Source organism: Temnothorax nylanderi, unplaced genomic scaffold (assembly GCF_030848795.1).
Source record: "Temnothorax nylanderi isolate EJ_2023f unplaced genomic scaffold, tnyl_v1.0 TNYL_tig0019_pilon, whole genome shotgun sequence".
NCBI lineage: Eukaryota > Metazoa > Arthropoda > Insecta > Hymenoptera > Formicidae > Temnothorax > Temnothorax nylanderi.
Genome location: NW_027249081.1, coordinates 303,791 through 567,053, shown reverse-complemented (window position 1 = coordinate 567,053; position 263,263 = coordinate 303,791). Strand labels below are relative to the sequence as shown.

The 263,263-nt window shown below is 38.0% G+C and overlaps 25 protein-coding genes, 1 long non-coding RNA gene and 1 pseudogene across 43 annotated transcripts; 5 read left to right on the top strand and 22 right to left on the bottom strand.

Moving 5' to 3' along the window:
- Nucleotides 1–2,132: 2,132 nt before the first annotated feature.
- On the bottom strand, nucleotides 2,133–9,466 carry LOC139768968 (uncharacterized). Of its 5 annotated transcripts, none has more exons than XM_071699651.1 (7): nucleotides 9,348–9,466; nucleotides 7,908–8,268; nucleotides 6,911–7,552; nucleotides 5,680–6,592; nucleotides 5,446–5,494; nucleotides 5,102–5,131; nucleotides 2,133–4,851 (listed from the first exon to the last, which is right to left on the bottom strand). In XM_071699651.1, exons 2-7 carry the CDS (start codon nucleotides 8,234–8,236, stop codon nucleotides 3,950–3,952), a joined length of 2,865 nt encoding a protein of 954 aa, XP_071555752.1. In that variant the 5' UTR covers nucleotides 8,237–8,268; nucleotides 9,348–9,466; the 3' UTR covers nucleotides 2,133–3,949. The 5 variants fall into 5 exon arrangements, with proteins under 5 accessions (XP_071555752.1, XP_071555750.1, XP_071555751.1 ...); XM_071699649.1 differs by lacking the exon at nucleotides 9,348–9,466 and adding an exon at nucleotides 8,437–9,333; XM_071699650.1 differs by lacking the exon at nucleotides 9,348–9,466 and adding an exon at nucleotides 8,892–9,333.
- A 433-nt stretch (nucleotides 9,467–9,899) lies between these two features.
- Nucleotides 9,900–13,311, bottom strand: LOC139768966 (speckle targeted PIP5K1A-regulated poly(A) polymerase-like). Its single transcript, XM_071699645.1, has 4 exons — nucleotides 13,046–13,311; nucleotides 12,705–12,808; nucleotides 12,288–12,605; nucleotides 9,900–12,217 (listed from the first exon to the last, which is right to left on the bottom strand). Exons 1-4 carry the CDS (start codon nucleotides 13,309–13,311, stop codon nucleotides 10,701–10,703), a joined length of 2,205 nt encoding a protein of 734 aa, XP_071555746.1. The 3' UTR covers nucleotides 9,900–10,700.
- A 139-nt stretch (nucleotides 13,312–13,450) lies between these two features.
- Nucleotides 13,451–15,014, bottom strand: LOC139768967 (tRNA 2'-phosphotransferase 1-like). Of its 2 annotated transcripts, none has more exons than XM_071699647.1 (2): nucleotides 14,850–15,014; nucleotides 13,451–14,044 (listed from the first exon to the last, which is right to left on the bottom strand). In XM_071699647.1, exons 1-2 carry the CDS (start codon nucleotides 14,859–14,861, stop codon nucleotides 13,451–13,453), a joined length of 606 nt encoding a protein of 201 aa, XP_071555748.1. In that variant the 5' UTR covers nucleotides 14,862–15,014. The 2 variants fall into 2 exon arrangements, with proteins under 2 accessions (XP_071555748.1, XP_071555747.1); XM_071699646.1 differs by lacking the exon at nucleotides 14,850–15,014 and adding an exon at nucleotides 14,650–14,835.
- Nucleotides 15,015–21,427: 6,413 nt separating this feature from the next.
- LOC139768965 (uncharacterized) lies at nucleotides 21,428–24,890 on the top strand. 3 transcript variants are annotated; one of them, XM_071699644.1, is made up of 3 exons: nucleotides 21,428–21,503; nucleotides 21,972–22,046; nucleotides 22,184–24,890. In XM_071699644.1, exon 3 carries the CDS (start codon nucleotides 22,194–22,196, stop codon nucleotides 23,520–23,522), a length of 1,329 nt encoding a protein of 442 aa, XP_071555745.1. In that variant the 5' UTR covers nucleotides 21,428–21,503; nucleotides 21,972–22,046; nucleotides 22,184–22,193; the 3' UTR covers nucleotides 23,523–24,890. The 3 variants fall into 3 exon arrangements, with proteins under 3 accessions (XP_071555745.1, XP_071555744.1, XP_071555743.1); XM_071699643.1 differs by lacking the exon at nucleotides 21,428–21,503 and adding an exon at nucleotides 21,510–21,743; XM_071699642.1 differs by lacking the exon at nucleotides 21,428–21,503 and having other exon boundaries at nucleotides 21,510–22,046.
- A 322-nt stretch (nucleotides 24,891–25,212) lies between these two features.
- Pet117 (cytochrome c oxidase assembly factor-like) lies at nucleotides 25,213–25,632 on the top strand. Its single transcript, XM_071699640.1, has 2 exons — nucleotides 25,213–25,340; nucleotides 25,413–25,632. The coding sequence occupies exons 1-2, from the start codon at nucleotides 25,249–25,251 to the stop codon at nucleotides 25,552–25,554; spliced, it is 234 nt and encodes a 77-aa protein (XP_071555741.1). The 5' UTR covers nucleotides 25,213–25,248; the 3' UTR covers nucleotides 25,555–25,632.
- On the top strand, nucleotides 25,627–28,005 carry Lin-52 (DREAM core complex component lin-52). 4 transcript variants are annotated; one of them, XR_011717460.1, is made up of 5 exons: nucleotides 25,627–25,767; nucleotides 26,332–26,409; nucleotides 26,470–26,577; nucleotides 26,647–27,207; nucleotides 27,365–28,005. XR_011717460.1 is itself a non-coding variant. In XM_071699638.1 (4 exons), exons 1-4 carry the CDS (start codon nucleotides 25,737–25,739, stop codon nucleotides 26,778–26,780), a joined length of 333 nt encoding a protein of 110 aa, XP_071555739.1. In that variant the 5' UTR covers nucleotides 25,627–25,736; the 3' UTR covers nucleotides 26,781–28,005. The 4 variants fall into 4 exon arrangements, 3 of the variants coding, with proteins under 3 accessions (XP_071555739.1, XP_071555738.1, XP_071555737.1); XM_071699638.1 differs by having other exon boundaries at nucleotides 26,488–26,577; nucleotides 26,647–28,005; XM_071699637.1 differs by having other exon boundaries at nucleotides 26,482–26,577; nucleotides 26,647–28,005.
- On the bottom strand, nucleotides 25,985–28,737 carry LOC139768962 (chymotrypsin-like protease CTRL-1). Its single transcript, XM_071699641.1, has 7 exons — nucleotides 28,550–28,737; nucleotides 28,266–28,481; nucleotides 27,831–27,956; nucleotides 27,526–27,707; nucleotides 27,339–27,437; nucleotides 27,077–27,249; nucleotides 25,985–26,997 (listed from the first exon to the last, which is right to left on the bottom strand). The coding sequence occupies exons 1-7, from the start codon at nucleotides 28,735–28,737 to the stop codon at nucleotides 26,893–26,895; spliced, it is 1,089 nt and encodes a 362-aa protein (XP_071555742.1). The 3' UTR covers nucleotides 25,985–26,892.
- A 695-nt stretch (nucleotides 28,738–29,432) lies between these two features.
- Nucleotides 29,433–36,264, bottom strand: LOC139768950 (PI-PLC X domain-containing protein 1). Of its 3 annotated transcripts, none has more exons than XM_071699625.1 (7): nucleotides 35,972–36,264; nucleotides 34,467–34,748; nucleotides 33,555–33,809; nucleotides 32,082–32,290; nucleotides 31,545–31,749; nucleotides 30,304–30,574; nucleotides 29,433–29,924 (listed from the first exon to the last, which is right to left on the bottom strand). In XM_071699625.1, exons 2-7 carry the CDS (start codon nucleotides 34,561–34,563, stop codon nucleotides 29,684–29,686), a joined length of 1,278 nt encoding a protein of 425 aa, XP_071555726.1. In that variant the 5' UTR covers nucleotides 34,564–34,748; nucleotides 35,972–36,264; the 3' UTR covers nucleotides 29,433–29,683. The 3 variants fall into 3 exon arrangements, with proteins under 3 accessions (XP_071555726.1, XP_071555728.1, XP_071555727.1); XM_071699627.1 differs by having other exon boundaries at nucleotides 34,467–34,692; XM_071699626.1 differs by lacking the exon at nucleotides 35,972–36,264 and adding an exon at nucleotides 35,197–35,708.
- A 3,222-nt stretch (nucleotides 36,265–39,486) lies between these two features.
- On the bottom strand, nucleotides 39,487–113,082 carry LOC139768944 (insulin receptor). 4 transcript variants are annotated; one of them, XM_071699613.1, is made up of 9 exons: nucleotides 112,740–113,082; nucleotides 97,356–97,496; nucleotides 59,807–60,210; nucleotides 58,724–59,247; nucleotides 56,218–56,650; nucleotides 55,445–55,607; nucleotides 55,122–55,299; nucleotides 54,360–54,525; nucleotides 39,487–54,265 (listed from the first exon to the last, which is right to left on the bottom strand). In XM_071699613.1, the coding sequence occupies exons 4-9, from the start codon at nucleotides 58,999–59,001 to the stop codon at nucleotides 51,206–51,208; spliced, it is 4,278 nt and encodes a 1,425-aa protein (XP_071555714.1). In that variant the 5' UTR covers nucleotides 59,002–59,247; nucleotides 59,807–60,210; nucleotides 97,356–97,496; nucleotides 112,740–113,082; the 3' UTR covers nucleotides 39,487–51,205. The 4 variants fall into 4 exon arrangements, with proteins under 4 accessions (XP_071555714.1, XP_071555716.1, XP_071555718.1 ...); XM_071699615.1 differs by lacking the exon at nucleotides 112,740–113,082 and adding an exon at nucleotides 111,833–112,720; XM_071699617.1 differs by lacking the exon at nucleotides 112,740–113,082 and adding an exon at nucleotides 105,963–106,750.
- Nucleotides 61,022–64,930, top strand: LOC139768964 (uncharacterized). The gene is made up of 2 exons (XR_011717461.1): nucleotides 61,022–64,613; nucleotides 64,710–64,930. It is a non-coding gene; the product is annotated as an uncharacterized lncRNA (long non-coding RNA).
- A 4,272-nt stretch (nucleotides 113,083–117,354) lies between the features above and the next one.
- Ugt50b3 (UDP-glycosyltransferase family 50 member B3) lies at nucleotides 117,355–125,674 on the bottom strand. Its single transcript, XM_071699612.1, has 7 exons — nucleotides 121,982–125,674; nucleotides 121,189–121,455; nucleotides 119,898–120,096; nucleotides 119,569–119,748; nucleotides 118,794–119,111; nucleotides 118,227–118,455; nucleotides 117,355–117,821 (listed from the first exon to the last, which is right to left on the bottom strand). Exons 1-7 carry the CDS (start codon nucleotides 122,225–122,227, stop codon nucleotides 117,680–117,682), a joined length of 1,581 nt encoding a protein of 526 aa, XP_071555713.1. The 5' UTR covers nucleotides 122,228–125,674; the 3' UTR covers nucleotides 117,355–117,679.
- A 7,502-nt stretch (nucleotides 125,675–133,176) lies between these two features.
- LOC139768952 (rhodopsin) lies at nucleotides 133,177–144,036 on the bottom strand. The gene is made up of 6 exons (XM_071699629.1): nucleotides 143,836–144,036; nucleotides 140,191–140,285; nucleotides 139,140–139,250; nucleotides 136,351–136,610; nucleotides 136,022–136,137; nucleotides 133,177–135,646 (listed from the first exon to the last, which is right to left on the bottom strand). The coding sequence occupies exons 1-6, from the start codon at nucleotides 144,034–144,036 to the stop codon at nucleotides 135,398–135,400; spliced, it is 1,032 nt and encodes a 343-aa protein (XP_071555730.1). The 3' UTR covers nucleotides 133,177–135,397.
- A 5,220-nt stretch (nucleotides 144,037–149,256) lies between these two features.
- On the bottom strand, nucleotides 149,257–150,585 carry Prosalpha7 (proteasome alpha7 subunit). The gene is made up of 4 exons (XM_071699633.1): nucleotides 150,433–150,585; nucleotides 150,249–150,331; nucleotides 149,679–150,070; nucleotides 149,257–149,600 (listed from the first exon to the last, which is right to left on the bottom strand). The coding sequence occupies exons 1-4, from the start codon at nucleotides 150,451–150,453 to the stop codon at nucleotides 149,332–149,334; spliced, it is 765 nt and encodes a 254-aa protein (XP_071555734.1). The 5' UTR covers nucleotides 150,454–150,585; the 3' UTR covers nucleotides 149,257–149,331.
- A 1,110-nt stretch (nucleotides 150,586–151,695) lies between these two features.
- LOC139768958 (uncharacterized) lies at nucleotides 151,696–155,676 on the bottom strand. Its single transcript, XM_071699635.1, has 4 exons — nucleotides 153,982–155,676; nucleotides 153,511–153,622; nucleotides 153,151–153,304; nucleotides 151,696–152,540 (listed from the first exon to the last, which is right to left on the bottom strand). The coding sequence occupies exons 1-4, from the start codon at nucleotides 154,153–154,155 to the stop codon at nucleotides 152,396–152,398; spliced, it is 585 nt and encodes a 194-aa protein (XP_071555736.1). The 5' UTR covers nucleotides 154,156–155,676; the 3' UTR covers nucleotides 151,696–152,395.
- Nucleotides 155,677–155,854: 178 nt separating this feature from the next.
- On the bottom strand, nucleotides 155,855–162,030 carry LOC139768942 (odorant receptor 13a-like). The gene is made up of 7 exons (XM_071699611.1): nucleotides 161,932–162,030; nucleotides 161,287–161,554; nucleotides 159,635–160,085; nucleotides 158,901–159,000; nucleotides 158,276–158,398; nucleotides 156,642–156,797; nucleotides 155,855–156,263 (listed from the first exon to the last, which is right to left on the bottom strand). The coding sequence occupies exons 1-7, from the start codon at nucleotides 162,028–162,030 to the stop codon at nucleotides 156,204–156,206; spliced, it is 1,257 nt and encodes a 418-aa protein (XP_071555712.1). The 3' UTR covers nucleotides 155,855–156,203.
- Nucleotides 162,031–164,402: 2,372 nt separating this feature from the next.
- LOC139768894 (odorant receptor 13a-like) lies at nucleotides 164,403–165,879 on the bottom strand (annotated as a pseudogene).
- Nucleotides 165,880–166,443: 564 nt separating this feature from the next.
- On the bottom strand, nucleotides 166,444–170,752 carry LOC139768903 (odorant receptor 4-like). Its single transcript, XM_071699547.1, has 7 exons — nucleotides 170,737–170,752; nucleotides 169,387–169,656; nucleotides 168,735–169,206; nucleotides 168,192–168,291; nucleotides 167,868–167,987; nucleotides 166,815–166,970; nucleotides 166,444–166,589 (listed from the first exon to the last, which is right to left on the bottom strand). The coding sequence occupies exons 1-7, from the start codon at nucleotides 170,750–170,752 to the stop codon at nucleotides 166,536–166,538; spliced, it is 1,188 nt and encodes a 395-aa protein (XP_071555648.1). The 3' UTR covers nucleotides 166,444–166,535.
- A 961-nt stretch (nucleotides 170,753–171,713) lies between these two features.
- Nucleotides 171,714–175,845, bottom strand: LOC139768904 (odorant receptor 13a-like). Its single transcript, XM_071699548.1, has 7 exons — nucleotides 175,830–175,845; nucleotides 174,421–174,690; nucleotides 173,758–174,229; nucleotides 173,223–173,322; nucleotides 172,921–173,040; nucleotides 172,712–172,867; nucleotides 171,714–172,032 (listed from the first exon to the last, which is right to left on the bottom strand). Exons 1-7 carry the CDS (start codon nucleotides 175,843–175,845, stop codon nucleotides 171,979–171,981), a joined length of 1,188 nt encoding a protein of 395 aa, XP_071555649.1. The 3' UTR covers nucleotides 171,714–171,978.
- A 286-nt stretch (nucleotides 175,846–176,131) lies between these two features.
- On the bottom strand, nucleotides 176,132–181,282 carry LOC139768902 (odorant receptor 4-like). Its single transcript, XM_071699546.1, has 7 exons — nucleotides 181,267–181,282; nucleotides 179,717–179,986; nucleotides 179,079–179,559; nucleotides 177,770–177,869; nucleotides 177,460–177,579; nucleotides 177,243–177,398; nucleotides 176,132–176,292 (listed from the first exon to the last, which is right to left on the bottom strand). Exons 1-7 carry the CDS (start codon nucleotides 181,280–181,282, stop codon nucleotides 176,239–176,241), a joined length of 1,197 nt encoding a protein of 398 aa, XP_071555647.1. The 3' UTR covers nucleotides 176,132–176,238.
- A 3,668-nt stretch (nucleotides 181,283–184,950) lies between these two features.
- LOC139768901 (odorant receptor 4-like) lies at nucleotides 184,951–189,497 on the bottom strand. Its single transcript, XM_071699545.1, has 7 exons — nucleotides 189,482–189,497; nucleotides 187,760–188,029; nucleotides 187,123–187,603; nucleotides 186,610–186,709; nucleotides 186,257–186,376; nucleotides 185,785–185,940; nucleotides 184,951–185,070 (listed from the first exon to the last, which is right to left on the bottom strand). The coding sequence occupies exons 1-7, from the start codon at nucleotides 189,495–189,497 to the stop codon at nucleotides 185,017–185,019; spliced, it is 1,197 nt and encodes a 398-aa protein (XP_071555646.1). The 3' UTR covers nucleotides 184,951–185,016.
- A 2,549-nt stretch (nucleotides 189,498–192,046) lies between these two features.
- LOC139768893 (odorant receptor 4-like) lies at nucleotides 192,047–196,525 on the bottom strand. Its single transcript, XM_071699540.1, has 7 exons — nucleotides 196,510–196,525; nucleotides 194,947–195,216; nucleotides 194,308–194,788; nucleotides 193,809–193,899; nucleotides 193,446–193,577; nucleotides 192,974–193,129; nucleotides 192,047–192,262 (listed from the first exon to the last, which is right to left on the bottom strand). The coding sequence occupies exons 1-7, from the start codon at nucleotides 196,523–196,525 to the stop codon at nucleotides 192,209–192,211; spliced, it is 1,200 nt and encodes a 399-aa protein (XP_071555641.1). The 3' UTR covers nucleotides 192,047–192,208.
- A 2,409-nt stretch (nucleotides 196,526–198,934) lies between these two features.
- Nucleotides 198,935–203,817, bottom strand: LOC139768951 (odorant receptor 4-like). The gene is made up of 7 exons (XM_071699628.1): nucleotides 203,802–203,817; nucleotides 202,235–202,504; nucleotides 201,600–202,080; nucleotides 200,380–200,479; nucleotides 200,076–200,195; nucleotides 199,859–200,014; nucleotides 198,935–199,175 (listed from the first exon to the last, which is right to left on the bottom strand). The coding sequence occupies exons 1-7, from the start codon at nucleotides 203,815–203,817 to the stop codon at nucleotides 199,122–199,124; spliced, it is 1,197 nt and encodes a 398-aa protein (XP_071555729.1). The 3' UTR covers nucleotides 198,935–199,121.
- Nucleotides 203,818–204,180: 363 nt separating this feature from the next.
- On the bottom strand, nucleotides 204,181–214,005 carry LOC139768947 (uncharacterized). The gene is made up of 4 exons (XM_071699621.1): nucleotides 213,529–214,005; nucleotides 209,521–210,593; nucleotides 207,615–209,273; nucleotides 204,181–205,348 (listed from the first exon to the last, which is right to left on the bottom strand). Exons 1-4 carry the CDS (start codon nucleotides 213,541–213,543, stop codon nucleotides 205,225–205,227), a joined length of 2,871 nt encoding a protein of 956 aa, XP_071555722.1. The 5' UTR covers nucleotides 213,544–214,005; the 3' UTR covers nucleotides 204,181–205,224.
- LOC139768949 (uncharacterized) lies at nucleotides 205,231–235,816 on the top strand. Of its 2 annotated transcripts, none has more exons than XM_071699624.1 (6): nucleotides 205,231–205,350; nucleotides 231,339–231,833; nucleotides 232,012–232,259; nucleotides 232,902–233,487; nucleotides 233,729–233,949; nucleotides 234,401–235,816. In XM_071699624.1, the coding sequence occupies exons 2-6, from the start codon at nucleotides 231,339–231,341 to the stop codon at nucleotides 234,507–234,509; spliced, it is 1,659 nt and encodes a 552-aa protein (XP_071555725.1). In that variant the 5' UTR covers nucleotides 205,231–205,350; the 3' UTR covers nucleotides 234,510–235,816. The 2 variants fall into 2 exon arrangements, with proteins under 2 accessions (XP_071555725.1, XP_071555724.1); XM_071699623.1 differs by having other exon boundaries at nucleotides 233,724–233,949.
- Nucleotides 223,226–226,725, bottom strand: LOC139768900 (uncharacterized). Its single transcript, XM_071699544.1, has 4 exons — nucleotides 224,923–226,725; nucleotides 224,121–224,228; nucleotides 223,865–224,047; nucleotides 223,226–223,732 (listed from the first exon to the last, which is right to left on the bottom strand). Exons 1-4 carry the CDS (start codon nucleotides 225,846–225,848, stop codon nucleotides 223,642–223,644), a joined length of 1,308 nt encoding a protein of 435 aa, XP_071555645.1. The 5' UTR covers nucleotides 225,849–226,725; the 3' UTR covers nucleotides 223,226–223,641.
- Nucleotides 235,531–262,075, bottom strand: LOC139768945 (uncharacterized). 2 transcript variants are annotated; one of them, XM_071699618.1, is made up of 5 exons: nucleotides 261,021–262,075; nucleotides 260,177–260,432; nucleotides 246,374–246,453; nucleotides 245,451–245,553; nucleotides 235,531–239,665 (listed from the first exon to the last, which is right to left on the bottom strand). In XM_071699618.1, exons 2-5 carry the CDS (start codon nucleotides 260,197–260,199, stop codon nucleotides 236,491–236,493), a joined length of 3,381 nt encoding a protein of 1,126 aa, XP_071555719.1. In that variant the 5' UTR covers nucleotides 260,200–260,432; nucleotides 261,021–262,075; the 3' UTR covers nucleotides 235,531–236,490. The 2 variants fall into 2 exon arrangements, with proteins under 2 accessions (XP_071555719.1, XP_071555720.1); XM_071699619.1 differs by lacking the exons at nucleotides 260,177–260,432; nucleotides 261,021–262,075 and adding an exon at nucleotides 251,568–252,075.
- Nucleotides 241,166–245,439, bottom strand: LOC139768946 (uncharacterized). The gene has a single exon (XM_071699620.1). It carries the CDS (start codon nucleotides 245,270–245,272, stop codon nucleotides 242,288–242,290), a length of 2,985 nt encoding a protein of 994 aa, XP_071555721.1. The 5' UTR covers nucleotides 245,273–245,439; the 3' UTR covers nucleotides 241,166–242,287.
- Nucleotides 262,076–263,263: the final 1,188 nt, after the last annotated feature.

Sequence of the window (263,263 nt, the reverse complement as noted above, 5' to 3'; positions counted from 1 at the left end):
CAGCACGCGCCGCCGCTGCTGTCGTCGCCGTCGCCACCGCCGACACGCACCGACGAGCGCTCCTCCTCGCCAGCTCGCGTCGCAGCCGTGATCGGCCTTCACTGGGTCCCCGGACGCGGAGGACGCCTCGCGGGAGCTGCGCCGAATTGAGATCGTTGCTGCCGCCGCCGCCGCTGCCCCTGCTGCTGCTGTTGTTGCTGCTGCTGTTACCGCGGCTGTTCCTGTGCCGCCACGCCACACCGAGACGAGGTTGCCCGACGCACCACTGGCTCGCGGACGCGCACGAACGGCCACCGATCGCGACGACGTCGAGCGGGCGCTCGAGCTCGCGGCTTGCACGACGGGTAACGCGCGACGTTCCCGCAGCACACACGAGAATCGTACAACGTCCTAACCGCGGGGACACCGCATCGCTTTCACGGGCGAACATGGAGCTGGATCCATGCCGAATGCTTGGCGAATCGGCCGCGGGGCGGCGCGCACGGGCGCCAAAGTCGTGGCGGTAGGAGCGCGCGGGAGAGAGAAGGAAGGAGAGAGATAGCGCTGGCGCGCGCGTACCAAAATACGGCCTTCGGGGGCCGCGCCGCCGTCGCGCCTGTCGCAGGCCTGCCAACGCGATATCGCGCCGCTTGACAACAGCGAATGCTCCAGATTCGCGTCAGATGGCGCCTCCGGCCGGCGCTCTAGCGCGCCACTTGAGCCTCGCGTGGCGATCTTAAATATCAAAATAATACCGTTTCGTTCATTAAATTGGAATTAATTTTTTATTTAATTATCTCTCTTTGCTGTATAAACGAGATCCCGTTAGGTGTAACTTCGGCGTGAATGTACTGGGATCATCGTATTTAAGTAATTTGATAATGATATTTGAAATTAAAGCGAAACTGTTTGTCGTGGATTTTGATATATTTTTTTATTTATCTAGAAAGAAATTCTTTGCTCTTCTCTTTTCAAAGAACTTTTTCTTCCTTTAATCAATTAGGGAAAGGCGCTGGAAAAGTGCTAAGGCGAAGAATTGTATATAAAATTCACACGAATAATATTATTAGGCTATACCGAGACCCAGTCCCCTGACTGAAAATACCGTTTTTTTATCTGTATTTTAACTATCTCTAAAAGTTTATTTAATTAAAAAAAAACGACGAACCTTTTGTATCAATCTGATACTTGCTAGCTGAGACTTGCCGAAAATTAAGTCCACATTGATAAAACTTAAAATTTGAAAAAATGACATGTTTCTTATAAAAGTACGTACATTGATAAAAAAAATTAGAAAAAAATAAATATAGTTTCATAAATCCGTTCTGGATTTGGTTCTGCTGTGACACTACGACTGTGATGATCGTAAATCCAAAATCAGGAAAATCAGAAGAAAAAGAGTCCTCTTCTCCTCCAATATATAACAGATCGAAATTAAATCGATTAATTTGAATTCGTTCGATTGGAACAAAGTGAACGTTTCGTCATTCCATAACAACCGCGAATGAGGCCAATTACTGAATGCAAAATCGACATTCATGAAAAATGCAATTGTTTCGCTTTGCCGAAAGTATAATCGTGTCGTTCGATCATACGAAAAAACGCGGCACAGGTTCAACGATCGAGGACTGCTGGTTCTTAAATTCCTGAGTTTCCGGTCGCCGGACGATCAGATTTCGAACAAGATGCTGCAGGCTGCAAAGTCGAGGAAAACGATAGCCGGGAAAGAAAGAGAGGGTTTCGTTGAAAAGCGGATGATTCAAAATGACTCACGAATCACGTTTCGCAATCGGGAAATCGACTCGACGCATCAGCGACTTGACGCATCCTCCGCCAAGATTTCCGTCCGAGATCATTGAGCGATTTCGCGATGATGCACTCGTATCCGAGGCAAAGCCAAGCGGAATTCGCGAGCAATCTGAACCGGACGTTCATAAACTGAATGTGCGCTAAATATATTGCAGTATAAATTGCTCGCTAGAGTAATTTCAATCAAACGGCCGTGGCAAAAGATTAAAAGAATGCAATTTGCGGCGCAATTATATATAACTTCTAAAGAGCGCACCGCTAGGGATTTATGTCGAGTTTAAAAGAGGGCGATAATTTTTTTCAAAGCGCTAGGCACGTTTTTTTTAAGTGATCACCCCTCTAAATTGCGAAAATCAGTTTTTATTTGTTAAATACACATACAAATCAATTAATAATTGCCTATATTTCTGTTTGCGCGTTCGCTTAAATAGACAATACTTTATGTACAGTTAATCAATTTAAACGGACCGTGAAATCTTTAATGGCACGGATGAATATAAATACGCAAAATAGCACTATATATATCATATGAAAATATCATTACATCGATCTTTTTATAAGAGAAACAATCGAAGTAGAATTATGTCAGTAATTATAATTTTACAAATACAGATTTATATTTGCTTTTCTAGGAACAAATTTTACTACAATTTTTTAATAACATAAATAAAAATAATACAAAAAATTTATTAACTTTCGTATGTGAGAAACTATTATTTTATATTACATATGTTTATTGCAAAAATTCATAAACATCATTTACGAAGCATGATTACGGAGAATAATTTATAGTTTGAATTTTTATTTGGAAAATTCTTATTCAATTTTTTTAATAACTCATTGTTGTGACTTGAACAGTTATTTAAAAAAATCTATATTTCGATTGTAATTACTTGATTAAAAAAAGAATATAACGTTAAACAATCGAAACAATCGATTAACAAATAGACTAATATATATTTGCATCGTTATAAGCTTCATAATTATTGCGATACTATAATAGCTTCCGTGATGAGATGGTCCAATAGGATGTTGTTCCTGTGAAAATTATAACACATAAAATGAAACAAAAAATAGCACGGATGTGTAAAAAAACAAAAAGATTACAAATGACGCACGAGACGTTCGTTACAAGACGAAACTATACAAACTGCATAACGTGATGCAATACTTGAGCGGCATCGTGCAACCGGTGCAACGTTTTTGCAATCCGCTTGAGATTCGCTCGCAGCGTATTGTTTGATCTCTAAAGAAAATAATAATAATAAGATACGCAATTTAAAAATAAATTCATGGCCAGTTATATATTTCTAGCTCCATATCAGGTGCCGCGTAAATAGAGAGTTTCCATAATATTGCGGAATATTATATATATTGAATTATTAATATACTGAAACCTAAATAACAATATTTTTTCAAGAAATTATCTTCAGGATGAAAAACAGTATTAGTGTACACAGTTATTCTACAGTTTCTATAATATACATTTAAATTCGTAACTTTTATTATTTTCATTTGAGATTTTCATTACATTACATTTTGTTTTAAATTCGTGACATCTTTTAATATAATTTAATTACATCTTCATTACATATATGTTTTCTCAATAAGATTGTATTTTGTTACACTGAAATTGTTATAGTATCACATAGTATACACAGTAAAAATGACACAAACAAAATGTCAAAAGTGTTTGTCATACCTATGAGATCTTACCATGTAAGATTACATATATGTATATAACATCGTTTTGATTGTAACTTTCTTAAAAAAAAAAAAAAGAAAAAAAATGTTGATATAATGTTTTTGCGGACACTAATCTTCATTTCAGCGCGGTATGCACAAATTAATTCTTTGAAACACACTTATGCAAAGATACTTGAGCATATCATTATGCCCTACAGCTTTTTTTCACTTTGTTTCACTATAAATTCATTGAATATTTATCCTGAAAATTATATTCTCTTCACTTTTTATCATTTAACATCGAATAATTTCGTGCATGTGTATCATCCAAATCAGTATCATTTATTGATTGATCGTTTATATTATTTAAAATATTGTTTGCCGGTTTCTATATATATGTATACATATATATACATATATATAATGAAGTTATTCATATTATATTGAAATATTTCATATATGCAATGAATAGTTTTTAAAATTTGCCCTGAAAGTTTCCGCGACTCCGATGCGGTCTTCCTCCTACATGCTTTCCTCGCACATTATGGCTTTTGCCCTTTACGATTTTTCCTTTTCCGTGCCAATCAGATCCCCTTTGGAATGTATGGCCAGTCATGATTTCATCGTCGGATTCTTCTAATTCCATCGGGCTTTCTCCGCGACTATGATTGCTTCTTCTGTCATGAAATTCGTCGCGCTCCATAGACCGTCTATGATACTCTGGCGAATATCTGTCATGACTATAGTGATCACGCATATCAGAGTGAGAAGAAAAATCATCTCTACTTCTAACAGGAGACTCCAGCCTCAAGCTTCTAGATTCATGTTCTACGGAATCTAAATGATGCTCTTGTTCATCGGATCTTCTAGGAGGAGACGCTTGCCTGTTCCAAGTACGTTTCTGCGAAGAGTTATTTAGACTCCATCTCAGATCCTCTACTTCGCGATACTTGGATCCATATTCATATGTATCCCGCGCGCTCCAATCTAGACGATCCATTATCGGCCGTTTTTCTTCTTTTATCTGTTCGAGATCGTGCTCATAGACCTGTGATCCAAAGTCGGCCGTGGTGACGTATACTTGCACACCCTTGGTTTCCGTTTCCACTTCATCTGTCTGACAGATCTTCTGATGCATTTGAGTTATTGCTTTCGGAATCGGTACCGGCTGTTCCACGTTGCTCTCTTTCCAGAATATCTTGGTTTTGCTTTTCTGCAGAAGTATCGAATTCGACGTATGGTCTTCGGAAACGTCTTTCGTTTCTTTTTCTTCATCGCGATCGTAGAAAAATCTACCCGTCATCTTTAAACGCGGATCCTCCATTGGAAGTTGAAATAGCGCTTGTTCGCAATGTCGCATTAATTCAGGCTTGAATCCTATCAGTAGAAAAAATAGAATCTCGTAGAATAAAATTCTGAATTTTACATACATATATATGTCGTAATGCTTATACAAATATGTCATGCTTCTTGCAATCTTCACGCATGTTGTAAATCGTGTAAAAGGAAAGTGTCTTTAAACAAAAGTCCACTTTAGATGCATATCTCTAATTAGACATGTCACACAACTCATGTAGTGTGATTAATAAGCAGTTTAAATAGAATTTCAAAATTTAAAAGTTCTTACCTGGATATAGTACCGGTATATTAGATGAATCTAACGTGATAAAAAAGAAAATATGAAAAATTAGTATAGTTCAATAAAGCTCAGTTCCATAAACGTTGGTTAACTTTCAACCTTAGGTTAACTCACTCTTCGTCTCTTTCTAACGTTTCCCTTAGAAAGAGACGAAGAGTGAGTTAACCTAAGGTTAGAAGTTAACCGACGTTTGTGAAACTGGGCCTAAATAAGATACATAGGAAATATTTGTATCCTTGTGGTGAACGAAAAAGCGTGAACTATATAAGTTCTGTATGAATCTTTACGATCAAATCTTTACGACCACATAACAAATTAAAACATACTCGCACCTTTGGCTGAAACAGATGCTTCCAATAGACTGGATAAGCTGGTTTTTTGCTGCAAGATCAAGTCATAAAAATTATATTAAATTTTTTTTCTACAAATAAAATACATGATTGAAAAAAATACAGTGCTTCGTACAACAAATTAAAATAAATTAATATTCGACCTAGCGATAAACACTCCTGGTCGAATTTAAAATAAAACTAAATACTCATCACTATCATATGTATTGCAATTACTTTTGGTTTGGAGATGATCGGCGGTTCGGGTGTCTTTATTCGTTCCTGGGGCGGAGAGTAAGCTTCGTTGTACGATGACGATGCCGCCGGTCCATGTTCTGTATAGCTCTGTGACGTAGAAGGTGTGACTGAGCGATTCAAAGGTTTGTTTGGAGGTACAAATTGATGAACCGGTGTTTGTTGGATAAAGGGTACAGTATACGATGGATTGTACGACATATGCGTATGATCCATCATCGGAGGGGGTACAGGTTGCGGCGAGGGTATCGGCATAGGAAGCAATGGTGAGCGCATCACCGATTGCGGAGGTGCTTGCGGCACAGCAGCGGCATTCGGCTGATTGTACATGACCGGACCGGATGAATAATTGGCTGGAGGCAGGTTTAGGGTCAGGGATGTCGGCGGCATAGGTTCGAAATTCATTGGCGATGCTGTAGCCGGCATAGATTCGAATTTCATAAACGATCCGGTTAGCATAGGTGGTAGCATAGCCGATGACGAACGCGGACCCGGTTGATGCGTGTACGGGGGTGCTACAGACGGTGGTGGTGGCGGCTGTGCTGGTGGCGGCTGCGCTGGTGGCTGTGGCCTGGATTCCGCTTCTTGTTTATATGTAGGCGGGTTGAGTAACGGTGCGATTCCTTCCATCGTCGCGGACGGCACGTATCCACTTGTGTTCGCGCCGGTCGACATGGCTTCGTTTCGCAGTTGTCTTGCCAATTCGTTGATGAAGGGTGAACGCTTCCTGACGCGCTTCTCCAATGATCTGCTACGTGTGCGACTTCGGCGACGGGGGCTGTATCGTCTGTTCACTGGCGAACGACTCGCTCGTCTGCCCGTTGGTGAACGGCTCGATCGTTTTCTCGGACGTTCCGTGCTGCGACTCCTTCGATCATGAGATCGGCTTCTCCGGCTTAATCAAGATAATCAGATATAATCTAAGATATAATCTAAGATATAATCTAGTACATTTTTATATCGTGTATATATTTGTACAATACAATAATATAAAATTTAAAACGCAAAGTTTGAAAAATTATATCTATCGCAAACAACTACTTACAATATTTGTTCACAAAATGATATTTGTGACTACTATACACGCAGTGTAAAAAGATAATTTTTAACTAGATGACATTGAGTTTTTTTTTAAATCTCTTTCTTGAACGAGAAAGAGTTTAAAGCATTAAAAAATCTCTTAACAAAGACGTTAAAAATATTGTCTCCTCACCGTTCATGCGTCCAATCAGTGCGTCTCCTACGGAGTCGCTCAGGACTCCATCTTCTATCTATGCTGGATCGCCGTTCTCCACTAAGTCGCCTAGGGCTTCTTCGTCGATCTGGACTTAATATAGGAGTTCTCCGGTCGTAGGATCGTGGTGAATTTTTCCGTCTGCCTGGACTATATCTAGGACTTCTGTGTCTTTCTTCTGTTTTAATAATAGGGGTTCTACGGCGATCTGGGCTTACGAAAGGACTTTTTCGTCGATGAGGACTCAGCCGAGATCGATCGGGAGTTCTGCGCCGTGGCGAAGATTTACCATAACGTTGCAACGATTTGCTCCTGCGATGATCTCTGCTTCGTTGTGCTTCACGCTGCGCTCGTTCTCTGTTCTGTTCCTCCGCGATGCTCTGAATGGCTTCAGCTTCCGTCCCAGGCGGGACTACATTGTCCGAGTCCAACAAGTACTTGATCGCCTTCTCCTTTTCAGCAAGAAGCTTGTTCTCGGTATCTCTCTTCGTTCGCATTTTATCCCTTTCGATGTCCTTGCTGCTCTTCAAAGGGTCCCGACGATTCTCATCGCGTTTCTTATCATCTTTCTTCGGCTTTTTACGTTTGTGAGGTCCTTTAGGCTCGGAACGATGGTGCTCCCTATAATTATCTTGTCATCATTCGTTTGCCAGAAGATGCACACTTCCATAATATTAAATATAACAGATTGTATACATATATCATACAGATAGCGTACATGTAGAGAATGGAAATTATCTGACAACGTGGCATTGTAACTTATAACTAAATCACTAAAATTAGAACATAATACATTTGTATACAATATAAATTAATGTAATTAACTGAAACTCAAGAAAAGTCGTAGTGCCATAATTAGTTTCCCTACAATGATTGCACTTAGTAAGTAAGAGCAATACAACGGCTTTATTTTTAATATCAAGTATATAGTGACAATATAATGTTATATAAAAATCATTTACAATAATGACACTACCTAGAGAGTTGGTTCTCTCCTTGCTTCTTAGACCCTGTCATGTCTTGCTCGTTCTCGCGGTTTTTGTCTTCATCTCCTTCCCATGCGTCCACGACGTCCAGTCCTGCCATAAAGTCTTCATTGTCGAGGAACTCCTTCAGTTCTTCATCCGGTATCTCCTTGAGACCCTTGATCGCACGTTGCACATGATCATCACTTTTCAACAAAGGCTCCTCGATTATCTGGTGAAATTGCTTCACGAATATCTTGCCAGTAGTCTTCGTCGCTTGCCATTCCGTTTCTTTTACTTCTTTCATTTGATCATTGTCTTTGTCGCTTGCGTTGTCCATGTTGCTCACCAATTCGCGATTACCTCAGTATTCTGAAGTAATCAAGAAAATATCTTTGAGCTCTAAGTAAATTAATTATGCTTCTCGTATCTATATTGCTATTGCAACTTGTGCTTAATAAATCCCACAAAAAATATACATGCTTTTACATATGAAACAAACGTTTTTGTACATAAAACGATTGAATGATTTAAACCAACTTAAGGCATTGTGCAGTTTCAGTTATTGTTGCTATTTCAATTCATTGTTGTAATCCGTACACACTGTTGTACTCGACAAGCTCTACATTTCATCTATGCTTTAAGTCTGTGTCTGTAAGTTTTATCTTCAGCACGTTTATCGAGATTCAACATGGCACTGCTGTTCCCGAGCGTTTAGAAATATCTTAACTCGGGGCGGCTTGTAAATTTTTTACAGATTTATAATCTCAGAGGACCACTGATAAGCATATATCGACAAGCACAGTGCTCAGACACGCGTGACATGTGGAGTACGGCGATCGGGTTCGATCGAGAAACGAAATAAACGACCTTCCGTCGAGCTTGTGTGCTAGTACTGCTAGTTCGACTAACAGGTAAGGTCAAAACGTGAGGGTTTCCGCTTTACTTCCCCGAGTGGCCCGAATGTTGCGAGGACCGTCGTGAGGAAGGGGTACCTGACGCCAGGCAGCCTCACGTAAATTCCGGAAACTGTGGTAGCCCCACGATCGTTGCGAGGAACGATAAATAACGATGCAAATCCGCAGGATTCCGAGCGAGTACGACACCCGAATAGGAAACACCTGTGCCCGCTCGACGACGAGTTTTCTCACCCTCTAACTCGCCATGTTGCTCACCGAGCGCACCGAAACTAACCTAATCCCCGGATCAAAAGTGCACGAGTGCACTTGCAGCCGTACACGCTTATTTTTGTCGTATAAGTATACAAAGATTTTCCGCGTATTCGCCGTATCGTTTCTCTCATAACAAACGGTGAACGTGCGAATAGATTTCAGGTTAATGCAATGAATAAAAACGTAATAACGTCCCGTTGAACGTTTTTGTTCACAAAATTGTACCAAACTGCACTTTCAACAATCTCTTAACAATCGTTTAATGTTTAACAATCTTGCCTCTATTTGTTATATTCGCCGAACTCAACACCGAAAGTGTTTTCTTTTTTACATAATGCATAGGCCTGCTCTCTTTGCGGCTGTGCTACATGCTACACTTTCGGCACTCGGAATGAGAAAGATACGGGCGGGGGCGGGTAAAGCATTAGAGAGAAAAGGAGAAAAATTCTTTAGAGAAAAAAGGAGAAAGAGAGAGCATATATACATAAAAGGTTCGAAAAGATATACCTGTTCTTTGCAGCTGAACTTTTTGTACTTTCAATCCTTCTAATTATTCTCAACGCGTAATTTTATACGCATCTCGTTTTGAGTACAGAAAGTTTAACATATAGACAATTGTTCTATATAACTGATATTAATTTATTCTCTATGCTTAGAATATGCAACATAATATGTATAATTTTTCATAAGAATGAAAATGGAATGCAGCTATTAGTGTTTCAAGAAAGGCTGGAAATTCGAAATTTTTAAACATTCCGCGGTTCAGCACCGAAAGATCCACGTCTTTTTTATTCCTCGACACAAATATAAGAAAAGAAATAGATACGAATATTGTGCTCGTAAAAACCTGTATTTATTCCATATACGGTTATACTTACTGTAAGAGACTACAGTTCTTAGGTATAATACATGTATAATAAATTCAATAAATAATACAGAATATAGTAGCGTGTAACATTGAAAAACGTGACATAGAAGCTAATTCTCGATCTTGACTTATGTTTTCTGAAGACACTCTGAATTTACTCTGAATTTATATACATACGTTCTGAATTATTAGAAATAATCTAATCGGACGAATACGATTGGAATTTATCACACAGTATTAACCCTCCGTCTGTATACGTGGATCTATGGCATTCGAGTCAAAATAATATCTGCTCATAATTGGAGGGGTAAAAACCATAGTGGTGTAAGTCAAATTTTTTAAAATATTTTCTCGTGTGCATAGATGCAATCTGTACAATATATAAATTGCATCTATGCACACGAGAAAATATTTTTAAAAATTTGACTTACACCACTATGGTTTTTACCCCTCCAATTTTAAAACTTGCAAGCCTGCCAGAAAATATTAAATAAACGACGATTATCAAAATAACTAAAAACAAAAAAAAAATCGTCGACTACAATGTAGACAGATGTTTTGTGAATTTTTTCATATTTTTCTAAATACTTTAAAGGAAAAATAGCGTCAAACGTGACAGGCTTACGTATACACTCCAACGGTGCAAAAAAAAAAACGTATACAGACGGAGACTTAATGTAATATTGACGAGATATTATGCGGAATAAAACGCTAACTTTTGGTCCATGCCGGAAAGCATACAATGTACATTTTCAGCATCGTCATTACCGTTCGTGGTTTAGCTGCTGATAGTATAACTGATCGTAGGTCTTTTTGAACTGCAGCATGTGTAGCAGCGTTTTGTTTATTATTTTTGGTATCCAACTATTTACGAAGCACTCGAATTCCCGAAAGATGTGATTCTGACTGTTCTCGTCGTTCAGCACTATGACCACCGCTACAGGATTGTCTGCCTTTTCTAACGTACATATAAAATCTAGCCTTACGTTGTTTGCCTTGTCATGCTCGTTCAATTGCTCCACCACCTTGTCCGACATGATCGCCTCTTTCTCCAGAAGACTCATTTGAACATCCAAAAGAGTCCTATTATTTTTCTTCCTATTATACCACACACATTTGTGTCCCGTGCAGTGAAATGTTACTTTTTGATGATTTCTGGTATGTACGTCAGATAATATATCAATTTTCTGCTGCTTCGTTTCTTGATCGAGCAGCATCTCGACTCTCAATTTAAAGATCATTTCGAAGATATCCCTTATTAGATTAAAAGTGACGAAATACCAATTATCTTTCTTGTACTGCTCCTTATCAGTAATATCCGTACGTGTCTCGAAATCTTCCGGTAATCCAGCAAAGACGAAACGACCAGCCCGTATTTCATTTCTGAACCTCTTCTTTTTTTTCTTCGCCTGCATCAATTGAGGGGGTATCGCGCTGAATAACATGGTCAATAAATAATCGTAATTATTTGCACTAGCTGTCAAGCAGATATCGGCGCTGAACTTGCAACAATGTTGAAATGCTATTAATGCACGATCTGACGTATTTGCGGCTGTGTTCTGATTAAGTTCGATCGGATCCTGCAGGCATACTGGCTTTTGAATATCCAATTTCTTGGCACTATTATCCGTGACAAAACTTTTATATCTATACATGTAATCGGGTAACTTATCTAATTGCGCGAAGTCAGCTGTTGAATATACTTTTCCGTCCAGTAAACATATCACACGCGAATTGAAATTGAAATTTTCGTAAAAGGAGAAGAAATTGTGAAGCAGTACTGCAATATTACTGCTGTTGGTAATGGCTGGTAATGCGGTACCTTCGTTAAAATTTACTTGCCACCCATTCATGGTTTCTGGAGCACAAGTTCTCTGAAGGTCTAGTAACGGCGGAAGAAGACCAACTGATTCCTGCTGGAGGTAAAATATAATCAGACACACCAAGCCATAACTGGAAATTCTTCCGCTACCCGAAATCTTGAAATGCCTCGCCCAGTATTTGATGAGCAGCATCAGCGGTCTTAATCGTGGATCGCGTGACGCGCAATATCGTAAGAAGTTACTTTTATAGATGCCTAGGCCGTTCTTGAAGGAAATGTCGCAGGAGACATTGGTCGGCATATAACGGAACTTTATAATAGGTGTTTTCGCTTTAGGGATTGATACTATGTTGGAAAATATAGACTTCATGCTGTACATAACTCTTCTTACTCTCTTGAAAATTATTGGCGTCCATACATGTGACGGGATATCCGGCCTGTTACAGATCGGTGGTACACCTTGAACAGAGAAGTTACTTAAACATACAACGATATTCACATACTACAGTAAAATTAGAAAATCTCTTACCAATTCGACCGACGTACATGTAGATATCTAAATCACTCTCTTTAAAACTCAACTGCGCCACCGTTGAGCCAAATTTATACGTTTTACATTCTGGGAAAATCGATCTAAATATTTCATCCAGATGAGTACAAATGAAATTATATCTCGTTGCCAACTCAAATTCATTAAGTTGCACCGCGTTTAAAAGTGCTGCCAATTGGTTGTCAAATGTCACTACATTTTCGAAAACATTTTTTATTCGGTCGTAACTTATTGGATCCTCTTCTTCTAAATTTTTATTCTCAGTTCTTTTCGGAACAGTGTCTTTTGGTTGTTGCGCTATGAAACAATAAATGAATGTATACATCAGCTCCACAGAAAAATAGTGGGAGATAGTAATTATAACATATTGCTAAAGCTAAAATAACTGATATTTACCTTTGTCAACGTCGAAATTTCCTCCATTTTTCTTCAGTCTTCTCAAACATATTTTTTCATTTGCTAGCCAGTGTGACCTGCTCATTAAAATATCAACGAGTTTGCTGCAACAACAAAGCATAAATACAATATTTATAGAGTAATATAAAAGAAAAAAGATAAAAAAATTTTCACCAAGGAAGAAAATAAAAATGGTGATTCCTATATGTATAATTTAAAAAATTAATTATTCTATGACCATCTTTCTTTCTATCCGAAAATGTAGAACAATATACTTGTATGAACTAGACAGGTAAAATTTATTTCTATATGTTCTGTCGTAAATATTCATTATAAATTACCTATCATTGTATTCAATCCAAAAGGAGTTCCGTCCAAGCTGCTGTCTTTTAACTGTTCCAAATTGACGAAGATAATTTACCAACTCCTCTCCCGACACATTTTTTGGTAAAGGCGCAACACAAACAGATTTTCCTGGCAAATAATGCTGATTCCCTTCATGTGAGCTCTGTTCTGATCTTGCGTCTTGGTGCTGAGCTTGCTGTTTCGAGCTTGTAGCAATTTGTTTGTTTGTATGTTGGACAGATTCAGCTGATTTAGAGTTCATGGTTCAAAATTGTTCAAGCAATCGTAATTTATTATTCTAACTTAATTATACTTCTCTGTTTCTCTTGCAATTTCTCTTGAAAGTATTATTATATAACGATACGTTATATAAAAATAGAAAGATAAAAAAAGATCACTATTTAACTAAAATTCAATATTTGACCATCTTTAGTGATCACTTTCAGAAAATACTTTGTTTCGATCAATCCTTTTGAATTTCCAGCACAGAGAACAACATCATTTTCAGATTCGAGAAATATTAAGCCATCTTCATTTGCTCTTCCAAAATTGATGTAAATAAAAAGTTCGGCGCTTTGACGTAAACCGTTGATAAAATTTAATCCCTTCGCAAAGTGAATGTGATTTCTTTTCATACGTGATAGACCTTCAGTTTTTATCTTTGGCCAGTACTTAAAATAGGTCCCGTGAATTATATCAAAGTCCACGCAGTCAAGTATCTTCAAGCTCAGTTCATTGATCTTGAATATAGAGTGGCCTTGATTTGCCTTAATCTCTAAAACACCGTCAATAGTTTCAAGGGTAAATCTTTGCTTGTTATTTTCCTTTACTACTCTCTTGATGTCGTCAATAGTATACTTATATAATGATTTATTCAACAGTTTGTTAACTGCGACAAAGCCGTTTGGTTTAATATTTAAGCCTTCCTTTATAGCTCCATGACGTAGCAGATATGATAATCTTTTGCTGAGAGCAATGTCGCTTTTACTCTGACTCTAAAAACAATATTAATAACATTTGTTATATAGAGATCTATAATTATACATTCAATCAAATTAAGTAGATTATTAAAGTGTTTCTCAAAGAAATACGAATGCCAGTTCTTCAACTTTTTGTTAGAAATTGATATATTCTTTTGACAAAATCTAACAAAATATTTACTGCTGTTATTACTACATTAGAAAATATGTTAATAATTTCAATGCCAAATCACTTAAAAGAATATCTTCAATTGTTCTGTTCTTTCAATAGCAATCACATTACGCCTAATTTTATTAGTAGGTTTTTACTAATAATTTGCTGTAATTTTTACCATGATCTACTGCGAGCAAAAATAAAGTGTTTAACTATTTTTAACCAGAGCACATAAGTTAAATTTTAAAATACAAAGCTTATAGTTATGAAAATAGAAAACAGGGAGGAAAAATATGCAAAAATATCCAAATAATGTATCATGTCATAACGATTATTAGCCTGACTAGACTTATAGAATGTTTATTTCCTTTAAGCAAGAATCTAGCTATTAGAAAGCTCTTCCAGTGGCACGCCAATGATCGTTTATATAAATAAACGTTTATATAATAAACAAAACGACATGTACGTGTTTCAGACGAAGGAGAAGCAGTGAAAGCAAACTACACATGCCCGCACAGAAAGGTGCACCCTATTAGACACATTTGACAGATGTCTTTATATGCAACAATCTTACATTACTACGACGTTAATAGGAAGCCATAATTTGGGACAAAAAATGCACAGACTTCTTTTCTTGTAAATAAATTACAAGCACGATTGTCTAACCTCTGAAAACATGAAACTAGCGTAGCTCGCAACTTTCCCTCGAACCAATCTAACCGGTCTTCCTTACGCTAATTTGAAGGCATACGTCTCGACATTTACGATTTCTTAACAAGTCACAAATTTACGGAATTCTAATTGATATCATAACGACAATAATCACATAATACATACGTCCTACGTCTTAGGGTGGAGTCCCATGGAGCGGATTACGCCGGAGCGGAACGAGCGGATCACCAATCACGGGATCATTCTGATAGAACTCTTTCAAAGATTCCGTCGAAACGGTCCTGTGATTGGTGATCCGCTCGTTCCGCTCCGGCGTAATCCGCTCCATGGGACTCCACCCTTAGCCGCGGAATAAATCGTGTCTGATGAAGTCTGATCCATGATCTCTGATCAGTGATGTGAACCGGCCCGGTTTTTCGCGCATGCGCGGCCCCTCCACTACGCACACAGAGTGACGCTCGATCTATCGGTGTGTCGGCAGCGCTCGGCAGTGCCGAGCGAGAAAGAGAATATTACTCCCTCCTTGTCGCTCTTACTTAGCTCGCGCGATCGACGATGTTTTTACGCTGGAAATGCTTTCTCGGTATCTCGGCGTGAATCTGAGTTGCCGTTGCACGATAATCAAAGAGCGATCTTTGGAATAATGTAGAGATGTAAAAATAATTAATAAACATAAAAAAATTGTAGTAAAAAATTATGTTGATCACTCTTGCAGAAATTTTCATGCTTTGACCTATACTCATTATTTTGACAATTCCTTTCCGAAAAAAATTCCGTAGAAGAGAAGACACGTATTTTTTTGTTTGGCCTACAATTAATATTTCCGAGTGTAATATTTGTAAGAAATTAAATTTGTCGGTAACTGTTATACTTTTAAGTTAATTAATATCTTGGAAATATTCAATTCTATATATACGTATGAGATATTTTCGTTAACAAATATATTTATATAAATACTATATTTTATATATTTATTTATGTCGAATAACCTGATATATACGTATATATATATATATATATATATATATATATATATATATATATAATATAATATCAACAAACTTTCTTGACCATAACTGGCAAATTTATTAATAGATAAAACGACGTTTCGGTCCAAATTCGGACCCTCTTCAGGCGATTTGGGAATTGGGATTTGGGATTTGGGATTTGGGATTTGGGAATTGGGATTTGGGATTTGGGATTTGGGAATTGGGATTTGGGATTTGGGAATTGGGATTTGGGATTTGGAAATTGGGATTTGGGTTTTTTGAATTGGGATTTGGGAATTGGGATTTGGGATTTGGGAATTGGGATTTGGGAATTGGGAATTGGGCTTTGGGATTTGGGATTTGGGATTTGGGAATTGAGATTTGGGAATTGGGATTTGGGAATTGGGAATTGGGATTTGGGAATTGGGATTTGGGATTGGGAATTGGGATTTGGGAATTGGGATTTGGGAATTGGGATTTGGGAATTGGGATTTGGGAATTGGGATTTGGGATTTGGGATTTGGGAATTAAGATTTGGGAATTGGGATTTGGGAATTGGGATTTGGGAATTGGGATTTGGAATTTGGAAATTGGGATTTGGGAATTAGGATTTGGGATTTGGGATTTGGAAATTGGGATTTGGGTTTTTTGAATTGGGATTTGGGAATTGGGAATTGGGATTTGGGAATTGAGATTTGGGATTTGGGAATTCCCAATTCTCAATTCCCAATTCCCAAATCCCAAATCCCAATTCCCAAATCCCAATTCCCAAATCCCAATTCCCAATTCTCAATTCCCAATTCTCAATTCCCAATTCTAAATTCTAAATTCTCAATTCTAAATTCTCAATTCTAAATTCTAAATTCTAATTTCTAAATTCTAAATTTTAAATTCTCAATTCTAAATTCTAAATTCTAAATTCTAAATTCTAAATTCTAAAATCTCAATTCTAAATTCTAAATTCTCAATTCTAAATTCTCAATTCTAAATTCTAAATTCTAATTTAGAATTTAGAACTTAGAATTGAGAATTGAGAATTTAGAATTTAGAATTGAGAATTTAGAATATTCACACTGACAACGCACAAATCATCATGTAAGTTACTTAGATACTCTAATTTTATATTTCCTTTATTTTATTTAAGTTATCACAATACAAAAAGGAAATTCTTTTTCTGCCTATAGTCTTCAGTTTCTGACTTGCGGGCACAGTGTCATGAATTGCCTGTTGAATGTATTTGTAAGAGCTTTATTCACCTGAAGAGGGTCCGAATTTGGACCGAAACGTCGTTTTATCTATTAATAAATGTGCCAGTTATGGTCAAGGAAGTTTGTTGATATTATATTATATATATATATATATATACATATATATCAGGTTATTCGACATAAATAAATATATAAAATATAGTAGGGGAGACCGGGGCTAGAACGTTAGTTTTTTTTCGGTGCCGATTTTTAACAACAAAATAAATAATTGTAGTTAAATGTGGTATACCACTGTAAAGAGTGAACCTTTAGCTACAAAATTTATACAGGGAATTTTTATCTACGTCGCTTTGTTTAACCGGTATAGAGCAAAAACGACAACGGTGCAAAAATTGAAATCTCAAAAATGCCGGGGTTGAACCGCCACCCCCCCCCCCCCGGGTTAATCCGTTACACTGCATTTTCAATACATATACGTACATCTAATCCTGAAAAATGATAGGATACACTTTAATAATTGTTTTTTAAGAGAAAAATAAAAATTTATTTCAAATTTTTATGCGAAACATTAAAAAATAATTGTTTTACCTATTCCATAAAACAATTAAGGCACGTGAATACAGATCCTGAAAAGCGCACGCATGTGTTGTGTGCCCTACGTCGCACGCAATGCACTGTTTCCCATATGCTCTGATTGTTAACTTCTTTGAGCACACGCAGCACGTATTATCCAAGTCTTCGTCAGAATCCGACCGCTGCTGCTTCCTTGATTTCGATTTACGCCCACTGCTCGTCGAAGGCTGCGGTTCTGTTTGTGTGGCATTTTTTTTGGGCCGGCCTCTTTTTCTCGGCGCAGTGGCAGGTGTAGATTTTGACGTCTTTCTCGTAGCAGGTTTTCCTTTTTTTTTCCGCATGGACTCCGCCTGCTCAGCCGCCAATTCCATCATTTCAGGCGAGTCAGTAAGAACGGCGCTCTTTCTTCGTTTTCGTCCTTTACGAGTCTGTTGCCTCGGAGCGGCTTTAGGAAACGCTCGAATACTTTGAAGCGTCGCGCTCAAGTTCTGTGTATCACCAGGACGAGACATGGAGGAAGCCGAGGGGATCGAATTCGTTTTGGTCGGCTGCGTCCGGTTCGGTTGTCTCCGAATTGGCTGTGTCCGGGTCGGCTGCATTGAGGTTGACTTCTTCGAAATGAGCGGAAGTAGAAGGCATCTCCCTATCCGTAACACTGCTCGGCAAAAATTCGTATTCCTGGAAAATGTCCGGGTTGAATGGAGAAATTCCAGTGTATTCAAACCCGGACACAATATTTTGATGCGTTACGGCAAGTGGCAGTGACTTAGCCACGATTCCGGGCATATCGTATATCGTCATTGTTCTACCAGGATGCGACGTCATCCAGTTATCACACTGTGCGTGTACACTTTTCTTTAACGGGCCAAAGATGGTGCGATCCAGCGGTTGCATTTTGTGCGAGCAATGCGGCGGTAATGATAGGAGTATGATTCCATTCGCTTTACAAAATTCGAGACCAGCGATGGACAAATGTGATTCGTGATTGTCGAGTATCAGTAAAACTGGGGCGTCGACGGAAGCACGCACATGGGACTGGAAGAACTGTAAAAACTGGACAAAATGCTCCGCATTCATCCAGCCACTTGAATTCGCTACACCTGTGCAGCCTGGTGGTCCGCCGTTAAGGAAATGTTGCTTGAAATTTTTACGAGGAAAAATAAAAAATGGAGGTAAAAAATGCCCAGTCGCTGACACCGCCATCGCCAAAGTTACGAGGGTTCCTCTTTCCGCAGAAGTCACTCGCCCGACTTGTTTCACTCCGATGACTCTATTCGGTGTCTGAACGGTTGTAATTCCCGTCTCATCCATATTCCATATGCAGTGAGCCTGGAAATGATGAGAAACGTTATTTTCGACTAAAACTGGCAACATTTATTCATCAGTTAACACACCTGGAAATGATGTTTATCCATCAGAGATCTTAGTAGCGCAAAGAACCTTTCTACATTTGTTTGATTGTAACTGGTGGCACGTGCTAAACTTGTCGCTTCTGGTTTGCGTATTGATAATATTGGATGTCGTTTGAGAAAGCTGCTTAGCCAATCTTCACCGGCCATGCGAGCGGCTTCCCACGATGCTGGTACCTTGAGATTCAATTTTTTGGCTAAATCAAAGGCTAAACCACGGGTTTCCTTCGCAGATAGCCCAAAGTACATATCGTTGTTATGTACTAAGTATTCCACCAAAGTCTTTTCAGTTTCAGAGTCCATAACCTACATTTGAAATTAAGACGTTGCATGAATATAAACTTTGCTGAGCAGAGTGCATGCTTTTAAAAATTAATAATCGTTAAGTACTCACCGAGATATGTCCTTTATGTAGTACGACCACGTCATCCAAGTTTTTTATCTCATCGTTGTTCTTCTTCAACCAGTCGTTCAACGTGGATCTCCGGACATCGAATTGTTTTACGGCTGCGGAAACGCTCATTTTATCTTTTCTCACCGCAAGAACTGCCTTCTTGAGTTGCTCCTTGTCGACGGGAGTCCTTTTGCGACGATACGTGCGTACCATTTCCCTCCTATACAAACTGACGCACGTGCAAAGGAAAGGAAGACAGAATCACGCCGCTCGAAGGAAACCTAACCTAAAATCGCCGTGAGCGTGAGCTGAAGTCGTGCGCCCGGCGCGCCACAGTGACGAGACTAGCGGACCAGCCCCGGGTGCTTACTAGCGGATAAGCCCCAAACATAAGTTTCAGGTTTGATCGCCCACGAAATATTAGACATTAACGATAATGAAAAAACTACACTGGATTCGTGTTCAGCATGCATTACTCTTTATAATCACGTACCTCGAGATTTGGAGAGCAAATATTATTGCAGATATTACAATATTTCCACGCGCAGAAAATTTCACTTTTACCTTCCGAAAACACGTTTGCCCTCGTAAAAATCATAAGCAGCGTTTACAATGTTAATAGCGAGTTCGCACAATATACAGGTTCCGAGATATTTGATTTGGCGGATTTACCCCGTTAGCGGTCTAGCCCCTGTCTCCCCTATTTATATAAATATATTTGTTAACGAAAATATCTCATACGTATATATAGAATTGAATATTTCCAAGATATTAATTAACTTAAAAGTATAACAGTTACCGACAAATTCAATTTCTTACAAATATTAAGCCCCTTGCACAATGCCCGGCAACAGGCAATAGGAACAGGAAATAACCAAAAAATCGTTAATTACAACCTAAAAAATTCGAATGCTATGATTGGTTGGCAACAGGCAATAGACACAGAATTTTCAACGTGACGGAAACTCTGTGTCTATTGCCTGTGTCACTGTTTATTCTGCATTTATACATGATTTCTGATTTCTATTCCCTGTTCCTATTGCCTGTTGCCTGGCATTGTGCAAGGGGCTTTACACTCGGAAATATTAATTGTAGGCCAAACAAAAAAATACGTGTCTTCTCTTCTACGGAATTTTTTTTCGGAAAGGAATTGTCAAAATAATAGGAGTATAGGTCAAAGCATGAAAATTTCTGCAAGAGTGATCAACATAATTTTTTACTACAATTTTTTTATGTTTATTAATTATTTTTACATCTCTACATTATTCCAAAGATCGCTCTTTGATTATCGTGCAACGGCAACTCAGATTCACGCCGAGATACCGAGAAAGCATTTCCAGCGTAAAAACATCGTCGATCGCGCGAGCTAAGTAAGAGCGACAAGGAGGGAGTAATATTCTCCCTCTTGCTCGGCACTGCCGAGCGCTGCCGACACACCGATAGACCGAGCGTCACTCTGCGTGCGTAGTGGAGGGGCCGCGCATGCGCGAAAAACCGGGCCGGATTCACATCACTGTCTCTGATCGTGTCTACGCGGCCATCTCACACAAAATTGCATAGGCTATCCATAAGCATAGCATAAGACCGCTGGACCAATGACGGAAATGACGTCATAAAATGAAACGTTTTGATTGTATAACTCATGACGCGGCGTCGTGACGCGACGCGCGACGCGTATAGTGGGAACGCAGCATTACGATAATTTACTCCGCGAAAATGCGAAAAGTGAACAGATTTACTAGATTTCGACCAATGAAATCGTAGATACTCTAGTGAATTCTCTCACTTTTCGCATTTTCGCCTCGTGAAAAGATACGTAATAGGCCCCCTGATAGAACCCTTTCAAAGATTCCGTCGAAACGGTCCCGTGATTGGTGATACGCTCGTTCCGCTTCCGCGTAATGGCTTCTGCACACAGGACGCGGAAACGCTTGCCGCGCGGTAAGAAGCGACGCGGTAGCCAATAAACTTTTGGTTCTTACGGAAAAGCAACAACAAACCGTTAATTGGCTACCGCGTCGCTTCTTGCCGCGCAGCAAGCGTTTCCGCGTCCTGTGTGCAGAAGTCATTGGCCGGTATTCATAATCAGATCTTATTTCAAGATCGTCTTAAGTAATATCTTAAGATGCTAATACGGCTCTGTAATTGGTTAATGACATCTTAAGATTGTACTTAAGATGGTCTTAAATATAAGAACCGACTATGAATACCGGCCATATTATTTCTGATTGCCGATTGCCAGTTTACTGTCGCCAAAACAATTAAAAGTTTGCCAACTCTCTCTTGACAACCGCAATTGACAAACGCAACCGGAAGTAATACTTTTCAAGCAGTTGCCATCATTTACGACGTATTGTAGAATGGCCCTAACATAAGAAATATGATCCCTTGGGAACCTTTTGCCGCGTCGGTCCCGTAATTTCATTTGCGGTTCGCGAGCTTCACGAATAAAGACTGAAACATGTCAAACATGATGGCCGTAACCATAGTAACCCGAGCAAAACACCGTTGACCGCGTCTGATGTTTTTCCTTTTTTTTTAAGGTTTTTCATTAACGCTTCGAACAGATAGCGCATATAGGTTGCAGATTGCATTTTAATGTGACATTGACGAAACACGTAAGTTATAAAAACGTATAAATTAGCAAGTAACAAAGACAATTTATCACAGCTGCAAGAGAACGCATAGTACGCATACAGATATCGAGTTACACATTTTCATTCATGGCATTGACTGGAATTTATAATGTTTACAGAGCACTCGTCATGGTTCGCAACAACACAAAAAAGAATAAGAGGAAGCTCAGAGCGTGGAAAGCGTCAGAGCTCCAGAGTGCACTGCGTTCCATAACCCACGGGCCAAAGCTGAAAATTCGTCAAGCCGGCCGACAATTCGGCATTCCAGAATCTACCCTACGAATGCATCTGAAAAACTTTGGCGAACTGCGCGAGACATTGGGTCGCAAGCCCACTTTCACAGCACAAGAAGAAGCCGAGTTAGTGGGACACATTCTCCGTTTGGCCGGAATGAACAACGGTATCGCATTCCAAGATCTTTGCAGAGTTGTCTTCGAATTTGCTGAGGCAAAACGGATCAAGCATTACTTCAATAAAAAGTCAAAAATGGCAGGGAGGCGTTGGCTGTACCGGTTCCTGAAGAGAAACCCACAAATTTCGCTACGACAATTGGAAGGCACCAGTCTGAATCGTATTGCTGTCTTCAACAAGGACAAAGTGAACTTTTTCAGTAACTTGGAAGCAGTTATGAAGAAACATAAATTCACTCCGCACCGAATCTACAACATGGATGAGACCGAAATAACAACGGTGCGGGAGAAATGCTCAAGTAGTGTTTACACAGCCGAGGGCAAAAAAAGAATCGGAGCAGTAACGTCTGATGAAAGGGGAAGAACCGTCATTGCTGCTTTCTGCATGAATGCAGCGGGATGTTATATACCACCAATGATGATTTTTCCCGGAGTTTGTATGGATTCGAGATTGCAGCACAATGGACCTATCGGAGCTATATACGGTTGCTCAAAAAATGGCTTGACAAATGAAGTTCTTTTCTGTCAGTGGCTGGAACATTTTGTGAAACACGTGAAACCCACGGCTGATGATCCGGTCCTCCTGATCCTGGACTACCATTCGAGTCAAGTCTCAACGGCAGCATACACGTTCTGCATAGACAACAGCATCACTGTGGTAACGGTTCCTCCACACACGTCCCAAGCGCAGCCGCTCGGTCTCACTTTCTTTGGTCCCCTGAAAAATGCTATGCACCAAGAATTTAAGCTCTATCTGACTTCTCACCTGTACGAGAAAATTGGGGAGCACAATTTGGCGGAGTTTTTGAACAAAGCGTTTATAAAGGTCGCGTCGGTGGAAAAAGGAATCTCGGGCTTTAGGTCAGCCGGCATTTGGCCACTTGACCGGCCTGACATTTTCGAGGAAAACGACTTCGCGCCGCCAGACGAAAATAACGAAAATGTTGTTCAGAATTCGATTATCGCTGCTGAGTGGTGCGTTTATGAGGAGAGCGCCAACGAGAACGTCAATCTTTCAGACAAGTCGATAACCAGCGACGATAGATGATCCCGCGGATCCTGCCAACTCCCACCAAAAAGAAGACAGTCCCAGGATGAAGGAGAAAGTCGCGTGCAAAAATGCAATCAGAAATTTTCACTGCCAGTCTCCGGCCAATAAGAAAAATTGCAGAAAGCGGCAGAGAAATGAAAGAAGAAGTAAGAGGCCCCTAAGAAACGAGGGCCCCAAAAAAAAGCACGAAAAGAGAAAGTTCAACAGGCTCCCAAACGAGAAAGACCAAGGAAGAAGCAAACGCCGAACCCACGGGCGACCTAGAATCCAGTTCAGACGAGGAAGCAGGAAACTACGTCGTTGGACCCGACGATCAGTGCCCTAATTTGTGGCGAACCGGAAGGGGACAGGGGACAACGAATTGTGGTTTCGTTGTTGCCAGTGTTCAACCTGGATTCACGCTGAATGCAGCGGCGTCAACAGGGTCAAAGATTATGGCTGCGTTCCGATATTCACTGTCAGTACTGAAAATCTATAGTGTACGTTATGTAAACTATAGATTTTCAGTACTTGCAGTGAATATCGGAACGCAGCCTATATTTGTGATTTTTGTTAACTTATAATACTTTCTACTGTTCTTCAATTATGTTCTTCAATATGAAAAAAATTAATACAACTTTTTTGAATTAATGTTTATTTATGTCGAATTAATCGTTTAATGAGTGCCAGTCAATTCTACTCGCAGAAATTTTTTTTTCAAATATCCCTTTATTTTTAAAGTTTCGCGTTTAATTTTCAATTATTTATCATCACTTACATCTTTGACTATATAGTCAAAGATTTTATGTACAGAAGAACGAGCCTATCAGAGAGTTGAAAACAGAATTAATCTTTAAAAATTAGCATGTATGTATGTATGTACATTCATATAAATATATAAAAGATTGACGCGCCTTTTTTCGATGAATTTCGGAACTCACCGATGTTGAGTTATCCACGAGCGTGCGCAATAATGCGCTATGACGGTAGTCGAAGTTGCGCAGAGTTATGTAATAACAGATATTTAATGATAGTTATGTAATAAAAATATATGATTTTTATATAATAATAAAAAGACATTAATAATTTTTTAAAGATAATTATGGAGAAGAAAGGACGATTGTAGAACAGTAACATTATATTATCATTTTACTAATGCAGAGCTGAAATTAGGGTATGGTAAATAAACACAAACCAAAATACACCAGCGAATAGCAGCATGTGTTTTAACAATGGATTTAATAATAATTATTATTAGTATCAACTGGTTTAGTAATTAACAGAAAAATTACTATTATAGTACAAGGCGACTTTATAATAGTAAGTAGTAACAAATTTATTTTATCATAAATGTAAACTTAATAAAAATTTTATGAAGAGTTTCTTTACACGAGTTATCGAAATATTTATTTGTGTATCTAATAAAAGAACAAAAGAGTTTTTCCAAAAGTTTTCAATCTTCGGATTGACGAGAAGTCAAATAACGCGCGCGCAAGAATCGATAACCCTCGATTAGGCTGCATCCCCATGGAGAGATAAATAGCGGAACGGAACTAAAACGGAATTGCTCTGATTGGCTAATCTTCAGGTGGGGGTCTCTCAAGATGGGATATTAGCCAATCAAAGGAATTCCGTTTTAAATTCCGTTCCGCTATTTCTTTCTCCATGGGGATACACCCTTATCCCGTCATGCCTCGCGCGAGCAACCCCGTGGCAACAACTGCGCACCGTTCTCATCCCGAGGATGTCGAGCGCGTCTAAAGTCGCTTTCGGTCTATGTTGCATGTCGTCCGTCGGAATAATAGGCTACGTGCACTACAAGCAGGCCTACGACAGGTAGAAACCCGCGATTTGCACGACGATTACGATCCTCGCGACTGACGTTGCGCTCGCAAAAATCGTTTTTAGGGATCAGCTTCATCTGGGTGTGATACGCGACATCGAGCGACGGGAACGCCGTAAGGCAGAAAATGTCTACGTTCTGCAGCAGCAGGCCGAGCTAGAGAAGGAACTGCGCAGAGGGGAGGCAATACGTGAGAACGATACGTAACGATTGATAGTCGCGTGATTGTTAGTCTGTTACTCGAGGATTTTTTCATAAGGAATAAAAAGAGCCGTGTGTAAAGTATCCTGCCCGGTCACTTCACTCCATTTTGTATGCGCGTCGAGTACCCGTTGAAGCGTCCTCCTCTGCAAACACTTGAGTAAATTTACAGCTTTCAAGCGAGCATTATGGCTACCGACGAAGCACCGGATCAACCCGGTAAGTTTGGAGCCTCATATAGAACGAAAGCGCAAAAGTATTTGCCACTTTGGAGTATTTGCCATATTTTTATTCCCTCTTTATATACATATATTGAGGTTATAGTCATATATCCAATATAATATATTAAAAATATCAATTGCTTTGTAGCCAATGTTTTTTTAGCGTTTATTATATAATCATATTGGTCATTGTATTGTGCGCTAGTTTTTAAAAGAAAGGAAAGGAAAAGTCAAAAATGTATCTTGATTTATTGTTGGAAATTTTTACTACAAGTTTAAAATGTTATATACTTTATTTTCCTTATTTATCTATTTGTTGATCTTGTGTCTTATACGAAATGGAAGATTTAAGTTTATATCAAACACTTGAGTTCTATTGTACATAAAATATTGTACGAATTAATCTCTATGGTTTTAAACTTTGTAAGTTTGTTTAATTAGATTTGAAGCTGCACAGATTGTATAAGCAACATGCATAAGATAATACTAAAATGTCTTATAATATCATAGCAAAAATATTTTGAGTGCAAAGAAGTTAAAATAGTTGATTCTTGTTTTATAGATTTGTCTTGCATAGAGGAGAGTCTCATGAGTCTAGAGAAATTGGATAGAGCGTCACCCGACCTATGGCCTGAGCAGAGTGAGTAAATTTTTAAGTATCATCTATAAGTCATGTAAACACATTACATCATAAATGTAGCGAGCAATGAAGTTCCAGGTGTACATGAGTTCGTTGCTCAAAATTCACCGCAGACAGAACCATGTTTTTGGGCTGCGATGTCGCAGGAAGACATAAGCCATGTGCATCGTGAGTTGATATGCATTAACATATGATTCTTCATCCTGTTGCTAAATACCGTAAAATATTTTCTTGCAGAACTGGGTAATATGTCAATGACCGGGCTTATCTCGGAAGTGAAAAGACTGCACGATTTAGCTTATCAGCTGGGTCTAGAGGAGGCTAAGGAAATGACACGCGGCAAATACTTGAACATATTTAAACATAAATAACCTATTTTAGATTTGCAAAAAAAAATAATAAAACGTGAAAATGCATAAGTATAATCGGTATTCTTAAGAAACGTTTTGAGACGTTTTTATATTTTTGCAACCTGAAAATTCCTTAAGAATTCTCTAAGATCCACCTTGTGTATCTCTGTACATTTACAAATGCAGATGGAAAAATGATGCTTGAGTCACAACTAGACCCAAATGATAGGATTCCAACCTGATAAAAAAAAAAGGAAAACATAAATATGTGAACTACATCTGTAGTATATATGTAAATATTTATGTTGATAACATACCAGGAAATACGTGTCCGCATATTTGTATAACAGAGGACTACCGCTGTAACCTGAACAAGGTTCACAGTTTCCTTTGGCGCATAATTCGACAGATAGAGCTTGGCTTAAATAGTCCGAGCACTGCTGCTTAGGTACGAGTTCTAGTTGTAATGACTGTTGCGTCAGTGGTTGCGCTGGATCACAGGGTTACAGCACTTGAACGTTACATGAACACAGCTTACAGTTTACGCTTTACGATAGTTTGTTCTATTAATACAAATACCTTTTTGACCTGACAATTTTCCCCAGCCGACAACAGTGCATGTACTTCCTAAGCTGACGTATCTGTCTCCCGGTATAAAGCAGATTGGTTGAGCTGTGGCTGGAGAAGACCGGATATATTGCTATTTCATTGAGGCTGTGACCGTCACAATGTCTTCAACACGTGTATATTTAAGAATTGTACATACCTGTATAATCGATAGCCTTCTTCAAGCGAAGTAAGGCGATATTGTTCGAATAACTTGCGGCGTCGTAGCCCGGATGTTTAACTACATACGATATGTCGTGGCTACTGGTATTGTGCCCGCAAAACAAATTATTGCAATCTGGATTCGACTCTGTATTATATTCACCAATAAGCACAGAGCATCTGAATGGATTACGAACAACGATTATTATAATTACTGCATGCTACAGATCAATGCTGTCATACAATCGAAAATCTGAGCAACGATCATTCGTTATATTTTATTTTCGACTGCTGTATACGTACAATTTGTATCTGTCCGATTTCGCGAGTGCGCATGTAGCTGTAGTCAATACAATACGCTCATTAACAATCACGCCATTGCACGAGTATTTAATCTCACCCGTTAATGTATCTGAAAGCGAATACTTGCTAACAGTCTGAAAACGCATGTCTTATATAATAAAAGAGATATAGCTAACTTTCTCTCTCTCTTGTCCTTCGAATAAACAAAATTATATATAATTTGCTATATATATGATGCCGCAGAAGTTTTCTGCCTTAAATTTTTATTGAAAAACATTTGGAACCAACTTTCAATTGGTTCAAACTGACGACTTTTGACGCAGCATTTTAACTTCAATGTTATAATTCAGATATATAATTGGCGGTTTCTGGGACATCCTGTATATTACGCAATTTCTATATAATACAAGCACTTCTGTATACGTGCAAAGGTACTTGCTTATAAAACCGATTCTTGCGACAAAAGGATACGATCCTAAAGTGTCTACGTTGTTTCGAACGATACTCTTTCCGCACTGAAAGTTTGAAGGTGGTTGCGTTGGATATGCATCCAGGCTTCTATCTGGATACGTCGGCCGTTCGGTATAACTGTCGACGCTGCAGCAAATTTTTATGCGTGTTCGATCGTACCCGCACACGGCTTGTCGCAATCTGCGTTCGAAAAATCCACGTCTGTAAATATGTACTCGTCCGTCCGACATAAAAAGGGACCACGTTACCTGTGAGCGGAAAGTCCGTTTTGATCCATTAGGGATACAACCGCCGGGCAGTACTCGATGAACGAACACTTCTGATCACTGGGACAAGAAAGAGAATTATTCTGGCACGTATCGTAATGATACCAAGGATACTCGCACAGCTCCGAAGTTACGATCGGCAGTAAAAGTAGTAGCAATAGGCAGCACATTTTTATAAAGATATAAATTTGTATAGGATATAAATGCAAACGAGATGGTCACACTCTTGACGAGGATAAAAATTCGTTAGTTTCGTCTAAGCGGAGATAAGCGGTTTCGTATCAGCGTCGTCGGTCGCGAGAAGCGAAATTCAATAAAACGATCCTTTCCATGAAAGAAATATGCAAGATAGGTCGACTTTTAAAAAAAATTATCGTTCTCTCAGATCTCTTTTTTCGAATGTATTGTGTTTTCTGTGTAGAAACACGACGGATTAATGCAGATAGATCTCGTAGTCCGTTTCGCATTCGCGACCAACATCGTCTGTACCGGATGATGAACTGATTTCGTTGCATCGCGCACCTCTATGCGACAGACAATTTCGTTTCTCTCGGTTACCTTGACTAGAGCATTATTCGCACATCCGGCGGAACTGTGATAATCACGCGAAAAAGATACGTATTATGCGATTAATGCTCGAAACTGTGTTACATTTTTACTTAGATTTCTTGAGAAGGCAACAGAGGGGTTGATATAATCACCTCCTTGGTGTAAACTACACTGAAATTAGCTAATTAAAATGAAATGGACTTTTTTAAACGCTGCGATAAATTCGTACAGCGCGGAAACATTATTTAATCATACAAATTAAAGGAAAATATTTTGTCTGTATTTCTACGAAAATAATGGTAAAATGAAAAACATCTTATAAGATATTTACATTTTTATTAGACATCGTCTAATTGCGTGACCCACCTTGTATATAAAATTTATTAATACTCGTATAACACGTAATTATAGATAAACTCATAAAAGCAAAATAAAAAATTATTAAGTACTATTTGTATAAACAAATTCTCTTGCTGTTCGGCATACTGTGGATTAACGGTGCATTAATGAACTTTGGTTTGTACGTTTCTTCAATTCTCGTGCGAATAAGGGGAACAGGGAAGATTTTTAACAATTCGAATTTCGTCTTTCGTTCCACTCGATCGCGGTCTCGATGATGCCGGACGATCGGACGAAGTCGACGGCAACGATATTGGCGGTGCGTTGCCATTTGCTGTTGTACCAATTCGTAACGTTAATATTAACTTTCTCCGCCATTTGGCGGATACTTCCGAGCCGGTTTAAGATTACGTCCCATGTGTTGGGCGTCAACTCCGCCATCGCCGACCTCGGTATCGATCTAGGATGCCTGAAACGAGAACCGCCAGATTGGCACAATTATAATTTGCGCTATAATGTCTCTGTTCATGCTGCATTGAGAGCAAAACTAATGACAGTAATGACACTTTTTTTATGCAATGGAATGCATTGCTCTCATTGCTATCAATTGAGACCATTATAAACTTAATCGGTCCAGCTATTATTGAGATCCGTTAATCGTATCAACTAAGCAGCTCAGACCGGATATAGGTATTCGGTTTGTCTGGCGCGCGTACACTTGACTCATGATCGTGCCTCTTAATTAACGAAAGTACTTATAAAACCAAGAGTAAGATATATATATGATGAGAAGAATAATCTTGAATAGCTTAGCGCTACTCGATGTCGGATTTGCATGATTTGCATACCCGAGACTTTCCGTTTCGATGCGATTTAAATAATTGAACAAGTCTTCGATAGTCCTGACGTTTCCCCATTGATGAGTCACGCAGGGCCACACGCTTTCGTAACGACTGACGACTCGTCTCTCATCATAACCGATGATAAGTCTTTTCCCGGATGACCAGATCGTGTTCAGCGTGCTGGTCCATCCGTAACTCTTCGGCAAGTAGTACCCGGCGAATTGTTCCTCAAGGAATCCAATAAAGTCGTGATGCACCGCCAGACTTTTTCCAAAACCTAGCAACACCATCAGCATATATTTTCACATAAATGACGAAAGTCTACTATTTACAAGTCCTAGCTACGAGTTGCACAATCTTGCTAGGTTACTTATTATTATTAATTGAAAAGCAGCGATAAAAAAAAGCGAAATTGTAATGTTCGTGTATTTCATTCCTATATCTTGCTAATATTCATAATTTGCACTGTTAAATTCGCACTGTTAAATTCGTAGTGTCAAATTATATTCAATTTGAGTTGTTTTTTACGTTGTTAACTATTCCTATAGATCACCATTGTTCTTACTCAATATGTCATTAATTTAACTAAACCAATGGAGTTAAAATAATACTATTTTGTGTTAAAATAATAAATTTCGACATACATTAAATAACAAAATGTTATTTAACTCAAGATATTGGTTTAAATTTCATCCTTTAATATTTAACAGTGCGTTGCCCGAACAATACGAAACAATCGATACAAAGCAAGAAAATTGTCTCTAGAAAAAGTCAGATGATAAACAAGACATCTTAAAGTCTGAGCAAGTCCGACGCAACTTTTAAATGTCACGAACGACTCTTAAGCCCCTTACACAATGCTAGGCGATAGCGATAGTGATAGCAATAGCGACAAAATTGCCGACAAAGCTACAGCATCGATACACGGCTTCCGATAGGTTTAAAAATTTTGTCGCTATCGCTATCACTATCGCCTAGTATTGCGCAAGGGGCTTTATAATTTATCTATTAAGTCTCCTATTTTGTTGCGTTATAAAGAATTCTACGTTAATTTAATAATCTTTTGAATCAATGCTCTTTATTTAGTGCGGGAGTATCGCGAATGAATTCCAAGAACGGTATTCGAGCGTAACAATATTTTTATATATTTTAAAAAGCGCGAGAAGGAACGTTGCATTCGCGATGGTTCTATACTACCTACAATATTTTTGCCTGACCAAGAACTGTCGAGCGTTAAAATGTATTACCAACTGGAAATTCCTGGATGTCGAATATCACGATCTCGTTCGTTTTGTCGAGGAAGGTCTTCACCTGGTTGATAACGGTCTGCATGGGAACGGACTTGAATACTCCGTGATTCGCCCACCACACCGAGTTGGTGTTGGGATAGTGTCCGGCTCTGATGTCGAGATATCGGACCCCGTAGATCAGTTGCGCGAGCACGTCCACATCCTGCAGTTTAATTATCCTAACGATTACCAGCAACGGTTATTCCATATTTAATTCTTACTATATTCGACTTTAATGCGCAAGCTCTCTTTAACGTCGCCCGAACGTTTTCGGGCCAAACACTCGAACGCGCGCGCGACAAGCATCTGATTTGAATTGAAAGGAAGTCTATTTTGAATCAATCGAAAGAGTGCCGTGGGAAAGGAGATCTAGTATAGCCGTGCGACTTCCGACTCGGAAACGATGTTGTTGTCGCAGCGAGATTAACTCTGCGGATTATCTGGATTTATTCCGCGCAAATATTCAATTTTCTGTGTTATTAATTCGGAATTTACCTGCGTTATCACGTATCTCTCGACGATATTCTCGGAGTTTGCCCGTTCGTGTATCGCGTACGACGCGGAATCGTGCGTACCGGGCAAAAATACTCTACTTATAGGCAGCGATCCTAAGATGGCCCTCCTCTCCGTCATCCAGTGAGGCTGCGTTCGCAGACAATTTGTCAGTTTTACCGTGCCGTTTCTCAGCCAGGCGACATGGTAATCTATTAAAGCGAAATTCCGTTTCAAGATCGGATCACGTACACCACTAAAGATATCGCAAGAAAATAAAGTAGATCAAGTAGCAGCCTTTGAACTGTCTCTTTTGATTTCGTCAAAATTATAAAAAGCAATTGGCTCTTGTGCAACAAATTCAGATGGAGGAAACAATATTTTCTGTGCGCTGTAGTAAATATAAATATATGATAAAAGAGCTTTAGTAATTTTATTAAAAATTACGATCGAGAATCGCTGCATATCGTCCGACGATAGTTATATTAGTTTTCTTCCGTATTTATATTCACTATTTGCGTGTATATGTAGGGCTGGAAAAATTACTGTAAAAGTGACTCGTTACTAATTCTAAAAAGTATAATTCGTTATTGTTACTATTGTTCAAAAAGTAACAGGTCTCAATAACAAATTATTATTTTTGTTACTTTTTTTATGTTACAAAATCAATTAATAATAAAATTTGTCCAATTAAAACTAGTTAATAATAAAATAATTTTAAAAACGTTACATTTCTAAGAGATTTTTGTTGAAATATCGATGAAAGCAATAAAACTTTGGATTTTTAATTTGCTAGACCATAAAATAACTTGAAAAAGGAGTCTTTCGAGTATCATAAATATAAAGTTCGCAAATTTTAGACCTTTTTACACATTTTTTTTAACTTTAATCTTATGTGTTTCAAAATCTTGATTTGATATACAAATTTACGATCAAATCTGTTTTTAGAATACAAAAATCTACAATAATTACATATAATCTGAATTGTAAATATAAATTCTATGAATTTTATCGAACTTCTCGTTTATTTTTTAAAAGAAGTTAGTGTTTGATTCTCATTCATAAATAATCCTTAACTCAATCATGAAAATGTTTCTCTTTAGAGCCTCCGAATACATGAAAATCAAATAGGTTTTAAACATATATATATATATATATATATATATATATATATACATATAAAGACAAAAATGACTATTATATTCGTTACGTTACCGGAAAAACGGATACCCGAAAAATAATGATTGTTACTGTTGTCGTTGCAGACAAAAACTGACAATGGATAATGGTTGCCATTGCAGTTACAGTTTTTGCAACTGATAATGATGGCTGCGAAAATGTAACTGTAACGGCAACGTGTTAAATAATACAAACGCGTTATTTCTCAATAATGCTGTATATAATACGCTTGATCAGTAGTCTATATTGGAATTATGATGTAATTGCGATGTATATACATATAAGTCGCGTACGTACGTAGGCATTGCTGAACGAACGTGAGATTCGAGGTGGGAACGAACGTGGCCTGCAGTCCGGTCCTCTTGATGCCGCTCGGCGCGTTTGGTATCAGGGTGTAAATTGGCTCGAGGCCGTTCGTGGGCTCGCCCGTGTAAAGAGCGATCGTATCGCCCGGTCGATACCTGGCGTGATTCCAATAAATCTCGATCTCCCGTATCGTTTGAATCGACATTATGGGCGAGATAATCAGGCCGACGTGCGCGCGTTGGAAATCTAAAAGGGGGAAACAGGTGTTTCGATGCGAGGCTTTTTTCGAACACAACTGGGTGCAATAATTTCAATATGACAATAATCCTTATTGAAAACCGAGGCGATTATTGCTCTGCGAGACGAAGACGCGCATTGACACGATTGCGTAAGTCATAACAATATTTTCTTAAACGAAATACGTCAAACTTGATATTCGATAAAGCGGCACGAAAATATCGACGATCCAATCGATTTATTGTTGCATTTATTATTGATATTCCCTGGTAGAAAAATGTCTCAGAATTTTCTATAAAAATTTTCAGATTTTCTCAGAATGCTCAGACTTTTCAGATTTTTTATACGAATTGGAACGTTTTGCAGAAAAACTCAGACAAAATAATAATAAAACATTTCGGATTTTTCCCGCCAACATATCTTTGTAAAAGTCTGAATAAATATGAGAAAAGCTGTGCAATTTATCAGAAATTTTCATACACACGGATACTGAAATATTACGAAAATCCTCATCCAATTATTTTTGAAAGTATATCTGAGAAATGTTATATATATTTTGTCAAAATTTTTCACAAGTCTCAATTCATACAAAATTCTGAGAAATTGTTTTACCAGGGTTTGCATAGTTTATCGCGCTATTGCTACACTGTCAACTTTAAAACTCACCGTCTCCCACGTCCGGACCACAAAATCTCGCCGTCGACGCGCCGTCGACGATTGTCAACCAAGGGAGAAGGGCGGGAACGATAGTAAGTAGCTTCATCTTCGTGCACAAGTTAACCGCGGTAGGACCGTAAACAAAATCTATTATCCGCCTCTTTGAGCCGTTGACATTCTTCTCGGTGCTCCCTCAATCGTTTCAATTCTTCCCACGAAGCCAACTGGCTACGAACTGCCGCAAAAGACGTCAGCCTTCACCTTCGATCCAGCTCGTTTTCTTGCGCGGCTCTCATGAGTTTAAGAAATTATCACCGTCAAGAAAGCTTACGACGTATTTACAAATACAACGGTTGTTTTAAAGAAGAAACCACGTACATTAATAATACATCTTATTATTTATAATAATAAAAATAACGGAGGGAATAAGCGCGGTGTTGATTCTCTTACGTAAATTAAAAATATCGAAATGTCTTTCTTCACAGAAAATAAGTTACTTAATTTTGTGATTAGGTAACTTATTGATAGAAATAAATTTGTTCACAATCAATCTTATTGTTACATAAATCTATAGGATGTGACTTCACAAGGCAAGAACGTTATGCAATTAAAAAATAAAAAGCCACTCCAGGTCGTAAAATTACGATGACTTATCCTGCAGCGATATGATGCAAATTAAAAAAATTAAACAATTGCAAAATGAACGTATTTATTAACACTTGCTCATTAATCGCGATACAATTGGAAAATAGACGATCTCACGCGGGTCGTAGCTCCTCGAGTTTTCTCGGTTCGACGCGCTAGTCTCCGTTCATAGATCGTAACTGATCGTCGTACATGCGGTCAAGTCAAGTTGTGCAAGTTCAAGAACGTGGTTATAGCGACTAGCGAACGCGATGACGACAGAATCGTGTGAGACACATAATTGTTAAGAAAAACCATCCGCGTTGATTATAAATGCTGACCGTTTATCTCTTCATCCTATATCGTCTAATCGCGCGATTGTGCAATCTTATTTTTTCTCGCTCTTATTACGAGATCGTGGACGTGTTCCGCGCGTCTTACATCGCTCTCGAGACTAGCGGGGGTCCTTTTGCACCGTCAATTTTGTTTAACGTCCATCACATTTCTACCGGTGACTCGTTTAGTTTGAAAGTAATCAACGAAATGAGATTTCTGCTTGAGGGATTTTTCTTCTCAATATCTTCGCGCGGGAGTTGAAGAAATCGAAATTGTGAAGAAAGAAATTCAGGGGAGAACGTCTCTCTTATCTTTTAATTGGAGAATTTGCCTGCGCTACGCGATTGATCCCGATCGAGATCGCTGAATCTCCGTGGGGGAGAGGCGGAGGAAGCCCCCCCTCTCTCCCCCCCCCCCTCAGGAAATTAACACGATGATATTTCCGCGTGCTGCCGACGCCGAGTCGACGTCGAACGACGAGAGGTGGGGCAGAAGGACGAAAGGGGAAAAGGGGACGGAACGTGGAAGGGGGACCAGAAGAGGAGATCTCTTACCACGAATTATATCGCGAAGAAGTCGGGCTCGGCTGATTGCGCGTTCGTATCCTCGACCATCCGTTCCTGCCGTCCTCCTGGCATCGGAGTTCGGACTAAATGCGTAGTCGTTTCCTTGATAATCGACGGCGAACGCGCAAAAAAAAAGCCGCTGACTCGCAACGTTACCGCGTCGATGCGTGAAACTATGCGGCGCGATTCGGTATCACGCGAACTTCAGCAGCGACGGCGGTGGCGGTGGTGGCGGCGGCGGCGACGACGACGGCAGCGGCGGCGGCAGCGACGGAGGTGGCGGCGGCAGCGGTGGCAGCTCTCCACCACAAACGGCTTTTTGCCTGTGTGGCACAAGCAAAAATATTTCTTTCTCGGAAAGCAGGCAGCACGAAGTACAAACCGGGGTGAATATTGTAGCGGTAGTATAATTAAAGGCCGCTAACAGAGAAGAAAACAAAGAGAGAAAGAAAGAGAGGGTGGGAGGGAGGGAGGAAGGAAGGAAAGGCTCTGTCGAGGGGTAGCCGCTGGTGTCAAAGGATTTCTTGGTTCTCTTGAAAAGAAGAAACGTAGGGAAGACACGCGAAGAGAAGTAAGAGAGGAAAAAAGAATGGAAGGAAAGAAAGAAAGGGGGGGAAGGGGGGTGAAAAAAAGAGACCGTAGAATGGAAAGGAAGAAGCAAGAGGAGAGAAAAGACCAAGAGAGGGAGGGAGAAAACGAATTGTCGTCTTATATGTATTTGCGACATATAGAGCTGCGTGAGCTGCAATCTTATATTGTTCTACTTTCTATAGCGAACGTATGTTATACTTGCTATTATTAAGGTACGCTGAGAATACAGCTGAGTCATGTTACTAAAAAAAGAAATATCTTTTAACTAAGACTGTAATGTCTCTCCTTTTTTCTCTCTTCTCAAATTAATATTACACGAATAAAATTTCTTTAATGGAATGAACAAGGAAATAATTTAATTTCCGAGTTAAAGATTGTTAAGTAGATAATAATATTATTTCAATGCCATAGGTAACAATTGTCGTTCTGTTCCATTCGGAGAGTTATCAGTTCTATAACGGTTCGCGATATACGTACAAGTAACTGTTTTTCCATCGAATGAGTCGCCGGTATGCGGGAGCCATTAAGCAAAAAGTGTTAAACAGACCTTGGAACGTATTCCGACCATAAATTTAGCGCTAATGAGAGTACAAGAGTATTTGCGTCTTCTGTACTCGCGTGAATTATCTCCAAACATTAACTAATCCATAAGACATACAATGTTCCAAAACAGTGTCTCTTTAACAGTTTCTTTGGCTGATCTTTTCCTAAGAAAGACTTTCGAGGTCTTATTTATACTTATTTACACTTAAAAATATTTACACTTAAAAATACCATGGCCCATTTTTTGCACCATATATATCTTTATAATTATTTTATATAATTACGTTTTTATAAATATTTTTGTATACGTCTTATATTAAAATTCTCTTATAATAAATCACCATATAGTTTTATTAAGCAAAGAATGTGGATTTCTTAACTACTTAACTTCCCGAAATTTACTTCGCGAAAAGCCCATTTTTTTCAGTCGCAACTTGAAAATTGTTCGGTAAAAAAACAACTTTACATTAGCCAGAAAATCACTAAAAGGATATCCTGTGGTTTTCAAATATTCTGTGTATAATGTGTATATAGTACACATATAAAGCAAAAAATGTGCAAGAAACCGCATCGAGAATTTCACGGAAATAATTTTAAAAGATAAATTGCTTAAATATATTATTCAACAATCAAAGAGAGAGAGAGGAGAAATTAGAAACGCTTCCTGAGGTAATAAAGATTAATGCGGAAGAAGATAAAAGTGAAAGCGAAGAATAAATAATACACAACTTGTGTAAATCTCAAATTTTCTATCTCGTTGCAAGTTTCAATCTTTTAAATAATAATATGCATTTATTCGTTTTATCTCTCGATTCTGAAAAATTGACAAGAAATTAAGCATATCTCCAAACGCGTTTGCAGAGCGCAAATAATTGATAAAGCAAATACACAGATAAAAATTTTTTACTATTTATATTTAATATTAAATAGTAGTGCATTATATATCTTATATGAAATATCTCGAAATGGGGGAGGAGGGTATTAGCCTATTCACCTCGTACTCTTTCACTCACAACCTTCAACTCTTCAATCAACCTTTTGTAGAACCGAGGCATACATGGGATGAGGGTCGGGATTAAATGCGGACCTGTCGACTACTACTTGACCGCTTTCACACGAAGGCACGCGTCACCCCCAATACCAAGTAGTTTAATATATAAAAATTTACCTGAGCATCATGACGCAGAGAGAAATAATGCGAAAAATTGCGAAGAGTTTTTGCAGCTAAATGAATCGTATGTAACTAGGGAAAAAAAAAGATAATCCGTTACGTACCTGTTACTGTTGATCGGCTTCGTTCGAAGATCGCTGAAGTGTAAGCTGGAGAAACATAGATAACCTTCGTTGCGGAATATTTTCGCATGCGCGTTTATTAGCTATATATAGAAAATGATCCCGACTCTTTTTATCAGTGACTGTTAAGCCAGGCTTGTCGTATCACCGTATCGTATTATGATATTAGGGAGTTTTTGCAATACCGTCTTTCAGATACGGCAATAACTCCATATTTTCTTATCAAAATACGGATATGTTGGTCATAATAATATGCCATCAAGACGTTTGTTTTCAATTTGTAAGATACGGGATACGAATACAGATTGCAAACAAAGGCCTTGGCATATCATTATAATCAACATATCCGTATTTTGATAAGAAAATGTCATGATACGATACGGTGATACGATACAAGTCTGGACGCGGCAACGCGGCTTCAGTCTCCGATGCGAGCACGCATCGGAGTTGAAAATGAAAGGGGGACCGGGGGGCGTATGGTGTGTACAATACGTAGCGTTTGCTTCGCTTGTATTGCGCTTACGTAAAAGAATCACTGAGCGGAGAGAGAGAGCGCGTTATTCATTTCCGCTACCGCGATCATTGTCGCGTAATTACCGTACGGTAAAATCGTATTGCAGGATGCCGTGCCACCGGGAAACAATAGAAAGATGTCCAATGTAAATTCTATGCAAGTTTTTACAACGTAATGGAATACAGTCACCGGTATAAACGACCAAGAAATGTTACATAATAATATAAATAATGTTACATAATTTCTTTATCACACTGAACGATCAGTTTTTCGACATCGTTATAGGATTAAAGTTAAAAAATTTTGTTGACTTGCGGAACAAATGTACTGACTCGAATCGGTAACGAAAGAAGACGATAAAATCAGTGAACAACAATTAACTCTAATGAGAATCATTTTAATTTATATAAGCATGTAGTAGCTGCAAATTAAAAATGATTGATTCTTCCGTTTCATGGACAAATACGGTATTACGTTGATCAGCATTGACGTTCCGTTTCACGCTGTCGGTTTCATCGAGGAACGTGGGAAGGCGAGAAGGTCGAAAGGAAACGCCATGACATTCTTCAGGTTTTTCTTATCTTCCTTTATTTTACAAAACTGAAAAAAAGAAAACTTCTGCGAGAGTAACAAACTTTTGGCTTATGTGACTAGTTGTAATACTTAGCGGCAATACTAAATTAGTGCAGTGTAAGTATGTACATTTGTGTTTACAGTGTTTCCGACTGCGAGAAACCACGCAGGCTCAGTTTACAGAGCGATTACAGCTTCGACGATAATTTCTATCCTAGTTACAAGACTCCGTTTACGAAGTTGTGTTCTTACGTGATAAAAGGAGAAACGCCAATTTTTTTTTTCTTATCTCTCTCGTTCGCGCGGAGAGCGTCAGCGAAGAATTTAATACGACAAGGGAGGACAAACAAAATATACGCGAGTTAAATCGGCAAATCTCGTTTCGTCCTCGTAATTTCTCCGCCCTGTATATACGTCGGGATTAATTTTTCTAGCCTACAGGTATACAGAATGTAGTAACAAGTTATATGCGTGTACGTGCACCGTCGGACTTGGCGGATGAAAGCGAGCGGATGAAATTTCGACATACACGAAACGACGACACACACACACACACACACGCTTTCACTCGGCACATCCCGTACATTTCGTCGATCTGCCCGACCATCGGTACATCGTACGCGTCTTAAACAGGATAATGAATAATTTAACTTACGGATTACAAATGTTAAACTATTGTAGGATAATGTTCATAGTCTCTCTCGTGGAAGACGCGGTATGGCAGGATTTTTTTCCCTTCCTTTTTTAAAAACAGTTTTTTTTTACTCGTTTATTTATTTATTTAGGAATAAATCTTTCTCTCTAGCGCAGGCCACGATCCTGGCTTTCCTCGTCGCGGAAATCGAGTGCCTCGAATAATTGGGTTCCTGTCGAGTCGACGTTTATTTCATTTTACCGTTCGCGAAAGAATGATTGACAATTTCATTTGACAACCGGAACAATTAGTACACGTATACCGGAAAACCACGAAGGCCTGCCACGTAAATGCAGTAACGTTTACGTATATATGTATAAGAATTATATTTAGAGAATATAATGTATTTATTTATCGAAGAACGTTTGCGATAATAGTGGTATACTTTACAGACCTATGTCACTATTTCATTATTTTTTTATTTGCCACTCTGTAGCAATGCATTACGAATTTTATTTTATTGATAAAGTATCTCAAACATCGCTTGGAAACATCGCTGATTTGTCGAAAGCATTTTTGCATTAAAAGCATTAAAAAAATAGTGACGCAAAAATTCTACATTTGATGTGATCAAATATAAAAAAAATTGAGTTGCATTCCGGACAGCATGAATTGTATGGGCATGGGAATTGTACGGTGAGAGGAAATGCACACGGGCACGCAGTTGCGTGTGAATCTCAATAAATAATTCACGCGAGAAATTACAAGGACGAAAGCTCGGTGCGTTTTACACGCAAATTTTTCCTTCTTTCGAAACCGCGGAATCGCCTTCGTTTTCGTCGAGGAGATTCGTTATAAGTCTTTGTCAACACCTGATGCAGACAAGAAATCATCGTAAATTTCAAGCTCGTAAAATTAATCGAGAAATCGGACAGGTTCGTAAATCAATTCGCAACCGCTTATACGAGTCTCGTTGCTCGATTTTAAAATTGTAAGCTGCGTAGTTTTTCCCTCCTTAGAATACGAGATGTTTTTCTGCCTGTTTCGCGAAGTTGACGCGCCTCGAATCTTCTTTCGCAAGAAGTTAAATAACTCCTGTTATTCGCCGGGTGCTTTGTACGGATGTATAATCATGAGGAAATGTGTTCAAATAAAAGTAGATACTTACTTTTGCGACGAGATCACCGATTGCGCGGGCGCGCGACAGAAGTATTACAACATTTAAAAAAATATTACAATGCGCAGGAAAAATTTTATAATTGTCCCATATTTCAATATATTTTAATAATTCAAATGCCTTTTGAGCACGAGTAGTATTCTGGCGCGAAAGTAAAATTAAATTTTCTTTTTACAGCTTAGAACTAGATTCGCGGGTCAAGTCGAATTAATAATTCAATTAGCGAAATAATCTTATTCAAATACGCGATCTACATAATTACGTCCCTTTCGTCCTCGAATTTTACAAATGTAGGTAATTCTACTTAAAATTAATATATATATCTCTTTCTCTCTCACACACAGACACACACTCTCTTTTTCTCTCTCATAAAATTTCTTAAAGCCATCATATACATTTTAAGATAAAACTAATATGCGTATACATCGTGGAATATTTTTCTAATAATTAGGTTGCGTAATTTTATTAGCAAAATATTAACAACAAAAAATTAATTCGAAGAAATTCGCAGAGTATGTATCATGAGCTTTCATGAGCAGTGAGTGTTTCACAGTGTTTTCTAGGAAAATATTAATAGTGCAATCTGACTTTTCTCATATTCGAATCTTTTTTAACAGTTGTAAGCACCATCAGTATCATTACACGATTTACGACGAAAATTAAAATTGATACTTTTTTATACAAAATCAAAAGACAAAGTTCTCTTTACAGAAAAATTCATTAGCAATTTGGACAATTTAGGGACAAAGAAATGTGTATTAAATGTGTATCAATAATGAGTAAATTCAATTTTTACTCCGTCTTTTGAATTCACGTTTACTATGGAAATAATAATCTATTTTCAATATATAGAACAAGCCACATGATTTTTATAGTTTCTGTAAATTCGTTCCTTCGACAATTTTTAATCGAATCTACAATAATATATAATATTAAATGCCTTACGAAATCGTGTAATAATTTTATCAGTTTTTCAGTATTACAAAAACTTATTACCGTGACGCTAGTGATTCGTCTCACACGACATTTACGTATGTCATTCGGTCAGGACAACCTGTATACGTCGATTTTTTTTCTCGCGCGTTTCGTGAGCAGGCAATGTGATCGATGCGAGGAAGGAAAGGAAAGAAACCATCGAGGACGACGATGGCGACGGCTAATTTAAAGCTAAAGTCTTCAGTATCAGTCCATTGAAGTTTTCATGCACGTATAAATTAGGTACATGGTGTGCACATGTGGTCGTGCAGTCAGTACTGCAACTAGAATGGTAATTAACCGGAACTATTTCGGACTTGCCAGCTCGCGCAGTCCCTTTTTTTATGTAGTTCGTAGCGACCGAAGAATTCCAGCCGACCTAATCCCGACGGATTGATTCTGCCTGTTACAACAATATGTATAACGTTCGCGGATAGTAAATGCAAGCACTGTTTCTTCTAAAACTTAATGTTAGTTTGTTCAAAACAGTTCGACTGTTTTCTGAATCGAGCGTTCATAAATTCAACTTTGAGCAAAATAAAATATTGAGCGGAAATGTCAAAATAATCAAAAAGTTTGATCTTTGAAGTTTCTTTGAAGGAATATATTAAATTCTATTAGAAGATCTAGCAATTAATTGTACAGTTTCGAATGTATGTTCGTTATTTCCTTTTTTATGATTTTTTTTTTAGAATTATACATAACAATGTATCACACAATTTGATTGATTTGACATTCAGCGATGTAATCGTAGCAATATCCCGTAATTCAATGACAATATAAACGCGACAATTCGCGTACGCGTTATCCCGTTCAATTGCGGAGAAAATCGAACTCGTCGGAAATAGCGGTCTGAATTCTGGTAAACCATTCTGGATGTTAATGTTCGCCGAAATGACGCCATTCGAGAAATTCGGACGTGCCATGACAAGAGTTAAACGTACGCTCGATACGACGCGACCAACGACATATATACATAAATCGAGCATTCTATTTATAGAAAACGGAGCCCGGCGTCACTCAAGTCGGGTTTTAAAATTGAATGAAATTGTTCAGTCAGTGCCCTTTTCGCTCTCACAGCAAGAGTATCGTTCTATTCGCTCTGTCGATTGTTCGTCGTCTCTGTTATAAATGCACAATAAATACAACTACTTTGTGAAAATGAGATAGAGTGTATAAAAGAATTTGGTAAATATGCAGTATTGTCAAGAAAGGAAGAAAAATAGAGAAAACGGGACGAGAGAGCATCGATTTGCTCGTGCGGATTCAGTTTTCACATCTTGAAACACATAAAGGTGGCCTGGTTTCACATTGACCCTCATTTTCACCGAGAAAAAATCTTCAGAAATAATATTTTTTATTTATATATCTGTAAAATATTACTACTTGAAGATATTGCTTGAAAATAATTAATATTTTACGTACTTCGAAGTCAACGTGAAAAGGCACCTTAAAATGTAGAAAAAAAAAACCTACAGTGTGGGGAATGTTATATTATTATAAAACATCCCGTATTACCTTACTATGTATTGTCAATACTGCACTGCACATTTACCGAGGATCTTAGCAGGCTTAAAAATAGTGGCAGTTTGTTTGTTGTATATATGTCGTTGCGGACGAAACTGATCTCGTTGGGAATAAAATACAAAGTAACGACGACAATGCTATATGAAAAATAAATTAGTCAAGTTTCTTCTTTTAAATATACACGCAGTTTGTTGCGGCTACGGGGGGGGCTTCGTGCCATCCTTACGTCATGGCGTTGTTCAAATTATATATCGTTGCATGCATGCATTATCTCCCGAAGCAAATAACATTAACGAAAACTATGGAGAACGGCGTTACTCCGCGACTCGCTCCGATTAATAGCGCGATTAATTGAGCTTAAATAGCTATCGTTAATTATACATACCTAATTACATACGGTTAATTAACTAATTAATTAATTAATTAATTAAAGTGCTATATAGGTGACGATGGCGCGATACGCCGCGATGGGGAGCTATGAGGGTGAAGAGTTCTTTCAATAAATACTCCTTAAATTACAAATCTTACGCGGTCCGGAGGGGGGGGGGGAGGGTTCCTGGCATATACTTAAAGTTAAGACGTCTTGCGCGACAATTATACAGATTGGATGCTCATACGCAAGCTCATACGACGCGCGTACGATACAAGTGTAACGTTAATACAGTGTTATGTACGCACTGTTAATATATTTATCGATAGTGTTAGTCGTGATTGGACCACTCGAGACTCGTAGTCAATTATAGGTATGCAATATATTAATCGGTTGTTAATTCTCTAACTAAACGTCCCCCTGAAATCGCCGCGAAATCGCAAAAGGCAAATACGACGGCGCGGGCGAGGCGGCCGACGGTATGCGCCTGTTCCAGTTATGGCGTTATTTTATCAAGGGAAAGAGAAACATGAATCGACGAGAATAATAAACGAACGAAAATGCTCCTTCTCTTCGCTTTCCTTCCCCTCTCGGGCTTTCTCGTCGTCGATAACCGCAGTCCGCTCTCTCGATATCCGCGCGAATTTCGAGGAAACTCGCGAAAATCGACTTTTCCTCCATCTCTCGCCTCGTAAGGCAATATATACTAAAAATGGTCTGCAAATATGAATTATTTCTTTATACTCGGCTAATCGACTATCTATTCGTCTAAACGTTTCCTAGTTTCCTATATATGTACAGGCTTGCATTGACGCGATGGTAAGGAGTTCGGATAACTTGTATTCCTTCCCTTTTTTTTCTTTTTACATAACGTAGAAAATATATATAAGCCACAACGATATCGCGCTGCTCCTTTCGACGTCCGAGGGATATACTGAGGGATATACGATGAGTGAGACGAGAGTCGCAAGTCTTTCTATTCTACCACGCGATCTCGTAATTACTGATTGTGAGCCGACTTCCTACGACTATGATTAACTGGAAAAAAATCCGATATTTTTTTTATATAATATATAATACTCTCCGAGTATTTCATCTACGCTACGTTTTCGTGTGATACGAGGACAAGAAGCGGCGATACGTCCGTGGCGATCGCGTGATTGCTTGGGGATTTGTGGCTCTGAATATATTTGGCTTCGCCAAACGGCGGGTCCGCGCACGAATAAATATTTCGCTTTTATTATTACTACACTTCGACTAGCCGGGGTCGAACAGAATGATTTTACTATCGCTGTCGGTGAAACGGGGCATGAAAACCGGCAAAACGTGCGTCTGAATGAATAAAAATACGCCTCGTGCGTAACGAGGATAGGAACGGGGCCATTAGGATTGACATTCTCGATTAAATTACTGAAATTATATCGGGTATGTCGTAACGCTGTCGTCTATTCAGTTAGGTCGATCGCGATCAGCGCTAAAGAATAAAATTACGAAATCTGAATTTTTCGAAATTAACTATTTATCGTTAAGTAAATGATATTCCTAGTTCAGCGATCGTTTCCTCATTTTGTTCGTCGACACAATGGCTCGCGATCATAGACGATTGCGAATGCTAACTGCACGGAGTGATTTGTGTTCAGCTGTGATCGTGAAAATTAGGATGACGCATGTACAACATGATTAATCGCGTTCTACGAGACTGACTAGGTGTATATGCGCGTGATTTGCCTATCTTCGCAGGAACAAAATGATTGTAGCGGCAAGCGGGTGTACAACGAGAGGCGCTGACTCGACGCGAATCCTTGAATCGTCAACCCGATGATTCATACGATCGACGTTCTTGCTATCAGCCGCGCCGTTGGTTATCTCTTTCTCTCTTTCTTCGCTTCTCTTTTCTTCATTCGACGCGCGTCGCCGCGCCAGCCAGCTCACGGCCTTCGTGGATTTTTTCGTGATCAGCTCTGCGATTAAACGAGAAAAACGGAGCAACTCTATGACGCGAGACGTACAATTTCAATAAATATCTATGCTTAACGGGCAACCGCGAATAAATAATTCGGTGACTCTAAATACGGCGATTGCATCGAGCTTTCCTATAATATCCGGTTATCGGTCTGCTGGAGGAAAGATGCATCTCTTATCGGGAGAAGATTTAAGAGGGAACTCTGACCTCAATCGACATGCTCCCTCCCCCGAGGGGATCGATACTCCCGTTCTTAACGATTCGAGACTTCCGGGCGAGCGAGTAACGGAACACTCGATAAACAGAATCCATCCTCGGGGTACGAGAAAATATATTTCCGAAAGAAACTTCGTACGGCACTTATTAGGGTGACGCATGCAGTAATCTCGGTTATATTTATTTGCACGTAATTCTCCCCGAGCTTCGTATTGCTGCCCTACCTTGGTCAGCAATACGACGATTATACATATTCCCGCAAGCGCGAACAATAAATCTCTCGAGCTATTATTTATCCAGGTCAGCGCGGCTCTCGTTCCCCGGGAATCCGATATTCGACATAAAATGCTTTCGTTATACTCCAGCGATTCAAGTAGCTCCCCCTTCGACCGGTCGAAATATCTCGACTGGAATCAATCTTTAGGTCAAAAGCGTATAAGGTAAAAAGATCAGCGACCAAAAAAACCTACGAAATTACTTTTACGTTCCTCTAATATCGCTGAAACGCGTCGAGGAAACGTGCATGGTTTTTCTTCGCGGAAAGAAGGCAGGAACATGATGCAGTGATATCCTATTTCCTAAGACCCTGATAATTACGGTGCGCCTTCGTTAGTGAGAGCTTCATGGAGAAAGCAAACAGTCGATGCTAAGAGTATATATACGTTATTACGACGCAGTACGACGCGTTTTGCTGTCTCGTGGGAAATGTGAATCTAAGTCTAAGAGCGCGTACAATATGATATAAAATATAATCTCTAATAGGAATAAATATATACTTAAATATATGTGTATATTTATATATGTATATATATATATATATATATATTACTTTTATAGCGACGCTGCGGTAGGATTATAATGTTACGAGGGCGTTGATAAGGTGTTAACGTCTCTTAAATATTTAAAATGACATACATGTAGCATAAATAATTCTTTCTTATCGAGAAATGCGACAGAATGATTATCGTTATATCTAAACGATGTGAGAGAGAAACGCGTCGTACCGCCGTTTGAAGGATCTAGCCAGCTGGGCGAAACCTCGAGATGAACATTGGGAGCCGTTCTAACTCTCGTTAAACTGTACAATCGTCTAAACTTTATTAACGTCGTCAACGGTACCTGCTATTATTCTCGTTATGCGCGGTAGAAGCATTATTGTGTAGCGAGACTGCTAATCGTATTGCTATAGTGAATAGCCAGCGCGCGTGGCTTTCTCTCCTGATCCGTATGCAGCGAAATCGAAAAAATATAGATATATATATATGTATATATAAACGTATTGCGATATATTTACAATACGCGTGCTCGGTAATGTAATAATGCGGGGACGAGCGCATAAACGGTAACGCCGGTTCCGGTAAATCGAGTCGTTCCAGATTTTCCGAAGAGCAAAGCCGTGTTCGAGTTTGCGCGAACGTCAATTCGTTCCTTCGCTCGAGATACGCGTATTACGTACGTTTTTACACAAGCAAATTTTATCCCCGCGGAAAGCTGCGGAAATATCCGCTCCGAATTGCAAGAACCATTCATTCCTATTTGCGCGCTTATCTCGCTTACGAACGCGCCTCAATACCGAACAGTTTACGAGTCAGAAACGTGATACGTTTATACGTGGTTTTATATGGTTTTCGATTTAACTACATCGTTATAAAAAATGCTCACTACATCTTCTTTTATTTTAACAACGCCGAAAGAGTTAAACAAGCAAGCGGAGTAAAATCGGATTCTATGCGCTTTTACACGGCTCGTCTTTTTACTACAAGCCGGTTTGCCTGTCGCGCCGGACAAAGAGAGATTCAGCTGATACATGTATCACTCGCGCGACGTTAACGCATGGACATTCGGAGAATTCCGTAATCGGAAATTTAGAGTTCGGAATCCGGTACTCGGGGAGGGGACCGAATCAAGTTTGCCCCCGTCGCGGTCGCGCATCGCAGTTAAACCGGTCGTTATTACTAATTACTCAGTACACTCCAGTCCTGCGCGCGACCCATTATTACTCCGGACGAAGGGGTATAACGAAACAGTTGGAAAGCCTATTTGCAAACTCAATCCGGGAAGTCCGTTCCGCGGAGGAGAGTTCCCAGAATTTCGAGACTCTTCGAAGTTTCGCAGACATACAATCCACTTTTGGTTATTGTTGAACTCTCAAGTCTCGCAATTATCGGCGTCTAGACCGATCACGTCTCTATCCTCGATCCTTCAAAACGTCTTTACGTATCGAGAATTTTATTATATCAAAATACTTTAGATTTGCCATATTTTACACAGTTAGCACTTTCGTCAACCAATGCGCCCAATGCACATGTTTTTTTTTTAAATATTTTTTCTCTCTCTCTTCAATAATGATTTCTCTCCTATTAGCGAGACGCGATCTTCCTAAATCACGTGTACACGCGCTCGTCTCCGTACTCTCTCTCGTTATTCCGCGACACGCTTTCCGTTACTGTTAAATACCGAAAGATTGGCTGCTCCCTTGCCGGGATAACGAGATGATAACTTTTTTTTATTATACAATCACCTGGGAACGCGGATACGATATATATCGTAAAAAAATTCGGTGTTATACTTTCTTTTGTCAAAAGCACTTCTCTATTATTTCTATACATGTGACATGCTCTTTCTCTCTCTCTCTCTCTCTCTCTCTCTCTCTCTCTCTCTCTCTCTCTCTCTCTCTCTCTTTCCCTCTGAAACCTCCAGAAAGATGGATAGATCGAGCTGGAACGAATCTTGCATCTCGAAGATATGAAAAATATTTGTACTATGAGGCAAGAAAAAAATTAAGATTCTCGCCTAAGTGTAGATAGAAATACTCGCGATAATGGATAGCGATATACGGAATAAGTATTAATTTTGATAAGCTTCTTTTAACTATTTTAATTGCTTTTCATAAAATGGAAGATACTTTATGTGCCTTCCTTTTTAAAAATTAAAATGCGATATTCAAACAAATCTGATTTAATGCTTTAAATTGTATTATTTATTCGCGCTTGATAAATTGCGAATCGCATGTTTGGCTTGCCATTCTTATACACTGCCGAGAAATTTGTTCGACGAATTTCAAGTCAAATTTCACGCGAATGAGCGAATTGTTTCGTGGTGTTAATTAATTTCTACTAAAAATGTTTATTGAATCGTTCGCGTTTCAAGGTACGAAACCGTTAACGAGATCCAAATTGGAGCAAACGAGAGCGCGCGATTGGATACGAAGCGCATTGCGTTGGAACAATATTGACTTATGATGAATAGGAACAGACAAAAGAAAAATACAGAGATAAGAGCTGAGAAGTGCAATGTAGAGTATCTCGGTGCCCGACAAGACCCGTCCCAGAAAATCTCAATGTATTGCGTTTATACATCACCTACTTTAGTTTGTCGTTACTACCTACTGATTGTTTACGTCACCCGATTCCGTATCTATAATATTCGAGGCTAAAATGTCGAGATCTACGATATCTGTGCTGAGTAGGAAACTGAAACGTGATCAGGCTGGTAGGCCCCTAATTTGCAACCGTTAGTCTTCCTCTCTCTTCCCTTCTTCCTCCTTTCCTATCCGTCACGCTAATTTTATTGTGAAGATTGTGGCTCGTGGATTGTAGACACGCTCTTATTGCAATAATTTACCTACAAGGTACCCGCAACTCTTGAGGAAGGGACTTGTGACTTTATTTACATGCGAGGGTGAAGTTTGTCTTTTTTTTTAAGCACACACACATTCTCTCTTTCTTTCTTTCTTTCTTTCTCTCTCTCTCTCTCGTTCATCTTTTTCTCTCGATATAAATTAATATGTGTTACAAGACTATGCGCGGCATATATTGCATCCAGTTCTATTTTAACTTACCATATACGAACTGCGAGTTAGAGTTAAATATTTACAACCTTGAGATTACGCTGTAACGTGCTACAGGTGTGTATACGCGTGTGACAAGGAACTCTGGTTTATAGAAATCATTCTTCCGCTGTGTGTCTCGATTTGGTCCTGAAACAACATTTCCCGAATTCGAAACGATAAAAAATGAGAGCGTCTCTAAAAAAAAAATTGTTATTTAATTTAATCAATTAACGAAAGCAAATTCGGAAATGCAGATTTTGGCTAAGTGACGTTTTTTTACATTGTTTATCAATTAACAAGGGGAAGGGGAAATGTTATAATTATTCTTAACCAGGATTGTCTAACATGAAATCGAAAAGGATCGAATTCCTTCGAGAGAACAGAGATAAATATTTTGTGATTATCGTTAAATGCTGAGCAAGGTTCGGGAATAATTGCTTCAGAATCAACTTCTCCGTACGAAGGACAAAGAAAAGTAATCCCACAAGGAAGGAATAGTTGATACATGGCAGAAAGAACTTCGGGCGTGTTTAAGAAAAAGAAACACGGGTCTATGAAGCCATGGCTTTCGATTATCGAAATATTACGCGTCTACGTTTATTTATCTAATTGTTCGACAGCTTAGCTTCTATTACGAACACTATCATTCCCATACGCCGTCGCGACGATGCGCGCAGCGAGGTCTTCTCTCCGCTATCCACCGTCAAGATCTGATTACGTTTAATCCGTAACAAGAGAAGGACATGAAACACTTGTCGCCGCGCCAGCGAACGAATGAGTGCACGAACGAACGAGAGAGCGAGCGAGCAAGTGAGCGAACGAGCGTGCGAGCGAGCGAGCTTGGTAACATTTTAACATATTTTTCAACAGCTACGTCAGACCACTTGCGTATTGCCCTGAGTATTGTTTGTACGTTAATATCTATCATGTCCTTCTCTTTGTGACTGAAGACGGTTTCAAGTAGATACATCTCGTCCCGTTGAGTTTATCCGCTCAACGGCACACCGACTAATCTCATCGATCGAGTGGAACGTCCTCGAAGTTCGTTACATTACCGAAGTGCTGGAAGCCGTTCTTGAAGATCCGCCCCCGACTGGTGCCCGCCTTCATCTGATCGAGCAACGTCACGTTGTCCTCGAAGTCCTTCACCCATCTCGCGGTTTCGTGGCCCCAGTGAAATCGTATCGGCGCGGCGTTGTGATAGACCTTCTTGATACCGAGGCTACGTATCTCGATGCCCTCGTCGGAGTGGTAGAACGACTTCTCGCAGAAGTCCTGGCCCAGGAACGGCTCCAGCTCGGACACAATCTCCATGAAGGTCGGGCGTTCGCTGGGCCGCCACTTGAAGCACTTCTCCATGATCTTCTGTATGGTTTCGGGACAATTCCGCGGTAAATTCAGCATGCCTTTGCGTAACACATGATGCAGCACCTCCTCGTTCGAGAAACCCTGATACGGTATCTCGGCGAGGGTGAGTATCTCGTAGAGCACGACGCCGAACGACCATACATCCGAGTCGGACGTGAATACGCCGTCGGAGAGATTCTCCGGTGCCATCCAGCGTATCGGTAGCAGGCCCTTTTTACCGATCTTATAGTAATCGGTCTCGTAGATATCTCTCGCCATGCCAAAGTCGCCGATCTTGCAGACCAGGTCCTTGGACACCATGCAATTGCGGGCGGCCAGGTCGCGGTGCACGAATTTCTTCGATTCCAGGTAGGCCATACCGTCGGCGATTTCCGCGGCCATTCTCATTATCCTGGATGCGTTCGGCACCATCTGGGTGTCACGTATCCTACGCAGGTACGTCTTCAGATCGCCGTTCTCCATGAGCTCCATGATGACGAATGGCGGATTGCCCATGGAGACTACGCCTAGCAATTTAATGATGTGCCATGTCGAAAAGTTCTTCATGACCGAGGCCTCGTTCAGGAACTCGTTTTTTTCCCGCTGGCTGGCAGTCTCGGAGATCGTTTTGATGGCTACTTGCCCGGTGCCGTCCAGATATCCGCGATACACCATGCCGAAGTTACCCAGACCAAGATCCTCCAGGATCTCGACGTTCTCCCTGGGTACTTCCCAGCTATCGACGACGTACTTGGTCTCGATATAATCTGGATTCACGCTGGCTATCAATCGTTCCTGCGTCTTCTTCTTCTGGTGACTCCTGATAAGGAACACTATCGCGGTCACAGTGATGAACAGCACAACTAAAGTCAACAGCGTTGCCACCATTATTCGACTGTCATCCGATATACCAATTGAGAAGTAGACCACATTGGTGAAGGTGCCATCACCCGCTAGCGACGTGGAGCGCATTCTCAGGCTGTATCTACCCGGACTGAGGTTTCTGATGTAATGATTGATGTACTTCTCCCTGCGGCCGATGTACGGTATGCACTCGGTGCTCCTCTTCGCATCCTTCACGTCCAGATTCGTGTACTCCATGATGTATGAGACAGTGAACGCGTTTGGATCCTTGACCGATTCCCAGGTGACTTCGACGATTGTATCATTAGTCACGTGGACCTTCACGTTGTTAATATCGTCCGCGTTCGGTCGCTTCAGCGTCCGGACATTCGTATACTGAATAGTCGAGCACATCGGCGCATCGCTGTCCATCTTGACGCCGCATGCGGCAATCGTGATAGTGTACAAAGAATAATGGCGCAAGTTCTTCAAAACGTACGAAGTATTTTGCGCACTGACATTGTACATATATCCTTTATCATTCGGATGGCCGATCGTGGTACCGCTACCAGCGTCAGCTAAACCGTCTATCTCAGTTTTCTGCTCTTCTCGTGTTGCGGTGGATAAATTGTTCGTCACGTCATAAAACTTATTCTCCGGCGAATTGTAACTGTTAAAGACGCAGTGATCCTTCCAACCGGGCGACAAGTGGCTGATGGTCATATTCTTGTGACAGAATATCTCGAACTGTTTAGAGGTCTTTGCGTCCTTGAAACAGCAGGAATTGGGATTCGAGATCAGCGACGTCTTAATCGTCACCTCATGTATCTCCTTCTTGGCCTCGTTGACCAAAGTATCGACACAGTAATTCCGCGTGGCGACCAGTTCCATGTCGTCCGGTCGAATCGTACTGGAGATCATGTAGTAGCCTATGGGACCGTTCGTATACACCGGCGGGCCCCATTTGAGTAGAATTTCGCTGTCGCTTATCGCGGTCGAACTCACATTCGTCGGTACCGAAGGTATCGTGTTCTTTGTCTGGAAGAAGATAATTTCCGATTGCCCCACCGGAGTTACGAAAGAATTTGAAGAATTCTTGTGCCTCGCCGTGAACGTTTTCACATAGGCGGCATACTTGGTGTACGGTTTCAAATTCCCGATATATTTCGAAACGATCGAATTCGAGTTCAGACCGACGTCCACGATCTGCCACGTGTTATTACCGCAAGCGTTCGCCTCGTACGTTATATCCTCATTCTCAGTCTCTATGTAATTTAGCAGATAGTTGAGAAGTTGTTGGCCCTCCGGCGGCTTATAGCTGTCCCAATTCAGAACCACGTGATCCGCGTCCCGCTTTTTCACCGTGATGTTTATGTTAACAATATTGCAGGCAACCTTATCGCCGTTCGATTCTGGCTGAACCTCGAGATCCGTGAAGTTCGTAATATTTACCATTTTACCGAACTGCTCTATTTTCGAGAGGCAGAGCTTGGGATTGTAATGAAAGAACAGCCTGCCGTTCTCTATCGTTAGGTTTTGGGATTGCGGGAAGAGGGAGGAGAGATTCGGATTATCCAGGACCACCAAACTCGCGTTATTGATGTCCAAATTTTCACCCTTGATCAATTTGAGTTTCTTGAAAAAGTTCAATGATGTGATCGGAAAAGAATGCGTTATCTTCAGGTATTCGGTTATCTCCTCGATTAAACCGAACGCGTCCGCCAATTCATTCATTATATTTGGGTTACCATTTCTTATTTGAAACTCCAGAGCCCCCTTCACTACCGTTATACCACGAAAACTCTGAGCGTCCGAAATGTGGCGTATGATAGCACCGTTTGCGATTTTACGGCACCGTCCTTTGCACGCCCGACAGGCGGTTACCTGTAATGTAAAATAAAAGAATATAGAAAGAAAAATCAATAACAGAGAGATACGGATATATATGTGTAGTAGTGAATGCAAGAAGCTATCGTACATTTTTTTCGTTGATGAAATCCTCGAAACCATCAGGACATTGAGTGACACAGGAGTTCTGGAAAGCTCGCCATGTCTGTATTTCGTCCAATTTAGAAAATCTTCTGATATGGTTCATTTTTTGGCATTCGTCCTGGCTGATGCATCGTCTCGAGAGATATGCGAATCTGCGAACAGAAAAACCGTCGTCACAGCAGAACAGATTTTCATACCCACAGATAGGATATGCAGCATATTTATCATCCGATATTCTAGAATTGACATGTCGCAAGAACTTTGAGTGCGTTGCGTCTAAAATGTAATACGCAGTATCGTATTACGACATATTTCGACATATAATGTTACAAAACGTCTTGTTTTGAATTTAAAATTTTCCACGTTACCTCTTTCTAAAATCCTTTAATTTTCAGCTTTGTATATTTCGAAAACTTCAATTTAAAATAAAATTTATTTTAACACAATTTTAATTTTTTAATAAGACGTTTAAAATTGAACATAAAGCTGCAAAAATAACGATCTCAAGCAAATGTTTGCTAAGAAAAAATTTAATTCCAGCGTATTAAAAACTCGATAAAAGAGATTGGTAATCCCCTCAAGGTAATCTACATAATTTAAATTAAGTAATTTTAATTTTAAACTACAGAGCTGCATTATTCATGTTACATTTATGTAAGATACATGTATAAGAGGAACGTATATAGTATCTATATAATATACTTGTTTTCTTATTCACGTCATATGCACTCTCACAAAAGTTACTCACAATTCACGCGGACAGCTTTCAATGCATCTTCCGTCGTGCCGATAATGCTTGCACACGTAACACTCAGTATCACTTGGACCGTAACATTCTCCGAGACATTGTTCGTGGCATCTTGATCTCTCTAATTTCTGGCAATGTTGGGCAGTCCAGCAATAACTGCCAGGACATTGAGAGCATCCTGCAAAGTATTATTTTTAAAGGAGCATTATTTTTTGCATTGCAATTACCTCCTTAATTCTCTGAGAAATAATGTTTAATTATTTCTCAGCCCATTTCTATCTTTGTTATGTGTTATATTTGGAATTAAGACTTGCATGTATCACCTTTCACGTGCGGGCAATTCTGCTCGTTTCTGTTATCTTTGATGAAGTTCTCGCCGGCCGGAACAATGAGACTCCAGTTCACGGTATTTGTAAAACAGAGAGTGGGATTCTTCTCTATGCGTACGCCACCCCGGGATATCTTTGTCAGGTTGGTGAGGCCGATCTGCGAAAACGTTTCGCAGGATTAGCCGTGAAATTACGAGCCAAAGGTCGAACGGCCGGTTAATTTGATTGACTGATTAATATCACTTGACCCGAACATTTGACCGGGCCCTAGGCAGCAGACTGGGCCGTATACTCTCAAACCGAGACACGACTTGATTCGGCGTGGGAATGACCGATTGTGATATGGATTGTACGTGACGAACGTCATGTGCGCGCGGATAAAAATCTTTTTCACCATTCGCACGGTAACGAAAGTTCCACTCGATACAATACCGCTTGTTTTAACACGTCAACATTGGATTCGATAAACTAAACGTCAGAAACTGTTGATTTCTCTACTGGATCTCTTACAATTTTTCTTTTTATCGAACAATTCAATAAATATAAAGCTCGAAGTCTATTTTCGCCACTTATTGTTAGATGAAAGTCAACGTTGTCGAGATAACGTTAAAATTACACACAGACCGTTATGACCCAATTAAAATCTCGCTTGGGATAATTTTATTATTCGAGAAAATAGAGCGCAAAGATAAGACAGCGAAGTTAAGAAACAAGAAGTTAAAGAAGCAAGCAGCAAAAGAACTGCACGAAGCTCGAATGGATCTTACCTCCTGCAAGTTCTTCATTTCATAAATCATGAAGGCATAGTCCGTGAGGAGTATATCGCCCCTGATGACCTCGAGATTCGGGAAGAGTTTGTTGAGGCTCTTCAGACTGTCCACGCGATACAAAAGGAGGTAGCCGGTGATTTCTCTCAACTCCGGAAAGCTAACATTCTCGAAATCCGCCTCGGTGTTGTTCTCGATCAGTACAATTTGCAGAAAGCCCTCGATCACACGGCAGTCTTTCAATACTCTAAAGCTGTCAACGTCATTCCTGATGTCTATGCTCTGACAAATACCGTTCCCGATCGTCATATTCTTGTATCTTCGTCCTTTCTCTCCTTTCTTTCCTACCTCCTCGCTCGATTTCGTGTGCGACTTGGGCAGATTCGACGACTGACTAGACTGCTGATTGTTTTTAGACCCGACATCCGTAGATCTGAAACAATCAAGTTTTAATTCGTTTTACAGTTTCGAGTATTGACAGACGTCGATGGCATTCTTCCAAAGCGAGATAGCTTCTTCACTTTTTTTCTAGAGAAGTCAAAAAGGGTTCGCCAATACAAACAAATTTATCGATCCTCTTTTCGCTTTTTCCTTTTTCACGAGTATTTCACGGGTTTTCGAGAATCCTCAAAACCTCCAATGGAAGCGTGTAATATTCCCCGAAATGATCAGAAATCGAGCTTTTTCAATAACTTTAATTATTTGATTCGATACAAATCGCAATTTTTATTCAACGATAGTAAAATAAAAAATGCATGCATTTATTTCCCGCTGAATTTTTAGCATTCAAGTGTTCCACTATTCAGAAAAGACTCAAATAGAAATACGGAGGGTTGAAAAGGGCCACTTGCGTTTAAATGATATCCTTTGTACGCAGTACCATTCGTTCAAAGTAAAATTAGCAAAGCATTTAAAGGCCGCTAATAACTCTAAGAAGATCAAAGAGAATTTTAACAGCGACGGTGCGCAGAGACATCGCAATCCCGACCGGCGATACTCGGCGATAACAAATTTGAGGGAACTAATTGGTGAAAATAAAATAAAATCATTTAGTACTTATTAACGTCGGAGCGCGAAAGCTTACACCTAAAATCCACCACGCTTGAGATGTTTCAAGAAGGCGATCAGCAATTTTCGCATACGTGGACGTCTTCCGCGTTTCGAAAATTTGCAAACGGATATCGCGCGTACCTCTCCAATTACGAAAGAATTTGCTGATATATTGGATGAACGCGCACAAAGGTTCAGTTTACATAAAGGATGAAGCAGTTCGTTCATAAGTAAAATGGTTTATTCAATCGATCTCCCAATAAGCTCCGCTCTTTTCTAGAATTTCTCATCAACATTCTTTAACAATATATATTAGTCAACATTCTTTAGCAATATATATTTCACCCATTTAAAAAGACTATATAAGCACTTTATAGGACTAACAAACAGTATTCAGCAATACATTTATTAACCCTAATCCCTCCAACCATGCACTTTCGTGTCCCACGCGTTTCTAAACTCACTTTCTAACGGTCGTTCGTTCCGGGAAACCAACGATCGTGGAATAATCCCCCCCCATCCTTAAAAAAAGTTGTTGTAGTAGGGAACATCAGGCAGAAATTTCAGAGCCATAGCTCATTTGTTCTCGAAACGACAATCAAAATCGCGTTGGGACACGAAAGTGCATAGTTGGAGGATTACGTCAGTGTTGTGTGTAGGTAAGTGAGAATTTTTTTTTTCGATAAAAATGTATTTTTGTGTACAATTTAAGCGTATTTAAAATATTTTTGTCGTTAAAAAAAAATTTGACATTCCACAGAGGACTATTATGGCTCAGACGCAGGCGGAAGAGGTGGGGAGAAGCTTGCGATTATAAAAAAAATATAATTTTTTTACATAAAAAATATCTTTCACACTCCAAATAGTCCAAATTCGTCTTTTCTTATTCAGAAATTCTTTTTCTGGCATCCTTAAAGTCTTTCTGTACCACTTAAAAATTACCAAATTTCTGGCAACGAAATTAAGTATTCCTATTTAATTAACAATAGTCTCATATTTTTTTCTCATTCGCACTACTTTTAGCTTTAATTTGCGTGCTGAAACATTAAATTTCGTCAATTTGTTCCTGAGTTATGATTTTTTAAATAAAACAAGTCGTAACGTGCGTTTTTCAACATACATGTGTTGTAAAAAAATATTTAAATAAATAATTTCCAAATTTTCTTTACATTGATTTTTAGTCGAAGGTATAAAGATATTATATAATAATTTTGGGGGAATTTTTCAAAGCTATTAACATACTGAAAAACGCGTGGGACACGAAAGTGCATGGTTGGAGGAATTAAGTGGCGGAAAAAACGTTGGAGGGATTAGGGTTAATGTTTGAAATATCAAGTTTATATGAATATCAAATTCCGTATCTTTATAGATATATTGTTGCGCGATTATAGAAATACCAAAAATATCAAGAGGACCGACAAATTCATACATATCTCTAGATTTTTGAATGACATACCTGGAATTATCGATCGCTCTGTTGCTTCTGTTAGTGGCCAAGATGTCCAAAGATTCGGAGTCATAGTAACCCTTGGCCGCCGAGCTCTGATCATAGTAAAACTCCGCGGAATCCTCCTCCTTCGTCCTGTCCGCGTAATCAGGGTCGTACTTGCCCTTGGCGCTTTTATCCCGGTGCTTCGTGGCCGTTTTCGGCCACCTTTTCTCCTGGCAGAGCGCCAGGCCCACTACCGTGACGCACAACAGAACGATCGGCAGCAGCGACTTCCTCGTCCTCATCTCCTTGTCTCATTGAACACCGCGCGCTTGAAAGCCTCCCGTTAAACGTTCCCGACCGTCGTATCCCCACGTGCCGCCCCGACCACCACTTTCGTTTTCTTTGATTGATCGACGACTGATAGTCGACCCTGCGAACTCGTCCCTACTCTCCTTCGTCCGCTTCTTCCTCCCCTCGCCCACAGTCTCGATCGCGTCCGATTGTTTGACCTTTTTTTCTTCGGCTTCTCAAAGGCGCTAATTAGCAGACTGCAAAACGGATCGTAGTTGCCTATTCAGTTCAAGGAAGGAACGCTAATCGAAACTATACGCGATAATAATGCTTTGTCTCGCTACCATTTTCAGTTTACGATTTAAAAAGAAAGAAAGGAATAGCACGCTAGAATATTAGTCGTTTATTGCGAGTTATGCCGTGTGAAAAGGAATGAACAAATAAGCGCTATAATAAACGTGAGTTCTATAGTAATTGACCCTTTTAACCCACGAGTCCTATATTGGAATTAAATGCTTAAGCAATTCATAAAGTGTTGGAAGGAATGTGCACACCCCTATTCCTCTGCTTTCCTATTTCCGAGGTTTAATAATGAAATAAATCCGAGTAATATATATATATACATATATATATAGTGCGCGTAAAAAAGAAACGTTTCTTTTCTCCTGTCTGGAATTATGTCCAAAACTCATTAAAATTGGATGGCTAAAGCGCTATCTCGTTAACCCGAGAAGACGTAAAAAATACGGGTTAGATTTATATTCCGTTTTATTTTAAATAAACACCACACTCGTACACACAATTCTCCTGCCGTACCTGCGGGATTAAAAGCGACGCGGTTTTCCCCGCGAGAAAAACACTCTGGGTTACTCCCGCGCTCTTGTCCTCCTCCTCCTCCTCCTCCTCCTCCTCCTCCTCCGCGTCCTCCCCTTCCTCCCTCAAGAAGGTAATCGATCGATCGTCCGCGTTCGTCCAGGCTCGCGTGAACCGATTCTCCCTCCCCCGTGCGGGCTCCGGTTAACCCGGTTTCAAACTCGCGGGGGTGTTTCCTTTCCCGGAAGAATCAGAAGTCTTGAGGCCGCGCGAGTTTCCGCAAAGGGTTGCGTACAAGTGAGGCTGACCACAGAGCTGACGCCTTCCAAGTATCTTCACAGTACCTTATTGAAAACGACGTACATTTCGGCCTTCATAATTGCGTCGTCGTCGCACGCCGTAATTATCTGTCGAAACAAAAGTCGAAACGTAACGTTTTAGCATATGGTGCAATTTCGATCTGTTCTTGCGAGGAAATTGAAAAACGATGAATGAGATTGTCACCTCAATAAACTTAATACTACAGGTAGATTAGCACTTTTAAGAGTGCTAGAAGCTCAAAGTATATAACATTTAGCAGACCCTTCAAATTTATTTCGTGTACGTCTTTCTCATTTCTTTTTATGTAAGTATGTCCAAGTGCCAAGTAAAATATGTACGTAAGAACCATACTGTACATACATATGCACAATTATATTTAATTAAATAAGGTTATTTGCATAGGTTGCTTGAGAGGATATTTAAGCGTATCCGCTAATTAAAGTTACATAAAAACACGACGTCGAGTTCTAAACTAATTCGCAAATTAATGCCGAGGGCACAACTGCGCTCGATATAATTTCTTTTTGACTGGTGCGTTTTGCAACTGAATATTCCCTTGATACCTTCAAATAAGCTATTTAAATAAAAATAACAATATTAGTTGGTACCTTTAATTAATTCTGTTAGATAATAAAAAATAAACGATTAAATGTAACTTGATTAAATGTAAAATGTAAAAGCGGAAATTTCTTTGAAAATATTCAACGTTGAGTAAAAAAAAAAAGAGATTAAATTCAGGAAAACACGAAACCTGCGATACAATTAATTATAACTAATTATACGTGATATAACCAATATAATTATAATAGTTTCGCTATCGATCGGTTTTAATTAAATGCCGCGGCTTAAATTGCTAGTGACGCGTAGCCACAATAGAAATGCGTTACATCGGAAATGACGTCGACGACGCTATGTGAATGCATATCATTTTACTTTAAACATAATGCTAATAATATATTCTCGGATTTTCATCTGTTATCTCGCATAATAACTTTCATTGTGCGTCTGCAATCCGCATCCGTTATACGTACGCACACGATGTAATTATCATATTTCATATACGCAAAATAACTGCACTAGCTACCTATATCTCAAATAGAGATCTGGTTAATTAACTCAGGTGTAAATGTGCACGTTGTTGAAATTTAAATCTAAGCGCGTCTATATCAGTCGTCACGATCTTTAATGTCTATTAACATTAGTATCAGATATCCGCGACTCTATCGTGAAAAATCGCGAACTTTCCAAAAAGGAAACGGAGAGAAATCCAATTTCGATTTTTCGTGAAAACCAGTCTGGATTATCTGTAATATTAGCGTCGTTGCGCAACGTGTTGCAACATGTTGCAAATACTAGTTTGCAACATTTTATCGTACACGAATGCTTCTTTATCTCAAAGTTCCGGATCCAATTACAGTAAATCAAACTGATTCTCTCTTTGGATTGCCACCGATGCTCAAATGTGCTTGCTAATTACAGTTAGGCAAACTTACACATAAACGACCTATTCGAGATTTTACCATCGAGAGTTTTTGCTACTAAAAAAGCAACGAGAAATTAAACGGGAAAAACTTTTATCTGCTTCTATTGGGCATAAAGTATAATTTTGAACTAACAAGGAAAGATACGGAAGTGTCCTCCTCCGATTTTTATGAGCTTTCACTATTTTGTTTTCTAGCCAAAAATAAGAGACACGTATTTTTTTATACGTGCCCATATGCCATGCATGTTCAGGGGCTGAAACACCCCTTTGAAAAAAATCGGCTTTTCTCTTTCGGGTCAAATATCTCTGAAATTATAAAAGATAGAAAAAAAAACTTTTTCAACAAAAGTTGAATGGTTTGAAGAGTAATTTAAAAACAATAATAAAATTTAAAAAAATTTTTATTTTTTAATAACCATAGAAAAAATAAAATAAAAAAAAATTATTTTGTCATTATTCTAAAGTGCTCTTCAAACCATTCATCTTTTGTTTAAAAAAAATTTTCTATCTTTTATAGTTTTGGAGATATTCGGCCGAAAGAGAAAACCCGATTTTTTTCAAAGGGGTGTTTCACCCCCTAAACATGCGTATAGGCACGTATAAAAAAATACGTGTCCCTTATTTTTGACAACAACATATTAAAAGCTCATCAAAATCGAAGGGGGACACTTCCATACCTTTCCTTGTAAGTAATTTTGAAGCAAGTTAAGGATAATTTTGAGCCTCATAACGCGAGGCTCTTTGACAAATTGAGAGCTCAAGTTTTATTAGACTAATTTGCATACAAAGTGATTTTAAAACAGGTTGTTAAAGGCAAGACGTGCTCTTTGACACGTTCGAGGACGCTGTTCGCTGTTCCTCAGCGCGCGTCCTAAGCCACGTTTGAGGACGCTCCCTCCTCGCGATCTTTTAATTTTCATTATATGTAACTTCGTGGTGGTCTCAAATTACAAATCTGTTCCTGCTAAATTCTGTATCGCAATTTTACTTGAAATCAAACCAGGAATAACGCCTTTTACATCCATATCCGAAATATAATTGACACGAAAAGTGTACTTTCTGCTACGTTTACAAGAAAGGTCGTTAATGCTTCTTACGTTAATAACATTAAGAAAAAGTCGACTCAAGATTGGAGAAGGTACGATTGACGGCAAAGTTTAATGGCTTGATTTCGAATCACGTAGACTTCCAGACCCCGGAGTTTGATTCGTTTCTCTCATTTACCCCTCCTTCGCCACCCTTTGTCGACGACCTTTCGTTTTTCTACTCGGTTTCGCCCGCTCTTCGCTCCGGCAATACCGAATACTTACACCGTCCATTTCGGATTACGACGTCAGCAACGAGGAAAATCGTGCGGACAGTTCTTGGAATTTAACGTTCGTGAACAAATGGTCGGTCGTCGAAGAGGTATTCTCTTTTTTTTTTGTTCGATAAAGCAGCCTCATGAGAGACGCCGTAAACTCCACGCGTGTAAACAATTACTTTAACGTATCGTATTAACCTACAGTAGAAACGTGTAGAAATTGCAGTTACGACGTCCGGATCTCGGATCGTAGCAGTCACGACGGCCGGTATCATATTTCGTCGTTCTGCCGCATTTTATAAGACCGTTTTATGAAACCAGAGTGATTCTTTGCTCGAGGAGGAAGTTATTGTGAACGTTGCGAGAATCGTAAGTAATATTCTTGTCGTCGTTTCTGCCGTCGCTCGCGTCGGGCGGAAGTCGAGACACGACTACACCGAACGTCGATTATTTCGTGAATCCTCAGTGGACTCCGACGATCGTGAGACCGTCTTCTATTTCTTGATTTCCAACCCGCAGGATCACCGTATCGCGGTTTTTCTAGGATCTAATTATATGTATAGATTGTAATACTTAAATAATTCCCAAAGGTATTAAATGTATTCCACCATGGCTAGGGATAAAAGCCACACATAAAGGAAATCAATTCAATTAGGAATTTAAATTAATTATTATACAATAAGAGAGAGTGCTCGTGGATTAAGTTTTGATCCTTCTATAAAAGAGCAAGGATACATTTAACTATTATAAAAGCCACACATAAAGGAAATTCAATTTATAGGAATTTAAAAATTATTGTACAATAAGTGCTCCTTCGATAAAAGAAGCAAACTTTATTTTACCATTAAAGTTGCTAAATAAGTATTCTCCTCGCGACGACGGAACGCGGAAACTGATAGTTTAGAAGTTATTCTGGATTCCGAGGGGGTCTTTCAACAGCTGCCGTCATTATTCACGGTTCTACCGGCAATACCGCATCTCGAAGGGCGCCCGCTTTATAAACTTTCGAAAGTGGTTTCTCGTCGACGACGAAAGGCGAGCGATTCTCTCGCGCGAGAGAGGCGACTCGCGAAGACCGCGATGATCGTCGGCGCGAATCTCCGCGCTTCTGACGTCATAATCTAGCCAGTGGTTGATGCGTAGGTAGACGGATATTGGCGACGGACAGAAATCTCAGGAATAAGGGGAAGGATATCTAATGCCGAAAATTGAAGAAGTTTGGAAAGAGATGACGCTGGACGAATGTTTCTCACGCGGATTCTCGTTTAAATCACCACTTGAGCCGCCTACCTAGGAGATAACTATGTCGTCGACCACTTAGCCGCTCGCGCGACTCGGGCGAATATCTTAATTCGTCGTATAAATATCGCGATAACCATCGCAGAGAAAAGGCAGGGAAAGGGACGAGAGAGAGGGGGGGGGGAGGGGAGAGGCATCGTCGTCGGCGGCGGTGCCGATTAAAAGCCGGATACACGTACGATAAAACACGAGAACTTGTTCCGCGATAAGCCCGCACCTGAGAAGCGGAAGAATCTACGTCCGTAAACTTATTCTTTTGGGAGAAGAGGCGGGGGTGGTGGAAGAAAGAGAAAAAGAGGGAGGGAAAGTGCGGAATTATGAGCGGCTTTCGCGATAAGTTAAGCACACGTTGCATAAATATAAATTCAGCCGGTTTTATGCTCATACGTGTTGTGAAGTAATGTGTATCCTTTAAGTAGGTCTTATTTAAGAAAAAACAAATTGCATCTTTATACAAGATTACAGAGATTTTTCTTTATCGTATTTTATGCTGCGAGCAGCCGAGCGCGCTACGCCATTTATTTCATTTCTCGACTCCGGCTTACTACATGTAAGCATAATAAAAAAGGAAAGGACGAAATAATGAAAAAAAAGGGAATAACGAATAGTGAAAACGGAACGACAATACTGGAGTCGAGTACATTCGTTTCAGCGCCTTTAAACGGCAGAGTTATACCGATCGTAATCATTTGTTAAAAAGAAATAAAGGAGAAAGTAAAAATATGCGTCTTTAATTTCTTGAGCCTTTTCGAAAGTAAGAAATTAGAATTTGTTGAAATGAATTAAAATTTAATTATAAATCAGCGTGATATTTTTCGCTCTGAGGAGCATACGGGTTACGTAGAAAAAGTAAAACAGATTAATTACAACTTATTTTTCTGATTACAACGACGTGGGTGTGTCAAAACCGACACCTTCAAGCGGATTCCCCGTATCGTTTCTTTGGGGCAGGAACAAAGTAGTCGGAATCCAAACGCCGCGCCGCCGCGCCGTACACTTCACCTCTTTCTTTTTTCTCCTACCCTACGATGATCTTCGTTCGAACACGAGTAAGCGGATGAAGTTGGACGTTTTTTGCTGGCCGACGGAATCCCGCAACGCGCAGCGAAATAGACAAATCCGCTGGCGACCCAAGATCCGAGAGAAGATGAATGGTCCGCCTCAAAAGTCCGACGAATGCTTTGAATACGTATCGAATAGATCGAATACTTGGTAGCTTCTGCAGCTGGCCCGACTGTGTGTGCGGTGAAGTCAAAAGAAGTCGGCCGCAGCCGCGCTCTTCTGTGGTCGCACCGGGTAGAGAATGACTCACACACGGCACAACCGGATTCGCATGAAGTGTGACAGGCGAATAGTTCCAAATGGTTTACGACATGGGAAGTGTGTTTTTCGGATCCCCATATATTTTGCGTGAAGATCTAAGCATGTGCCTCCGCGCGAATTATATATTATTTACGAGTTGTTTACTACCATTCACCTTATATCGCGGTCTAGAATGCGCGTCAACGAGTAAATGTATAATATTTATTTTCCTTCCCATTATTTTCACACTCGATCACCCTTAACAACGCCGGCCGATACGCGCGATATATTTTTGTATATAACGCGTATTAATCATTCATATAAATTTTCATCGCTGCGTTGCCGCGATGAAATACGGAAATATTTCTCCGATTTTAAGCGACATCCCGCAATAACAATGGAACGAAGGTGTTGATTTTTACAGTTATATTTCCTTTCAAATACATTGATGGATGAGTAACAACGATTGATGGCAACCGCGCAAATGTTCGAAAACATTTTGCGTATTAAATTGATCGAAAAAAGATCATCCGGCTTTTACGTTAATGAACAAAAAAAGAGGATCGCTGAAAGCCCGCAATATAATACTTTCGTGATGCACATTCATCACTCACGCGTTGATCGCTACATTGTCGCTCCTCGTATTAATTTTCCCTGATACCGATACAGGAAAGATGGCGCGTCGACACCTTCCCCCGGGAACTTAAGTATCGATGTCCGTATTATACTTAAGTACTTAGCACGCACATGCTGTGCTGATGGATGGCTACGATGAGCGACCAAAATGTCGAGCGAAAAAAAAATACCAATAACGGAAAAGGAGAATCGTCGACTGATATTGGCAATCACGCGATAAGATCGGCATCAACGCTATTCGCACTTTCGATGATAAATGACGGCGATTTTTGAGACTCTCGCGCTTGGTGCCATTATGCGACGTCCTTCGTCATTCTCTTTCCTTTCTACATTGTGGCTCACGCTTTTTCTCGCGCGCGCCCTCTCTCTCTCTCTCTCTCTCTCTCTCTCTCTCTCTCAGCTTCATTTCATTTCCGTTTCTCTCTCTCTCTTTTTCTCTCTCTCTGCCTTCTTCGCTATCTCATTCTCTCTTTCCTCTGTCTGCCCTTCATGTCGATTTTTCGCTCGACAGCCGCCAACACGCTCTCCTTTTCTTCATCCCGCGTAGGAACCCCCGGCTATTCCCTTTATCCCTGCTTTTTCTGCACACTTAGATACGGCGCATCGATTAATAATGGACCTGCTTACAGCGTTGCAGCGCGGTTTCGACGCGGGTCGTTTTATTCGTGCGATCGTTATTACTATGTTGCAGCAGCCACCACCAGCGCAAAACCAGTTTCGATCCTGGCACTACGGTAAGTTATGTGCCCGGCATCCACTCGCTCGTAAATATAACGCGCGAATATTTTCGCGCGCCCCTATATAGGAACGCTCGCGAATAACGGGACATTGTCTACATTGTTAGCCTCGCGATCGCAAATTTTTTTTTCTTTTCCTCGCTGTCAGCCATTTAGAGTCGACGTAACAATATTACAATAGAACACGCGTCTAGGAATGTCAGCGATATACTTTGCCAACATCGAGAATCCAATACACTCCGACTTCGGTACTGACAAAGAAACTTCGCTACAACTCGAGGAAAACTTAGGAACTTGGCACAAATGTTCACAACCGTTTTTCATGGCGCTTGAAAAACAATTTTACGAACTAGTGCATTTCATCTTTGAAAAATGGAACAACTTTGTGACATCTCTCCAGTATCTACGGGATTATCGTTGTTTACGACCGAAAACAATATAATTGCCAAAAGGAAAAAAATCAATTTTCAAGAATCTTGATTACGGGTTGCCGAACTTTCCCGTGTATTTTTTTTGCACCGACACGGTACCTTTAATATTAATAAGGTAAGTATAGCATTAAGAGAGGCGCTTTTATAATGTAGGTATAATTTCGTCTTGATTATTCTGACAGATACCGCATGGACTTCGAATATCCAGAAATATCGCTATTTTATTCGATTCGAAGCATTTCTGTTCACGCGTCGATGTTCATTTTTTGACCATTCGCCTCTCCCCTTTCCGCGTGCGTCTCCATTTCGTCGGAAGTTTTTCGCCGGACCCCTTTACGAATCCGTTGTTCCTTGCTTCGAAGTAGAGATTGAATTCTGCATCGCTAACAAATGCGCTTCAACCGACTGTTGCCTGGGAAGAAAGGGATCCAGAGACGTATGAGGAATATATGGTGCCCCGGAGCCAAACAATGTAGTTGGGACCCTCCCATTCCGCGCACGATACGATGCGATGCGATACGATACGATAAATATTTCCGGAGTCAAATTAGACTGTAACGTTGATCTAAAATCCCCTTTTATTAACCCGACAGATAAATCTAATGTATTTTCTCACGTAATGAATTAACTGCTTCATTAATTATTAATTTTTCGACTTCCCGTACTGTGCTACGGATTACTTTATCAGGGTTTATTATTATCGAGTCGGTTGATGAAAGGAACAACGTCGTTTCTCGTCGCATCGGCAATCCGGAATTTAATTTCAATTTGCGAAGGCGATTAATTACCATTTCAATCGACAGCGACATCGTCGGTTTTATAATAGAGAGAGAGAGAGAGAGAGAGACTCAAGAAACCGTTGCAAATTAGTATAAAATTAAAATAGCGACAAAAGGTAAAGGAAAATATAATTACTCGCGATGATATTCTTCTTATGCTTTTTTTCCAATTGGTACAAAGTAGGAGCAAAAAGTTTTGCCGCCCTTGCGGCATTCCCATAGACTGACACCCGAAGGCTCGAAGGCATCTGCGCGCCCTCCTGTCCCCCTCACAACATCTCTGAAGGGACCCACCTCCTTGCAACCTTGTAGCCGCCATGACGACCGCATGGTTTCATAATGGTCGCTGAAGTTATGCGAGATCGATAATTTTGAAATGACGCTTGACAATGTTTCAAAGCCACTTTGGCCGTCCACGATCATTATCTTCCCGGAATTTTATCGTTTAAATTATTGCCAAGCCATCTTCTCTCTGATATTATGCGATATCTGTAATTCGATTACTGCGCAATTCCATCGGCTCCTTCTCGTCAGGCGATGCACTTTCGTTACGGTATATTACGGCATTCTTGTAGAATGTACCGAAACAAACGAAACGAACTTGCACCGCAATTACGACGTGTTGAGCGGTCTTATTGTTTTTGCATAAACTACTGTAGAAGGACGCGTTGGAAATTGACGGTGGGAAGCCTTGACCGAAACTTTATTATTACGGCTTTCTTTGTGTTCTTATTGCTGAGAATTCTCGGAACAGTTGGACAGTATATAGGGTGTTCCATATTTTCCATGCCATTTTTCATTTGTGTGTAACTCCCTGAGTTGCATTTTTTTTCTCTATAAAGTATCAATAATTTTTCTGTCACAAACTAATTAAAAATAGAAGATCTTCATCAAGGATTAAATTTAAGATTCGAACAATTGAGAGAAATAATTAAATTTTTCCCTGAATAAGTATTTTCTGTAAAACTTTTCTCTTTGTGTAGATGATCGCACAAATGAATTTTACTTGAACGAAGTATTAATTCGAGATTTATCGAAATAAAGTTTACCAAGGTAAGCTACAAAAGAACCTCTCACATGATTTTTAAAATGAAGGTTCCTATAAATTGTTGTATTTATGGATAAAAGATACTTAGAGAAAAATATGAAGATTATGTACCGTCTTCCATCTTATGTACCCCATTTCTTTGAAATAACTTCTTTTACAAATATAGGATAAGCAGATTATCCGTGATGCAACGAATTTACTTCGGTACCTACATGTATTATAACAGTTTGAGTTTTGCAGCATTCGCTGAGAGAGAAAAAATATAAGGAGGATTTTTAGGAATAATTTACGTATTCAGAGCACACACAGTAATGCTGAAAATAGGGAAGATAAAACACATTTTAATCCATGAGATTATATCATATGCCGGTCATACTTTTAATGACTGCGATGGTATTTAGAAAAAGAACACTGAACTAAGTAGATTCCAAGTGCTCCGTTAAAAAGAAAAAAGGAAAAATGGAAGTAAATCCTTAAATAATCCTAATGCACTATCCAATTAAATATAGAGCTCGTGCAATTAACGCTAATCTCTAAAATGACTTAAAAGTCAACGTATATATTTTTAAAGCTCGTAAACGCCACTCAGATTATAATTTATTTGTTTCTTCATCTGTTTGCTGTTGTCCGTGCGAATTTCTTATTTTCCATCGAGCTTAATCGCGACGTGCTGTCGGCGTATTGTGTAAAGTTTATAAAATACCTCGCAATAATTCACTCTATTGTATAAATCATGCAATAAGTATTATTAATGCGATGAGACGACTCGCGTGCTTTCTATCCACCGCGAGTCCCTCACCAAAGCGGGAACTCGGCTTCGTTTTTTCGGGTAAAAATTCGATCGGGAATTACCATTTGTCACGCTTTTTAAATTTTCGATATTAACACGCCGGGCGTTACATGGCCATCGGTGGGATATTCGTCCGTCTCTGTGAGAGTCACCGGCGGGGGACATATGCATTTTGCCTTTAACGTGCCATGGTCATTCGTGACCGTGGGTTTTATATGGTGTAACACCAGTTATATATGGATTTCATGTACATCAATCAAACGTCTGGCCACTCGACGTAACATTAGTTACCATACAGCTGGACCAGACAGTTCTGTCATGTTACGTATTTGTAAGAAATTTTTTTGTAAAAATTTTTAAGAGGACTCTGAACGGTAGAGGTTATTTTAATCAACATTGTTCATGCTACGTCCAATCATCCGACCATTACATTTTTGGCGCAAAATACGAGGGATATCACGATAGCATTTTATTTATACTCTTTACACTTTTAACACGAGATGCGTTTATTCCCAGGCTTGGTATCCAAAAATTGAAGCGCCAGATTAACCAAGAACCGTAATAAAGGAAACGCATTTTAAAAAGATAAACACCGAGCAGTAAAGCAATGTTGCAAAGTAACATATACAGCCAAGCTCTGTAATCAGTTCTTGAACCGTCTTGCTAAACAAGATTGTGTTGCATATTTAAATCTCGATTCGCTCTCTCTCCTCTTTCCTCCTCTCTCTCTTCTTTCTCCTGTGAGCGCCTCAATTATGATCACGCTCTGTGTGGGACGGGCATCGAAATGAGTTTCGCATCACAGTGGCGAAAGCCGCCACCGCAAAGAGCCTGAAATTTACCCCATCTGGGGAGATGAAATTATTCTACTTCGTTGCATACACGAATATTTTCTCCGGTTTCAAAATTATTTCATGCGTTTTTTGAACGCTTAATTGGTCTGAAATGTAAATTTGCAAAAGTGATTGCATTTGAAAACGTTTGCGTCGATTTGGGCGATCACGCGATCAAAACACATACCTGCCCAATGAAAAGAAATAAGGGTGTTATATTGATGTATTGCCGTGTACCGTACAGCGATTGAAGATTACCGGTTCAGCCTGGCTTAAAAATGCTTCACAGCGCTTTTAAAGGTATTGAAATGCCAGTCATTTTTAAATCTTTTGAAAATTCATAAAGCGGAATTACAAATATTCGGAATTTGTGGAGCTCGGAATTGCGGAGGTAAAATGGACGCAACCTCTTCTGACATTTTGACGTACATATTTTTACATATATGCTCGCACGTGTCCGTGTATAATAAAATATGAAACAAGAGGCATTGGAAAAATCTGTCAAATTTTGTTTTCTCTTGTTATAGAATAGCATGCTGCATGCAGTAATGCTTAGACACACGCAGCGATTAAAATTTTGCATGCATGCAAAAGGGAGCATTCTCTCTAATAAATTTTTAATCAGCTTTGATGAAAAAATGCTGCTAATATAAAAATATTATTCAGCAATGTGAAACTGCGTGGATACTTCATACTTTCATTCTCTTCTTTCTCCTCGCTTTTTCTCCTTTATACATTAAAAACTACGAAATTCGGTTTCAGCAGAATAATTATTCAATCGTTTTTGCTTATGTCGAAAAAGCTCCGTTTTTTTCGCGTCGGAATTCGGAGGGGCGGAGCCCCATGTCCAGACAGTGATTCTCTCTCTTTCTCTTTCTCCCCTTTCCGCAAGCTGGTTTTTTATCATCGCATATTCCGTCTTTTAATCCCACGTTTTAATGGCGCTCGGGAATACGTCGTCGACGTATCAATTAAAAAATTGCACCGTTGCATCCACGTTGTATCGCCCGCTACATGTCGCACGCATCGCCCGCTATACATGTCGCACGGGTTGTCGGAGGAAAGGTTGGAATTTCGAGGAGGGGACGCGAGAGAGATCTGAGTATCGGGAATTAAAAGTCGCCTTCGAGAGAGGTAACTGTATCGAAATATATTGTCTCCTCTTCGGGCCACACGCCTCGTTTCGTTGAAATATAAATTCTCTTTCCTTTCCTTCGATAAGCAATTTGTTTTATCAGCATAGTTTTTAATCGCGCGTATTTAAAGGTCCTTATATTTTACGAATAACTCTTAGGCGTACATCTTCTTCGATCTTAATTTACCAATTTTTATCTTAATTGCAAATAATAGCCGAACAATTCCTATTCATGTTTCTAAGCTGATGCGTTGTGTTTACAATTCCCCCCGTAAGTTGATTTATTAATCTCTTAATGCAGAAATAACTTTTTTATGTATTTTTGTGTACCCGACAAAATGCTTGTAAGACAAAAATGTCTAATAACGATCATTAAGGGACTGAAAAAAAATCAAGAATAACTTCGGTACCTCGGCAGGACTTCATAAAAAAAGCTATAACCACGGCTTTTCTTTTTTCTTACAAGAAGAATACGGCGGTAAAGGAGACCCCCCGATGCGTGAAGTTCGCGAGTGGCGAATGTTTCAGACAGAGGCAGAATCTTACGCTTATTACGAAAATATTAACTGCCCGTAGCATGCGTAATGCGTTCGCATTTTGTGATGTTGATTATAATACTGCTATGCGGAATAATTAACGGCAGGAAAGGGGATTTTAGTCAGCAACCGGGCGAAAAACGCCCAGATTTAGTGATTAATTAACGAACGACCGTTTATCAAAGCGATTATCATCATATCCGCTACGGATGTCGGCGATCGGTATCGCCGCTTAATTAACCGGTCTATAATAATAACGGGGGGGGGGAGGCGAGAGATAATAGAAGGGAGAGAGAGAGAGAAAGAAAAAGATTTCGTATTAAAAAGAATCGTCGCGCCGCGATAACAGGAGACGTTCCTTTCCATCGGGAGCAGATAAAGAACAAAAGTGGCCCGGTTAAAGAGCCGGCCATCCCGTTTCCGCCTGCCCCATTACCTCCCCCCATCTCCCCTCCTCCACGTGGCGCTAATTTGCCGCGTGCGAACGCGTCCCTAACGGAATTGATTAATAATCTATTTCGCGTGCCATCGATCCCGAGCCGAAACTCGGCAAACTCTGCTCTTCGCGATTATCGCAGACACACGCGCACACGTATAATACGCACACTTGCTGCTACCCCTCTCAGATGCTACCGGATAAATAAATTGGGTACGTTGGGCACGTCGATTTATGGCGACGCGACGTAAAGCCTTAACCGCGTGGAACTCGAAGTTGTTTCGGTATGGGGTTGTTACACCCTGAATGCGGCAGTTGAACGAGTTTCCCTGTTCGCGCTGGCTACTAATCGAACATTCCCCTACGGACTTTCTAAAGTTCACGCGTGATTTTTGGCAATAAAAGCGCCGGCGCGACATTTCGTATTGTGTGTGTATGTGTATTACACCGATCGATAGGGAGCGCACACATTCAGCGTCGCCTGTTAATTCGCAATTTTCTGAAGAGCTACCTCGATTATGGATGTTCTGATCAGAGGGGTTCCTCAAATGAATTTTAAGTGAATATTAGAATCTATTTAGAAGAGAGAATAAATTCATATAAATTCTTATACTTTTTATATTTATATATAGTATTAATTATAATATTAAATGTGTAAAGTAATCATAATATTAAATGAATCTTCTGCTCATTAATCAACGATTTCAATTATAAAATAACGAAAGAAACAAATTAGAAACGTTATATAAAACTTAAAACACCAATCCGATGAAAAATCAGTATAATTAGATAACGTTCAAAGGACTCTGGATTTCGTTGAATTATGCAGTTCTTTCCGAATTTTCACTAATTTTGTCAATACCTTCGTTTTAACTGTCGTATCTGAAAGCGAGATCCTAAGTATAAGCGATGAGAGATAGCAGGGCGTGTGGAACTTCGAAGAATGTTTCGTGTGGCGAGACTTAAAGGGGCAGTGACCTCGCAGACCTTTTCCGTTTCTCCCGACTCCAGGGGGATACACTATCGGAAACATGACGCCGCGCATGGATCAATTAATAAAAAAAATGCGCCGTCACCGCGGCAGCCATTGCGGAATTACCATCATTTGGACGGGAGGTCGCGGATTCTGCGCGCGGAAATAAACGCGCGCGGCACAAAGAGGGCTCATAATTAACATCACATAGCCGTGGGCACGAAATTTGAAAACCTCTTACGGGCGCATTGTCACCCGGGTCGTTATGCTCGGCACTGCAATATCCGGAAGTACACGTGCAATCCAACTTCTCCCATTAAACGGCGGAAAAGGAACGTTGGAACGTAGACGAGCGTTCGCGCCTTCCCAATCGGCTGAAACGCTACGTCAACAACTCGCAACTTTGTTCGCAACATTTTCACGCCGTCCGTAAACGTATTTATTTGTGCGACGTATATAAGGATAACATCGCGACTACATCTCGCGATGGAACGGCGCAGCCGGGTACCGTGCTCCTTGACCTGTGCGAGTAAAATGTATACGCGTTCGAGCGAAAAGAAAAAGTTCCTTCCTTCGTCGCAGTGCGGCGTCATCTTGCAAATTACCTAATCCATCTCGTATTCTTAATTCGCCGGGAGATATTACTCGATATTACGAAAGTTAGCGTTATAACGTTCTCGAGGCGTTATCACGGAATGTTAAAGGAAACTTTCGTCAGTTTCTTGCCAAAATGTTAAATAAATGAAAATGGAGCGTCAAGTCCGCGAGTGTTTCAAACTCGTTCGCGGCATCTTTTGCATAATTTACAAGCAAAATTTGCAAAAGTTAAATCTGCTACGTTATGGCGACGCCGAGAGGGATCGACGATGAAATAGGGAACGTTTAAAGTTTATCCCCGCGCTTCGGACAGAGGCAATTTAACTGGACCACTACTTCTATTGTCGCGAGCATTTAATTGAAACGTACTGCGTCGCGTCGCTCCGCGTCAAAATCGATGCGTAGTCCATGACATAAAGCCGATAGAGACGAGTTCATCCGTGAAATATTCAAAGACGGGACCATTAGGGGGGTGATATAATGTACGCTACAACGAGACAGTCCTTTTACACACCGGAGTTGCCTGACTGCTGTGCGCGAAATCAATACCCAACATCGGAAATAAAATATCGGCGGTAAAAGCGCTTAATAAAATATTTTCACTCACTGAGACTGGAGATGCTTTCACTCCATCAAGTGTCTGACTGGTAATTCTCGATATTAATTAAAATTCGATTAAGATCGAAATTGCCTTGATCGAAAAAACCCTTGATTTCTGATATCTAACGTATGTTTTTTTTGTTTTCTTTTCATTCGTAGCAGGAGAGAGATCGAGGATATATAAATTTCGTATTAAAATAACATTGAGAAACAATAGCGTGTGTTATTCGGTGTACGCGTATCTAGCGATGCATGTAGAAACCATCGGTCGACTGAGAAAATTAATACAGCCGAAGTCATGCAATGGTAATCGTCGTTGGATCCGCGCAACTTCCGGGAATATACCGTACGTTTTAGGTTTATTTGCGTTTTCTTCGTTATACCTTCTTCTCCCGGTCGTTGCCGGAATTGATTAAAAATGCATCGATTCGGTCGCGCTTCGCGCGGCATGCCCGTTTTATTCGCGACCGAATAAAAATATTCCTGACGGAGCAGAGTCGTCAGAGCAACGCGCGACCCATTCCTGCATCCACCTGGAAAGGGGAAAAAAGAACTTCCTGTGCGTAAACGCTCCCGCACAAAGGGTGAGCTCAATAGAATAGGGAGTTTACGGTATTTCGATAAGAATGCAGTATCGGGCGACGTTTCCCTTTTGTCATCGGGATCGTTTTTGACATTGATATCCTTTAAAAAATATTCTTTAAACGCTCATCGATGCCACAAAAGAATAACAATGGAGAGTGAAAGATAAGACTATTCAACGCATCTTTAGAAGAATGGAGTTACTTATTGAAAATCTGAAAAACGAGCAAATCGTAAACACAATTGACAGTATTAGCCACGATAAAGTTCGTACACGCGTTCTCTACGTGATAAACACTATTTTCCCTTCGTGCACTTGCGCGATGATTAACGTTACATCTCGCATACAGACTCTTGGACATTTCCGCTTCGATCCTTTTTCTCTCAACGGCGCGTCGACAATGATGCTCAGACGTGTCAATTAATAAATCACTCTCTCGGTTGCGACCCACACGGAGGGTGCCCGCGTTCAACCGTGCAATCGTGCAACCGTGCCGGTTGTTGCGGCAGTATGTTGCTGCTGCGACCGCAGGTTGCGGTCGGTCGGTCGGTCGGTCGGTCGGATCGGATCGGATCGGATCGATTCGGGACCCGCGACACCAACAAGCTCTCAGCCTCGATGAAAGCCGAGAGATCCGGTCGACGATCCTCGGTAGCTTCCATCACGTAGCATATAACGGATCTGCAGAGTGGCTATGACGGCGATACGAGTTGGCGTTACTTCGTGTCAGGCCGCCGGTCAACGCTGTATCCGCAATCTTTCGCCCGTCCCCAGCCCGTACCCGCGGGGCGATTCACAAAGTTGCAATCGTTACGCTTCAATTCACTTCACTTCACACCCACGCTCGTAACGCGCCGCGGTCTACTCTCCTTCGCCTTATTTGCATACTCGTGGTAACGGTATCTAGAACACGTATCAATTAGCGACTGTTTTATCCGTCGTAGACTACCTGTTATCGCGAAACCGGGTTGCAAATGTTGGGCAGCTGTTTCGGTTCTACCTGCCGCCGTTCCGATTGGCCCGATCGGTTGCTCGAGAAAACGGGTAGAAACAAGCGGGCGCGGCGGTATTAATTTCATGATAACAGTTATTCAGGTTGCCAGGTTGCGCCGTTATTTGCACGAAGTAAATAAAGTTGTACCCGCCTCTACACTGGCGCATGTTTTCTCCGCATATTTCTTCCCCTATTTTTATATTTACCACACTGTGGCAGGTAGACTCGTGATATCTAATCCTGATACTCGACTCGTGATTTCGTTTTTGTTCAAAAATTTAAATCAGATTACAGAACCAAGTAAGTAGTAATCAACTTGTTCGATTACTACTTATTTGGTAAGTAGCTATTTCAGATATACACAGTAACGACATAGATATCTCCGGATGCGTCATTTATTAATCGTAATTATGATAAGCATAAAACCGAATTACTTCGCATAATGTAACGATAATCTCGAATATATTATCCAAAACTTTTAAAAAAATTTCTTGAAAATCTAAAAAGTTTCAAAAATACATTTTTCTTCTGTAATTTTTTTTACCCTTTATCATTACAATTCATTCTCTATTTTACATTTTTTTTTTTCAAAGAATTTGAAAGTCTTATTGTTAGTTATTCAAACGTTTCTAAGGAAAAATTTCCAAAATTTCAGACTCAGAAAATTTTACTTTCAAATAATATTCAAAGCAATTTGAATCTTTGTATAATGATTGAATTGTCCGAAAGTTTTAAAAGTAGAATGTAAAAATTTCTAGTCGTATTTGTAGTATTCAATGCCAGAACGCATCAATATAAAATAATAATAATACAAACTTCTGAGACACTATGTATATCTACAAACTGACTTCTCCATCTGGATTTTTGCTTCCATCGCTCTTAAAGTCCTAAAAGTGCAGTGAAATAAAATTTCTTTCCTCCCTCAAGATGCAAGCTACTTTCATGTGCGGATTGAACTTACGTTTTTTGAAAATTCTTTTCCTTCTTTTTTCCCTTTGCTACTTTCTGCCGAGTGTAGCGTGGGATTAGCAGCGCATTCGGCGCGGACGACGACAGCAGGTCGCGCCTTTAGAAGCCACTCTTGCACTTACGCCACATTCTTAGCCTTTAGAACTACCGATGGAATTCGCTGCCTCAGAAAAGAAGTTGAAGTTGTCATGTTTCTCCAACTACCTGTAAATGTCTGCGCAAATGTGTGTGTATGTGTGTGTGTGTACGTATACGTGTGTATGTCTGGTTTCTCCAGCCGATAATCAACGCGTTCTATCGGGCTGTGTAGCGCAGCTTACATTCAGCTTCTTTGAATAGTAGCCGTCGTACAATTAACGAAGCATTCCGCTGGGTCAAGGGAGGCATTAACTATCGATCCGGTAACTTCTCGCATTCCACGACAGTCTCGATTGCCCGTTAACCATGCGAATTGCGGAGATTGCGATTATAACGTCGCGGCGCTGACTTATCGCCGGATTCGCCCAATTATCCGCGTACAATTCCAAGCATCGAAAATGATTTGTTAATCAATTGTGGCCCGGGCGCGCTCTAACTGAACATACAAATCTACGACCGCGCGCGAACTATGTATACATACATAAATCTACCGATTCGCGTAAAACTGTCGTCATAAAATACCGTCGGCTGCAAAGCGCGTAAAGATATATTGTCAATCTTACATACAAGCAAAATAATATCGCCGCGCATACGAAGCAATGAATTTCAATAAAATCATTTGGTAAAAATGGAAAAAGGTACACGCGCAAATGTATACCATTAAAATTTCAGACAAAAAAAAAGATTTCGTCGTGTGGATTCCGAGAGTCACGTAGAGTCGCAATAAAACACTCCCTGTAAACGATACGAAAATGATTGTGCGGAATAACCGAGGACGTGAACACCATTAGCACATAGATTGCCACGTTTGCATATTCTACACGTACGAGAGTTCTACGCATAAGTAGTTCTACGAGAGGCAATGTGGAAAACAATCTACGGCGCGCTCGAGAAATCTACAGGGATTTCTCGGAAGCGATTGACTTTAATGGCATTATAACTCCATTAGCTTCCGCAGACTTTTTATAGATTTTATCTATTAAAATGTATGTATATACGTGTACATACATACGTATTTAAATTTTATATATTCTAATTTCAGTTATATATTCATATATGAAGAAAAAATTATATATCATTAGTTTAAAATAAGAATTTAATTTGGATGAAAAAAGTGGAAGAATGGCTCATAAATAATGTCTCATATGCATTTTGCTTGTAATTTAGTAGAGATGCGTTTAACAGGCATGACAAATTGTTTTACGCAAAGATACAGGACCATTTCCGGATACGATTAAGAGTAAACACCGTGACAATAATAAGGCGAAAAAGAACATGACATTAAAACGCACGTTATCTCATTAAATTATAAGATTATAAAAATTACGCAAAAAAACTTCTCGGCAATTTTATCTTTTTTCATTCGAAAGGAAAGAGGCAGGTGTCAGAGTATATAATCTAGACAATTAAACTCATATTAGACTACGACCTCAAAGTTACCAGGAATTTTTCTCATAAAAAAAACGATTACGCGCTGTATTTTAAAGCGGCACAAGTTATAGAAGCTCTTTTTCGAACTTTAGCGTCATGTGAGTGTGCTAAACCGCAAATGGACCGATTAAGAGAAGCCTTTACGGCCGCAGCGTAGCACTTGCGCCGACGTAGGCCGTAATTGTTCACCGCACCACGAGCCTTCGTGTTTTTATTACGGCTGCACTTCCTGCGTCGACAGTCACTCTCGCTTATAATCGCAACGAAGAAGACGCGCTCACGAGACGCACTTGAAATGAAACGGCAGACGAGTTTCGAATACGCGGCCTACACACGTTCACAGGGTAAAAGACTACACTTTACCGTCGACGTTCGCGACCGCGATTATTGCCTCGGCGGTATTGCGGTATTTCCTTCTCGAATTATGTTAATTGCACCGGCAAGTAATACCGTGCGATAATGGCCACCGAAGATATAACATAAATATCTCACGAAATTAGAAACCACAATGCGACCCCTCAATCGGTTCGCAACACTCCCAAGTAAATAAAACATTGCATATGAAAAGCGCGATTGTTATTATATGCCTGTTTATCCCGCACTTTGTGATTCAGCGCTCCGTAATTACTTATTGAATACCGCTAATTAATCACTAAATGAAAATAACACGTTGTAATGCTCTATCATAAAATTTCCTGGTTGAGAGAAATACGAAAGTGCAATATATATAATTCCAAAACTCGATAAACTCGATTATAGTTATAGAATAGAAAATTATAAGGAATTTTACATGTTAGAATTAACATTTTGAATAACGGTAGAAAAGTGTTTGTCTTCACAATAAAATTTGTGTTATGTAAGAAGACAAGAATAACGAGTTAACGAAAAGAAAAAGAGATGTGGTATTTTCCATAACGAGAGAATTTTATCTAACAAATTTTATTTAACGCGACGCGAAGCCGCAATATACCGTGACCGCGACGGAGTAGCGTTGCCATCTCCAACGTGTAAATAACAACAGATTCAAGAAATCGTAGCAACAACTCTCGTGGAGATTCGCATAAATATGTAATTGACGGTAAAGTGCAAGCACGAGCCCTCCGGAGTGCTGCATGCTGGCCTTTGGTTCTTACCTCGTTCCAACAAGTTTGTTGCCGCGAGCCCGTCTCGCTTCAACCGTGCTGTATGTCAGCCGTAATGCGCACACTACTTCTCTCGTAGCAAGACCTAAATTATGCCTGACAATATTTCAACGCTGAGAATTATCTCGATGGCGTCAGACTCTCTCCGCGACGCGGCGAGCGCACGTATTCTCAGTTCCCATCCTCTCGTCTCTAAAGCGGATTTCTCGTTTGTGTTTGCGCATCTCGGGGGAAAACTCCGAATATCGAGTTGCACGGGTAGCGCAAAACGTCGCACGGAAAATGAGGAGGCAGACGAAGGAGACGTGAACACAAGAAATCCCCGATTTATATTCTCCCTCCGCTTTATCCGGTAATGAAAAAAAAAATAATGAGATCTCCGCGTCGAATCTACAACTATTTCAACGCGAAACTGTCCGATATTCGAAATTTACTTGATTTACGTTTCAAATTGAACGAATTGTGTCAAGAAACGACGAATCTTTTTCCTGCAGTTTGTCGCAATCTCGAATGTACTTTAATCGATACGCGATTTGAGAGGTCAGCGTGCGAGAATGTTTAACGTTAAAAATTCAAGACAAATTGCCGCGGGATAATCAGCTTTAATTATATTTTCATTAAGGCGTAATCGGCTTTATTTTGATACGCAGGCTAATTATTTTATTATGCTTTTATCTGCGTCCCCGTATATTATTGAATTATCATTTTACACGTCGTAAAAAGAAATCAGGAGTAACGCGTACGCATGCACCGCGATTATAATACGGCCGGTGGTTAACCGTGGTCCTTCAAAATAGCGGGTCGAAAGCGGGCGCAATTATCAGCCGACAGTGGCGGCGCAACGTTATTTCTTTTTTATAATTTCGTAACGAAATACGCTCGTACGTTATGAAAGACATTCCCCCCCGAGTTGCACAGTCGTGGCACGTCGCGATCCCGCCCATTCATAACTCGGCGCGATAACGATAACAAGGTGATAAGACGGGCTTCGCGCTCGTGCCTCGTTTGTCCGTTATCGTCGTATGTATCGTCGCCGAGAAATCGGGAATGACGTCGGCAACAACACAATTCTACCTCTCCCACGATCGTTCCATTGGATATAATTTTTGGGAGCTGATTACCATGCGTTCGATAAGTGACATGCGTAAATGGAATGATGCCTCTTTGAAAAAAGATAATCTTTCTCTATCGAAGCTCGATCGAGAGGCAAACATCTTTTCTTGCGATTTTTAAACGCTTCTGTTCAGTTTAATCGTTTCCAAATTTAATTATTAAATTGAATTTAATTAACAACGTTTTTATAAGTCAATACAGAATAATTGTTTTAATAATGACATTTGAAAATAATTATATATAAACCAAATACATTAAAAGAAAATTAATTGTGAGAAACATTGCTTATCGATTAAAATGCTCTCCAATTAAATAACAAATGTAATTATATATATTTTTCGTATATTTAGCAATAAATTACGTTTATTTAGTTAATTACATTTAACAAATTTTAAAAACGAGGTATAAAGGACAGCTCGGAAAGAAATACATCTTTGAAAGCTAGTTCGATCATTCTATATTCTAATATCAAAATATGCTCCCCCGATTTCCTTACAGTGAAAAGCGTTGCGAATTCTATCAACTTCCACGAGTTGCAAATTGAAAAGTTTCGAGAATACAGCTGCTTTTATGAGTTCTTCCATTACATTGGCTAACCTTTCGACGCGAATGCTGGTGCTTTTCATCGGTAATATACACATATATGTACGTACGCTCAACACACGTATATATACATAGAATTACATTTTTAGATATAGATACGTACATATACATATAGATTACACGTATACATTTTCATGCAGCTTACTTAGCATAAATCTATGCGCACTTAATAGTTAATCTTCTTGCGTTTATAGCACAATCAGGTATCTCCTTTAATTTTGTTGCAAGTCTCGCACGTAGAAACGAATTAATTACTTAGGTATGTGAAATAAAGAATCTGAGAACTTTCCAAACCGTCCTTAATTCGTATTCGAAAAAACGAAGATTATGTATCGCGAAGTTATGGGGTGATCGTAATAACTCTGCGTGAGAGTGCGCAAAGTAATATTCTTTGGAAGTCTGAGAACGTATCGAGGTTAAAAATCGGCTTGGAACTAAGCTTCTCAATCGCAATTTGATTGAGCGACCAATCAAATTTTCGCTGAAAGGTAAAACGATAGGGATAATCCAAGATAATCCTCGTGTAGACTGTATTATCAGCGGCGTATTACAGCGTAAGAACAGCGAAGTGATCTAAGAAGTGCTCCCTTCGAATTGCAGACTTCAATTTAATTTCGACAATGGAACCGCAATTGCCTTCGATAGAAACTAAACTAGCTTCACGTGTGCATTAAAAAAAAAAAAAAGCCACATGAAACGTTACTTCTTTTCCAGAATAACAACAAATTTTTTTTACGAGACTCGTCGAGAATTTTTTTCAGATAGAAAATGTATATCGCTACCGAGTTGACTGGGCAAGTGGAGCACTTTGAAGTGAGAGTAAAACACAATAAAGCTAACGTCCCTCTTCCATCGATACCTTTTTGGGACACAGTTTCACAGGAACTCAGAAAATGTAGCCGATAGTATTGAATGTCGCGTCAAAATAGTCGGAGATTCTATCGATTATTGACGACAGATTCTGCTGCAACTATATATATAGGCAACTAGGCTAACGCGAATTAGAGATCATTAATAACGTGTTTGTGCGCGTTTAAACGTTTATCATCGATTCTCTCGTTGATACTGAACGTCATTCGTATATTCGATACGTCCAATGTATGATAAAACGTTATATTGCAGATATCGCAATACAAACGATACGAAGTTTCGCATCTTTTTTTTTCTCTGTCACGGGAGCGATACCTCCATCACTTGATGTACTCTTTTGCATCGTGCGTTTTCCGTTGCTGAATGACGGATTTAAAAATGGATAAAAATATGATGGCCTGGTTTCGCGACCGCCTAGGTCACGAGTTTTAGCAGCAAGGGAATTTTTTTGCGGGATTGCGTAAAACATCCAGTAGTGGTTATTGGATATCGCATTAATTTGTTGAATTATTTTGCGAGTTAGCAAAGCATATCGGAAGCTATTTCCCCCCATCAAGTCGACTTTTTCCGTTTTCCATTAATCATAAAAAAAAACCGCGTCGCTATAGTTCGCGTTTCAATAGGTATTATGACACTCGACTGCGCACGAACGTCGAGAATTTACCTGTGACTAAAACACTCTTTGATGTCATCAGTAAATATGAGAAACGATTGACGCAAACGCGCGAAAAATAGCTGTAATTATCGCGAGTAAATTTGACGTAGAGATAATCGGCAATCCAATTGGGATTGCCTAACACTGTAGACAATTCTACGTAATTTCGAGGTCCCAATTAATAACAGCTTTCAAATATTAAAGTGCAAAAGAAAATAAATAGAAATCAATATAACAATTCAGCGGTAAATTTAATAAAGAAATAAATATATTTTCCAGTAATAGAGTTTTGATAAAGTATTGAGGAAATGATTCTTTTGGTAAAACATGTAGACGCTGAATATAATAAATTCTAAAATAATTTTACAATAAAGCATTATTAAACTTCTAAAAACACTCACTTTTTAAAGAACTACGTTAAAGTTTCTTTTTTGTCAAAATGAAATGTAAGCTGCGAAAAATTTTATATCAGCATAAATTTAAATTAAGTTAAGTTTAATTATGTCTCTCTCTCTCTCTCTGAGAAATATTAACGTTAGAGAAAAGATTTCCTTTTAAAATCAATATGATTTTCTCAAAAAGAAATAATCCGGAAAAGTTAATTAATTTTGTAGTGCTTTTTGCACAAGCTCCGACATAAATATCGGAATGTGAATGGGAGACCGGCACAATTTGGTTTTAATATTTCAATGTTTCACTTTGTTGCATAGCATTACGCGGTATTTCTGCGTGTTTTATTCGAGGTATTATCGGCCGCACTTTATCAATAAAAATAATTAATTGTTCCGCATGCGAGACCGGTCAAATCAAAGAGATCATCCACGGCGAGCGGTCGAGGGCGAGTGAACTGAAAATGTCACGAAAAGTCATCGGCGGTTAGCAAACGCAATTGGCTATCGCGGCAAATAATTTAAGTGTAGCGCTTGCGAATTATAACCCCGTGAATTTTCACGTCAACGGAATTATAGAACGCTTTTGCAAGCAATTTATAAATTATGAATTCGATTCCCGAGCCCTGTTTACAGTGGCGTTAAACGCATCGATTTATCAAAATTCGCTATGTACGATATTAGTTAATATAATATTACGAGCATTAATTATTTTTCGGTATCAAAAATAAATTCTGGTTGAAAAATGTTGATTTTCGCGGCGTGTTGTAACTAACACCATATTATCGGCGTCACAAAATTACAATCAGGTATACAGAGTGTTTCTGAAATTTTCCGCGTTACGTAAAGCATTGTAAGAATGCTTAGGAAGAAATAGAGAAGATTCTTAAGATGAATACCGTTCTTTCTCCCGTGTTAAGGGAATTGTTGAAAATAACCGATCTACTGAAGCACGTCTCATATCCGATCGACATTTAACAGACTGATAATGCACGCACTTACTCCGAGATATCCATTACTAAACCATAATAACACCAAGCGAACTTATCGAATCATAACAAGTACTCTTATCATTTATTCCTAACGGAAAAGAAATGATAATAGTATTTACAATATAAATCTCGCCAGGCAATGCTCGCAAAATCTTGTCGAAGACAAAAAACAGAAAAAGAGAAATCGTGAACGTACCTCTTTTTATTTTTAAAGTGAATAGAACACATTGACCTGACCTATTTAAGGGCACGCTTGTTACATGATAATCGTTTCTTATGGTATTCCGTAGCTAAAAGAGAACAAGACATCATGTGTGACATATTCACAGCTAGAGCTAGGGTAAAAAACAAAAAATCGGAAAATCTTTAAAAATAAAAAAATGTCTAAAAATAAAAAACTCTAAAAATTGTGTAAGGCCGAAAGCTTTCGTGAAATAACTTTGTACCGTGCGAGGAAATTTCTGCATAAATATTTTAACCGAGCTTATCTTCCGTGTATCAGAGATTCATCTAACTCAGCCTTTGAAACCGTCAAATCGTGTTCTCTTTTCATATTCAAATATGGAAACGAAAGATTTATCTCGCCAAGAATGTTACGTTACTCGTGGATCCATAATACCGGAATTCCGCCTGGAAAATAGAGCTTATATATTTGCATTATAAAAACCTCAAGCCACGGCTGGAAACTATCGGTAGACAATAGTAAGCTTCAAAACCAATTTCATCTATATCGAGGTAGATTTAACCGAAAGACCACGGCAAATATTTATGCAATATAAGCGAGACACATCCGTCGCAATAAAATGCCGCAAAGCCTCACAAGATTTGAATCGAGTTCAAACAAGATAATCTTTTGGATCGTCCACCGTTCCAAAATATTTATAAATCTCGCGACAGCACTTTCTATTCTCTTAGTGCCTAATGTTAAAGGCAAAGTAGCGAGAGCCCCTCATTTTGTCAGATCGCTCGGAATATTATACAGACGGTGCCGAAGAGTATCATAAGCTATCTGCTATACTCAACCCGATCGAAGTACTTATATTTCCAAGTAGATACTTCTACTAGTGGTTGGCAAATAGTTGGTCTCTCGGGGAGGGGGAAAACAAGAATCTGTTTACCGCGATTGGTGGCACGTACACACACTAACACACACGACGGTCCCGAAATGCGCGACGGCCCACTGATGATACACCGATACACCGCCACGATTTCGCGCGTTTCCGGCGCGCGGCGATAGCGCGGAATATATTTACGAAGCCGCGCTTTCGGCGATCCGTGACATCGATTTGGCATTCCATTGTTGTTATTGTCAGTCGACCGGATTGACCGACCATCCGTCCGATATCGGCGGGGCAAGGCAAAGGCGCCCTCGAAAGAACGTCAACAGTTGACTCAGAAAGATAGATAGAGAGAAAAGGCGTCGATCGTGCCGCCGGCCGAGAGAGTTAATAACACGACGCCGCGCGCGCGAGCGCGTACGGAGTGTTAAGACCGACCCATAATTAGATGGACGTGACGTAAGACGCGACGGCTCGATTGAACGCGACCGAAAGCTTTCGATCGTCATTCTCCGTACGCGCAAACAGCGCGAGCGGAGAACGCGCGGCGTGTTGTTGCGTCATCCATGGCCGCGCCGCGCCGCGCCGCGCCGCACCGCGCCGACACGCATTTTAGCGATACGTCGTAACTTGCGCAGCCCGGCTGTTCGGAAATTGCCCACGTCGTACATAATCGTTTTTATGTCCCATGTCGGGAGGGGTAAAAATATATGTCGCGACGCCTTGCCGATCGCACGTCGCGCCGATTAATGCGCGACGAGAACCCGGGTAGAAATAATTTTCTTACACAGACGATTTTGCGAAACATTGTCTCGTAATCTACCGAGTATCTCCCTCTTTGATCATCCGCAGGGCACATAAATACTGTATTTAACCCTTAATTAATACACTGGCTTCACATTGACCGTCGCGCCTTTGTTCCATGCCTCGTCCATTCTCCTTATCCTCCCGGCTTGTTGTAAACCGTATCCCACCACCCATCTTTTACTTTGGTACTCTCTCCTCTCTTCTCTGTCTCGACAAGTTTCTTTCCCTCGTAATAATCACAGCGACACGACAGAGAGACTAGGCCATGCCAGTTAACAGAGAGGATTAAAGCACGTTAATTAGACGCGAAAAAAAAGTACGGACGCTTATTACATACTTTTATACCAAAAGCGAAAGGATACTTCTGTTGAATGACTTTTTTCTCCCAGGGAAAGTTTGCGAAAGTTCAGAAATTAGTTTAGAAATGTCGAGTCGCGAGATAAATTAAATTTATAAATATAAATTCATTTCTCAACGTAGAAACTTGTAAAATAACATAGATTTTTTATCGAGCACATTGCATTCAATTCGCTACATTGCTTTCAATTGTTTGGGAAGAGCTTTCATTGAATTCACTTTATTCCATTAATTACAAAGTTTGCGTTCTCTCGATTGAAATAATATAAATTATTCCCTTTCCTACTCGGATATAGGATATTGTCACTTTAACTTGAAATATGCGACACGCACGTTATTCTTTCGTTTTGCCGTGGAAACATAGAGATGTGTCGCCGCGACATCTCGTTCAAACGCGACCACGACTATTTTTTTTCCATTTGCAGGATAATCGATCGGGTATCTTGTTTTAATTGTAAGAGCACTGAATAACTGTCGATCACAAAAGCGAATCGATTGTTCGACTAATGAAGCGCCGCGTCCGTGATTACCATTATTACGACGGGTAATTCGAGCGCGTAGGTGCTACTAGGTGCCCCAGTCCCCACCGACAATGTTCGGTGTCGTATGGTACGATAACGCGAGTTTATTGTTACGCGCGCGACCAATCTCGAGTCTCGAGTTGCGAACAATAAGATATATAGACCAGTACTGGTGTGGTTATTGTAAGATGTGATTAAACTTGGATTCAGTTCAAATTCGTCGCGCGAATCCACGGCGCTTCACGGCGAATTGAATAACGGGCGACTCGAGGATTCGGCGAAACGCGTCTCTCTCCCTCTTAAAAGTAGACAACGCGCCAAAATGGGCTGTTATACAAAGCGGTCTCGCGAATGAAGAATCGAGTTATCCCGACGTTCGTCTCTTCAATCGCGATAAGCGGTTTTCCGGCCAAACATCTCGCTCCTAAACCCACATTTATAATTCAATATCACAAGGTGCAAAAATTGACTTAATTCACATTTATTTTCATTGAATTCAACTCGCGTGCGAGAATGTTTAACTCTTGCTAATATAAGTTGCCATGAAAAAAAGGACCGTTTTTTTTGTTTTTTTTTGTTTTAATGAATGTCAAATATTAATTTTAGCTTTCCGTATCCATGAATGCACTCTTTACATTTGCTGCTGTAATTTTTCTCTTTTTGCGTATATAAAAGGGAAAGGAATTACAGAGCAGGGGGAATTAAAATGGCTTCTCTTTCAGCTCTCGTGATTTAAAAATCTGTTCATTTTTTTTCTAGGCATCTACGTCGCGATATCGCGAACAAAGGGGCTTTAATTAATAATATTAATGTTGCAAATATTCCTCACACGCGCGGTCAAAACCGTGGCAAAGGTTGAATTGAAATAACATTTATCACATTTTTCGCTCGTTCGTAACGCGCGTTGCGGAAACAAATAGTTTAGTTCGTGCCCCCTTTATTTAAAGTAACCGTTCAAATACGAGAATCATCAGTCTAACAATAAGATCAATCTTTCAAGATGACGTCGTTTCGTCGTTTTAAATTTAGAGGCAGATTTATGAGAGGAAGATCTGCGAACGTGCGGTCATTCGTCTCAATCAGCATACTATTTTGAGAACCGCCAAACATCGAGGATCGAAAAATAGATATTTAGGCGCGAGACAATACTGCAAAAAAAATTCGATAATTGACACCCCAAACAGGTTTCTGCCGCTGCAAATGTAAAGTGGGCTAAAAAATATACTCGGGTTTCAGATGTCAAATTTATGTTATACTCGTATTGTTCTATCGGAAATATCGACAATTTATTGGAACTCTCGTTTATCTTTAACCAACATTTCGTATTAACAGTATCAAAATCGATATCTCTCTAAAGCCTCTTTGTTATTTTCTCTGTTCTCGAAATCACGTTTAGCGCAAAAGATAACGAATCACAGGAACAGCTACTTCATTTCGATATTTTCGTGAAAGCGAAGCAGTGAATCATCACGAGGATTATCTTCGAACCCGTCATCATATATCGGCGTCGACGGTAAATGAAAAGCGAACGGCGGCTTGTGAATACTTCCAAAATTATGCCGAGGTGATTTGAATGGTTTAACGCCGCGAACCGAGTGTGCCGAAAACAAACGTGACGGTAATAACTTTCCGTAAACAAGACGGGCGGCGGGTATGGTGCAATTCACCTTCGCGAGAATTGGAACAATTAGAATTTAGGCCGCCGTTCGATGCGAGAGAGAGATCGCGACGCGCTAGAACACACCCCCGTACGACCTTCCCGAAACGAAGAGTGAATCGTATTGATTCGCTGGCGGTATACCGCGGTAGTACGGCGATAGAGCACGTAGCGCAAGCGTTTCGCGCGAATTGCATGTGCATTAGAAAGCGGGAGACTCGTGAAATGACAATGCGTTGTTTTGCGTTCTGCGCGCAGCGATAGCGGAACACGTCGGATCATTTCGAGGAACTCGGTCGTTTCAGATAATGAAACTAGAAGGCTTTCAACAATTCTGAGTCTTGAATATTTCGAAAATTTGAACATTCGAGAACACCTTTTCCTTTTATATCCCATGTCATTATTTCAATACGCGGCGCTTTATTTTATATATAGACATTGTGATTTTTTTCTAAAATTTCTGATTTCGAATATTTTCTCGGAGCAATTCGAATTTTTATAATTAAATTATTTAAAAATTTTCAAAAACAAAGTTCGAATGTCTAAAAGATCCTGTAATATTCTTATAGCTAAACAAGATACGTGTAAGAAAAAAATAAATCAAGTTATGTATCATTAAATGATAAAGTCATATTGACTGTAATGATTTAGTAAACTAATTTAGTAAATTAGTGTGCAGATAAAAAATAAAAAGTAAGTTTTTATTATTCTATCCGCTTTAAAAAAAAAATGCATTTTTTATCACATTGCGTGATAAATGTTATATACCTATCTATGAAAGTATTGGCAAACTAATCCGCGGATAATCCAAGGATTAATTTCATATAACGTTATTAGTAACCGGAATTAGTGAGGTAATTAAGAGGAATACTGTTGTATAATTTAATATCTCTGCTAAATGAGAATTATTAATTCATTAGGATAGTTACCTACCTTTTAGATATTGCATAAAGCTTAAATTTCCAAAAGCTGTTATTATCAAAAGTTTACTATTTGAAATTAATAGATAATAACTAGTGAACACATTCTACTTTGATTTGTAACTAGATAATATTTACACGCTAATACCGATAAAAGATACAGTTATCATTCACGAACGTTCACATTGGTCCAGGATATATCGAAGGTAAACAACCGATCAAATATTTGTACATTAATACCGCAATACACGAATACTAAATAATTTCCATCAATACTGTTATTTCATAAAATAACGATAATATGTAGAACTGATAAATAAGAAATCAGATAAAATAAAACAGATACGCGGTTCCAAGTGATTTATACTTTTAAGCTATACCAAATATTTTCTTAAAATCGAGAAAAATTTAATAGGCAAAATGAGTATTACTTAAATGTGTACTAATATGCCAGAAAAGATTCTGAGCGATTTTTGCCAATAATCTTGTTACCCACGTTCAAAAAGAATTTAGCCAAAAGACTAAGTGAATAAAGGCAGACACGATTGAATAATAAATCGCCAATGCAATTATCAATCGAAAAATCATTTTCGCAAAAATTTGGCTTTCGAAGTCGAATAAATCAAATCATTAAAAATATTAACGTATTTTCGGTTAATGCAATTAATAGATTTAAACGTCGGTTATAACGCAATCGAATTTCCGATAAATTTGATGGAGCTCTGCGGTTTCTGGCGCTACTACATATCGATGAATCGTCGTCATGACAACCGCTATGCAAACAACCAAAGCATACCAAAATTAGCCAAATACTATGGTTAAATTCGGCTCCTTCCAAATCTCGAACTGTGCAAAACTCGAGCGTAACAATAAGTCGGAGTGCATTTACCTCGCTATTTCGAATATGGGGATATAAAAGTTCATCTAACTTTCAAAACGTCCTCCATCAAATTTCCTAAAAATAAAAACAAAAATGGCGCAAACTGACAGCTTTGTTTGCCCTCTAACTGGCAGCGTTGGCCACTTTTTAGCAAAAACCAAATCGGATATCGGATTTAGTTGAGCAATCGCAGAAGCAATAGAAGAATTGAGTCACTGTTGCGACGGAATTAAGCGCGTAACTGCAAACGGCAAGGTTTCTCGATCGTAAATTATACCGGTGGAAATGCGGTATAAGGGCGCGTTCACATCGAGCGACCAAAAGGGAAGCAAACCGCGGTGGAACAAGCTCGAGAATGTCGTGCAACGTTAAATTTATTTAAAGTACTACGCGCCGAGAGTTGGAATTAACTACAACACTCACCGATGTTCATTCCTTTTGCATTCCGGCTTCCAGTTTTCCGCTGTAACGTGTGCTAACACCGTTAACGCTATACGCGAACCGAGCACGTATCGCAAATTCGTTTCTCCGATATCCCAGCGTCGCTCTCGAAACGCTTGAATATCATCTCTTCAAATGCCTAAGTATCTCTTCTGAAACGATCGAACATCGTTTTCGAAAAACGAAAACTCGAGGATCTCTCGCGAGATTTTGCATTGTCAGCATTATCACTTCCACCATTTCGAACTATTTTACACGTCTATAATTTTATTCTGTTCTTATCTTTTGAAGGAATATATTTTTTACTATAGCGTAAATATAATCACAAAACACACATGCGCGCACACACATACATACGTCTCTCACCCAATTACAATACGCGGAACTTTCCAGATACCGACGCCTCGTCGTCTCTATTGCGCAGTTTTCAACAGGCGAATCTCTTTGAAATACTAACGCGTTATATGAATCATGTTTGTTTATATTCATTCATGCGCGTTTATGCGCGTTCTTGCGTATATATCGTACACGTTGGACTGATTTGCGACGTTCGCAGATGTTTCGCGTGGTTAAGTTCGTTTCAGCTAGGGTGGTTATATTTTCCTATACGTGATTGTCAGCAACAGGAAAAAAGCTGGGATATTTGCAATTTTTAAACGAGAGGCATAACCGCGATGTATTGATATTCCTTGCATTTTTAGTGATTTATTTTCCTTTAAGTCATTTTATGGTTGACTATCCTAGTAGCTACGTTGTAGCACACAGTTTTTTGAGCAAATGTTAAAATAAACTCATGAAAACTAGAACAACGTACATGTTATCAGCAATAATTTAGAATCTTGAAGGTTTAGTGAGCGAAATAATAAATGGACTGAAAAATGTCTCTTGTGTATTATATAAATATAAAACCCCAGAACAAATATCTAAAAAAAAAAGAGAGAATAAAAACGCCTAATATGCTAGAAAAGTACAGTGATTGTTGCAACTCGTATATGCATAAATATATGAACGTAAAAAAGAATTGTTCGATTAACTATCAACGTTGCACGAATCATTATCTCGAGCGAAAAACTTCAAACTACAATGATGAAAGATGCGATAAAGTTATATTCCTTTATAAGTTTTCTTATGTGGCGAATCATCCTAGATTGCAACATTTGTTGTGGGCGCACCTTAACAAAAAATCCAACGAATCAATCATGATCTTATTATCCGTACTACATTGTGGCAACGTCGAACATGATAAGGCTACAAAGCTGAATACGCTGATCAATACCATTATCAGATTGATTTACACAATATCCGAAGAAGGGTAATATTTTTAGAGATTTATTTTTGAAGTCTCTTTCCGGGTAACCTATTTTTTTCAATAGTCAATCTCCAAATGTCAATCTATTTTCCAATATAATTACATCTTCTAGCATCAGCAAAAAAATGACTGGACTGAATTGAGTAAATAAAATGGAAAGGAATGAGAAGAAATAAGAAAACTTATAATGAAATATAACTTTATCGTATCTTTCATAGTTTGAAATATCGCTCGAGATAATAAGTCGTCTAATATTGAAATATTGATAATTAATCAAACAATTCTTTCTCACGTTCACTTATTTATGCACGCGCGAGTTACAACGTTCGTTGCAACAATAACTGTACTTCCTCGTTGCTGACGTTCGCCGCCGTTCGCGCATCGTCTATTTTCTTAACGGCTAGTTGTAAGTAGACGACCATTTACGATAAGGCGAATTAAGGAGCAATCTTCGCGAAAAACTTCCGTCGCGCAGGCCATTTTACGAAGTTTGTACGATCAAAATAACGCGAGTGAACGGTTCCGGAAGAGTTTTATGCAACAGCTTGTTTCGAACTGCATAAATATTTTAATGTCACATCAAGCTGCGTGTACATGTCTTTTTAAAATGAAAGTTGCCATAACAAGTCGCTGTTACTTCATTAAGGCTGCAATATGTGTCGTGTTCAAACAAAGTTTCTACACAAACAATATGTGGCTGCAACTTTTTGATGAATAACTTTTCAGTAAACTTTTTATTAATCCTCACGGACTAAAAGATAAACTAAGTCTCTTTCAGTAGAAACGAGCGAAAACTGAGTATAAAATACAACAATGATGGAATTAATAACCTTAGAGAAGATAATGACTTCGTTATCTCTTATCGGCATTCTTTTTTTTTTTTTTTTTTCCTAAGCATCGCTTATAATGCTCATTACGTCGATAAATATTGCTGATGAGTTAAATAAGTCGTTATCTCGCTCCCAGTCATCGGCGACAGCAAATTCTCTAGGTTCGCAATCTCCTTGACCCATTGCGGTATTCCTTGATTTTTTCCACTTTTACGGTTTTCCGGATTTACAGCAACTTTGCTGCTGACAGTAGCAAACCTATATCGTAAAAGAATCTCCTATTATTGCTTACGATCGCGCCACGTCTGCAAAGCCAATGATGTTCTCTCGATCGCTTGTATATGTTTAACGATCGTACAGCGATACATATACGCTTCGTTCTTATCTCGATTGCGCAACATTCAAACGTCGCTTCCCCTGTTTCTCGCGACTCCCGTTTTTCGCATTTCTGATTTGTTCCGCTCATTTTCAGGAGTGACAAGCACCTCGTGTTCGATTACGACTCGCTTTTTAGCAGGACTGTTTTAGCGACGTCAAGTGTAAATCAAATGTATCGGTGTTAGAATCAACGTTTCCTTCGTCATGCGTTCTGATGTAAGCTTTCTACTTAAATGCTATCCACGTTTGAAATTCAAGCGAGTTCTACGATCGAGATAGGACCGTGGAACAAGAGCATTACATGTTTTTTCCTGAAGATACGATGGAACATTAATGTCAAGAAGTGTTCTAAAAAAAAAAACCGGCGATATCAGCGAGCGTAAATTGGAGATTCTCGTAAAATGATAACAATAACATAATATCTCGTAAAGCTTTTGTTCGTAATGAAAATTGCAAGAATATAATTGCAACACCAGCGATAATTATCACGGTTGAAATATTCGTAATTAACATATACATTAACTTTATCTGCTTTGATTTACATTTGTTTTTAATTAATATTCATTTACTGCGCATAACATGTATACATAATATATATATATATATATTTGTAACGCGTATCGGTAGAATCGCGAACAAGTCTGAGCACGAAACCGGCAAATCGATTACACGGCTGAACCGCGTCAACGAATTTCTTCACGATTCGCTTACGCTAGAACTGCGAGCGTTCGTTCGTTAGTCACAGCGCAATTCTCCACCTTGTCAGCAAGATATTTTTGTATACACATGACGCAACGCATTGACACAATACGGCAACACAGATTTCCTGTTGAACATCAAACAATCCAAAATTACTACGTTTCCCCACAAGTAATATCGTTATATCGAGCGATGACTTGTGTGTATAAGCATAACAAAATGAATTTCGAGCGACAATTCCGTCGAATAGCTTAAAAGCCAGCTGCGCTCCGTTTATATAACTCCGTAAAAACGACAATGATAAATACTATGCTAATCATTACTGCACCCCATCGCCAGATATCGAATTCACGCGAAATTCTGGAAAAAATAGATTTTTTTTCCGTCACAGCGAGACAGGCCAGCTTCACTTCGGGGGTACATACCCCGCGGTATTTTCCAATCGGAGGGATTCCGCGGTAAACAATGAGTTTTTTTTGTGCAAATAATTGATAACGCGCGTCGCAATCACGCTGGCGGATGTTTTCCGTTTGCGCGTCCGCCGTTAAACGCATTAACTTGCCGTCGTTCGCGACTAAGACGCCGCGACGGAAGGTCGAGAGCGCTTGGAATTTGGGAAATAATTGGAAGATTACAGTGATCTGGCGTAAAAGCAGCGGACTAATGCGAAGACAAACAGGTGAACGTCGCTGTCGCCGATAATCCATACTCTCTTACCCCGCATACGCGAAGTATACGCTGCGTGTTTGGAGGTGATCATTACGACGCCCGTCCGGAGGATCGAATTATATACCGTCGATTTTCCAGTTTCTTTTTGTCCGCCTTTTACCCTTAATCTCTGTACGTCGCGTACAGTAAAGTCTCTTCCTTAAGCCGATATTATGGAAGTCGTGTAGTATATTTATGCCGCTCATTACCATTCGACGTCGGTAATTATTGAATTGGACAGTAATTATTGGATCTCAGCGATATATTTCGAAATCTCTCGAGAATTTGTATAAATTTGCAAGGATATTAAAAAATAACTTCAACAATTTCTGGAGTATACATGTGTCTGAAACTGCGCGGCTTTTCGCAAGACAATTCTCGGAGGTACAGCTAAGTACTTAATATAAGACTTCGCGTTCTGTACACAATTTCGAAACACGGATATTATTTTAAGGGAACTTTACTTCACCAGAGTCGGTAGTGGATATACCGCAACTGCCTGCGGGCAATCGGCTTGGCCATTATTATAATAGAGAGAGTTTTAAGAGCTGAGAAATCTCCTGGAGGCTTTTATAAGTTCTCTATCCGATAATCAATTAACAGTTTTGATAAAAAAAAGTTTCCGTATACGTCAAACGTATCTCACATTCCGAAACAGCCGAGTATCTCGAGAACGTCGAGAATATAATTTACGGACAAGTCACGAAACTATTGGTTCGAAATTAACAACAATCGTGCATTGAAAAAAATATGACGAAGCCTCGCGCAGGTGTATTTTGCGTAAAAACCAAAGAGGACCTTTTTTTTTCCTCTTTGCGTCAAAGTTATGGGACACAGACCGCGATATTTTTTTTACGCGCCGGCGTTCGCAAAGTAAATTGTTTGCTTTTAAAACAGCGCTGCGAAAATAGCTCGGATGGCATGTTTACACGCGATCCTACGGCGACTGACTGGTAATCGAATATCAGCGCCGATTATTCCATGGGCATTCATCAGTGACACGTCATGCATGAGGTGTACTTCATGCGCGGCATAAAGAAGTCGCCGGCGAAGTCTTGCGTAGTCACGGCATATTCGATTCGAGTCTAAAACTTGGGACAAGTATCGATCTTACAGGAAATGCATATACAAGGTGTACCTAGCAGAAATTTCAGCACGGCGACAAATATTTGATTCGTCGTTACATCCTTCAAAATTTCTCTTTCAACACTAAATGTCGCAATTAACTATAAGTAACTTTTAGTTGATCACAAGCGAAATACCACGTTAACACTATGCGGACACCTTTTAAGGCACAGTCGATTTTTCATTTATGATTCCCACGGGAATGGGTACAAAAAATTGCAACAGTTCCGGCCTATGTAAGTATAGAAATCACTTTTTGAAACCTTAAAGATGATACATGAATTTTTATAGATTTTTTGTAACACTGAAACGCTTTCAAAAACCTTTTGGACTTAAAAGTCCCAGGAAGTCCGGGTGAGTGCTCCAAAAACACGGTGCCCGCACAGTGTTGATAAATAATTCAAAAGGATTAATACATTGACATTAAAAAAAAGTATGACTTTAATAAGTATAAATTTAATAAATTATTAATATAAACTTCAGCCTTTAATAAATCTTTAATAAGTAAAAGATATCACACAGATATTGTTCTCTATTCTTTTCTTCGAATGTCTGCCGAAAGTTTTGTTCCGTGATACTATCTGATGATTTCGGAACCACCCTATATAAATTCATTGGCCATTTCCTCTAATAAGAGGAGATAATCAAGACGAGCGCGTCTCCAAAGGAACGACGGGGCTCATTGGGTTCGAAAGGGTTTCATCCGTAGAAGGGTATTCGGGAAATGTTCGTGGAGGTACTTACGTGGGCCGTAGGTACAGCGTCGTTCCTCCGGCTGAAAGTGGACCTAGACGACGTCGATGGCGCGTCGATAATAGAATCACTAGAGCACTGCCACCGTTGCCGTGTTCCACATTACTTGCCATGCTGACAGTCCCGAAATCACTGCGCAAAGAAAAAGAGAGGCGTGCACAAAGGCGAACTGTCCCGTTGGTGCGTAATATAATATCTTGGTAATTTACGTCTTACGCAACAACGGTATATCGATGTCGGGCTTGTTGCGCCGGCTTTTTTCTTCGGAATTGTTTTCCACAACGGACTTCCGAGAAAATGAGGAGGATATTTATAAAATTGATATTTACAAACGTTATATATTACATCATATATTTTCACGTTGGATATTTGATGAAAATATTTGTTTACCGTTCCGGTGGAGAGTTACAGCCTAGTAATGTAATACAGCAGCGCTTGCGAAATCAGTCGGTCAGACAGACTTGTGCGTGTTGTTTTTCAATTCGTTTCTTTTCGTTTACCACAATTATCAATGAGCGACGACACGTCGGCACCGAGCGTGCGCGTGCGTGCATGCGTGACGCGTGAGAAAACCTTTTTTGAGATTGTCAACAAATTTCTTTCGTATATAATCGGTATCTCGAAAATTCACTACATCAAAATGTGATCAAATAAAGATCTAAGCTTTTCATGTTTTAAATTCTTTCTTAGAGTTAATTATTTCGCGCGTTTGATCGATATGCATAGATATGCATGCGAAAAACGAACATGAAACGGTCGATGATAATATATCGCAATTAATATATTAAATAAATTGACTTACTATATATTTGTACCCTGATATCATTGCGCGAAACGTATAATCGAATGGAATCTGTTTTGCAAAATTATGCTGTATTTACAAGTCTCTCGATAGTTGCGATAGAAAGTAGGTCAGTTATCACATATTTAGTCGTCTTATCTATGCGACGTCATTTGAATTTTCAAGTTAAATTGATTGTGGAATATTTCACATTCGTGTTCTAAATTTTAAATTTTACTGTCGCGTTACATTTTGTAGAACTCTATTAGCAAGTACTTGTGAATTTAAATAAAAGTGCCTCTTGCGGTAGGCTTTTTCTACCGTATTGTTATGCATGACGAATGAATTACGTTTGAATATTGATTTATTCACGGCAAACTGATAATATTTAAAATTGATTTATGCAAAATTTTACTGTCGCGTCGTATTTCTCTAAACTCTATTAGCAAGTACTTGTCCTTTTCTAAATAAATATAAAAAAAATGTATCTAGCGATAAAAGGCTTTTCCCTTCGTATTAAATTCGTGGCGGACGAATAGCGTTCAAATATCGATTATTGATTCATGGAAAATTGATAGGGTTTATGATCGATTTATGTAAGTAAAAATAAAACGGTATAAAAAAGGCGAGGGCGATAGGTACGAGATTTTCTAAATATCACAATAAATTCGACTGTTCTGAATATTATATTGCAAGTGTAACGTTTAACATTTCATATCACAAATCCGCGTTTATCGTAAACGTCTATCATTACGTCTAGTTTTTATATTACAGAACTTTACAAAAACCCAAAGTGAATATACATATACACATATTATTCTACGTGAGTTGTAACTCTTTTAACGTCCAATTGTTTAGCACAATCGGACCTGATTGAAGGTAATTGATAGTATTTGCGAGATGAAAATTAGATCGTGTTGAAATATTGCAAATATGTATGTATGCTGTCATCGCTATAGATTTTATACGACGTACAAATACAATTTCCTCTCTTCCTTTTTCTCTTTCACTCATGCGTAAAAAGCTTATCCTATAATTATAGGATGAATACGTACAAACGAAAGCAAATTTGGCTAGATGTATGTATAATTTTGGTGTTCAAGGGCAGCCTAAAACGTGAAGTACATATTCCATTAAAATCGACATAATATTATATTACTTATATTATAATAAAACCTTGAATTAATTAATTTTCTTGATAGTGCGTAGTTACATATTTAGTGAAAACCTTGTGTATATACCTATATATTGCTTCTATTAAAATGAGAAATGCGAGATATAAAATGATCATTAAAGATTATATAGGTAATTTAATATAATTGATTTCATTAGTCGACCAGACATGATTTTATGGAAATAGATGTTACAAAACCACATATCGCACGTGCGTAATATTAATCAGTAATCACCAATTAAATTCGAATAAAATTTAAAAAGTTTTACGTGCTTTTTATAACAGTTATGAAGTTACAATGATTAAATATAATGTAGTTTCTATCCAATGTAGTAATATAAATGTTTCGTAGCCGCATTTAAAAAAATGCGATTTAAAAATAAAAAAGAAAAGGCACAATATTTATTCAATTATACTCCCAAGTGAAGTATTTAATGTTATTTTCGTAAGTTTGTTGGCAATTTTTTTTAGAAATCCGATAAGTAAATTCCTGATACGAACAGATAAGAAGAGTCTTGATATGAAAGCTCTGATATCTTCAATCCACTATCCAAATGAAAGAAAATATTTTTCGTTATCGTATAATAAAATCGATCCAATATCGAGAATTGCTGGAACTATTTGAACTTGACCACGATAAGTTGATTTTCGTGCAAAGCAATGTTAAATAATTCAGATACCCGCAACTCGATACCTTGTTCTTTCCCGTTTCGGTTCATTCTTGACGAGAACTACGCTTCCTTTCACGAATGTTTTGCTCTCTTACTACGAAGAGCGAGCATCGCGAAATGTGGCGATCGCGCGAAGATACTGCGATGTGTTCCCGACGAAACTAAATTATGGAAGCTCGACGACGGCGGCAGCGAACAAATGTCCGCGGCTTATGTGAGTCGCCGAGCCGACCACGCGTCCGCTCGTTTACTTCGTCCCACATTCGAGCAGGTTGTGCGCACACTTTTGCGATGGAATCCCAGTTATTTCGAAGGCACGCATACGCGCGCACGGCGCGTTCCCGTTGTCCCAGGTTCGGCGTGCGCGCGTTGATCGTGCTCTGCGCTACGCCCGGGCCCTACTACCGTATAGAGCGGAGCCGGGAGCGTCGACGAACGCGACATACCTACGTTCGGCATCGCGAATGCATCTTCCCTATTCCCCGAACCAATGCGCGCTCGCGCACCTCCGCATACTCTCGTGCATTATGCATCGATTCATATTACGCGTGAAGCATTGGACCTGCGGGAATTTTAGGGCGCTTCAATGATGCAGACATCCTCTGGAAAATGGAGCTTTTACATATTACCGTATATAATTTCAGACGCAGGTGACTCTTCAACGGCTTTGCAACGTTACAACGACGACTCGGGTTACGATGGAGCACACAGAGAAAAAGACGTGCAAAGTTACCTTTAAAAAATGAGACGTGACGTTACAGAAATACGGCGCACCGCAGAATTTTCACACTTGTAAGAAGAGTCGTGACGTGAGAAAAATAGATGTATTAGAATACAAAATTTGACATTCGAGAAATAAGAATGCAAATTTATTCAAAATTCTCATCTTTTTTTCTTGTTTTTTTTTAGATTAAATCAAAGTGAGATTATAAAAATAATTTATCCGAGAAATATTTCTGTATATTTATAATTAATAATAATAATTTAAGAAAGCAACGACGCCATCAAACCACGAATTTTCCATTGTTAATAACGATCGACGAAAAAGTTTTGATATAAATATATAAAATACCATAACGATTTTCCCACGTTTCTATGGAAACTAAAATAAAATATTGAATAAAGGGAGAGAAGAACGGGGGGAGCATAGAAAAGAAACAATGATATTGTATTCAAAAATTTTCTCGCCGCAGCGCCCTTCGCCCGCGTATTAAAACCCGACAGTACATATGTGGTTTTGCGAATAGAAATTCCTGTGTGCCATACCGGAATGTAAACGAAACTCGATGGGGTAGAACGACGCTAAACGTGGTGCGTATATGCGATACACGTATTGCGAATATCTGTATCGTTAGGATTCCACTTTGCAACGGAGAGAGACACTTCGCGATGTCCCGCGCGAGTACAAACTCAAACTTTGGAGAAGTCCAAAGCCTTATCCTCCACCTGAGTGCAACCGCCGTCACGGATATTTGTATTGCAACCGTTCGCTCGAGTAGACGCCGCCGCGACAATATTTCGTACCAACATAAGCACGGTTTCGAAAATTTCGCCCCGTCGCGTATAATATTGTTACCGAGTACCCCGTCGACTCTATCTTCGCGACGGGAGCCATTTCCGAGTCGGTTCGCCCGAGTGCATCCACCTTCAAAAATTCATCTCTTTGCGGTGATATTCTTGCCAGTGCAGCGCGGGCTAACTAGGGCGTGGCACCAAGGTGGAAGCTCCTATAAATTTTAAGTCTCGCGGCTCTCCCACAACTACTTCAATTGAACCGCCATACGTGCGACAAGATATTTATGACGAAACATTTTTCACGGGATATCCCATACGTAATTCAGTTCAATAAAAAGAGCCTAACGCCAAAATTGTCCTCGAAAATAATTTATCTCTTCAGTGATCGATAAATAAAAATAAATAAAAATGTTTCTGACATCGTTACTATTAATACTTACATCAATTATATCTTTATATAAATTCGATTGCTGGATATGGAAATTTATTTGCGTCACGAACGCAATCAGTCCACAGACGATTTCTGTTATGGCTTTGATTATTATGTATTGCCACGATTCTAATTTACAGCAGCCATTCTCTCTTCTGCAACGCGACAATATCATCTTTAAAAGTGTTCTGTGCCACGATATTGCACATTTCATCATAAAATTTCTTCTTCTTGAACTTTTTCTACTTTTCATCTTTAATTGCAAAATATGTAACACAGTAGTTACAAAGAACAGCCCTATATAAGAAATAAACCAGAATATTCATGCAAAATGTATAATAATATACAATTATTTTTAAAATTGAAATATTTTCAATTATTATTTACTTCGTCTAAAAGAATCTTTTGTGATAATAAATTTTATTTAATATCATTGTTTAACCCGACGTTACTAAAATGAAAATATGTAGCATGATTATTGAGCTGGCATTTATTAAATCTCAACTAATATTAGAGTTTAATAACATAAAATGTTTAAATTAAAAAGTTTTAAATTCAGTTTGATCCTTCAAATCAAATTACACCGATAAAATCGTCAAAGTTGTAAATCATAAAAAAAAATTGTATGGTAAACATAAAGGTTATTTTTAGCAGTTGTAAAAATAATCTTACTATGTTTATAGTATTTGGAATTTGTCATAGTAATAAACTGCGTCTAGCACTCAAATATATCTATGTATCTAACTTTACGGATAATTTACACAACAATTGTATATAATGTATTTATTGTCATTGGAACGTAGAACTGGCAGGTACGCTTCGACGAAGCGTATTTTAACACAAAGGGCTTACGAATATATTTGTTTCGCAACGCGAAATATCTATGTTTAACAAAAGGCGAAACATTCCGCCGACTCGATTTAGAAGTTCTATTAATGGAGTAGCGTTAAAGACGCCGCGACCAATGATAAATTCCGTTTCACCTAACTTCACTCACGAGACCGGCTAAGTAGAAATGACATTTTACGGTGACATTTTCGTGACATATTTATTTTCGGGGCTGCTGTAAAACTTTTTGAAATAAAAAAATATTTCCCACATATTTTCCCGTTCGACACGTGTAACCGCTTCAAGCGTAAATATCAAATGAGAGAACTATTTCAATTTCTGTTTGTGCACGAGATACCGCAAAAATATCATCTGATTTTATTTTTTTAATTTACACGTTTGAATGTTATCTCCTTGTTTAAATAAAATGTCAAAATGTGCAAAAATGACGCGCAACTCGCGCGTGTAGAACGGGGTTCTCTTGTGTGATTTAATGCAACACCTGTCTGTCGATCGACTGGATTATTATCGGCAATTTAAATTATAGCGTATCGTTTGACCGATATCTTTACGAGAATTTCATATTTATAGGACTTTAGCGGAAACAGTTATTTGTAAATTCGTGCTATTTATTTCATGCTGTAAAGCTCCGTGTTCCGAATTAAAGAATTTCTTTTTATAAAACAAGCTGTTTGAAAATACGAGGACTATTTCAAATCGACCGGGAATATGTTATCTGAAAGAGGAAAACGTTAAACATGCGTTATCACAGCACATCAATCTAATATCCAATATACATAAACGTCGGAATAAGGTAAAATATGTAAGTAAATTGCTACAGCGAGAAAAACGAAGATAAATTATCTAATTAAATAGTGATCTTGCGATCGATAACTTTAATATGCTAATGCAGGGGAAATCATTAGTCTTCTCTGTACGTTTAACGCGCAAAAACGCAAGATGCAATTGTTTCACCGCTCGATTCCGTTAATTAAAAATATGCAAAATTGATTTATGCATCGTGTGAAAAAAAAAGAGAATTAACCTGCAAGAGATATACGATTTAATAATGATTCAACTCGCGTAGAATATTTAACTAAGCGTATTCTCTCGCGGGACCGTACTCTCTGAAAAGCACTCTCGATTGCAAGAAAGTCTGGTAAATACGTAGTTGCAGCTACTCTCCCCCCCCCCCCCCATGGGACATTTGAGTTTTACCGAGAAATTACATTCAACGAGAAAACAATCTGGGGGCCGTCCCTCTGTAATTTTACCGAACTCCGTACACGTCATGGAGTAATTTGAAATGAGAGACGTATAAATGCTCTCGCTTTTTCACCTCGTCGCTCATAACTTGAAAGAAATGATCGCAGGCTTCTCAAAGAGATGGCGAAAAAGAAGGGCTGAAAAAAAGATACTCCCCTCCTCCTCCGCCCGCTGAGCAAAATTGGCGAGTGACAATTCCGGCTGTTTTCTTTGGAAAATGACTCTCGACGTTAAAATTCTCAAGTGGACACCTGGCTCGACACAGCTTGAATTCGCTATGTAAACAAACGATTAAGGTCGTAAGCTCATAAGAGTCATAAGCGACGTGTCCTCTCGTTTAGAATTGACTATATATAAACCGAAGGTTTTTCGTCTCTATATTTACGTCGGTGTCGGTATCGTATAATTAGATCTACGTGTTGGATTTTTACGTTTTACGTCTACGTGCCATTCTCGTACAATGCCTATATGTCGTATCTGTTCCGTACGTGACGTAGACTCGTTTCACGTAAACCGAGCTGTACGTTATATAATAAATGAATGAGTCGCGTGTTATTTTTACGTTTCGCCGTGGCGTTATAGTCAGAAAAAACGCGTCAGAATTATTACTAGTTTAGATAAAAAACTTTTTAAGTGGCAGAAAGCTAATAGCGAATTCGTGGTTAAACATCGGTCCTGCACATGCCTCTCACGGTTTTAGCGAGACATTACCCTACTACAACGTATAAAGATTATTAATTGGACGCAGCTCTGCAATGCGGAGTCAACTCCAAAACCTTACTTTTTCCGCTAGAGTAAATTTCGCGAAACGTTAGAAGGAAAATTCTGCGCCAACGTTATCTCAAATACATTGCCCGAATTATAAACTTCCTGAAATACAATTCCATATGTATATACGTTTTTTAGAAAATCTCCCGTCCTCTTTATGACCACTTTGCAATGCAAAACTGAAAATAACGAAAGCGGCGTTTAGTTCCTTATTGCACAATTGCATTCAATTCATAGAAAATCTCTCATCGATTCATAAACATCGAGGTCAACATGAATAGAAATGGGATATTTCGTAAATCCGCGGCCAAGACCTGGAGAAAAACCCCGTCGAGATAAATTATGTTAACGAGAGACTTATAAGTTGTTTATAATACACGATTCTTAAATTACCATATATCACGCGAGAGATCTATTCGCGTGTATAAAAATCGCGGTCTCGCGTAGTGCCGCGTTTTTATCTGAACCATGCAGTCGCAGTGAACCTGCGACATTTCGCATATTCGCATACAATATACGTACGGTATATCAAGAAATACGGTGTCTCGCGGCAAGTAAAATATACATGAAAAATATATATAAAATATAAAGATATATACGAAATCTCAGCAAGAAGTAATGTGCGGCGACAAGCAAGAGAAGACCGCTCGTTGCTCCATTCTCCCATTAAATTCGCTCCAGACTACGCGCGATTAGTAATTAATGACTCGTATATGCGATTCGTAGTAGATTCGCAGAAATTCATTATTCGATACATATCCTCTACAGTCTCTACACTATTACTCATGGTTCACTGTTTGTGTAATATAGTTCTACACAAGAACCACATGAATTGATTGATTTGTGGTGACTCGCGCTCTTTAATTTCGCAAAAAAAGAAACCGCTCCACCGATCTGCACGAATGGTAAACAATGCAGATTCGACGAGCGGACTGTCAATTCGTGCTAAGCTGGGGCTACACTATTCGCGAGTAGTGGAAACTGCCGCATCTCGAATCACGAATCGCGCATAATCTGGCGTTAGGTTTAATCAAGAACCCGCGCACCGCAAGAAGCGAGATCAGTTTCGTGTGTATATACATTACTTAACGCCCGACGCTATCGTAGGCGCGACGGTTCTCCGCGGTAAACAATGTAAACATGAAAACAACACGGGGCAACACACCTTCACGGCCGTATCGCACGTGGCGGATCGGCGCGCGCTCCCGCTCTCGCTCTCTTACGCACACGTCAACAGGAAGGCCACCGCTTAGCCGGCGTCCTTAGTCGGCGAAGATAAATGGCGATACCAAAACACACAGCGCGGCGCGACTCGGCGGTCGCCTTCGGAGAATTCGCTACTACGAGACGAGCACGCGCCTTTCGTCGATCAGTCGCCATCGACCGTCGACCGTTCACCGTTTTCATCCGTCGCGTCGTTGAGAAAGAACACCGAAACCGAACGGCGTGGCGCGGCGCGGCGGCGGGACGACGGTCACGTGTGACGCGGCGTGGCGCGACGACGCTCCCAACCTACCCAGCAGCAGGGAGAAGAGAAGAGAAGAGAAGAGACGACGACGACGGCGGCTCTCGTCCAGATCGTAGATACTGCGAACGCTGTCGGCCGAGCCGCTGGCTCGTACCCGTTCGAAAACACGGCCGCGCCGTACGCCGATTTATGTCTCTCCACCACCGCTCGAGATACGAAGGAACGAGGAGAGGGCGGAGGAGAAAGAGAGACAGAGAAAGAGAGAGGTGGTAGTGGGGCGCGACTCTCCGGCCGGGAGCGACGGATGAGGGAGGGATACGGCGCGAGGGTCGAAAGCGCGGGCGCGTGGTAGGGGGAAATCGACGGGACCGGGACCAGGGCTACGACGATGAGAGAGACAGAGACAGAGACAGAGAGGGAGAGAGAGAGAGAGAGAGAGAAGCGTAGCCGGGAACAAAAGTTCCGACGCGTCGCTTGGCACCATAAAAATATTTCCGTGTTTCGGTGTGCGTCAACGATCGTCGGGGCACCACACTGGGACGAAGCGACGGGGCATCCGCCTCTTTTACAGTCTTGGCTTCCTCACCTCCCTCTCCCTCCCGCCGTCGCCCCGCGTGCTCGGTTGTCCTTTTGTACACTTACGACGAGGAGCCGAACGAGGGAGCGCGCGCGTAAATGGCGGAAGGCGACGGGTTGGACGGCACAATGAAGGGCGGCGCGAATGGAAATACTAACCTTTGGACGATATAAAGTATGTACAAACGCGTATCACGCGCGTGCGATATCTCTTCTTTCTCCTCAACGAGCTTGGAGCGCGACTTCGGACTTTACACGCTGCATCGCGCAGTTTTCGATCAGCCACTACTTATCGTATAAACGGAAACGCGAAGTAGCGAAATGTCACGAGGCGCACGTGATGCGTTCACGTGCGAGACTCGCGGTATCCTCCTTAAACATTTATCTCTTCCTCGAAGGATATTCTACAGCCTTCGAGAGCTATCTGTACAAATTGCCCATAAAAACGTCTCCCTTTTCCCGTAGCGTAAACCCTCGGCGAAAGAAAAGCGATGGGTACAACCATATGGGATCGGCGCCAGCTAATCGAAGGAGAACGGAAATACTCTCCAATGACATGGAAACGCGAGATTACTACGTATGAAAAAGTGGTGGATTCTCTCTACGATTCCGTACGCAAATGACTTTATCGCACGCGACGCAGAAGCACATTTTTCACGATAAAGATAATTTTCGAACGACAATTATAAATACGGCCCCGTTCACACGGTACTCAACAATTTTTAAAGTCAAGCATGACACGCGCTGTGGGTAAATTTATAAGAACGATCTCTTATCGTATATAATTGTCTATTATTTATACCTATTTCTAAGGATAGCCGAGTGTATTCGAAACAAGGATGGAGTAGAGTAAGAATGCCAAGAGCATAGAAACTTTCAAGCACGTCATTAAAAAGTTACGAGGTCACTGGAAGTTAAAAAATCTATACATTGTTTACATTTTCTAAAATTTTCTATGTGTATAATTGAAAATATATATGTTACATTTGCTATATTCAAAATCGCAATCAAAAAATCGATTAGATTATTAAGTTTGTTATTTAAAATTTTATTCTTTGATGCTAAATTAGGACTAATCTATATTTTTTTATAAACATTACTTTCAAAAGTCGATAATTTTAGTAGCTTTCAATTTTTGTGCAGAATATGTAAAGATAATTAATGAGCTTTTAATATCAGAACTCGTTTAGATCTTCTAACTTCTATAGAGATCCTAAATTAACTTATTTTTAAATCATTATAGTGGCCTAACCCTTTAATACAATTTCAATGATAGTCTACGGAATTCAATTCAATTTAACGCTTCGGTCCAGCGCGTCTTTGATAGTAGGTATTTACACACCAACGTTTAACCTCGAAACTTATTATTAAGCATAGAACACTTTACATACGCCCGATCGATTCGCCCGATACGTAATTAACACGCATTTAATCTGCCTTACGTTTGTCGAGTGCCTACGAGCCTTCATGTTTGCCGATACTCCACCGGTTATATATATCTTGTGTCCCGTGCCTCGAAGTATACGAAAATGTATTTCGCAGATCCATGAATGTGAACACGTGAACGCCACATAATTCCATATTGCATAACGCGAGGGGAGAGGAGGAGGGGAGGGGGAGGGGGAATTAGAATCGAGCCGCTTCATTCAATGCAAAACGCGCATTGTCCGTTTCGTACCTCACACGGAGTTGTAAATTACTCCGTATACTGTATACGATATTTTTATCGCGCATGCCGCTCTCGAGATAGTGGCTTCCTGGGGCCTTTAATTTACTCTACGCGGTTATCAGATCGCGCTCCGCGAGGAATATACACCGCTACTTATCATTCTAACTTACATGAGCCGTTTATTTTGACGGTTGCGCAAGTGCAGTCCCGAAAAATCTCACTGAAAATGCGCGCCGCTCGATATTCTCCCTCACCGAGACTCTGTCGTGTCTCGGTATCGCATTCACACTCTGCGTTTTTAAAATAAGCGACATAAATTATTTATAGTCTTGCGATAAGTTAAGTGGTGCGTTAAGCTAAAAAGGAATTTTTATGTATTTCTCAAAGAAAGAGAAAGAGAAAGATAAATAGAAAGATAAAGATAAAGAGAAAGAAAGAAAGAGAAAGAGAGAGAGAGAAAGTCAGGGAAAGTAAGCTTAGTCGTATTTTGTACAATTAAAAAGATTGTAATGCTGGATGGCAGTTATTGAAGCAATTATGATAAACGATACCTTCTGATCTTTAATCCATTCATGACATTACAAATGACCGATTGTTTGAACGAGAACGCAACATTTAGCGTAAAATATGTAAAATTATGCGCGGAAACTCAAACAAACGTCGATTTGTTCGGTTATTATACAATTCTTGCGATTATTAAAACGGAACACGGGGTTGAAAATAGTCGTGCAAAATGTGGACGATCGACGGCGAACGACCGCGTTTTCATGCTGCGTGTGGACACGTAGCGACAATACGTTGTAAACTCTCAGGCAACTCGGGAATCCGAATGGTACATCCCAATCAACGCCATTGTAAACAGTATATGCCGTTAGAAACACATGAAAACATGCCGCTTTGGGCCTTTCAAGCTTCGCTTTATATTGCCCCAGCAAACACGGAGAAAAAGTGAAAAAATTTATATATGCAAAAGATGGGAAATATGAAATGAGTAACGTTACCCCCAGCATTGAGAAACGTGGCTGTCACGGTTGTTAAATGTAATTTTCTGATTCTAGTGATATACAAAGTGCGCAATTTCTACGTCAGGCGTACAGAAATCAGAATCTATTAACTAACACGTTGGAAACCGTGCATTACGAAATAACGTTAAATATAGAGTGAAAGTTGCAACGCTGAAGATTCGTGATCGCGATGTAACAGATTTAGATAGTGGCTTTTCTCACGCTTCTACTTAAAATAATCTCTAAATCTTAAATAATGTATAAAATCACGTTTTTTGTATTCTGCAATTTAGAACCAAAATCAATTAAATATTGTAAAATTGTATTTCTGTAATTTCTACAAGAATTTGAGATAAAATTTTGTACGATAATTTGAGATAAAGTTTTATCACTTTCATTTTTAAATTACAATTATCTAAGAGCGTAAAGTAACGATATAATGGTCGAGCATAATCCATTAACTGTTCCCTTGGCCGCTTTTCTTTCATACCTATCGGTACGGTTGAATGTTTACGCTCACCTATCTTTGTAAGTTTTAAGATAAGATGTCGTCTGTTGATCGATCGTATCGGTAGTATGCCGAAACTTTCCGAATAATAAAGACCGACGACGAACATCGTCGATATTGCAAAGTAAACGTGTTAAAAATTTTCTCTACGTAACTACACGAACACGAAGCAGTTGAATTTATCGCGGTATAATTTTTCCTTCTTTTTTTTTGTTAAAAAAGTAAATTATACCGAAATGCATCGACCAAAGTCAACGCGGCGAACATTACATTACATACAAGTCTGAACGAAGCGGACAAAGTTGCCCGACAAAATTTTCTGCCAGTCAATTTACCCTTTGGAAGAGAAAAAGAAAAAAAAAAGAAGAAAACGAGTTTTCGGACTTGCGTACCTCCGCTGCGTGGACGCGGATCCGCTGTTCCGCTGTTGAAATACGTCGTTAAAATCAACACGCGACGGATATTATTCCACATACAAATCTGAAGCAGCTAACCTTGTCCATCAAAATTTTCCGTCAGTTAATTTATTCTTTTAGGGCCGGTTGTTCCAACCTGTTGGTAAGCTAACTAATAGTTAGATGATATTTATGTCTTTGTTTATCCTTTACATTAGACAAAGATAGGCATTGATTTAACTATTGGTTGGCTTAGAAAAAGAAAGAAAACGAGAGACCGAGTTTTTCGATTTGCATTTCTTCGCCGTTGAAATTCGTCGTTGAAGTCAAGCAGCTGAATTTGTCCGTCAAAATTTTTCGTCAGTTAATTTACTCTTTTAAAAAAATAGAGTTTCCCGATTTGCGTTTCTTAGTCGCGCGCGCGCGGATTCATCGCTGAAATGCGTCGTTGAAGTCAACGCGACGTATATTATACCACATACAAATCTGAGCATAAAACAGTTGAACTTGTTCGTCAAAATTTCCTGTTAATTTATCCGCTCAAAAAAAAAGAAAGAAAAAGAGAACGTGTTTCTGGATTTGCATTATTTTTCGCAGCGCGGACGCGGAAACGCGCTGAATGCACGGATATTATTCCACATTACAGCTGAGCTTGTCCGTCAAAATTTTTCGTCGGTTAATCTATTCTCTTTGGGGAAAAAAAAAAAACAGAAAGAAAAAGAGAACGCGTTTCCGGAATTTGCGCTCCTCTGCCGGCGCGGACGCGGATCCGTCGTCGAAATACGTCGTTATAATCAGCGGCGGTGCGCTGCGTGGGGTAGAGGTACGGCGATCTTACGCGATGCCGCGCAATAGCATCGCACACCATACCTTCCCGTCGATTGATTCCTCCGCAGAACGCGCAGGAAACCCGCTCGCTCTCGGTCTCTAACCTCGCGCTCGCGAGTCACTGCGTACTTATGCGAGTCTGCGACGCGACGCGAATCGCATACTCTCGTTTATAAAAGCGCGTCGCGTGCCGCACGGCGATACATCGATCACTTAATTATCGCCCTACGCGACACATTACGTACGCGAATAAAATGTTGCGTAGCGCGATAATTAAGTGATCGATATATGTATATGCGGTATGTATACGTATACATATATAGCCGACTACCTAGCTATACGATATTGCGGCAAATGCACGCTAACCAGACGGAGGGCGATACCGACGCCGAAACTGCGTCGTCGAAGACGTCACACAAAAGTGCCGTGCCTCGGGGACTTTCATTAGACCCCGCTTTCGGAAAAGAACCAGGCGTCACGCCTACGCGACAACGCGACCCGCTTCCCCGCTCGCGATGGAAAAATAGACGACGCTGCGCAACAGCCACGTACGGCTAGGCGTACACGTCATCCCGAATGGATCTCACCTTTGACTTGATGAGAAATTAACATTCGTCGAACGCGCTAGTCGCTGATCGTCGGATTACCTGACCTCGCTACGACATATACGTATCGGTATACGCGGGGCGGATGAATCGAATCGAAGCGTCGCGTCGTATCGCGTCTCGTAGCGTCGCTATCCGAGAGGCTCTCGTTCGGCTCGTGAAAATTTCCCCGTTTACGAGCGACTCGCGTACGGCTTCTCCACGCGGGATCGATCTTATCGCGCGAAAGTCGTGTTTGTAAACACGTCGCGGCGAGCACTAGCACGTTTTCCGCGTCGAAGGGAGATGGACGCGCGGCGCGGCATCACAAAACCGACTGCGTCGCACATTTCGTAAAAGTGTCCTGAACACAGACACGGGCACAGGCGCGCACACACGGACCTTCGGTCGATCCGTCTTGCCGGACAACACTCGTACACCATCTTCGAATGGTGGTCTAGGAATGTGACCGTTACAGGGGAAGAAAGCGTGCTACGGAGCGAGGGAGGGAGACAGAGAGAGAGAGAGAGAGAGAGAGACAAGGAGAGAAAGAGAGATAGAGATAGAGAGAGATAGAGGGAAAGGGAGGAAAAGGGAAGTCGAGGGCGGACCTCACGAGAGACGCTGCGCTTCTTCTCACCGCATATTTAGCGACAAACGCGTTCGATTCCCAGCCTACGCTGACATTGACATAATTCTCAATTTACGACGGCGTCGACAACACACAGTTGCGAGCGCACGGCGCGGCGCGGCGCGGCGCGGCGGAGTGAAATCGAAGGTAAACAAAGTCGAGCAAAGTCAGTCATTTCATTCATTCGATCAATCAATCGGGCGTGTATATACTGTATACGAACAAATGAACGAACGAGCGAGCGGGAACGGTTGCAGGTAGCGCAATTACAACACCAACCTTTCGATTCCTCTCGCGGCGCATTTTAAGCGGGCGTGCGTAGGCGTCGGATTTTCACTCGGCGTGACACGCGAACCTCACCACCGTCGGGCGCGCAGAACACTGAGGGATTAGACGGCAAGACGGCGGTGCGTCGTTCCCTGCGCCGAATATAGGGTGGAGAGAAGAACTGTGGAACGGTTGGCGCGCGGCGGAGACGATGCCGCGTCCCACGTGAAACGGACTCGCGTCACTTTCTCGCGCTTCATCCGTCGATCGGTCTCTCCTCGCCCAATCGCGCGAGCACTCTGCGCCGACGGCGAACGATCAAAACAGAGGAAGGAAGGAGGGCGCGCCGCGCCGCACCGCGCCGCTCCGCATCGCTCCGCGTCGCGTCGCGTCACAGGACTCACGGGGAAGCACCGGGAGGGGGGGGGGGTTGGTGGGGAGCCGGAGCGGTCGCGCGGGGGAAACGAGCGGAGCGGAGCGAGCGCGCGAGTGAGCGACGGGGACGAGCGGGACGGCGCGGCGGCAGGAAGAAAGAGAAAGAGCGACGGTCGTGTCTTGTATATTGCGTAGTAAGCGCTTGAATGGATTACGTCACGCGGCCGAAGCCAGCCAGAGGGTAGAAACGCGCAGCGGACGCGTCCCGCCCGACCGACGCGACGGCGGGCGATGGCCGCGCGCACGCGACACGCACAATAGGCGATGCGGAACAACGATGCGGTCGACAGCCTGCCCGACAACGATGATGGACGACGACGACAGCGGGGAGACGAGACAGGTCGAGACGAGACGCGACGCGACGTGGCGTGCATAAATCCGCACAAGGGTCGACCGCTGCTCCTTTCTCCAACGCTCTACCTCGAATGCGGCGCGTCGCGCGCGGATCGATCGCCGCTTGTACGTTACGTGCTACATAAAGTGTGCCGGTTCGCGCCGCGGATATAGCGGTGCGAGGACGCACATGCTTTCCCGTCGTCTCTCCTTCGTCCGATACCCACGTGCGTTCACACGAGTTCTCGGACGCGGCGTCCCCGCGTTCTTCCCCCGCCCCGCCCCGCTCCCCGCGCTCTTCCTGTCTTGTCTTTCTTGTCTCTTTCGCATCGACGCGCTATGTATATATATACATATGTACAATATACAAGTTTCAAGTTTGTATGTGCGTATATGTATATGTATATACACATGCATATATGGGTATATAAATGCTTGGGGCTGTGCTCTCGTTCCTCGATGTCTCCCGTCGCATTCGTCTAATCGCATACAAACTCGGCCACGTTCAGACCTTTCCTAACTTCAGTCCGTTCGCTCGCTTTGTTTTCGCGCGGGACGCGACGATCGGCGGAAAGCTGCTCGTCGCGCGGAAAAAAGGCGCGCGCGCGCGTGGAACAAAGCGTGGGTCCTCACGCCGCGCCGTGTCGCGGGATGCGCATTGCGCTTTGCGCTCTCACCTCGTCGTGCGTGCTCGTCACGGCGAGCGCGCGATTCACGTGCGCGCCGTTCGTCACGCAGTAGCTCGCGGTGGCGATGGCGGTGGCGGTGGCGGCTGCGACGGAGGCTGCGAACGGCATATCTCACTCGTCTTCCGCTTCTTCCGAGAACGTATACACGGTATATACACGCGCGCGCGCGCGCGCGCGAGCGCGGGCGCGAGAGAGACACCGGTACCGCGTACGGCACAGAGAAAAAAACACTCACACACACACACACTGACACAGGGCCGAGGGGGCCAGGCTTTGGCACGCACGACCACGCACGACAACGACGCGCACACTATCTCGGCTTCGGACGACTCTCGTTTGTACGCGAGTAAACTCTCTCCTCGCCCTCGAATGCGAGCGGTCGGACGGACGGGCGGGCGGGCGGCGGGCGTGCGGGCGCGCGCGTGCGCGGCTCGCTTCTACCGAGTAGGCGGCGCGACAACGTATACCCCGACCAGCGAGTCAGCTGCTACTGATCGAGCCGCCGTGATCGCGGAGTACACCGACGCGGTCTGAATGTAGCCGCGAACGTAACGGCACACAGTGAGGGACGTCCCACGGGCCCGCGGGGAGGAGCGTCGACGCGAGCGTCGCCGCGCGGTCGTCACCATGAATCACCTCCGGCGTTTTTCTTAACAATCGTCGATCTGACGGACGCTCCCGGCTCCGACTCTCCGAGCCGTTAACCCACCTCAACCGCCCCGACGAGGGGAAAATCGAGAGGACTGGTAAACGTGTCGTTGCGTATTACGTCAAAAGGGTTGGTACAAAAGGTTCGTCGCGTGCCTGTTAAAGTCGAGAACGAAGTTACAGGTCACAGTCGAAACGAAATTGCCATGGGGCATCAGCGTGCCTCCTTTTTTTTATCCAGAGAAAAATTTCTCCATCCCCTTCGGCTTTTTAGCTTTATCCGGTACGAAACTCGTGGAATGGGGAAAAACGATAATCCTGTTTGCACCAACCCTCGTATATACATTTGAAAATAGCCTGTTTTAAAAAGATGGTTAAATCTGCTTTTTTGAGAGTAATAATGGAGCAGGCTCGTACTAATTATCGTTTGTTTAATAATGTAATGGCTGTAGAATTTATCGCTTAATAATTGTTGATTTATTTCACTGAAATTAATTTTGGTAATAAATTGATGTTTGGCCGGCGATAAATTGTCGCGCCAAAAATTAAGACTCTAACTAAAATAAACTCCGTTTCTGGTGAAACGAAAAATTCGTTTCGTCATCATTAACGTCCGAATAAATTGAACTGCGAAATATAGAAACTGAAAATGTTCGCTTTATAGTCGTATCCTCCCGTAAGTTTCCCCCATTATCTTCCGAACATAATCGGAAAGATAAATTAATACGATCGAAATTAAATCATTTAAAAGGTAAATTCTGGTCGAGAGGTAATGCTCGTTCAGAAAATTCCGACTGATAATTATTTTCTGATCAACGCGCTACTTCTCCTTGTTGAGAGCCACGGTCCTTGAATCTCGCATTCGCGATCTATTCGTTTATCGCGCCAACGCGCAACGATGTTAGCGAGATAGCGATTATTTTCGTTGCGCCACCGCGCCGCAAAATCGATAAAGCCGATCGGCATACCTGGCGCGCGGTGGCCGCCGCGATAGCCTGGATATCTCGCCCGTATTTTTAGATAAAATATATTCGATCAGGCGTAAATATATATATATATATATTGACGTCGTTAAGCTCCGTGGCGAACATCTGGTCTGCCTTCTTCCCCGAAACACCTCCGCTCCGATCCGTCTTGCTCCCTTTTCCCTCGCTCGTAACTAGTTTCCTTTGAAAACGCGACGGCATTTCCTTCCTCCTTCGCCTACCTGCCGCAAACTCGCTCTAGGCCGGTCGCCAGTTTCTGCGCGTCTTTACGCACAGATCATGTAAACCAGGGTTGGGCGTAAAATAATCTACATGTATAAATGTAAACTATGTTTAACGTGTCATGCAAACAATGAGTATATAATCCATGGATTATTCATATTTTGTCAGAAATATCGGAAATTTATATTTTGTTTGCAATTTTATTTTCAGTTACCATTATTTAGTTTAGACACAATTTTTAGCATGCCAGGCAAATTAAATTAACAGATTAGATTAGATCAGATCAGTGTAAATAATAATATTTCTATATTAATATCATATATCTTTTATATTACTGTACAGTTAATTAATAAATTATAACTGAAATGCATCTCTAATTTAAAATGCATTTAGTTTAAAACTATTTTTTATTTTTTAGGACTGTTTGTGAAAATACAGTTTGAAAAATTAATGAATTAATCAATCAGTTAGGTTAGGTTATATGCAACTCATAACAATTTACATTGCTTACGTTGTCTACATGAAGAAGATTTCGCGCAAACATAACATAAACAATCCATGTATAATAGATGTAATCTTGAAATTCATGGCATAACACTTTGGTATGCTTGGGTTGTCGCACCAACATGTGTATTTAGGACGAAGCTACGAATCCGTATGTTCATACATTAACATTACTAATTAATCCTTCGAAACGCTTCTTGTCTATAGACGCGTTCGTCGACCTTTGACATCCTCCTTCATGTGTGTATTTGCTTCCGTCAGACATTCCGCATACTTGTTATTTTAAGCGTTTAGCAACAAATTTTGTCAGGAACATCCTCGCCGTCTTTCTCATTTGTTTTCAAAACATTGAATAATTTTGTCGGAGACAATACAGCGTTCGAATATACCGCATCCTGATGTTGTATAAATAGCTCCAAAAGTAAAATGTATATTTTACCTGGCGCTCGTACGAATTATTGTTTATTTAATAATTTGATGGCTGTAGAATTTGTTGCTTAATAATTGTTGATTTATTTCATTAAAATTAATTTTGGCAATGAATTGTTTGGTAACGATAAATTGTCGCGCCAAAGGTTGAGATTTTAATTTAAATAAAAGGGTTCGATTTGTGTGGTCATGAGGTGTAATTTGTTATTTATAAGATATAAAATATAGATAACATAAAAAATGATATCATCGTCACGATATTCACTCGGTAACATCGTCTTGAAAGTAGATTCCTATTATATCAGCGGTTAATGAATTTCTCTCCTCTCTCTCTTTCTCTCTCTCTCTCTCTCTTCTCAATCTCTCAATAAAAACACTACATACATAAAAATATCTCTTATTTTATATACATTTTTTTAATTTGTCATGTAGAGATATTACAGATGATATTCAGATTAAACGAATTTATCCTGAATTGTAATTATACACCGATAGCGTAACAGCTAAACTATAATTACAAATGACTTATAATTATATAAAAATATATTAGAGATCTTTAAAAAGTCGAGATTATTCTTCGATTTACATAATCTCTATTTTGTCCCAATTAAATGTACTTACGTATGATTAAGACAATTAAGAGATTAGATCCTATTTGCTACAATAAATAAAATTAATTTGGCGAAGGGTTTCACGGAATTATCGATCAGTCTATTTTCTTCTTAAAGACATCCTGACTGATTACCGCTCGCCAGCATAGTTTCTTGAGCCCATACATTATCAGGATTAAACTCAGTATATAAAATATCGCGACGTCTATGCTGTAATAATGGAACACGCTCATGTACCTGAAATATTATATTTAATTTACTTAACTTTCTCACTTTATCATTTGATCGAGTACATCATTTGATAAATGTATCTACTATCTAATAATATAATTTAAAAATTTACGACGAATTTAAAAGTTTGTTCTCTCGCCAAATGTTTGCTAAGAAATAATAAATTTCTGTAGAATCTACAGTTAAAAAGAACTTCCAACAGTTCTAAGATACTCTGTTTTAATTACTAAATGTTTAATCACTAAATATTTAATTACTAAATGTTTTCAAATTCAATTGTCAATGAATCTTTCGAAACCTGCTAGTTGAATTGTTTGTACAGTACTATACTCAAACGAGTATTTTTATGCATGTTTATTACAAGGAATCCGTATATCTTGTAATAATAATTATTTGAAAAAGCGACATTACCTGATTGAGCTTTTCAAATGGTCGGCTCCGCCGTGCTTGGCAACGTGTTCTACCCACCACGTGGCCAATTCTCTGGGACCGATCGGAAGGTCACGTAGCAACTCGCTCCTCTTCTTAGCCGCCTCTCTGTACGAGTTATTGTGAAGTGCGGCGACTTTAATTATACCTTCGCGAAGCGCACTGATTGATATTCCAGCCAGATCCATTACCAAAGCGTAACCCAGTTTCTCTATGTCAAACAAGTACACGAAAATGTAGCGATCTTGTCGTTAAACGACTAATCAATTATCGTAAGACCTCGCGTAAGACAGTTCTCTTCGCTTCGCGTGCAAGTTCCATCTAAGATTACAGTCTCCATTTTCGAGAGACACTCAAATCGGAGAGTTTTCCCCATCGCTCACATTCACTCACTGTTTTAACGAACGATCAATCATTTCTACTCGGCTTTTCCATCATTCCTTTCGAAGAGCGAATGCTTCTCAAAAGCTTCGACGATTATTCTCGATAAGCCTAGCAGGCCTAAAGGCTAGCGAACGCGTTTTTAGAGATACGGGAGAAAGGATTTACCAGCTTGTGCCGCGTTTCCATCGTGATCGCAGAATACCGGTAGGACCAGGGTCGGCGCGCCGTGATAAGCCGCCTCGTGCAGAGACAATAGGCCGCCGTGGGAAACGAAGGCACGTAACTTAGGATGGCCGAGCAGCTCCTGCTGCGGCCACCAGGCAGCCGTCCTCACGTTCGCCGGCAGATCCTTGATCTTGCCACCGTCCCACTTCCACACGACGTTATACGGAAGCGTGGAGAATACCGCGACAAAGATCTGCAGCAGTGCCTCCGGCATTCCGGAAGCCCGTACCGACGATCCCATCGAAACAAACACAAAACCTGCAAGAGTTCGACGTTGCGGTACGTTATTGCACATTTACTTGAGCGGCGAGTCATCGGAAAATGGAAAACAACCGATGCAAAATTACCGTCAATCCGTTTGCTACGGTTCTTATACGAAACGCCAGAAGCATTGCTAGGCTTAAACAATAATATTTTACACCTACTTGATATCTTCGCGTTATAAGAAGAGTCGTTAGATCTGATAAAATTCATTATGGAACAAACACATATGTAACAAGATTCAAATTAAAAAAAAAAAAACTTGTATAAGGGAAAGCTATGAGAGAAAGAGAATACAATTATGTGGTACCATAAAAGTTTCGAATATCGTCGTTTAAACAATTTTGCTATGCGATACGAAAGTTTTTGGCCTCTCAACTCAATTAGCGACTAGATGTAAATTAAGAATGACGTAAATCTCTCGCGAAAGAGAAATGCGAAATTATGAAATTACCGCGTCGCAAAAAGGATTCTAAGTCGGAACTTAATTGCATCGCCGGCCTGCAGTGAAGGCACGCCACGTTTACGACGTTCGACAAGTAGGGCACGGAATCGCCCACGCTATAATGACTGTTCTGCAAAGTCAGGGGGACCTCCATCGTCAGGCTGTGCAGATCGTCGGGTATATGATTGCCTGTCAAAAGCAAAATATGACACGGTCATTTGGGCTATATAATTATCTGATTATAAATAAAGATATACGATATTAGCATACAATTAGCGGCATCGACATAATTCGACGAATCAGCGGGACGCGAAGACCGTGGTTGATTTAATGCTCACCGAGGTATCTCTGGAGCGTCGGCTGAAGATAAATCGAAACCGTGAACCAGTGCATGATCTTTAAAGTGAACAGGGCCGCTGTGTTCAGGACTCGCTGAAGGAAAGTCATGTCCTGCGTGATCGCTTTACCGAAATACGGAGTCACCGACCACGGTGATGGATTGCCCTGTCGCATAATGGATCCGCTGTACAGTGCCACCTGCAAGATAACATCGCGTCGTTCTCATTACTCGTTAGCTGCAATGATGCAAAGTGAAAGCAAGTGGCTTTAATGATGCAAGGATATCGGTTTTTAGAAAAGGACGAAATCGGCGGTGATCCGCTCCTTTTCAGGTGAGGGACCTCGTTGCTCCGTTATACAAGCTCGTTTTATCATTACGCGTCATTCACGTCATTGAACGAACAAATGAGAGAAGGAAAGGAAAGGAGAGAAAATCGATAGAAACTGGCCAACGCGTTTTGCTTAGCGCTTTTCTAAGATAGCTTTAGTATGAGAGACATGTGTAGGCTTCAAACGTGTGTTTGAAGATGAGATAACTTTACACTTTGTCGTATTAGTTACACACGAATGAACAACATGTTGTTCCGGTGAACCGTTTACTTCTCAATTACTCATACGCGGAAACATTGGGATACGACAAATAAGTATATTTTTTTGCACTTTGCGCTTGGAATAACTATGGTGGATATATATAATATTTATATATAACTTTCTTTTCCTTGTTATTATATTTTCGTAGAAGAGACTAATTGTAAGAAAGAAACTTTATGCCATTATTCTCTTGAGAATTGGTTCGTTTATAACAAGAATCCACTTAGAGATATTTAGAACTTTGTATTCTAGAGATTTATACGAAACTTCTTTTAAGAAATATGCAGCTATTTAAATATTTAATTACTTACCGGAAAATACAAACTAGTTATGCAAAAGTCAGTTTTTTATTTATATTTAAAAAATCACGAAATCTGGCCATAACGGCAACCGACGCAGATAAAGTATAATATCCTTGCAATGTTATATCATATATATGTATATTGTATCATATATTATGATAACTGAAACACACTTTAAGCAAACACTTTGATAAAACTGCGATAGAGCTGCGTGTGACTCTCTATCGCCGATGTGATTTTTACACAGGTCGACCTAACACAATATCGTTTATCCGCTCGAGTAAAAGTTCGAGTTGACTGTTATCGCGGCGAGAGAACCGGGACGAGCTGTAACGGGAATTCGGGATATTGCGTAGGGTCCCATCGCGCTTCTCGACTACGGCCAAAAGCATATTACCGTGTTCAACATTATCGTCGGCACGTTCTCGGCGTGGAGGATTCCCAGCATGCATTCGGGATAAGCGCCGTCGAGGACCGCGACGTCCCATCGGGCGAGCGGATCACCGTCCGGTCTTCTCATGCTGGCTATCGACGGCGCGTCTTGCAGCAACGCCTCGCAGGACTCCCAGGCGTATCTCATGGCGTCCCACGGTGATACAGGAAGCTCGTTCCGGAACCTGGCGCCCACCAGGTCCCACTGAGCCGTGAAATTCTCGACATAAGCCTGTGCCGCAAGACACGAGAGGTGAACACGTGCGTGCGGCACAATACATAAATCTATTGGCGCTCGCGCGATCGTTGGGTCAGCCCGGAAACTTTCGACTTCCGCGTCACGATATTATATCGCGAAACTTGTTTACCCTCCGAGCCCCGAACCTCCTCTTCAAAGATTAATTATTTACCGAGGAAAGAGAACTCGTAAATATTATCGTACGGTTTTGCAAGTCTTTCTTTTTAGCGTAAGCTTCTTTGAAGGACTAAACTCGAGCAGAAATGAAACAGGTAGACAGAAAAGGAGGCTTAAATCTTAAAAACAGAGATTTAAAAAGAGAAGATAATGAATGCAGATGGTACAAACAGGCGGTTCTGGTAAATTATTCAGTGTGCAATAAAATTAAATGTGGGTCAAGGGCTAAATTGGACGCGGGAGAAAGAAATTACACGCGCGAGGTGCAGTAAAAGTCCCGCGAAGCGGTTCAGAATCCTTCGGAGCATGGGGAGACGGACGTGCGTGATGGATCGTAAATCACCTCGAGGATCGACGGTACCAGTTCGTGAAGACCATTATTTGCCGCGGGACCGGGGAAAGCGCTCAGCAGCGTGACGTTGTGCCCTCGCGACCTCAGACTCGTACCAAGGGCGACGAAGGGTACCGTGTGGGACTTGGTGCCACCCATAGTGGCCATCAAGACGTTGTAACCCAGCAGGGGCTCGATCAGTAAGCTGAGCCCCAAAAGGAGGTGGTGAAGACCAAGTCGATACGCGACGCGCGTCATCCTCGAAGTATCAGCTTGCCGTTTAACGAATTTCGATTAACGGAGATTCTCTTCCTCTTGCGCGCCGTGGCACTCTTACGGCGGAGTCTCGAGATCGTCGATGATCCCTCAACGGAGAAGGACAATCGTCTCGCGACCCGGCATCGTTTCTCTTTCTCTTCCCTTCTCCTTTCTTCCTTTTCGTCTCTACCACGAACGATCCCTGTCACGTTTGAACGCGCGTCGCCTTCGTCACGAACTTCTTTCGTGCATCGGCGAAGCGAGAAACGGCCTGAAAAATCCACGACGAATTCGTATTCTCCTCGGAACGTTTCCGGTCGGGTAAACGGGATGATGCTCGGCGGGAGAACGGATCCCTTACGCTCCAGTTCGCGGCGGCGAACCGATGAATCGTCACCGTTGATCACCCCGTGATCGTTTTGCGAGCGTGTCGCGTCTGGTCGCTGCTTGGCTGCGTCTTCACGATTGCGGACCCTCGCATCCTTCGTCACGTATCTCTCCGCGTTTCGGGAATCAACTCGCTTGAACCGGTATAGATCGGAACTGCTAAAGTTCGGTAATTAAAGCGCCCGTGGTCTTTCGAGACGGATAAATAACGGAGGTCAAGCCTTATTCGAATAAAAGGCTCATTGTCATTCTAATGCACACCGTCAAAAAGAAAAACACTTTTTTTAAGTCTGTGATTAATCGCGCACGTCTCTTTCAATTCTCACTCGCGGCAAGCAAATGGCTTCGAAGACGGCTCTCCTGTTTTTCGTTCACAGTCCGTTAATTTTACTCATCCAATTTACCGCTGGTATTCTTCGCAATAGCCTTCTCCAGCACAAAGTTCCCGTCAATGGATTCTTTTGATATTCGGGTGAAAGATTAGCCGTAGATAATCTTTTCTGATCTTCTATTTCAGTCGAGGAAATATAAATTATCGATCATGTAACGAAGCGGCTTTGGTCAATTTCCATCTCTTTCTCGAGATACTTTGTGTAAATGCCGTAAATAAACTTGTTTGCTGTACGCGAATCTGCGTAACAGAAGCAGACCTTCGATATCTTTCCAAGTATACTGAAAGCGTTTAACGAAGCGTTTTTAATGAAGGAGTTAAAGTTTGCAATAGAGAAGCTTCATAGAGCTTAACAATCTTTAAACTTTTACTTACTCTTTTTAATATCTATCCGACAATAACGGTCGTCAAGTGCCATTAAATAAAACGAGAAAATTGTTGTTAACTTTATAAAGATAACGCTATCGGATTCGCTTAACTTTTTTTTACAAATAATGTATCACGTCGCTCTCAAAGGAGACAAAAAGGAATTTAAGCTTCACGTCTGATTGTTTTGTTCCGATTGTTTCATGTTCGACTTCGATATTTCCTGTCTAAAGTTCTGCCGAGTGCATCTCACTTAAAGTATCTTCACTCCGCGCAGAGCATCGTGAAGTATTACTCTGCGAAATTTCCATTTGTTTTCCTAGCGGTCCTTTATACCTCTCGCGCAGCCTTGCGAAGCGCCGTCGTAAGAGGGACGGTTCAACAAAGTACGCAACCCGACGATTCCTCTTGCTTTTTGCTCCTAATAACTCGACAGGAGCTTCTTACGTTCGTTGCCTCTCGCAGTCTTCTTCTCTTCGGGGATCCGTTCCTTTCTCTCGTGAAACTCGCTCAAAGTGCTCCCTCCGATCCGATAATCACTCAAGAAGAGCAGCCAGCAAAGAGAACAATGACACACAACTTTTCGCTCGGAGGACGCTCGACTTTTTAAACGTTGTTTTACCAAGTTCTCACGAAGTCGTGTGTCGAAATTCGAATGTCGGCAAGAGACCGCCCGTCATTTTGTTCAATTATATCTTTCCCTTTCTCCAGCCAGATGAGGATCTCTTGATCTTTCCTTTCCTTCCTGACCTTCTTTGCCCCTTCACGCAATTTCTGGCGGGAATATCGTAGTCGTTAGTCTTGATCCTCAAACTATACAGGCGCGGACGACTTTCACTAATAACGCACGACTCGTATGCACGATCGCCCGTCGCGATAATCCGATTCTGGGAGTCAACAAATCGATGCCGCCTCTCGTGTTAGGTATCATTTGTCTTCATTCAAACTTTCGAGATTGAGATATTTCTTAGCGATTCAAAGTGCTCATACACTATGTAATATTTTATGAACGAATCTCGATACCCTCCAGATTGAGTTGTGTACAGTTAATTTGTTATCTCTTTATTAACCGTCGGTTTATCCAATAAGCAGAGAACCTGTACATAGTTATACTTTAATTTTCTCTTAACGCAACAATTTAGAACACTTCTACCTGCAACAACTTATCATTGAATCCATTCGCGTCTCGCAAAAAACTTGCTCGATCGCACCACGCAATTTCTCTGTCAGGCTGTTCGAGTAATCTCTTTAATTAATCAAATTATCGATTTTAATAATTACATATTTGCTGCAGGCATTAACGATACGAAAACTTTCGTAATAAGGTATCGTGAGAAGAGCAAAACTTTGATATGCCGTCAATTGGCAAACAAATTCAGTCAACAAGAACCGCACAGCCGCAATATCCGATGTACCTGGCCGACTTTTCATCGGCCTCCTTCACTTTTTCCGTTCGTCGTTCCGATCCGTCGGCGGATTTTCGGCTCGGCCGTCCAGCGACTCCTCCGTCCCGTTGCGTACGTTTACCGCGACGTGCGTCGCGATTTTCGCGATTCTCGCCCCGAAATCAGAGCGGAATTGGGATCGATGTATCGTAACTCGGAAGCGCGGACCTTGAAAGCGGCGACGGGCACTACTCCTCGCTCGCGAAGCTCGCGTATCGCCGAGCGTGAAAGTTTGACTGTGCCAGCAGCAGCTTTAATAATCAGCTGAGCTCTAGAGAGAGAGTTTTGCCTCCCACCAAAGACGACGTTCCTCGTCGTCGGTCGCGCGTCCGAGGATGTTTGGGCGCACCTGCCACTCGGAGAAGTAGACATCCAGTAAACATCTCGTTGACTGCGACATTTTATAATTGTGTGGTTTGCCAAACGCTTGTCAGCGAGATAACGAAATGGGGTTGTTGTATCCACAAAATTACTTTGTTAAGTAATGCCTAGTTGCGTTTCCAGAATGACGGCGAATCATGGACAATGCAAGCAACTTACCGTTAAAGATTATTTATCCGCAAATTCGGCAGCCAAGGATCAACAACATTATTTTGCTTAATGTAATGACATTATTTGTTCTATTTCAGAAGATCGTGAAATTCATAAAACTCTTCCACGTATATCGTATGTATCTATTAGAGAAAATTGTCTTTTTTTTTGTTTATTTGGCGATCACAACTGACTCACCAGAGCGATGCGCCTCTCTCTTTCTCCATTCACCCGATTCGCATTGATTATACATCGCATTTAATTAGATGATTTGGTCATTTTTTTAATCTCGAATATCTCCATATAACGAGTTCGGTGTTTTATCATTTCTGCTGGCAAATATATCGAGAAAAATCAATTCATTTAATGACAGGATATGATAAAATCGATCTTGTTTGTATAATTTAGAAGCGTTCGTGTTCTAATTAAACGTAATTTTATTATTGACGCTATAATATGAAAAATTTGTACAGTTTATACATAATCTCATGACTATAATTTTACTGATCTGACGTAATCTTCTACTTGGAATTTTCCGATTTCAATACGTAACGTCTCTATATTACTTCCGTTGCTATTCGATATATTGCGGAATTATGATAATTTACTGTTATGCAACTTGTGATGCGCTCGCGATTCCGTCATTTCGAAATCCTTATATGCTCCACCTGCTATTCTCTCGGTCAACGATCGTCTTTGACCCGGAAACTGTAATATCGGGAGTGTAAGTGTGCGATATTGCGACAAGGATCTCACAAACAGGAACAAAATAGCAAAACTTAAAGAATTAGGACAGATTTCGCTGGTTCGGTTACACAACGTACCGTGTAGGAATAAATTTCACTCAAATGGTGATTTGTGTGCGATATTGATTTAATTCAAGCAACATCTAAGATTAATCGAACTTTATCGACATTGTCAATTAATCAATTTTGAACACGCCACTAGTAAAACTTGAATTTGTCCGCCGACATGATTTTATATTATTACATTATTAATAATTATTGATCTTATTAGATTATATTTTTATTATTGTATTATAATATATATTCTTATATTATTATTCTTTTTTGACAATTGTTTATTTAAATAATAAAATGCTGTTCTATCGGTTTCCAATGTGCGTTGGTGCGTCCAGCGATTTTCCCTATTAAGCTACATATAAATCAGCGAATATCCTGTCATATCCCATCATTGATCAAATTTATATTCTACTATCTCTTTGCACGCGTAACATAATTATTAGATCGCGCGCGCGGCGTGATGCATCATCGCGTGAATCCGTGCGATTAGAGCCACGTAATTGGACTCGCTTCGCGAATTAACCTGCCAGAGTTCTCGCAGCCTCCCCATACCAAGCCGGCTCTCACATCTCTCATGGCTCTCCCATTTTACCATTATATTTATTTGCGAAGTAACCGTGTTCCCTTCAAGGCTAATTTTCACGCGGACTGCGGAGGGCCGTACGGTCGTGTTTCACGGATCGTTAAATCGCCAAATTGCCGCAAAACTCGATTTTACGAGGTCGGGGCCAGGTCTTGCGCGCACATACACAGCGAACCGAAAACTAAACGTCCCTGCGTTCGTTGAACGAAAGGAAACGCTGTTTTTCTTTTTTTCCAACTTCGAGCCGACGCGACGTGCGCGTCGAGATATTCGCTGATCTGGACCGTTACGATCCAGGAAGCCGATGTGATGCTGGCGCTATTTACTCTTTCTACGCTATCCTTTCTAGGCAACCTCGTGCGAACGGTCTTTCACGTTGTGAATCGAAGCGAGATTTAAATATGGAAAAAAACAGAAAAAACAAGTTTGGTTTAGCAGGTTTATCGCAGACATTATCGAGACAAGATCGTGGAAGAAAAAGCAGATAAGGCAAGGCTAACGATTTATTTCGCAACATTTAGTAGGTTTAATTTGTATCCGTAGAAGAGAAATAATCGATGAAAGCATTCTCGAAAGTCTCGACTATACCAGAAAAAATTAAATAACGTCGTATGTTAGTAATATGCAATTTACGTCATATGCACTGTTACGCGATGTGCGAGTTGTTACACTGGGAAAACCAGGATATTTATAGACAAATATAATATTAGCTTAATCTGTTGCAGCCGCATGGAAGGCGAGGTAGATGCGAAATATTTGTGTGATTCACTATCTACATAATTTTATTCCATGTCTTCCCGAAACATTTGTTTATTATTCGAACCTTTACATAATCGCTGCAAACACGAATCTTAAATTAAAAATAAAAAATCCAGTTTTAGATGGTTCATTAATATTAATACGCGAGAAACACTATATTTTAGTCCTAATATCCTGGTTATTTTTTACATTACCTACAATCATCTCGTCAGTCAGATGATTCTCTGATTATTCCTATTCTTCGTTATCTGCATTTTTATGCACGGCGCGTCCATTATCGCTGCATAAAATTTGCATTATTATACTCGCCACATCCAGCGCCGCGTAAAATCGTAATGACATATTCGCTGGTTTACGTGGAGGATCAATATTCGATTACCCTCGAAATCTGTATTACGTATTACACATACGGTCGCCACTTTTTTTTTTGTTACACTTTCGATGGAATTAATAAATTGGAAATGACATTAAAATTTAACGTTGAAATTTGTGCTCTGGCAGCGAGAGTGTCCGATGGCGTCACGACTCTATGAAGTTTATGCATTATTCATGTTACGATATTCCCTATATGGCGAATATTACTCACATTTAATATTTTTTTATATTTTATTCCGCGCGGGATGCTTTTTTTTTTTTTTTTAAGAGAACTTACGATGACCGGACAACACTAGGTCTTTGATTTTAGCTCTTTGACGGCAGAAGCTGTTTGACGCGTTTAATCGGCCGAAATTTAATTAACATTCCGTGGAATCGGCGGTTCCGCTGCAACAGACGGAAAACGCCTCTGATCGAGGCAACTTTCTAAAATATCGGAACCGCGCGGGAAGAGTATCGCCGGAATATCGTAACGAAAAAAAAACAATTTACCGGCACTGTTTGCGCCACTCACTGCACAATTTCCGCCATCAACTTTGTTATTTTCAATTTTTCGTGCGGAATCGAATTGCGCGACGGATTGAATTTAAATGGCCAGGGAAGAAAGTCTCTCCTTCCGGATGTTCACTCGGGCGTTTTATTGTCAACCGTGGCGGATCGCGATTTTTGTCTGTCGCTTCACCGCGGAAAAGCCGTCGACGCGCGGCTTGCGTAACGAACCGGACTTTCCCTCGTATTGATCGGCAATTTCCGAGTAGACAATTCATATTTGAGCGACACGTGGTACGCAGCTTCCGTTTATATTGCATATCGATTATTATTGGTAACTGCGTATGCTCGATATACCGCGGAACGCTGCGGAAATACTTCGATATACCGCGGCTGAAGATTGCCCATATTCTGGTACATTCACGAGATTACCAGCGACGTTATTATATTATCCTGCGATTGCTATAATATTTTAACGTTAGTAATGTCGTTCGACATGATGTACATTATTCTGTACATCAGTCATATATCTTTAGTATTATAGCCTCGCTACGCGAGATTATTTTGTGAAATTTATATTAATGATGCAATATGAAATATGCTTGTTATGAATATATAAATTGAACGTGAAGGAATTTTTCAAGAGCGTTAAAAATGGACTTTTCAAATCCCTGATTTATGTTACCTCGTAAAAAAAGAGAAATAAAAGAGGGACGAAATATAAAATAAAATACAGAGAGAAACGAGGGAAATATTTTCCTTTCATCTCTTCTAACGTGAAAACATAGCTCAAATATCATTTGTAAATAAAGTGGAAATTTCGTCGATATTCTAGCGTTATCTCTATGATTTCTCTGTAAAAACTTTCTCTTCTTATAAATGCAATTTTACGCGAGATTATAAAACATTTCGTACTACGTAATATATATTTTATCGTCATCGATTATTCACACCGTCTATCAACGGGATTAATCGCTCCTTATCGAATCTTGGCGGAATTAGGCGCGGCGGCATCCGCATATTTCATTACAGCGCGCATGGCAGCGCCTTCGTTAACCGACGCCGCCTCCGAAAACACGTTCTTCTTTCCTCGTTTTATACATTCACGGCCGCTCTATCTGGGTGATATCCGGTTTCGGATATCGTTTTCTCGCGCGGAGCCCCGTCTCGAGTTTTCGGCGCTTACCGTAGAAAGTGACGCGCGCCGCGGGCGACTCGTGTCGTGAATTCTTCCACGTGCCCATTTGTTGTATGCTCTCTCGAACGCGACGCTAGGAACAGGTTGGACAATAATCAACTATAGAAATAGAAAATAATGTTTTCCATACCGATCGTTAATCGAGATGTGATGAAATAAACCTGAAGACGTAACAAATCTTTTCGTGAGAGATAGGTTGCATTCCGATATTCACTGTCAATACTGAAAATCTATATTTTTCAATATTTTACGTCACCTATACTATAGATTTTCAGTATTGACAGTTACTAACAGAAAATATCGGAATGCAGCCTTTTAAGCTTCTAGTTCTAGTAATAAATGAATAAATCCAAAAAGTTGGAACTTACTAAATCGTCGTTTTTTTTCATTAAAAAAAAAAACGAAGTAGCTTATATAGTAACCTGTTTCTATAATTTATACATGCAATAATCGTTTAACCTATTGGCGGGTATATTCGAATCTAGAACATGTATATTAATATAATCTGTTATATTTTTTCTCGTCTATATTTCTCGACGAATTAAATCATCGCGGAAATCTTTCATATTATCACACTGAACGACAAAATGAAATAAACTAGGCCATGTTATTACCTGATATAGCAATTAACGATTCATGAACTTTTATGTAATAACGAGGTAAATCGATACTTTCGACTTAATGAAGCCAAGCTTAATGGAGCGAAACTTTAATATAGCATAACATTCGCGGAACTGGACTATTACTTTCAGAAAATAATTGCTTGGAGACTTTCGTCGAACTTATTTGTGTTGCTTGTTTCGGATTATCAATTCTTGCCGCGCTCCGCAAAAGTGTGTCGTGTGTAGCGACGGCCTTCAACGTTCGCTTGCAGTTTTCGAGCAGATCAGATGAACAGAATTGTTGATCAGAGTTATATCGAACTTCAATCAGTTTTAACGAGTTTTGTTCGGAAACGTTAATTATATTTTTCCTACAAGGATTAAATTTATCCTGTTAAAAAAACGTGGTCAGAAATACCTTAGCGTTATAATGAGTTATCTGAGTATTTGGTAAATAAAATTTACCTGGCTACATCCGTTTCAAACGGAGATGCGTGTTTGACTTTGAGTTTACGAAGCCCTGCGAGACACGGGCCATATCTGTCGAAACGAAACTACCTCTCTCTCTCTCTTTCAAAGTGTTTTTGGCACGTAGACGGTTGCATATTTTAACGAAATGTTCTTTGATTAACGCGATTATTTAACTTCGGCAACTCTTCCCTGAAACCACTGCGAATACGGCAGCTTTGTAGATTATCTGTACTCTGTTTGATGATTCTATAATGTTCGTCGAACCTGTGTACATACTTAATTCTCGGCAATTCCGCCGACGCCAGTCGCGCGTAAATATCGACAAAAACGGATTACCTAAGATCCTCATTCGTGTGATTATTACCGAGGGAACTCATATCATTACGAGCAGTGACACCGAACTTGAACGTCGTAAAGTTGTTGTTGTATAACTTATTCAAATCTGTTACGAGTTACGTGTTAATTGATTCAGTAAACATCGCGTTTCGCGATTTTTAAGGAATGCGTTTTGTACTGTTTTTTCGTACGAAATTTTTACATTCTTTTCCGAATATTTTTTAGTCTTAAAATTATGTTTTTAAGGCTCCTGGATGGTCACCGCGGTCATATTGGATTCTTACTATCGAGGCGAGGAAAACACCCAATTTTGTTGTGCATGCCATTTTCAAATAAAAAGACATTTCAATAAAACATCACTATAGATCGTTTCAGAACACTTCCGAAATTGGCCGAAAACTACCCTTTTCCCTCGACAATAAACAAACAGCCATAAAACGAAGCCTAAACATACGGGAAAAACAGCCGTTTAACGACTATCGAAAGGAGGTGAAAACGTTCCTTCCGCATGCAAATCTTACTTTTCGGTCAATTTTACGACTTTCACGAATACGTTAAACGTTAGAGCACAAGCACAGAGCGAATAATAAAGAAATAGCATGCACAACAAAATAGGTTGTTAACATGTCACAAAGGACAGAATTCTCCATTGGAGAGGGTTCTGATTTCTGCCGCGACGGTACGTCGTCACCGTCAACGCAGAGTTCTCGGCTGACCATCCAGGAGCCTTAAAATTTGACTGTAATATATGGTTAAGATCAGAATCGGAAGAAGTAAAAGTCAAAAAAAGCAAAAGAATATTTTTTTCATGAAGAAGACTGTAATACTTCGTAAGTACGTAAGAAAACTTGTTGAAACATCTAAACTCTCTGAACTACTTAATGCGTTTCTCTCAAAATCATATTTTGTAAATACGTATAATAAATATTTTCTAAATTTACGATATTTTAAGAACGGATTGTTTGATCAGTTTTAAACTATATGCCAAAAATAGATAATCCTCTTTCGCTCTTTCGCTCAATTCCAATCCTTAAAACTCTGATGTTGTACTGTAGTTATAATTGCAAAATGCGACTTTTTTTTTAATACCGCCATTCTGTTATTTTCATCTTTTTTAAGTAGTCTTTTAATCGTTTTTTTTTTAAATAGTTTATTTCGGTAGCCATACTCATAAAGAGCAAGAAGCACTTTGATCTTTTGCTTCAGATAACTGTGATACGCAACTGTAGGCACATACACACACACACCATTAAAAGAAGATTCTTTTCGCATCGCATTATTTACACATTCGATTTTTATCAGCCTTACACTAATAAAAAGATTCTAAACTGGTGTTTGAATTTAATAAATAAAAGAAGTTTAGTTGTAAAGATTTCCTGATTAAAAAGAAATGTGTGAAGATTACTTATTACTTTTTAACGCTCTGGATGAGAAAAGATTCTCTTAATTTTTTGTTAACAAATTATTTTCCAAACTGTATATACTTTCAAACAACATTCAGCGTATTTATACAGATTAGACTGGATTAAAATTAAAGATTGACGGATCTTTTTTTTGTTGGACATCTTGTATATAATTGTATTGAATCTTCCATTTAATACCCGCGTGTCACGCATATCATGCAGGACCGTAAAAACGTGACCGTGACATAAACGCGACCATGCAGAAATAGTTATAAATAGACGGTTATGAAGTGGTCGATTATTGTATCTTACAATTAGTACAAGCGCGGCCTGAGTCATACCGATACTTTCTCAGTCTTGCACTTTTTCTTGGATGCTCGTGCAACTGCTCGCGTTAATCTACACTATGTTTCCTCATCGCCTGGGGCTAGGATAAGATCAGTCATGGTAGACCGCCGCGTTAATTTTTCCGGTTACTGCACGCGAAGGGACCGTCAACAGCTTTAATTTTAATCTTAAGCTCTTAGGAAGCATGGGAGCATGATCGAATTATTCTTAATAAAAGAAAGTTGTGATATAATTATATCATCTGAGTCGAGAATTCCTGCAGAGTAAGTTCTTTCTCGCGATCGCGATAAACGATGGCTCTAATTGAAGGCACTACGAAGAGAAAACATAAATCCAGCTTAGATTGCATGGTCATAAAATTTGATTAACAAATGATGAAAGTGACAAAAATGTTAAGAGATCCGTTGAAGCATAGAAAAAAATTAAATCAAATTGTAATTAAGTACTTAATTAAGCCATAAGTTAGATTATATTAAACGTTAAATGCTTTTATATTAAATAAAAATATCTAAAGTATACAATGTACATCAATCTTATGAGATTAGTTGATTCTAAGATTAAAATGCATCACGATAAATGAAGATTGGCAGAAATAACAAGACTACTACACGTTTTGCAAATGTAAACAGATATAATCTCATCTTATGTCGTTATAATTATTGATTATGGACAAAGGATAATTGTACCTCAATTACTGAAGCATCGCTGCCACTAAGCAAACGCTATATAATTATATCTGTGTCTAATATTATAGCTCGCGAGAAAGAAGGCTGTGTTATTCGAATCGCAGCTTCACACATTGAAAAGTGTATTCTATCATATTCTAGCATTTTTATATGACCACGCGAACACATCGATCCATACTGTTCATGCCTATTTTCACTTTCCTAATTATATGGTTGGACAATAGAAACTACGAGATTAAAAAAAAGGAAAACCATTGTCAGGGGACGCTAATTAAAGAGATTGGAGGAACAGCTTAATGAGACACATTTTGTGAATTTTTCAGTAGGACGAGACATTTTTTTAAACGTAATTCTGACGCTTGGTTCAACAAAAAATAAGCGGACTTTTCCGGTCCGATAATAGAGACGTCATCGGCATGCGCGAAAGTTCCTCAATCTCCGCGCGAGAGACGCGGATCGCGGATCCCCGCTAAAAGCGGCTCGTCCAGAAAATGTTAATAAGAACTCGCGGGGAGCAGGGGGGATGCGAGTGTGTCGGTTGCCCCGCGGCAGCCACACATTTTCCTTGCGATTTCACTTTCTCTGATGTGGCATAATTGCGCGTGTTACGAATCGTAATACTCGATTCCGCGCTGGTTGCTCATATAACGCAATCACCCGATCGTGTTTCAACAATGTAGGACCTGCGAACCTGTCAACTGCCTCTTACGCACATTCACACGCACACGCACACATACGCGCAAGCGGCATGCGCAACCTGCTCTATCGGCATTTCAACAAATCATGTAACGATAGCTACTGGATAGATATTATCTCGGCGAGAGATACGCATTATATTCACTGTCATCGTTCACTGTCGAAAAAATCAAAGTGATGAATATTTTATCTTTTCTTACGCGCAATTACGTGCAATCGCGAACACTTGTGAGCGAATTGCGATACTACTTAATTGGCACTAGAGTTTCCACGATATTCTGATTTTATCGAATACAGATTGTGTACAAATTGCGTATTTCGAGAGACGATACAAGGTAACGAGTTAGAACTTTCCCTTTTACGGAAAGTTGGAAGTTTCTTTCGCGTGAGTAGGTAAACTCGTTCTATAAACAAATTTGTTTTCGAAGACTTAATTCCCCTCAAAAGACAGGTGCATTAGTGCCGAAATTGGATTATACAAAGTTTAGATCAACCCGCGAGTACAAATCTTAAGTTTTTTAATTTTCACAGCACACAGTCAATATATGCTAAACATACAGTTTACTTCTACTCTTTTGCGATTTTATTTTGCACATATATTTTTTTTGTTGTTGAAGATTATAAATCGAACTCGATTTGCGCTGGAATGCTGGAAATGCCTGCGTATCTAAAGTCATGTTAAAACTTTAGAGTTCTTGAAGCGAAATCGCGTTTCACACATTAAACACTTATATTTTACAACGAATCCGTTGAAAAATCGGCAGATATGTAGCGAGAGCGATATTAGCGCAAAATACAATGATTTTTAATTCTTTATACACGTTACATTAGCATTTCTTCATGAATGAGACTTAATCTATATATAACCTATGTCTGTAGATTTATTTAAACATCGATCGAAGAACATATTACAATATTTCAACAGAGCAATACAATATTCAAATATACAATATGCAGACATAGCAAATAAACCGTAATTTATATCGGGTTGAATAATAATTTGTATGCCATATCCAGGCGCTTGGTCGGAATTAATTTCAAACGCAAAATGCACGTCCAGGGAGAATTTCCTGTCACGAACGGTGTTAAATTAAAATCGAAAAAGTGCAAAGAGAGGAAAGTATACATATTTACATGAAAGAAATCGATTTGCACGGAAAACCCGAGCTACTGTTCTTTAATAGTTGAAAATAAACGATGAAGTAACGCGCGCTCTTGGTCCCCTAGCAATATTCTTCTTTATGTATTGTTTTCCTTTTCTTTTTTACTTTATATTTGCAGTCACGTAGTAATGTATATTATTATGCCTTTCCATTCAATTGAGTTGAAAGGCGGTTGGCACTCTTTTTCTCTGTCTTGAGTTTGAGGTTCGCTTCCATGTTGCTTCCGTGCTGTTGCTTATTCTTAAGGTTATTTCCATTGCTGGAGAATATCTTCTTCCAAATATTGGGAAATTGGGCAGACATAGTCGCATATATTATGGGGTTGTAGCAGATGGAGGATTTCGCGAGAAGCGCTGGCAGCACCGCTATGATATGGGAGGGTTGTACCTGCAATCATATACGTGCCTTTCATAAGCTATAATCCTTCACAGCCTGCTGTAAACTGGGGAGAAATTAATCGAGTTATTAGGAAGCTACCGGCGTGTCAGTCATTAGATTGGCATTCTGATATGACTGCTCAATCATGAAGGCGTTGACCTGATTGCTTGGATAAAAAGATTTTGCTGTTTAAATATGTATGCTGTAACACTCTCGCTATTTATTTATGTCACGCAGCGGTCCAAGATTATTGATTGCAGCTTGCGAATTATAATTTGAAATAATTAACCAAATTAAAAACATTAAAACTAGCATTTCGTAACAGCTGTTTTTAAGATCTTTAAAAAGTATCTTGAACCTTTCGTAATTGATGAGAGTACTTACGTTGAAATATTGAGTTGCGAGAGCAAGAACGGCGTATGGCAACCAAGCAATTAAAAAAGCAAGAATCATTAAATATACCATTTTAGTGACTTTCTTCTCCCGTCTATTTTTCGTATCTGGAACGAGATAAATAATCAAAATTAACAATACTATCAATTCATCAATTGGAATCATTTTTTTTTCTTTCATCAATTTGGAATTATTTTTTCTTTTTTTTTTTTTTTTACAAAAAATTCATTCAACATCACCTTACAATTAAACAAAGAGGAGTTTACATGTGGCTTAATTTTTGTACAACTATTGTTTAAAACTGAAGAAGTGTTACTTACTAATTCTTTTTCCTATTTTCTTCAAAGTCTTTATTATGCCGCAGTAACTACTGATGATTATTATGATAGGAAGAAAGAACCCAAAAATGAATAAAAATCCGATGTAGGTGTCGTTGTGCGTTTTAGGATCGTGTACTTCCCAGGATACGCTGCAGGATATGTTACCTGCCTCCGGGCCGTAAGTTCCCCAATTGAAGAATGGCGGTAATGACAAGGAGAGTGCGTATATCCAAACCAAGAACGCCAATATGTAAGCATGCCTATAACAATTGATTTTTTACAGTAAAAAGTAATCTACTTAGGACGGCTTAAGAGAAATATTAAATTATACAAAATTGTATCTTTATTGGGAGATGGAGCTCAATTTATGTTAATTAAATAAAATTCCGTATTTTTACTTTTCTCTTATTTTGTCTGTTCTATTTATCATTAATTGCAGATAAAATACTTTTTGTTGGGAAAAAGAAGAAACATAGAATGTAGACCAGAAATAAATATAAACAAAAAGTCAAACATAAAATATAAAACAGACAAATAAAATAAGTGAGAAGTGGAAGCACGGAATTTCTCCGCTTTAACGTTTTTCTACATGCCCCAGTTTTTCTAATACACTGAAAAAAAAAATAGTTAGATCCAAGAAAATATTTTTTCACATAGTAATTTAAGTAAAAATATCTAATTCTAAATAAATATGTGATTATATTAAGTAAATAAGGCCATTGGTACTATGTGAAAAAATATTTTCTTGGGGACCTAACTATTTTTTTTTTGTACGTAAGCGGAATTTTAGTGTTCGTATATTAAAGCAAATAGAAATAAAAGCTATACGTATACAACACCGGCTTGTTTGTCGTTTTAATTTAAATTAATTTAATTACATCAAGAAGATATTTCATTATATCAACAATGTAATAAAGCACATAATTGTACGAATAATAAGATAAAAATCAATATCGGTAATGTCGTCTTGTGACATAACCGTTGTTCCGATAATTACTATAGATATATTGCATTTGATTAATAAATTAAAAATTCTTGAGTCTCTTTCTCAATTATCGAGTTTTAATTACATTAAAAAGGCAGTAGATTAATAACAAATTTTTATAAAATATTAAAAAAACAAATTAATAAATAGCGATACGAGTCAGACGCGGTACGTGGTGCGCAAGTAAAGAAATTAATAGTTACAGAAATAACGAATTACAGTGTATATAATATACATATACATATATTCCAACTTAATAAACTGCGCGCCGATTATTTGTCGGACTTGAAACACATATTAAAAAAAGTTTGCAGATTCAAGAATATAATCGTCGAACACTTTTCTCTCTGTAGCAAAAGTCTGGATACAATTTTTTTACTATTTCTGATTTTTTAATGCCAAATACTTCGGTAAGTTAATAGTTAAAGTTTAATTCAAATCATGCAAGTAATTAACAAACGCATTTTTTAATTTTTGAACTTTTGTTCTTTTATTTAATATTGCCAATTTAATGTTTTATGCCTATAAATTGATTATAATGAATATTTTCGCTATTCATTTGTCTTCTCTTATAATGGCTGAGTTTCGATATTCACTTAATTCACTGCCAGTACTGAAAATCTATAGTATACGTGACGTAAACTACAGATTTTCAGTACTGGCAGTGAATATCGAAACGCAGCCAATGTCTCTCTAAATAATTTTAATAAAATCTCTAAATAATTTTATTTGTCTATTTTGTTACTATCAACACGTAAATTTATTTTTATACCGATAATTGTTACTGTATAAATAGCGTTAATCATTATGTAACAATGTTCCAATAAGGAGTTTTTATTCGTTAGTGAAACGATTAACTCGTTAGTAAAATTATGCGGATTTACTGTTAAAGCGGATTGAAAGTCCGCTCTTTTGCTTGGTTATACTACCACTTTCTCGTGCGTATAAAATAGGATTCCATCGATAACAAGGAGATCATTTTTAAACCGTCGTTAATTACGAAAGCCTGAGAAACAAATGACCTTGAAACGACAGTGTCAAGACGATGATATTGCGTTTCTTTTAATCAAAAGACGATAATCCACGACGATGTCCTTGGCGGATAAACGAAAGGCGTAATTAATGCTATGATATCGGTTGACATTTTATCGAAGTGATTTATACTCAATATATTGCTTAACTTGCGCGAATTGTATGCAAGTCACCTTACGGTCTGCGGTGAAGAAAATAAGATTCCTATGCAACGCGTTTCACAATAATTTCGTAGTGCTACTTAGCCCTAACAGTCTTTTGGCATTTAAACATGCTTTGTTACTTGCGTCCGTCTTTCATACATGGTATACGACAGGAGAAATGGAAAATGGAAGAGTGTGATGCAATTAAAATTCATCGCGAACCTGTGCAAATTACATTTTGAAGGTGTTAATGATCGCCTCGTAGATGTGATGAGTAACATCGCTTCCCGGAGAACGTTGCGATGAAAGTGTGCGATAGAAAGTGCGAGGAATGCGCAAGTTAATCATTTCGCCGTATTCACAACTTTTATATTATAATCGTTACGTATTACCGTGAAAAGGAAAAGATTATTTTTCGGAAGTAAAATTTAATAAGGAGAGCAGAAGCGTTCTTTTTTAACACAGGCAACACGTGTTTCGTATGTCGGTCATAAATCAGAGAGATTCATAAATTTTTCAGAGCGTTCTGAAGATAAATTGATTAGATAAGTAAATATATATATTTTAGCTTATATATCGTTTATATCCTGAAAAGTGTGTATATAGAAGAGAAATTGACGATTTCTTACCTTATCGAGAATGTTCTCATCGGATATTTGACTAGTAGGAATCTCTCTATTGCCATCACTGTCAGATTACCGATACTGGCAAATCCCATGGTAGTCATGAACCACGCGTACCTAAAGTTAGATAATTTATCTGATTCTTACAATTAAATAAATGCGTAATATTCGTATAATTGAATATGCTGAATTTTCTATAAGGTAGGTTGTTTCCAGCAAACACCAAGTAACATGTAACTTACATGCACGTTATAATTTTCTACTCATATTACACTTACATTGTTAAGTAGGAAATTATAACTTGCATGTGAGCTGCATGTTTATACTTGGTGCTTGCTGGGTTCATGAATTAATCTTGAATTAATCTTCACGTCATATAACTTTTATTATAAACTCGAGAAGACTCGACACGTTATTGAACTCTGCTATTGCTTATACGAGCCTCTCAAAAGCCAAACCGATCAACTTTACTTTTCATAAATTATTCAATTTTACTTCCAGAGCATCGGATTAGTTTAAAACTTCATCATTTTCTATTTCTTATTTCGTAGAGTTGATCAGTTTAGAGGCTCGTATAATAGTGTTATTTACAGAGATTTTATTTATCCGCATACTTAAATGATAAATAGATATTATTCTGTTAATAAACATGTTTTTATGAATCCATTGTTTTAAGTACGACGGAAAAAAGTTTATACATTTCACGCACGTATGTATATACACAGTAGATGATTTTTCAAGCGCGTATTATTAGAGCAGACAAATTTTATTGACATTTCAAATAATTAAGCTGATTAAAATGCTTCAAAACATTACAATTAAATTTGTCGATTTTTTGATATTTAAATTGTTTCCATTTCAGTTTAACTTGTTTAGCAATTTAGTTCTTACAGGTACGTGCATACTTTTATTAATCATGCCTAAAACTTACGAAACATTTATGTACACACTTGAGATTAATCTGTAAGTAAGTTTTACTCAATTGAGAAATAAAACTTGGTGCGTTTTGACGAACGATTATTTCTTTATATAATAATAATAATAATAATACATATACCATAGACACATTTTGTGACTCCAGAACCATGAACGTGCGATTGCCGATGTCAGTGCGAAAGGATTTCCCAGCGCAGCTACTAAGAAATCTCCAACCTGTCATAATAAACGTGTCAAGCATTACAAATACGCTTGCAACTCTTTAAACTAATCGAATGGCATAATATTATGCATTTAGAGCCGCTACATCTCTTGAGATTACAAAATACTTTGCGTTTTTTTCCTGTCATAAATACGAATTACTTATTATCAAACATATTGCATTCTTAATATTTATATGTATAAAGTCGATGTAGAAATATATTTAAACAAGATTTTGTAATAATATTGAGGACTGACTACCTTTCAAAGTTATTAAAAGTTAGTTTTCGTTGCCTCTTTCATCAAACGAGGTGAAGCTTTTATTTCACACCATTATCTTGAATTGCAGTGTACCACTAGAGACTAGAGAGTTATTTCGCAGAAGTTTGGAATTCGGATAGCAAAACAAACAACATGAGTTTAACTCAACATATTCAAATAAGAGGTATTCGAAATTGGATTCAAAGGCAATAAATACATAAAAACATGCGTATAATCTAAAACATATACGCTTAAAAAAAGTAATCTGACTTTTTTGCGAAAAATTGTGTATCTCCTTTCTAGAATAGAAGACATGTTTCTATGTTTGGATTGATAACTTTTTATAATTTCACGATGTTTTATGATTTTTTAAACTTTATTGTTAAGCAATTTTCTTATAAGAGCATTATTAAAGTGTAGTTATAATGTAACTACATTATTATATATTTTTGTAGGGTCGAAACATAATTTATTTTTTAATTTAATGTTTTAGATGAAATTCGTACACAGGAAAACATGCTGCGCTTGATATTCATAGCTTGCTATACTATAGTTCTCAACAACTCTGCATTTTTTTTATATTTATATCATTAATAAAGTTACTAGTTTTTTCCTCATTTTCAATTCATCGTGTGACATTGTTGAGAAAAATTCTTACAATTAGCTGTGTATGACGAAATACACTGGTTGTCATATAAATCCAACCGTTTTATGGTCTTTCATCTTTATTTTGTAAGACCTGACATTTCGAAACATGTTCTTGCTAATGCTTAAAAATGTCCGCTTAAGTAAAGTATCTTGTATTATTTACTTGTAAGCATTTCTAGAAAAACTGCATATAATAAAACTAATCGAACAAAGAGGTTAACTTTTTTGAAAATTAATAAGATAGGAAAGACGTAATATAAAAAAATACCTTTGTTTGATATGTTATATTTTATACACAAAATTTTGTGCAAGTGATAAATTGGTAATTTAAGATTTTAAAAATAAAATGTATAAATGTGTTATATATATCATAAAAAATGTGCTAAGTTTATGGCAAGCTGAGGAAAGGAAATTTTATAGAATTGCAATTAATAGTAGTATTTTGGGAAAAAAATACTATATAGCTCTTTTTACTTTTAAGTAAATTAATAATTTTCTAAAATTTTCTTGTGCAGAATAATTAAGCATGTACTTAAATTATTTACATATCCAAATAATTATACATTAATTAATCATACATTGTATATACAACGTAAATGTCAAAAATTGTTACAAAAATATTATTTAAATATTCATATGTTACTATATAATAATTGAATGTGCGCAATTTCGAAAAGAACACATCTCTGAAAATTAAAATTTTTCAAGAATTTGCACAAAAAGATGTGTAGACGTAATTAAAGTAAGTATATATTAGTGAAAAAACGTATAGGCCAAAAAATGCGAGATTCGCCCTTTTCGAAATTGCACATTCAATTATTTACTGCAATAATTCGAAAACGCAATTTGTTATTGATCCATCGTATCATATTTCGCTTGATCAAGTATTCGTTCCTAATTTCATTTCCCCACAACAAGTTTACCTATTTTATTATCAAGTTTACATATCTCTCTTTACAAACAGTTGACGTAATACCACGCTTTTATCATAATTATTTTTTAATTTAATTCTTTTTAATATTTTAATATATTTCTTCAGTGGCTTTATCAAATATTCCAGTGCTAGATCTCATCCATATTTCATTTGTAAACTTCTAATCTTCATATTTTTACATGACTTTTTTAAATTTTTAATAAATGAAATATTATAAATTGAAATAATTATGCAACGAAATTTTACCAGTTTCAATGAACTGTTCATGTAGAGGTTTAAAGTATTCAAGTATCTGAAAATTTTATTATCCGAAAGTAAATTATTGTAAAGGACGATTTTGAATTCCAGATGTATTTAGATACTTGAAAATTCACAGGTCAATACAGTTCGGTTTTAAAATTTATCGGAAACAGAGACAAAGGGAATGAGAAAGGGAGCGGGGAAGAAGGGGAGGGAGGGAGGGAGGGAGGGAGGGAGGGAGGAGAGAGAGAGAGAGAGAGAGAGAGAGAGAGAGAGAGAGAGAGAGAGAGAGAGAGAGAGAGAGAGAGAGAGAGAGAGAGAGAGAGAGAGAGAGAGAGAGAGAGAGAGAGAGAGAGAGAGAGAGAGAGAGAGAGAGAGAGAGAGAGAGAGAGAGAGAGAGAGAGAGAGAGAGAGAGAGAGAGAGAGAGAGAGAGAGAGAAATAATGACTTTTCTTTATTTAGGATTTAGGATAGTCTATATTATAACTACTAAATTGTGAAATTTTTCTGTTATGATAAAAGTAAAAAATTCGATGACTGCCTGTCCAGTGAATTTCTCATTGAGCAGAAAAGAAATAATATTGCATTAATTGTTTTATCATACTCCATATTGTTATGTTGTAATTTTACATTACGGAATAATTGATTAGGTTTCTCTCGTAACTGTATAGCTGCAAGTATGTAAAAATTACCAATATTAATTATTAAATTGGTGTTAACTTTGTTAATTCACGATGTAAATCGCATGACAGAGAATTCCATCCATTTCATACCGTTGTAAAATACCTAATTAGAATTAATCACATACTGTTTTGAGTAGTACCATTTTCGCATTCCCATGGGGCAGTGTGCTTTCACATTAACGTATGTGAAATTAGACTGAGTAGCAGTTTTAATTAAAGAACGAACGTGGATGTGATTGTTTTTGTACGCTTTGTTTTTGTGCACTCTTTTATACTGTAATACAATTTTTTTTGCTAGAAACTGACTTGGAAAATATGCAGAAACAATGATTCTTCGTTACCGAATTTATTAAAAGTTTAGCTTTGAAACTTCCACAAAGCTTTTTATTTGAGTTCTTTAGAGCATTCATAACAAGCATATAAAGTTCCACTCAATTCTTCATTTATTTTACTCCAATAATTAAATTTGATGTAAAAATGTGTTATATGTGTGTTTTAAGATACTAAACAAACGGATATTACATTCTTTAACGAAAGCTAAATATAAATTTGACAAAAATATCACTAAAATATACATTTGCTTATCGATTCTCTAATATTTTTTAAGACATCATATATAAATATATATGAAAGAAACAGAATTTACTAAACACAAGAAATTGTGAATTGTCATTAAAGTCGCACTTCGGTATTCGTAGAGATTAATTTCGATTTTAATCATTATCCGGAAAAATCAAATTTAATTATTAAAATATATGAAATGTAAATAATTAAATTTATTTTCTGTAGAAATACTCACGACCATGTTGATGAGGATCACGTTGGTAGGTGTCCACAATACATTGGCGTTCTTCACGACCGTTACTACGATTAACAGATTCAAGACGAAACCGAAAAAACCGATAAAGCCAAGCACGATCGCCGCGAAAATGTAGATATCGGTTTCTTTCTCGAGGATGGAAACGTCGTTCGACAGATCGGCGCTCGGATTCTGTGGCATACTTCTTGTCGACGGATGAGACTTCCGGTGGCAATTTCTGGCAAACGGAAATCTTGACAGCAGGGAGAACGAAACCTGATTGATGAGAAAACAGTATGATCAATGCGGCTGCGCTCTCGGAGATCCGCTACTAGAAACTTGAGGGAGATGAGCGACGACAAACGCGGCAGGTCTGTCCTGATTGTATTAATCAAAACTAGTGGATGAATTTCAAAGTCAGGCTACCGTATATAAAGCACAAGCCGCTCTCGCTGCACACCCCTCCGGCCGCCGTCCAGCGAGAACCAACCCCCAACAGCGTAAAAAAGGGTCATGCGCTGTCAAGCAAGCCATAAAGCGCTGCGCTAATGTGTTCCCCGGGACGCTCTTTTTGGTAATTTATAAGATTTACTTTGATGCGACGGGGTTTTTCCTCGATATTCGCAATCCTCGAAGCGGATTTCAACGATTCTGACCAATTTTAACTTTTAAATTCGTTTCTCTTCGCCTTCTAATTTTAACTGACTTTGGAGAAACGAAATTTATCAATGTAATAGTTACATCGCGGTTTAATCCGTTATCTTAACTAACGTTTACGGGGAGTTTAAAGTTTGACTAATTTACTCGCAGTTTTATTTGCCCTTTGTCTGTCTGCGGTTTTAGCCGAAAGAAACAAAGGCTTTAAAACTTGAAGTTTAATATTGGTAAAGCTTGTAATCTTTGTTATACGTCGGCTGGAAAGAATTTCGCTTTAAAGATTCAAAATCTACGTCTTCTGGCGGAACATTTCTCTCTTTGTATTTACGTATATAACTTGATACTGCCACTATTGTGCAGTTATTGTGCAGAATTGCGCGTCTTTGTGCAGAGATGAAATTCTATCTATTTTTCTCGAGTTACAAGATACGAGATTATCTTACAAAATAATCTGCGGAAGAATACAACATTTTTTGATTCTCCGCATACATGAATTGATTTGACATTTTATCGACAGAGCATAAAATATACATATGATAAATGAAAGATATATCTTTCATTCCTCTCTCTTTCATATAAAAGTTTTAACATTATCGTAAAAAATTAAAACTCCTAAGAACAATGGAAAGACTTATGCATACATATACACGGAATCGGTGTAGTAATAATAATAACAATAATAATAATAATAATAATAATAATAATAATAATAATGATAATAATGATAATAATGATAATAATAATAATAATAATAATAATAATAATAATAATAATAATGATAATAATAATAATAATAATAATATGTTATTCACCATCTATACATTGCACATGCTTTTAGTCATAAATCTTACATTACTTAACTTTCTATAAATTATTGCATTCATGTTTACTCATTACTCTTTATGATTCTTACATCCTACGCTTCTTCTTTTCATACCCTATCTTTTCATACATCCTTGCGTATTCGCATGCTACATTGATATTCCTCCTCAGCATTTTTTCGATCACTGTCTACTTCTCTTTCCTTGCCTTAGCTCATCTAACCATTTCTAAATTTTTTCCCCAACTCCATCTTTTCCCTATATCTCTCATTTTCTCGCACTTTCACACCTTCTCCTCTCTTCTATATCATACACCTCTCTCTCTCCTGCCTATTTCCTTCATTTCCAATATTTTCGCATCTCATTCTTGCCCATTGTACCTTATCCTTCCCTTTCACACTTTTTCTCCAATACGTTTCCTGTCCTATTTCCTTTTTCCTGTTTTTATACTCCTTATAATATCGTGATTTATCTATTCTATTCCATTTTCCCCTGTATCTCCTGTCTAATTAGTCTAATTTAACTATTTACTACTTTTTTTATTTTCCCTTCAATTACTTTTCTTTCTCCTTACCTTATTACTTATTACCTTCTATTATTAATTTTAATAAAGGAAGATAATAAGTAATAAGGTAAGAAGAAAGGATCCATTATTTCACCTCTTTCTACCTTCTCGAACGCCCTAATTACCACATATTTTTATCCAATCTGTCAGTTTAACCTATTTTTAATCCTTTTATCTCTTCCTCTAAACATATTTTCGGCCATCTGCTTTTTTCCATAATCATTATTCTCAATAGATATTTATTCCCTTTAATCCTTGCTTGTATTTTGACATTTTCCCTTCCCACTTCCATTTACCAAATATATGCAGGTGTGTGTGTGTGTGTGTGTGTGTGTGTGTGTGTGTGTGTGTGTGTGTGTGTGCGCGCGCGCGCGCGTGTGCGTGTTCCTATTCAATCCCATATTCATTTTCATATAACTACTTTGTATTCTTTCTGCTTCCTCCCATCTTTTCCAACTTCAGATCTCTGCCGCATGTAACAGTAGACCTGATCTGACAATAGTGTTCATTATGTACATTTCGCTTTACAAAGTATTTAATTTTGTTCTTATCATTAAGCCCTAGGTTGCATTTATCGCTTTTTGACATTTCTCTGTTTGTGCTAACACATGTCTCCTAAATGTATTTTTGTCGTAAACCAGAAACTCAAATGCTTATAACTGTACATGCAATTGATATCATACCGAATACTCTTTTAGTGCGATAGACAATTAAAAAATTTTAAAAAGCAAGGTTTTGGCGCCAATTAAGAGACCATTTCTTATTTTAAATTATTTGATTTTGAAAGGTTTTTTCCTTTTCAAAAATTTCATTAAAAATTTCTCGACAGGTATAAATGCTTAATTAAAGGCGATTTTTGGCGATCGTTTGGTATGGCTTGGTACATATACCAAAGTCGCTATCCGTGGCTGCTATTGGTTCTGGTGCAGTTTGGTACCCGTTGGTTGCTTATACCAGAGTCACGCCAAAAATCGCCTTAAGTTATCGTTTATAATCGACCTCAAATTGAAAAGAACCTTAAAAAAAAAATGATCTCTGAAGAAAAAAAACCGCGTATACGTCACTCGTTTAATTTTATCACCCATTTAATTATTGTCGGCTAAAGCTTATCGTTGTTATATAAAGAGATCACACTCGATCGATGGTAAAGGTAGGTATCACGGTGAAAGTTAATTGTTGCAGTTTTTGTAAATTCCTCAATTACATAAATTACATTGTATCGAATGTACGAAGTCTGTTCAAAAAGTTCTCGAACTTTTTTATAATTTACTTACAACTTATTCAGCCCTATTTCCTTCGAAATATGTTCCTTCTGGATTGATACATCACTCCCAGCGCTGTTTCACTTCTAGAAGCAGTCCTGGTACGCACTTTTCGGGATCGCGCGTAAGTCCGTCTGCAAATTTTCCTTGATACACTTTCAAGTGTCGAATTCTTTGTCCTTTCAACGTGGATTTTGTTTTGAAAAAAAGAAAAAGTTCGTGAAGGTCGAGAAAAAGACCTGAACTGTAGAAAGACATTTCATATGGTTCCTTCATCACGATAACACGCTCGTGCACGCATCGCTGCTGATTTGTCACTTCTGCACTAAAACAAAGATGATTGTGCTTCCTCAGTCTCCCTATTTTCACGACCTGGCCCTCATCAACTTTTTTCTTTTTCCAAAATTGAAATTTGTAAGCATACCCCTAAAAATTAAAGTTTGGGAACTTTTTGAACAGACCTTGTACATCATGAAAAAGCTGGACAAAATCTCGCATGTGACAAAAATACTCGTGCACAATGCCCCTTGCACAATGCCAGGCAACAGGCAATAGGAACAGGGAATAGAAATCAGAAATCATGTATAAATGCAGAATAAACAGTGACACAGGCAATAGACACAGAGTTTCCGTCACGTTGGAAATTCTGTGCCTATTGCCTGTTGACAACCAATCATAGCATTCGACCTTTTTAGATTGTAATTAACGATTTTTTTGTTATTTCCTGTTCCTGTTGCCTGGGATTGTGCATCAAGGGGCTTTACGCTTGTTATCGGGGTTATTTCAATCTTACTGCTTGTTATTACACAACGATCGTATTTTTAGAATAAGACGATTATCACAGTCAGTTCAACTTTGAAGAGATAAAATTGAAAGGAAAAAATTGAAGGATTGCAAAAATGATTCATATTTATTGACAAAAATTTAGCGAAACTATTTTAATTCTTTTGCAAATATGCCGCATATACTTGACTAAAAGATTAAATAAAATAATGCACCAAATCAGGATTTTTTATAGTTATTATTTATAATAAAAAAATATATGCTAAAGTGCAGCGTTCAAGTGGCAATGACAGTAAATATTAAAAGGCTTTTAAAAATTCCTTTGAGAAAACATCACAAAATATTAACAGAAAAAGATAAAATTAAAATCCGAAATTAAATTGTTAGATTATAATTAGCAATAAAAGTACATAAAGATATCATTATTTTTTGGACGTTAAATAATTTTTTATATACAAAATACATTTTATTTTAAACTAACGGACGATATTCTTTATTTAGAAGGAATGCTGAACAGCTCAGACTGCTAGAGCTTAGAGCAGTCGCCGGTCAAGCAAAAGATTTAGGTTTAATTGTCAGACTTGCTACGTCGCATATATGATTAGGAATTTTGTAAGAAAATATTCGACTGGAATAGAAGCAAAATGTCTGAAACATGAACTTAATCCTGAGCGGTTAACTAGAGGTAGGCAAATCCTGGTATTGAATTGTCCCTCGGAAGGCAGAAATTTCCAGACAGTAACGATAAATAAGGTTTAAACGGGATAATTACATAGCTCTGTATGAGAGCGACTCATAGTTGGAGAGTCCCGAATCCTCGACCTTCATTTCATTGTGGTCGCCGCATGTGCCTTTACTATAACGGCAGCCTGACACCACACTAATTAGTCGCGCGCAGACAAACGCACTTTCTCGCGAGCGCTTGGTCGCTCCGACTAAGTTTATAAACAAATTCAGCAAAAGTATTCATTGCCTTCGTCGGTCAATCGACCCTCTCATCAAGTCGAATTGGACATATATGCATGTATCGGTTTTGTAAAAGAATAATTGGAGAATTAAAGGATATGAGAAGAGGTATGAGGTGAGTGGATACCAATGCCAGGAATTTGTTTCATTCTATAAAACTAAGTGTACGAATTGTAAGATTTAAAACAAGCTTAATTCTCCAAAGTAGAGGTTGAGCAAGGAGCTTACAACCCGTTTCCATAAAAATTGCAATTGTAATGAGACCAAAAGAAGATGGCTTTTCAGAAACTGTAGCATTTGTAAGAATAGTATAATACATTCTTTACTCTTGCTACGATAATTTAAAACCACAAATCAGTGCATATAATTGTGTGTATTAATGTTATATTTAATATTATCGCTTACAATACAAAGAATTTTAACGGCAGTATTCATAATCGTTTTACATATCCTCGGTATCGCTGTCCGAATCTTCCGCCATTGCCTGCCGTGCCTTCGTTTCGGCCTCAGTTTTTAGATCAGCCGGCACACGTTCATGCCTCCCGTTAGTATGTGCGCCAACCCAACTCATTTCCAATTCGAATTGTTTATCCTTTAGCTCGTCGTGGACAAGGTAAATGATACGCGCAGCTTCCTTAACCAAATCTTTACACGTCATCTCTGGTAACTTCAATTTTTCAATTTCCGTCTTTGCCGACTGTTTCGCTTTACCTAGGACAATATAATCACATAATATAAATTTCTGTCTATACTTTCCAATTTCTTTTACTATATAGATATTTCACTTACCTACTGCGCAACCGTAATAACCATACGATACTCCCGATGGATCGATCATATACAATGCTGGACCGTCTGTCTCGTAAGCACTGAGCAGGATGGAACAACCGTACGGACGTACCGCAGAATACAAAGTATATGCGTGCATGTACATGGATACTCTTTCGTTCAAATACTTCAATGGAATACCGACTCCGTACTGTGCCTTGTAACTAGCAGCCTCTGACCTCGCGGTCTCCGCGATCTGTCTCGCGTCAGATATTATGCCAGATATTGCCATACCAACGTGCTGATCTATGTTAAATATCCGTTTATTAGCACCCGCCTCATAGAGCTTCGACGTTACTATCTTCTCGACGGCAAACACCACGCCATCCTTCCCTCGCAGGCCAATAACTGTCCTGCAACAAGAATATAATCACACACATAAAATGTAAAGCATACGCGTGTATTCTTCCTCATTAATATTTTAGGTATTCTACACGTCGCGGCGTCGCATTGATTTCCACTATAACGTTATTATACGCGAGTACTGCTCCGATCGATTTTATGTGAGAGTCCACGAAGGACAAAACTTACCCTCCATTTTCCACAGCTTTCTGAGCGTATTCCACTTGAAACACACGTCCGTCTGGCGAAAATTGCGAGGCGGACAGATCGTACTGGAACGAAAGTCAGGTTAGGATCTCGAGTGTCAAGCGTTGTCGAATGTATTAACGCCACATTTCGCAATCGTGTATCGAGCAACGTGCGGCATACTTACTCCTGTGCCAATAGAACTCATCTCTCAAAAGGAACTGTATCGGAAGCGACGATTAGCAGCCGAAATACGAAAAATTGTTTACGCGTCCGTCTCGACGTGACCAGGCGAAAATCAAACAAGTCAGCACCTACGCCAATCTGCAGTGGTCACCGCGTCACCGCGACTGTCAGAATAGGTTAGGCTAGGCAGCCGCGCGCTCTCAGCGTCGTCTGGTGACAAAAATTACAAGCAAATGTGCGAGATCATACGTGATATGAGATGCTCGGCGCAATAACGAATGATTCCGTCTTCATCGAAGTTCGTCAAAGTTATCAATATCGTGACACAAGTCATTTCCTTTGTGTAGTAAGTAAGATTCTCCATCAAATCTAACCGTAGTTTCTTTCGTGGCATTGCTATCTCTGTTTTCAGGGAGGCAAGAATTTAAGCTACGGAAATGAATGCGATGCTAATTGCAAACACAGCTCCGGTTATTCGCGCGATAAAAAGGGAGTTCTTTTTTTTTCTGTTTGCGTTGATTATATTCGACTCGTTTAAATTGAAATTGTGAGTCATTTGAATAATTAAGAGGCTATTCGAGTCTCAAGTGGTTATATATTTCAGTGTAATTTGAAAGTCCGAATTAATGTCCCAGATAACAGGATGACGTCTATATAAAAGACCTCTATTAAGACGTCTTTAGACGTTATTAATACGTCATTTAATGTCACTCTGCTACCTTGGTCCTAGGATATAGCAACACCGAGTGAGCAATTAAGGGAGGGACAGAGAGACTGAGAGAGAGAGAGAGAATATTTAACAAATAAATATATGTACTATTATTATATTAATTGTGTAATAAAATGTCAGATTCGGGAAAAAATTAAAAGTTTTAACAGTTAAAAGTTTAATCTTTAAATCATATGACAATTTTTTATGACAATTATACATATATACATGTTATTTGTAAATAATTTTTCTCTCTTCTTCTATATATGTGCCCAGATAGCTAAGCCTGCGAAGACAGATTCTAGGCAGAGCCTACAGTAAATTTCTGATGTCAGAAAGGTAACAAATTACACACAGAAGATGCTCTATCAGACGATGTTAAACTGTTATCAGTCTGCTCATGTTACCTGTCAGCAGGCTCTGTCGACAGAACACGAGCTTAATTTTGATGTGGGATTTTGATTTCAATTTAATTCAAATTTGCTGCCAATCTGCGCATGCTGCTAATTTTGTTTACTGGGTGCATATGTAGTCATGTAGTCACATTAAATTATGTGTTCTCATATGCAAATTAGAAGCCATTTCCACGCTGACCACATTGATTTAATTACATTCTGCATATCGTTAATTATGGAGAAATATTCGGATATAATTGATAATTGATCATTCTATTTCATTATTACTTATTGAATATTCAACACATTGCAGTAGCGTTAAATAGTAATTTAAATTAATAATGAAAAAATATATATTTGTAGCATGTAACAATTGTAAAATTAAAAGTTTTTTGAATACGTTATTGTTCGAAAAACAGTATTCTTTTTTAAACATATTTTTTAGACGTTTACGTTTAGAAAGTCGTTATTGTGTATTAATAATAAAAAATATTTTTACATGTTCGATAATAATGATTTAAGACGCGCGAAAGAGATTATATAATAACTTTCCGGATTTCATATTTTCTGTGTAAAAACAAGGTTATCAAAAATACAATTTATAACTCTAAAAATAATCTTTATTTTCTCATTAATAATATTCTTGCTATTTTTCGTAAATTATCCCGTTATCAGATAATTACTATTCCAATTTAATAAAAATAAAATAATTTCTGCGAAAAATTAATAATTCTAAAAAATATATAAGATATTAAGATAAAATATTGTTTGTAAAACATCATCCTTATGTGCGATTTTTATAGCTTAACCTAAGAAAATAAAACAGAATTACGAAATGTTTGATAAATACGACATTTGCCTTATCGTTTTTCGCTTTGCAAGAAATTATTTATATTCTCTTTCTTGCAGCTGTACTCCGGAGGACAATGCTCGATAGTGCCGTATTCAATCGCCTTCCGAAACTCTTCCATTGTCTTCTCATAGCTGAGCTCTGCAGGTAAGCTTCTGCGGAAATGCAAATTTTTCCTGACAATATTCGTTGTTTTGTTTTCGCAGTAACGTTGCACATTATTTCCATTTTCTAAGTATGGCTCTTCTTCAAAATAACGTTTAAAGTAAGATATATTAAATCACAATTATTTGATCAATTACTATGTCAATTTAATTTTAATGAAGGAAGGATTATTCCCGTATTAATAATAAGAGAATAATTATTTTATACGAGAATTATTATCTGATCATACCTAGATAATAAAAATAATTAACGAAAGAAAAGGAAGGTACATTCGAATATAAATATATATATATCTGAATAACCCAAGTATTATACAACTTCTGGTCTAGAAAGTGCCCAGCGTTTCTTGATAATGACAGTATGGTGTTTTTGAATACCATAAAAGTGCCGTTTTTATACCACAGGATATTTAATCCCAGTCTACAATAGGTATTTTAAGCCTTAAGAAATTGTTCAATCACAGTTGAGTTTGAGGAAAATTATTAACTGTGATTGGTCAATTTCTTAGGGCTTAGGGCTTAAAACACCTATTATTGTAGACTTAATTTATTCAAATGCCCTATTTTCTAGAATTTTTTCTTTAACATTTCGTATACGTACTGTGGTATCAACTTCATTGTTTGCAAGAGCATTTCTGCCGCGCCGAGATACTCTCTCGCGATGTGTGGCTCTTCGCAAGCTGCTCTGTACAAACAGGTGTCATCAATCAGATATCCAAGCGCTAATGCAAGCTCACCCTCCGACACGATATTTTCTGAAATTAGTAGAAACGATCATAAGTAAAAAAAGATTATGATCTTCGTGATTTTTTGCTGCGCATATTGGCCGAGCTTTTATTCCAGAGGATAGGGAGACATTGATATTGCATGCAATGTAGTCAATTATTGTTAATGCAATTATCATGATACAACAAAAAGCTTTGTTCGAATGAATATTAACGGTTTTATATTTCGAGATTACCATCCTCTAATTCACGTCCCTTGTAACCATGATGTCCTATATAGCCGGCACCAAACACAACCGCTTTAAGCACCAAAAGTAGCAGCAAGTTCGAGAGATTTAAATTCAGCACCTGCAACATCGCGATTACCTTTTAATATTATAGTTTTGGATAATTTAACATTTAGCGTTAAATGTCCTCGTAAGACGTAGCTTCTTTTTTAAATAAATAGCATACAAGTAAAATCCATCTTAAATTATTCGCAGAATACACCATTGTATTGCACATCTGCACTTCTAAACTTCAGTTTATTAAATACTCGTTTAAAAAATTATCTCAAATAAATAAAATAATACTGACACATTATTGCCAATTAAACAAATTATTGACACTATTATTGAAGAATTTTCCGTTTGTTCTCCAGCATTCAATTGTTTGGAAATGATCATAACGTCGGAATTCCTTATATAATAACATTTAATTTTTATTACCTGACTACTGGTCGTTGATCTTTGCATGAATTCCTTTGCGATCTCAGCCAACATGGATCCGGCATAATTTTTATCGTTAGTTCTTTTGTAAGAATCTCGAATGTCGGCAGTATGAGCGCACACGCCGTAGGTTACCAGTGCGACCAATGCAAGCACTCTCGCGTTAACTATCATCTTCTTTGTCGACGACACACGTGTAATCGACAAGACGTCTTTAACAGAAGATCGTAAATCTTAACAATCACTTAAATTGCGAATATCATTTTCGATTTGTTACGGAAAAGTATAGCAATATTTCTTGCGATATTTCTGTCTATTGTCTATTATATCTTATATATAGACTGATATCTTTAATTCTCGAGATATATATTTTGTCATTCACAAGTCGAAATACCAAGGAAAATAACGAACTTTTAACACGAACGCGTTTAAGGTCGAAGTAACGTTGCGACCTGCGTGGCAGCGTACTTTTATATTGTGGACGCGCACGTTGCTCTCCCGACAAAGCGTAAAGTCGCCCGGTTTATCCGCGTCCATCTGAGCACGAAGTCAGCAACTGTCATCTTCTGATTTTCTCCATTGTGACGGTAGACCACGCAATCGTTAATGACACTCATTAACCGCTCTCCAGGCTCTTCGTCGTACTCTCCGCGCGCACTTTCCTCGCGGGTTGACGGAAATAAGCGGTGAAAGCACATCACTCGCGCAAACTTTTACCCGAATAAAATACCCGACGGATGGAAATAGGCGATGCACCTGTGTAAATTCGTTCGAGTGTTTGATCTGCTCGACGGCCCCTTTGTTTCGGACAAACGTTATTGGACTCTTCTCGGGGAGAAAACTCACGCGATGCTGTTTCGCGGAAATATATTTTACAGCGTTCTCGCGAAACACCACTGTTACAAATTCTCAAAGTAAAAACATTGAAATGTTTGTTAAAATATCAAAAATTAAAAGCACCGCTCGCAATTGTTGATACATTTTTCCATCACGAAATTTCGGCGAATGTAGAACGACGAGACGTAAAATAGTGAGCAGGAGCGACGGAGCGATCCACCCCGAGGATCGTACACGTTGAAACTGCGAGTTATCGATCGAACATTTGCGACAGTAGAATTCGCGAGTTTCGTATATTCGGAACACCGTTTCGTTATATTCTCGAAACACCCCCACCGTGCCACCGTCTTTCCGTCGTAGATAGAATAATAGTTTGTCGAACTTGTAACGTGAACTGTTGCGCGTAATCACAGGGTCTATAGACTCTTTCATGAAATATGCACGCGGCGGTGTGGCACTTTGCTCTGGGTAATTCGTCCGTGGCGGATCAAGTTGCTTAAATATGCACCCGGCCGAGACCGGGCAGTCTGGACGGAAAAACAAGCCGGCGAAAAAACGAGGAAAATGTTTTCCCTCAAGTTTCCGCTGCATACTTAATGTGAGATCCGGCTCCTGCACGAGGCCTCATTAATAGTCACCGTTGCGCCCTGCTATTTTCGTTTCGTCACGTCTCATCCCCTCGTCTCTCTTCCTTTCCGTATAATACGCCTTCCACATCTCTTATTCATCGCGATCGCTTTCTGCGCACGTGCAGAAGTTGTAGAATTTGCATATTACGTCCTGAGGAAACGGTTTTTTTTTCCACGTGCAATGACACGCTTTAATACGAGATAAATATTACTTTGATCGCTTGATGGATTTATGTCATACCAGAATAGAATAAAAATTCAAGCTTTGCAGACCGCAAAACACAAATATGATGAAATGATTTTGTATTTATGTATATGCAACAATACACAATTGAACAAAAAAAAACACATTAATAGCATATTAATAAACAAGTATAAACATTCTATTTAAATTCTTTTACCCACGACTCTTTGCAAGAATTGAAAATTAAAGGAGCTGTAGAACAGGGAGGAGATATTTTAGTTTGTATTGCGTATTTGCACGTAATGTGATTGATAATGATTATTTGATTATTTGATAAATTATTTCTCTCCGTTTATACATTAAACTGATAAAATGAATTTTACGGTTCATGAAATGTGAAAGGTTTTTTAGATCTCGTTATCACACATTGATTATAATTAATAGAGTTTATTTAGTATTAATTTATCAGAGCATTCTTTTACAATCTGTTTCGAAAATATACATTCTCTCTCTGTCATAAATAATATAATTTTATTAAACAATTATCAGACGTAGCATGGATTATTACCGTTTCACTCAAAGCTATTCATTGCATAGATACATGACATGTAAGCCACCGATTTCTTAAGGACCTAGAATCGATATCGATTTTACATCCTTTGAACTTAAACTCTTTCGAATTAACACATTCTGCTATCAGTGCAATTATATATATAATTCTTTATTAGAAAAAACTATCAGGCATAAACAATTATTTTTTCACAAGATCAAAACAGTATTTAAATTTTTTATAATACAAATTAAGAATGTACGTACGTTTATATTTACATAAAAGAGAAGAATATATATATATATATATATAAGTATAAAATTAAAATAATTAAATATGTGATACATTGATTTAATATATAAATGTGAAATTAAATTTATTGATTAATTTATTGATCCAAAAAAAGGAAAAGAAGTAAAATCGATTTGATTGTAAGTTGTAACGATTTATGATTTCATACCTCGCTATAGAGCTCCCGGTTGAAAGAACAGAATCGGCCTGCGGTAATATATAATGGCGACCGAGCTCGACACATGATGATCGTTAGCAATCTCGCTTCGCGCGCTGACAAGTTGTACCAACTGCAGTCATATGCCGCGTATGCTATTTTCGTGCTCTGGAATGTCAGATTTAAAGAATCCCAAGGGAAGCATGAGTCGTAAAACCCGTAGCTAACGGCAAAATGTGAGAACGGTTACATTAAATATGGATATATTAATCAGAAGATGCATGATGAATCCTGTGGATGAGTCGGAAAACCCCACATATTAATTTTCCTTATAATAAAGCAATTTTCTTTCTTTCACATTGGACATTTAATTAGCATTTTGGATACGTGCGTTTAACACATATTATAAATTAAAAGCACGAAAGATCTAATTTATTATCTATTTGTTAAACACATAGTTTTTGATTTTTCAATTTATATTACACGCACAAACTGAAATTTATTAATAATAATAACTAAAGATCTCATGAGATTCTATATAATAATACTACAAAATAATGCATATTTTTGAGAACAATCGATCAATTAAATAATTACATAAGCCTCCATGACATTAAAGGTGTTTATCATAATTTTTATACATATATACAGGTTTGGAAGAAATAATTAACTAATTATTACATAAAAGAAAAAACATAAGTGTTACAAAAAGAAAAACACGTATTTCTCGCTTATTAACGCTTAAGGCATCATGCGTCATGCAGATTGCCTTAACACGAAAGCGTGTACCATAGTTAATGACTACACTATTCTGAAGTATAATCATTGTCGTAACGAAGCAAATAGGATCGCTTTCTAGGATAGTGTTCAGCACTAGAGAATTCTAATGTCTAATTCGTGAATTTATAATAAATTAACAACATATTTTATTGCTTGAAATAACAATATTATTCACCGATACAGAATAGATCTCATATTGTCATATTGTTCTTGGAAATATGATCTAAAATATATGTAATTTCGACAATATGATGCCGATATATCGAAATATCGGGATTTATGTCAATAAATTAATCAATAAGTTATTAGTGTACTATTATAGTTCATATATTGTTTATATTGTCTGAAAATTGAATCTTATTCTTAAAAATATGATGCAACATATTTAACGTAATTTCGGCAATGTGGTATCGATAAATCAAAACATCGGGATTTACGTCGATAAACAAATCAATAAGTTATCAGTTATCATATTGTATTTATCTGAAAATTGAATCTTATTCTTGGAAATATGATCCAAGACATACATAGTTTTGGCAATATTGATAGATCGAAGTATCGGATTTCAAATCAATAGATTAATCAATAAATTACCAGTTTATATTTGTCTGAAAATTGAATCTTGTTCTTGGAAATATGATCCAAATAATACGCAGTTTTGACAGTATTGGTATTGATATATCAAAATATCGGTTTTTAAATTAATAGATCAATCAATAAGTTCATATTTGTCTAAAAATTGAATGTTATTCTTGGAAATATGATCCAAGATATACGTAGTTTTGGCAATTTGGTATCGATATATAAAAATATCGGGATTTACATCAACAAATTAATCAATAAGTTATTAATGTTTATCGTATTACCTCGATAAGTAGTTTTTCACCGATGTAACAGTACAGGTACAATTGCACCAACACGTAAACCACATAGCACGACAGGAAAACGAATTTGAAGATGAATACTTTGTCCATTTCACCCATTATTGACTACAAAACAACGAGAAATTAACGACAGGCCGATTTATCTTCTTCTTCTTTTCTCTTTATTTATTTCAAAGAGATATAGACTATAGACTACGTTTACACGGCCCGATTTACGCCATTTACATCGATGTTATAACTTTAGCGTAAATCGAGCTGTGTAAACGTAGTCAATAGTTGCTTTCCATTTACATCAAAACTCAAATAATTCTCACTTGTGACGTTATAACTCAGTTAAATGCACGTTCTTTTTGCATACTGGCAAGTGAGATTCAACTGAGTTTTTATCCACAATCGATACCATGTGCTTTAATGAATCTAATAGACTCGAACATTAAAAGTGAGGCTATGGACCTGTATTATTATGCGATAGCTTTGTCACCAAAACAAGCAGGTAAATACAAAATGACATCTCTTACCTGAGTATAAAATACTCATAACTGAGTGACTCAGATCACTTGAGTGTAAATGGAAAGCAACTTATATCTGTCAATTTTTTGTAGCTCACCATAAACGCCTGCAAACACTGAAAACAAATTTGCATCGAGCATCCCAACATTTGCATCAAAAGCATCATGTTGAAAGAGTCTTCGATTGTTTCTGCAAATCTTATGAAAAAACGTCACTATCACAACAAACATTCCTTATAAAAATCTTTTTATAAATCACGTTTGTGCTTTCAACGATTTATTATGTCTTCGTACACGGAGATAATTTTCTCTTAAAATTTACCCTGAAATCATGGTAGTTATGGGACAACATGTACCACCAAGAATTTTATGCGAGCTATTCTGATTAATATCCACCATAATAAAAAATATTAATATCTATTACATTAAAATATAAAATATGTTTGATTAATTTTACTAAAATATATCTAGGAAATCTCAATAATTTTTCAAAATTTACCAATCTGCTTGGTAATTTTTATCACGTTGTTTGTAAAATGTCTTTTGTATATTTTAAAAATTCCTTGGTTGCCAAGTTGTCCCAAGTTTGTAGTGAATTTAAGGGTAAAATATAACAAAAAATTCTCTCCGTGTAGCATTTCTATAAAATCTCTTAAAATAATTTAATATTTGCTTATTGTGCTTTGCACATTGTGTATTTACTGAAGCAAAATATCAGAAATAAGATAATTATAGCCGAAAATTTCGAGCTCTAATCCCTCAATATATATCGCGAGATAAATAATCCCTCACTTTGATCCTTCTGCATTGCTTCTCGCTTGGTCGACCTCACCTGTTGAGATATTCGTGTTTTCTCACGATCCTTCCCAGCTTCGTCTGGAAATCCGCCTTTGTGTAGGTGCACAGATTTGTCAGCTCGCGACGCAGATTCGAAAGCTGGCCGCATACATGGAGCACTAAGGTGGCAATGAAAGTGTCCACTGCCGTGTAAGTAGTTGCCGCATACATAGTGCCCGCGAATTGGCCGAAAAGAGTCAATTCGTAAGAAGGACTCTTGGTCATGTTGTAAGGGAAGTACGCGCGAAAGAATAGTTGGCGACCGGTTTGTCGGATTACCACGTATCGAAATGCGACGTAGATTATCACTATGATGTGAACGAACACGGTGCTTCTTATCGACAGTTTCCTGGTGACGTTCGCTATGTCCAACATCGTCCTGCGGTCTCGTTTATCCACGGTCGCGCTCCAGTCCTTCGTCATGTATGACATAAGCGTCCTTAGGGCTTTTACAGAATGTTAATTGAAGAGATTTATGCCAATCTTACATATTATAAAACTGATTCCGCCGCGTAATCTTGACACAACTTCTCTGTTTCAATAATTTTATTATTTGCATCAATTATACGAAGTATGTTCGAAAAGATTTCGAATTTTGTCTTTATAATTTTTGGGGGTTTACTTACAACATATTCAATCTTCTCCTTCGAAATATGTTCTTTCTCGGTTGATACACCACTCCTAACGCCGTTTCCACTTCTGGAAGCAGTCCTGGCACGCGAACCCTTTCGGGATCACGCGTATAAGAGTCTGTCTACGAATTTTCCTTGACGTCTTCAAGTGTTGAATTCTTTCAACACTGGATTTCGTTTTGAAAAAAAAGTTTGCGAGAGCCAGGTTCAGAAAATGTCAGAAAAAGGCCTGCGAACTGTAGAAAGACAATTCATGGTTCCTTCACCACGATATAATACGCGCTCGTGTACGCATTGCTGCTGATTCATCATTTCTGCACCAAAACAAAGATAATATTGTGCTTCATCAGCCTTTCTACTCTCACGACCTGGCCCTCGCGGACCTTTTTTTTTCTAAAATTGAAATCCACGTTGAAAGACTGAAGATTTGACACAATTGAAAATATCAAGGAAAATTCGCAGACGGACTTGCGTGCGATCTCGAAAAATACGTACCAAGACTGCTTGCAGAAGTGGAAATGGCATTGAAAGTGGTGTATCAGCGAGAAGAAACATATTACAAAGGAGACAAAACTGAATAAATTGTAAGTAAACCCCCCAAAATTATAAAGACAAAGTTTGGAATCTTTTTGAACAGACCTCGTTATTATTCGTAAAAATTACTTCAGAGCTAGAGATGCACAAAATACGCTCTAACTACAAGTATGAAGCATGATATTTAATAAGTTATGATGTTTAAACGAATTAGTATTTGTGAGTTATTAGAACAAGTATATTTTATAAACATTTTAGTGATTATATTTATTTTTAGTATATTTATTGCAAAAAAAGAAAAGAAAATTACGACTGCTCGTGTGAGCTGAAAAACTCTGATTATATTTGTCTTCCTAGAAAATTTATAAAAATACTCCATACTTTTGCGATTTTACTGTTGAATCATTATGCGCGTTACATTGATAAAAAAAATGGAGACTAATATTTCTGTCGTATGAAAATTGACATAATGAATATTTACGTCCACCGTTAGACCAAAATATAATGGTCTTCAACAGCGAGATCGTAATCGTTATGTTTCCCATGGACAAGTTTTCTACCACCAAGTCAAAGTCGCCCCAGATGAACGGCAAATTGGCCGATTGCGGTGCACAGACGAAGCAGAACATCATTAGAACAGGGACTATCGCTTTGTAACTCGAAGCTTGACTGAGACTTCTATGTTCTGGCCAAATCCCCATAAACATCATTGTATAACGGTTCCATCCGTACGCGTACTCCAAATCTGCCTTTTTTAGACAAAGATAAAGCGAGAGAAAATTTCTTTCTTCTTTCCGCAATCATATGTGACATTTCATAAAACGCTTTTTTCATTACATTTTAATGAAGCATCACCGTTAGAAAGGAAAAAGTCACGTTAACATACTGTAAATGAAGTAACTCTTGTATTAAATAAAGTGAAACTAGCGAATATAAGAACGATAAGTAATTTAATGAATAATTTTCTTCAAGATACACTCTATTTCCCCGAGTAAACTTTAATAATCTAAAAACTAGAGAACACTAGCATTTTTATTTATTTCGCGGAATTCTTAAGCATTAAATATTTTATAAAAAGAATTATGAAGTATTTAGACTCAAAGAACTTAGAGAAATCTAAACCGACCTCGATTGACATCCCTTGAGGTTTACGCGACGACGATGTCAAAGTAACTGAAAGGACCCCATCTTTTACAAGCGCATGATGCGAGTCTTGACGACGCATGCTCTTCGAGAATATTGTATGTACTATAGGAAGCAAGCTATGCATAACAATACAGTTATCTCCCTCCCCCTCCCCCCCGATATATAATTGTACCTCAGTTATTATCAAATCGAAAGACTTAAGACATTATTAATATATTTAAACATTCTTTTTCAATACAATTCCTATAACATATAATTTTTTCTAATTTTAAACGCTGCGTGTAAAGATAACGATATCAATAAAAATAAGTAAAAATAAGTAAAAATAAGTAAAAATAAGTAATAATATAGATATTTATTATTAAGCAAATAAATTTTAGAAAGATTATTTTGTGTTTTTGAAAAGCACTTCCATTGCTGATTCAAAAAGTTGTTTCGGAATCTATTTAAATTGTTGTACAATATGCAATGATTCTTTCATATTTTTGGCAACTACCAAAAATAATGATTAAATTTAAATAAAATAGCATATAGGTATAGTATTGATATCGAGAGAACGAGCTACTCACTTGCAAAGGTTCCCTCTGTCGAAGAAGTTTGCAAGCGAATGGCAACGAAGAACATATGAGGCTCTCATGGTCACTAAATATATTCTTTAACTATCGATTGATGTTAAAAATAATATTAAACATATTTCGAGAAGTCATACATGTTGTTGTTGCATACATTATTATACATGTAAATGTCTATATTTTTTCTGGTATACATACTTTCACGAAGATTTATCTTCTTTTTTCCTGAAGAAATTAATAATCGCTTGTTAAGAAAGCAATATAGGTATTAAAATTTAGAAGAAATAAAAAGAAATAGCTATTGAAATTTTTATTAACACATTTATTATGCGATTTAATATTTTCTCTCATCCCTAATATTAATATCGATTAATATAGACATTAATAAAATGCTTTTGTTATTTATTTTAAAACATATCTATATAAATAAATAAGACAAAAACACTACAATATAATTCAAGAGACATTTTTTTGTCTGCAATTTATACGTTTTCGTTCTTTATTCAGCTGATTATTCGATTCCAATATGTAATCGATATGTAATCGATAAACATTTTTATCTCTGAAAAAGAAATTTTAGGCTAATCAAATTATACGATCTAATAATTAGAATTCTTCTAATGTGTCATCGCTATACGAGAAAGTGGATATAATTATACATATATAAATGAGTTCCTAAATCAATCTTCCGAAAGACCATGTATCAACATCACGTGCATGAAAACATGGAAGACATAACGATTATCAGATGACTCAGGCATTTTTTAATATCACTTGTTTCTCCACTTTTGTCGTCCAGTCGTCCAATATTTCAAGCGTCAAAGCGTGATTTTTTTAAATATACTTTGTCGTTTACGTTGTAACTCGTTTTATAAGGGAAATTTATGAGTGCATGAAATGTTGCGGTAATTAATTTCATTAATTAAAATGTTAAACACCGCGCCTCTCTCTCTCTCTTTGTTTAATACTAATTAACAAAAATTACTTATTTAGTCATTTTAATTAGCTTTTTAAAATTATCTCACGATTTGTTTAATCTTCTTATCTCAAAATCTAAAAAGAATCTGTCAATTCTTTTGAGCACACTTATAAAATATAATGCAAACAATTTGTTACATATTAAAAATGGAAGTTAAACACTGTATTCTCAGTGCCGCAAATGGGTATTGTATTACTTAATGATAACAGCTGTATAATTATTATAATCATAACATTTTAGTTATCATTAGTTATCCTTTTTGATCGGTTATAGTGAGTAATACTAGTAATGAGAAATAATCAAGTGAAGAGTTTTCACAATCCAGAATAAAATAAACATTTGACAGAAAAAAGTTCAGCACATACACATAACATATACATTTACGTATATATATATGTAATTGCGATTAATTGCGACATTTTCTATAGGTCAGATATTAAATAACTTACGCTTTATTATTATTCTTACCTTACTGAACATCTGTAAAGAAAATGTGCTGAATTTTCCAGCAGTTAAGCAAACAAGCGTCGTCGATCTGTATATGATAAATAGAAGTTTTTTCGCTCCCTTTCCATGACACCATTAAACCAGTTCTACTCGTACGCAGAGAATCCTATCTCAGTACTCTTAAATGGTATTAATTAATATTTAATACAGTGATACATCTAGATTCGTATAATAATTTTGATGTGCGGTTATAATTTTCTACAATAAATATATTTTTTCTCAATTTACTAATTAATAAAAAACACAACAGATTATTCTTTTAAAAAGATTTGAAAAATTTATTAATGATTTGAAATAATTGAATTTGAAATTTATTTCAATATTTAATAATTATCTACCGCAGTGACTGTTTTTAAGAGTGAACTTGTTTTACACGAGGCAATCTTGTGTTCTTTAGCAAAATGGATAAAAGTGGCTTAATAAAAACACTTGTTTCCACAAGCAATTATACAAACCATTGCAGTTCAAATGTTCATGTCTCTTTACGATTCGCTTCAGTTCACTCTTGAACTCCTCGGACGTTTTTATTCCGTTCGAATCGTTAGCGAGATTCTTGAGCCTCCCACGCAAGTTTTGGAATTGGCCGCAGGCGTAGAGTATTAGCATGGAAATGAAACTGTCGCTATCGGTGTAAGAAACCTAACCGTCGCGCTAAAAGCCGATAGAACCTGGCACACACAAATCAAGTAAAAAATCGGGCTACGGGTTGCGTCGAAGGGAAAATAGGCCGTATAAGGTAAAAGACCAGCTCGATCACTACGTGAAAACCTGAGGATCATCGAGATCCTTAGAATAATGTAACTGGTCACCATAGTCTGCGTCAGTATTGTGCACCAAATGGTCTCCTATATCTCTTTCTCACAAGTTTCGCGCTCTTCAGGATAATCGTTCTTTTCTTCAGACGTTTTTGGCATATACAAATCCTGGTAAAAGAAGTTAACCAACGCCTTCAAAGCTTCGAGCAAATATTGTATTTTGGATTTTTGAATGGAAATTTATTCAAGCAGAATCAATTATTTTATCACTATAGATATTACACTGACAATTTGGCGATTAGAACACGTTTATTAGAATGAAATTTTTGTTTACGAAACGACTATAAAAGATAATTATAATTAAGGATATAGATAAGAAGAAAAATGATTTTACTGCCATGATGTCGCTGTTTCATAAAAATAAAAGTTATAGGTAATTGATAAATGCGTAATATTCGTAAAAATCGAGGCTTTAACATGTTCAATTTGTAAGAGATAATGCGATTGATCAAGAAGTTATTTTTCGCTGTTTCTATCATTCTTTAGGTACGTTTTGTACCTTTTCTTTGAAGCCGAATTGTGAATGCTTTCATGAAAGCATTCGCGATCGGGATATTGGCAGTCGCCAGATTTTCGGTTATTATATTCACGTTATCCCAAATAAATATCAGATTTACCCCGATTGTGGTATATACATAAAACCCAGCATGAAGAAACTGTCGTAAAACGACACTGGGAGAGTCCACTCTTTTGTTTAGGATTTTGTAGTGAATCGGGCCAGGTATCGACGAGGTTCAAATTGAATCAATTCCATCCAACCGCGAAATTCAAGTCTATGCAAATTGAATTTTGCATCAAAAATCAACGAAGGAAGAAATTAATTCGATCATTATTCGATATTGTCAATGTACTGAAATTACATGGAAAAAGTATCGATGCAATTTTGTAAAATAATTTTGCTTCTAAAGTTTATAATTACAAAATAGAACACATATATGTTTCTTAATTATTTTAAACTCTCAGCAAGTTGCACCATATTTCGCAAATTACGTGATGATTCTTTATAAACAACTTTGCACTTTCTTCTCTAGCATTATAGACTTAGATATGAGCATCTCTGGATGACGATTTTGTAGTAATTCACTCGAACGCATGAACGTCGCTATCCCTGCGTACCTCAATCATCCGTCGATATTTAACGCATGTCGATGATACAACGACTGAAACATTTTTGCGGTCAACTTTTTCCCATCTCTTCTCTCAGGATCGCGTATGCTCTGACGCGAAAAATTATCTGTCCTTCGTACAAAAGACTCTAGTCAAGCCAGAGAAAGTTGCTATTTCGTATCGAACACCTGGCGACATTTCCAAGTCGATTTATGTCAAAAATCTATTGTAACTTGTTGATAAAATATGTAAGTTCTAGTTATCATGAACTGTTAGTATGTTTGATAAGCAAGAATGATTACTTAATTGTTTCACAGAGGCACGTATTATTGCAAAAACAATAAAATTGACAATTTTCATCCTCTAAACATATAATTTGAGAATTTTAAGTTCTTATGATTAATTGCTGTACGGAGGCAAGTAAATAATTAAACTAATAATTGAATGATAGTTTGATATGCTGCGCAAAAATTTATATTTTTCCAATTCGAAAATTGGATGTTACAGGCAGTGCATATAAACTGTTTATTCCATTATTCAAAAATCGCTATCGTAGTTAATTATATAAAATTAATTCGTTATCATACTTCCAGTATCATTTTCTCTAGTCTTTCATTGTTAGCAACACAGATAAGTATCCCATTGATGTTTTCAGAGCCTGAACAGTACAAAATGCAGACAAAATTTTTAGTTTTATATAATCATGATGGATGTCACCAACATACGTAATAAAAATGTACTATATATTATAAAATAGAAAAATAAAAAATAATTTAATCCTATTTAATTATTCCAAAAAGGGATTTTTTTATATAAACACTAACACAGACATTAGTCGCGTATAGACAAAGTGACATATTTTTTTCTCCTAAATATATCTTACCATTCCGAACATCTGTAACGAAAAGATTCCGAATTTTCCAGCTGTCAACTTAAGTGGTACCGTAGATCGATGTATAATGAACATTAAGTCCTTTGCGTCTTTTGGCGGTATATCGTACCATTTGCATTCAAACACTCCGTACGCTATTTTGGTGCTCTAAAAATTTCAAAATTTTGCACAGATTTTCTTTTCGTACAGGGAGTCGATCATGAATCTGTCGAGAACATTTTTACCTTCCACTTTCCACTGCGAAGAATTTCACATTAATAATAATTTATTACATAAAAAAGTGAAAAGAAATTGCCTTTTGTATAGTGCGTATTTAATGATTTACTAGTTCCTACACGATACAACACGAAAGCATATATTATGTTTTGTGAAAGTACCATTGACTTAACTGTTTTAATAAATATTATCTCATAAATATTATCTAAATGTTATCTCTCTAACATGTATTCTCGACACATGAAATATTTTACGTAAACCTTTTCACATAAATTTTTAACCAACGATTTGGTTAAAACGTGAAAAAATAGCATAATGTTGCATACGTACTATCGAAAAAAGTATTGTTTAAAATAGTATAGGTATATAGATAACATATTCATCTAATAATTTTCATCTCATTTAGTTTGGTTACATGGCTTTTAAAATTGTATCTTTCGTGTGAGATCAGGACAAATACAAAGAAAAGTGACATAAATATAATAAACAACTTATAAATATTATAACAAAATGAGTTTATATAATATTATAATGAATAATATTAATACTATATACCTATATAATTCTTAAATCTTCTTTTTGAAATATTAAATGGATTTTAAGTGTTATGCAAATTTTTCATGTTATACGTAGCTTATTATTTTTATTTTTGTTCTTCTCGTTGAAAGTAACCTATCATGTAACAGCCATTTTGAACGACTCAAAGTAAAATTTTCATTTTTTACAAATTTAATGAAATTTTTTACTTCTCACAATATCACGTTTTCATGTAAGGAGAAAAGATTCATGATCGACACCCAGATCGCGTCAATATGTAATATATTTTACCTCCGTCATAAGTCTTTCAGCTGAGTAGCAGTATATATACATATTCGTCAGCACAAGGGCGATGTAAAACGAAAGAAAAATTACTCTGACAACAGGTACTTTCAAAGTATCTGTTATTATCTGAAAAAAATACATTTCAATTGTTGATAAAACAATGCGCAGTGCAAATCTAACGCAACGTATTATGTTATTATATGTATAATAAGAAAAGTATAATTAGAAATGTAATATTGCATAATATAATATATAATATAATATATTTATAATTATAATTTAGTTCTTTATAAAATACGCAGGAAGAAAAATATAAATGATCCCACTTACCGTGAAAACCTGAAAAGTTATAAAACACATCTGAAAAGTAGCGGCAAACACGTGTACAAATAACACTGAGCTGTAGCAGCCGTCGATTGTCTTAGCGTTCCTTGAAAATTAGTACAAATTCGTTATGTGTTTAACGACTTATTACTTGAATATTAATGTATAAATCTTAAAGAAGATTTAGCTTAGAATTTCTATTTTAAATCTATTATAGAGTTTATGATTCAATTTGATTCATTGAGTCAATGATTTATATTTTTTATATTGTCCATTTCCTTTTTGTGTCGTTTTGTTCATTTTTAAGTTCAATAGTTTCAAATTTTCTGTTGCTGCTTAAAAGCAGGATACATTTTCAAAAAGAAAAAATTAACCTACAAATATTTTTATATAATTATGTTGTATATATTTCTTCTTAATTTCTTATCATATGAAAGAGAGAGAAAGTAGGACTTTATTTTCAAATTTATCTAAAAAATAATCTGTTATCAAAGAATGCTTAAATTCATTACACTACCAAGTAAATAGTGCGAAAATTCTTCGACGTACCTGATGAGATGCTCGTGTCGTACAACGATCGCAATTAAACCTTCTCTAAATCTCGACGAAGATATAGATTTACTGGCTAATTCGTTAACCAGATTGTCAAGTGTCGTCCGCAAATTTATCAGTTGCGCGCACACATGTAGCACGAGTATCGAGACAAAGCTGTCGACGGAGTAGTTAGCGAGAACTGAATATGTGCCGCCGGATAGTTGAATAAAATAGAGGATTTCGTAAATCGGACTTCTTTGGATATTTTCGAGCCGATAAACGAGATTCCGTCGAGGTTGGTGTATAGTTTTAAAGAATCTTATCAAATGGAAAGAAAGGTAAAATATAATCGTGCCCACTGCGGCCATGCAACATCTGAAGGATAAGCTTCTGCCACGTCTCGCAATCTTCAACATGGTATTTCGTTCCCAATGGTTCGTCGAAGTCATCCAATCGGACATGATCGATGCCACCAGCGGCCGCAGTGCTTCGAATACAACGTATCAATGTACCGAAAATTAAAGCAAACAAATTTCTTTATAGAAAGACTATCGAATCCGATCATTTTGTGCTTAAGTAAGGGAGATATAACTTTGACATTTCATATATCATGGACGATACAAATAAATCTACACAATATTCATATTGTCGCGAAAAGTAAACTCACTTTCGCCGTGATACCAGGTAACGACCAATTTGCATGCTGCCAAGAAACTGAAATTCGCGGAGGCAAAATTTTCCACCATCCGAGACACGTCACCCCAAGCGCGGATCACATTCATCATTTGAGGCGCGGATACGTACAGGAACACAGTACACGTAACAATAATGAATCTTATGCTTGGCCGACGAAACTCACTCAAAGGGATATCGGGATCGGGCCATATGCCAAACAACCACAGCCATTTGCGACTCAGAGTAAACGCGTAATTCAAATCTAATAAAATCAAATTTTAGAACAAATATCATTGTTTAATGTTAACTTAGAATAGATATTAACTCGTTATGTTGCTTTCTAACATCTTTTGATAAAAGTATTTACTCTTATTAGCTAATTTAGAAGTTATTTAACTTTTTGTATCCACTATAGTATTGTAGCACTCATAGAAGAGAGAGAGAGAGAGGATTCACACTTCATTTATATTATTTCTTGTATAATTTGTAATAGATAATATAATTGTAGAATGTATGTAGCTAACACTTCTCTAGACTTATGAACATAGCAACGAATATTAAAACGATAAATAATGGGCAAACTGGACAAATAATACATATGATTTTACAAACAAAAAACGATTTATGCGCAACTATTTGCTTTATGCACCATGATTAACTTCACCACTCAAAAACACTAAATTTATATGTCGAAAACGAAACGTAACAACGTATAAAGTTTTATTCATATTCTCGCAAGCTTTTATGGACCAAAATTCTAAACTTTTATAAGAGGTCTATATATAGACTCTTTGCAAAAAACTATGATTCTTTTTTGCGAGTTTTTGCAACAAATTATTAAAATATTCTTTTTGTTAATAAGCAACCGTTAGTTTCGAAAAGTTTGTGCTTACTTTCTTATTAAATACGTTTAATAACATATTTCATGCCAAACTGGATATAAGTTACTTCAAAAGAAGAAATATTTTTTATAATGTTAATAAAATAAAAATAAAATAATATGCGATAGAGCAGTATAATGAGAATAAAATTAAGAAAATATTGAAAACTAAACATAATTATTAATAATAATATCATTCATACATTAAATAAATTATTTGGTAATACAAGCTTTTCATTAACTTGTTACCACACAAATAGTAATTTAATAATAACTAAACTTTTCGAAAGTTTTAAAATTATAACCAGAACGAAAAGTTTTTATTAATGCGTGTACTATTGAAAACTTGATTTTTATATGCTGTACTATGTTACACAACTATTTTGTACAATGAGATTATAATTTTAAAGAATATCACAGTTGCAAACATTTTTGCTATTTCTCTTTCAAGATATATTCTACCTTTATTGACATTCATTGGTGTTCACGGCGCGAAAAGTATCGTTTAACTGAATCGTTCTTCACGATTGTACCAAACCATTGTGAGTTTGCGCTTGCTCAGTGTACAAAGGATTCAACCGCTATCTGTGAGTATCTTCATAAACCCTTTTGTGTATAGTAATCCGTGGTAACACGAGTAGCATGTACATTACTGATAATAGTCGAATGTTATAAATGTTTTTTTTTAATATTATCTGTTTGATTAAAAAGTTAAGTTATGACGTTGCCAAAAAGTCGTAAATAATTCATTTTGTTGCACAAAAACATGTATTTGTTCAGCAAAAATTGCTGAACAAATGTGTATATATAAACAAACAGGTAGAATCTGTTAACAAAGAGTTAAAGTAGAAAATAAATAGTATAATCAAGTACGCACAATTATATTATAATTTTATTATTTTAACATTTGAATTTATTTAATCACTTATAATTACTTTTTTGCATTTATTAAATCAGAACTTACGTCATCAAATGCGAAAAGAAAATCGAGCATATTTAATATAAATATACATGGAAAGAACAATTTTGTTGAAATAAGCGGTTTTGTTACACATAAAAATTAGGCCAGATGCAGATTTGAAAATAATTGTTGGACCATCAAAATAATTATATCGAACACCTTAAGTATGATGATGTGCTGCAAAAAATGTTCACATTCTAGCAACTAGCTTGAGCGTCCAATATGATTATTTAGAATTTAGATGACCCAACAGAATTATTATTAAATCTGTATCTAAAGTTTTAAATACTTCAATAAAACTATGTGTAAAAAATACATAAACTCCTTGTAAAAATTATAATTTTTATGGATTTTGAAGACAAATTATTAAAAACAAATTATTTAATAAATAACGGATATTTATGTAAATATTATATAATTGTAATACTAAACATACTTTATTAAAAAAACAATTAATGAATAACGTGTTAAATAGCAAACAATATATAGTTATTAATAGTTATTAATTAATATTTAATACACTATTTGACTTATATTTCGTATAAGTTGTTGATGTAAGTTCTAATGGTCATAAACTGTTCAACGTGCGCAAGAATGTGTATTTTTTTAAATTCGAAAGTGGTGTTACAGACAGTGCATATAAATCGGTTTATTCCATTATTCAAAAATCGATATCGTAGTCAGTCATAAGAAGTCTGTCTGTTCATGATCTATTTGATCATCTCTCCACAGCATCATTTTCTCTAATCTCTCATTGTTAGCAATGCAGATAAGTACCCCATTGACGTTTTAAGAGTCTAAACAAGAGTATAAGATATAGATCAAATACAGTTTTATAATCATGATGAATGATATACAATATACAAACAATATACAAAACGTATATTGTTGCAATAAAAAATATATGTATATATAAAATACAGAAAAAATATATATACATATACATATACAACAGAAAATGTCTATAATACACAGTAAAAAATTTAATGTCAATGAAAGTCCACTCTAAATTTTGTGTTAAAATAACTCATTCATCGTGTTACTTGTTGACATTTAGAAATGTTATATCGACATTTTTTACAATGTATGTTTACAATAATGTTAAAATAACTTGTAAAAAATGTTGATATAACATTTCTAAATGTCAACAAGTAACACAATGAATGAGTTATATTAACACAAAATTTAGAGTGGACTTTCATTGACATTTGGTACACAAAATTTTTTACTGTGTAGAAGTATGTGTATTTGTATAGAAATGTACACACGAACATTTTGTAATTATTAAATTAAATATTCTTTATTTTTCTTTTTTATTTTGTATTATATACATATAATAAAAAATAATATTCAGTTTAATAATTACAAAATGTTTGTATGCATATTTTTATACAACTATACATACAAGCATAGACTCACACAATAGTCACTATAGATAGACAAAGCAATATATCTTTTTTTATAGGTATATCTTACCGTTCCGAACATCTCTAACGAAAAGGTTCCAAATTTTCCCGCCGTCAATCTAAGAGGAATCATAGATCGATATACAATGATCATTAAATCTCTTGCGTCTTTCGCTGATAGATCGTACCATTTGCATTCATACACGCCGTACGCCATATTGGTGCTCTGAAAATTATTTTTTTTGCATAGGTTGCATTAATGTATATAATTTATTTTACCTCCGTTATAAGTCTTTCAGCTGCGTAGCAATATGTATACAAGTGCGTCAACATACAGGTGATATAAAACGAGAGAAAAATTATTCTGACAATAGGCAATTTCAAATTATCTGTTATTATCTGGAAATAATATGTTTCAATTGTTGCATGTGATAAAATAATGCGCTGTGCAAATCTAACGCAATATATTATGTTGTTATGTAATAAAAAAGTATAATAATTTAATTTTTAATTAATATTCATTCAATTCTACCGCTTTATGAAATACACGGGAAGGAACATGTATAAATGATCTCACATACCGTGAAAATCTGAAAAGTTATAGAACACATCTGAAAAGTAGCGAGTAACACGTTTACAAATAAGACTGTGCTGTAGCAACCGTCGATCATCTTTGCGTTCCTTGAAAATTCGTACATTATTTACTTATTATAGTTATAGTTATAACATTAAATGTGTTAATGATTTGTTATTCGAATTTCAATGTACAAATATTAAAAAAGACTTTCAATTTAATGTTTTTATCTTGAATTTATAAGAATTTGTTTTAATTTCACACTTTTTATCATGTTGGTATTTAGGTTTGATAATCCCAAGTTTCTTTCCGCCGCTTAAAAGCACGATATATTTTAAAAGAAAAAAATATATATAGATATACATATAAATTAACAAATATTTTTATATAATTACATTATATATATTATATGTTTCTTCTTGTGATATAAGAGGGTAGAATTTTTTTAAAATTTATTTTAAAAATAAGTCTACTATCTGAGAATGTTTATAACTTTACATTATCAAGAATATCAAGTAATGCACCAGAAATTTTCGACGTACCTGATGAGATGCTCATGTCGTACAACGATCGCTGCTAAACCTTCCCTAAATCTCGAGGAAGATATAGATTTGCTAGCTAATTTGTTGACTAGATTGTTAAGTATCGTCCGCAGGTTTATCAGCTGTGCGCACACGTGCAGCACGAGTATCGAGACAAAGCTGTCGACGGAGTAGTTAGCAAGGACCGTATATGCGCCGCCGAACATTTGAATCATATATGTGATTTCGTAAGTCGGACTCTTTTGGATGTTTTCCACCCGATAGGCGAGGCTCCGATGAGGCTGGTGTATATTTTTAAAGAATTTCATCAGATAAAGAGAAAGCGAAAATATAATCAAACCCGTTGCGGATACGCAACATCTAAGAGATAAGTTTCTGCCGCGTCTCGCAATCTTCAACATAGTATTTCGTTCCCAGTTGCTCGTCGAAGTCACCCAATCGGCCATGATCGATCCCATCAGCAGTCGAAGTGCTTCCAGGTTGAACACAATATATCAGTTCGAATATAAATTACCAAAACAAGCAAATTTCTTTACATAAAGATTATCGAACAATCTGGGTATTTTGTGCTTAAATAAGGAGGATATATATCTGATATTTCATATCATGGACAGCAGAAATTAATTTATCCGACATTTATGTTGTCGCGAAAAGTGAACTTACTTTTGCCGTGATACCAGGTAACGAGCAACTTGCACACTGCTAACAAGCTGTAATTCGCGGCAGCAAAAGTTTCCACCATTCGAGTCACGTCACCCCAAGCACGGATCACATTCATCATTTGAGGCGCGGATACGTACAGGCTTACAGTACACGTAACGATAATGAATCTTATGCTCGGCCGACGAAAACCACTCAAAGAGATATCGGGATCGGGCCATATGCCAAATATCCATAGCCATTGGCGAGTCAGGGTAAACATGTAATTCAAATCTATAATAAAATAAAATTTTTTAAAGAAATATTACTGCATAATTTAGAATACACATTAATCTTTTGACATTATTTTTTAACATTTTTTTCTCGTTTTTTTTACTATGAAGTAATCATCTACTTTATTAGTGAATGTAGAAGCTATTTAATTTTTCACTGTATTATAGCACTCATAGAAGAGAGAATTTACTTTATTTATATAATTTCTTATATAATTTGTTATAGATTATTATAAAATATAGCTAACACTTCTTTGGGCTTGTGCACATAGCAATTAATAGATTAAAGGAATAAATAGTAGATAAAGTGAACAAATAATATGTGTGATTTTATCAAGACAAAACTAAAAATATTTTTTGTGATAACGTTTCTTTAATATTGTACTGATTTTATATGCACGGTTATGTCATTTAAGCTTCAAATTTTTATTTACAAGATCTCTTTGTGCAAAATTTTGTATTATTATCGCCACGGAAAGTTGCTGCTGTATCCTTTGGTTTCCAGAGTTGTTAAAACTCTGGAAAATTTCCCTCCAACGTAACTCTTTCACTTGAAACAGAGAACGATTTGTGCACAACCAACCGTATATTTCATGCACCACGTCCAACTTTGCCACTCAAGAACACCGTAAAACCTATCGTCGAAAACGAAATGTTTTTTGCCAGTATCCAAAGTTTTATTCCTATTCCCGTAAACTTTTGTGGGCTATCAAAGTTCTAAACTTCTATAGACTCCTTGCAAAAAATAGAATTGTTTCTTGCAAATTTTTGCAACGATTTATTAAAGCACATAAAACATTTATTAATTATACTTTTTCTTTTATTTAATAAACAATTGTTAGTTTTATTATATATTTGTTGTGCTCACTTCCTCACTAAATATGCCAATAAATATGTTAAATAAGTAACATGTTAAATGACAAACAGAGTATAGTTGCTTTAAAAAAAATATATATTTTTTTATGTTAATAAAATAAAAATAAAATAACACGTATGGTAAAGCAGCAAGACTAAAATAAAATTAGGAAAATATTGAAAGCTAGACACAATTATTGATCATTATGTTTCTATGTGATTATATTTTTAACAGCATATCGCAGTGCAGGGATTTTTACTATTTTCTTTCGAGATATATTCTACCTTCGTTGATAGTCATTGATGTTCACAGCGCAAAAATTATCGTTTGACTGACTCGCTCTCCGCGATTATACTAAACCGCCGTGATTTTGCGCTTGCTCAGTGTACAAAGGATTCAACCGCTACCATCTGTGAATACTTGCACAAACTCTTGTATAGAGCAATCGATAGTAACATGCAATTATCATGTCACTGAATCAAATATTGTAAACGTTATAAATATTGCTTTATCTTTTTAATATAGTATTATCTTCTTAATTAAGAAATTAAGTTTGACGCAGAAATGTTAAATAAATAATTTGTTTTGTTGCACAAAACCTATATTTATCTAGCAAAAATTATATTACAAATAACATATATAGTCTTATTAACACAGCACGTAGAAAATTTATAATTGTTCCAGCATTATACTCTAATTCATCATTGTCAGCAATACAGATAGGTATCCCATTGACGTTTTCACCATCTATATATAGAATAAAAATAAAATATAACTTTCAATTTTTATCATAGGTTATAATAAAAATGATAATATTCTTATACATATACTTATTAATATAGGTACATATACATATATAATCCATATCTAAAAAATATATTTAAAAAGCACAATATTCAGCATACAGAGAATGACAAAACAAATCTTATTGATCAATTCTTGGAAATTTTCTCCTGTTTTAAAGCGTCTTCGAGTCTTGTCATATCTTCAACTTTTTCCCTCACAGTTTTAAGTAGCTCTGTTTTAAATTACTAGACATCACAGTCGCGCGCTACGCGCGCGCTATTTAACTATAATATTTCACTGTTACTATTACACTATTAACCACACAACTGTCAAAATATGCCATGACAGCCGCTCATGAAGCAAGCGCAACAAGAGAACAATCGGCATCGCGGAAAAGCGACAACAATATTTCGATAGATTCGATGACATCCCCTTTTTAAAAGAGGACTAGACACTACAGACGCGCGCGAAGCGCAACAACAACCGCGATATATTCGAGTATCGACTTTGCACGCCTTCTTTAGAGAGGGAAATCTATCGCGGCTGTATCTGGAGACTTTGAAATCCACTTTAGAAATGCTTTTTATATTGTTTCACATGAACTTCAAAGTCATTTTTCCATCACACCGTTGTGCTGCAAGTGAACTTGACGCGAGATGCAACCGTGTTTCGGTTTTATTTTAAAAGTTGTGAAAGTACTTTCTTTCAATTAGTGTGATCGAAAGAGAACATTTTTAATTTTTATAATAAAGTATAAATTACTTTAGAACGCAAACAATAAAAATCTTATTAAAAATTAAAAGTGTTTATCATCGTGTTTTGTCTCTCTCTGTAAGCCAAAGATAAGATTTTATTGAATAAGATTTTTTATTGCGCGAAAATAAAATGTTTTTTTCTCTTAGATATCTTACTGTTTCAAACATTTCTAATGAAAAAACTCCAAATTTTCCAGCCGTCAATCTAAGCGGAATTGTAGATCGATATAGCATAAACATTAAATTCTTTGCGTCTTTCGATGATATATCGTACCACTTGCATTTATACACGCCATATGCCATACTGGTGCTCTGAAAATTAGATTTCTGTTTTGCACAGAAAAATCGCGTTTGATATACATAACTACTTTACCTCCGTTAAAAGTCTTTCAGCTGAGTAACAATAAATATACAAATGTATCAATACCGCAATGACGTAAAACGAGAGAAAACCCACTTTGGCAGGAGGTACATCCAAATGATTTGATATTATCTGAAAATAATACTTTTCTGTTTCTAAGTTCAACAATTGTTTATAACAATCAACCATATCGTAAAATTTTTATCTATATCTCAATTCTTCATCAAAAAAGCATCACTACTAAACTAAAAAATTAAAACATTTAACATATATTAATTTCTGTTGCTTAAATTATACAGAAAACCAAATAAATGTCACTTACCATGAAAACTTGAAAGCTTACAAAACACAGTTGGAAAGTAGCGGCAAACATGTGTATAAATAACACTACGGTATAACAGTCATCTACTGTCTTTGCGTTCCTTAAAAATTCATAAATTTCACACTTATATTATCGACTAATTATTTTAAGGGGTTACATACCTTTAACAGGCCTAAAACTAGGTCGAAATTAACAAATTTTTATCATGGGTAAAATTATATTTTAAAAAATGAAAACACATGTTTTGTAAAGTACCTAATCTTTTTAGAATATCTCCCAAGAATTTCAATAAAAATACCAAAAATTGAGGTCCTGGCAGCTGTTTTCCCGAAAGGTGTTTGTAAAAATGGCGTTTGCGGTACCAGAAACACCTCCGCTCCCTCTTATGTGAAATATAAAATAAAAATTTGCCGTTAAACTAAATAAATGAAACTATATAGTGCTAGTCATAGCCGATTGTGAAAATATTAATTATTCAAAAAATGGCAGCGATTCATAGCGAAAAATGCGATTTTTTTTACTACAAAATCGGTTTTCTCTTATTTATAAAAAAAAAACTAAAAGTTGCCATAAATCGAAAAAATTTTATGACAAGCACTAGATTATTGTATTGAGAGTAGCTGTAAAAAATTTCATGCAAATCGGTTCACTATAGTCTTCGAAATATTTCTGATATCGATTTTTAAAACACTGTTTCGAGAAAATAGCTACCAAAACCTTAATTCTTAATACTTTTTATTGAAATTTTCGGAAGATATTCTCAAAAGATTACTTTACAAGACATGTATTTTCATTTTTTAATAAAACATAATTTTACCCACAACAAAAATTCGTTAATTTCGACCTTGTTTTGTACAAATCTTAAGATTTAATTTAGGATTTTTGAAGTAAACTAGTATCTCACTTTCTCATTGTCCACATTTAAGTCTGATAGTCTTAAAGTTTTAAAGTAAAGTCTTTAGAGAATCATATTATAAAGAAATATCTTAATCAAAAAATCCTTTATGTTTATGTTACATTGTAGGCCGCGTTCAGCAGACACAACTGTTGAGTGTCGTCTTATCAACACGCTACGCTGATCTGTTGGGTCTAAAAGTAACAGCCAATCATGTTCGATTGCTACTGAGCGGTTTGTTCTGCTGAACATACCCGTATATACCCATCTTATACATATAAAAAAGACATAAAATTTTATTTTAAAATTTCATAAATAATCAATACTTATATCCCATGAATAAATTGCTGTAAATACAATATTTAGAGACATTTTGCACTATTAAATAACCTGGCTCGAAATTTGTCGGCATACCTGATGAGATGTTCGTGACGGATAGTGATCGCAGCTAATCCTTTCTTAAATCTCGAGGAGGATATAAATCCTTCGGCTAGTTTGTCGACCAGATCGTTGAGTGCCGTTCGCAGATTTATCAACTGTGCGCATATGTGCAGCAGGAATATCGAGACGAAACTGTCGACGGTAGAATTGATGAGGGCCGTGCATATGCCGCCGGAAAGTTGAGTGAAAAAAGTAATTTCGTAGTTCGGACTCCTGTGAATGTTGTAAGGATAGGTGGACCCATACACGAGAGTCCGTTGAGATTGGTGCATATTTCGATAGAACTTCCGCAGATTGAAAAAAAGATAAAACGGAAGCGTGCACACGGTGACCACGTAACAACTAAGAGATAAGATTCTGCCACGTTTCGCAATATTTAACATTGTATTTCGTTCCCGGTCGTTCTTCGAAGTCATCCAATCGGTCACGACCGATGTCATCAGCGTTCGAAGTGCTTTCGGATTAAACATGATACATCAGTACGAATAGCATGAATGGACGAGATCGTTTTTATATAAATAAAATGTTGTACAATATTGATGTTAAAATTAAATAATAAATTTTTACATATATATCTCTCACGATAAAAATATATCGATGCAATAACTTACTTTCACCGTGATACCAAGTACCGACTAATTTGCATAGTGCCATCAAGCTGTAGTTTGCGGAAGCGACGTATTCCACCATCCGTGCCACATTACCCCAGACAAGAATCATATTCGTCAATTGCGGCACGATCACGTAAAGGCACAGGATACACGTAACAATTATGAATCTTATGCTTGGTCGGTGGAAGTCACTCGAAGGCGTGAATGGATCGGGCCATACGCCGAATACCCGCAAACATTGGCGACTCAGCGCAAAGGCGTAATTGAAATCTAATCATAAAATCGCATTTCATAAAGAATATTTCAGCTTATTGCTAATTTAGAAAAAACATTATCCCTTTACATTATTTTTTTCAATTTGTTTTACTGTCTTGCTAGAAGTAATCACTTCATATTTCACGAATGTTTCGTAGTTATATATAGGTATCTCTAAGTAGCATTCACATAGTAAATTTCACTTTATTTGTATTATTTCTTACAATTTGTCATGGAATATTACAACTAATTAGAATTGCTCAGGAGAAATATTAAAAAGAGGTGTGAACTCGTTGTGAGTTATACCCGAGATTATTAGATATTATTTTACTAAAGCTAAACTAAAAATTTAAAGTGTTCTTAGTGATAGCATTTATAATAACTCTCTTTAAAAGGTTCTTCTTCTTTTGTAAAATTTTGTATTATTGTTCTGACGAAAAAGACTGCTATTTTAATCGTACTTCGATTTTTAAGAGTTAAGATTTTCGACAAACTTTTTGTCTATAACAGAGAGAACTAAGAAGTAAATCGTGCACACATCAGCAGAATTAACCGTTCAATTTATGCACCATGTTCAACCCTGGCACTTAAAACTCACTTTGAAACAACCTATACGCGTCGAAAAAACGAGCTTTTGCAAGCATATAGAAAGTTTTATATCTGTTTTCGCAAAACTTTCGTGGAACACGAAGTTCCGAACTTTTATGACAGATGTATAGACACCAGGCAAAAAATAAATGCAAATTTTTGCGACAAATTGTTAAAAGCGAATTATTTCTTTTATTTAATGTGAGAAATCTTTAGTTATGTAAATTATTATCTATTTATGATATTGAACATCCCTTATTAAAATATTATTTCATAAACAACACATCGAGTAACAAACAGAATATAATCAAGAGAAGAAATATCTTTGTAATGGTAAGAAAGAAAAAATAAATTGTAATATAAAACAATATAATTAGTTAAAATTGGAAATTAGAAAAATATTGAAAACTAATCACTATTATCAAGATAAATAATGATATTTTATACGAAATAAATCATTTAATACCTCTAATATAAGGATTTCATTAATTTATTACTTTACCGATATAGTAATTTAGTTATAATCAATTTTTGAAAAATTTACAGAATTTAAGCCGCGGAATGAAAAGTTCTTATTAACACACGAATGATTGAAGGTATAAGTTTTATATTATATTGTATCATGTTTCACACGCCGCGCTTATTTATAATTTTTAGTAGAATATCGTGGTGCGAACTTTCTGCTACTTTTTCGAGATATATTCTACCTTCGTTGACGTTCATTGCAGTTCACGGAGCGAAAATTATCGTTTAACTGAGTCGTTCTTCGTGATTATATCAAACCGTCTGATTTTGCGCTTGCTCAGTACACGAAGGATTAAACCTACCATCTGTGAGTACTTCTGCGAACCCTTTCGGATAAGAATCAATAGTAACATGAGCAGTACATGATCACCATGTACTGTATCAAATACCGTGAATGTAGTGCTTGCTTTTGGGCTATAAGCAAATTGCTTGCCCGACGAGGACTTTTCGTTCATTCACATCGACCAGTGCTTAATTTCCAGCGGTTCAAAATCTGCAAAGAGATGTCACTGAAGTAAGATTGAATAGACTCGAACGTTGCACGTATGTCGTAAAAAATATCATTTATTCGTGGTAAGGGGAGAAATAAATATATTCGCGTAACGGCTGGCGACGTTCTTTTTCTGAAATTAGTAATATTTAGTACCTAACGTTTCGATCGTTTCTGACCTCTCAACGCATCGAAATAAATTATACTTCACACATGGCGCATAATTTCGGACGGAATGCGGGTATCAGAAATGAGACGAGATAAAGTGACAGGCAGAAATATTCACCAAAGGATGATTAAGAAATACCGGGATATGATGATGAAATTGGAAACATTCGGAAATTGCAGAGGATGCAACTCACTTACCGCCGGGATTACATTTTCTTTCTTAAATTCTACACTTGATTGTCTAAATTACAAATATGAGTGCATATTAAATAAAATCGTCTCGATTGCAAATGTGCACAGTTTTGGCTCGGTTTTGATTCAACGTATTTGATGAAAACATTTAATTACAAAATTATCGCAAACGCAAATTAATGAAGTACTTTTCTAAAGATTACGTTGGAGATTTTAAATGTAATTCATTACAATCACGCGAGTCGCAAATTTCTACTAATCGGAAAATATCTTATGTACCGAGTAATTTGTAACGAGTAATTTGCATGTTGCCGAACTGAAATTCGCAGAGGCAAAATTTTCCACCGTCACCTTAAGCGCGAATCACATTTATCATTTAAGACATGGATACGGATCACTACGGGAGAACTAATCGATAGCTTGGGTTCGAATTATGTAATAAAACTGTTTTCATTTTTCGTCTACGTCCCATGAGCAGAGATATTGCGATGCAAAGTCCGAATCGGCAAATTTATATTTTAGAAACTTCATTGTCGTCGCCTGTAGATACTGTTGGTTTTTCCATTTTTGGATGCCATAATTTCTCGGTTGCGTTGCGTTTAAGAAAATTATTGGGAATATCCCGACAAGTTTTTATGACAACTTCTCTACCACAAAGATATAAGTGTTCGCATTTTAAAACTAGCCAATTATCATGTATTGTTATTGATATTAGGTCAATAGATTGACAGTACTCATTAATACAATTAGTAAAATTCAACAAGTTGCACGAAAGATAAATAAATTATACTGTGTTGTTAATAATAAGCATAGTTTTATTAGCTTAGAATTAGTTATATTTCACGGGGCGGCAGTGTGGTCTAGTGGTAGAGCGCCAGACTCGTAATCTGAGAAACCAGGTTCGAGTCCACTTGAGCACGTAAACATGGAATTTATTTTCCGAAAGCTGCGCCCTCCGTGCAAGAAAGACTCTTATGCGGAGCAAACTGGGCTCCGTCTTTCGGGAAGAGACGTTAAGCCGTTGGTCTAAAAGGTTAAGTGAGAGGAGAGAAGAGTAGTGATGGATGAGAATTGTAACCCTAAGGGGATCGATTAAAACTTCCATTTACTCCATTTAGTTATATTTCACAACTTATATGTAATTAATAAAAGGCGTTTGTTTGAAGTTAAACACAACTTGTAATAACTTTACAAGTTAATGCACATATACATATATACAACAATTTAACATGGTTACTTAAAAAAGGCATGATATATATAAAAATTTAGTTTTTAAAAAAAGAGACCAAGTATATACGTCTGTCTAACCATAAAAGTACAATATTAGAAAATGGCATCAAGTAGGAATAAATCTTTGGAAAAGAACTGTGGTGTATATTTTTAAAAAATTTAATCAAATTTTTAAAATTATTTAATGTAAAAAAACTTGACGCTGCCATATTGAATAACTTAAATTTATGTTATTTTAATATTATTTATAATATATTTTATATTTTATATTAATGCATAATATTAAATTAAATCATATTATTTCTCTTATTATTTAAATCATATTATTATATCCATCCCATACATGTATGTCTATTTCAATTATTTTTGAATATTTTCAGGTGTAGCTAGTAGCGCCAAGATTTTTTGCATTTAATATTTTTGCATTTAAAATTTTGATATATTTTAATTTTTCAAAAAAAAAACAACGGCTTCTTTCCAAAGATTTATTTATACTTGGTGCCATTTTCTGATATCATACTTTTTGTAGGTAAACAGATATATTCTGCCTTCGTTGATAATCATTGATGTTTAAGGCGCAAAAAAATTGCTTGAATCACTTTCCGCGATTACACTAAATCGCCATGACCTTGTAGTTACTTAGGGAGCTTTCCAACATGCGACACAAGTATCGTTTTATCTTTGTTACTCATTATCAAAAAAGAAAGATAGAACGATGCTTGTGTCGACTTGTGTCGCTTGCCGGAAAGCTCCCTTAGTATACAAAGGATTCAACCGCTACCATCTGAATACATGTACAAACTCTTGTGTGGAACAATTGAGTAGTAACATGTAAGGTATTTATGCATAAAAGGGGCCTCCTCTCCGATTTGCTTTATTTTTAAATATGTTGTTGGGGATGTCTTCCCGAGTCATTTCATATATATATATAAGGGCCGGACTCAAATAATTTCGGAGATACAAGCTGAGAAAGGATAAAAATAATAAATACAAATATTTATGCATAAAAGGGACCTCCTCTCCGATTTCAATGACCTTGACATATGTTGTCAAGGTCACCCTCCTGAGTGACCTTCAGAAGTTTTTAGCCATCGGTCGTTATTCGTTAAAAAGTTATTAACAAAAAAAGTTTGAAAAATATATCAATTATTTTAAGTACTGAGAGGCATAAACGACTAATATTACGTTGTGTGTGTGTGTGAGTGACGCGCTTTAAAAATATTTAAGTGTTTAAAGTCTACATAGGTTTAAACCTACATAGGTTAGTGACGCGCTTTAAACAGTTAAATACTTTTAAACCGCGTCATCTAACCTACATAGGTTAGATGACACGCTTTAAACACTTAAATACTTTTAAAGCGCGTCACTAATCTACATAAATAAATTAAATAAATAAATAAATAAATAAGGTAAATGTTAAAATAAGGTATTATTTTTATCATTTTTCAGCTTGTATCTCCGAAACTATTTGAGCCCGGCCCTTATATATACATATATGAAATGACTCGGGAAGACATCCCCAACAACATATTTAAAAATAAAGCAAATCGGAGAGGAGGCCCCTTTTATGCATAAATACCACATGTAATTATCACGTTACTGAACCGCATATTGTAAATATTAAAAATATTGCTTTTTCTATTTAATATAGCATTATCTTCTTAATTGAGAAATTAAGTTATGACGTCGAAAAATGATAAATAAATAATATGTTTTGTCGCACAAAAATATTTATCCAGAAAAAATTACATTACACGTAATATATGTAATCCTATTAACACAGTACCGATATAGAAAATAAGTAGTAATTAAGTATCGCAGTTAATTTAGTATTATTCCAGCATTATACTCTCTAATCCATCATTGTCAGCAATGCAGATAGGTATCCCATTGACGTTTTCACCGTCTACGTAGAATAAAAATAAAATATAAATTCCGATTTTTGTCTCATAGGTTATAATAATAATGATACTATTCTTCTAGTCTTAGTTTATATAATATATTTAAAAAGCACAATATTCAGCATACAGAGAGTGACAAAACAAGTCTTATTGATCAATTCTTGGAAGGTTCTCTTCTATTCTAAAGCGTGTTCGAGTCTTGTCATATCTTTAACTTTTTCTCCTCAAAGTTTCAATAAGTAGCTTTGTTGTTGTAAATTATCCATTGCGGCTGCATTTGAATCTCCAGACTCTGAAATCCATTTTAGAAAAGCATTTTATTTTGTTCCGCATGAATTTTAGTGTCGTTTTTCCACTTCGCCGTTGTCCTAACTTGAACTTGGCGCGAGGTGCGACCGTGTTTCCTGATATGTGTATACATATAATGATACAGAATCTTGAACCGTTCTGCGCAACTGTTAGTTTTATTTTAAAAGTTGTAAAAGTACTTTCTTTTAGTTAGTGTAATCGAAAGAGAACATTTTCAATTTTGACAATAAAGTATAAATTACTTTAGAACGTAAAAAATAAAAATCTTATTAAAAATTAAAAGTGTTTATCTCTCATGCTTTGTCTCTTTCTCTCTTCTCTCTCTCTCTCTCTCTCTCTCTCTGTAGGCTAAAAATGAGATTTTTGTTGCGCGGAAAATAAAGTGTTTTTTTCTCTTATAGATATCTTACTGTTCCGAACATTTCTAATGAAAAAGCTCCAAATTTTCCAGCCGTCAATCTAAGCGGAACTGTAGATCGATACAACATAAACATTAAGTTCTTCGCGTCTTTCGATGATATGTCGTACCACTTGCATTCATACACGCCATACGCCATATTGGTGCTCTGAAAATTATATTTCTGTAGATCCAAAATTATTTAACGACACAATTGGCCAAAATTAATTCTTTATTAAATCACAACGTTTCGACCCTAATCGGATCCTTATCAAGTGAGATATTTTTACACAGCTTCAACTCTCACTTGATAAGGATCCGATTAGGGTCGAAACGTTGTGATTTAAAAAAAGAATTAATTTTGGCCAGTTGTGTCGTTAAATAATTTTGGATCGTTTTTAATATTTACTGGCGAAGAGAAATTATTGTTATTATATTTCTGGTTTGCACAGAAAAATCGCGTTTGACGTACATAATTACTTTACCTCCGTTAAAAGTTTTTCAGCTGAGTAACAATAAATATACAAATGTGTCAATACAAGAACGACGTAAAACGAGAGAAAACCCATTTTGACAAGAGATACATCCAAATGATTTGATATTATCTGAAAATAATACTTTTCTTTTTCTAAGTCGAACAATTGTTTGTAATAATCAACCATTTGTAATAATAACCATAAAATTTTAATCTATATCTCAATTCTTTATTGAAAAATCATTATTAAACTAAAAAATTAAAAACATTTAAATTAAAAATTAAAATTAAAAAATTTAACATGTATTAAATTTTTCTGTTGCATAAACATAAACTATACAGAAAACAAATCATCTTACTTACCATGAAAACTTGAAAGCTTTCAAAACACAGTTGAAAAGTAGCGGCAAACATGTGTACAAATAACACAGCGCTATAGCAGTCGTCAACTGTCTTTGCGTTCCTTAAAAATTCATGTATTTCATACTCTAATTATAATTATTGATTAATTATAATTATTTTAATGTACAAATTTTAAAAAAGATTTAATTTAGGATCTCAATTTCTGAAAGTAAGCTTATATCTCACTTTTTTATTGTCCACATTTAAGTCTGTCTTAAAATTTTTTTAAATTTATAGAATCTTTACAATTATATTACTATATGTTTAAAAAAATATTTTAATAAAAAAAATATTTTTTGTCTATGAGACATTGTATACACTCCTTCTTATAAATATGAAAGAGAGAGACACATTGAATTTTATTTTAAAATATAAATAATTAATGATGATATCTCATGAATAAATTGCTGTAAATGTTTAAAAATGTTTTGCACTATAATATTAAATAACCTGCTTTGAAATTTGTTGGCATACCTGATGAGATGTTCGTGACGGATAGTGATCGCAGCTAAACCTTCCTTAAATTTCGGGGAGGATATAAATCCTTTAGCTAGTTTGTCGACCAGATCGTTGAGTGCCGTTCGTAGATTTATCAGCTGTGCGCTTATGTGCAGCACGAGTAAAGAGACGAAACTGTCGACAGTACAGTTGATGAGGGCAGAGTACATACCGCCGAACAGTTGAGTGAAAAAAGTAATTTCGTAGTTCGGACTCTTTTGAATGTTGTAAGGATAGGTAAACCGATACATGAGGGTCCGTTGAGGTTGGTGCATATTTCGATAGAACTTCAGCAGAGTGAGAGAAACGCCAAACGTGACTGTACACGAGGAGGCCACGTAGCATCTAAGAGATAAGGTTCTGCCACGTCTCGCGATATTTAACATTGTATTTCGTTCCCGATCGTTCTTCGAAGTCATCCAATCGGTCATGACCGATGTCATCAGCGTTCGAAGCGCTTTCGGATTAAACATGATACATCAGTATGAATAGTATGAATGATCGAGGCCGTTTTTACATAAATAAAACTGTTGTACAATATTGATGTTAAAATTAAATAACGAATCCTTAAATTTATATCTCTCACGATAAAAATATCGATATAATAACTTACTTTCACCGTGATACCAAGTACCGACTAATTTGCATAGTGCCAGCAAGCTGAAGTTCGCGGAGGCAACGTATTCCACCATCCGAGCCACATTACCCCAGGCAAGAATCATATTCGTCAATTGCGGCACGATCACGTAAAGACACAGGATACACGTAACAATGATGAATCTTATGCTTGGTCGCTGGAAGTCACTTATAGGCATAAATGGATCGGGCCATACGCCTAATATGCGTAAACATTGACGACTCAGCGCAAAGGCGTAATTGAAATCTAATCATAAAATCGAATTTTATAAAGAATATTTCAACTTATTGCTAAGTTTGGGCTGGGCGTTGATGAATGAGTGAGTCAGTGAGTCAGTCAGGACATCTTCCTTTATATATATAGATTTAGAAGTAACATTATCTCTTTACGTTATTTCAAAAAAATTTTTTACTCTTTTGTTAGAAGTAATCATTTATTTATTTATAAATTTAAAATTCGCGTCATATTTCAAGACTGTTTCGTGGTTAAAGGTATCTCTAATTGTAAGTAGCACACATAGTAAATTTCACTTGTGTTATTTCTTACATATTGTCATGGAATATTATAAGTTACAACTAATTTGAATTGTTAAGGGGAAATATCAAAAACAGATGAATAGTAGAAGTAAAAAAAGAATACATATTTTACTAAAACTAAACTAAAAATTTAAAGTGTTCTTAGTAATAACATTTAAAACTCTCTTTAAAAGATTTTTTATTTTTTGTAAGATTTTGTATTATTATTCTGATGAAATCGCTTGCTATTTTAATCGTACTTCGGTTTTCTAAGAATTAAAGTTTTAGATAAACTCTTTGTTTGTAACGGAGAAATATAAAAACGATTCGTGCACACATCAGCAGAATTAACCGTTCAGTTTTATGCACCATGTTCAACTTTGCCACTCAAAAACACTTTGGATCAATCTATACGTCGAGAAAGTAAGGTTTTGTTAGCATTGAAAGTTTTGTATCTGTTCTCGAAAACTTTCGTAGATCACGAAGTTCTGAACTTTTATGACAGATGTATAGACACCTGGCAAAAAATTAATGCGGATTTTTGCGACAATTTGTTAAAAGCGAATTTTTCCTTTTATTTATATATAGTATGTAACAGTTAATTACGTAAATTAAATTATTATATATATCTATAATGTTGAACGTTCCTTATTAACCCTTAGAGAAATTTAATATTATAAGTGATTATTGGGCTAGTGATTAATTACTTATTTTCAGTATTGAAAGTATTAAAAACAGTGCTTTTAATACTCAAAATAAGTAATTAATTACTAGCCAAATTATCACTTACAGTATTAAATTTCTGTAAGTGAAAGAATTTTTTCATGAACAACACATTAAGTAACAAACAGGATATATAGTCAAGAGAAGAAATATCTTTGTAATGGTAAAAAAAAAAAAAAAATTGTAATATAAAACAATATGATTAGTTAAAATTGAAAAAAGAAAAATATTGAAAACGATCGAATCACTATTATCAAGATAAATAATAATATTTTATAATATAAAGATTTCATTAATTTATTACTTTATCGATACTAATTTAATTATAATTAATTTTGAAAATGATTGAAAATGTAAGTTTTATACTATATTGTATTATATTTCACTTGACGCGCTTATTTATTATTTTTAGTAGAATATCGTGATGCGAACTTTGCTACTTTTTCGAGATATGTTCTACCTTCGTTGACGTTCATTGCAGTTCACGGAGCGAAAATTATCGTTTAACTGAGTCGTTCTTCGTGATTATCAAACCGTCTGATTTTGCGCTTGCTCAGTACACGAAGGATTAAACCTACCATCTGTGAGTACTTCTGCGAACCCTTTCGGATAAGAATCAATAGTAACATGAGCAGTACATGATCACCATGTACTGTATCAAATACCGTGAATGTAGTGCTTGCTTTTGGGCTATAAGCAAATTGCTTGCCCGACGAGGACTTTTCGTTCATTCACATCGACCAGTGCTTAATTTCCAGCGGTTCAAAATCTGCAAAGAGATGTCACTGAAGTAAGATTGAATAGACTCGAACATTGCACGTATGTCGTAAAAAATATCATTTATTCGTGGTAAGGGGAGAAATAAATATATTCGGGTAACGGCTGGCGACGTTCTCTTTCTGAAATTAGTAATATTTAGTAACGTTTTGATCGTTTCTGACCTCTCAACGCATCGAAATAAATTATACTTCACGCATGGCGCATAATTTCGGACGGAATGCGGGTATCAGAAATGAGACGAGATAAAGTGACAGGCAGAAATATTCACCAAAGGATGATTAAGAAATACCGGGATATGATGATGAAATTGGAAACATTCGGAAATTGCAGAGGATGCAACTCACTTACCGCGGGGTTACATATATCTTTTTTCTTAAAGTCTACACTTGATTGTCTAAATTACAAATATGAGTGCATATTAAATAAAATCGTCTCGATTGCAAATGTGCACAGTTTTGACTCGGTATTGACTCAACGTACTTGATGAAAACATTTAATTACAAAATTATCTCAAACACAAATTAATGAAGTATTTTTCTAAAGATTACGTTGAAGATTTTAAATGTAACTAATTACAATCACGCGATTCGTATAAATATCCACTGATCAGAAAATATTTTATGTACCGAGTAATTTGTAACGAGTAATTTGCATGTTGCCGAACTGAAATTCGCAGAGGCAAAATTTTCCACCGTCACCTTAAGCGCGAATCACATTTATCATTTAAGACATGGATACGGATCACTACGGAGAACTAATCGATAGCTTGGGTTCGAATTATGTAATAAAACTGTTTTTACTTTTCGTCCCATGAGCAGAGATATTGCGATGCAAAGTCCGAATCGGCAAATTTATATTTAAGAAACTTCATTGTCGTCGTCTGTAGATACTGTTGGTTTTTCCATTTCTGGATGCCATAATTACTCGGTTGCGTTGCGTTTAAGAAAATTATTGGGAATATCCCGACAAGTTTTTATGACAACTTCTCTACCACAAAGATATAAGTGTTCGCATTTTAAAACTAGCCAAGCATCATGTATTGTTATTGATATTAGGTCAATAGATTGACAGTACTCATTAATACAATTAGTAAAATTCAACAAGTTGCACGAAAGATAAATAAATTATACTGTGTTGTTAATAATAAGCATAGTTTTATTAGCTCTGAAATAGTTATATTTCACAACTTATATGTAATTAATAAAAGGCGTTTGCCTGAAGTTAAACACAACTTGTAATAATTTTATAAGTTAATACACATATACATATGGAGGGGTTAAAGCCATAGTGGTGTAAGTCACTTTTTTTAACCTATCGAGTTAAGTTCATAGATGCAGTCTACACATGCAGATATGTTGAAAAAAGAAGAAAAAAAAGTGGTCAAAAAAATTGACTTACACCACTATGGCTTTAACCCCTCCATATTAGAAAATGGGATCAAGTAGGAATAAATCTTTGGAAAAAAACTGTCGTATATTTTTAAAAAATTTAATCAAATTTTTAAAAATATTTAATGTAAAAAAACTTGACGCTGCCATAATGAATAACTTAAATTTATACTATTTTAATATTATTTATAATATATTTAATATTTTATATTAATACATAATATTAAATTAAATCGTATTATTATATCCATCCCATACATGTACATCTATTTCAATTATTTTTGAATATTTTCAGGTGTAGCTAGCAGCGCCAAGATTTTTTGCATTAAATATTTTTGCATTAAAAATTTTGATATATTCTAATTTTTCAAATATATACAACGGCTTCTTTCCAAAGATTTATTTATACTTGGTGCCATTTTCTGATATCATACTTTTTGTAGGTAAACAGATATATTCTGCCTTCGTTGATAATCATTGATGTTTACGGCGCAAAAAAATCGCTTGAATCACTTTCCGCGATTACACTAAATTGCCATGATTTTGTGGTTACTTAGGGAGCTTTTCAGCAAACGACACAAGTCGACACAATAAGTATCGTTTTTTCTTTGTTACTCATTACCAAAAAAGAAAGATAGAACGATGCTTGTGTCGACTTGTGTCGCTTGCTGGAAAGCTCCTTTAGTATACAAAGGATTTAACCGCTACCATCTTAATACATGTACAAACTCTTGTGTGGAACAATTAACTAGTAACACGAGTAACATGTCATTATCATGTTACTGAACCGAATATTGTGAATATTAAAAATATTGTTTTTTCTATTTAATATAGCCAAATTAAGTTATAACGTCGAAAAATGATAAATAAACAATATGTTTTGTTGCACAAAAATATTTATCCAGCAAAAATTACATTACACGTAATATATGTAATCCTATTTACACAGTACCTATATAGAAAATAAGTAGTAATCAAGTATCGCAATTAATTTAGTATCCATTCCAGCATTATACTCTCTAATCCATCATTGTCAGCAATACAGATAGGTATCCCATTGACGTTTTCACCGTCTACGTAGAATAAAAATAAAATATAACTTCCGATTTTTGTCTCATAGGTTATAATAATAATGATACTATTCTTCTAGTCTTAGTTTATATAATATATTTAAAAAGCACAATATTCAGCATACAGAGAGTGACAAAACAAGTCTTATTGATCAATTCTTGGAAGGTTCTCTTCTGTTCTAAAGCGTGTTCGAATCTTGTCATATTTTTAACTTTTTCTCCTCAAAGTTTTAATAAGTAGCTTTGTTGTTGTAAATTATCCATTGCGGCTGCATTTGAATCTCCAGACTCTGAAATCCATTTTAGAAAATCATTTTATTTTGTTCCGCATGAACTTTAGTGTCGTTTTTCCACTTCGCCGTTGTCCTAACTTGAACTTGGCGCGAGATGTGACCGTGTTTCCTGATATGTGTATATAATGATACAGAATCTTGAACCGTTCTGCGCAACTGTTAGTTTTATTTTAAAAGTTGTAAAAGTACTTTCTTTTAGTTAGTGTAATCGAAAGAGAACATTTTCAATTTTGACAATAAAGTATAAATTACTTTAGAACGTAAAAAATAAAAATCTTATTAAAAATTAAAAGTGTTTATCTCTCATGCTTTGTCTCTTTCTCTCTCTCTCTCTCTCTCTCTCTCTCTCTCTCTGTAGGCTAAAAATGAGATTTTTGTTGCGCGGAAAATAAAGTGTTTTTTTCTCTTATAGATATCTTACTGTTCCGAACATTTCTAATGAAAAAGCTCCAAATTTTCCAGCCGTCAATCTAAGCGGAACTGTAGATCGATACAACATAAACATTAAGTTCTTCGCGTCTTTCGATGATATATCGTACCACTTGCATTCATACACGCCATACGCCATATTGGTGCTCTGGAAATTATATTTCTGTAGATCCAAAATTATTTAACGACACGACTAGCCAAAATTAATTCTTTATTAAATCACAACGTTTCGACCCTAATCGGATCCTTATCAAGTGAGATATTTTTACACAGCTTCAACTCTCACTTGATAAGGATCCGATTAGGGTCGAAACGTTGTGATTTAAAAAAAGAATTAATTTTGGCCAGTTGTGTCGTTAAATAATTTTGGATCGTTTTTAATATTTACTGGCGAAGAGAAATTATTGTTATTATATTTCTGGTTCGCACAGAAAAATCGCGTTTGACGTACATAATTACTTTACCTCCGTTAAAAGTTTTTCAGCTGAGTAACAATAAATATACAAATGTGTCAATACAAGAACGACGTAAAACGAGAGAAAACCCATTTTGACAAGAGATACATCCAAATGATTTGATATTATCTGAAAATAATACTTTTCTTTTTCTAAGTCGAACAATTGTTTGTAAATAATCAACCATTTGTAATAATAACCATAAAATTTTAATCTATATCTCAATTCTTTATTGAAAAATCATTATTAAACTAAAAAATTAAAAACATTTAAATTAAAAATTAAAATTAAAAAATTTAACATGTATTAAATTTTTCTGTTGCATAAACATAAACTATACAGAAAACAAATCATCTTACTTACCATGAAAACTTGAAAGCTTTCAAAACACAGTTGAAAAGTAGCGGCAAACATGTGTACAAATAACACAGCGCTATAGCAGTCGTCAACTGTCTTTGCGTTCCTTAAAAATTCATGTATTTCATACTCTAATTATAATTATTGATTAATTATAATTATTTTAATGTACAAATTTTAAAAAAGATTTAATTTAGGATCTCAATTTCTGAAAGTAAGCTTATATCTCACTTTTTTATTGTCCACATTTAAGTCTGTCTTTAAATTTTTTTAAATTTGTAGAATCTTTAGAATCATATTATATGTTTAAAAAAGTATCTTAATCAGAAAAATATTTTTTGTCTGTGAGACATTGTATACACCCCTTCTTATAAATGAAACAGAGAGACACATTAAATTTTATTTTAAAATATTATAAATAATTAATGATGATATCTCATGCATAAATTGCTGTAAATGTTTAAAAAGGTTTTGCACTATATTAAATAACCTGCCTTGAAATTTGTTGGCATACCTGATGAGATGTTTGTGACGGATAGTGATCGCAGCTAATCCTTTCTTAAATCTCGAGGAGGATATAAATCCTTCGGCTAGTTTGTCGACCAGATCGTTGAGTGCCGATCGTAGATTTATCAACTGTGCGCATATGTGCAGCAGGAGTATCGAGACGAAACTGTCGACGGTAGAATTGATGAAGGCCGTGGATATGCCGCCGGAAAGTTGAGTGAAAAAAGTAATTTCGTAGTTCGGACTCCTGTGAATGTTGTAAGGATAGGTGGACCCATACACGAGGGTCCGTTGAGATTGGTGCATATTTCGATAGAACTTCTGCAGATTGAAAGAAAGGTAAAACGAGAGCGCGCACACGCTGCACACGTAACAACTAAGAGATAAGATTCTGCCACGTCTCGCAATATTTAACATTGTATTTCGTTCCCGGTCGTTCTTCGAAGTCATCCAATCGGTCACGACCGATGTCATCAGCGTTCGAAGTGCTTTCGGATTAAACATGATACATCAGTACGAATAGCATGAATGGACGATATCGTTTTTATATAAATAAAACTGTTGTACAATATTGATGTTAAAATTAAATAACGAATTTTCACATATATATCTCTCACGATAAGAATATATCGATGCAATAACTTACTTTCACCGTGATACCAAGTACCGACTAATTTGCATAGTGCCATCAAGCTGTAGTTTGCGGAAGCGACGTATTCCACCATCCGTGCCACATTACCCCAGGAAAGAATCATATTCGTCAATTGCGGCACGATCACGTAAAGGCACAGGATACACGTAACAATTATGAATCTTATGCTTGGTCGGTGGAAGTCACTCGAAGTCGTGAATGGATCGGGCCATACGCCGAATACCCGCAAACATTGGCGACTCAGCGCAAAGGCGTAATTGAAATCTAATCATAAAATCGCATTTCATAAAGAATATTTCAGCTTATTGCTAATTTAGAAAAAACATTATCCCTTTACATTATTTTTTTCAATTTGTTTTACTGTCTTGCTAGAAGTAATCACTTCATATTTCACGAATGTTTTGTAGTTATATAAAGGTATCTCTAAGTAGCACTCATAGTAAATTTCACTTTATTTGTATTATTTCTTACAATTTGTCATGGAATATTACAACTAATTAGAATTGCTCAGGAGAAATATCAAAAAGAGATGAATAATAGAAGTAAAATAACATGTCAAGGGATACGGTAGTGTATACGCGCAGCGCGAGACCGCCCCGTGTATCTTTACGCGAACTCGTTGTGAGTTATACCCGGGATTATTAGATATTATTTTACTAAAGTTAAACTAAAAATTTAAAGTGTTCTTAGTGATAGCATTTATAATAACTCTCTTTAAAAGGTTCTTCTTCTTTTGTAAGATTTTGTATTATTGTTTTGACGAAAAAGACTGCTATTTTAATCGTACTTCGATTTTTAAGAGTTAAGATTTTCGACAAACTCTTTGTCTATAGCAGAGAGAAGTAAGAAATAAATCGTGCACACATCAGCAGAATTAACCGTTTAATTTATGCACCATGTTCAACCTTGGCACTCAAAACTCACTTTGAAACAATCTATACGCGTCGAAAAAACGAGCTTTTGCAAGCATATCGAAAGTTTTATATCTGTTTTCGCAAAACTTTCGTGGAACACGAAGTTCCGAACTTTTATGACAGATGTATAGACACCAGGCAAAAAATAAATGCGAATTTTTGCGACAAATTGTTAAAAGCGAATTATTCCCTTTATTTAATGTGAAATCTTTAGTTATGTAAATTATTATCTGTTTATAATATTGAACGTCCCTTATTAAAGAATTATTTCATGAACAACACATTGAGTAACAAACAGGATATATAGTCAAGAGAAGAACTATCTTGGTAAAGGAGAAAAAATAAATTGTAATATGAAACAATATGATTAGTTAAAATTGGAAATAAGAAAAATATTGAAAACGAATCACTATTATTAAGATAAATAATAATATTTTATATAAAATAAATTATTTAATATTATAAGGATTTCATTAATTTATTACTCTATCGATACTAATTTAATTATAATTAATTTTGAAAATGATTGAAAGTGTAAGTTTTATACTATATTGTATTATATTTCACTTGACGCGCTTATTTATTATTTTTAGTGGAATATCGTGATGCAAACTTTCTGCTACTTTTTCGAGATATGTTCTACCTTCGTTGACGTTCATTGCAGTTCACGGAACGAAAATTATCGTTTAACTGAGTCGCTCTTCGTGATTACATCAAACCGTCTGATTTTGCGCTTGCTCAGTAAACGAAGGATTAAACCTACCATCTGTGAGTATTTCTGCGAACCCTTTCGATAAGAATCAATAGTAACATGAGCAGTACATGATCACCATGCGCTGTATCAAATACCGTGAATGTAGTGCTTGCTTTTGGGCTATAAGCAAATTGCTTGCCCGACGAGGACTTTTCGTTCATTCACATCGACCAGTGCTTAATTTCCAGCCGTTCAAAATCTGCAAAGAGATGTCACTGAAGTAAGATTGAATAGACTTGAACATTGCACGTATGTCGTAAAAAATATCATTTATTCGTGGTAAGGGGAGAAATAAATATATTTGCGTAACGGCTGGCGACGTTCTCTTTCTAAAATTAGTAATATTTAGTAACGTTTCTATCGTTTCTGATTTCTCAACGCATCGAGATAAATTATACTTCACGCATAGCGCATAATTTCGGACAGAATGCGGGTATAAGAAATGAGACAAGATAAAGTGACAGCAGAAATATTCATCAAAGAGTGATTAGGAAATATCGCGATATGGTAAAATTTGGAAACATTCGGAAATTGCTGAGAATGCAACTCACTTACCGCTGAGCTTACATCTTCTCTCTTAAATTCTATACGTGATTGTCTAAATTACAAATATAAGTGCATATTAAATAATATCTCCTCGGGGGCAAGTGTGTACAGTTTTGGCTCGGTATTGACTCAACGACTCACTTGGTGAAAACATTTAATTACAAAATCGTAAACGCAAATTAATGAAGTGCTTTTCTAAAGATTACGTTGAAGATTTTAAATATAAATAATTACAATCACGCGAGTCGTAAATATCCACTGATCAGAAGATATTTTATGTACCCGGATAACGAGCAATTTACATATTGCCAAACTGAAATTTGCGGGATTTTCCACCATCCGAGACACGTCATCCCAAGCGCGGATTACATACATTATTTGAGACATGGATACGTACAGGATCACAGAACTAATCTTGCTTGGGTTCGAATTATGTAATAAAACTGTTTTTATTTTTTGTCTACGTGTCCCATGAGCGGAGATACTGCGATGCAAAATCCGAATCGGCAAATTTATATTTAAGAAACGTCATTGTCGTCGTCTGTACTATTGGTTTTTCCATTTTTGGATGGCGTAATTTTTCGTTAGCGTTGCGTTTAAAAAAATTATTGGAATATCCCGACAAGTTTTCATGATAACTTCTCTACATCGTAGATATACAAGCGATCGCATTTTAAAACTAGCCAAGCATCACGTACTGTTTCTTATTGATACTAGGTCAATAGATTAACAGTAGGTATTCATTAATACAATTAGTAAAATTCAACAAGTTGCACGAAAGATAAATAAATTATATTGTGTTGTTAATAATAAGCATAGTTTTATTAGCTTTAAAATAGTTTTACAACTTATGTGTAGGGGAACTGTGCTTAATATCGCCCTTGTTCCTCATTCCGCACTCTACGATATTGAGACTACGATACTGTTACATGTTGCATTCTGTCAGTGAGCAGTGGAAGCTGTTGAACAACGCTGCTTTGAATGATCTTTTATATTATTTCAGTTAGAAATGTGATGTAAAAAGTAGCGTTGCAGTTCACACATAGTTTTAACGAGGTTTCGATGTATACAAAAAAGATATATATTAAGAACAACATTCTGCCATGAAAATATGTAATATATTGTGTCCAATTTTATTCCTAAATTAGAGATATTCGTTGCTAACCATTATTCCGATGCTTTGATCGGTTATGTTTCTTCTTTGCAGTATTCCTAATTCCGCCCTCTAAGAACGTTCATTATACCGCCCATTTTTCCTAATTGGTCTGCCTTTAGAATACCTCTAAAGCTCCCTCAGCCTCCTGTCCAATGAGTAACAAGATCTTTTTCCGAGAGTAAATCGGCCAGGCAGGATGCTGATCACATCACTTCACCCTATAGTCCGTGAAACCCCATTGACTTTCTTAATCGTTAAAAGAGGGTATTTTTTTTTACCAATCTTATGTGTTCTATTTTAAGTTGTTTCTATTTCCAACATATATTGCGTGTCATAATTGTATTTTAAACAAAATTAAGGGTGTAAGGGTGCGATATTAGAAACACTTTTTTTCGATATCGAAAAATGCTACTTTTTTTGTTTTCTTTCAGAAAAAATAGTTAAAATATACTTTGAACACATTCATGCTACAGAGATCATATTATAATAATCCTAGAATAAAATGATGCGGTTTAGTTATATTCTTATAGAAGTTTTTATAGAAGTCAAAATTTTGGTTTTTAAAAATGGGGTGTGACATTAGGCACAGTTCCCTTGTAGCATTATCTTCTTAATTAAGAAATTAAGTTGTGACGTCGAAAAATGATAAATAAATAATATGTTTTGTTGCACAAAAACATATTTATCCAGTAAAAATTACATTACAGGTAATATATGTAATCCTATTAACACAGTATATAGAAAATAAGTAGTAATCAAGTATCGCAATTAATTTAGTATTATTCCAGCATTATACTCTCTAATCCATCATTGTCAGCAATGCAGATAGGTATCCCATTGACGTTTTCACCGTCTGTGTAGAATAAAAATAAAATATAATTTCCGATTTTGGTCTCATCGGTTTAATAAAAATGATACTATTCTGATACCCTTAGTTTATATAATATATTTAAAAAGCACAATATTCAGCTTACAGAGAATGACAAAACAAATCTTATGGATCAATTCTTGGAAATTTTCTCCTGTTTTAAAGCGTGTTCGAGTCTTGTCATATCTTCAACTTTTTTCCCCTCACTGTTTTAAGTAGCTTTGTTTTAAATTATCTATCACGTCGTCATCTGAAGACTTTGAAATCCATTTTAGAAATGCTTTTTATATTGTTTCACATAAACTTCAAAGTAATTTTTCCATCACACCGTTATGCTGCAAGTGAACTTGGCGCGATATGCAACCGTGATATATGTATATGTATATGATGGTGCAGAATCTTGAGCCATTCTGCTTCGAGCAACTGCTGCTCGGATTTAATTTAATAGTTGTAAAAGTACTCTCTTTCAATTAGTATGATCGAAAGAGAACATTTTTAATTTTTATAATAAAGTATAAATTACTTTAGAACGCGAAAAATAAAACTCTTATTAAATATTAGAAGTGTTTATTATCGTGTTTTTTGTCTCTCTCTGTCTCTCTCTGTAGGCTAAAAATGAGATTTTTGTTGCGCGGAAAATAAAATGTTTTTTCTCTTAGATATCTTACTGTTCCGAACATTTCTAATGAAAAAGCTCCAAATTTTCCAGCCGTCAATCTAAGCGGAACTGTAGATCGATACGCCATAAACATTAAATTCTTCGCGTCTTTCGGTGATATATCGTACCACTTGCATTCATACACGCCATACGCCATACTGGTGCTCTGAAAATTATATTTCTGGTTTGCACAGAAAAATCGCTTTTGATATACATAACTACTTTACCTCCGTTAAAAGTCTTTCAGCTGAGTAACAATAAATATACAAATGTGTCAATACAAGAAGGACGTAAAACGAGAGAAAACACACTTTGACCAGAGGTACATCCAAATGATTTGATACTATCTGAAAATAATACTTTTTTATTTCTAAGTTCAACAATTGTTTATAATAATCAACCGTAAAATTTTAATCTATATCTCAACTCTTTATCAAAAAAACATTACTACTAAACTAAAAAATTAAAACATTTAACTTGTATCAAATTTTTCTGTTGCATAAAGAAAACAAAATAAATCATCTCACTTACCGTGAAAACTTGAAAGCTTTCAAAACACAGTTGAAAAGTAGCGGCAAACATGTGTATAAATAACACTGCGCTATAGCAGTCGTCAACTATCTTTGCGTTCCTTAAAAATTTATATATTTCATACTCTAATTAATTATTGATTAATTATAATTATTTTAATGTATAAATTTTAAAAAAGATTTAATATATAAGATCTCAATTTTTGAAGTAAACTAATATCTCGCTTTTTTATTGTCTACATTTAAGTCTGATAATCTTAAAATTTTTTAAAATTTGTAGAATCTTTAGAATTATATTATATTTAAAAAAACTATCTTAATCAGGAAATACTTTTTGTCTATGGGACATTGTATACATCTCTTCGGTAATTGTTTAGATGGGGGGGATCACCTTGGATGACCTTGATATTTTAGTATGTTTTCAAGGTCACCCTCCTGATTGACCTTCAGAAGGTTTCAGCCCGCGCTTGTTATTCATTAAAAAGTTATTAACAAAAAAAGTTTGGAAAATATAGCAGCTATTTTGAGTATTGGAAGGCATAAATAACTAATATTTACGTGTGTGTGCCTTGCTTTAAAGAAAATCACAACTTCTATAAAGCAGGGCATACACACGTGTGTATGTGCCCTGCTTTAACGAAAATCACAACTTCTATAAAGCAGGGCATACACACGTGTGTATATGCTCTGCTTTATAGAAGTTGTAATTTTCGTTAAAGCAGGGCACACACACACACACACACGTGTGTATGCCCTGCTTTATAGAAGTTGTGATTTTCTTTAAAGCAGGGCACATACACACGTGTGTATGCACTGCTTTATAGAAGTTGTAATTTTCGTTAAAGCAGGGCACATACACACGTGTGTTACCGTTATTTATGCCTTCCAATACTCAAAATAGCTGCTATATTTTCCAAACTTTTTTTGTTAATAACTTTTTAACGAATAACGAGCGCGGGCTGAAACCTTCTGAAGGTCACTCAGGAGGGTGACCTTGACAACATACTAAAATATCAAGATCATCCAAGGTGATCCCCCCCCATCTAAACAATTACCATCTCTTCTTATAAATATGAAAGGAGAGAGAGAGAGAGACACATTGAATTTTATTTTAAAATATCACAAATAATTAGTAATGATATCTTATGAATAAATTGCTGTAAATGTTTAGAGATGTTTTGCACTATATTAAATAACCTGCCTTGAAATTTGTCGGCATACCTGATGAGATGTTCGTGACGGACAGTGATCGCGGCTAAACCTTCCTTAAATGTCGAGGAGGATATAGATCCTTTGGCTAGTTTGTCGACCAGGTCGTTCAGTGCCGTTCGTAGATTTATCAGTTGTGCGCTTATGTGCAGCACGAGTAACGAGACGAAACTGTCGACGGTACAGTTGATGAGGGCCGAGTACGTACCGCCGGAAAGTTGAGTGAAAAAAGTAATTTCGTAGTTCGGACTCTTTTGAATGTTGTAAGGATAGGTAAATCGATACACGAGGGCCCGTTGAGGTTGGTACATATTTCGATAGAACTTCAGCAGATTGAGAGAAATGTAAAACGTGACTGTGCACGAGGAGGCCACGTAACATCTAAGAGATAAGGTTCTGCCACGTCTCGCAGTATTTAACATTGTATTTCGTTCCCGATCGTTCTTCGAAGTCATCCAATCGGTTACGACCGATGTCATCAGCGTTCGAAGCGCTTTCGGATTAAACATGATACATCAGTACGAATAGTATGAATGGGCGAGACCGTTTTTACATAAATAAAACTGTTGTACAATATTGATATTAGAATTAAATAATGAATCTTTACATTTATCTCTCACGATAAAAATATCGATATAATAACTTACTCTCACCGTGATACCAAGTACCGACTAATTTGCATAGTGCCATCAAGCTGAAGTTCGCGGAGGCAACGTATTCCACCATCCGAGTCACATTACCCCAGGCAAGAATCATATTCGTTAATTGCGGCACGATCACGTAAAGACACAGGATACACGTAACAATTATGAATCGTATGCTTGGCCGGTGAAAATCACTCAAAGGCGTAAATGGATCTGGCCATACGCCTAATATCCGTAAACATTGACGACTCAGCGCAAAGGCGTAATTTAAATCTAATCATTAAATCAAATTTTACAAGGAATATTTCTACTTATTGCGCATTTAGAAGAAACATTATCCCTCTACGTTATTTAAAAAAATTTTTTTACTGTTTTGTAATCATGAGAAGTAATCATTTATTTATTTATAAATTTAAAATCCGCGTCATATTTTAAAAATGTTTGGTAGTTAAAGGTGTCTCTAATTGTAAGTAGCACTTATAGTAAATTTCACTTCATCTGTGTTACTTCTTACAATTTGTCATAAAATATTATAAGTTACAACTAATTTGAATTGTTAAGGAAAAATATCAAAAACAGTTGAATAATAGAAGTAAAAAAATAATACATATTATTTTACTAAAACTAAACTAAAAATTTAAAGTGTTCTTGGTAATAACATTTATAACTCTCTTTAAAAGATTCTTCTTCTTTTGTAAGATTTTGTATTATTATTCTGACGCTATTTTAATCATACTTCGGTTTTCTAAGAATTAAAGTTTCCGACAAACTCTTTGTCTATAACGGAGAGAAGAAAGAAATAGATCGTGCACACATCAACAGAATTAACCGTTCAATTTATGCACCATGTTCAACTTTGCCACTCAAAAACACTTTGGATCAATCTATACGTCGAGAAAGCAAGGTTTTGTTAGCATAGAAAGTTTCGTATCTATTCTCGGAAACTTTTGTGTTCTCGGAAACACGAAGTTCCGAACTTTTATGACAGATGTATAGACACCCGGCAAAAAATAAATGCGGATTTTTGCGACAAATTGTTGAAAGCGAATTATTCCTTTTATTTGATAAGTAACCATTAGTTATCTAAATTAAATTATTATATATTATCGTCTCTTACTAAGGAATCATTTCATAAACAACATATATTAAGTAACAAACAGAATATGTGGTCACTTTAAGAAAAGAAATATCTTTGTAACGCTAAGATAGTAAAAGTAAATTGTAATGTCAAACAATATGACTAGTTAGAATTGATTAAAATTAGAAAAATATTAAAAACGAAGCATTATTATTAACATAAATAATATTTTATATGAAACAAATTATTTAATAACATTTCTTCTTTAATTTGTTTCTTTACGGATAGAAGTTTAGTTATAATCAGTTTTTGGGAAAATTTTATACATTTTTAGCCGGAATGAAAAGTTCTTATTAACACACAAATGATTGAAAACGCAAGTTTTATATTATATTGTATTATATTTCACTCGACGGCGGGCGCGCTTATTTATTATTTTTAGTAGAATATCGTGGTGCAAACTTTTTGCTACTTTTTCGAGATATGTTCTACCTTCGTTGACGTTCATTGCAGTTCACGGAACGAAAATTATCGTTTAACTGAGTCGCTCTTCGTGATTATGTCAAACTGCCTAGAGATATCATGCCTGATTTTGCGCTTGCTCAGTACACGAAGGATTGAACCGCTACCATCTGTGAGTACTTCTGCAAACCCTTTCGGATAAGAATCAATAGTAACATGAGCAGTACGTGATCACCGTGCAGTGTATCAAATACCGTGCATGTAGCGCTTGCTTTTCGACTATAAGCAAATTGCTTGCCCAACGAGGAATATTCGTTCATTCACATCGACCAGTGCTTAATTTACAGCGGTTCAAAATCTGCAAAGAGATGTCACTGAAGTAAGAATGAATAGACTCGAACATTGCACGTATGTCGTAAAAAATATAATTTATTCATTGTAAGGAGAGAAATAAATATATTCGCGTAACGGCTGGCGATGACGTTTCTCTTTCTAAAATTAGTAATATTTAGTAACGTTTCGATCGTTTCTGACCTCTCAACGCGTCGAAATAAATTATACTTTACGCATGACAATTTATATTCGGACGGAATGATGGGATCAGAAATGAGACGAGATGAAGCGACAGGCGAAGATATTTACCAGGGGACGATTAGGAAATACCGCAATACGGTGGAGTTGGAAACATTCGGAAATTGCATTAAAATGCAACTCACTTACCGCCAAGCTTACATCTTCTCTCTTAAAATCTATACTTAATTATCTAAATTACAAATATGAGTGCATATTAAATAATATCGCCTCGGTGGCAAGTATGTACAGTTTTGGCTCGGTGCTGACTCAACGTATTTAACGAAAACATGTTTAATTGCAGAATCATCGCAAACGCAAATTAATGAAGTGTTTTCCTGAAGATCTCGTTGAAGATTTTAAGTGCAACTAATCACAATCACGCGAGTCGCAAATTTCTATTAATCGAAAAATATTTTATATACCATGCGAATTTATTATATCCGGCGAGCCTTGGAAGAACGCATTAATTCTATTTATTGTTGGCATTTGTATGCATCAACATGTTTGAGTAAACTAGTTTTATGTAAAAAAAATGTTTCGTGCTGATTTGTTTGTTGTTTCGTTAGTTATTGGACGCAGTTAAGGAATTCGCGCATTGTTAATAATTATATAAGATGTCCTGTTGGCATTTTTGACGCAAGAATATTTTCCGTTGATAATCGAAATAATGGTCTCATAATAGAAACGTCGAGACGAGAGCAGTTTGTGCATTGTGTCCGAGAAAAGAAGGGGGATTTAACTAATTAGGATCCTTTCCGGGATGCAAACGCAACAAAATGCTAAGAGTAGAATATCTTTTTTTACAGAACTGAATTAGAGTTGAAAGTGCCAACTTGTAGGAGATGAGTCGATGGATGCAATTTGAGAACTACAGGCGTGTCTAAAGGAAGACGTTGCCGGGTCTTGCCTGTGGGCACAGGAAGCTGGAACAATCGTGTCTTCTGACAGCGTCCATGACCTCCTCGAAGTGACTGGACACCTGTATGGCCGCTCCAGGTTGGATTCTGTAAGTACGCGTGAACGTCGATTAGTGTAGGATAGCGAACCATTAGAAAGTCGGAGACACACTTCGACAAATGACCGGCACCGCGGTTAATTACTAATTAGGTGTGCACTAGATTGCGAATCTTTAATCTTCTCACCGTGTTCTCCATTAACGATCGCTCGCTCCAATTAACTCGCTTTCTTTAGGGCGCGCGGCGCACCGATTCGGGATACATAATCTGATTTAGAAGTATCTGTACTTTCATCCTGAGGTAAATTAAAGACTAATTAAGTATTTATTAATTATAATGCATTATAATTGTATGGAGTAAAATTTAATTATGCTTCTTGAATATAAACACGACGATAGGTTAATCTCAAACTAAGCAAAGAGAAGTAAAATTTGTCTTAGTAAAATTTTATTTCAATATTTACTACTTTATTTTAATATTTATCGACTAATTAAATGCACGAAATTGAGAGAAACGGACTTGTTTTAGAAAAGTTTTAAAATCTTGGAGGCATAATGTATGTGTAGCAGAACACTGGCAAAGGAAGTATATTGTCCTTCTTTCATTGGACATTGCAATTCTCGCTATTTTTAGAAATGCGGTTTGTCCCGCAAATTCTCGTCACGTATGTGAGAACTGCTTGCTCGGGAATAGTATGCATTACAACATAGTACATGATATAATGCCGCTCTCTCATCGGTATATGAATGCACGCGTTCGCAGTGAATCGAATTGAATAAATAGCGTGTATTTCACGTGTTGTCGGTACAGGAAATGCCATATTTGTCATTAACAATCCATTCGTATATAACGAACACGTAATATCGTTGGAATTACTCGCGAGAAGCTCTCTTATCCCACTTTGAACTTATCTCAAGCGATACTTGTCTTTCTTAAACGAGACCTTGTAAACTCCTCGAAGTTTTCCGAATTCTAACTATTTCTAACTTTCGAAACTAAAAGACATGTGAAACAATCTTCATTACATTGGAATGATATAAATAAAAAGGTGTGTGAAAATTTATTTGTATCCGTTACGAATTAATTAATTTATGTGTTAATAATTACGAATATAAATATTTCCAATATGCAAATTTTAAACAGGCTGAATTATTTGACATGATACATTTCGCTTAATTATTATATGACACTGATGAAACCACATCAGAAAGCGACTCAGTAGAGATTATATACACGATTAGGAAGAACTGGAAAGAGAAGCGAACGCGACGTAGTAAGTAAATTTATAAATTATCATATTAGCTGCACGCGAGTTTTCTCTTTGTCTTTTCTTTTCTTTTGTTTTCGTGATAACATGTCTGAGTCTCTTTCTCTCTGTCTCTCTCTCTCTCTCTCTCTCCCTCTTTCTCTCGCCCATTTTTTTCTATCGTACATGGCCAGCGCGATAGCGGACAGGGGGCAGCGTGCGCATACAGTGAAACTGTGCTAAGAGGTAAAAGTCGAATCAGTCAGTAGGACGTCGTCGGCGAAAGCTGGAAGAAAGTTATACACTCGGGCTATAGTTCCGACTGTTATCGGTGTCTCGTTGACGCTTCGAGTGCCTGATAGTTCTGGTCGATTAAATCGGCTTGTACGGTTTCGTGAGAACACGGCGAGAGTCGATGCGATAGTTCATTGTATTTCGAGAGTGACCATTACCAACAAATAACGGTTTGCAATATCTTTAATAAAGCAAGCGTAACCGCAATATACCTATGTGCATATTATACGCGTATTATTTTATAAATGCTAACAGTGAAGAAAAACTGTCACGTTAATTATGACATCTTTAATAAGAAATTTTACTTTGATGTAATACTGCAATCAATCATTGTTATATGAGAATTTTGAACAAATACTGAAATAATATACTTCAAAAATAAAAATAGAAATAATTAAATACTGTACTTAAAAAATAAGAATTATATTAATAAAAATAAGTAAGAAAAATGAAGGATTTAAATGCAGTATGTATCTTAACAACGATCTCAAAAATTTTAAGTGAAAAAATGAAAAGATAAACAAATACCTAACAAGAGAAGATAATAATTTCTAAATAGAAATGTAAAAGGCACATTTGTAATAATTTTTTATTCCACCGAAATTTTTTCAATTTTAAATAATCTATTAAATTTACATAAATCGCGTATCCATCCGACTATATTATAATAATTATGTTCTAAGGTCATTCAACGATTTCCGAACGTAAAATAGTAAAATAGAAATGTTTCCGTCTCTTATAGATAAGAAAATGTGATAGATCGAAAGTACTCACAGTCTCAGTAATGCTGCCATCTTTTTCTCCATGAGCACCGAGGCATCGGAACCTCTTTCGATCATCGTGTCGCAAAATATCCTTTTGGCGCAGGGCGTATTTGTCCAATCGCCCGGTATGTGAGCAACTTCCGCGACTTCCGCATTCTCCAGATTCTGCAACGTGTCCAGAAGCTCCTGGTCACTTTCGACATTTCGCTTTCGTCTCCTGTTTGTTGTTTCCTTCTCGAGATCACTCCCGAGAACTTGCGATCTGTCCAACACGAAAAAAGCACCGTCGGCTCTCTGATTTCTTCTTCGTCCATTATCTTCATTTATCGAAGCCACGGCGTTTTTCAATCCGTTCTGATTCAACATATCTACTTGAAGATTTTCTGATGGGATCTTCAAGCTGTCTTCGACAATTAGAATAGCATTTTTATTCAGGTGTTTCTCCTTATTCTTCTTTGGAATTAGGAATTCGGTGATGTCGACGCGATCCGAGCCAGCAGGCAGATCAATTTCCACGATCTCGCTGATGGAATCGGCCCCTTTCCTCTGGAAACGCTTGCTGCGGACCAGATTTTTCATGTCGGCGTCCGTCTTAAAGATATCTAGATAGTCGAGACTTCTCTTTTTACGTCTATGAGTCTCCACGTAATCAGCTTCGTCCACCACCTGTTTACTCTCCCGATTTTCAATCCTCTCGGCGTTACGCTTGTCCTCCTCCAGGACCAAGAAGACCCCGTCGCTTTCCGCCGAATTCGTGCCCTCGTTTCCCGCTTTGTCGTCCTGGGGGATGTTTTGCAGAATGTACAGGGTCTGCGGCGTCGCTTCGTTCGATCTTACACTCTCGTCCTCGAGCGTTCCTAAGTATGCTCCAGCTTCCAAAGCGCGCTTGTGCTCTAAATCGGCGTCGTCCACGTTTGATCGTTTCAAAACGTCGACATCGAGATACCGTCCGACCGCCACGGCGCCTATGCCGAGGGCGGCGCCAGATGCGACGAGACCTAGAGCCGGTATTAGGATACTGGTACCTGACGCCACCGTGTCGATCTTGTCCTGAGCCTCCTTGCCCTTAGACAGACCGAGATTCTGCGATATCTTGTGAGTAGCCTCCACCAAAGGATCGATCACCGGCCTGGTAAACTGCGAGACCCTCTCGACTCCGGTGGAGAACTGGTTCTTCAGATTTTCGGAGATTTTCACCCAGAAAGGCGGCTCGTACGGTCGTTTCAAGCCGTAGAAGTGCTGATTCGGATAGTAGTTCTTCGTGGTGTAGCTGTCCACGATGTTCTTATTGTTCAGCACGTACTTCTTCTTGTGACGTTGCTCGGTGAACGAGTGTTGATTCTCCGGGAAATTGTCCGGTCGGCGTTTCTCGTTCTTCAGGATCTTAGCCGGTTGCACGCCCAGCTCCGGATGGGCGTACTGGAGAACCGGCGCGCGGGCGCCGGCCTTCAGCGCTACCGGCGCGATGGTCTGACTCTCGGGGGTGTAACGTTGAGAGATCGGGTAGCTCGCGACGCCGTCCGGATGCAGCATCCTCTTGTGGACACTCGCGCGGTAATGGTCGTTACGTGGCTCGTACACCTCAGCCTTCAAGGCTTCGTTTTTGTAATTTCTCGGATCCCACTCGAAGTACACGTTGCGGGCTTCCTCGTCGTAATTACGACCATACCTGTCGGGCGTAAGGCAAAATGAGAAAACTGTGAAGAATATTGTCAAATATAACAATATAATAATCTGTAATTAATAAATAACTAAAATGATTGATATAATTATTAAATTTTATCAGCATCTATGTTTATGTGGATATGATAAGTAGTTGTAATTGGCGACACTTTGTTTTAAGCACTCTTAAAATTTTTTTTGCCGATACTCAAGCAATATTTGACTAATTTTCTACAAGTCGTATCTTTCCTTACCTTCGATTAATATCCTTAAAGAACTTCTCGAATTTCTGCCTCTCCGCGATATCACCGAAAGGCTCAACAGGAGGATCCGCGGTAACCGTCGGACTGCCTTCAGGAGTTATCAGCTTGTTGTTGATAACTCGAGCGTTTCGCCAGGTCTGCACCTTGTCGATAGGCTCGTCGGGCACTCTCGTACCATGAATTACCGGCGTGCCGTCGATATCCAACGACATAGGCGATCTCTTCGGCACGGTCTTCACGTTGATCTCCGAACGAACAGTCACCTCCGGAGGTACAGCTTTACCATCTCGGTTCTTCAACAGGTTGGCACCAATATTTGTCCTCGTAGACGTTATGTGAGGTATATACATGTAATGAAACCCATCGTTCGCAACACCTTGATCGTTAAGCTCGAGGTTTCTCTGAGCTCGGTCCTGGAAGTTCCTGGCAAACAGGATACTGCCGAGTCCAGCCTCGCCCAGCCTGTCGTAGTTCGTCCTCTCCTCGACGGTGGACTCCAAGTTTGCCGGCAACGGCTTCCAATTTCGATACTCCTCCTCTTCTTCCGGCGTCTCCTGTTTCAAGGCTCTTCCCTCCGCGTCCAACGGTGTCCAACTACCATAATCGATTACACTGATAGGTTGACTTTTCTCAGATGCCGGTCTCTTATCGATTCGATCGATGTCCGGCTTTTCATTTTTTGATTCCGAAGATCTGAAGATCGTCGCCCTGATCTGTTCCACTTGAGCTTCCTCGAGTCTTCGAACCTCATCCTTCCTTTTGGCTTCGTTTTCCTCATCATTGAGCACTGATTCATTCTGTGCATTTATCGAAAAATTTCTTTTATTTTCTAATATAAAATTCGAATCTTCTCGAGCAGGCTTCGAATCATTGAACGATGATTTGTCTCGTCGCTTGATGATCAAAGTGGCCACGTTGCCTTCGCTCGTTCGCACTTTCAGCTCTTCCGTTTCACCCGGAAGACTGCGAGAGACCTTCAACATCGTCCTGGTATAGCCTGGTTTGGGTAACTCGCCATAGCATGTGCCAAGGGTCAAGGCCACGAAGAACAGAAGAGAGATAATCTAAAATAAAATTAAATTGCGTAATATAAAATCCATCATATAATTCTTGAAACTGTCAAATTATATTTTCTATACTGACTTTTAGCTTTTCCAATCAAAATAATTATTATATTGCGATGAATTAGTTATAATGCTAGATTAATAATGCTTAACGTTAACGATATTATAGTAGATTTCGTATCCAAACTTTTTTCAACTAATAGTGGCCAAGATGTAACATGAACGAAATTTAGAAAAAAAAAAAAAACATGATTGGGAAATGTTACGTTAGATCTGTGCAAAGTTGCAATTTTTCTTCAGTTTACGGTTGACTTCGATTGTTTGATAATTTTCATCGACACGACGGGATGACGCGACGCCTCATCAGAGATACTGCGCGCGCTGTAATTCTTGCGTGAGCGTGTGCATCTGATGTTGCGTACCATGCATGATTGCGCCTCGACGATTGAAGAACAAACGGAGACGACCGGAATGCGAAATGAGTTTCAAAAAAAGGTTTTCGAAAGTCGGCCTCACACGAGTCCCTAGAAGCCCCGCAATCTGCCCGCAAACAAATACACCGGCAAACATTTAACTGCCGTGGTTTTTCGAGTCGCGTCCCGCGAATTCGCGTCAGCGCGCAACTCGATTTATTCGTAACGGATGAATCGGCCGAGTCATCGGAGCGGCAACCGCTCGAGCGGTTCGGCGCCGAGAGAAATTTAATAGCCCCTCGAGATTGCCGGCATTCTTTCCCGGCATTAGAAAATAGCAATGTAGTAACCGAACGGCGGGTTACTTTCTATTATCTAAAATGTGACGATTACCCCTGATTGGAATTACGCGCAGCTGACAATCGCGCGATTGCGCCTGTAAATTTGCAGCTGACACATTGCGTGAATTACAAAATATCATCTCGACGTATCGAAACTAGGTGATAGAATCGTAACACGGAGTGCTCGCGAAGAAATACGAATATGTAGATCATTAAAGTAGATAGCAGAACGTCCGCCTTCTCGGGGGGGATGGGGGGGAGGGGGGATCGATGGTCGCGCCAGTAATTAATTAATTAAAATTTGTGCTATTAGTCTCGTTTCCTTGGAGAATGTCATTATTTGGAGTACAACCTTTCGAAATCACTCAAAGTCCTCGTTAACGAGAAAACGTCCGAACATCCGGCCGTTGAAGTACGTGCACTTGAAGTTCGACGTGTGTTACGGCGGGGAAAAAAAATACTTTCTAATCGCGCACGTGCAAAAAGCGGATAAAATGAAATAAAATCGTGAAAGGTGGCTCTGGACCGAGCGCGCGCTCCGCCGCAACAAGTGAAATGGAACGACATGCTTTCCCCGTGCACGTTTTGCGCGAAACACGCGCGTGCGTTAACTCGTCTACTATATGGCCGCGTACGTATCGTGCCATATACATATACGTCAGCAGGGAGTATGCGAAACGATCCACTTTTTCCATTCCGATGACTTTCGATAGACGATTGACAACTATTGATATCTGATATCGATACGTGGCCGAAAGAGTACTTTTTGCAATCTCTCGTATTAATTTCGATAGCAATTGCTCATTTATTTGTCTCATACACATTCAAGAATTAGGATTTAATCGACTTGATTAGAAATTACACTTTTAAGAGCATTTCAAGAATGAAAGGTCGATTATTCTCCCAAAGCTATAGATACGTTTAAAATAATTTGGAACCTTGCGCGAATGTAAATAGAAATCCAATCAGTAATTATATTTTATCGTGTTTAGAAAATGATTTTGGCAAATTTAATAATTATTTCATGTTTTCTATGTTCATATCGGAAAGACGTTATATATTGCCAGTTACAGTCGATTTAAGTTACTTTAATTTTTAATAATTAAAATATTTGAGATTATTTCTTCAGCTATTAAGATTGTCTCTAACTTATTACGCTACATTAAATTTTATATTTTTATGATTTTCTTTTTATGATTTGTATGTCTTTTTGTTTAAATCTAAAATCTTATGTCAACATTCAAGACCTTACGTTTAATAATTAATCATTTAATAATTAATAAACCGCTTAATAATTAATTATTAATTAACCATTTATTATATATTTATTTTCGAAAAATGATGTATACATTTTCCATTTGAAGGACCGAATTTCGTGCGAAACATAAAGATATGCAGCGCAACGATACGCATGGCACACTGATGCATGTCACTCGTGGTTTCCGCTCCAGAAAATCCACGGGTCGACATTAATTGCACGGCAATTAAGTCTAGATCTAGTTTTTTTTCCCGATGACCGTCGCGTTCATTCGTCTGGAAACCGCCCACGCTCTATCGCCGATCGTTGATCGTGAAGATCGGGTTTCGTCACGCGTGCCGATCGATTAAGCACGGGCGTCGTGAGATGATCGAGATTAACCCGCGATCAACCGTGCGGTATCGTTCACGGCTCATTATTGCACCGATCACGAACAGAGATAATCCGCGCGTGTATATTTACGTAATCGACGGAAATAACAGCCCAACCGCACTTTTTGCCAATTAATTAATCATTATTGCTTCTATTTTATTGATGTTTCATTCATAAAAGTTTTTGCAGGTGAGATTGTTAAAATTTTCTAGATATCACGTATATGAAAGAGGTAAAGTCACACCTGGTTGTTGAAGCAATGAAGAAATGCTTACTTTAGTCTGGAAAAGCGATTTCTCTAAATAGCCGTTAATTAATTGCGTAATGCTGAATATTTTACGATTGAGAAACTAATTTTTCACAAAATTGATAAAAAAAATAGCACAGTTTGGCCGCGCAGTTTCCACGTTTCTTCCCGTTTAACAACTTATTGAAACGCGCACGATACAATTCGCAGAACTTTCTACGAAAATCACGCCATCCTAAACTCGCGACGCGTCACATGTATATTTAACGATAAAAGTAGAAAAGAAAGAAAGAGAAATATTTACCTGGCATTTCTTCATCGTCGCTCCTGAATTTCCTAGCAATCTCTGCGATAAATAATAAAAGATTACGAGGCGGCGCGGAGAAACGTGCACGAGATCTCCGCGGGGGGAAAACACGAAGATACTTTCTTCAGGACTGCATGATATGCGGCTGTCACCGGTTTTCGTCGCGAATTGAGAAACGTCGCGCGAATCGCGGTGTCTCTGCCACCGGCTCTTCAAACGCGTGACGAAAGTGACGAAGAAAGAGGAGAAAAAGGGGCTCTCTCCGGGAGGCTCCCTATCGCACCTGTTGACTCCCGGAATATCTTCGCGAGACTGACGGAGCCGCTCGACCGGCGGCTCCTCGTGCGCCCGATCAACGTATGAGCGAAACTTCTCTCCGACCTACTTCTCGCGCCCGCCTTCATCTTCTTCCGTAGCGACGCGAGACGTCCGCATTTAACCCTTCCGGTGAGAGAGGGGAGGCTGATCCTTCTCCTATCGTTCGGTATCCATGAGATTTAAGGGAGACATTTGGGGTGATTAAAAATTATTTATATTAAATTGTCATTATAATATATTAATTTGTCCGTCATAATAAATGTGTGATCACAATGTTTAATCTTTCCGGAAGGAAGTTCACCCTTTTTCTATTTTTACGATTTATTTACACGAGCGAAAGAAAATGCCCACGCAACTGAAGACGTTTCTGTACACAATTCAGGTGTGAGAAGTGTTAAATGGAAGAGAAAACTATGCCATATTTATATAACAAAAACGGGCTTCTTTTCAGAGAGTTCTTTTTCAGAATTCTTTTAACCGTTCGAGATATTCGTCTTTCATTTTCTCGTGGTCCAAAAATATGAGACAGAGGACCTGTATTTAATTTGTAGTTTCTATGCAAATACCAGTTCTCAGTTTAAATGTCAGAGATATCGTTTAGCAAAAAAAATTCATTAGGTAGCTTAAACAACTTTTAGGAGAATACTATTTAGATGAGTTACCGATCATATGTTATTAATCGACTAGAGAACAGAGAGGGACAGAGGAAGAGAGAGAGACAGACGTAATGGTATAGAAGAACGTGTTGTTCATCAGGAAATAAAAATAAATTAAATCTTTTCGGGTTCTTTTACAAATTAAAGCAACTTTTATTTATGCTGCATGACGAAATTAATTTATGGCAATAATGCGTTACTTCCGTTCGTTCCAATTACCGCGCCATTGCCAAGAAGAATTTACACATTCGAGACGACGATTGGACCACGTCATTACATCTTTATCTCTGGTTTCCTCTCCTCTTAATACTTTCTCAATACTCATATTTCGGTCTTCATTTCTTTTACACCCACTTTCATTTCGTGTTTTCGGACTTGTATAATTCCCATCAGATTTTCAAATTATGCGAATATCTCATATAGCGATATTGAATTGTAGGACATATAATCTCACGAATTTATAGATCCTTCGATTTTTTTGGAGAGTCCAAGATTTGCAGATTTCTAAATTTACCTTTTTTCTTCATAAAGAATAAGCATTAATAAAATTAGTTTCATTATATATAAATTAATTATCTTATAAAAAATAAATAAAAATCTCTAATAAATAACATTTAACCCTTAAAGTGCATACGTTTTTTCGGTTTACCTTTTAAGTACATACGTGGGTCTGTCATATTCAACGCTATTTTTCTCGACCTTAAAGTATTTTAAAAAATCTAAAAAAATTCATGAAACATCTGTCTACATTGTAGTTGACGATTTTACAGTCATTTTGATAAACATCGTTTATTTAATATCTTCCGACAGGCTTGCAAGTTTTACAGTTACGAGCAGATATCACTTTGGCTCGGACGCCGTAGACCCGCCTATGCAGCTTAAGGGTTAAACACTTTCGTTTAACTCTTAAAGAATGTGGATTCATCCATTGCATTTAATAATTTTTATTAAATTAAAAAATAAATACTATTTATATCACAATAGCATCATTACCACAATAACTTAAAAATTTTCCTTGATATTATAAATTATTACAAAGTGCATCACTGCAAAAATTTCGGAGATATTGCATTATCCTTTCTTGCCTGCTTACGGATGAAATAAATTGTGTCAACCATAATTGTCCTTTTCCGTTTAAAATGACTTGTCAGAAAAGTCGCAGTATTTACTGCATTTTCATACGTGTTTCGTTATACCATTGTTCCGCTCTGGTTCGGTCTCTCTCTCTCCCTCTCCCCCCTCCTCTCACTCTCTCTCTCTCTCTCTCTCTCTCTCTCTCTCTCTCTCTCTCTCTCTCGTGCAAGCAAGTTTTAATTATCGGGTACAGATCTTTATCAACGGGATTCCGGAGACGCGCGAAACTTCATCGACGGCAGCCGGTTTAATTTTCAAGTTCACGAACGAGAGGCCGGTTCGGGACAAACCGGAAGAAGCGCTCTTCGTGAGAGGCCGCCAGTGAGTTCAGAGACCCGCCAGTGAAAGTCGATCGGTTAAATGACGACGACGACGATGCACACCTGTGTAACGTCCTATTCTGACCGCGGGCCGCAAGTACCACGTGTTCCATTTCTGACGAAATCTCTTTGATCTCTTTTTGCTTTAAATCAACAATCAGTTCTTCCTATCCGCAGCAGTTGAACACCTTTGGAATAGTGCATACGATCGAGATATTAATACTATTAATAATTTTCTATTGTCGCTAAGTGCTATCTTTTTTCGAATGTTATTTCTTTACGATATAAATTATCTGACATACAATTTTAATACGAACAAATTACATTAGCCTGTAACAGAACAACTATTAAAATCCAATTTTAAAATAATTTGCATTTATTAAATAAGTGTAGATATGTTAATGTTTATAGATATGTTAATATACACAATTATTGGTGAATATTGTGCGGAGTAATCTTTGTAGAATTAAAAGAAATATAGAGATTCAAATATTTCAAAGAATCTACTTTCACTTTTTTGGAGATTCTGGACAAGTAACGGCGGGAGAAAATAACAAAATATTTCATTAATTATTTATATTTCTATATTTAATTATTTTGCATTTAATTATTTATAATACAAAATTATGTTACTTTTAATAATTAATTGACATGCAAAAACAACAATATGCTTGCCATTTATTTTTATAATTTATAATAGATTCTACTAATATTTAAGGAAAATATTACTAATACAAATATATTTCTTACATTATACATTTCTGATATAATCGATTAAAAATTTTTATTACGTTATCACATTGAATATTTACTTGCATATTTTAATGTCTTATTATACAACAGGATAGTAAATACATGAAATTAAAAAAATGAAGAATAGGAAATGAAATTAAATGAAAAATAAGGGAAGCCACATAGATAAAGTTATAATTAAAAAATAAAAAGGTTAAGAATAAAGAAAGCAAAAGAACAGAGGAAATAAAAATTATTTGTTTGATGAATAGATCTCTTAAAAAAGTAAATTTTACTTTACATTAAAGTTTTCAGGACATACAATATATAAATATTTATGGATTTAATATTAAATTTAAGGGTTAAAATCCAAAAACTGATAAATTTTCCAAAAGATCCGAACTTTTAAATTTCTCACGATCGTTTGAGTACCGCCGCTTGAGTAATATGGATCAGTAGGTAAGTGTGGCCCATAGTAACGCATAAACGCGAGAGGAGAAAGAGAGAAATTGCAATTCTCCTGAATGCAGCACGTGACTAATACAGCATATTATCGCAGTTCGTATTTATCGCAATTGATCAAATTGCTCGTGCATTAAATCCCTCTCCATCGCCTGCAGTCGTCATGCAATTTTTTTTTGTTCCCTCTTTCTCTGGAAATTGCACTCACGGACACGTGATTTAGTATGCACAGACCATTGGTTTCTATAACGAACAGATATGGAAATAGATATGTTCACGAAAGATGAGGATCAGAGAAGAAGATTTATAACATGCATTCACCAGTAATTCTTGTCAAGCAGCAAATTATCGTGACGTGATTCATATGTTTGCTTTGTCATTGTTTTATCGTCTCTCAGCAGGTGGAAAGTTCATCTTAATGTGAGCGAAGAGAGAAGTCTCGGTCGTGATCCATGTAGACATCATGTAACGAGTTTCTCTTTTCAGCTCCGAAGGGTCAACATCCGGCTTTCGGCGTGCCTCTTATGGAAATCTAATATGCGCATTTTAGAATACGTCTGTCGGCTAATTCTTTTTGAAAAGTAAAATAATCCTAACGTGCTGAAATTTGTCTTCATTTGTCCAACAACTTGTGAATTAGACCCACCACTTTCATTGCATCTTAAACGTTGATGGTTACTGGTATTGCTATAATAATTAACTTTTTTCAATATTCATTTTCACACACCATAAATGCTCGTTGTATCTTTGTAAAATTATTATCGATAGCTCTGCAGCAATAAATAACAATTCAACGGAAAATAAGTGGTGTATTTATGTTAAATTCAATCGTTTGTTTGTAAATCCTACAGTATTTTTTTATGTACATCTAAATATAAATAAATTTATATTAATAAAAGTAATAGTTATAATTAAGTTAATAATAATAAATAAAAGAATAAAAGAATTTAATTTGAGATTAATATTAATTAATAATTAAATTTTTATATAACAAGAGATTACGTAATAATTGTTAATTAATTGTTAATAAATTTTTCTGGTGTTTCTGATTTAACCGTTGTAAATAATGATTTTATAAAACAAATGGAAATAATTATAAAATGAGCAGCAATATCGTTGCATCTTAAAAATAAAAGTTATTTATTAAATTTAACGTATTTTGTAAATTATTTGACAGGTTTACAGCTCCATTAATTAGCAGCAAACCTCAGGCTAAAGCGCTTGACTGTCTAAAAACTCACACAAGGTCTCCGTAAATTATATACTTTTCGTCTTCGATTTCGATGCACCCATGTCTACCGTCGCGAACTAATCATGGAGAGAAAAAAAATGGACGTTTACAGATTATACGACCTTAGCAATAAAAGAAACGTGAGGCTCTTCTTAAGTATCTCGGATTTTGAAAGGACACAAGTATTCTCAAGAAGGTTCGAATCGTGAAACATCTCTCTGACATTCTCTTTTGTCATTTTGCAATCAGATCGCCGATCAGATCGTACGAATGTTTCCTTAATTCCCACCTTGTTCTCGACTTTCGAGGAGCGTTCGCGTCCTCAAGGTATCACGCTGCGCCAACAATCAGCGAAATCATTCGGCATTGTGCTCACGTTGTGTGTACATTGTGTGTATCCCACGTGTATCGCGATGCACAAAGGCCTTCACGACATTTTCCAATATCGCTCGGCACACTCGTTTTCCTTGACATACCTCGAAGATGAGCCCACGTATCGCAGAGAGCATCCTACGTACACTTACGTATCGCGACAAAAATTTCCAGCACAATGAATACAAAATTTTCAATTGCACAATTATTATAAAATAAGTGATGGATGCTAAAACGTTACTGAAATCTTGATAATTGCAATAAATCGCGCATCGCAAGATGTAATTTTTAATTTTATATTTCGCGAATGAATTTAATTTGTTCTTAAATGTTACATGTCTATTTCAATAGTAGTTTTCTAAACATAGTAAAATATTTGCCAATTACAGCGATATGTTTTAAAATACCTACATATCTTTTTACAATGATATCATTATTGTAATGATTATCATCATACTATCATATTTACTAATGCAATCTAAAATACGCTTATAGCTGATTGTCAATTTTTATATACCAATAAATTCTATAACATTCCAGCTTTTACAAAATGCTGTAAAAAGGAATTTATTACAATTTATATTATTATTAACATAATACAATTATATACAATTTATATTTATATTGATATTTTCTTCGTATAAAAATTATATTGGTTTAATAGTTCGTGCCACGAACTTCGTGGGAAAAAATTTAGCCGCTCGAATCGAGAATTGTCGGCGACAATCCTTAATGCATGATCATCCGTGGAAATAAGCTCGCCATCCGCATACATTATCCGCGATATGCGCTTTCACACAGTGCTGCGAGCCGCATCACTTCCGTCGTGGTGAAACTTACTGATATTAAAAAGAGCCTCGCACATCGAGTCGCCGTGCGTTTAGCCGTGCATTTAACGCAACGGAGAAGACGAGAGCCGTTCGTGATAAACGACGACGACTTGCATGCCGCGACGGTATGCCGTCGTATGTGATATTTATCTTCTATCTGGCAATGTCGTAGAGCGGACAGGTTCAAGTGTAAAATTGTGAAAGCTGAACATGCACGAGATGCCTCAGAAAATTTATATAATGATATCAGATAATATTCCGTACTTTATGCAAAGTTTCTCTCTTATTAAAAGCGAAACTGAGACTGATTATGGCATTATTTAACGCTGAAAATATATATTGAGAGATTCCAATGAATTAAGTTTGCGCGACGCGCAAGTACGTGAACATAATTTTGTTTCTCTCAAATTTAGTTTATTTAAGTAGTTTCTCTTAGTTTATTTAATATTAAAAGTTAAAAAAAGCTTCTGAAAAAAGGAGAGGCGACATAAAATATTCAATCCCTTCGATCCGTTTCGATCAAATTTTTCTTGAGATAAAATGAGAACTTAACAAAAATAACATCCTTTTATTGGTGTTCCGGTATCCTTAATACATTTGGGGGACACATTTATACGCGATATGTGTTAAGTATGACAGATCATTTTCGCGTAACGTGGCCGAGATCGCCGTCCCGACAATTATTCTCTCGCCGACTGTACGATTTAATTGTTCGTGCACAATCTCTCCACGGAGCGATTGCGCCTTTGCTCGTCGTTTATCTGAGATCGCAGGTAGAAATAACGTGAAATTGTCGCACTAATGTCACAAAGTGAAAACGGATCGTGTTTAAATTATGAGTGTTAGACGATCAAAGGCGTTTTAAAATGTCGGTGCGAACCGTCGGAAAAATAATTATCTTGCATTTTGCCACCGCGATAGAAATCGATCGGCGAACTTCTCTAATCTTCTCAGCGAATCTCACGATGATGATTAGAGAATTATTCAGATCGTGAGAAGAAACGGTGAAAGTTCTTTGTTTTTACACGGTATCGTTAAAAGGAGACGGCGCACGCTTATTTATTTGTGTTTATTTTCCGGAACGCGAAACGTCGCCTAGTCATTGTAGTGTGTTTTACTTGGGCGCGCGAGGACGCGGCGTTCCTTTGGCACAATTTCCTCGGACGTGAAAAGGTATCGAAGAGGCGGAATCTCGGAAGCGTTTGTCGCGAACGCGCGGCGGAAATGCGCGCTCTTCCGTTTTACGAGCGATCTCGTTGCTCAACTGTGCTTGAAACTCGCGTCGCTCTCAGAAGTAGAGGAATCGCCGCAAGAAGTGGCTCACTTTCGATGCCGAAGTCGATGAGTACGATTCTGGTATTTTGCCGCAGGTTTGAAACGAGACTCATCGATTTCCTCGGACTTCTGATCGTCCTTGAAATATTCGAGTTTTGCCCAAAACCAGACGACACAAGAAATGCTATCGAGCGAGTATCGCCTAACGGAGACGTTTTATTCTCGGTGTCTCGCTCGGTGGGAAACATTTTCTGCCGAGGACAATGTGATAAATGGCCCAGAGAAGAACGAATACTATTATCATGCATTAACACAGAAATGTAGTGTGGATATGGCTTTTAAACGAGTCGTTGAACTCACAAATAAGTCGCAAAAGCGAAATTTAGATATCTGTTCGTATATAAATGTATTTTAGTATTACAAAAAAATTTTTAATTTATCTTATCTCTAAAGAGAGAGAAAGGGGGAGAGAGAGAGAGAGAGAGAGAGAATGTCATAAAGAATATATTCCAATAGCGGACTCGCATTAAGTGGTTTCACAAGTTGTTTCTCGTCTTTCCAAATCTGGAAGATATGATTCGCAGCACTGTTTTGCTTAATTAGTCAAATAAATTCGAATGGGTGCAATAACGGACGCAAGGAAACAGACCTTTAGGAATGTCACACTGAGATAATTTGTTTCCTCTTCGTCGTAAGTTAAGATTCTCGAGTGTTTTCGTGGTGTTTAAAGAATTCATTCGGGGGAGTCATTAATCGATTTGAAAACGTACCGGACGGTCTGACTGGTTATCAACGCGACTCGAGACTTTCCTGCATTCCTAAAGTGAAAATGGAGAAGTTTGTCCGCGACCCGAAATTCAACTCCTATCCGGCATTCGTCTTTACTACACTTCTTCCTCTTAATTGCCAATTATCCTCTTATCGATGCGCATCTTTGACGTCTTGAACTTTCGCCGCAAAATGATATATCGATGAAAAATAATATCTCATTATTTACTGTAAATTGACGTTTTTGATGCCGCTACAGATACCGCGTCACCTGTAATAAAGTAGTTCGAACATCATTAATTAAATAACAGGGCCTAAGTGACAGGAATAATCGAATAATAACGGTGATTATGCACTTGACAGTTCCGGTAGCGTGACAAAAAAAAAAGGCATTCCAAATATGTACTGTCATGTGGATACCGTTCAAGAAACTGTAATACGTTCTACATGTTATATAATATCGCGCGATTAAAAGTCGCGAAATAATTTTATGTTACGTTCGCCGGTAAACTAATTGTGAATGTTATATTGCATTTACATCGTAAGCGACGAATTGAACGGATTCTCTCAATAACTGAATATAGGCCGAAGTAATAATTCCAGTGTTCTATTTCTAACGTATTATTTTCTCAGATTCTTTGACCAATTCGGTGTCATTTCTTTCCTTAGTGAAAATGTCGGGAGAGATCGTCATTTATTGCGACTTTCTAGTTATTAGCATTATTTATCTTTACATCTAAGTCTCAAATTAACGTTCTGTTAAATTACAGTTCGCTTAAAATTGAGTGAAGGGTATGATTGTTTTATTCTCTCTCTTCCGAAGTTTATTTCACCAGACAACTCTTACTTGCCTAATCGATTTTGTTTTGTTTCGAGTAATTTCTCTCTTTCGTTCCATATCAATTATTTGATAATAACAGATGTCTCATTTTTGTTCAGGAACAATTAACTGCATATTTCAATCATAGAATCTATCTTTAAAAAGTAATGAATCACAAATACATTTGTAACACAAGTGGTGTAAAATATATAATACAATATAGTTTTTTACATAAATTACATTGGTGAAACATAAATATCGAGCGTCAATTAATGTCGAGCACGCGTTGTTACGTTAAGCCACAAAATTATCTGTTAACCCGTTTAATCTCGCCGGCAGCTTGTTGATTAAAAATTGCCAGCGTGCCTCGTTGCCGCTTGGCCGCTTGTAATTATTGTCAACGGTAATGTACGGCGTGTGTGCGCCGGATAATTGGTCAGCCCCTATTCGTCGTCCGAAAGTCCGCTGCATCCGTAAATTCTCGGGCCGCACTGCCATAGAATAACGCCGACCTACTTCTATACCCTGCGACTACTTTCACTTGCGAGGACGAGGTCGGCACGGATGCACGGGCGGAACGAATTTCCGAATAACATACCTTCAACATGCCTCGGCATTTCGTTCTTTAAGCCCAGTTTTTCGTCCCTTTCTTCATTCGTTACTTTTGCGAAAGCTTTCGCGTCTCGAGCGTAACATTCATTTGTACGTAAAAATAAGACTTACTAATTGTTGCAAGCATAATCAGAAAAATCATTGTTTTAATATATTGACGGTATTATGTTTTTATTAAGAATCGTGTCGTTAATAAACTACAGGACGTTTTACATATTTTGTAACAATTAAAGCTGGATACCATCATGAAATAAATGAGGTGAAGATATTCTTCTTTTCAAATGATTTCTTAATTTGAAATGGATAATAATGTAGCTAATATAATATCGTTATTATCTATATAATATAATTAAATGCTACAATTGATGCTGATATTATAGATAGAATTATTATATATATATGTAAAATGATAATATTATATGTAATTGATGTAGTACAATATTTCACCGATTTTTATACTCTCGCTGTTTCACGCGTAAAGCCGTGAAATTTGCATAATGTGCGAACATTAACGCCATAAATCAACGGACACGAAGGAGATATCGCGTGCGTACTGATACTCAGGCTTCCTAGGCAGTCATTAACAGCTGATTGCCGTACAGTCTTTCTTCTTGACGGCGCTGAACACTTCACGAAGCTGGCCATTTCTCTTTACGACGTCGTCCGGAGTTCTGTCTCAATACAAAAATAACGCATGTTATTATCTTTTTTAAATTATTAAAAAATATATATATTCGGGCATATCGCGGTTAATATAATACGACAGAACCTTATGAGAAGATGTGCCTGGAGAAGTCGATTACCTGGTGGCCAAGTTCCATAGGATGTGTTGGAGGATGTTGGACTGTGGCTCACCGCCGGCTAAGATCAACTCGCAGATAGACTGATCCTCGCAACCGATCGACTGATCGTCGAGTATGCGTGCCTGCTTGTGTTCGACCGGCAGATCGACAGATCGCAGCTTCGAGAGGACGATGCTCGGCTGGCTAATGGAATTAATCGTGGATTAAAAATATAAACGGGTGTTTTGAGTTAATCGAGGAAAATATAGAGACTTACGTTGTCGTGTTATCGATCCGTATGACGTTGGGCTTTAGCGTCGCCAATAGTAAACCCAGCGGCAGGAAAGTACCAATTAGAGTAATGATTTTCTTCCAAGGGAACGGTCTGTGAACGACATATTCTGGTTTTATATTTGAAAGAAAAATAACTTGAGTCTTGAATAGATGTTAAAAAGATGAATCGTTTCGTTATATGATTCCAATGGAACGCATTATAAAGTTGTACAAACAATTCGTGATAATATATAAGTTAGATTAGATAATTAAAAATTAAAGTATAATCAGAAATAATATAATTATTTAAAAATCTAAAATATAATATTTTGATATCAGATTATTATTTTTAAACATATTACATTTATGTCTTTTTCAAGGAAATACAAATTAAGTAATCATATTAAATACGATCGTAATACAAATTCAGTTGAAGAAAGTTTTTATTTATTGCTTTGCGTGGATTTAATGGGTATTGAATAACACATTTCTTGCATTTTCTCTCTCTCTTTCTTTCTCTCTCTCGACATGTACATACGTATCAAACAAATATGCAATTTAAATATGCAATTAAAAAATGATAATATCTTAATCAAACTTGAAGCAATACTTATACGGTTGGCTGCGTTATGTAATGTAATTAACGCATAAATGTTAAAACGAGGAATATATCGAGGAATACAGAAAAGTGAATATCATGCAGAGACCTAGATAGATAAATAAATAACGTTTAATATCATCTCTTTGGCATTGTTACGAACTATTTTTAAAGCAAACATATCAATATCATATTTACGAGAGCTTACCTTCCTATTCGCGGATAAGCGATAGTCGAATGTGGGTCCTCCATAAATTGCACATCATGATATTCACCACCCGGTTGATAAAACGGATAGGGGAACTTCCGCTTTCTCGTGTAAGTTGACTCGTGTTGCTGAACTACCATAACACCGTTACTCTCCGGTCTCTTCACCTCGATCGCGGCCTCCTGCGACGTCGGCTGATAACCACTCTGACTCTGATCGGCGTAATAATTGACGGCGTACGGTGACCTCGAGGCGTCGTAGTAAATACCGGTCGATCGGTGATCGGTCGTCGTTTTCCCGAATATCTCCTGCATCTCCGGCTTCGCGACGTTTTGGACGAACGTCTGATCGAACACGTGGCCAACGGTACCTTCCTCAAACTGCGATCTCGTACTCTCCGTAACGGTCTGCCGATCGTCGAAGGAATGACGGATGTTTGACGTTTGCACCACGCCGTCGTCCTGGAACTTAATTCTGCTCGAACGCGTCACCTCGTCCAGCAGACTGGTGATACCTTGAGACGCGTCCTGAAGGATATTCTGAAACCGCTCGTGCCGCGCGTCCAGGTGAACATTGTTGTCGAACCTCACGGGCTGCACATTGTTGAAGGGGTTCGTCCGGACAACTGGTTCCTCGATCTCGCCCAAATGCTTGCTAGGTTTAAAAACGTTGGAATCGTTCCGAGAGCGGGCTTCGGTCGGTGATGTTAATTCCCGATCAGAACTGTCGGTGACCGGTCTTAATAACGAAACGACGGCCGTCGTTGTTTCGTGAACGGATTGATTCGATGTCGAGGAAGTCTCCTCGAAGATGACTTTCGTTTCGCGTATCTCTTCCGACGCTTTGAGAGTCCTCGAGAACGTAAGACCGACGATCAAAAAACGAAGCAGGAGGAAGCGACACATGGGGATCTTATGCAACCACATGTTTCTCGTTCGATTAAGTCGGCAATCAGTGCGAATGATGTTTATGCGTCTGCGATGACGAGCGGGTGCGGAGAACAGTTATTTCCATTGCGTGACGTTCGCCGTACTAAGTCATTTGGCAGGACGTCCTGCGACTTTAACTCGCGAAAAAAAAAAGGCAAGAGCAACGATGGGCGTATTTTAAAAAGCGTGAACGTGAGAACGATTTCTTAATCACCGCCACGCTTGTCGTCCGCACTCCAATTGTAGTTGACAAAGTGAGCGTTGCGACGTTTAGTTCAAGCAGCGCATCATAATGCATGACACGCCGCAACGAAGCAAGATCGTGTGTTTTGAAAGCAATTTCACATAAAACCGAAATATTAATCAAATCAGTAACAATTAATCAAAGAGAAAGTAATCAATTTATTATCCTTCTTTCTCCTTTCGTCTCATCTTCGAGTTCGTTTTGCCTTTTCGTTCTTGCAACTGTAGTTTTCTAAAATGATAGATTTATTACAATTGTGCAAGACATATGAAAGTTAATTTGTGAATCTTTGGTCTAATGTAGGAAAAATATAACTTGCAAATAAGCCGGAATGATATACCCTGGTAGAAAATTGTGCAATTTGACTGAACACTCAAGCAGTTGCTATCTGGTATTACTGATATGGAAGAACTTGGACGTTATCGCTTTTCTGCATTTTTATTTCACACGACTTCGTGAAAGAAAATTCCGGAGAAATTCAGCGGCACACACAGTAGAATGGAAACGAGCGAAACATACCAGACTGCTAAATTGCATAAGTAAGATACGAGACGTTACTTGCTCTAGCAGCGTACGCGGAACATGAGTATAATGAGCGGAAGGGGTGAAAAGACTTTCTAAGCCAAGTTTTATCGCCGAGCGGTGAGAGTCTGACCCTGTTTCGCGGCGAGGTCATACCGATATGTTCTATATGCTCCGCGGTGATCTTAACATTTTCATATTTCACAATAGAGAAGTAACTTTACACAAGCTGTTTACATTTCTTTCAAACAGCTTTGCCTCGTACAATTGGCTTCACATTTGTATGAACAATTTCTACTGATACTTTATTAAATTATCAACAAATATCGACAATTCATTAAAGATAGAAGCAAATAATTTACAAATCGAGCAAAGAAGAAAATTTATGAAACGTCAAATCGAGAATTTCGATAATATATATTACCTTTTATTGTCTATAATTTTTCTTAATAGATATTTTTATGTACATAAAGATACACAGTTTTAAATGTTTTTTGTGTACTTAGCGTACATTTTTTTACCTTTATAAGGTTCTTTTAAAGGTTTTTTTTCTTTTTTTATATTTTTTAAACAAATGTATAAAACTGATTTAATTTGAAATATATATTCAAGAAAATATCTGACAATTATCTAATATTATTTGATACTAATCCACACAAATACTTTCCTTGAAATTTTCTATCATTGCGTGTCCGACATGTGGACTAGATCTCGCGGTGATCTTTTCACACCTTTCAGTTCGTCTCATATCGTTCTCGTTAACGCGACTCTCCCTCTAATACGACCGACAATGAAAGTAGACGTTTACTGCATACGCGGACTATTCTACCCTTTCTTCAGCGTCGTCACAATTGTTTTCGCGGTTAGGTGTCTAGGCTGACCTAATTCCAGTTTCGAGTAAGCTAGCTGACCGCCTCGTAACCGGAATTGGAAGTAAAAGAAATTCGTCTCACGTCTCTGTAATCCCGAAAACGTGCCAATTCATTTTTATATTCATAGTGAAAGAAAAAAGAACCTGTTTTACGTAATTATCCTGATTTCGCAAGGTAGCAAAGATCGATCCGTTACTATCAACCGACCAATTGGATAAACTCATACCCTGATGGCTTTCGAATATTTTAAAAGAAATGCTGTAACTGAAATTTAACGCTCTAAGTTTACATTCAAGACTTTCCACGCAAATTCTTGAGCTATCGGTAATAAACTTCAGAAGATGAAGAATATACGATGACATAACGTGGACACGTCTGTTGATTTTGCTTGGGACGACGCGTAATGCGTTGCATACGCAGATATACGCGAAAATCGGTGGAAGAGCATAGGCTGCTCGACAGAGACGAGAAAAGAAATCGTCCGTTTCTGGGTCGGCGCCAGGCAAAAAAATCCTAGATCGGTGAAAATCTGGCGGAAGAATTGGAAGCTGCTCGTAAAACGGAAACTGTTAAGAACGCGTTTCACTCGCGCGACGAGCAGGAATCACCATCGGCGACGTGAGAGGTAAAGGCACGGGCAAAGGGGAAAAAAAAGGAACGACGGAGGTTTCTGGGCCGCGAAAGCGCAAAAATCGGTAAACGGCCGATTCTACGATTTGTTCGCCGATCCGATTCCGTCTGCTATACGTCGAAGAAGGCCAAATCGGCGATTTGCCGAGCATGAAAATCAACGACGGCTTTCTTTGTCCTTCACGCCGGCATCGTGCCGGCGTGTCCTTAATTGTGCGGCCATTTAGCCAGAAACATCATTTTCTGTACTATCGCGATACGCATGCATTTGACTTGCAAATATATAATACAACATATCTATTAATATGGTATAGTATAATATATTATTATAATATACATATATAAATAAAGTAAATAAATATAATATATTAAATAAATAGTTTCTCCTATTAAAACAGTAATATTTACTTATGCCAAAAGAGATTATTTAACTATAATAATACTAACAAGTCTTAGTAAATTCGTGCACTCCACTGCAGAGAAAGAGAAAGAGAAGAAACTAGTAACTGAAACTAATTAATATTAATTTTATATATTTTAATTCTTTTATATGCATATGTATATTTATATGCATAACTATAAACAGTACCAACATTTCACATTACGATAAAAGTAATCTAAATAATTATTTAAATAAACACCGTTATAAATCATGCAAATATCAATATTGACTATATTGTATATTCTATTTCGATGTGTTTCTGCAAGTAGAAGATAGATCGTGAAGCTAAAAAGAGAACTGTATGTTCTTTTGAATAAATTTAGAATTTCTTTACAAAATGTTCGTGTTTCACACTTCTATCGTAGGAATCGGCAACGGCAAACAAATTAGAAAATCAGTCTCGAAAGGATTGAGATTCCTAATAGATTCCCATACGCGATCTCTCTGATGCAGCCGAAACTACTCGCGGTGCCGCGCCTAGAGGAGGCCGCGGCATAGAAGAGAGAGCAACTCCTTCGTGTCCCACGTCAGAAACGTGAGTTCTACCGTGTAAACGGTGAAAGTAGCGATTTGACAAAAGGTAAAACTCACGTGAAAATGACACTGTCGATGGTCGGGGACGCGACACAGAATCGGGCGACAATGAGACGCCCGTCTTGTCGTCACCCTCATTGTCACGAGCGCCGCAATTAGCGCGTGACACGAACGGTCTGGGTCTGTTTCTCATTGTCACGTTGTCTTCCAACGTCGGCGAATACGACTCTCGCCGAAGCGAGGGAGGAGGACAATGCGAGTACAAGTAACGAGACGAGTACGGGAAAATGATCGGAGATCGGCTACGCGCCACTTGAGTTTTCTCGGTCAATCACGGCAACGTCTTTGCTCGCTCGCTCGCTTCGCTATCGCTATGCGGCATGAACAATCCCATCAAGAGTGGCAATTAAAATCGCCGCGGAGATCGAAGACAGGGCAATTAAAATCGCCGCAAGATTGAAGACAGGTTGCGTACGACCGTTCCGTTGCTCCTTCGTCCGGATGCGTTAGACGCGCGTCTCGAATTACCGTCCGGATTTTTGCAACGCTGTAAGTGTGTCTGATTAGAGATGCTGATAAGTGAGAAAGCGTATTGTAAATAACTCGTCGAAGTGATTGTTTTAACGTACAAGCGGATCGATCAAAGATTCGTTAACGGAGGTGTCAGTAATCTCGGCGAATAAAAATATAAGAATGTTTAAGAATTTTATTTATAACCGACAAATAAATTTTAATAGTGCAATATACATACGTAGCGTATTTGTGATTCTAAGATCGTAGACTAATTAGGATATATTAATATCTAAACGTACCATAATATATATTTGCCGTGTAAACAGAATTAGAAAGACGTTTCAGCCTCATTTGAGAGAACTTTCCATCTCCATCGTTTTACTCTAGTCATCTAGCGCTCGTTATTCCTACAGAAATTCACGCGAAAGCGAGGCATTCTGAAATAAATAAATATATATCTGTCCAAGAATATGAAATGTGTCTCGTATCTCAACCATTCTAGGAGGCTGTTAGAAAAGCGAATGCCTTGGAAACCGCTACACGTCTCGCGGTCCTACATAACGTACAAACAGTGTGTCTCGCGCAAAAATACAGACATCGCTCACTTGTCGGAGGCCAGAGTGATGGGCTCGATCTCATCGATCATCGATCGTGACCGGCATGACCGACCTCGCCTCCCATTGTTGTTTCATTGTATTCCAAGAACGATCGTTATCCAGGAGCGAAGGAGAAAAAAACCGCCGGCGTGGGATGGAGCGGCTGGAGCGAGAAAGGAAGAAACCGCGAGATGGGAAGAGAGAAAGGGACACGCGCGGAAATCGCGGGCGAGAAGGAGAGACAATGTGGCGCCCGTTCTCCAGGTTGACCAAGCCAAGGAGGTAAGACACGGAATAACACAACGGCCACGGGGAACGGAGGAAGATGCAAAATGGACCAAGCACCGACGAAGTGGGGATCTGGATTAAAAGCAAACGAGGGCAACGTCTCAGCAACAGAGCCATCTCGGACCTTGAGGAGTCGAGGTCGCCGACGTACTCCACTTCCGCATTCGTAACGTCGCTCTGTTGTCGTCGTCGTCGTTGTTGTTGTTGTTACTGTTGTTGTTACTGTTGTTGCTGCTGCTGCTGTTACTGTTACCACTGTCATTCCGTACCCCGGCGCACGCGTTGCGCGGCAGTTCCTGCTAACGGATCTCCGAGCGGCGACACACGGGCCTAGTTGTTCATGTAATTGAAGGCGACTCGGACGACTAATATCGACACGGTCAGTGCGACACGTAGTGTACGCGAATTGTTCGTTCTCCTTCGGCGCTCTATCGCGTTATAATCACATAGTAGAATTCCGTAGAATTAAATAAACGACGTACGAAGTCACGGGGCGGTTATCTGAGCCGGGTGATGACAGTGATCTCGACGAGAATAGTAATTCTCTAACTGTTTCTCTAAAACTCTAACTCGACTAGTATACGACTTCATTGTGATTCCGCTGGTTATTTATCAATTTTTATAGCCGTCGTTTCCCCTCGTTATATTTAATGCCATTTTCAGAATAATGTAGCTTTCTGACAGTTATTAATACGCGATTTACTACTCTTCTTCTTCGCGTTAGAGACGAGGCTCCATAAAAGCATTTTTGAACAAATCTATTGTAATAATATTAAGTAACTAAAAGCGAGAATTCGGTTAACAAAATCCTAAGAGATGTACGAAATAAGGTTCCTCGTGTTTCAGATGACGACAAGAGGAGCGGTATGCCTGCTCCTGACGATCTTGACGTCAGGAGGTTCGCTGGCTAGCACAAGGTACTTCGTGAAAATGCGAACGAACGCGTCCGAGATGTTTAGAACGAAGGCGGACAACTTGAGGATTCTTCAGGATCCGATAGCGATCACGCCGAATCCTCTGTACGATAACGCGGGGAACGAGCACCAAGCCGAGGACGGGAGAATGACCAAAGAGATATCGAGCGATCAGTATAATCGAAGAAATTCCTTTGTCGAATCTTCGACCTTCAATCCGGACGTGCTCAATAAGTTTCTCGAGGAATATGCGAACAAAGTTAAAACCACTACCGAGAGGAATTTCAAATATCCCTTCAGAATCGTGAAACCACCCGCGGAACCACTCGTTCTCGAAATCGACAGCGAGACCACCGAGACCACGACCAGCCACGAACAGGGCGAGAAATTTGATCAGATCTCAAATGCTACTTCAACGGATGATGCGGTAAGAACCATATATTTTAGATAAAATAATTGATATTTTGTCTTTAGAATAATTGAATTTAAAAAAAGCCAAGAAAGGATATTTTAATAATTTTAAATTCCGTGCTATTTATAATATAATTTGTTGTTAGATAATAAAGAATATGTTGGTTAATTTTTCATTATTTTTGCTGATTTAGTTAAGCGAGGCGTTGAACGATACCTTGAAGAGAAACAAGTACTACGGCACGAACAATTATGAAGATAACAGAAACGGCTGGGTGACGCTGGAAGCAATTCCGTGGTCTAAGAGCAAAATTTCCAAGTGGCAGGCCAATCTCAGCACGCAACGACCTTGGCCAGAGATAAAGCCATGGGATAAACCGAGCATGAAACCATGGGCCAGTGACTTTACCATCAGACCCACTTATGAAAACAACATACCGTGGTAAGTACCACACAACCATTAATTTTCCTTTCATTACGCGGTCTTATGTACAATTTTTGAAAATAGGTTTCGTAATTATTATGACGAGAGATATTTATTGTTAGCGTCCAATTGAAACTTTCTTTCTTGCAAGCTGTTTACAAAGTTCAGCAATATACCTCATTTTACGCGATACTCTCTACATTAATATTAAGAAGTGTATAATCAGAAAGTCTCGTAGAAATTGATTCACTTCTTACTTCTTTATTCCTTTATTTGCATCTTTCCTCAGTCCTATTACTCGTGCCCGAGCGTGGTGACTTCTCTTCATATACATGTTTTGCGCACGTAGATTATACACATTGTATATGGGACTTACAGTTTAACGCCGATTCCGAACGGCTATATTTTTTTTAGAGAAGTGTTCATTTATTTGCATAACAAAGCCAATTTGTGCAAAAGATGCAAATGAATTTTTTTATTTCTTAACATCTTCTAAAGATCTCAAGACTTAACTTTTTTGATTATCAAAAGAGTCTTCTAGATAAAAATTGTGTTATATCAGTCTATTAATTAGATATTTTTATCTTATATTACACGAAAGGTGTTTCTCGGCGAAATATCGGCTTTAAGCAAATGAAAAAATAAACGATCGTATCCCAGGTACGACAAGCCAAAACCCAATTGGCCCGAGAGCAACGAGAAGCCGTGGCAGAAACCAATTTCACGTCCCCCATACCGCCCTGACGACGCGTCTAATCAGGCGCAGAAGTGGCCGCCGGAGAGACCGTCCTGGAACAAGTACGACCCTCATCGTCCCAACAGCGATATCATCACGGACGACAGACCGTCCAATTTCCCCAGCACTTGGTCCAGACCGCAGACCGCCTCGTATCAATTTATCGATAGATATTCGGACAAGGACCAATCGGGTGACGGAAGCAATTGGCACGATTACCCGTCCAGATACGATCAGGCTCGACCTCGGCCCAGTGTGATTACCGAGAGGCCGAATTTCTCGCATTATCAGTACGTGGACAATCATCCGCCGAGTCATCCGGCGAGCGGCGACGGCCAGTGGGTCCTCTTATCGTCGAACCGGGGATATGCGAAATCGAGACAGAGATCAATCAAGTTCGACGCGATAAATTCAGCAGACCCGTTCAAGAGGGTCAACACGACAGGTCGCGGAAACGGAGGAAAACAAGATGAAGATCCTGCAATAGCTGTGATGACGTCGAAACGCCAGGTTAGGCTAGATGATCAAAGAGAGATCAAGTATTGATTTTAATTTAACTAAAGTATGTCCCCTACCTCGCGTCAAGCAGTTTTTATTTTTTCAATTTGACGAATCTGCCTTTATTTGAACAATAATTAAAATGTCATGGATGATCTAATTTCGCGAAGATAGTTATTGTTAGTTACGTGGAGATTTGTCAAAGGGGATATCGCTGACGGCCGCTTTATGAAAGATCGTTTACCTAGGTCAGATTGACGGTGTTGCCATCGATCAACGGCACGAACACGACGACGTCCCACGGAGGCCTTCTGGAAGTCGAGAAGACGTTCAAGAGCGTCGAACAGAGCCGCAAGGAGTACGAGATGGAGAAGCTGTCGACCGTACCGAATATCCTGAACAAAAGACCAATCAGGCAGCACACTCTGAGCACACAACCGTCGAGTTCGGCCGTTTTAGCAGCCGTCGGAGCAGGTACGGCTGTAACAAATCAACTTAAAATATACTTCAAAATAACTTAAAATATACTATAAAATATATTAATTGCTTGTCCCTGACAAGATTTACATTTCGAGTTAACGTAAAAAGAGATATACTGGCTTTAAATTCTTTTGGCATTTAATAAGATTGATTACTTAAATATTCGGTTTAGTCAAAAAATAAAAAATCATTAATATGTAAATAACAATATATGTATACATAATTTAAATTTTTATTAAAATTTCCAATTACATATTGCAAAAGTGAATTTAATGTTATTTAAATTATTCCTACATTATTCACGTCAACAAAGAGCAACTTTTCGTGATAAAAATACACTTAATCCAATGTGCGTAATATATATCTCGAGAATTTAAATTGCTGAATATTAGTATGTTTATTTAAATTAATTTGGTTAATTATCATACCATTTGTCCAACAACAGGTATGCTTCCGGCGACAATGGCGATGATGCTACCGATAATGCTGGGTCGTCGAAAGAGAGATCTGAGACTGATGGAACACACCCTGAACAACGATCTCGAAGTGCATAAGCTCACGAGGGAGTATAACGTTCAACTAAAGAGACCAGTAGGACCGTAGGAATTATGATAGCAGAATTCGCGTTCGAAGAACTCATTAGGAACGATAGGGTGAACGATAAGGAACGCAGCGCACGACACGTACGAATTACGTTGGGATGCAGAACAAAACATTGAGGGTCCAGAAACACGGAAATGGTTCACCCGGAAATTGATTTCGCGTCGACTACGCATCTGTTCCGTGTCATTAAATTGAACGACCAAACGGTACATTATATATATATGGCATAACAGTATTATTGGAACACTTATACGTTCTCGAATTTTTATAGCGTATTTCTCAAGTCTATTGAAAATTAATTTCAATTCCGAATTATGAAGAGATAGAGCCTACATTTCGATCGCATGTTGGATCTGAAGTCAAGTGATGTATTTCGCAAACCATTTTCCAAGATATTGCATTATATATTAATCAGTTAGACTATAGACAGCGTATTAATACTGAATACGCTTCTGAATAACCAATGTATCCCTATTACAGGCGAGTGTATAAGCACGATCGATTTAGAATAGCTGTTGCTGTTCTCGTAGTCACTGGGGTAAAGCGCGAAATTAGGGGTAAAAAGTTCATCGTAATCGCGGTTGAAAGGAAAAAACAATTTCCGAGCGCCACTTTGCTAGTTCTTCGTTTTGGATTACCGCATTTAAATTGCCGTTGGCACAGCGCGATTGTATAAAAGGAAACGTAATACGTTCCGACTTTTATCGCCATCCGCATGAATATTTATCATCTCATATTTTACGCTTGATCGCAAACATCGTCGCGTCGGCGAATGTAAATTCCCGATTTATTCCGCGATGCGATAAGCGCTCTATCTGCAACAAATTAAATTGCGTCATAAACTGTCGAATTTGTGTTCGTTTGTGATCCAACGGCATCTCGGACTGTTCGGTATTTCTCCCAGATACGACTCGAAGTAATCGCGGCAACTTTCCGCTTCAAAGATCAATGTTACGAGAGAGACACAAGCGGTTCACATTCTCCAATATTTATTTACATAGCGCATATCAGGGTATTACATAGAGAGTTTGCATACTTATCTATTTATTTATTTATTCGTTCAACTCGTTTTATTTATTTAGTTATATATAGCGTACTTTACAGTATAAGCTGCCCAGTAATCGGCTCCACCATATGTCTTCGCTCGCCCTCCAGCGAGAGGGTAAGAGAGCAGCGCGCATATATACCAAACAATTGTAGAGAGATTAAAAAGCGACTTTCAATAAAGATCCAATCGATCCCGTGTGTGGAAGAGAGAGAGAGAAAGGAAAAAAATCTCTCGAAACCCCTCACCAATCCCGCGGCTATCTCGATCGTTCTGGTTTCGACAAAGTACCCCTAGAATGCATCTTATCACGCTGTATAGCGCGTGTCGAGGTGCATTCCGTGCACGCGTACCAGGACCCGAAGACTAAAGTTAAGACACTTTGTGTTAATCGAATGAAGTTTTTTTGAACAATGATTGTGTGGAATAGGCGTTGAGGCCATCGCCGTCGATTGTCGATCCCTCGCGCGTCGAGCACCGAGAAAAATCCTAGAAGAAGATACATTTCGCGATACCTTGAAGAGGACGACGCCGTGCGTTCATCAGTGATCGTAACAGTAGTTTATGTTCCTCTTGGTCGTTTTAGCTTTCTAAGTGAAAGGACGATCGCGTATCGTATCGTATCGCATCGTTTACGGATGGACAAAAATGATTGCCCGTGAAATCGCGTCTTAAATCGACTGCGAAGAAGTCGGGGAGGGGGAGAGTCGCTTCTTCGCGTTCCCTCTGACTACCGTTACTAGGACTACGGTCGTCGTCACGCTACTATCCGGCGTTACACGGTGGACCCGCGTGCGTCCATCGTATTGCGCCGTGAAACTGGGAAACGCGTGTCGTCGTATGACGCGAGAACTTCCATCGCTGCTCCTCCGAGTTTTCCCTTCCCCTCATTCCTCGCCGTTGATCCTCTTCTGCACGTGACCTAGATACCGCGCGAAGCCCTCGCTGGCGTGCTTGAGAATCGTCAAACCCAGTCTGAACTTGATCTCGGCCACCTTCTTCACGAAATTTATGAGACTGAAGCCCTCCGAGGGTTTCGTCGTGGTCGAGCCGTCGAACCACTCGACGGTCGTCGCTTCGGGATTCTTCAGGTCCGTGGGATGCGTCGTACCCTTATCGGAGGAATTCTCCGAAGAGACACTGCTACCGTCTTCATTTATTTTTCCAATCGTGGGGATCGCGGGGATCTCCGTCGTGTCCTCCGTGTGTTCCACGCTGGTCTTCAAAGTGGACGCCTTCACGTGAGTGTTAGCTTCTTCCTCCTGCTTCCTTTTCTGCCCCTCGAGATCTTCCACTTCGTTGTTCTCGTTGCTGCCCCTCTTGTGCGGCATCCCGCCACCCGGCAGCGCCGAATCGATGATGTCCAGAATCTCGTTGCTCAGATCTTCTTCCTTCTCCGCCTCCTCGCGCTCCTCCTCCAGTTCGCGCTTCGACGGTATTATCTGTATTACCGAGTCCCTCTTCAACCTCGAACTTCGCCCTCGACCGCCCTCGGCCTCGTCAACGGCGGCGCGTTTGACTTTGAGGGATCGCGGCCCGTGCTCGACGGCCACCGCGGTCGGCGTTATCTCAATTTCCTCGTATCCGTCGTCTGGTCGGGCAGTCGATACTGCCAGATGCGCCTGGCCATAGCTGTGCAAGGCGGCCGCGTTCGGAAAATCGAAGTCCTGCACAACGTCTCTCTCGAACTGCGTCTGTCCGATCTCCGTAGACACGTAACCGACGCCCTTCTTGTTGTCCACCGGCAAGTTCGACACTTTCACGTCGAACGGATATTCCTTGGGTACGTTGCCGACCACGAATTGCCGATTCGCCGCCGAGCCCGCGTTGACTTCCGCCGAACTTCCGAGATCCGGACGCTTGCGATCGTAGTAAACCGGAGTAGTTTGCGTTTCGGGATACCGGAACTCTGTGTTCCGATACTTCACCGCCGGCTTGGTGTTTTCCACTGTTTTGTAAACGGGAGAAGTAGACACCGGCGGATATCTCGAGTCCACCTTCTTCGTCGTTTGAGTGTCGTACGCGCCATCGTAATGCTGATATTGATAGTAGTTGCCGTTGTTGTAGTTGTCCTTCCCTCCCGAATATTTATTCTCGTAATTCGTCATACCCTGGAACACCTTGGACAACATCTCCTCCTCGCTCTGCCCGTAATTACCGCCGTATTCATCCATATTGTACTTGTAGTTCGGCTCCACCTCATAGTTCCTACGTGTGATCGTACCGCCGAAGGGATACAGAAAATACGAGGCGAGACCGAGACCCAGACCTACCAGCGACATGACGCCGAAGCTGGGCATCACTTCGCGACTGAGGAAGTTGTAGATCTGAGTGCCGATCGCCTTCTGCGGCTGCTTCTTCTTGGTCTTCGTCGAGTTCCCGACCTTTGTCTCGGGCGCGATCTTCGATTCTTGGACCTCGTTATCCACGTAGGTGGAATCAGTAACGCTCTCGCTGGTCTCCATCTGGATAGGCACCATCGCGACTGTCGTCGAGGTTGGCATCGAGGTCGTGGGCTTGCGCCTGCGATTCTTGTTCTTCTTCCTCTTCGAGCTATGCCTCGGCCGCTTCGTGCTGGTCGACGCTGTCGTACTCGACGCCGATGTCGTCGCTACCTCCGTTTGTGTTTCCACATTAATCTTGGTCAGCTCGGGATTAAAGTCAAACTTCAGATCTATTCTGGAATTGTCAAGATCTTCCGTGTCCTTCAACACGATCTCATCCATTTTGTTCTTGTCGACCTTCTCGATCTTCAGGATCGGCGCGTTTACCTTGATCGGCTCTATCTCAATCTGCGTAGTCTCGTCCACGGGTTTCTTCAGCTGCACCTTCAGCACGTTGTTCCCCTTTGTGCCGATCGGCTTCGATCTCACTGGCACCTCCACAAGATCCGCGCTGGACAAAGTCGATTTCAACGTACTGGCGCTTAGGGTGGACGCGGTAGTAGCTGGAAGCAAAGTAATCGGAGTCTTCTGAGTGTCCATGAGCACCGACGCTTTTATCTTCGTAACGAACAACGGCTTCTCGGTATTCTCCTGCTTGTTCTGCGGGGTCGTGATGATCGGGACCGGTTTAAAGGTCACCTTTTCGATCTTACCCGTCGACGCGGAAGTCTCATTCTTCGCTGTTTCAGGCTTGATCGTGGTTTTCCTCGTTGGCTTCGGTCTGGCCGGTTTCGTCGTTATCACCTTCGTTGTCGTCGGCTTAGAATGCGAGGTCGTTCTCGGCGTGGTGACTTTCGGCTTAGAAGTGGTTCTCGGCGGTGGACTCTTCTTCGTCGTGACAACAGTCGTCAACGTTCCGTCGCTCGTCGTCGAAGTGCTCGTTGTCGTGGTGTGAGTCACCTTCAAAGTCGTGCTCGACGAACTTTCTACCTTTCCTGAATCTTGAGTAATTTTCTCCGGTCTCAAAGTAGTCGCGATCTTCTTCATCGTCGTCGCGGTCGGTTTCTTCGTGATCACGGTCACTTTCTCGGTGGTTATAACAGGCGTCAACTGTGGTGTGGTCTTCTCCATGATCTTTTCAGGGATCGTCTCCACTTTTTCGACCGACGAGCTCGGTCTCACCGTGAGTCGTACCTCCGTCTGGAACGGCTGCTGCGTCTTCGTCTTTTCGATCTCCACGCTCTTCACAGTTGTGGACGGCGGATTTAACAGAATCCAAGTGGAAATACCGCCGGTGGTCGTCGGGTGATTTTTGTAGGCGGTAATCAGCCTCGTCGTGCTCATCTCCCGCTCGAGCTCCTCTTCCGTCATCGCCATCGCTTGGCCCGGATGGCTGGTCTCGAAGTAGCTGAACTTGGAATTGATCGGCCTGCCGAAACTCACGGGCTCCAAATTGCTGGTCTCCGAACTAACGTCCCTTATCAACGAAGGGGTGTTCTTCTCCGAGGATTTCGGCGTAGTCGCGACGCTAGGTTCGGCCTTGACGAGTTCCTCGTTATTTACCTTCATCACATCCTGTGGATTTGTAACGTTGAGGAGTTGAGTGGCGACGGTTCTCAGAGATTGATCCATATATTGCAGATCCTTCAAATCACGGTGGGTGTCGTTCAGTTGTTCGCTGAAATAAAATTTCACCATTAGATTTGTTGAGGAGCAATGAAATATAGATTCGCAGAGTATTTCCAATTTAAATAATCATCGCATTATCAACGCGACGTAGTATCAGATTTTACATATATAAGAGATTTATATCTATCATATCATATTGCGATAATTATTGTATGACATTTCATCTTGTTTTGAATCGCGATTTTAATAATTTATAAAATAATAAGATAGATGCACAGTGCACACATATACACTCTCTCTTGCTCTCTCTTTCATCTCTTATAAATAATTTGTATGAATATCTTTTTTGTGAATAATTTTGATAAATACATTTTTGTAAATAATTTTTACAAAAATATATATGGCTGGATGAACCAAAAGATTAGCAAAAATGCCTAATGTTATTGAACATTATTCTTACCTTTTCTGTGCAATAATTAAGGCTTGATTCGCACAGTAAAAGATTGACACCACTGTCAAGCACCATGAATATAATTAAATGTAAAATAAGAAAGTAATAGTGTAATAAAATAATGTAGTTTAGAATAAATTATTACACGTGTCTACAATATGTATTTTACATAATAAATTAAAAAGATTAACCTAAATTGAAACTTCTTTATTATTGGATTAAAGGTAATTTTAAGTTGTTTTCTGTTATCAGAGATATCTATAAGCATTAATAGTTTTTAATTAATTAGCAACTAAAATTTAGAGATTTTCGTGAATCAAATTTTTGAAGAAGAAAAATAGATACCATAAAACCGTAATCTTCGGTTTATTTCCAATTTTAGTTTGAATAAATTTTAATTTAACAAAAGTTTGAGTTTTTTTAACCCTTCGTAGTCACACTTCTCTAGAATCCCGTGTTAGTCATACTGGGTCATATGGACCCAGTCGATTTTGAATGGTTGCCATTTTAATGGTATCGGTCCGATCGGGTTCAAATAATTCTGGAACATACCTTGAACATTCTAGAATATAAAACAACTGCGGCTTTGTGAGAAATCAAATGGCAACATGTTGAAAAAAAATCGTAAACGAGTACATGATTAACGGTCTCTACCTATAGAGGATACTTCAAGCTCTTGTAGATGGCGGACCAAGCCCCATTTTAAGCTAGGCATTTAGCTGGTATTTAGATCCAAATGAGTGTGGGTCCAATGGACCCATGTGTGACTACGAAGGGTTAAGCATATAATAAATTTTTTTAAGCTATAAAAAAAGGTAGCATAAGATTAAACTTGATAGAGTAAAAGTTATTTCTGTTTTTGACATGCTTAAGAAATTAAATGAGTAAATGAAGTGTAAATTTAATCATCAAATATCGCATAATTTTTAATTATAATTATAATTTTAATTAGCGTTCTCTTTATGATAAATGTTATTATTTTTTTATGGTAATATATAATAGATCAGGATTTAGAGGGATCGTAGGTACAAAGATAGGAACGTATATTTTTTTATATATAATATACATGAAGGCGTAAAAAATTATATGACCGCCCAATGAAGTATTAATCTTTTGTTCTGAATGTTTTATTAACATTACATATTCGTTGGCACAAATACTGTTAATGCCCTGAAATACTGTAAAATTTAATTAAGTTAAAGTACCAATATAATAGGAAACGCTAATCATAACCCTTTGCAGTCTTATGTCGAGCTGGACATAATTTTGCGGTCTATCACGGTAATTCTCTAAGCATTCGAATTGATACACAATTATAATTAGCAAACTACATTTTTGCGACCTCCACAAATTTTTCTATAAATAATAAAAATTCTTTGATTTAAATTAGACTCGCCAGTAAGATGAAATTATGAACGAGATAATTGATCTTCGCTTATTTGCGAGAAATTTAGACCGCAAAGAGATAATATTAAATATTATAAACAGAGCATCTTTTTTTAATACTACATATAGAATTTATAAATACACGATACGATAAAATAAAAAGCGCAATACTCTCATTATTCTACACATGACCACATTAGCGATAAATAAATAGTAATATAACGTGAATTAATAATTATTAATAGTAACGTAATAAAATAAAATATTAAGTTAATGAGATTGCACTGATTATCCTATCTATGTAATTATAATAAATAAATTAATTAATTAACTAGCAAGTATTTTCTTACCACGCTACTTTTGGCGTAAGAGAATAAAGCTATTAAACATACAAAAATATATTATTTTGCGATATAATCATCTTAATTATTTTACACAAATTATATTTATGAAGGACGGATGTGAGAACTGTTAATTATTTTATTTATTTATTATCTTATCCACTCAGGATAAAGTAAACTTCACCCTTAATGAAGGAAAATACCATACGATTATCCTGCATTATCATTATATGCGCTACATCAGCATATAATGTTTTAAAACAAACATAATTATCTATCTATTTTCTCTCTTTGCTTTTCCTACTAACCACGCATCATTTTCAATCCGTTACCGTACGATGCGAACGGTCATTACGGTATATCTTGTAAATTTCATCCAATTTAAGGTAACTCTAAAAACGGGAGCGTACTTGCTTCATACAAGCTTTATGCCATGGCTCTCCTACTTATCCGAAGATCACCAAGAGCGTTACAAGATCAATCGAAGTGCGATTCATCTTCTGCGCTTCCTACGTCTACTCTTCCACTCGTTCAGACGATCGTACTTGTGCACGGCTCGCCTGACGAACTCCTCGAGATTCGGTGCGAAACTGATCGTCTTGCGGGCGGAACGCCCGAAGTCGAGGACGCTCGGTATCGCCCACGGGAAGACGACCGCGGCTACGCCGAGCACGCCGGCTGCCATTGCGGCGAACGGCGCCGCGGCGAGGCTGAAGAAGCCGTAACCCACCGGATTTAAGAAGGAAAAGTACGTGAAAACTGAAGCCATAGACTCCAGTACACTGCCTGGCGACAGTTCATCATCATCGTCGTCGTCGTCGTCGTCGTTGGACGACGATCCCGAAGAGCCTGAAGTCGACGACGAAGCCTGACTAGCAACGCTCGATAAAGCGGCGGGATTAACTGCGATACTAGGTCGACTGGGAAGACTCGGCAATTGCAAGGTACCTAGACCGCTACTGGCCTGACCTTTCACCGGACCAGGTTTGACTAAGTACACGGGCAAGTCCTGAGCGGGATTTTCGGAGTCGAGACTCCCGGCGACAGGTGGCCCGCTCGCGGAAACGCCGGGACCAGCAGCGGGACCGTCGGCGGACGATCCGGCGGGGCTCGCCGTCGCTTCCGCGTCCGCTAACGGAACGCTCGAGCCGGACACGCTGATCTGAGTACCCTGGAACACCTCGACGGTCGACAGTCCCGGGGACTGAACGGGATCGTTCCACTGGGCTGGGATCTCGCTGGGATCTTTCTGGGAATCGTAATAGTTATGTTGGCCCGGTCGCGGCGTCTCGAGCGGGCTGGGGTTGTACGTTCCAGTCGACGCGGTTACGTAACTGTTCAGAGAATCCTCATGGAAGAGATCGGTGAACGCTTCGGCGTATTTCTCGCTCTCGTCCGCGCCGCCGTAGCTCTGCGTCGCCAATGAGGTCTGCTGATCCCCCGCGATCGCCGGTGTTCCACTTGGCGTGAACACGTTCGTATTCGAGACGTGCGAGTTGACAATTATGTTCAGATCGGTGCACCCTTCCTTGCTCTGAATCGTATTGTTCACTCGAGTGTAAGTGTTTATCATGATCGTCGGGCAGTTCGCGTTGTGGGTCGAAGGGAAAGTATTGTTCTCCTGCTTGGGAGGTCCCTTATCTTCGTCCTTCTGAGAAGTGAACATTATGTGAACGTTGGGTCTTTGTGCCAGTTCCGAGGACCCCGAGGAAGATCCCGAAGAAGAAGCCGCTTGATCGGCGGCCGCCGTGTCTGTTTCGGGCGTTTTCAATTGCGTCACGGTCACATTCGGCTTCTTCAAGCCGTCGTTCAGGATATGAACCACTGTATTCTGCGTCACGTGTGTCAGAGGGTTAAACACAGTCTTGTTCCGCAGCGACGCCACGTCGGACCAAGAGGAAGGAACCAAAGTAGCGGAAGAATTCGAAGACCCTACGTATTGGGGACGAACGACTGAACTCGGGTTTGACCATTGGATCGGATAGTTCGCGTGAGAGTCTGTTTTATCGAGATCTTGATTCGGCGGTGTATCCTGAAGAACGGCGCTCTCATAATTGTCGACGTAATCGTTCAACGGACGATTAGGCTCCAAGTTTTCGTAGATCGATTCGAAGACCGGCTCGGTCGTTTTGTCGTCATTGTAATCCAAAAATTGTGTACCGTTCGGAACGATCGCCGGTACCTTCAACCAGTGAATGATTTTCTTCACGCTGGAGTCGAGGATCGGGTCCGTATCAAAGTAATTATTCGACGACAGGATCGGCGTTCCGTCAGCGTCCGAAAGACCCGACTCGTGACTCGTGTCCTCCAAGGACGCGGTGTATTTCTCGTAATTGTATAAATCCTCCATGTCCTGAAGTGCCTCGTTCGGCCAGTTCTTCAAGTACGCGCTGTATTGTACGGACGTACCGCCGTGCTCGTCCTTTATTTTGTTCCCACCATCGATTTCCTGACTCGGCGACTTCTGAACGGACGAGGAATGACCGTTCTTCGTCGGTTTGGACGTCGCGTGATTGTTCGAACCGGGCTTCTTCGCAGCTGTTCTCGTTAAATGGCCCTTCGCTGGCTGTTTCAGTTCAATACCGGTAGAACCGGCGTCGTTGCCATTCTTCAACTTCGTATTCGACACAACGTCGCTGTCGTTCCGTCGACTCGAATTCATGTACGGATGCCGGAGTTTAACGAAGCTTCTATGAGTAACTGCGTTTCCGTGAGGGAAACGACTGTGACCGACGATTTCAGATTTCGAATGTGGGACCAAGGACGTCTTCGTCCCGTGTGCCGATCTTTCTGAATTATTCAAACCGTTGCCGCCAAAGTGGCGGAGAGAATCAGCGAGGACAACCGACTTTGAATTTTCGTGCGAAAGTACGACCGGGTCTGTATTTTTACGAATCGAATTGCGATTTTTATGAATAGAACGAGTAGCAGCGTCTACCTGTTGAGAATTACTCGGAACGTTCGTCCTTCCTATTTGCAAGAAAGATCTATTTACACCCTGCTCTGACTTCCAACGTGACGTCTCGCCTTCAATACCCTTATTCGCGAATGAATCGGACCTAATCGAGCTTGACTTCCGACGATTTCCTACCGCTACAGAGATATCGTCATCCGTCTTCTCGGAACCAGATGCATGAGTTGCCAAGAAATCGTTTCCTGTCGAGTACGAGTACCTCGTTCGAGCGACTACCGATTCGAGATTTTCATTCGCAGTCACTCCGGATTTCGATCTCTCTAAATTCCCATTATTCATCTTTCCGGAATAATTCGTTCGAACGACTCTTAAATCGGGGCTAAATCCCGCCCAGCCTATCTTTTCGTTCTGAATTGTTTTAGAATTGCTCGAGGAAACGTGAAGCGAAGATCCTCGAAGAGCTGCCTCGCTCGAGTTTCGAACAGTGGCGATCCTCGCGATTTTACCTAACACATCCGTCCTTGAAAAATGTGGAGGGGCGATTATCGCTCTGGATTCAGGCATCGTCCAGATGTCGTCGAGCTTGGAACGACGAGCGCTAAACGATCGCGCCGCCGCCGTCGCGCTCTGAGCGAAATCGCTCGCGTGTGAACCGACTGCGTTATGCTCGCGCGACGAATCAGCACTATCGCGGAAATATCTGATATACGACTTTCTATTACTTCCGGAAGTCCCTGTATACCTGCTATCGTCTCGAACAATGTCGTGTGACTTGCTCGAAACTTGGATGCCTCTCCATTCCGCGTCGCTCCTTTCTATCGTCGTCGTCGCTTGCAAATCCACGCCTAAAAGGTAAAGAAAAAGGAAAAGTTATTATTTTGGATTTTGCACAGAAATTCTATAATGACACGCAAACCTGCCGACACGCAACGTCGACAAAGCTCGCTAATAATGCGTTAATAATAACCAAACACGTAAAATCACTATTCCGTTGCGACGCGAAGATTTCTCAACGCCTTAAATTCAAGCGACTGCCAAGTTAAACACTTCCGTCTTAAGAAATTCGGTTTTGCAAGAAAAACGCGGGTGGTAACGTTAACGCACGAGCAGCAGCGGCGTAATTGCGGCTCTACGAAGAAGACAGGTTGTTATCCGACACGCTACAAGAATTGATGCTATTGAGTAATTACGCGATTAATGCCTCATATGCGTTTTCTCCATAATTGGAACATTGAGCACACAAATTCAATCCTTCGGAAGAGGAGATGAATAACTCGTTATTACATAGAAAGAGCGAGAAATGCAATTGTTACATACCTACTTAAATACAAATCACTGCCGAGTGAATCACAAAGTCGGCGCGAACACTATCGTATCTACTAATCACTATAATCGCTATTTGATCATTCTCTGGGCTGCCGCAATTAAGATATATTAAAAGATAACAGATCTGCAATTGAATAAGCATATGGTTCATTGGCTACGACTGCACCGCGAACAAAGCATCAATTTCGCGTTTAGAAAATCGTTTCCTGCTGCCAGCTTAATCGTCACGTTGCACGGTTTCATTGCTAAATAATCGTTTCATTGCGCCGATCACTTCCGATCGCGTCATAACTCGAAATATACATTGTCGTCGTAGGATTTTCCGTGTGGGATACCCACCATTCTGAGGCCTGGTATCACCCGATCCTGCCACCAGCAGGACCACCACGATCTTCAGCAGCTGCATCCGCATTTTCGCACTGAAACAAAAGTCAAGGAAAAAATATTTTAAAATGAGATCTAAGAGACCGCGTCGAAAAATTTTGTTCAACTTTTTTACGAATTCTGGGAACTACATCGTTGAGGATGATGCGCGACGAATTATAAAAAGGCAAGATCGTCTATCTCGCGAATCTCGATTCGCGAGGCTAGAGGCTGTCCTCGACACGATGACCTACACTCAAACGCCTGAACCTGATCTTGAGCAAACAATCTAGATCTCGGATGGATCTCTCGTTGCCCCGCGTCATCGAGAGAACCAGTCAACAGGAAGAGAAGCCACCGGTCGCAAAAAAACGATCTTGCGTGATCGCCGAAAGGAGCGATTGCGAGGGAAGACGCGACGGTCGGAAGCGGTGGAGCAAGCGCGCGGAAGTCGTAGGTTTTAATTTTATGACCGACAAAGATGCGACGCTTGCGTTAATATTCATGCGGACGGATGCGCGTCAGTTATATTGCAAAAATTCGTATCTGTACTGTGTACTTATGTTTCAACAGTTGTTCTTACGATAATCCGACGATACAAGTGCTTTATAAAGTGCGAATAAATAATAACTGAATGTTATTCTCTAATTTATTGTAGTATAATTTTATAATTCCCTTTCTTTCTCTTTTTTCGCTAATTTACCTCTTGTTATTTCACAAATAAAATCATGTATATAAGCGGTGATGTAAGAAATAAGTTCTCGTGTTATTTATACATATATAAGACGCATATTAAAATTTGATATTAAACAACGTTAAAACTGACGTTGCATACTGTCATGCTGACTCTGACAGAGATGGATATCTGAATCAAGTATTCTTTATAACTTTTATACATATATGAATTTTCAGTGACCGTGGATATGAGAATACCCTCGAATACCGAGAGTTTCGCTATCGGGCAAAATAATCAAAAAACTCAAAATGCATACGATCGTTAATGGTTACCACTGACGCAACTGTCGAGACGGTTGACTCTTGGCGAGTTTACATAGACTGCGTGACGTGAATTTCTGATCACCGATTTGTCAACTAAGGTCTCGATTGAAAGTATATTCGTATTCGATGCTCATTTCCGATTGTTCCAATCGTCTATGCACGCGGAATGCGAACAATAGCATTACTTTACCATTGACGTAAGTTAAGCATTTATCTACGCAATTCTAAGTTTCTAAAAAAGACTTTTATCTGCGTTCCAGACGTCACGTCCAACCTTTTAAAACTCTAGTAAAAATTGCGACAATCGTCCCTAAATAAGAATTGTAATCAATAAATATAAATTAAATATTTGTACAAATTAAATTCGAAAACTGTACATCGTGCAGATAAGATTTTAAATATCGCCTGTAGCGGTCGCGGACGCGTGACGGCGGCAGGGGGCTGCACGATCATAAACGAACGGAACGTTCTTTCTCCCGCGTTGAAATCTCCACAACCGAAGGTTTTAACGAAGGCTTTCAACCTCGGCCTGAAGGAGCCCGACGCACTGTAAACCCTAACATTAACATCACGAATGGAATTCTCTAACGATCGCAGCTGATTGTCACGCGGTTGTTTCTTTTTTTACCGTTGCATTTTTTTCATTTTCATATTCGTGTCCGCTAACGGTACCGAACGGGCGTCGATCTTCTTCGGGCATCCATCGTATGTGACGCCGCCGCCGCGTCGTGCATCTCGAGAGGAAACGTGAGCGGTTGAAGTGTGCGAGAAGTCCGACAAGACATTATTCCATCGGTAGAATAGCCGGTAGAATCCGACGCGCGAATTCTACGAGCAAGGGTACCGTTAACCATTTGAATGTTTCTTCACGAACCAGAAAACCGCTCGCAGGCGATTCTACCGAGTTGCAAACAATCTTGTGAAGAGATTCATAATTCTGAACGAATTTATTGAGTGATATATTAATCAAGCATATATTATCAAATACTTCATTGCTAAGTATAAACATTAGAATTTTAAGCGTGTCGAGTTAGGTTTAATTTTCAAATATCATGAACTTTTCGGGGGTGTTGCGCGAAAATATATTATTTAAAATTAATAATTTTAAAAATGTTAAATAACGAGATTATCATTTGTCACGCTTATAATAACTTTATGTAGTATAATTGCTTTAATTTAAGATAAGATCACATCACGAGAATTTCAATTTGGATATAATTATTTGAATACAATTGATAGTTTCATCTCTCTTTTTAATGAACAGAACCGTTGTACGCAACAATAATTATTATTATTCATGCTCCTTTTATTTACGCACTGACTATTTTCGGTGGCGAGCACGCGTAGCAATTTTCCGAAACGTTCTAGCGTAAATAGACGCAAATGCACACTTACAGGGAACTACTCTCCCCTCCCTATAACCCATTCAACTCATTCAATAATGAGCGGAATTTAATATTTAACAAGAAATAAATTAACAGATTATAACCAAAAAGGGAAACGGTAACGCAATATCTTGTAAACTCATTAAATGCATCAGCAAAATATTACTTCCTTAAAATCCGACATTATCATTTTTATAGAAGATGTTCAAATGAAGAAACAGGAGTACTTCGAAACGTATCGATCTCCAAGCCGACGCGACGGTTTGATAGAGGGAATCGCCGAAGATTATTCGTGATATTCCCGAGATCGCTGAAAGAACGAGATCCCCGTTTCCGGAACGCTGAACGCCAGCGGAAAAGATCGCGCGCGCAATAAAGACACACGCTATTTATAACAAACAGATTTGCGCTCTAACGAGCGCCGAACATCCATCGCCGCTATAGAATTAGATCACGCCGGATAAGAAACGAAACGAGACAAGCCATGAAGAATGGTAAGAACGATCGGCTGAGAGGCACGTCTCTCGATCCGGGTCAGTAAAGCGCATTAATTTCAACGCGACCAGATCGGATCTCGTTCAGGAGAGGTAGATAAGCGGCTGTGTTATGGAAATCAGATACGCCTCCACCGTGACCGTTTCGCGCAATGGACGGTTTTTTCACGCAAAAGTGCCTCTTATTGATCTTTAATTTAGCCTACATTAATAACGATAATGCTTGCTGTTTCGTTATCGCGAAAGATGCAACGGCTATCTTTTCATCGGCATGAAGCTTTCATTATGAGAAACAGTTTCATTGAAGCGTGAAAGGCTAAATAATTCAATGACAGAGAGATAAAGGAAGAGAAAGAGAAGAGAACGAGCGAAAATTGAAAGTATTTATACGAAAGTATTTATAAGAGAAATGTAACGACTATTTACCCTTTTTTGTACATGAATGAATTTAATCTTTTGCCGGAACATTAATAATTTAAAAAAAAATGTTTTTAAGATAATAAAGTATTCTGTGACATACAGGAGTACATTCCTGGACCCAGTGCCAAAACAGCGGCTTTAGCACATGAAAACAAGTCGAAAATATCTAATAAATATACATATGTCCAAATCTGAATGGTTTCGGAGTTATAAGGTATTGAAGTTGCTTTTGTAAGGACACATAAATTAAAGTAAATATTATTTAATGTTCTTTATTCTGTTTAAAGCTTTACAAAATGTGCTAAAAAATTCCTCCGACTTCACCACACTTTCTAGCACGAATTGTTTCGAACCTCTTGAAAAATGTTCAAAGTTTCACGGATGGCAACGGCAGCATTAAGTTCAGTTGCCATAGTTCTGAATCGTGGATCTATGAAGTCGACGGAGGAATTTTTTAGCACTTTTTGTAAACCTAACTCCAAAATCGTTCGGATTTCAAAATATGTTTATTAGACATTTTCGACTTGTTTTCATGTGCTAAAGCCGTATCAGTTTTGGCACTGGATCCAAGGATACTCTGTATTTAATGCCATTTTGTTGAAAATCGGACTGAGTTTGCATTAGCAAAAACGCATTTCTATATTGGTATTTTATAAATTATGATAACATAAAAGAAAATGTTTAAGAACTAATTAAACTTTGCAGATGTAAATAGATAAATAAAATTTTAATTTTCTGGTTATTTTAAATTTATGAAAATTATATATAATTTGACGTTAAATCGACAAAAAACTTTAATGATAAAAAAATAATTCCAAACTTATTAGAGGAATCTTGCCATTTTCAATAATCAACGTTCGATCCGGTAGAAATAGGTCACGAGCATATTAAGATAATCTGTGCATTCATTTTCAGACCTCTTTTGGAGCGTGGCGTATAAATTCCAAAAATGGTCCCATTACCTTTAATCACCTAATGAGACAATATAGTAAGACATCCGTGCAACACGATTCAACAAGTGTAACACGTAACGTAATGATGCAAAAAAAAGGAGAAACAGGAAGGAGAGCAGCGTGCTCTTCACGAGGAAGTGACTGCGAGCTGTGGCGCAATGAAATAGATACAAGTGTAATTTATCAGCTATAACATATCTTGAATCCTGAGCCGTGCGATGCTTCTGTTCGTTTTTAACATCGTTATAAATATTATAATATCTCTCATTTACATTTCTCGATAACAGGATAATATCTTCTCTCGCGCATCCATTAAAATTCACAACCGTTATATAATTATAAATGCGGAAATTCATTATTAATTATTTTGAATAAATTCCGTTATTTTTGTATCTGTTATCTTTTTAAAACGAACTTTTTATAATATCGTAATATCGCATTTAATAAGCGTAGATAATATTCGTTCAGGCGGTTGCATGTTGCAAAATGCAATTGATATTTTTTCAAGAAAGAATATTTATGGACCAATGCACGAGCCGGCAAACGCAGACAAAATTCATTCGGTTAATAATCAACATTCGATTGAGAAAAATTAAGAAAAACATCAATCGAGACTACTACCCCAAAGATATTATAAATATTAAATTACATTTTTGCTCATATTGACTGTAACTTTGTTTGGATTTTTCTAAAAAGAAAACAAACCAATTATTATTTCATTTATGTGGTACATCCTAAAATAATTTTATTTATATGTAGTACCTTTTAAAATAATTATATTCGTGCAAAATATTTACCAAAAAAAAATTGAAAAATTGATAAAAAGCAAACGTTTAAGCAAATTCGCATGATTCAATAAATCAAGTGTGCTACTTAACAAAGCACATTTAATGATCGTCATAAATTATCAAGGTCTTACCTTGTCACAATCAGTTAATTTGATGGAGCATCGAATCACTTCAAACGCGATCGCTATACACACCCGACGATCTCGCGGAGCGCCCGATCGCGAAAATAAACCGTGAAACGGCTTTTACCGTGCACCACCGAACCCGCCCGAATCCGCGCGTTAGCCCTTTGACGATCACCTGTTCGGAAGAAAAGAAAAAATACCACCGGAAGGAACTCGAAAGCTCAGAATAAACTCCGGAATCCGACCGGGTATCGCGATATTCGAAAATTCGCGACGAGAAAAAGGAAGAGAACAGACCGCGATTTCGCGACACCGGACGAAGCGGACTGAAGCGAAGAAGAGTGTCGGAAGACGCGTGTCGACTACCCGGACGATCTTTCGACAATGGTGCACGGCTGACTGACTGTCCGACAAGTCGTACTCGCGTACCCAAGTTGGAGAAGGTTGGAGAAGGTTCGTAGCGGGCCGAGGAAGAGGGTACGGTGCACGCGCGCGCTCGCTCGCCTAGCCGTGAGGAGGCGAGCCGAACGAAGGTGGAGCGTGCCTGGCCGGCGTGCGCGGGCCTTAGGACCCGTTATACCCGACGGTGCTACAAGATCCGCCCGAGTTGAACAACCTTCGCTCGTCCACCGTTGTCGCGTTACCGCCGAGATACAACGCGTATGCTAAGCGCGCGAGCGAGAGGCTCTTGCCGCTGCCGCCGACGACGATCGATGCCCGAAGTGGGTGAACTTGACGTACACGGTGCACACACGGGCCGGCCGGCGATACGGTATATCTCTCGAATGCCTCGAGCGTTCCCGTATCCGGGAGGGACGGAAGGGCACGAATTTAAATTCGATTTGTTTCCTGCGACAATGGAACCGGAGTGCACTTTGAAGATAAGTGCTCGAAGAAGCACTATGGAGACGCAAATTCAGTCATGTTGAAACTTGCACGTAAAAAGATTCTCAGCATTTACTTCATCATCATTATTTACTCGATCCAAAATGACATGATACAGCACGATAGAAAGTTATATTTTCTAAGTAATTACGTTATAATAATTATGTATAATAAGTACGTAACGCGAACGCAATTTAAAAAAAAAACTTTGGAATCCCATTTGCATAAAATAGAAACTACAAACTATAATAACATTAATGTTTCAAGGTTCGTAATTCTAGAAGAATAGGGGGAAAACCGGGCATAATTACAAGCAAAATGGCGACACCGAACTAGATCAGGAAGTCGACATTCGTATTAGATCAGGAAGAAAAGTGAATAGCCGAACTTTCACGAGTATGGATGCTGATATCAGTATATCAGCATCTATGCGCGCCCGTGAAAGTTATAATATTCATTTCGTTGTTACGGTGCAATAAACATCGCAATGCTCCAGATCGAATTGATACGTAACGGCGAGATGCGTATTTTGTTGACTGAACAATTTTCGGCACAACATCAGTCAAAAACGAGAACATGATTAGACTTTTCAGACTGAGAGCAAAATTTATATTTCTATGAAAAAATTAAATTATTTTCGAAAGTGTTTCTATCTTTTCAGTATTTTACTTTTGCATAAAAATATAAACGGGATTTTCTTTCTTCTAATTCTTTTCATTATATCGTAAATTACCTAATGATATAATTTACGAGGCAATTAAATAATAGCCTCATAGAAATGTGCGCAGAGTTCGGATTGGATAACGTTACCACGAAGAGGCGAGTCAGATAAAAATTACTGTTAGTTAATGACGTCGGGCAACTTTGTTCCAGCCCATCTTTAACATCCTGCACACATTCTGACAGCATGATGAAGGGTTCACGCTATCGGTGATGAGGCGATGCGTGATGCTAACCGATGGTTAATTCAGGAAGTAGTTTTTCCTGAATGCGTTGGAATGCGAGCGGGTGTCGAGCACGGAGAGGAGCAGCGAATTCCGAGCGACAGCCAAAGCCGAAGAACACGATCGATGTGCCTCGACTTGGAACGGGATCCAAAAAATCGGTGCGGGAGGAGAACCGACGCGACGCGCGAAATAGAACATCTCCCGGTCGACAAAGACGCCGTGGCTCTGTTCTAATAGCGTTAAAAGTTTCCAGTGCGTGCCAGTGATCCACTTGTCGCGTCGTAACGCATAATCAGACAATTCCTAGTGTACGCGGGAAAAACATTTGCTTCCGTCTCGCCACGCGGACGCGATTCTAAAATCGTCGTAGTAACTTTATAAAAAAAAAAAAAAAAATCGCGTAACACTCTGCACTCGTATAATCACGTACAGGCTTTTTCATCGTAATAACGGCAAAAAACGGCGAATGCGTTATCTCAGTGAGTAAGGATACGCTGAATTACGAGTTAAGTGGTTCAACCACCATCTGCGGTCTTGAAGTAGAATAATAAGCAGAGAAAGGACAAGTCATGGCATTTAGTGGCAAAAGAGCTGCTCGTAAATCTTCTCTTATTTTTTCACTTACTTCTAACACACTACTCTATGATTGTAGTTCCGAAAGTAATGTTAATAGGAACATGTCCATTGAACGCTTCGCGACTCTGCTTGTCATCCTCTCGCACGGTCAACACAAACTATATATATATATATATTTCAAATAAAGGAGAAAATTAAACTAGATTAATCTAAAATTAAAAAGTGGAAATTAATTTCCGCAGCAGTTTTACCAACGATAAATAACAGACCAATTTTCAAAGCCAACTCATTAAAAAAATTTCTACAAAATATCTACGACTCGTCACACGGAAGCAATTTTATTCTTTTTATAGTATAAGTCTATTTTCTTTTCTTAATAAATAAACATGAAAATATTGGAATTTACTGAGTCCGTTAAAGGTATCAGGTTTAAGAGCCGAAAAGAATCAATGGCAAGCCGGACCCGGAAGGTACGTAATAACCGAACGCGCCGGTCGGCTGTCCCAGAATCATCCTCCGCCGCCTCGGCTCTTATGTGGGACATAGCGGCACTTCTTGCGGGCTTAGATACCTTCGCCGGCTGACAGCAAGTGGAGTCGCATCGACGTCATCGCCGGGGAACCATTTCTGAATTAATTCCTACGCGAGCGCGTCTCGGGCCTAGATTAATGCCTGAATGTCTCTCGCGATGTGGAAAAAAAAAATTATCGAATCACCGGTCGGCGGTAGATGACGAATGCTAATATGAATTGCAAATAGCGAGCAGTTTTAATTCATCGCTCGAGCGCTTGATAAATAAGATAACAGCTTTTGATGTGCAACAGAACGTTAGACGGCTGGCAAGGCGTTGAGGAACAGTGAAATAGCAATAATATGATAATTAGAATTTGTAATAAAGCGAACTCATATTGCCTTTAGATTTCTTCTTTTTTTTTCGTGACTCCCGTATATTCTTATTATTAAGCCGGTGACTGCATTATTGCGTAATTAACAATTAATCACGATTGAAAGCAGGCTTCAAGTGATTGTGCGAACATTTGATATATTGACAATTTCCGTATTGCTTCCTAGTTCGTTGAAGAATAAATGGAAATAGATTATTCCTTTCGCTTTCCTTTCTCGCTTTAGAGGCATCTTATTACATTATCCAAATCACTACCTTTGATTACATTTTCCTCGTCGATATAGACTTGGAGGAATTGCTTTATGCTTTCCAATTTTCATCGAACACACACATTCGTCATATGCCCACATAATTAAGATGTCCGATGGGCTTATATAAAAACAATGAATTATAGTGACGGTGAATTATAACGCGATCTCGCGGTTTGTTTTATATTTGCCGTGCCATCGCACAAAATCACACGTAACACTTTAATAATGTCACTGTTTGACAGCCGAACGAGGCAGTGGTCATTTAAAATCATAGCTGTTGAATGCATCATTGTCTCAATTGTAATAACTACCTCTACTTATAAATTGTATTACTTTTAGATGTTTTTTTACCACGCCTTCGATGCTCATTCTTGTGTTCTCTGAGCTGGCTGAGTGAATGACTTCACTTCTCTTTGTTGTTCAAGTTTTGACCGTCATTTCTGTTTCAATTATACTACAAACTATGATTAGCCAAAATTTCACTTGGAAGTATTCACCTATTACTCGTCGGAGACGAAATTATTTTGATTTAACTGTTACCGCATCATTGATGAATTAAAGATTGTTATAACGCTAACTTACGCACTGTACCTTAATTTAATCGCGTTGTACTCTCCAAAGTCCACCTTTTACTTTGCTTGTTGACTTTAATAATGAATTCTAGAGATAGAGATCATAATAGTTACGATTATAAATAGTTATATTTGCAAAATAACGGTTGTCTTTGTCCCGTAATAAAAAAAAATTAAAATTATATAATTTCTTGTTATGATTGACCTCTTTCGGATCTATACGTTCCGCAAACAAGCAAAATTGCGTGATTCCAAGACGTTAAAAAAAATCACCACACTTTTCACGGCAAGTAAATTTTATTTTTTTCATTAATTAAAAAAAAAAGAAAAAATTCTTGATTTATTATAATCGCGTACTCTTATTCCTCTTGGAACGTAAAAATTTAACATAAAGTAGGTAACAACAAATTATTTAACAAAAATACTCTCTCGATCTAAAAACAAAACGAAATGTAGTCCTGAAATAAATATGTTAGATTTGTAACGTGCGATAATCGGTCATTTATCGAAATTGATTTAAAAAAAAAAACAGAATATATTCGATATTTATCGTACACGGCACGCGAAATATTTCGTAGCGACAAGAAATCAGCTGGCGTACGGCCTTGGCGCTTTTTCGTGGCGTATAGCCGACCACTCGGTACACAAGGTCATGGTGCTGCCATTCAAGCCGGTACGTAGCGGCGTTCGCTGCGTTCCGTGTATCATCGTGTTATTAGCCTTTCGAAAGGAAAGGGGATGCTGGATAGCTCAGTGGTAGAGCAGTCGCCTGTCGAGCGAGAGTCTCCGCGTTCCCGACCCTGCTATCCTACTGCTATATAGTAAAGGGAATTTTTAGAGTGGAAATTTATTCCATCACCAATGTAATGAAACGAGAACCACAAATCCCAGTATAACTGAGTAATAACATCAATCTCACAAATTCATGGTGCTTTGCATTATAGTAGGGGACGGAGTCCCCCCGCAATAAAAGAGAAAGAGAACAAGAGAAGAAGAAAAATCCTTTCCGAGATGAAAAGTTCGTTCCATGTATAAAATCAGCAATTATCATTTTGCGCAATTAATTAAAACCCGTGATTAATGATTCGACATCGTAACGACAAACAATTTGTTTATCGAAGCAAATATTTCATGCAAATTATTATTTTATTTTAAGAAAGACTCGCGAAACGATATCAAATGGGGATTAATTATTTTATTTGATTTTCAATAAGTGATTTAATTAATTAACGAAAAACCGTGATATATCTATCTTTTATTAATGATATGTATACTGCGCGGTATTTATACGTCCGAAATGCGTTACGCGTCGTGGATTTCGATTGTATGTAGGTATGTCCGGACGATCCATCGCATCTTAATTAGCCGTTAACTCGACTTTATTAACCGCATCGTATCGGACGGTATCAGAATGTTATTTTTAAATTTTACGCTTATTAACAGAACGATCGAGGATGCGGAACGGATCGGCGCTGAGTATGGCAGCATCGCGACGCGTTTAATTAGCAAGTATTGTCGTAATTAAGTCCATACTTTAATATCTGTCAGCATACAATCGGTATTTATATATCGGTGATTTGTTAAAATTCTTTGCTGTCCTAGATTTGTCCGGATTGCTGTCTTACGAGACGTCGTGTGTGTCGAGGAGATCGTTAATGCGATCGTACTTTTTCAACATTATTCCTCTGTCACGATGTAGTAAAGTGCATATTGCGTGCGAGTAAGGTCGGAAATGATACATGTGAAGTATGGTACGATTATCGTGTTCTAATGATTAGTACGAACGATCGTAATTACCCGTGTTTTCACGTGTGAGTGTTGTGTGAGTACCGTGGGCAAAGAAACAGCAATAGAGAAGATGAAAGGTTCGAAAGACATTGGGCGACGATGGAACAAGAATGGAGTAAATAATATATTATTTATTATTTTTGTTTTCTATCCGTGAAATTAATCGTTTATGTATTCCAATTCATTTGAATAACTCATATAATAATTCATAATCATTTAGAGAAAAAATAACTGTCATCTACGAAATTTTATTACGAATTTTATTAAGAATTTGTACTTATATAAAAAGCAATGTTTGTTTAAATTAGGTAATTATCTCTTATTAAATATCTACTTGAATAAAAAATGAATAAAAAATGTTATGCGCAATAATTATTTCTTAAAATATTAATTATTATGGACGCTGCTATAATTTGGATTTTATGTTTGTTTTTACAGGTCAATTTAATGTTACAACTCCGCGTTGCGCACAGATAAGTGTCAAATTATCTCTTTGTTAATTAAAGATAATGAATTTATGAATATCACAGATAGATATAACATCTCTAAAATCAAGCTCATAAAATATTGTTATATCAACATATCATTAGTTAGGTATATCGTTATTATTAGTCAGTTTATATTCGCACATTTCACTTCGTAAAAACATTTTATGTTTTAAACAGCAACGGAATTATATAACTCCAATTATTATTAGCGTCAATTACAAAACGCATAAATCACGTGAAGTAATTGTCGTGTAATTAATCTTGACACGAAGCTATAACACTCAGAACTATCGACCGTGGATCATATTATCGCCACGTTGATCATCGTCGAACTAATAAGGGGTTGCTCGTCCCGGTGAGCGAAAAACAAGACCAAACGTAGCATCATTTATTCCGAAAGATGATATCGTCGGAATTTCTGATAACGATAAGCGTAATTCGTGGGACGTATAGATCGCGGATACAAATCACGGACGTGCTGCAAGATAAGATATAGCAGAAGCGCGAGGAACGATCAGAGGTACCGGTATTTGAGCAGAAGCGGTAATTGGCAGCACCTCGACTACTGCGTGTTATTATCGTGTGCATGTATGTACACACATAGGATAAGGAAGAAATTCCGATCCAGAGACTCTCCAAGTACGTCGAAGCATTTTGTGAAAATCGATGACAGAAGAAGACCAGAAGCGAGCATCGTTTTGACATCGACATTCATGAGAGATGTGAATTGCGATGAATCTAACTTTTAACTTGTACAAATGCTTTATTTCAAATGCTTTTGAAAAAAGCATTTTAAAATGAAGAATAGAGAAACAAATGCGGCTAGTAATCTTAACTTATTAAATAATAATTATTACAACATTTTAGACATTCCAACGTACTTATTTAAGTTAGCAAAATATCCTATAGATATACATATTTATAATGTAGTGTTGATAAGATCAAATAAAGAATCAAATTTATCATCAGTCATTAATCCTAAAGCGCAGAGTGAGTCGTGAAAGTGATCGTTAATTATCGAGTTTAATAGCTATTTAAATGGCTTGTTTGTAAACAGTCATCACAGCGTAGAGTCATCTAACAGTGATTTCCTTCATGAAATTCAAATCAAACGATCCACTTCGTTTCCTCTAACGGACTCTGTAGCATCCTCAATCTTTCCTCCGTGTATTTCATTCTCTCACTACAATGTAGAAATTTATGCTACATCATCGACGTTTCATTTCTCACGTAGGATATAAACTGCATGTAAATGCATGTAAATGCGCGGTATTACCGATTATTCAAAGGCATTTTGCGTTTGATCTTATGAAATAATATATGGGAATATAGATGATACATTTGAGGTAATTACGTCAAATTGAGATAACTAAGATATCTTGCAACTACAAAATCTTATTTTTTTTCATTCTTATCTGAATGAATATTGTCAAAAGCGTCCGATATCATGTTGAAACCACGAACACGACCCAATGAAATTAAAAGCCATGAACGCCGTGAAACCACGAATATCGCAAAAAAGTAAAACCACGAAGAACAGACGGCAAAAAATAAAATAATACAATATCAGGGCAATAAAATAAGCACGAAGCTTGATATAAACTCGATATAAAAACAACTTCAACGTCAATGAAACTTGTCAGTATCAAGTTGCTTCTCACTAATAAAGTGAACTGAAATTTTCACGAAACGTCGGAATTAAATTGATAATTCACGTGGCTTCAACTCGGAAATCAAATTCAATTGTCGATGAACCTGCTCTGCATAAGTCACCATATTATGTAGAAGAATTTGTATAACTGAAGGTTTCAATGGTCAAGACATCTTCCCTATGTTTTTTTTCGAAAATTCGATGATCTCAATGTATAATAATGTTTATTACACATTCAACTGAATGTGCTAATTGTCAAGTCCCTTTTTAGGTAGAAAATTTTGTCATTGTCTGCTGTGCAGATTTCTTTGTGCGGAGAGAGAAGAGATCGCAGAAAAACCATAAACCTACAGAAGAAAAGAATATATTTTAAAAATCAATATATACCTACTAAAATTATAAGAAAACCCTAATTTTTATCAGATTTTCGAATCTTCATGAATCTTTTTTGAAGAAAAAAATCCTGTTTGTAAAAAAACCACCCAAAACACATTTCATTCAAGCGATCAATATTTTGTATCTTCAATTCTTATATCAATTATTATTAGCTTACCCCTTTCGTATAGTGCGAGTCATTAATTTTCACGATCGGCTCTTGCTGGTAATTTTTCGTTGTTTAGCGATTCTCGGGAATGCGGAAAAAATCCTGTAACTTCATATCCCAGTTCCTTCCGCAGTCCGCGATCAGGTACGCTGATTCAGCTGGCGGGAAAACGATCGTACGATGATACGCTAGCAGCTAGGTATTTCTCGTATTTCAACGGGACGTTTACATGGCCGGCAAATTTTTGTGAGGCGAGACATCCGATCTGAAAGGCAAGCCTGGCATGAAATATCAGATTGACGGGCGTTAACGTGGAACACACAAAAATGTCGGAAAATATTGGCTGTTTCGCGAAATATTTGCAATTTTTATGTGACAAATTAGAATCGATCGTCATGTTAATTAGTTTTTCTTCATACGCAAATTACTGTATGTAAAATACTGTATGTAATCGCGATAAACGTCATCTTCAAATAAAAAAATTTGTGTATATATGTGTGTATGTGTGTGATCCTTTATTTTATTATATATTATATTATACTACATTTTATAATATTTTTTAATTTAAATTGGATATTTCGCAAAAGAAAATAGTAATAACAACAAATAACGAAAATAATACTATTAGATACAAAAAATTCACGTAACATATCTTAGCAACATTTAATTAAAAAATAACTTTGTTTTTAACGAGTGTTTATTCACGATTGATCTATTGTTGTGTCATTAATATACTAATGAATTAAAAAATTGCGATCTAAGACTCGATACTCCAATGTCATTTCCGAAATTCTTGTACCGCGAGCTACACATCTTGTTACAATTATGCAAATGTTTTGCGAGTACAATATACCTTCGAGCCCTCGATTTTTCCACCCTGTTTCTCGTTCGTTCGATCCAGGACGCGGAGCCTCCAGTTCTAAGCGAAAATCCCGTTCCTCCTCCCAATAAGATCCCAATCTCCTTCCTCCGCTTAAGCGTTATTCAGATGCGTGGAGTGGCGCATCGCGATTAACGTCAGGCTGATTTATCGCCGTCTCAGCGCGAAACCGTGCTACGTCCATCAACACTTCATTTAATAGTTCCTCTTGAATGACCGGTGTAGACACACAAGAACTTAATACCCGCGACAAACCGCTTCTCCACACCTGCCCACGGGTGTCCCAATAGATTTCACCATAACTTCCTGTCCCGGGAAAAAATCAGGATCGTTCGACGATCTGTGCACGCCGTAGATTCATCCGATTCATCGTACCCCCGTTGTAACCCGTTTTTCCTTTATCGCGCTCATATAATACGGCGCCGACACGTTGACGAGCGAGAGACTCTCAACGTCATTCGCGCAATTTTCTCCAACCTGCCAGTTAATCGCGAGTGTCGAGTACACCTCAGGTTGATTGCGCCTAAGATCTTAATATCAAGCTACCGCTTTTGCCAGATAATCGTACATTCTATCAAGCGACGGCAGATGCGGGACATGCTTGCGCCAATCTCGATTTTATTTTTACCGCGTCACGTAATATAGAGCGATACGCTTATTGATCTCCTTTAGAGAGCTCTCTTTTATTCCTTTAACGTGATCCGAATTTCCTTCGTCTTTGTATCCCGTCTACTCGCCGGACTTCCCGCCGGGAAGTTTTTCTTCGTGCGATCGTATAATCGGACGCAGATCGCTGCATTCCGTTCGATTTTAAATCGTAAGCGCCGACCCGGCGCGTCAAGATTAAAATGTACGCGCGATCGAAATATACGATAAGAGAATAAAGGCGATGAAATTCCCTCGGCGTGATATACAATATCAACGGTTGCGGCAATTATTGTAACTGTTGTTGCGCCTTTGTCGTTTCACACGACTGGCATCGCGCTAGCACCGCTCTGTGAGAGGTCATTCGTTCCGTAAGTGTATTCCCATTCTTCTTCGAGGAACGGAAATCTACCTGTGCTCTAATATACCTGGCCTGGCCTTTCATCGAGCCGTCATTAGCCGCCGCCGGGCCGCGCTCCATCGCGATCCGCGGCCGCGCTCTTTTTCGTCCGCTTCGCCCCCTTCGAGCCGCTTTCACGAGTGGCGTTTCTTGCTCTTGCCTGTCCACGCTTCAGTTCGTCGTGTTTACGACGGCACTTCCGGCCCGGGGGATCCGCGCCGATCGCTCCAATTTTCCGTGTTAAGCGCGAATTTCGCGGATGCTCATTATGCAAATCGAGATCCGTAAATCGAGTAACGAGCAGACGTTTCTCGAGGAACGAATGATATTTCCCGCCTCTTGTGTCCACGAGCCGTAGAATAAATTTCCGCGGGATATGCCCCTCTTTTCCAGCGATTTGTAACTCCTTATCGGTATCCTCGATATCCGCGCGGCTTTCTCCGGAGGTATCTTCGGGCGCCTCTTAATTTACATCGCGGCCGGGGCAATATTATTCTCGTGTCTAACGCGCTTTACGAACGCGCCTCGCATGCTTTGTTAGGATAACGGAAATACCTTCGGGCGCGGATTTACCTGTTGTTATATTCTCTCCCTCGACTTGTGCGGCACGCGCCGTTGAATCGCCGGTTATAGTTTCTCGTTGCGGTCTCTTCGCGTCTCGTTCAGGCGTCGCTCGACGATACCGGTATAGATGGAGACGTTCGTTTTTATAATCCCTCGTGAAAACCCGGAAGATGTATCTCAATCTGACAACGACGGACGAGTCTGTTTCTGTCTCTTTTTCTTCCTTCGTCTCGATTCTCGTTGTATTTTTACACGATAAAAACAGCGCGATGTTTTCTGAGCTCCTGAAACTCTTTCTCCGATCCGCGCCTTGTAATCGAACCGCTTACAGTTTCCCGTCTCCTTCGTTAAAAAGAAGACTTCTCTTTAAGATCAGCCTCGGCGTCCGTTTTATTATTCGAGAAATCGAAGCGACGATTTCACGACTCGTCGTAAACACGATGCTACGAGAGCTCTTATTATACCTGAAGCAGAACCACTTCGCGGCCCGTCAGGGTAATATCTTCGATATCGCGAAGATTGCCTCTTCTTCGTACCCTCTCGCCGCACGCGTTTCTAATACCGTGTTAAATCCACCGCCGACGTCCTACGTACATTTTACAAGTCC

Bases quoted from the DNA above. Each gene is read 5' to 3' on its own strand.
- Lin-52 (XM_071699636.1), top strand. From the start codon at position 25,737: ATGGCTACCGACGAAGCACCGGATCAACCCG. The intron at 26,410-26,469 runs GTGAGTAAATTT...TCATAAATGTAG, and splicing joins CGACCTATGGCCTGAGCAGA to CGAGCAATGAAGTTCCAGGT. The intron at 26,578-26,646 runs GTGAGTTGATAT...ATTTTCTTGCAG, and splicing joins AGACATAAGCCATGTGCATC to AACTGGGTAATATGTCAATG.
- LOC139768967 (XM_071699646.1), bottom strand. From the start codon at position 14,691: ATGTGTAGTTTGCTTTCACTGCTTCTCCTTCGTCTGAAACAC. The intron at 14,045-14,649 runs GTACATGTCGTT...TATTGTTTTTAG, and splicing joins TTCTCCTTCGTCTGAAACAC to AGTCAGAGTAAAAGCGACAT.
- LOC139768947 (XM_071699621.1), bottom strand. The intron at 209,274-209,520 runs GTAAGGAAAGAT...TACGCCCGACAG, and splicing joins TTTAAGGATATTAATCGAAG to GTATGGTCGTAATTACGACG. The intron at 205,349-207,614 runs GTGAGTACTTTC...GCGTACTTACAG, and splicing joins ATGGCAGCATTACTGAGACT to AATCCAACCTGGAGCGGCCA.
- LOC139768949 (XM_071699623.1), top strand. From the start codon at position 231,339: ATGACGACAAGAGGAGCGGTATGCCTGCTCCTGACGATCTTGACGTCA. The intron at 231,834-232,011 runs GTAAGAACCATA...TTGCTGATTTAG, and splicing joins CTACTTCAACGGATGATGCG to TTAAGCGAGGCGTTGAACGA. The intron at 232,260-232,901 runs GTAAGTACCACA...ATCGTATCCCAG, and splicing joins TATGAAAACAACATACCGTG to GTACGACAAGCCAAAACCCA.
- LOC139768966 (XM_071699645.1), bottom strand. From the start codon at position 13,311: ATGAACTCTAAATCAGCTGAATCTGTCCAACATACAAACAAACAAATT. The intron at 12,809-13,045 runs GTAATTTATAAT...TTGTTGTTGCAG, and splicing joins TGGATTGAATACAATGATAG to CAAACTCGTTGATATTTTAA. The intron at 12,606-12,704 runs GTAAATATCAGT...ATTGTTTCATAG, and splicing joins AAATTTCGACGTTGACAAAG to CGCAACAACCAAAAGACACT.
- LOC139768900 (XM_071699544.1), bottom strand. From the start codon at position 225,848: ATGTGGTTGCATAAGATCCCCATGTGTCGCTTCCTCCTGCTTCGTTTT. The intron at 224,229-224,922 runs GTAAGCTCTCGT...TGTCGTTCACAG, and splicing joins GCTTATCCGCGAATAGGAAG to ACCGTTCCCTTGGAAGAAAA. The intron at 224,048-224,120 runs GTAAGTCTCTAT...TAATTCCATTAG, and splicing joins CGGATCGATAACACGACAAC to CCAGCCGAGCATCGTCCTCT.
- LOC139768904 (XM_071699548.1), bottom strand. The intron at 174,230-174,420 runs GTAAGTTCACTT...TCAACCTGGAAG, and splicing joins TACCTGGTATCACGGCAAAA to CACTTCGACTGCTGATGGGA. The intron at 173,323-173,757 runs GTACGTCGAAAA...CGAATTTTCAAG, and splicing joins CGACATGAGCATCTCATCAG to GAACGCAAAGATGATCGACG.
- LOC139768901 (XM_071699545.1), bottom strand. The intron at 187,604-187,759 runs GTAAGTTATTAT...TTAATCCGAAAG, and splicing joins TACTTGGTATCACGGTGAAA to CGCTTCGAACGCTGATGACA. The intron at 185,941-186,256 runs GTAAAGTAATTA...TATAATTTTCAG, and splicing joins CTGAAAAACTTTTAACGGAG to AGCACCAATATGGCGTATGG.
- LOC139768945 (XM_071699618.1), bottom strand. From the start codon at position 260,199: ATGACTCGCACTATACGAAAGGG. The intron at 245,554-246,373 runs GTGGGTATCCCA...TTTACCTTTTAG, and splicing joins TGATACCAGGCCTCAGAATG to GCGTGGATTTGCAAGCGACG. The intron at 239,666-245,450 runs GTATACAGGGAC...ATTTTATTTCAG, and splicing joins ATTGTTCGAGACGATAGCAG to CGAACAACTGAACGACACCC.
- LOC139768944 (XM_071699613.1), bottom strand. From the start codon at position 59,001: ATGAGGACGAGGAAGTCGCTGCTGCCGATCGTTCTGTTGTGCGTCACG. The intron at 55,300-55,444 runs GTGATACATGCA...AATACTTTGCAG, and splicing joins GAATTGCCCGCACGTGAAAG to GATGCTCTCAATGTCCTGGC. The intron at 54,526-55,121 runs GTGAGTAACTTT...TTCTGTTCGCAG, and splicing joins GAAAGCTGTCCGCGTGAATT to ATTCGCATATCTCTCGAGAC.
- Prosalpha7 (XM_071699633.1), bottom strand. From the start codon at position 150,453: ATGAGTTCTATTGGCACAGGA. The intron at 150,332-150,432 runs GTAAGTATGCCG...CTTTCGTTCCAG, and splicing joins TGAGTTCTATTGGCACAGGA to TACGATCTGTCCGCCTCGCA. The intron at 150,071-150,248 runs GTAAGTTTTGTC...TTCTTGTTGCAG, and splicing joins AAAGCTGTGGAAAATGGAGG to GACAGTTATTGGCCTGCGAG.
- LOC139768946 (XM_071699620.1), bottom strand. From the start codon at position 245,272: ATGCCTGAATCCAGAGCGATAATCGCCCCTCCACATTTTTCAAGGACG.
- LOC139768903 (XM_071699547.1), bottom strand. The intron at 168,292-168,734 runs GTACGTCGAAGA...CTAATTTTCAAG, and splicing joins CGACACGAGCATCTCATCAG to GAACGCTAAGACAATCGACG. The intron at 166,590-166,814 runs GTAAGATATATT...TGTACTGTTCAG, and splicing joins CGTTACAGATGTTCGGAATG to GCTCTGAAAACATCAATGGG.
- LOC139768951 (XM_071699628.1), bottom strand. The intron at 200,196-200,379 runs GTAAGTGAGATG...TATTATTTTCAG, and splicing joins AAAGCTTTCAAGTTTTCACG to ATAGTATCAAATCATTTGGA. The intron at 199,176-199,858 runs GTAAGATATCTA...TATTCTACACAG, and splicing joins CATTAGAAATGTTCGGAACA to ACGGTGAAAACGTCAATGGG.
- LOC139768952 (XM_071699629.1), bottom strand. From the start codon at position 144,036: ATGCCACAGAATCCGAGCGCCGATCTGTCGAACGACGTTTCCATCCTC. The intron at 136,611-139,139 runs GTAAGAAATCGT...CAATTGTTATAG, and splicing joins ATGAGAACATTCTCGATAAG to GCATGCTTACATATTGGCGT. The intron at 135,647-136,021 runs GTAAGTACTCTC...ATATGATTGCAG, and splicing joins TCGCAACTCAATATTTCAAC to GTACAACCCTCCCATATCAT.
- LOC139768950 (XM_071699625.1), bottom strand. From the start codon at position 34,563: ATGAAGCTACTTACTATCGTTCCCGCCCTTCTCCCTTGGTTGACAATC. The intron at 33,810-34,466 runs GTGAGTTTTAAA...TCCCCCTTTTAG, and splicing joins TGGTCCGGACGTGGGAGACG to ATTTCCAACGCGCGCACGTC. The intron at 29,925-30,303 runs GTATGCAAATCA...TTCTCGTTTCAG, and splicing joins ATCGAAACGGAAAGTCTCGG to GCATCCTAGATCGATACCGA.
- Ugt50b3 (XM_071699612.1), bottom strand. From the start codon at position 122,227: ATGACGCGCGTCGCGTATCGACTTGGTCTTCACCACCTCCTTTTGGGG. The intron at 119,749-119,897 runs GTGAGCATTAAA...TGCTTTTGACAG, and splicing joins GACGCTCCAGAGATACCTCG to GCAATCATATACCCGACGAT. The intron at 117,822-118,226 runs GTAATGTCGCTT...ATAATATTTCAG, and splicing joins CATTTGAAAAGCTCAATCAG to GTACATGAGCGTGTTCCATT.
- LOC139768968 (XM_071699651.1), bottom strand. From the start codon at position 8,236: ATGGACAACGCAAGCGACAAAGACAATGATCAAATGAAAGAAGTAAAA. The intron at 5,495-5,679 runs GTAATTGCAATA...TTGATCTTGCAG, and splicing joins CGATCATCTCCAAACCAAAA to CAAAAAACCAGCTTATCCAG. The intron at 4,852-5,101 runs GTAAGAACTTTT...TTCTACTGATAG, and splicing joins TATACCGGTACTATATCCAG to GATTCAAGCCTGAATTAATG.
- LOC139768893 (XM_071699540.1), bottom strand. The intron at 194,789-194,946 runs GTAAGTTATTGC...TTAATCCGAAAG, and splicing joins TACTTGGTATCACGGTGAAA to CACTTCGAACGCTGATGACA. The intron at 193,900-194,307 runs GTATGCCAACAA...TGAATTTTTAAG, and splicing joins CGTCACAAACATCTCATCAG to GAACGCAAAGACAGTTGACG.
- LOC139768902 (XM_071699546.1), bottom strand. The intron at 177,870-179,078 runs GTATGCCGACAA...TGAATTTTTAAG, and splicing joins CGTCACGAACATCTCATCAG to GAACGCAAAGACAGTAGATG. The intron at 177,580-177,769 runs GTAAGTGACATT...TATTATTTTCAG, and splicing joins TAAGCTTTCAAGTTTTCATG to ATAATATCAAATCATTTGGA.
- Pet117 (XM_071699640.1), top strand. From the start codon at position 25,249: ATGTCGAGCGCGTCTAAAGTCGCTTTCGGTCTATGTTGCATGTCGTCC. The intron at 25,341-25,412 runs GTAGAAACCCGC...AATCGTTTTTAG, and splicing joins TACAAGCAGGCCTACGACAG to GGATCAGCTTCATCTGGGTG.
- LOC139768958 (XM_071699635.1), bottom strand. From the start codon at position 154,155: ATGATAGTTAACGCGAGAGTGCTTGCATTGGTCGCACTGGTAACCTAC. The intron at 153,305-153,510 runs GTAATCTCGAAA...TACTAATTTCAG, and splicing joins GGGACGTGAATTAGAGGATG to AAAATATCGTGTCGGAGGGT. The intron at 152,541-153,150 runs GTACGTATACGA...GCATTTCCGCAG, and splicing joins ACAATGAAGTTGATACCACA to AAGCTTACCTGCAGAGCTCA.
- LOC139768942 (XM_071699611.1), bottom strand. From the start codon at position 162,030: ATGCGTCGTCAAGACTCGCATCATGCGCTTGTAAAAGATGGGGTCCTT. The intron at 161,555-161,931 runs GTCGGTTTAGAT...TGTCTAAAAAAG, and splicing joins CTCAAGGGATGTCAATCGAG to GCAGATTTGGAGTACGCGTA. The intron at 156,264-156,641 runs GTATGAAATCAT...TATCGATTCTAG, and splicing joins ACCGGGAGCTCTATAGCGAG to GTCCTTAAGAAATCGGTGGC.
- LOC139768962 (XM_071699641.1), bottom strand. From the start codon at position 28,737: ATGTGCTGCCTATTGCTACTACTTTTACTGCCGATCGTAACTTCGGAG. The intron at 27,250-27,338 runs GTATTTGTATTA...CCTGTGATCCAG, and splicing joins AAAATTGTCAGGTCAAAAAG to CGCAACCACTGACGCAACAG. The intron at 26,998-27,076 runs GTATGTTATCAA...TTTTTTTATCAG, and splicing joins ATGCGGACACGTATTTCCTG to GTTGGAATCCTATCATTTGG.
- LOC139768965 (XM_071699644.1), top strand. From the start codon at position 22,194: ATGGTTCGCAACAACACAAAAAAGAATAAGAGGAAGCTCAGAGCGTGG.